The sequence below is a fragment of the Pseudophryne corroboree genome, chromosome 5, assembly GCF_028390025.1.
Source record: "Pseudophryne corroboree isolate aPseCor3 chromosome 5, aPseCor3.hap2, whole genome shotgun sequence".
In the NCBI taxonomy this organism is placed as follows: Eukaryota; Metazoa; Chordata; class Amphibia; order Anura; family Myobatrachidae; genus Pseudophryne; species Pseudophryne corroboree.
Window position 1 is genome coordinate 208216745 of NC_086448.1, and position 212500 is coordinate 208429244.

At 45.0% G+C, this 212500-nt stretch overlaps 1 protein-coding gene across 3 annotated transcripts; it reads left to right on the top strand.

The window, feature by feature from the left end:
- The first annotated feature begins 12579 nt into the window (after window positions 1-12579).
- JCAD (junctional cadherin 5 associated) lies at window positions 12580-157557 on the top strand. 3 transcript variants are annotated; one of them, XM_063922037.1, is made up of 6 exons: window positions 12580-12722; window positions 55518-55578; window positions 100355-100716; window positions 126603-126650; window positions 144876-148303; window positions 152008-157557. In XM_063922037.1, exons 3-6 carry the CDS (start codon window positions 100418-100420, stop codon window positions 152040-152042), a joined length of 3810 nt encoding a protein of 1269 aa, XP_063778107.1. In that variant the 5' UTR covers window positions 12580-12722; window positions 55518-55578; window positions 100355-100417; the 3' UTR covers window positions 152043-157557. The 3 variants fall into 3 exon arrangements, with proteins under 3 accessions (XP_063778107.1, XP_063778106.1, XP_063778108.1); XM_063922036.1 differs by lacking the exon at window positions 12580-12722 and adding an exon at window positions 15011-15123; XM_063922038.1 differs by lacking the exons at window positions 12580-12722; window positions 126603-126650 and adding an exon at window positions 15012-15123.
- The last annotated feature ends 54943 nt before the right edge of the window (window positions 157558-212500 follow it).

The window sequence follows — 212500 nt, forward strand, 5'->3', positions numbered from 1 at the left end:
TGGGCATTATTATGTGTATAAGAGGCACTGATACGTGGGCATTATTATGGGTATAAGAGGCACTGATACCGTGGGCATTATTATGGGTATAAGTGGCACTGATACTGTGGACATTATTATGTGTATAAGAGGCACTGCTACCGTAGACATTATGTGTATAAGTGGCACTGATACTGTAGGCATTATTATGTGTATAAGAAGCACTGATACCATGGGCATTATTTTGGGTATAAGTGGCACTGATACTGTGGACATTATTATGTGTATAAGAGGCACTGCTACCGTAGACATTATGTGTATAAGTGTCACTGATACTGTAGGCATTATTATGTGTATAAGAAGCAGTGCCGTTTCTTGCGGCGGGCGAGCCGTGCAACCGCACGGGGCGCCCGCCGCGGCACTTCCTGAGCACTTTCAAACCTTCCTCCCCTCTCCTCCCGAGTGCCCAGCTCGGGGGGCGGGGTTTCGCGGAATGACGCGTTTGCGTCGTGACATCACGACGCAATCGCGTCATTCCGCGAAACCCCGCCCCCCGAGCTGGGCACTCGGTAGGAGGGAGAAGGGGGAGCTAAGCCGGCCAGCGCTGGGCAGACGAGGGAGAGGCGGCTGAAGAGCGGGAAGAACCGCTTCAAATGTAAGTCAGCCCCTCTCCCTCTCTCTCTCCCCCCCCCCCCCCCCCCCCCCCACCTGCCGTACTGTGTAAAATGGGGACACCTGTCTGCCGGAATGTGTAAAGTGGGGACACTTGTCTGCCGGAATGTGTAAAATGGGGACGCTTGCCTGCCGGAATGTGTAAAATGGGGACACCTGTCTGCCGGAATGTGTAAAATGGGGACACTTGCCTGCCGTAATATGTAAAATGGGGACTCTTGTCTGCCGGAATGTGTAAAATGAGGACACTTGCCTGCCGTACTGTGTAAAATGGGGGCACGTGCCTGCCGCAATGTGTAAAATGGGGACACTTGCCTGTTGTACTGTGTAAAATGGGGGCACATGCCTGCCGCAATGTGTAAAATGGCGACACTTGCCTGCCGCAATATGTAAAATTGGGACACGTGCCTGCCGCAATGTGTAAAATGGGGACACTTGCCTACCATGCTGTGTAAAATGGGGACACTTGCCTGCTGTAATGTGTAAAATGAGGACTTTTTTTTTTTTATCCTGTGGTGGCCGTGATGATGAGATCAGATGAGGCCACGCCCATCTTAACAAAGCCACGCCCATTTTGGCGAGGTCACGCCCCCTTGCCGGGAGCGCGCCCGCACACTTTTCCCCTTTATATCTATGGAGGGGGGGGGGGGGGGGGGGGGGGCGCATTTTTTCTTATGTGAATGGGGGGGGGGGGGGGCGCATTTTTAAATCTCGCACTGGCAGCCAAATTGGCTAGAAACAGCCCTGATAAGAAGCACTGATACCGTGGGCATTATTTTGGGTATAAGTGGCACTGGTATACACAGGGAGTTTCCTTTTATTTGTTGACTTTCACATTACACTGTCGATATAAGTCAAGTGGAGAGGTCAATTGAGCTGATTGAAGGAAGGCCACACCTCCACGCCACTGGTCATGCCCCTCACATCATTAGGTACACACACCCCTTGTGGCAGCACACAATTAGGCCCTTTGTAAGTTTCAGCTCCAGGCCCATGTGGACCTTAATCTGGCACTGGGTAAGTGTGCACTATAAGTAAGTAGGTGTGCACCATACATAAGTAGGTAAGTGTGCACTGTATGTATGTAGGTAAGTGTGTCATATAAATAAATAGGGACGTGTGCACTATATGTATGTAGATAAGTGTGCAATATAAATAAATATTTAGTTAAGTGTACACTATATGCAAGTAGATAAGTGTGCATCATATCATATCTCCCAACTGTCCTGATTTTCGAAGGATAGTCACGTTTTTCTGTGACTGTCCTGCTGACAAGGCCACGCCCATTTTTGATGGTGCGCTTGAGAGAGTCCCTACTTGCCACTCTTCAAAATTGGGAGGTATGCTATATTTATAGGCTTACCAAACTATCCCTTTAACCACTTAACTGACGATTTATTTTGCCGAAAACCGCTCCGAAATTGTTTTTTTTTTTAATGAGTGAATTAGGTGAAGAACGTGACTTTAGCCCTATCCCAAATGATTTTAGTTACAAAAAGGAAATTTTTTTTTTTTACATTTTTCTCTCCAAACATCGAAACATCGTTCGGGAACATCGCGACCATCAGAACATCGGGAACATCGGGACCATCACGACTTTTATTTTAAAAGCCAGGACAGCCTGCAGGTATACAGGGGGGGTCTAGTGGTGACTTGGGAGGGTTCATTTACACTCCCCAGCGGCTGCCATTGTCTGCAGCCGCTGGAGGGGGGAAATCCTGCCGTGCTGACCGATCAGCAGTGATTGGCAGCATGGCAGACACAGGGGGAGAGTGCAGGGAGGCAGAGGGACCTTCCGATTCTGTGGCTGGCTGACTTCAAGCCTGCATTTCACCTGGTTTTAATGAACCTGTGTAATCCATGAGTGTCCCGGTTTAAATGGAAAGTAAAAGCCTATATATGTAAGTAGGTAAGTGTGCACTATAAATAAGTGGATAAGTGTGCACTAGGGCCCTCATTCCGAGTTGATCGCTCGCAAGGCGATTTTAGCAGTATTGCACACGCTAAGCCGCCGCCTACTGGGAGTGAATCTTAGCTTCTTAAAATTGCGAACGATGTATTCGCAATATTGCGATTACAAACTTCTTAGCAGTTTCAGAGTAGCTTCAGACTTACTCGGCATCTGCGATCAGTTCAGTGCTTGTCGTTCCTGGGTTGACGTCACAAACACTCCCAGCGTTCGCCCAGACACTCCTCCGTTTCTCCAGCCACTCCCGCGTTTTTTCGGGAAACGGTAGCGTTTTTTCCCACACGCCCATAAAACGGCCTGTTTCCGCCCAGTAACACCCATTTCCTGTCAATCACATTACGATCGCCGGAGCGAAGAAAAAGCCGTGAGTAAAAATACTATCTTCATTGCAAAATTACTTGGCGCAGTCGCAGTGCGGACATTACGCATGCGCACTAAGCGGAAAATCACTGCGATGTGATGAAATTTACCGAGCGAACGACTCGGAATGAGGGCCTATATGTAAGTAGGTAAGTGTGCACTATATGTAAGTAGGTAAGCGTGCCTTATAAATAAATAAGTATGTAAGTGTGCACTATATGTAATTAGGTAAGTGTACCTTATAAATACTGTAAATAAGTAGGTAAGTGTGCACTATAACTAAGTACATAAGCGTGCATTGTATATAAGTAGGTAAGTATGCTTTATAAATAAATAAGTAGGTAAGTGTGCACTATAAATAAGTAGGTAAATGTGCACTATAACTAAGTACATAAGTGTGCATTGTATGTAAGTAGGTAAGTGTCCTTTATAAATAAATAAGTAGGTAAGTGTGCACTATAACTAAGTACATAAGTGTGCATTGTATGTAAGTAGGTAAGTGTGGACTATAAATAAATAAGTGAGCACTATAGGTAAGTGTGCTTATTAAATAAATAAGTAGTTAAGTGTGCACTATATGTAAGTAGGTAAATGTGCCCTATAATTAAATAAATAATTAGGTAAGTGTGCACTATAATTAAATAAATAAGTAGGTACGTGTGCACTATGCGGGTAATTCCAAGTTGATCGCAGCAGGAAATTTTTTAGCAGTCGGGCAAAACCATGGGGGTCATTCCGAGTTGTTCGCTCGCAAGCTGCTTTTAGCAGCTTTGCACACGCTAAGCCGCCGCCTACTGGGAGTGAATCTTAGCATAGTAAAATTGCGAACGAAAGATTTGCAATATTGCGAAAAAAGACTCTCTGTGCAGTTTCTGAGTAGCTCGAGACTTACTCTGCCAGTGCGATCAGTTCAGTGCTTGTCATTCCTGGTTTGACGTCACAAACACACCCAGCGTTCGCCCAGACACTCCTCCGTTTCTCCAGCCACTCCCGCGTTTTTCCCAGAAACTGTAGCGTTTTTTCACACACTCCCATAAAACTGCCAATTTCCGCCCAGAAACACCCACTTCCTGTCAATCACATTACGATCACCAGAACGAAGAAAAAACCTCGTAATGCCGTGAGTAAAATACCTAACTGCATAGCAAATTTACTTGGCGCAGTCGCACTGCGGACATTGCGCATGCGCATTAGCGACTAATCGCTCCGTTGCGAGAAAAAAATAACGAGCGAACAACTCGGAATGACCCCCTATGTGCACTGCAGGGGGGCAGATATAACATTTGCAGAGAGAGTTAGGTTTGGGTGGGTTATTTTGTTTCTGTGCAGGGTAAATACTGGCTGCTTTATTTTTTCACTGCAAATTAGATGCAGATTGAACACACCCCACCCAAATCTAACTCTCTCTGCACATGTTATATCTGCCTCCCCTGCAGTGCACATGGTTTTGCCCAATTGCTAACAGAATTCCTGCTGCGATCAACTTGGAATTACCCCCTATATGTATGTAGGTAAGTGTGCAATATAAATAAATATTTAGGTAAGTGTGCACTATATGCAAGTAGATAAGTGTGCATCATATATCTCCCAACTGTCCTGATTTTCGTAGGATAGTCACGTTTTTCTGTGACTGTCCCGCTGACAAGGCCACGCCCATTTTCGATGGCGCGCGTGAAAGAGTCCCTACTTGCCACTCTTCAAAATTGGGAGGTATGCTATATTTATAGGCTTACCAAACTATCCCTTTAACCACTTAACTGACGATTTATTTTGCCGAAAACTGCTCTGAAATTGTCGTTTTTTTTAATGAGTGAATTAGGTGAAGAACATGACTTTAACCCTATCCCAAATGATTTTAGTTACAAAAAGGAAAAAAATATCTTTTTTTAAACCCCAAACATCGAAACATCGATCGGGAACATTGTGACCATCGGAACATCGGGAACATCTCGACCATCACGGCTTTCATTTTGAAAGCCAGGACAGCCTGCAGGTATACAGGGAGGGTCTGGGGGTGGCTTGGGAGGGTTCATTTACACTCCCCAGCGGCTGCCATTGTCTGCAGCCGCTGGAGCAGGGCCGGCTCCAGGCCTACTAGCACCCTGAGCGAGAAAATTTCAAAGCGCCCCCTCCCATACTCTATGCGCGCGCTTCTGGAAAAGTGGGCGTGGCCTCTGGGAAGTGGGCGGGGCCTCACAACTTCATATTATCAAACTATAAATAAATAAATATATTTTCACACCCCCTCTACGCACACAATTAGCAGCATTACATATAACAGCTACAGTAGTGTTCCTTACACACAATGGGCCTAATTCTGAGTTGATCGCAGCAGCAAGTTTGTTAGCAGTTGGGCAAAACCATGTGCACTGCAGGAGGGGGGGGACAGATATAACATGTTCAAAGAGAGTTAGATTTGGGTGGGGTGTATTCAAACTGAAATCTAAATTGCAGTGTAAAAATAAAGCAGCCAGTATTTACCCTGCACAGAAACAAAATAACCCACCCAAATCTAACTCTCTCTGCAAATGTTACATCTGCCCCCCCTGCAGTGCACATGGTTTTGCCCAATTGCTAACAAACTTGCTGCTGCGATCAACTCAGAATTACCCCCAATGTCTCCAGTATAGTGCCAGCTACACATAATGTCTACAGTAGTGCAGTGCCAGATAGACATGACATGCCCCGCAGCAGTGCCAGCTACACATGACATGCCCCCCAACAGTGCCAGATAGACATGATATACCCCCCAGCAGTGCCAGATAGACATGACATGCCCCGCTGCAGTGCCAGCTACACATGATAGTGTTCACTCTAGGATTTTTTTAGGGCAGGGGTGCTGATCACGGGGAGGGCACATTTTGCCGTTGCTTCGTGGGGAAGGGGTGCGGCCACATAATAGTGGCAATTCGCATTACACCACACAGTAGTGCAGCTAATACACATTGCACCAGGTAGAACCTCCTATACACACTGCGACAGGTAGAGCACGTTATACACTTTGCGCCAGGTATTGCACTGAGACACGGGAACACTACATGATATGCCCCCCAGCCGTGCCAGCTAGACACGACATGCCCCCCAGCCGTGCCAGATGCACATGACATGCCCCCAGCCATGCCAGATGCACATGACATGCCCCCCCAGCAGTGCCAAATGCACATGACATGCCCCCCCCAGCAGTGCCAGATACATAAATGCCCCCACAGTGCCAGAAACATAATTGCCCCCACAGTGCCAGATACATAAATGCCCACCACAGTGCCAGATACATAAATGCCCCCCACAGTGCCAGACACATAAATGCCCCCCACAGTGCCAGATACATAAATGCCCCCCACAGTGCCAGATACATAAATGCCCCCCACAGTGCCAGATATGCCCCCACAGTCCCAGATAGATAAATGACCCCACAGTGCCAGAAATGCCCCCACAGTGCCAGATACATTAATGCCCCCTCACAGTGCCAGATAAATGCCCCCACAGTGCTAGATACATTAATGCCCCCTCACTGTGCCAGATAAATGCCCCCACAGTGCCAGATAAATGACCCCACAGTGCCAGATACATTAATGCCCCCCCCCCCAGTGCCAGATATGCCCTCACAGTCCCAGATAGATAAATGACCCCACAGTGCCAGAAATGCCCCCACAGTGCCAGATACATTAATGCCCCCTCACAGTGCACAGATGAATGCCCCCACAGTGCCAGATACATTAATGCCCCCCACAGTGCCAGATATGCCTCCACAGTCCCAGATAGATAAATGACCCCACAGTGCCAGAAATGCCCCCACAGTGCCAGATACATTAATGCCCCCTCACAGTGCCAGATAAATGCCCCCACAGTGCCAGATAAATGCCCCACAGTGCCAGATACATTACTGCCCCCCCCCCCCCAGTGCCAGATATGCCCCCACAGTCCCAGATAGATAAATTACCCCACAGTGCCAGAAATGCCCCCACAGTGCCAGATACATTAATGCCCCCTCACAGCGCATAGATAAATGCCCCCACAGTGCCAGATAAATGCCCCCCACAGTGCCAGATAAATGAATGCCCCCCACAGAGCCAGATAAATTAATGCCCCCCACAGTGCCAGATAAATGCCCCCACAGTGCCAGATACATTAATGTCCCCCACAGTGCCAGATAAATGCCCCCACAGTGCCAGATACATTAATGCCCCCAGGCCCAGTAATGCCATCACAGTGCCAGATAAATGCCCCCCACAGTGCCAGGGGGAGTGCTGCTGTGCGCGCCTTTGTCTGAAACAGAACTGTGCGCGCTGTGCAGCGCCGGTGTCTGACATCAGACGCCGGCGCTGCATAGCGCGCACAGCTCACTATACAAGCGGGAGGACAGCAGGTTACTGGACAGGGCCGGCTCCAGGCTCCGACATGGCGGCGCCAGCACGCGGCACCCTTTAAGGGTGGCGCCCTGCGCGGCCGATCGAGTCGAACATGCCTCGAGCCGGCCCTGCGCTGGAGGGGGGGGATCCTGTCGTGCTGACCGATCAGCAGTGATTGGCAGCACAGCAGACACAGGGGGAGAGTGCAGGGAAGCAGCAGCAGCGGAGGGAAGTTTCTCTTCCCTGCTGCTGCTAACACTCTCTATCTGACTGGTCGCATCCTGTGCGTCCAGGTCAGATAGAGCACTTGCAGGCATGGTCGCATCTGATGCGACCATGCCAGGCAAGTGGTTAAACTGGGACACTCATGAATTACACAGGTTCTGTGGCTGGCTGACTTCAAGCCTGCATTTCACCTGGTTTTAATGAACCTGTGAAATCCATGAGTGTCCCGGTTTAAAGGGAAAGTGTAAGCCTATATATGTAAGTAGGTAAGTGTGCACTATAAATAAGTGGGTAAGTGTGCACTATATGTAAGTAGGTAAGTGTGCACTATATGTAAGTAGGTAAGTGTGCCTTATAAATACTATAAATAAGTAGGTAAGTGTGCACTATAACTAAGTACATAAGCGTGCATTGTATATAAGTAGGTAAGTATGCTTTATAAATAAATAAGTAGGTAAATGTGCACTATAACTAAGTACATAAGTGTGCATTGTATGTAAGTAGGTAAGTGTGCTTTATAAATAAATAAGTTGGTAAGTGTGCACTATAAATAAGTACCGTAGGTAAGTGTGCACTATAACTAAGTACATAAGTGTGCATTGCATGTAAGTAGGTAAGTGTGGACTATAAATAAATAAGTGCACTATATGTAAGTAGGTAAGTGTGCACTATATGTAAGTAGGTAAGCATGCACTATAATTAAATAAGGAGATAAGTGTGCATTATAGATAAGTGTGCCTATTACATAAATAAGTAGTTAAGTGTGCACTACAGTATATGTAAGTAGGTAAGTGTGCACTATAAATAAATAAGGAAGTAAGTGTGCACTATATGTAAGTAGGTAAGTGTGCCTTATAAATAAATAAATAAATATGTAAGTGTGCACTGTATGTGAGTAGGTAAGTGTGCCTTATGAATACTGTAATTAAGTAGGTAAGTGTGCACTATAACTAAGTACATAACTGTGCATTGTATGTAAGTAGGTAAGTGTGGATTATAAATAAATAAGTGCACTATATGTAAGTAGGTAAGTGTGCACTATAAATAAATAAGGAGGTGAGTGTGCACTATAGGTAAGTGTGCACTATAAATAAATAAGGAAGTAAGTGTGCACTATATGTAAGTAGGTAAGTGTGCCTTATAAATACTGTAAATAAGTAGGTAAGTGTGCACTATAATTAAGTACATAAGTGTGCATTGTATGTAAGTAGGTAAGTGTGGACTATAAATAAATAAGTGTGCACTATATGTAAGTAGGTAAGTGTGCACTATGCGTCAGTAGGTCAGGGACGTGCGGCGGGGTGAGGCAGAGCCTTTCCTGTCATACTAACGTTTGTGCCAGAGTTTTGACTGGATAAAGTATATGAAAAATACAAAGAATGTGTATGAAATATCTTCTTTGCATTATTCTAATAATTTTTATAGCCAAAACTCTGGAGTAAAAAGTCTATGGCAGGAGAGGCAGTGCCTCACCTTCTTATCTTTTCCACACATCTCTGATCAAAACTCACCAAATTTCCAGGAGTTTATACTGCTGCACCTGTGTATAATGCCCAGACGTACGTTTTGGCTCAAATATTGCATGTAAATCTTGCTCTGGTGCAGAAGCGTAACTAGCATGGGGCGTGCAGGGCACGTGCCCTGGGCGCCGTGGCAGCCCCAGCAGAAGGGGGTGCCACCGGCACGGCCCGTTCGCCCCATGCTGCCTGCCGCTGCTACTCCTCCAGACGTAGGTGAGCCCAGGATCTGCTGTCAGCCAGCAGACCGCCGCTGTGACACTTGGTTGGGAGATGGACACAGCAGCAGCAGATGAGATTTTGGGGGCGGAGCTATGTTGTGTCTCCCTGTGAAGCAGCCAATCAGTGCCCGGCATTGCTGTGCGGGGAGGGGCGGAAGGAGACAGCGTGGCGTTGCCGCGGTAACCAGGCGGCGCTGATCCCGGTCACTCATCAGTGCTGGGACGGCAGCTGGAGCCGGAGCGTTTGAGGCGGGAGCAGCGCTGGAGACTGGCCGCCTTGTCCCTGCTGCTGCTGGCGGCCTTCCTGCTCAGGTGATGTGTCCCACTGACTATGTATATGTACTGTGCTGCTAATAATTATATATATATATATATATACCCCTACATACACATGTGCTAATAACTAGTAACTCCTATATATATACTGTATATATGTGTGTGTATATATATTATATATATATATATATATATATGTGTGTGTATATATATATGCACTCACAGACACACACACGTGTGAATACTAATATACTGTATATGTACACATGTGCTAATGCTAACTTATACCCCTTTTACACTCGCAGAAAAATCCCCGGATATTACACGTGAACGCGCATCATCCTGGGATTTTTGTGAGTGTGAATGGGTACAGGGACAATTTCCCAGGACGAGCATCCCGTTCTCTGCATAGGAGGGGGCGGTGCTTGGAGAAGATTATCTCCAAGCACCGCCTCTGCTAGAGTCGGCGGTGACGTCACCGACCCGGCAATATGCCGGGTCGGCCGGCCCGCTAATGTGAAAGGGTCATTTCCCGGGAATGACCTTTCACTGCGAGTGTAAAAGGGGTATAATATATATATACTGTATTGTGTCCAGCAATGGAGGGGTAAGCAGGGATGTGTGTGTATGTATGTTGCTGGAGGGGTAAGCAGGTGTGTGTGTGTGTGTTGCTGGAGGGGTAAGCAGGTGTGTGTGTGTGTGTGTGTGTGTGTGTGTGTGTGTGTGTGTGTGTGTGTGTGTGTGTGTGCCTGTGCCTGTTTGTGTGTCCAGCACTGGTGGGGTAAGGATGAGTGTGCGTGTGTACGTGTGTGTGTGTGTGTGTGTGTGTGTGTGTGTGTGTGTACTGCCTGGAGGGGTAAGCAGGAGTATGCGTGTTTCTGTGTGTGTGTGTCCGGCGCTGGAGGGGTAAGCAGGAGTATGCGTGTGTTTCATGTGTGTGTTTTATGTGGGTGTGTGCGTATATATATATTTATATATATATAGTCAAAGTAGCGGCACTTTTCCACAGACCCGGAAGTATATATATATATTTTTTAACCAGAAGCAGCATGTAGGAAGGAGCCCTGGAGGACTCGCCGAAGACCAGAGGAGGAGCGGAGACATGTGCACCAGCTGAAGAGACACGAGGGACAGGAGGGGACCAATGCCAGGGTGGAGCTGCCTGTCACCAGAGCGACCAGAGCCGTCCGCGCTGAGTGGAGAAGACGCTGCAGAAGAGGAGGAATCCAGCCAGCCGCAGACCGGGGAAGGACATCCAACCTTCAGTGGACCGGGACCCTGCAGCAAGGGAGGAGACTGACCAGCGACGGGAGCACCGGTATCGCGGAGGACACCCGCTTACCGGAGCAAGGACCCGCAGAAGATCCTGGCTGGCTTAAAGAAGATGGCGCGGAACAGCGGGGAGGACGGCACACATCAGGATCCTGCAGCAGGAGAGAATATTCGGAGTGCAGCAGACCACACTGAAAAGGGTGCATCCCCGGTGCGGTGCTCTGCATCCCGGGTGGCGCCGAAGACGTGAAGTGTCCGAGGTGGCAGAAGCGCCGCAGCTTGGGGTGAGAAACCGCTGCAACCCTTCCGCTGCTAAACTCTGCAATTAGTCAATTAAGTGGGTAGGCTCCCCTCACCACAGTGCCACACAGGCCTTGTTAATTAAGGGGTAGGATCCCCTCACTCTATAATGTAAATTTTGGCTCATACCATGTGCTATAATGTGAATTTTGGCTCATACCATGTGCTATAATGTGAATTTCGGCTCATAACGTGTGCTATAATGCGAAAGGGGACCTACTACACTGAAGGACACGCCCCTTTTGAGTGACCACGCCCTTTTCCCCGCCTTCGGCGCACGCATAATTACAACCTTCACTCTTTCATTCCCTCTTCAAAAATACCACTTCAACCACTGCACCTACATCTACATACACATTGACATCTTTATATACAGTGACACCGGTGGTGTGCGTACATACTTTCCTTTTGTTTTTTGTTTTTTTGTGTGTGTGTGTGTGTGTGTGTGTGGGGGGGGGGGGGGGGGGGGGCGCCATTTTTGGTCTTGCCCTGGGCTCCAAAAACCCTAGTTACGCTTCTGCTCTGGTGCTAGCCAGTGCCTCCTGAGCTATTTAGCTCACCGCACGTCCCTGCAGTAGGTAAGCGTGCCTTATAAATAAGTATGTTAGTGTGTACTATATATAAGTAGGTAAGTGTGCACTTTATGTAAATAGGCAAGTGTGCCTTATAAATACATTTAAGTATGTAAGTGTGCACTATATGTAAGTAGGTAAGTGTGCCTTATAAATAAGTAGGTAAGTGTGTACTATATATAAGTAGGTAAGTGTGCACTTTATGTAAATAGGTAAGTGTGCCTTATAAATAAATTTAAGTATGTAAGTGTGCACTATATGTAAGTAGGTAAGTGTGCATTATACGTCAGTAGGTAAGTGTGCCTTATAAATAAATAAGTAGGTAAGTGTGCACTATATGTAAGTAGGTAAGTGTGCCTTATAAATAAATGTAAGTATGTAAGTGTGCACTATATGTAAATAGGTAAGTGTGCACTATATGTAGATTGATAAGGTAAAAAGCTTTGTATGTGTACTAGATTTTGCACGCACAAATTAGTAGAGAGTGACTGTTACGTACTGTACTGAGAGAATTTCAGATCACTCTTTTCTCTCAGTCTTGTGTCTCAAAATACCAAGAGGCATCATTTAGGATTATGAGAATAATTAGGATAATACACGGAATGGAGGAGAATTCCTGAGGTGGGGGCCCCAACAGTATGCTGCACCATGGGGCCCTCAGTATTCAACCACTATAGATATAGTTTTACATAGAATAACTGAAATAAATCTGGGAGACATGCTTTCCCTATATGCAGGATTAAAGCTACACACATTATAAAATAGAAGATAATAAAATAAGATTCTGTTTATTTGTTTATTTACTACTCTAACTCCCACAATCTGTGCTTGTCTCATGCAGTGACAGTCTTACTACCTTACAGGTACTCAGTGACAGAAAACATGGTCTGTTCCAGCTGTCATTGTTATGCTTTATGAATGACGTGTTCTGCCTAACAACAGGCTACGATTGGATGAGGGAAGAGGACTTCAGGGACAGACTGTAGGAAGGGACAAGGAGATATGCAAAAGTAAGTGCAAAGCATAACATTGCTTAAATGTTTCCTTTCTTCCAGCTGCTTTTCTCTACACTGCCAGAATTCTAGATGTGCAGACCTTACATATAGATGTTTATTGCTGTGCTCCAGTTCCATAGAAATGTAATATTTTCTATCTCTCAGGCTGTCTGGCTGAACTAATATCTCAGAAAGCTGTTCTACGACAAGAGAAAAATGCACTTGTACTAATTTCTCTATTTCAGGCACATTTATTTTTCTATATGGACATATGATTTTATTGCATCATGATCTAATGAATGACATGAATATTAAACAGCATCTATTTGCATGACTGACCCCTCTCATTTGCCTAGATGTATTGAATGCACCCCAATGTAAAACATGAGAGACTGGCACGTTGCAAACAGACTGGAGGTATCCCGGGGGGTCCCTTCCCTTCCACCCCTTACCTGAAGCCAGAAGCAGGACTATGTGTGTCAATGATGCTGCAGATATTAGTGTGCAGGGTATGCAGTGTGTCCTAGTTATTAGAGTAGACTGCATCCATTTAATAAGACAGTCTTAATCTTTAACTTTCTACATTTCAATTAAGATTTTTTTTTTTTTTTTTATTTGACCTCTTGGACCAGCCAGTTCTAACAAGCATTGTTAGTGTTCTAACATCTAGTATTCTCTGGTCTTCTTACAATGCCAGAATGATTTATATTACATCTAGTGAGTAGTGACAGACCACTGTCTTTTTGGACGTAGTCAAAAGCCTATTTTATAAATCTACATTTTCCAATTTGTTTTTAAGTTAAATGTAATATACTTTCCAGGCTTTTAACATTGATATATCACTTACATACTGGATGACTGTATTACCCTCATGATCATAGTATGAAATATGATTTTACACCTTAGTGAATTGAGGCTCCTTTTATACTGACTGACGCCTGTTTTCATGCCTCAGATGAGAAATGGGACCTTATCATGGATTTTATGTATAGAAATAGTGATCGAGCAGTTATATTTTGACAATACATGGAGGTTAAAACCAGATGCATCTCTACAGGCTTGGCTGACCTGTATCTCCACTCCCTTAATGTGTTAAACTTACCCATCAAGATCCATGGGGTACGGTATGATTTACCAGTGGTTGGGATGCCAGCGGTGAGGAGACCGGTGCCGGGATCCTGACAGCCGGAATACTTGCAGTGAGCGCAGCAAGTCCCTTTGTGGGCTGGCTGCACTCTCCACGGATCGGGCCCGGTGGCAAGCTTAGCTGACCACACTATTGGAATATCGGGCTTGGATCGGGATTCCGACCACCTGCATTTCACTGGCTGCTGGGATTCTGGCGTTGATATCCTGAACGCCGGTATCCAGACAGCCAGTAAATTAACCGCATCCCAGATCCACGATACAGTTCTCGAAGTGCAAATCTGTTCTACTATGAGACCCAAAGTACAGGTGTAAGTTGTACACATGCATAGTGTAACTGGATAGTATATGTCACATCTTTGTTGCATTTGAATAAATGTGAAGCTTCTCTGCAACTTGTTTAATGCTTATTACATATAAAAAAATCTATTAAATTACAAATACTAAAGACTTCCACATTCAGATGACTTTCATTTATTGTACTGCACTTGAAACCACACACATATACACATACACACTTTATCTGTGCTTTTTAGGCAAGTCTTTATAGCATCATTCATTTACTTTCAATGTCCTGGGGTACAACACAGAACTGCGCTCTGATTACAATTCTATCTATTGCAGAGAGCACAGCAGATATATGTCATATACAAGGGCAACAGAAATAAATGGTTATGACTGATGAGACAAATATACGGCATAAAAGCGCAGATGGAAGACAGAAAAATAATGTAATCTACTTAGTAAATGTTGCAGAAAAATAAATGAATCACTTAAAGTGGACCGCACCTTTCAGGATGAATTTATGGGGGGAATTTATCAACTTTTTTTAAAAAAAAAGTTAGTTTATGGGATAGGTTAGGTACTTTATAATAACCACATTCCCTCAATGCATGACTTTCTCTGCAAATGTTCTGATGCAACATTATCCACCGAAGACTGGATAATCTCAGATTATCTAGAGAGAGTGACTTTAGGTTCCGCAGCACATTTGTGGTGTGATAGAAAATAATATCCTATTTCTAATGAAAAGAAGGCAGCATTAAAAAGGTGGAGACCCCAAACTTCAGTGTTTTGCACCTTTAAAACTTTCAGACTGGCTGCAAAATCATTAAGCTGTTGATGGAACCTTATCCTTTCCTAGTTGCTTTCCAAGTGGCTGCAGTTACTAGGCATGCTCAGCAGTAGCTTCATGCAGTGCTGGATTACAATTCTGGAGCTGCTGCTGCACACCAAGTAGACGGATCTGCAAGCATGGGAGACTCACAAGGTAAGTCCTCGTCTTTCCTCGCTGTCTCATAATGCAAAAAGCAAATCATTGGCTTCATAGATCTGTTGGGGGGGAAACCATTTCATCCCCCAAACTAATTAGAAGCTTGTGAAATGAAGAACAGCAGAAGCCAGGGTAAAAAGCTAGTCAGCAGCTGCCTGTGATGAACTGAATCTAAGTTTCTCTGTGGATTTTAGGCATGTTTCTTATATCCCTGCAAGATTCCTGACATGTTTGGTAGGATATTCCCATCGCAGGCTGTGGCACCACATCGTGCCCTTCACACTGTGCACAAGGCTTGTGATTATATTCATTTCTGCATGTACATCTGTGTCTCAGGAGATAACCTTCGGTTCTACAGAAACAAGTCACTGTTTGGGGATTGAGATAAATGCCTGGTTACAACGACGATGAATTCTGCACATCGGCCAATACAAATGTACTATTCTTTCTGATGGATATTTACAGGGTTTCCAGCCACCTTTATAGTGGTGTCTGTGCCATGGGTACTTGTATGCAGGGGCACAGAGGTGGGGTTCTATATCACAGACATAACACAGATTTCAGGGGTAAAGTACTGACCAACCAAGGCAGACACAGACACATGTGCCCCCTGTGTTGGCACTCCTGTGGCATTCCCAGGTGCTGCCCTATACTCTATTGAAGAATCGTCTCTTTAAATGTTTGTCCCTGTCAATGTTCATCATCTTTAATACTGACCAACCATATACAGCGATGTCCCTGTTGCTGGGTGTACTGTAGTTTGCTCCTTTCTGTTCAGTATAATAGGCTACTGTTAGTAGAAGTTCTAATGCATTAAAGATGAACATTTAACATTCCTTATTATTGTATAATGTCCTGTGATCAGGTCATCCAGGGTAACTAGTGACATTGGCCTGCATAGGGCGTTTCATATGCAATGGGTGCAGAGTCACGTGACCAATAACTATATGTAATGTACCTGGATAATGTCTGATGTTTCAAAGTACGTGCTCCTCCAACTAATCCACAGCAGGCTTATGCGGTGCACAAAGTTCTCATCCATCTGACGTAAATTGGGCTTATTACCATTTCTGTATATACTGTAGATACTGTTAATATACATCGTCTTAGAAAATTTCAGCATAACGAATTCTCACTTTGCGCTTGTAATGTTACACAACAGAATACATTTTGACTATAGGGCTGTAAATATTTTGTTGGTCCTAACCACTCTGCTACAGTCATTCCAGCATGTTTTAGCTTTTAGTGATTTGGCAGAGTGCTGCTACAGTAACACCAGACTGTCCTGCTGAGTACACTGACTGAGAGTTCCTGGTCAAGTGGTTTGAGGAATCTAAAATACGTTACTGGGAAACCCAAGGAGCGTGTATAGGTGCTTCAGTTCCAGCGCTTGTTGATAGAATCCAGGGCTTCTCCTCCTACGGATTCTTTTTAAAAAAAATATTTCAATTTGTACCCTGAAAAGATTTTCAGCTGGTTATATTCAGGTCCTTATTATCTGGTTTTGTAAACAAAGAAATATCTGAACTTTTAACCCCCTTCCGAACAATTGTAAGTAAATATCTGCAGATTTTCATGCAGGCAGAACATAAAACAGTGGTGGGCCGCTGTGGGCACTTAGGAATAGAACAATTGCGCAAACCTGAACCAAGCCAAGGTTTCTGATAGGCAGGCTTCTTCCCAAACATTAACAGGATCCTGCAAGAACAGAGAGAAAACACTGTTGCATACTGTATGTGTTTGTGAATACAACAGTACAGACCGCACTATCTGTGCTAAATACATGATCTTTGTAATTATAGCCCTGGGCTTTCAGAGTGTTTGGAGATGTCACATCTGACTGTTGCAGCAAATTGCAGTAGTTTTATCTAGCTTGGATAATCTCTGAGGGACCTCTCGCCACCTAACTGCACCAATTCAACTTATTAAACAGCGAGTTTTACAGAGGATTCCCATTAAACTGGAATTAAAGCAGTAATTGGTAGTGTAGATTGCATTTATTGTTTTCTCCCATCGCAAATTTTTAAAATGGAGATTTTGTAACTTTTTTTTTTTGTCTTTTCAGCGCCAAGCAATATTGTATTATACCTGCAGGTGCTGGCAATCAAGTTCACAGGGTTTATGAGCTATGAACCAACAAGACGTTGCATCTGTGAAACTAACGTTTCAATTTTCAAACCTATACTCCTTGTGATGTAGGAAGAGGGGGTGGGATGTACTAAAATAAAAAATGTGTCCAAAACTCAGAAAATTATGTTTTCAGAGTTTGGCTGCATTCTCCATATGTACCAAGCTCCAGAATGTCAGCTGTAGATGGCATTGCTTAGTAAAAGCCTATGGGCTTCTTTTCGCGTTCTACTTAGAGGAATCGGATAACTCCCAGTGTCCTCTGCAGCTTCATCCGATGCATGCGCAGAAGGACCCCCGGGTCATAAGCAGAGCCAACATCTCAATGTAGGCAGCTGTGCCTGGTTTCCTGGCACTTTGCATCATCGCCATGAGAGGAGTTGAGGTGTGTGAGGGTATTCAGTTTGATGTATCAAGCAGTGAAGAAGTGGACCAGTGGAGAAGTTGCCCAATCAGATTTGGAGAAGCATTTATCAATCAACCATTCTATAAATGATTGAGAGATAGATGGTGATTGGTTGCCAGGGCAACTTCTCCACTGGTCCCTTTCTCTGCTTGTTTCACTGCTTATTACATCAATCCATCATTACCAAGTACTGAGCAGTGGCCAAACAGCTGGGCCTACTGTTACGTAGCACTGCAAAAACAAGATTTCCTGTTTCCTGATACAGTAGGCTGAAAATAAGAATTTACTTACCGATAATTCTATTTCTCGTAGTCCGTAGTGGATGCTGGGAACTCCGTAAGGACCATGGGTAATAGCGGCTCCGCAGGAGACTGGGCACAAAAGTAAAGCTTTAGGACTACCTGGTGTGCACTGGCTCCTCCCCCTATGACCCTCCTCCAAGCCTCAGTTAGGATACTGTGCCCGGACGAGCGTACACAATAAGGAAGGATTTATGAATCCCGGGTAAGACTCATACCAGCCACACCAATCACACCGTACAACCTGTGATCTGAACCCAGTTAACAGCATGATAACAGAGGAGCCTCTGGATAGATGGCTCACAACAACAATAACCCGATTTAGTTAACAATAACTATGTACAAGTATTGCAGACAATCCGCACTTGGGATGGGCGCCCAGCATCCACTACGGACTACGAGAAATAGAATTATCGGTAAGTAAATTCTTATTTTCTCTGACGTCCTAGTGGATGCTGGGAACTCCGTAAGGACCATGGGGATTATACCAAAGCTCCCAAACGGGCGGGAGAGTGCGGATGACTCTGCAGCACCGAATGAGAGAACTCCAGGTCCTCCTCAGCCAGGGTATCAAATTTGTAGAATTTTGCAAACGTGTTTGCCCCTGACCAAGTAGCTGCTCGGCAAAGTTGTAAAGCCGAGACCCCTCGGGCAGCCGCCCAAGATGAGCCCACCTTCCTTGTGGAATGGGCTTTTACAGATTTTGGCTGTGGCAGGCCTGCCACAGAATGTGCAAGCTGAATTGTATTACAAATCCAACGAGCAATAGTCTGCTTAGAAGCAGGAGCACCCAACTTGTTGGGTGCATACAGGATAAACAGCGAGTCAGATTTTCTGACTCCAGCCGTCCTGGAAACATATATTTTCAGGGCCCTGACTATGTCCAACAACTTGGAGTCCTCCAAGTCACTAGTAGCCGCAGGTACCACAATAGGTTGGTTCAGATGAAACGCTGAAACCACCTTAGGGAGAAAATGAGGACGAGTCCTCAATTCCGCCCTGTCTGAATGGAAGATCAGATAAGGGCTTTTACAGGATAAAGCCGCCCATTCTGACACGCGCCTGGCCGAGGCCAGGGCCAACAGCATGACCACTTTCCATGTGAGATATTTTAACTCCACAGATTCAAGTGGTTCAAACCATTGTGACTTTAGGAACCCCAAAACTACATTGAGATCCCAAGGTGCCACTGGAGGCACAAAAAGGAGGCTGTATATGCAGTACCCCTTTTACAAACGTCTGAACTTCAGGAACTGAAGCTAGTTCTTTCTGGAAGAAAATTGACAGGGCCGAAATTTGAACCTTAATGGACCCCAATTTTAGGCCCATAGACACTCCTGTTTGCAGGAAATGCAGGAATCGACCTAGTTGAAATTCCTCCATCGGGGCCTTACTGGCCTCGCACCACGCAACATATTTTCGCCAAATGCGGTGATAATGCTTTGCGGTTACATCCTTCCTGGCTTTGATCAGGGTAGGGATGACTTCATCCGGAATGCCTTTTTCCTTCAGGATCCGGCGTTCAACCGCCCTGCCGTCAAACGCAGCCGCGGTAAGTCTTGGAATAGACAGGGTCCTTGATGGAGCAGGTCCCTTCTTAGAGGTAGAGGCCACGGGTCCTCCGTGAGCATCTCTTGAAGTTCCGGGTACCAAGTCCCTCTTGGCCAATCCGGAGCCACGAGTATAGTTCTTACTCCCCTCCGTCTTATAATTCTCAGTACTTTTGGTAAGAGAGGAAGAGGAGGGAACACATACACTGACTGGTACACCCACGGTGTTACCAGAGCGTCCACCGCTATTGCCTGAGGGTCCCTTGACCTGGCGCAATACCTGTCCAATTTTTTTGTTTAGGCGGGACGCCATCATGTCCACCTTTGGTTTTTCCCAACGGTTTACAATCATGTGGAAGACTTCTGCTGAGGAAGTCTGTTTCCCAGTTGTTCACTCCCGGAATGAACACTGCTGACAATGCTATCACATGATTTTCCGCCCAGCGAAAAATCCTTGCAGCTTCTGCCATTGCCCTCCTGCTTCTTGTGCCGCCCTGTCTGTCTACGTGGGCGACTGCCGTGATGTTGTTCGACTGGATCAGCACCGGCTGATCTTAAAGCAGAGGTCTTGCTTGGCTTAGGGCATTGTAAATGGCCCTTAGCTCCAAGATATTTATGTGAAGTGATGTCTCCAGGCTTGACCACAAGCCCTGGAAATTTCTTCCCTGTGTGACTGCTCCCCAGCCTCGCAGGCTGGCATCCGTGGTCACCAGGACCCAGTCCTGAATGCCGAATCTGCGCCCTCTAGAAGATGAGCACTCTGCAACCACCACAGAAGAGACACCCTTGTCTTTGGTGACAGGGTTATCCGCTGATGCATCTGAAGATGCGATCCGGACCATTTTTCCAGCAGGTCCCACTGGAAAGTTCTTGCTTGGAATCTGCCGAATGGAATTGCTTCGTAGGAAGCCACCATTATTTCCCAGGACCCTTGTGCACTGATGCACTGACACTTGGCCTGGTTTTAGGAGGTTTCTGACTAGTTCGGATAACTCCCTGGCTTTCTCCTCCTGGAGAAACACCTTTTTCTGGACTGTGTCCAGGATCATCCTTAGGAATAGAAGACGTGTCGTCGGGATCAGCTGCGATTTTGGAATATTAAGAATCCAACCGTGCTGCCGCAACACTACTTGAGATAGTGCTACCCCGACTACCAACTGTTCCCTGGATCTTGCCCTTATCCGGAGATCGTCCAAGTAAGGGATAATTAAAACTCCCTTCCTTCGAAGGAGTATCATCATTTCGGCCATTACTTTGGTAAAGACCCGGGGTGCCGTGGACAAACCAAACGGCAACGTCTGAAACTGATAGTGACAGTTCTGTACCACAAACCTGAGGTACCCTTGGTGAGAAGGGTAAATTGGGACATGGAGATAAGCATCCTTGATGTCCAGAGACACCATATAATCCCCTTCTTCCAGGTTTGCAATCACCGCTCTGAGTGACTCCATCTTGAATTTGAACCTTTGTATGTAAGTGTTCAAGGATTTCAGATTTAAATTAGGTCTCACCGAGCCGTCCGGCTTCGGTACCACAAACAGCGTGGAATAATACCCCTTTCCCTGTTGTAGGAGGGGTACCTTGATTATCACCTGCTGGGAATACAGCTTGTGAATGGCTTCCCATACCGCCTCCCTGTCGGAGGGAGACGTCGGTAAAGCAGACTTTAGGAAACGGCGAAGGGGAGACGTCTCGAATTCCAATTTGTACCCCTGAGATACCACCTGAAGGATCCAGGGGTCCACCTGTGAGTGAGCCCACTGCACGCTGAAATTTTTGAGACGGGCCCCCACCGTGCCTGAGTCCGCTTGTAAAGCCCCAGCGTCATGCTGAGGACTTGGCAGAAAACGGGAGAGGGCTCTGTTCCTGGGAACTGGCTGTTTGCTGCAGCCTTTTTCCTCTCCCTCTGCCACGGGGCAGAAATGAGGAGCCTTTTGCCCGCTTGCCCTTATGGGGCCCAAAGGACTGCGCCTGATAATACGGCGTCTTCTTATGTTGAGAGGCTACCTGGGGTAAAAATGTGGATTTCCCAGCCGTTGCCATGGCCACCAGGTCTGTTAGACCTACCCCAAATAACTCCTCCCTTTTATAAGGCGATACTTCCATATGCCTTTTGGAATCAGCATCACCTGACCACTGTCTTGTCCATAACCCTCTTCTGGCAGAAATGGACAGCGCACTTACTCTTGATGCCAGTCGGCAAATATCCCTCTGTGCATCACGCATATATAGAAATGCATCTTTTAAATGCTCTATAGTCAGTAATATACTGTCCTATCTAGGGTATCAATATTGTCAGTCAGGGAATCCGACCAAGCCACCCCAGCACTGCACATCCAGGCTGAGGCGATTGCTGGTCGCAGTATCACACCCGTGTGAGTGTATATACATTTTACTGCTTTCTGTCAGCAGGTTCCTTAAGGGCGGCCGTAGCCGGGGACGGTAGTGCCACCTGTTTAGACAAGCGTGTGAGCGCTTTATTCACCCTAGGGGGTGTTTCCCAACGTGCTCTATCCTCTGGCGGGAAGGGGTATGATGCTAATAACTTTTTAGGAATTAACAGTTTTTATCGGGGGAAACCCACGCATCATCACACACTTCATTTAATTCCTCAGATGCAGGAAAAACTACAGGCAGTTTTTTCTCACCCAACATAATACCCTTTTTAGTGGTACTGGTATTATCAGAAATGTGTAAAAACATTTTCCATAGCCTCAATCATGTAACGTGTGGCCCTACTGGAAGTCACATTTGTCTCTTAATCGTCGACACTGGAGTCAGTATCCGTGTCGGCGTCTGTATCTGCCATCTGAGGTAACGGGCGTTTTAGAGCCCCTGATGGCTTTTGAGACCCCTGGACAGGCACAGGCTGAGTCGCCGGCTGTCTCATGTCATCAATCTTTTGTAAAGAGCTGACACTGTCACATATTCCTTCCATAAGCTCATCCACTCAGGTGTCGACTCCCTAGGGGGTGACATCTCTGTTACAGGCAATTTCTCCGCCTCCACATCATTTTCCTCCTCATACATGTCGACACAACGTACCGACACACAGCACACACACAGGGAATGCTCTGATAGAGGACAGGACCCCACTAGCCCTTTGGGGAGACAGAGGGAGAGTATGCCAGCACATACCAGAGCGCTATATATATACAGGGATAACCTTATATAAGTGTTTTTCCCCTTATAGCTGCTGTATTGTTATACTGCGCCTAATTAGTGCCCCCCTCTCTTTTTTAACCCCTTTCTGTAGTGTAGTAACTGCAGGGGAGAGCCAGGGAGCTTCCCTCCAACGGAGCTGTGAGAGAAAAAGGCGCCAGTGTGCTGAGGAGATAGGCTCCGCCCCCTTCTCGGCGGCCTTTTCTCCCGTTTTTCTGTGGAATCTGGCAGGGGTTAAAATTCATCCATATAGCCCTGGGGGCTATATGTGATGTATTTTCGCCAGCCAAGGTGTTTTTATTGCTGCTCAGGGCGCCCCCCCCTAGCGCCCTGCACCCTCAGTGACCGAAGTGTGAAGTGTGCTGAGGAGCAATGGCGCACAGCTGCAGTGCTGTGCGCTACCTTGGTGAAGACAGGATGTCTTCTGCCGCCGATTTTCCGGACCTCTTCTTGCTTCTGGCTCTGTAAGGGGGCCGGCGGCGCGGCTCTGGGACCGGACTCCGAGGCTGGGCCTGTGTTTGGTCCCTCTGGAACTAATGGTATCCAGTAGCCTAAGAAGCCCAATCCACTCTGCACGCAGGTGAGTTCGCTTCTTCTCCCCTTAGTCCCTCGATGCAGTGAGCCTGTTGCCAGCAGGTCTCACTGAAAATAAAAAACCTAAAACTAAACTTTCACTAAGAAGCTCAGGAGAGCCCCTAGTGTGCACCCTTCTCGGCCGGGCACAAAAATCTAACTGAGGCTTGGAGGAGGGTCATAGGGGGAGGAGCCAGTGCACACCAGGTAGTCCTAAAGCTTTACTTTTGTGCCCAGTCTCCTGCGGAGCCGCTATTCCCCATGGTCCTTACGGAGTTCCCAGCATCCACTAGGACGTCAGAGAAATTAGATAAATGGATGGAGAGGACATATTTTGGAGGGCATTATTTGCTTTATGGTAGCCGTAGTGAGGTTAAAGTGAACATATAGGGGGCAATCCAATTAACCACGATAAAGCTGCAGCGCAAGTAAGTGCAGCTGTATGACGCGCTTACGGTAAGGCCAGACTTGCAGATTTTTGTTTGTAGCCATAAGGCTGTGAGCAAAAAAGTGCGAGTCTGGCACTAGAAAGGTCAAGAGGTGAGTGAGTTCAGGTGCCATTGCCAGTGTTTACATGCCACCACCACCATTGGCGTTTCTATAATGGGTGCAGTGTGAGCGGTGCACACGGGCCCCTGAGTCCCGTGGGGGGGGGGGGCCCACATGGCACACACTGCACCCATTTCTCCTATACTTACCTTTCCGGAGTCCATCGCTGACCGTGTGTGGGCTCCATCCTCTTCAGTAGCCGTCGCGTCGCTGCTAGCGCACTGACCACTAGAGACTCTGGCACAGTGCCAGAGTCTACAGCGCATGCGCAGGACTCTGAGTCCTGCACATGCACTGTAGACTCTGGCACTGTGCCAGAGTCTACAGCGCTTAGAGCGCTAGCTGCGGCGCATCGGCTACGGAGACGCCCCTGACCACCACAGCAACTTTCACCCTCCACGATATGTTACCGGGTAATTGGATGTTCCCCATAGTAGGAGAAAAATAAAAAAGTTTAGTTTCAATGAAAGGAGTACTGTATCTTTCCATGGTAGGCTTTATGTGACATTACGTGTTTGCACTGTGCAGATACAGTACAGACATAAATCACCCCTTCCTGCAAATTTAGGAGAACTTCCGGATTAGTGTCCCAGCAGCAGTGAGCAAAATGCAATGTTTAATTGTGTAATGACCATTTGTGGTGCTTATGGATTGCTCTTCTTGAGGGTGACAATCAGAAATAGGAAAGGGATGGCAGCTTGTAAAAAAAAAAAAAGAACTAAAATCAAACGTTGTTTGCATAATGCAATTGTTGGCATATTAGGTGAATTTAGTATCAATAAAACACACTGTACATTTGTAATCAATGCTGCATAATTGGTCACATTAAGAGGGAGACCTACTAAAGTTGAAAAATGGAGGTGTTGCTCATAGCAACCAATCAGATTAAAACCATTATTTATATAGTGCATTATGTAAATGAATTGCTAGACTCTGATTGGTTGCTGTGGGCAATACCTCTACCTATCCTCTTGTCCTCTTTAGAAGGTTTGCTAAATCTCCCCTTTATTAAAGTCTACAGTACATTAATACACTTATTTGTCATCACGGTTAATGAAAAGCTGAATATTGCAGTTCTCTATTACACACAAGGGCTAAGACGGGAAACTTGGCACAAGAGTACTGTCCCATGTTCTTTCTAAGTTGTGTAATAATTTGCTGCAAATTTGCTGGTGGTGAATCTTTGCTGGTTCCATCTCATCCTGTATCTGCAAGATTGGATTGTGACCTGGTGATCGGAGAGGTCACCGCATAAAGCTAAATTTGCTCTTAATTCCCTGGAGCAATTCCAAGGCTTTCCCTTGGGACATGGAGTATTATCTTGTGCTAAATCCCATCAGCAGTAACGATTAGACAAGTTGTAGTCACCAAGGGGCAGATTCAGTTAGCCGCAGGGTTTTCCAGGTTTAAAGCCTGGAGCTTTTCAGTTAGTTCCAGCGCAGCGATCCCACGGTTAGCGCATGTTAACTCATAGGTTCTGGGTTAAGTGCCCAAAATGTATGGTTTCCCTGTGTGGTGTGTCCCAGAGGGTGCACATAAAATGGATTTTCCCCTGCAGCTCCTGAGGGAAAATCTGCACTAAGGCCCTCATTCCGAGTTGATCGCAAGCTGCCGTTGTTCGCAGCGCAGCTATCAGGCTAAAAATCAGCATTTCTGTGCATGCGTATGGTGCACACTGCGCACGCGCGACGTACTTTCACAAAAGCTGATGCAGTTTCACACAAGGTCTAGCGACGCTTTTCAGTCGTACTGCTGGCCGCAGAGTGATTGACAGGAAGTGGGTGTTTCTGGGTGGTAACTGACGGTTTTTGGGGAGTGTGTGTAAAAACGCAGGCGTGCCGGATAAAAACTCAGGAGTGGCTGGGAAAACGTAGGCGTGGCTGGCCGAACGCAGGGCGTGTTTGTGATGTCAAAACAGGAAACAAACAGTCTGAAGTGATCGCTAGCTAGGAGTAAGTCTCGAGCTACTCAGAAACGGCACAATCTTTTTTTGTAGCAGCGCTGCGATCCTTTCGTTCGCACTTCTGCTAAGCTAAGATACACTCCCAGAGGGCGGCGGCTTAGAGTTTGCACGGCTGCTAAAAGCAGCTAGCGAGCGAACAACTTGGAATGAGGGCCTAAGTGTATGCTTTTACAGCACGGGGTATCAGCATTAATTGAATAGCTTCAGGCAGAGCTTTAGCAGCCCTGTGGCTAATTTAATCTGCCCCAAATGCTGCTCTACTTTTATTAAGGAGCCCAATAAGTGCTATTATATACACACCAACACACCAGGGGCGTATTAACAGATGAGGAGGCTCATGTTCAAGGTGTCCAGGCCCCCTCCTCTCTAGCCGGCAATGGAGTTGAGACTGAGCACTGGAGGCATAGACTTTATTGTGCATGCGCAGATCTCCAAAATATGGTGTAGTGCCCATTTTCCTGGAGATTTCCTCACTGCTCATGCACAAAATGCTGTGAAAATGGCCGCTGCACAATTTCCCCGGAGATTTGTGGAGAGGTGCTGCCACCGATTGGAGACTCTGAAGAGGTGAATATTGAAAAAATGGGTGCAGTGTGTGCTTTGTGGGCCCCCCTGGACTCAGGGACCCGTGTTCAATGTACACACTGCACCCATTATAGATACGCCTCTGTAACACACTACCACTTGCCTACATTGTTCAAACCAAGCATGCTGGCAGAAGAACCAAAGTAAAATATGCCGTGTCCTTTATTTCCTATATTTCATTGTGAGAAATCAAGTTTGTAATGTCCCTTACTACTCAGGGCCGCTTATGGGTGTGTGTGTGGGTCTGCGTGTGTGTGTGTGTGTGTACACTAATTGCCTGGGCTTGATGGTGGGGCCTGGCAGGGACCAGGATCTGCCATAGCCCCCTCTTACCTGTCAGCAGGGCTGGACTGGCCATCTGGCACTGCTGGCAAATAACAGAAGGGCCGTTGGGCTGGTGGTCCGGTCCACAGAGAGCCTGGAAGGCTGCGCACAGCGCAGCTCCCGGCTCTCTGGTTTGTCCCCGCTGCCGCCGCCGCTGCCAGACGTGCCCCATTGCTAAGCAATATGGGGGCGTGCCGAGAGTCAACGCCTCTGACTCGCGACACATCCCCATTTGCAGTGTCCGTGCGCCCTTTACACGGCGCACGCGCACATATGCCAGGGCTGGATGGAGTCCCCAGTCCGTCCCTGCCTGTCAGCATCCTGTGACTCCCCAGCACATGCTGCTTTGAGCTAGGCTGCAGTGGGGCCAGGGAGGCCACTGCCACTGGGCTGTGTGTGTCGGAGGGGGAGGGGGTAGGAGATCACACTGATTACTCCCATCTGCCCTTCCCTGAATTTGCCCCTGGCTGATGTGCTCACAGCACCCCCCTATTCAGCGGGTGAAGTTGTGTAGAAATAGTTTTTTTGTTTTTTTCTAATGGCCCACAACTCCCATGATTAGGTCACGCCCCCCGCATTTTCCAGGCTTGTCATAGCTCTCTATGGCCCTGACCATAATTTTAGACTCTTCAGTAGGAATGGCCATCGGTGTCCTCACCATTGATGGTTACCATCGATGACAAAGCTATGAGTGTCCATCGATGGTAACAAACTCTGTTATGGGAGACCATCGATGGTCTCACCCACAGATGGTCATCCCTGTTCTATCACTGCTTGGCCTGTGGGCCAATCACAGCCTGGGGCGAGGCTTTGCAGTATCAGGGGGCGGAAGTATGCTTCATGTCCCGGCACTCGTAGAAAAAAAACATCTGATGCTACTATACCATCGATGGCGGGAAACTATTTGGTTCTCCCACATTAACAGCAAAAGTATTTGTCATGCACGCGCGATGTACGGGTACAAAGTCCTTTGTGGTTTTGCACAGGTTCTAGCGAAGCTTTCAGTCGCACGACAGAACGCAGGAATATTGACATGAAGTGGGCGTTTCTGGGTGGCAACCGAACGTATTTAGGGAGTGCTTAGAAAACCACAGGCGTAGGCGTGGCTGGGCGAATTCTGGGCGGGTGTGTGACGTCCCTCCGTTGTTAGAATCAACGCACACGAAGAGTAACTACAGGGCTGTTCTTGTTTTGCACAAAATGATTTTGCAGCCGCTCTGCTGCACAAGCGTTTGCACTTTTGCAAAGCAAAAATACACTCCCCGGTGGGCGGCGACAATGCGTTTGCCCGGCTGCTAAAAGTAGCTAGCGAGCGATCAACTCGGAATGACCCCCATAGTCCATCAATGATTTTGAATCATCGATGGTCGTGGCCATCCCTACTCTTTAGGGAGTCACGGAGATTTCTGGTATTTCAGGAAGTCTCCCTCACACAATGAGGCAAGTACTGTATGCTTAAAACTTTAATACCATCTAGCCATGGGACAGCTACTGTATGTTCCTCTTACGGGTATGGGTCGTTGGGTAGACACAACTTAGGTCGACAGTCATTAGGTCGACCATGGAAGGTCGACAGGCATTAGGCCGACAGGGACAATAGGTCGACGTGTTCATTAGGTTGACATGTACTAGGTCGACAGGTCAAAAGGTCAGCATGTTTTTTTAAAACTTTTTTTGGCGTTGTTTTCTTTGTAAAGTGTCGGGGAACCCCAATTAGTGCACCATGTCCCCTCGCATGGCTCGCAAGCTTCGGGAAAGCAGGTTACCGTTCCAATCGTAGTCCACGTGGATCGTTAAGTATGAAAAATGGTGCATGTCGACCTTCAGTGGTCGACATAATGACTGTCGACTTAAGCTGTGTCGACCTAGCAACCTTATCCCCCTCTTACAGCACTATCCAAAAACCAGCTAGCAGAGATTGTTTCTGTGACCATTACATGTTGGTTAACAAAATTAATAACAGAATTGGTACAGCCTGAGGAAAAACAGATGCATGTAGCAGAATAATATTTTCCTTGGTGTTGGTTCAGCTGTAAGTGCGCCAGCCTTGAAAAGTGAAAAATATCACAGTGATAAAGTACCAGCCAATCGGCTCCTGTCATTTTACAAACACAGCCAGTGACATGGCAGATAGGAGCTGATTTGCTGGCACTTTATCACCTTGAAATGTATCACTTTTCAGGGTTAGTAAATCTCCCCCAATGTGTTTTAATAAACCTAGAGAAGGGTCTGCCCTGGACCTCACTGTTGCATCATATGTATGTCTGATAGGAGAAGGTTTCAACTGACACATAGCTATTTGTGCTTATGATTGTAGTGTGGTGAGAACCAACTGTAAGCCCAGCCCCTGAAGTTTAAGACTCCTCCAAAAGGAACTTGAACGTTTTTGGATATTGATGGTCCTATTTATTACATGGAGAAAAAGTTCAGTTTCGCAGAGAAACCGCTTCTCCCTAACTGTCAAATCGTCACTGTTAAGGTCCATACACACTTAACGATAAAATGAGCGACATCGCTCATTTTCCCCCTCCTTGAGCGACGTCGCTCATTTTATCGTTAAGTGTGTATGCCGCCAGCGACGACCGATGCGCGGCCCCGCGGGTCGGCAACGATCGTCGCTGTCGGTAGGGCATGCATGAAGGATGTGGACTGTCGTCCACGACCTTCATGCAGGGCTGGCGGGGGCGTGACGTCTCTGAGCGATATGAGCGGTCATATCGCTCAGTGCGTACAGGCGGCCGCCGACCGGCCGGCCCGGGAGGGGGAAACGTTAGACGATGTCGCTCACAGAGCGACATCGTCTAATGTGTATGGGCCTTTAGTATTAGAGATTGCAGTAGAAAAGATTCCCAAGGTTTCGTGTGCAAAAACGTCACCATGCAGTCACTATGGCAGGCTGTACGAAACAGCTTGGTAATTACCTTTGTTTACTTGATTTGTTCCTTCTTACTGCTTTTAATGACTGACAGTTCCACAGACTGTCCACAGTGTTATTTGACTGTGCTTTTCTGGTGATGTTCCTCAATGGTACCAAGTACTGGCACCTTTTCTTTCCAGAAACAGGAAGTTCTGCTACTGTTACACTGGCACAGTATACGTAGTTTAACATTTATACTTGGAACGTATTTCACCAGTGGTAAACACAGTCATGTAAAATACGTCACAGAGCCGGATGTATCAAATATTGCATATGGGGCCTAATTTAGCATGAGCTGTAGTTTAGCGAGAAATCGCGAAACTACAACTTATTTCTCTAGCATGGGGGGGGCGTCCAGCACAGGGCTAAACAGCGATGCGCTCGCATCTTAAGGGTTGCCCCCTGCCTTTGCAGCCTAGCTGCGAAGACGGGCCTCCATGTTTCGGGTCGCAGCGGCTTCTTGTGATGTCATGCAGCTGCCGCGGCCCACCCCACAAACGGTCCAGACACTCCTCCATTGTCCGGATCGCGATCCCCCCCAATACACCGCATCATCCCCCCTCCCCACCCGGACATAGATTGCGATTGTGTGTGATCGCAATCTAAGTCCTCGCGCATGCACACAGCCGTGTATGCATAAGTGTGGAATTCACCGAACAGCAATTAGCGCAATTCAGCGTTGGATGCTGAATCGGCCCAGTAGGACCTTATTCTGCTTCAGTTGCAGTTTTGCTAATTTAGCAAAACTGAAACTAGCTGCGATCGCATGCTCGGGACCGCCCAGCACGGGGCAAGGCAGCCCCACATGTAAATGGCTGCAGCAATACGATAATTGTGATTGCATCGCTGATTTGTGGAAGACCCACTGCCACCGTAGCCAGGTAGCCTCTCCCCCTGCCATCGAATAACATGTTGCAAATCTAAAAGTCTGTGGGCCTAATTCATGTTTGTAAGGAACTGCACAGATGCAGCCTCGGATCACCATCGTGACCATCGGTCGTGATTTGTAATGTTTTAAGGCACCGGACAGCATGCATAAACTGAAGCTTACTCAGGCTGGCCGCAGGATCCAGACACCCGAGTTCAGTAAGCCTGTGTCCGATAATGCAGACCCTGGACCCATCATGCCTACAAAAAGGGTGTGACATGCCCCCGTTTTAATGGAATGTGATACAGAAGATAGACATTAAAAAGATAGACACTCATTATGTCTACACCATAGGATCGACAGTCAAATGGTCGACAGGAAGAAAAGGTCGAGATGATCAAAAGGTCGACAGGGGCAAAGGGTCGACACAACATTTTTTTGTGGAGGGGTGTTAGTTTGTGTTTTGAAATTTTTATTACCCAAATTTGTTGAAATGCGTCCCTTTGCGGGCTTGCTTCGCAATCCACGTTTCGTACTCAGTGGGTGGCTCTGCTTCGCTCGAAACAAGGTTACTAAAGGAAATAGTTTATGACAAGGATAGTAAATTTGTTCAAATGTGTCCCCTCGTGGGCTCGGTGGCTCGCTTTGCTCGCCACAAGGTTGCTTAGGGTTATAGTTTGTGATATGGATAGTAAATGCAGCAAAAGTTGTAAAAACATGTTAAAACTAGAAAAAACGTGTTGAACATATGTGTAACGACCATTCGACCATTTTTCATGTAGACCTTTTGGCCCCGTTGACCTTTTGACCCTGTCGATCTTTTAACCCTGCTGACCTTTTGACGTGGACCCTATGGTGTCGACCTATTAACTGTCGACCTTGTAACTGTCTATTTATTAACCATCTCCCAGTTTGAAAACAGTGCCGATGGCAACCCCCTAAATGCTGCATCATGTCAATCATGGTTGCAAGCAATATCACAAGACGTGCAGAACAGGTCTTGCGCCTGCACAGCCCCACAACCATTGGGTTTGTACGTATACCATCAGGCTTACGTATAAATCTGAATTAGACCCAGTGTCTGTATGGCAGCCATAACTGTTTTCCCTCTAGAGTGATTTTGAGAAGGAGACAATGATTTGTGGGAGGAAATAAGTATCAAATGCATGCTTAAAAGATAATAAACTTGCTACTTAAAGAGAAAAAAAGTCTACAGTAAGGACCTGATTCAGAGATGGACGCAGATTGCTGCATATGCAGCAAGATCTGCATCTATCTCCTCACATGCTTAGGGCTGCCCAGCATGTGTGGCGCTGCCTCCTGATGTAATTGCGGATGCATTGAATAAAGGTTGACCCCTGGCTGGGCTGTCAGGCGGTCCGCAGCCATTTTTTTAAATGGAAGGTCGGCTGCGTGTGACGTCAAGCAACCGCCCTGAAAACGCTCCTAGTGCGGCCCCATTCGCCCCCCCCAATGGCCGCCGCTGTCAATCACCTTGCAGCAGGATGCGGCTGAAAAGTGTAGGGTCGCGCACAGGGTCGTGTAGGGTTGCATACAGACGCGCGGCTGCATTTGGGTCTGAATGACCCAAATGTTTGTGTGACTAATGCTCTAATAGAAACGAATAAGTAAATAACCATGTAAACAGATTACGATTAAATAGTACATTTTAGCATAGGCTTTCCACATCATGCTACTTCTTTTTTCTTAAACACCTACAACGTTTTGAGTTTTAATGAACTTGGCCACATTTCATCTTAATTAACCTTATGGGATTTAGAGGCAGGGAAATCTCTGCAGGAAATAATTGTTCCCTTGTTATTTTCTTTATAGAAACTGTTGACCAAAATAAAGATTGTATCCCTACTTTAATTGGTTCTATCCACCAGCACCGATTTATTTGGATTTCCACCTCTTAAATGGAAAAGATTATCTCATTTGCTGAAAATCCCATTCACCATTGTGCTTTGTTTCACGATGCCTTGCATTGTAGAACAGCGAAGGAAGCATATTCACTTCTTCCATCCTCATAGGAAATTACTGTATGTCCAAAGTTAGTTGTAGTAGGAAAAAAGTGACAACGCCTCCAGAGATCTAACAGCTTCATACAACATGTGCTTATGGAATCAGTGTCAAATAAGCAACAGGTTTAGCGGGAGAGCTACCAAAGCTTGGAGAGAGATAAAGTGGTAATAAAGTACCAACAAATCAGCTCCTAACTGTAAATGTAAGGGTTGTTTGAAAAATGACAAAAGCTGATTGGCTGGTACTTTATCTCGCGCCAATTTTTTATCTCTCCAAGCTTTGGTAAATCTGTAACTATGGGGGATATCCAATTAGCCCCGGCTAATTGTCCCGCCGGGGGCTATCTAATTAGCCCCGATAAGCAGCGGCACGCGCCGGCTTATCAGAGATTTTGTTTCACCTGCCTCCAGCACTTGAAGCAGAATTCCCGGAAAACAGCCCTGTTTTTGTCCAAAAACGGGGCTGTTTCACACAAAAAAACACAGGTTTCACTGAACCTGTGTGTTTTCGGGAGGTTTTTTTTTTTTATACAGGCGATCCATCTGGATTGCCTGTAAAAAAATAATCTGTGAAACATCGGAAAAACTGCCGTTTTTCGGACCCGATGTTTTACAGGGATAATTGGATATCCCCCTTAGTACAGACTAACAGCAAATAAACAGACTTTTCAGTTTAAAAAATAAGGGGCAGATTTAAAGAGTGATATTCTTGTTATCACTTGTTACAAATGTTAAATGGTGCACCAGCCAATCATCTCGCAACTGTCAAGTGGGAAAAATGACAGTTTGCAGCATCATTTAACATTCGTAACAAGTGATAAGAATAATATCACTCGTTGATAAATCTGCTCTTTAGTCTACTGTATAACCTGGTCTACACCTACCTGCAGTTATATGCTGCATCCAGGAGCATTTGTTGTCTGGCCAGTTAGACTATGCATATCCTGGACACAGGGGTGTATTAAACTTTCTATAGTGATAAAGTGGAAACATTGGTGGTCATTCCGAGTTGTTCGCTCGCTAGCTGTTTTTAGCAGCCGCGCAAACGCTATGCCGCCTCCCACTGGGAATGTATTTTAGCTTAGCAGAAGTGCGAACAAAAGGATTGCAGAGCGGCGGCAAAGTTTTTTGTGCAGTTGTAGAGTAGCTCAATACCTACTCAGCAGGCATGCCTGCATTTTTTCAAACACTCCCTGAAAACGGTCAGTTGACACCCAGACACACCCACTTCATGTCAATCACTCTGCGGTCAGCAGTGCGACTCAAAGCTTTGCTAGACCCTGTGTGAAACTATATCAGCCGTTGTAAAAGTACGTTGCGCGTGCGCATTGCGCCGCATACACGTGCGCAGAAGTGCCGTTTTTTTGCCTCATCGCTGCACAGCGAACGAATGCAGCTAGCGATCAACTCGGAATGACCACCATTGTACCTAGCCACCAATGACCAATTAGCACTGTCATTTCATAGACTGTGCTAGATAAATTATAGCTAAAAGCTGGTTTCCATGGGCAACGTCTTTATCTCTCTTGAAGGTTTGATACATTTCCACTAAAATTTGCAAAGATTGGGATTTACTGGTTGCATATCTAGTGGATGATTCACATATTTTTCTCCTATAGGTCTATTTATGTGTGATCCCATTAGTTTCTTTTCTCAATGCTTACCCGTATACTGTACATAAAATAATGACAATAAGATTACATATGGCATGATTATTGAAATTAAAAAAATCCGACATGAAAAAACAAAGCGCATTACATGAAATTGGGTGTAAATTGGGTGTGTGCACTGCTTCCTGACACCTTGACCTGGACCTCTATGGTGTTTCCACAAGTTCTGATCTGCACTTTTCCCCAGTCCCATTATTAGGCAAACAAAATCTTCACGTTAGATGGCTAAAGCTGGCCACTCATCGGCCTATTGTGTGCTTGCCAAGAGAGCCACAAAGGTGGGTGACTGAATTGGATAAGGTCCCACCATTCAGCCATTTCCAGCATACACTGGAGCCTGTTGGAGCAAGCCGATAATGACTGTAATCAAATGCTCATATCCGCCATCATCAGACAGCCATGCTTAATTGGAGCATGTGTAGCTAGCTTTAGTTTCTTCAAATGTGAGCGGGTGAATGCAAATTAATTCTTAAATAATTTGATCGCATTTAACGAACATGGGAACTGGGTGATTTTGTTTTTATAGTGTAACAAGTTCTTTCAGTTCATGAAAACAGCAAGAAAATAAAACAAATCTTTGTGGATGTTGATTTTTATTTTTTAGATTTAGTTCCCATACTAGATACAAACTTTTACAAGTGACTTTTTGCAAGGGATATATATTTTTAACCTATACTGTACATGTTATATGTGTGCATTTTACAAGTGATTTATGTATAACATAAATGTTTCAACAGCATGTATGGGAAAGGGGATATGAGGGGACCTAACCACACCCTGAAATATCCAAAATCTAGCAAAAGGATTATCTTTATATATGATTTACAATTACTGAAGATATTAGTGTCTTTTCTGACTTCTGGGCTGAGAATTTTTCCTAGATTACTTTAGAAGCTGGTCAACAGCGATAAAGCAGTATATGCCATATACAGTAGTACCCATGCTAGTTTGTTGTAAGGTGTTAAAAGATAACAATACTTAAACATTCAGTATCAGGTTTATAATTCTGGTACTTGAAACTGTCTAGAATTGTTACAAATCATATCGCCAGTTTGTTTCTTTTTGCAGATACCAAACTCATCCTTGGTCCTCTTAAGTTTTCTTGGAATTTTTAAAGCCCCTGGTATCAGGGTGGAATAGCTCACATACCTCCATGTGATTTACTGTGAGGAGAATTCAGCTTTGTGTTTGGCACAGATAGTGTCCAACATTGTTCAATTAAGATAAGATAACAAACTCTTGTTTCCAAATGTAGCTCACTCGTACTCAGGGGGGAAGGGAGTAAGGTATAGATTGCATCATGGTTGACTTATACATTGCTTGTCTGAAGGCCATTTACAAAGTTTTAAGTCCAGGGGTTCCGGCTTTTTTTGCATTATCTTAAGGTCATGTTGAGGTCTTAGATGTTTCCATTTTGTGTCATGTCAACTAGTAAAGCACCATCACAACACAGTTACCTGAAAGCAGGAATATAAGGAGGTCTATTTATTTTTTATTTCCTTTTTAAAGTATTAAGTAAAAGAACAATACTTGTTTCTATGAGAATCTCGTTTGAGAGACCCCATTTTTTTATACCAAGAATCTGACGATTACTGATTTGCAAACAATGTGCTCACACAACTTATTGAACCCACTTCAATCAGGCTTTTGTTCCCAACAATACACAGAGACAGCATTAACTAAAGTAGTGAATGATCTGGTCACTGCTAATACCCCTTTCACATCTCCAATGCCGGATCCCACTCGGGAATTGGAAATGGGTCCTTCCCGGGTGGGATCCGGCATTGGAGACTCTCCCTACCCCTTTCGCTGGCTGTCTGACCCGGCAATATTCCGGGTCGGTTGCCATAGTGGCGGGGGGCAGAGGCGGAGGTGGAGGTGGCGCTGGGAGATGAGCTCATCTCCGCACTGCCTCTCCCTATCTAGTAAATGGGTCCCGGGTCGCATCGACCAGGGAATCTGTTTGTGCAGCCACTGACCCGGTGTTCAACCCGGGAATAACACTGCTTATAACCCGGGTTGAATTACTGGGTCAGGCAACCCGTGAATTTGGGGTTGGCGCTTTCACAACGCACACTGACCCGTGTTGACCCTGCACGATACCGGGTTATTGCCGGGTCGATACCGGGTTATTTGTGAGGTGTGAAAGGGGTAAGAGTCTAAACTCACTACTCACTACTTATTCTTCTAGATCTCTCTGCTGCTTTTGACCCTGTTGACCACTCTCTTCTCATACAGACACTACAATTACTAGGTCTTCAGGACACGCCCCTATCTTGGTTCTCATCCTATCTGTCTAATCGCTCTTTCAGTGTCCGCTTACCTAAATCCACCTTCGCTTCGCTACATCTATCAGTTGGAGTACCACAAAGCTTAATCTTATGTCCTCTGATTTTCTTAATCTATACCACATCTCTTGGCAAACTAATCAGCTCTTTTGAATTTCAGTATCCGGTTAGGGGTTAGAGCTGGATTAGGGGTTTGGTTAGGGTATTAGAGATAGAGTATTAGGGTCAGGGTTTGGATTAAGTGTAAGGGTATTAGTGTTAGCGTATTAGGATTAAAGAAGAGGGTTAGGGTATTAGTGTTATGGGTTAGGATATCTCGCCACCTCAAACTTAATATTTCCAAAACAGAATTATTTATATTTCTACCGACCAGTAGTACTTACCAACCTGATATCTCTATCAATCCTACTCCACAAGCTTGCTATCTAGGTGTCATCCTCGACTCTGAACTGTCCTTTGTTCCCCACATTCAATCTGTCTCTAATCTTGCTACAAGCATCTAAAAAACATGTAATAAATACAACCATATCCTACCAAGACACTGCAAAAAAAAACATGTTCTCATTATCTCCCACATTGATTATTGCAATGTTGATCTTACTGGTCTTACCAAAAAGAGACTTATGCCACTGCAATCCATTGTGAATGCAGCTGATGAGGCTAATCTTCCTCGCTAGACGTTCATCATCTGCGGATCCACTCTGTCAGTCCCTCCATTGGTTACCTGTATTCTACTGTATTCAATATAAATACTTTTATTCACACCCAAGGCCATTATCCAACCTACACCAACATATATCTCGTTTATCTCAAAATATCTCCCAACCAGACATCTTCACTCTTCACAAGATCTACGTCTCTGGCCAACACTCATTATTCGCTCTCATTCACGATTGCAGGACTTTCTTCGGGCTGCACCCATTCTGTGGTATGTCCTCTCACGCACAATAAGACTCTCCTCTAGTCTCCAAACCTTCAAGCATGCCATGAAAACTCACCTCTTCAGGTTAGCTTATCAACTTTCAGAACCACCCACATAACCTTCATAAACTTTCCTATCCAATTACATCCCCACTGTAGAGTTCACACATATCCTCACATATTTTCTTTTTCTTCACTTTCCCATCCTCCCGAACCCAGGCTAACATTGCTGTGTGACCCTATCATACAGCCCACCAAGAATCTGTTAGACCATTATGCAAGAGATAACACCTATCCATGTGTATCAATGCCTACTTCCTGTAGAATGTAAGCTTGCGAGCAGGGCCTTCCTACCTCTGCAACTGTCTGTTCGTACCCAGTCTTGTGTATGTTTTATTTTATCACTGTTGTTTCCAATTGTAAAGCGCAGCAGAATTTGCTGTGCTATATAAGAAACTGGCGATAATAAATAAATATGTGAAACATTGATTTGCCCATAATGTTCCCTGTATTAATCTTCCCAGGGCTACTTTAATACATTAATTAATAATTATAGAGGAATCCCCCTGGTATTATTCCAATTTTTGTTGCTTGTGGTCTTCATTAAATTCACACACACATAACAGAAAAGGAAGGTGGGCAGGTGAAGCAGATCAGAGAGCTACTAAATCTGCCTAGCATCAGTTAAGACTCCACAAACTCCTCCCCTAACAATCCTATAGAACAGGTGAAAACCACAATTTATGGTGGGTATACACTAGAATGATATCGGCCCAATTTGTTGGTAAATCGTAACAACAAATTGGGCATTTCATAAAGTGTGTATGCCCGATTTGCGTCGCTGGTGACCTGCTGCAGGGTCAACCAGAATATATCGCTAATGATACCATGCTGCTGAATGTAGCATGGCAAGTTAGATCACACCGTCTTCCCTTGCATCATGCAAATGTGTATTTGCTTTGCGATGCAGGGTCTCGTCGGATTGGCCGGCTACACATCATTCTGATGTCTAGCTGGCCTAACATTCTCAATCTTAAAGGTTAAACAACTCCAACACATTAAAGAGGCAATACATACCTCATGGCAGAGGCGGATTGGCCATAGGGTCTACAGGGAAGATTCCCGGTGGGCCGGTGCACCCGCGGGGCCTGTTTTGTTTGAGGACATGTGGTCCTGTTTATAGACATAATGAATAAGATGCCAAACAATTTGCATATATGAAAATTACTTTGCCACTTAGCCTGTGATTGCAGATTATCTAGTGTATGCTCTGTCTGCCTGCTTGGCTGACATATAAGATTGAGTGAATAGTGATTGGGATACGGTTGGTGTAATAAGCAAGAAAATATATCTTTCTAAAGAATTATATAGTTTCCTAAATTCTGAAGGTGTATCATATAATGTGCTCATAACATTTAATTTAATTTCCTTTTAACTTCCCCTTGATGCTGGACATCCCCACTATCTGGAAAGTCTTGGGGGGAGGGTGCTGCTGCCATGGCCCATGGCTAGATCTTACACCTCTGGTGCTGCCCAAGTGGGGCCACTAGTACAAATTTTTGCAGGGCCACTTTTTGTTCCCAATCCGCCCCTGTCGGCAACCAGGGCTCGGGAGTGTACAGCGTCGCTGGGGAGAGATGGAGCTGCAGCAGTGAATGTCACTAGACATGTACACACTGCTGCAGCCCTTGAAGTCTTCACTTTTCTTCTCAAAAAGCTCTTCTTAGGGCTGCCCAGAGCAGCCCCTCTGTTATGTGCCTGCTATCTGCGGCACCAACTACAAAACTGAGCTCCTGTGCGGGGAGGCGGGGTTATAGAGGAGGTGGCGCTGTGCATTCTGGGAACAGTCAAAGCTTTTGAGCCTGTAGGTGCTTTGGATCAAGATCCTACTCTACACCCCTATGCAGAGGCGGATTGGCCACAGGGTTTACAGGGAAGATTCCCGGTGGGCCGACGCACCCGTGGGGCCTGTTTTGTTTGAGGACATGTGGTCCTTTTTATAGACATAATGAATAAGATGCAAAATAATTTGCATATATGAAAATTTCTTTGCCACTTAGCCTGTGATTGCAGATGATCTAGTGTATGCTCTGTCTGCCTGCTTGGCTGACATATAAGATTGAGTGAATAGTGACTGAGATACGCGGTTGGTGTAATAAGCAAGAAAATATATCTTTCTAAAGAATGATATAGTTTCCTAAATTCTGAAGGTGTATCATATAATGTGCTCATAACATTTAATTTTATTTCGTTTTATCTTCCCCCCTGATGCTGGACATGCCCACTATCTGGAAAGTCTTGGGGGGAGGGTGCTGCTGCATGGCCCATGGCTAGACCTTACACCTCTGGTGCTGCCATTGTGGGGCCACTAGTATAAATTTTTCCAGGGCCGCTTTTTGTTTCCAATCCGCCCCTGCCTCATGGTTTAATCTCCTTCATGTTTATGTCAATTCAAAACCTTCAGTCATATCAGTCCTATTCAGATGTCTCTGAGTGTACTTTATATGGTTTAATATGTTTACTCTGTCTACATACAGTATATTCAGATGTAATAGGAATAATATGCAGTAAAAAATTGGTTTTATTGAAAGATGTAAAATAAATCATATCAAAGCCTAATAACTTTGGATTGTTAAGGTTGGAAAGCATTAAAACAGGTTGCTCAAGGTTTCTAATACAGTACATAGCAGTGTTTCACAGTATTAATATAATAAGCAGGATTAAAAAATAACAATTAAAACATTCATGCAAAACAAACAGGTTTAAAAAAAACAGTTTAAACCAAAAAAAGTACAAAAAAAAAGTACAAAAAACTTTTTCCCCGAGCCTGGCTTACAGCAAAACTATTGATCGGTCGGGCATGGTAGTCCCATATACAGTAATATTTTCTTAGTGTCAAGTTGGCCGCATCGGGCAGTGTATGCCCTGCCAGACAGACAGACAGACAGACATTTCCCCTATTCCTTCACAGGAAAGGAGAGTGGAAATGTTTCCTCCCCAGGGAAGGAGAACAGATATCAAATAATGTGAGCTGGATCTGCTATATGTTATAATACTTCTATCTACAATAGAAGATGCAAAGCAGAGAGAAGAAAACCTACTGGAGTTTCACATCCAGTCTGATTGCCATAAATTGGTTAGCTTTGTTCTGTTTACATTTAGTATCACTGTCAGCAGTGCTATTTTCAGGAGGAACAAGCAGGAACGCTGTTCCTGAACCTCTTATTAATTATCACCTAATCAGGAATGGTGTTCCTGAACCTGTCCTGGGCCAAAATTTATTTTCCAGAAAATATTAATTTCAAAGTCCCTTTTCAGAGCCTTCATTTCGCCACTCTATTGCAGTTCTAGAGGGATGTAGTTGTGTCCCGCACCCTGACAATCCCTACAGTCGGCATACCAACTAACAGGGACTACTCCCACTCGTGGTTGTCCACGACACCCATAGAGTTGGAATATAACCTGTGGCAAGCGCAGCGTGGAGAGCCCGCAAGGGGCTTCATGACCCCCCTTCCCCGCCGGTCATCTCGAAGCTGGGATCCCGGCGTTGGTATGGTGACGGGCGGTCTCCTGATGTAGCATGCTCCCTCCCCCCCAGCCCCCCCTTCCCGATGCCGGAACTTTCGGGGAATTAAGCTATATAGTGAAATTATAATGACCATTACATCATTTGTCACATAGTACAGTTTGTAACCAGCTTTAGAGTTATCGCTTTATCACTAAAATTACAGTTGTGAATTTAACTCTAGTGGCTCCTCCTGTTTAAAGCAGACTTCTCATCTATACACAATGACACAGCAAACATATATGGTAACTGAACAGATGCTGTATAAATAAAAATGTTATACTGTACTATATACATTTTTATTCGTTCCCATTTTTACTTACATGCATGAATTTAGCCATGGTGTGGACAGCTGCAGACATTCATGACTATTAATGAGAGTGTGAACAGGCTTTGCCCAGCATCAGACTGTAGGAAGTATTTCAGGTGGGTGTGGTATGAGTTGCCGGCGGCCGGGTTCCCGGCGCCCAGCGTACCGGTGCTGGGATCCTCGACCGCCGGCTTGCCGACAGTGGGGCGAGCGCAAATGAGCCCCTTGCGGGCTCGCTGCGATCGCCATGCTGCGCTCGCCACACTGCGGGCATGGTGGCACGCTACACGCGCCATGCTATCTTTCTCCCTCCAGGGGGGCATGGACCCCGAAGAGGGAGAAAAGGTGTCAGTATGCCGGGTGTCGGGATTCCGGCACCAGTATACTGTGCGCCGGGATCCCAGCAGCCGGTATACTGAATACCACCCTTTCAGGCTTCTGATGGAATGATCATATGGGATTAGTATTACAAGTACTTTGCCTATTTACATACTGACATGTTTCCTGATTCAGGCTGTGTGAGACATTATTTCAGGGTATTATAAACATAGAGTAATACACCTTTCACACAGAATTGAAATTACCGGTAATTTTCCAATAAACACGTGTCCTTTTTCTGTGTGAAAGGGTCAATCTGGGTTGAAATTCCGTGGACTTCGACCCAGGAATTTGCCAGGTTCGGATACCCATGAATTTCGACCTGGGTTGACCCTTTCACACAGACAAAATACCCGTGTTGATCTGCAAATTACTTGGTAGAAATTCTTAACCCGGTAATTTTCTTGTCTGTGTGAAAGGGGGGACAGGCAGAGACCGTCAAAAGACCCGGCACTGAAATGAAGGATAAAAGCTGGGTAATTCAGATATTTCTGCTGAAAAGTGTTAGGATATGGTGCGCTCTGTGCCTGTCTCCTTCTACACAGCAGTCTATGGGCGCATTCCCTAGTGTTAATCCCCTAGTGCCAGAAGTTACTCGAAGATGGAGCATTGTGATGTAATTCCCTGCTTCTCCATCTTAGAGTAAGTGAGAGAGACTGAGTCCTGGTGTGTGCAAGCATGCAGAGCTGAGACCGGGAGTGGATCTCAGCTACAGAGATGCACAGCATTCCATTGCATGTATAGCGGCTCCGGAGCTGACGCTGAGCTGGGCGCCGCATCTTCTCTACAGCAGGAGTCAGACTGCACGGCTGTGCAGTCCTCCATCCCTCACCCCCGGAGACAACTACTGATAAGTACCGCTACCACTGCTTTTACCTTGTATGATAAAAGTGCCCCTAATTGCCATATATCAGTATTACATCTGAGCCACCTGTGTTCACTGTATAAACCTGCATTACTGTTTAAGTCATTAAGTGTGTGGACTGACGTCACTACACCAGGCAATTTCAATACACTCTGCCAACAGGTTATGGGCCCAGTCCCGCGCGCCAGACCCGCATGTGCCTGAAGATTAACCCCCAGAGTGCTTTTGAATAATCACACAAAGTTTAAAGTGACATTTTATACAAGTGCAGAAAGGATGTATAGCATAGGACACAGCATGAACTTTACTAAGCTGAAAGGATCAGAGAACTATGCTACATGAAAGTTTGCCATGGAGATGCAGCTTAAGCAGGAAAAGTTGTGGAAGGTTACTATAGACCAAGGAGCAGGACCAAACCCAGATGACATAGACAGAGCCATCGGGACAATAGGTTTAGCTGTGGAGCAGCGTGTCTATTCAGTAGTCAGTGGGAAAGTGTCAGCTAAGGACATGTGGACAGCCCTGCAAAATGCATATGAAGACAAAAGTCTAACGAGAAGGATAAGTTTGAGATGCATGCTATATGGAACGAAACTGAGTGCCTGCAAGGACATGAACGATTACATTGATAAGTTAATGTCAATAGCTCAGCAGTTGGCATCTGTGGAGGCACAGGTGGACGAGGAAGAAGTGGCAATGGCTATGTTACAAAATCTGATGCCAGAATTTGATTTTTTGGCGGTTGCGTTAGAGTCAAATGACACTAAACTGACAATGGAGATTGTAAGGGCTAAGTTGCTGCAGTTCCAAGAACGTATTCCTGTCGAGACCATAGCTGAGGGTTCTGCCTTGATCACAAAGGGCACAAAGTCCAAAAAGCACAAATTCAAATGTCTTGTATGCCACAAGATAGGACATAAAGCTTCAGATTGCAGAATGAGAAATTCCAGTGGTGCGCAGAAGCAGCGTGACAAGCCAAACGAGTCAGCACTGAATGTAGCAGTCAAAGGGAGGATTGCTGGTACATGGACTCGGGGGCCACTAGACGTTTCAGTTGCAATAATCATTGGTTCAATTCTTTAACACCATGTGTACCCACTACAGTTACAGGGATTGGAAATAAGGTCCTTACTGCATCACAAGCTGGGACAATCATAGTACGTTTAAGAATTGGAGGAGAAACATTTGTTACAGATATCCAAGATGTGTTGTAAATGCTTGATTTAGAAAGTAATCTCATTGCTATCAGCATCCTAGAGAAAAAAGGCTACAGAGCCCAATTTCAGAAGGGCACGTGTATGATGCAGAATAAAAAAGGTACTGTTATTGTTTCAGCATCCCGGTGCAACCAACTATATGTCCTGGACTGCAATGATGGCTACTGAGGAAAAACAGTCAATGGAGCTGTGGCACAAACGCTTGGGTCATCTGGGATATGACAACGTCCAGAAACTGCTAGATGGAATGGTAACAGGGATCACCGTGAGCAACGCTGAAAGACCCATGTGTGAGAGTTGCATTGAAGTCAAGCAAACTTGCAACCCATTTCCAAAGTCAGTCAACAGAGCAGAGACACCGTTAGCTCTAGTGCTCACTGACGTGTGTGGTCCAATGGAGGAAGAATCAATCAGTTGCTGCAGGTATTTCATGACTGTCATTGATGACGCCACAATTATGACACACGTATACTTTCTTAAAGAGAAGAGTGAAGTGGTCAACAAACTTGTGGAATACAAAAATCTTGCGGAGAATCAGACAGCTCTGAAACTAAAGGTCCTGAGATCAGACAATGGTGGAGAGTATGATAACAAAGTCTTAGCCTCATTCCTTAGGAAATATGGCATAAAGCATCAACTAACAATTGCCTACACACCGGAACAGAATGGCGTGAGTGAGCGGGCAAACCACACAATTGTTGAAAGAGCACGAACTATGTTAACTGATGCTGGCATGGAAAATAAGCTTTGTGCAGAAGCAGTATCTACTGCAGTATACCCAAAGAATCGTGCACCTACAGTGGCTGTCAAAGGTAAAACGCCACTGGAGGCGTGGTCCAGGAAAAAGCCAAGTGTTAGTCATCTTTGTGTCTTCGGAAGCAAAGCTTTTGCACATATACCAAATGAGAAAAGTGAGAAAGCTAGATCCAAAATCCATAGAATGTATAATGCTTGGATACTGCGATGAAAGCAAAGGATACAGACTTTGAGATGTTACAAGTAAACGTCTTCTTAAATCCAAAGATGTGGTATTCTACGAGACAGCACCACTAACTGGAGCAGTGGAGCAACAAGAAAATGTATCTTTGGATGTACAGGCAGCAGAAAGCGTGTCTGAATCTGAGAGTGTCAAAGCAGAAAAGTCAGTGAATAGAAGTTTCATGAGGAGCAACAAAGGTGCTTCAGCCAAGAAATACAGTGAGGAGTATGCAAACATAGCTTACTGTGAACCTCAAAACATACAGGAAGCAAAGTCAAGCAGTGATTGGACAGAGTGGAAGTCAGCAGTTGATACAGAACTGTCAGCACTAAATGATAACAGTACATGGACTATGGTTGATAGACCAAGAGACCGTAAAACTATTAAAAATAAGTGGGTTTTCTGCAAGAAGTTGTAGGCAGACGGGACAGTAGCTCGTTACAAAGCCTGCCTTGTTGCCAAGGGATATACCCAGAAGTATGGAATCGATTATGGAGAGATCTACTCACCAGTTGCAAGGTATAGCACCTTAAGGTTAGTGATTGCTGTTGCTACACTACATGATCTACTGTTACATCAGCTAGATTTTGATTCTGCATTTCTGAATGGAGAATTAGTTGAGGAAATTTACATGGAACCACCTGAACACTACGATATGGATATATTCCAAACTGGGAAAGTTTGTCTCTTAAAGAAGTCACTATACGGCCTCAAGCAAAGTGGTCATTGCTGGTATGTAGAGTTGGATGTAGCGTTACTAGAAATGAACTTTGTTAGGTCAGAGACTGATCACTGCCTATACCACAAAACTATCAAAGAAAAGTTGTTCATTATAGCTGTCTATGTGGATGATTTACTTTAGGCGGGTCAAGAAGAACACATCACTGACGTCAAGCACCAGATTAAACAAAGATTCAAGTTGAAAGATCTAGGCCCTGCAAATCATCTATTAAGTATGAAAATTGTATAAAACCTGCAATAGGGAACTGTCACAATTCACCAACAAACATACATTGAGGCAATCATTTCCAAATACGGAATGACAGATGCAAAACCAGTAAGTACTCCCATTGATAAAAGTACAAAGATGGTCAAGGCCATGTCACCAAGTAGCAAGGGGGAGATAGAGGAAATGCAAGAAATCCCTTATCAAAATGCTGTTGGTAGTTTGATGTATGCAAGTATTGGGACACAACCTGACATCACACATGCAGTGAGTCAGGCAAGCCAGTTCGCAAACAATCCTGGGAGACAACACTGGATTGCAGTAAAGAGAATACTAAGGCACCTCAAAGGTACAAGTTCACTAAAGCTGATATTGAGAAGATCAACAGATACCAACTTAAAAGTATTCTGTGACGATGACTGGGTATCAGATGAGGATGATAGACGTTCTTATACTGAATACCTGTTTACACTGGCAGGTGCAGCCGTAAGCTGGGCAAGTAGGAAACAACCCACAGAAGCAGAGTACATGGCACTCACAGAAACTTCAAAAGAAGCGTTTTGGATAAAAGAGACTTTATGTGAATTAGGTCTTTACCACAGTGAGATCATCAACATAAAGTGTGATAGCAAGGGAGCAATTGATCTTTCTTGTAGCACAAAGCATCATGGATGGTCTAAGCACATTGCTATAAGACATCACTTCATCCGTGAGTTGGCGGAAAACAAGTCCGTCAATGTGGAATATGTTGCAGTGAAGAAAATATTGCCGACATGTTGACAAAAGGACTGTCATCACACTTGTTACATGCATTCCTGATGGAATGTGGACTAAAATATGGTTAATGTTGATTTATTCTTACTGTTTTGCTTCACATTATGTTTTCTGTTACAGGAATAACTTTATTGATTTGTTTGATAAAATGTCATGTTCTTTAAATATGTGACCAGAAACAGTCTTAAGCAAGGGGGAGTGTTAGGATATGGTGCGCTCTGTGCCTGTCTCCTTCTACACAGCAGTCTATGGGTGCATCCCCTAGTGTTAATCCCCTAGTGCCAAGAGTCACTCGGAGGCAGAACTATGGGGGTAATTCTGAGTTGATCGCAGCAGGAACTTTGTTAGCAGTTGGGCAAAACCATGTGCACTGCAGGGGAGGCAGATATAACGTGCAAAGTGAGATAGATTTGGGTGTGGTGAGTTCAATCTGCAATCTAAATTGCAGTGTAAAAATAAAGCAGCCAGTATTTACCCTGCACATAAACAAAATAACCCACCCAAATCTAACTCTCTCTGCACATGTTATATCTGCCTCCCCTGCAGTGCACATGGTTTTGCCCAACTGCTAAAAAAATTCCTGCTGCGATCAACTTGGAATTACCCCCTATGTGATGTAATTCCCTGCTCCATCTTAGAGTGAGTGAGAGAAACTGAGTCCTGGTGTGTGCAAGCGTGCAGAGCTGAGACCAGGAGCGGATCTCAGCTACAGAGACTCACAGCGTTCCATTACATATATCGCGGCTCCGGGACTGGCGCTGAGCCGGGCGCCGCATCTTCCCTACAGCGGGAGTCAGACCGCATGGCTGTGCAGTGCTCTGTTCCTCACCACCGGTGACAACTCCTGATAAGTACAGCTACCACTGCTTTTACATTGTATGATATAAGGGCACCTAATTGCCTATATCAGTATTACATCTGAGTCACCTGTGTTCACTGAATAAACCTGTATTACTGTTTAAGTCATAACGTGTGTGGACTGACATCACTGCACCAGGCAATTTCAATACACTCTGCCAACAAAAAGGGTATTAGGGATGTAGCTGTACTGGATTCATTTATCAAGAATTATAACTATAGTTAGACTGTTACACAGTCTTTAATAAAACATTTAAGCTTGCATTCGGGTTGGAAATGTGGAACAAATCAAGCTACAGTTTGCACCCAACAGAACCATAACTACTCTCAGATTCACCTAAGGTATGCCCATTTTTGAGAACGATCACAACAATTTTCTAATATGCGAGTTCCCTGTCTAATGCTGAGTATGGGGATTGTCTGGATAAATCAGGACTGTAGGCAGGTATGATATATATATTAGATTTTTAAAATTGCATGACAGTTCTACTTTAATTTCAATGACAAATGATCAATTCAGTTTAGTTTTAGGTAGACTGTACTGCACAGGGTTTTCGTAATTATGCAAATCGGTAAATCCCTAGTTTATAGTTACCTTCTTCATCTATGTAAAGTATTTGATACAAATTAGACAGAATCAGCATTAATTAGCTGCTTTGGGTTGAATTCAATTAGCTGTGAAAAGGTATTCTACAGCAAATCGCGGAAAATTCACAAAAAAGCCTATTCAATTGTATGTGAAAACAGATTTGCGGTAATTTTACTGTGACTTTCAATTCACCAAATATGAGCAGGTGATAAACTTGGGTAAAATCCTATTTTAAGTTAAAAATGTTTGGGTTTGGTCCTGATCCCCCTATGACACCCCCCTGAATGACTAAAGCAATAAGAAGTTTTTAATTATATTTAATTAGCCAATAATTACATGTAATTTTGGGGGTGCAAAATGATAGAAATTGGGGTACAAGGTATGGGACAGGTATATTGGGATGCTTTATGAGTGAGACAAGTGTTTTTAGACTTGCAGGTAAAATGGCCTGTTTCCATTTTTTATTTTAAAAGTCCCCCAAAATGACCCAAGTATATAGTTATACCCATTTTTATGTTACCTGATTTAATTTTAGCACTTAATTTGCTGAAAAAAATAGCTTTCTATCATTTTTTTTACATTTCTAAAAAAAAAAGCATTTAACAGCCATTTGACCCAAATTAGGTACCAGAAATACTTTTATTATAACCAATAAAAAACTTTCATACTGTCATCCGATGTTAGTTTAGCTTTTTTGTGTGGGTACAGGAAGATTTAACCATTTTTGTTTTACTTTTTACAGACAGGAACAATTTACGCGATTTAATCCGTTTTCACAAATTTGCAATTGAATAGGCGAATCTGCGGAGCACATATACCCACGAAAATGCCATTTTCGCAGGCAAAAAAGCTGCTAAAGCCGCAAAAATGGCATAAGCCAGTGGTCCCCAAACTTTATTGAATCACGGCGCCCTAGAGTATAAAAAAAAATATAACGGCACCCTTAGGCCAATTGTTTCTTACTGAGAAATGTAAAATGAAATATTAAATTAAGAAAATTGTGTTTCTATGTCATTGTTAGGGTCAGTTATGTGGTGAGGGACATGATTTGCTTCTGTTTGTGCACATAGTTTATGATTGGCAGCCACTAGCAATGGTTTTGCCTATTACATTGACCACAAATAATTTGAATCGGTCCTGGACCATCAACCCAGGGCACCCCTGCAAGAGCCTCGCGGCACCCTAGGGTGCCACGGCACCCAGTTTGAGAACCACTGACATAAGCAGTAAATTAAGGTGATTTAGTGGCTAACTGAATTTGACACTATGTTGTCTGCTTGTGCATGGTTAAAGAGGTAATGCCTTCCACATTTCATCCCTTTGAGTCAATTATATGCAGTGATTCCCATACTTTTTTGAATCACAGCACCCTAGGGTATTTATTTCACGGCTTCCCCTGGGCCAAATGTTTCTTATTGCGAAATTCAGAAAAACATATTAAATTAAGTAAATTATGTTTATATGTCATAGTCATCTTTAGTTTCATTTATTTGGTAAGAGATGGGAATCGCTTCTATTTGTCCACATATTTTATGATGGGACCATAAATAATTTTAATTGGTCCTGGATTACCAACCCAGGGCACCCCTGCAGGTGCCACGGCACCTAGTTTTGGAACCATCGCAGTCTTTCATCCTGGTAGAGACTAACATGGAAGGTCAGCAGCCAGGAACTTCACATGTCACAAGCTACCAGCTGCACCAATCCCATGTTAGTGTCTGCTCCATGTGTCAAGCCGTGCGAGCATTAAACTTACAAGGTGTTTTAGATGCATAATCAATTGCGCCCTAGGCAACTGCCTAAGTATACCTAGTTGTAGCACTGACCCTGTGTATGTGCAGCTCTTCAGGTTCCGGTATGAATGGTCGACAATGTTAAGGTCGACACTCATTAGGTCAACCACTGTTGGTTGACATGGACAGATGGTCGACATATGAAAATGGTCGACACATGAAAAGGTCGACATGAGTTTTTTTTTACTTTTTTGGTGTTTTCTGCGTAAAGTGACAGGGAACCCTAATTAGTGCACCGCGTCCCCTCGCATGGCTCACTTCGCTCGCCATGCTTCGGGCAAGGTGCCTCGCTGCGCTCGGCACAGGTTAACGTTCCCAATCGTAGTCCACGTGGATCGTAAAATATGAAAAAGTTCCAAAAAAGATTTTTTTTTTTTAAAAAACTCATGTCGACCTTTTCATGTGTTGACCTTTTATGTGTTGACCATTTGCCCATGTCGACCATGTCAATGTCAACCAATAGTGGTCGACCTAATGAGTGTCGACCTTAACATTGTCGACTATCTGAACGGATACCGCTTTTCATAGGCTCGCTAATTAATAAAAAAAAGATGAATGGCGATCTTTAAAGCCCTTCCTATGGACAATGTGCAAATAGTCACTTATTCAGGTGAACAGACTTCTGGGTAACATGTGACATTTTTGCAGTGAACAATCCTAATGAGGTTCTTTGTGGGAATCTTGTGAACTCTTTAACAACACTGTATTTATTCCTTTTTTTTTGGTTGGAACGAGGCATATTCCACACCAGCATGTCTGACACACACAATTCTCCATTCTCTGCTCTTGTTTGTACATCAGTAATTAAAATTAGATTCATATGTATTTTCTATACAGGGTGAATTACCAGAAGCTTCTGGGTGTTCTCATTATTGGTCCTCACAACTTTTTCCGTGCCAAGATATAAGAATAAATAATGTTTAACTCTGTTTTTGGCTTTGATTAACATTTATTTATTCCAAAGATCATAACATTAAAATTGTGGTATCAGAATTTAAAGGGGAAGTATTGTTTTTACTTTTTTTAGAAAATGATTTATCATGTCAAAATGACATCTGCTGATCTGAACCGTGAAACCACCATTGCTGGGAAGTGTATATTACTAGTATTATTACACTGATCAACATTCTTTTTATCATATTAGAGCAATTTTGGGGGTAACTTTGTGGTGCTGATTCAGAATATGACATTGGTTTGGTTCGATTGTATCTCATAAACCTCCTAACGGCTGAGGGGCGTACCTCCCTAATGACAGTAAAAAATTAAAAACAACTTATACTATAAAATAACGACACAGAGACATGTATTTTGGTAGAAAGTTGTTAGCTTTTTATTAATAATCTAATAACTAGAAAAACCTGTAATGAAATGATATTAATTTGTATAGTTAAGATAGAGTATGGTGGCCAGAAAAAAGAAAGGCTGAAATCCAACGACAAGCTAATTAAATCTAAACCAATCAGAATCAAACTACCAAACAAACATAGGTAGCCACTCAGACCTTCTACCTTGACTATCCAGCCTGAAGGGTGATGACGCTGCCCCCTGAAGGGTGGTCCAGTAGATATAACAGTCAACGAAGGTGAGTGCACCTAAACAACACCAAACCGACTAAAACACTGTTAGTAATAACTCAAACACGAGAACCTGACGCTCTTTTCCGTCCGCCAACAAATAGCTAACGAGAAAAAACACAGCTAACAACCTTAAACCAAAACACCAATGAGAATAATTAAAATTAAAAGGTGTCGGGAGGGTGGGAAGGCAAAAGGAAAGAGACAATACACACCAGATACAGCCCAATTTATTCACTGACACCACCCCTAACTTTCCTAATTGGTCTGCAAACCCGGTCCTCATTACCCCACACAGTGCATGTTTTGCAGGTCTCCTCACAGAATCACAAGTGAAATAATTATCTCCACATGCGGACCTTTTAAAATGTGTCTGTAAGTAATTAATACACCTGTGCACCTGCTGGGTTACCTGCAAAACATGCACTGTGTGGGGTAATGAGGACCGAGTTTGCAGACCTATGCTGGAACCTGTCATACCATATTGATCCACTCCCAGTCAAAGAGTTTTAACTCTCTCCACTCCAAGGATTGTCATTCTGCTCTCCTTTTTGAGATATACAGATGAAAAACAAGAAAAACACAATAGGGAGCGGAAATTGCTCAATTGTCATCTGGCAGTGGCTAATAACTTCTATACTGCCTCCACAGAGAAGCCTGTTTGGACTCTCATACAGCAGCAGCCGGCCACACCCTTTTTGTTCCTCGTGTTGGTGGATCCCTCCAGCCACACACAGAATCACCTGCTCATCAGTGCCATCTTTGGTGATACTGCTACAATATATATTCAAAGAATATTCATGTAGTCCCCCTGCCCAGTTAAACTTTGGACACATCTGTTTTCACGGATGGAAATAGCGAGTGTTAGCATACAGTGCATGCGCAGAAGCAAATTTTTGCGCATCTTCTGGGCGATGCTGAGCAGGGCGTTTTCTGAGGAGGGAACTGGGTGGTGATGATGTGCTTGTCTTGTGGGAGTCATAGCCATAGGTATTGTAGGTGACGGGAGTGCGGATGCTACGGGGCCCTGGCCACCTCCAGGGCCCGGCCCTCCCCCTGCACCTGGATATGCTGCCTGCTAGTCACACACTATCTTCACCAGAGAACTGTGCCCCATGTCCTCTCCTCTATCAGTGTTACGGATGGCTCTGTCTCCCCGTTCTCACTGATTCTGGGAGGAGCCGTGACATTGCTTAGCCTGGCTCCTCCCAGCATCAGTGAGGATGGAGAGACACAGAGCCTGCCGAATGGGCCATTGAGAGCAGATGTGCCTGCAGCAGCAGCACACTGCTGTTAGAGGAAAAGCACGGGGCACAGGAGGTGAGTGATGCCCATACAGAGTCCGGTGGTGACGGTGACCTGGGAGTGGAGGAAAGGTGAGTACTCTTTGCTTGCACCATGCAGCAGGACCTTGGTGGGTGGGGGGTGAAGAAAAATGTGCTATGGGGCCCCATTATTCATAGATACGCCCCTGGTGGGAGTGTTGCATTAGCATGAGATAGTAAATGTCAACTTTGCACCATCTGCAATTTCCAGTGCTAGGATTTTGTGGTAATTGAATTGGCTAGCAGATGTTTGCTAAGTTATTTACTCCTTTACTTGTTCTGCCACTGGAACAAGAACAGCACTGATGAAGAAGTAGGCTCAGGACAAGGGAGTAATGTAGTGTTCATTCTAGCACCTAATTAGTGAGGAAGGCATATTTTAATTTTGAAGGACAAAATTTTATATGTGATGTATCGATACAGCTAATATGCCCTCCTCACTGATTAGGTGCTGGGTGCTAGAATGAACACTAGTAACATATAACTTTTGATCAATCACTGCAGTAGCTGCATATCAGTGTGTCTCTGGACATGTATAAAGTTTGCTCCTTAGTAGTGGTGCTCATCAGAGGTCACTGCAGATTTAAGGGTGCTGTATATTACCAGACATCATTTTTTCTAACAAAAATAGCAGCTATTATACTGTCTGGAGCTATTTATCATTATTTTTCAGTATTAAGCACTTTGGATGTTTTCATATATTTATGACTAGCGTTTGCCCGCGGCTTCGCTCTCGTGGATGTCCTCCCCAAAAAGTTTTTGAATCTCCATAGTGCATAAACAGTCCCTAGAAGTATATTTATCCCCCCAAAATGTATATTTATATAAATATAGTCATTTTGAGGAGCCTGAACATTGCATGCGCCGAGTGTCAAGCGTCTAGTGTTACCTTTATTGCTCCTCTCCTGGATGTCACATCTAGATAATACACACATCCATTTCTTTCTAGGTCACTAAGCTATCCAACAGTGAAAATGCCGTCCAAACTCATCCAGTAGTTTTTGCAAGCCAAAAATGACAACTTTCTTATATACAGATAAATTATAATCCGCCATAGTACCCGTCTAGCATTTAAGCAGTGAGTGCTGGAGAGAGTCCCTGTTACCATTCCAGCTCTCACTAGCCGCCTAAAATCCAGGCGCAGCCTCACCTCTCCCCCAGCTCTGTATGAATGTATCACCGAAGTATACCAGATTTCCCATCACTAATGCTGACTGTATGTGTATTTTAATTTTATTGCATGCATATGTTAATAGTTTGGGGATTTTAGAAATAAGTATTACTTGGCATAGCTCAGTGATGTACTGGTGGGTGGGCCATGATGTAATGGGGGATGGGCCATGATGTACTGGTGGGTGGTGGGCCATGATGTACAGTACTGGTGGGTGGTGGGCCATGATGTACTGAACGGTGGGCCATGATGTGCTGGTGGATGGTGGTCCACGATGTACTGGTGGGTGGTCCATGATGTACAGGTGGGTGGCAGGCCATGATGTGCAGGTGGGTGGCAGGCCATGATGTACTGGTGGGTGGTGGGCCATGATGATAACAATGGTGTCACCCTTAGTTGTGTGAGCTGATTTTGTGGAATCCCCCTGAATTGTCCAGAGAGCAAGTCTATATTGTTAGCATTTATGGAATTAGGAGTGTACAGCAAGTGAAGATAAGATCCTGAAAATATGTTACTATAATTATCAAAAGGACTTAGGGCCAAATTCAGATCTGATCGCAGCAGCAAAGTTGTTAGCTAATGGACAAAACCATGTGCACTGCAGGGGGGGCAGGTATAACATTTGCAGAGAGAGTTAGATTTGGGTGGGTTATATATTGTTTCTGTGCAGGGTAGATACTAGCTGCTTTATTTTTACACTGCAATTTAGATTTCAGTTTGAACACATCCCACCCAAATCTAATTCTCTCTGCACATGTTACATCTGCCCCCCCCCCCCTCCCTGCAGTGCACATGGTTTTGTCCATTAGCTAACAAATTTGCTGCTGCGATCAGATCTGAATTAGGCCCTTACATAGAGGCTTTGATGAGCAGGTCACGTGTCTACTAATTTTCCATTTGTTAGTTCTGGGAAGTGTAGTCCTTTTGGGAGATATGCGCTTATACTTGACTGTAGACATTGGTCAGATGCATTAACCACTTAACTGACGATTTATTTAGCCGAAAACCGCTCCAAAATTGTTTTTTTTTTTAATGAGTGAATTAAGTGAAGAACATGACTTTAACCCTATCCCAAATGATTTTAGTAAAAAAAATATATATATTTTTTTTTAAAATTTCTCTCTCCAAACATCGAAACATTGATCGGGAACATCGTGACTATCGCGGCTTTCATTTTGAAAGCCGGGACAGCCTGCAGGTATGCAGGGGGAAGGCTTGGGAGGGTTCATTTACTCTCCCCAGCGGCTGCCATTGTCTGCAGCCGCTGGAGGCGGGAAACCTGCCGTGCTGACCGATCAACAGTGATCGGCAGCACAGCAATCAGTAGGGGAGAGTGCAGGGAGGCAGAGGGACCTTCCGGTCCCTCTGACAGCAGCAGCGGAGGGAAGTTTCCCTTCCCTGCCGCTGCTAACACTCTCTATCTGACTGGTCGCATCCTGTGCGACCAGGTCAGATAGAGCACTTGCAGGCATGATCGCATTTGATGCGACCATGCCAGGCAAGTGGTTAATAATTAAAATACAAGTTAAAAAATAATATATATGTTTAATGTCACATGCTGCATCCTGTCTGCGGTCAAGGAAAATGGATCCTGCTGCAGATTTTCTGTTATTCACTTTTTCCAAAATGATAATACACAAACTGCTAAAAAAGTATAGTATAGTAGTTTCCTATATAAAAGTATAGGCTGACTGTAGTTTATATTCAATGTTATTTATCTCTTATTAATGTGCTATTTAATAATAATACAGAGACCCTTTATAATATAAACCCAATATTTCCAAATATTATATAAGCCACCTTTGTGTAATTGTGTTACAGGTTCTCACGCAGCTCTGGAGACAACAGATGACTGAAATAAGCCCGGATTATAACTCCCTCAGTGAGTACATCCTCTTCTGTGACTGCTAAATTTAGCAAGGATTGCTGTTTTGCTTTTCACTTTGCGTCCTAAGTTCTCAGTGTAAAATACAGCACTTGCATGTATTACATGTGAATGTTCTAGCAGAATTTATTACAAGACAGGCCCCATAGATGGCCCTAATTACTGAGACATGGCAATACTGTTGGTTTTCTATCTCCACTTATTGCAGTGACAGAAAACTCTGCTTATCAGTACACTCTTGCTGAGGCAGCACTGCAATACTGGATAGACGTGACAAGGTTTAACTACTGCGTCACAGAGCTAGTCACAGGGTATGTGCATGTGTGATCAGGTTAGCTAATTCACACGTGCTGTGGAACACAAACCTTAGTTTTCATTTCCAATAACTGACCACTTTTGAGACATTTAACCTTTCCCATGCAAAGCGAACCTTAACGCCAGCGGGAGTTTGTCGCCAGTGTTAACCCCTTGTTAAATAGGGAGATATAAAAAAAATACTTTCTCTAGTAAAAACACTTGGTTTTGCTGGATATAAAGGTTTTCTCCCTTTGATAAATAGACCCAGTGTTGATATAAAGGTTCATGAGTTGATTGTCCATACATTCCATTATTTTATATATGCCCACAATCTACCCCCACCTGACCATAGTGCCTATATGGCATGAGAAATATAATACTGGCTCATTGATATGAATACTAGGAAATTAAAGTGAAGCAGACATTCAGCTTTAAAGCAGCCCCAATGCGGAACACAATGGGAGTTAGTGGGCTCCTGCCATGTGTCGAGTTCCTTACTTTACAGTATGTAAATCCTGAATCATGTTCCATCTGCATAGACTGAGTGCTGCTTTCTCTATTACAGCCTCTGTATTTCAACTGATTTCAAAGTGCTGAGATCAATTACTTCTGGCTTGTGTCTTCTTTGTGCAGTAATTTGAGAAACGTGCATATTATGCTATTGAATGAATGTAATATATTAGTGTGTTTACCGTTCTGTGCTGATGCTCGCTAGACTTTAAGTGACGCTAACAGATAAACAGCACACAGGAGTATTAAAGTATAACCCAGCCCAAAACTCTACATATAGGTTTTGATATATTTCAAGAAGTTACAGATAAACAGTTCCTTGCAGAAGTGCCATCAACCAATCCGCGAGATCATGGGGGGTAGCAGTGACATACACCGGACTAGCCAAGCGGGAAGGTGAGAGAAGAAGACGGCATTACACAGTTGCAGCCATAGGGGACTCTAGCGGCTGAAGAGGTTGACACATTTAAGCAGGATTTCATTTTTTACTTGACTCCTTGATCAACACCCAACTCTTAAAACTGAACTTAGTATTTGCCTCTTCAAGTCCATTTTAAACTATTCTACTAAATGAATTATACTGGATATTATTGTGTATTAATTTGTAAACAAATAACAGTCATTCATATAGTAGACACGTTGTTTTTTCATTAACCATTCTTTTTTGTTGGACAAACTAACATAAAATGTACTTGGGTCAAATGTACAGTACCTATCATAGAGAAAGCATATGTTAGACATAGCTTTATACCCTCACTATGGGGTATATTTAACTAAGGGTTGAGTTTTTTAGAAGTAGAGATATTATTCATAGCAACCAATCAGACTCCACATTTATCTAGCTGCTTCTAGAAGATAATAGTGAGAATATGATTGGTCGCCATGGGCAACAACTCCACTTCTAAAAGTAGTAAACATACCCTTACACCCCAGTTATGCTAATTCACTATCTGCCACTAAGCATAGAAACATAGAAATTGACGGTAGAGAAGAATCACTTGGCCCATCCAGTCTGCCCATGTACACACTAGGATTAATTTTTTGTTGAGAGCCAATTAAACTATCAATATATTTGTTTAATTGTGGGAGGAAACCAGAGTACCCAGAGGAAACCCACGCAAAACAGGGAGAAGATACAAACTCCACACAGTTAGGACCGTGGTGGGAATCAAACCCATGACCTCAGTGCTGTGAGGCAGCAATGTTAACCATTACACCATCTATACCTCCAACTAGACCATGACTCTTAGATATTATATTTTGTAGGGGTTATTACAGTAAAGAAAATACTGAACAGAGGGCTCTGTGGTAAGAGGTTTATGCCACAAATATAGGGGGGTCATTCTGAGTTGATCGCTAGCTGCTTTCGTTCGCTGCGCAGCGATCAGGCAAAAAAACTGCACTTCTGCGCATGCATATGCGGTGCAATTCGCATGCGCGTCGTACTATTACAACGAACAATGTAGTTTCACACAAGGTCTAGCGTAGCTTTTCAGTCGCACTGCTGGCCGCAGAGTAATTGACAGGAAGAGGGTGTGTTTTCAGGGAGTGTTCGGAAAAACGCAGGCGTGCCAGGAAAAACGCAGGCGTGGCTGGGCGAACGCAGGGCGTGTTTGTGACGTTAAAACAGGAACTGAACAGTCTGAAGTGATCGCAAGCACTGAGTAGGTCTGAAGCTACTCTGAAACTGCACAAAATTATTTTGTAGCCTCTCTGCGATCCTTTCATTCGCACTTCTGTTCAGCTAAAATACACTCCCAGTGGATGGCGGCATAGCGTTTGCACGGCTGTAATAAACTGCTAGCGAGCGAACAACTCGGAATGACCACCATAAAGCACTTGGTTGAATTGTGAGCTCTGCAAGCAGCTTTAGCAACATCTTCACATGAATTAGGTTGTATTATATAATATATATAGTATTAGACTGTTATAATTTTACAAATACTTTTGAATTTTTTTAAAAAAAAGTACAATTAAAGTGTTTTTAATATTTGCAGGTAAGCTTTGTTGAACCCATTACATAAACGTTGTAGTGTTCATGCTAGCAGTTTTTAGCAGGTCACTGTGCCCTGCACATTTTTAAAAAATAGAAATGTTCCGTACCCTTAATTGAGCAGTCCGCTAATGTCTAGACAAAAGCCTTCATTGGAGGAGGTGATGAACATCATTGGAGGTGACAACCCCCCCACATCCTGTATCCCCTAGGGAGTGTGCCCCTTTCTGCAGTTATCTGTATTGTGATTGCTGGGATCCCGACTGGCTGTATGTTAATCGCTTTCCATCTGCACTATCCAAACATTTGTTTTCCACCACTGTGGCCATTACTATATCAGTTCTGCAGTGGTAGTCAGAAGCTGAATAACAGTTCCGCCCCCTATTCACTGCTCCTTCCCCTCAAGTTCGTTCCTACTGTGTGGCATAATGTGAATTGTGGGCACTGTGGTGTAATGCAAATAAAGGGTTAAAATGTGTCATCAAACATAATTTCTGCAGTCATGCCAAGCCTTTCTGGGCATGCCAGGTCCCATGAGACTCTGCTAGCAGTGGATGTCTTTTTTGTCAAAAATGTGCTGCGACTAGGTGACACGAGGAAACTGTGCTGAATTAATATGTGACACTTGTGTATCTGTGTGCAGCTGAGTCTCTGAATCTGTATATGAAGAACTACGATGCAGCAGCTTCGGCTTTTTTCCATGTTCCATTGTGCTTTGTATACAGACTTGGTCGCACATACAGCATATATACAATTGTTGCATATCAAATTAATCAGCACCATTTCCTAGCGCATCCTACTCACTAAGACACCTTTTTTGACAAAAAAAGACACCTGAGTTTAGCAGAGTTGCACGGGACCTGGTGGCCCACTCACACCAAGCATCTCATGCTGTGTGGCATATTGAGGCTAGATATACGAGAACACATCTGTAGTACTGTGTGGCATGATGTAAAGAAGCGGTATTACTATTGCATAATGTGAACAAGGGGCACTACTGTGTGGCAAAATGTGAATAAGGGGAACTACTGTGTGACACTAAGTAAAAAAGGGGCACTACTGTGTGGCATAACGTGAAGAAAGGACACTACATGGCATAATGTGAATAAGGGGCACTTCTGTGTAGCATAATGTGAATAAGGGGCACTACTGTGTGGCAAAATGTGAATAAGGGGCATTACTTTGTGATACAAGGAGAATAAAGGTGTTACGCACACCAGTGCTAACAGGAGTATACCGGTGTATGAACAGAGAGGGATGCGAGGCAAAACGAACTCACAGACAGTATAACACAGCATACACAGGAGGTGATGGAATAACTAATAAACACAAAATGAACGGGGAAGCCCAAAGGCTCAGGAATTTGGTGTCTCCCTAGTGTCAGGAATGCTCAGATGGAATAGAGCGGACAATGAAGCGAGATGTAGTGATTTAACATGTGGAGCACCCAAAATGATGTTGCTAAGAGCAACAGGAAAAACCCCAAAGGGTTACCAACGGGTGTGGGAATAAACTCCTTGGTCAGAGATAGAAATATAGACACAAGGAGAGTATCCACAATCCTAACCCCCACTTGCAGGGCACAGGTTCAGCTTACTGCCACTAAACTGACACCTGGACGCCCTGCACAGTGAGGGAGGATTAAGCAAGCAGGTCTGAGAGTACAGCCGCAAACCTGCTGGGTTCACAGAATAGCAAAAGAACCCCAGCAGGTTAAACAACTGACTCCAGTCTTACTGCTAGGTCCGGATTGGCAGAATGAAGTACCGAATCCCAAGGCCTATTCGCAGTAAGCAACAAGTAAATACAAAGTCACACAGTACTAGCTAACTCTCTGGAACTGACTAACAAGCAAAGATTCAGCAGCATTTGCCTAGCCTGAGAGGATGGTTTATATAGCAGGTGCTGTCCACGCCCCACTCAGACCTCACAGACTGTGAGCACAAAACCAGCGCCGGATTCCCTGCCGTGCATAGAGCCTGTAACCACTACACAGTAAAAACCCGGACCGGAGTATCAGCTGCGCTCAGGTTACTTCGCTAACACTTGCCTCCCGGTTGCCATGGCGACGTGGCAGTACAGAACAGGAGATCCTAACAAAAGGGTACTATGATGTGCACTCAGGGTCTCAGAAACGTATTGGAAATGTATTGGGCATTCCTGGGAGGTGGTTATACACATGCTCAGAGATATACACCATCTAATGGGCAGGTTATTGAAGTGTCACAGGCATGTTCCATAACTGGTTGCAAACTCAGATGCTTAATCACTTTAATTCGAGGCCATACTCAGATGGATAATATGCACCTGTAAAGAGGTCCAATGGTGTGTCCAATGGTGGATGCGAGATCACCAAAGCCATCCCTGACTAACATCTTTTCAGACTCCCCACAGACATCTTAGTTGCAATCTGCAGTACACAAGTAGATAAATGAAATGTTTTGTTTTTCTACCAGAATCCGTCAGTAACGTTAACAATAACAATCATGTGCAATTCACCTCTTTATACATTAAGGATAAAAACCTAAAATGTGCGATTTTCCTTTAAAAGATATACTTGATATCACTGAAATTCAATATTTATGCTGATTTGGGTGTGTGGCTTAACAGATAGACAGTCAAAGGGTCTACAGTCAATAGGTCGATACCATATGGTCGACAGTCAATAGGTCGACAGGTACAAAAGGTCAACAGGGTTAAAAGGTCAACATGAACACGTTAGACAGTACAAAAAGGTCAACAGGTAGAAAAGGTTGTTATGCTTAGGTATGTGAAGCAGTCACACTACCGCTAGACCAAAGAAGGCACGTTGTCAACTCTTACAGACCAGAGTGATATACAGTAGTGATGTTTTTTTCTTGATTGGGAAAAATACGTAGTCAGTTCAATGCAAACATCAAAGTCCTTTCTCAGTCTTGTCCGCAAACTCTGTAAACATTTCAGCAGCAGCCCTGGAGGCCCCCGTTTATTTATAAGACATGCTACAGTATCACTGCGTCTCTGCTGCATGTCACTGCTGAAATTGCAAGGTCCGTGACCACAGCTTACTGTAAATTGCAGTGTGTAACACGTTCATACTGTAGACAGCCTCCACGCCCCCTGAGACTTGGAGCTGTGTATCTGTGCGACTGTGTAGTGCGACTTCCACTGTGCGTTCAAAGACGCACAATCAGTTTTTCCTAAGAGCAGACAGACCTTTTCTGTGTATAATAAAATTAATAACAACAAAAATCTAAACTGTTTAATTTTTTTTTAAAACCTAGCCTTTATGAGAATCGAACCCAGGTGCCTGGGTATGCTGAGCAGTCACGCTACTACAAGACCAAAGAAGTCACGTTGTCAACACTTGCACACCCGCAGTGATATAGTGATGTCACTGTTTGCAAGGATTATTATTTATTTATATATATTTTTGGATAAAATACGCAGTCAGCTTAATGCAAAAAGGCCTTTTTCTGCCCCAACACAAAGTGATGATTTCAAGCAGTGCCCATGGAGCCCACTGTTTATTTCTAAGGGAGCAATCACTGCCTCTCTGCTGCCGAAATTGCAGGGACTATGTGTGACCTGTATTACTGTACATAAAGAACTTTATTTACACTGTAAAGCACAGGTTCTCAAACTCGGTCCTCGGGACCCCACACAGTGCATGTTTTGCAGGTCTCACAGAATCGCAAGTGAAATAATTAGCTCCACCTGTGGACCTTTTAAAATGTGTCCGTGAGTAATTAATACACCTGTGCACCTGCTGGGTTACCTGCAAAACATGCACTGTGTGGGCTCCCGAGGACCTAGTTTGAGAACCTCTGCTGTAAAGCTTTACAGTACTATAATTTTACTATATTTTTCTATGGATCCTCTTGTATGCTGTGGATACTCTTGTTCGCCATACCAAGCCTTACCATGCCAACCTGTGCTATATTATTCCGCAACTAAAACGCGCAAGTATGGCAAAACTACAGAAACAATGATCATGGCTACATCTGTACATTCTGCCATAAGTAAAAAAAAAACTGTAAAAAAACGCTGTACAATAATATTCCCCTTCACCTACAGTACAAACCCCTAGAACTGAAGTCTTTGTCCACACAGGGAACGTTGAATGCATAAAAGAAGTGCCAGCTATAACACACCTTCATACTATTGTAATGAAGGGCTTTTCTGATTAAAATGTTATTCAGAAAACAATCTGTACTTTCTGGATTTTCTTGCTGAGTTAAACAAGATGAAGATGAGCTAATGTCACTGCTCCACAATGGCAAGCACCTATCCAGAGTGATATAAGATGAAGATGACCTAATGTCACTGCTCCACAATGGCAAGCACCTATACAGTACCTTGTTGCCTGATAATGTGGCATTTGTGACCAGGGGTGCTATACAGTTTCTTTCAATATATGATATTAAATTATATTGTGGATCAAACAAGCAATTAGGCAGCAGATAGACTCCTTTATATCATACTGGACATATGGCCTGATTTAGAGATGGACGCAGTCGCACAGAAGGTGCGTATTTAGACACAGTTGCTGTGGGAAAACATGCTAATGCCGCAGGAGGCATCTGAAGGCAAAAGAAAAGACCCCCACTGCCAGCATTAGATATCAGAGTGCTGCATCCGAAGATGCATCGTTGGATAACCATCGTGACCATCAGTCGCAGCGTCAGCCATCCGAGTTATGCGGGCACAGTGCTGTGATTCTCTGATCCGATGATCAAAACCACAGATCAGCGGTCAGTGACGATCGGCGATCCAGCATGGAAACTCTGCATGTGAAAAGTTCCTGATTTGTTGCTCATTTTTTGGTCGGAATCCACAAATTGGGGAAATCCAACATGGCGTCAGCAGAAAATGGAATTGGGGCAATTTATCACAGATTCTTGGGTACCATAATCCTAGGGTTAGTCAGAATGGCTACCTCATGTCTACTGCCGATGCCAGTAAAACTCCATCGGAAGACACAAGGGTGACATGCCAGTCATGTTACGGCTTAGGGGGACTGTGTACTATTTTGCAGACAGCGATCTGCACATATGCATCATGTCCAGATCTCAGAATATCGGAGATGTACGCAAAAAAATGTTGCCCATTGGCAGAAAAATAAAGTTTTCTATTAATATAATCTTTCATTATGCTTAATTAAATTACTGCCTTTGCTGTGATGGCAGGAGAATGGCATTTTACCCCTTTCAACTAAGTGTTGCAGTCAACTATTGTTCTCCTGGCACCTCCTTCCAATTCCTTGAGAACTTTGCAGCCTAACTTCCCCACTTCTTTTCCTCTGACATCCCCTCTATCACCCTCTGCGACTTTAACATCCCTACTAACAATCAGCAACACGGCATCCACAGATCTTCTTGACCTTTCTTCCTCCTCTGCCCTTTCTGAGTGGACATCCACCCCCAACTAACTCTCTTGGCTACACCCTTAACCTGTCTTCACCCATCATTGTGTTCTCTCTGCCTTCTCCAACTCTCCCTTCCCCCTCTATGGCCACCATCTACTCTCCTTCACTCTCTCATCTCCTCCACATTTCCCCATGCCCAAGACCACCATCACCAGATGCAATCTCATGACTCTTGACCCCCCTGTCCTGTCCTATGTCCGCCATGCTCTCTTCTCTCGCTAATCCTCCATGACCTGCTCCTATCAGGAGGCCACCTTTTTCAACAACACCCTCACCTCTGCTCTCAATTCTGTGGCCCCCATCCCCACTGTCCCCTGCCGTTCCAAACCCCAACCCTGGCACTCCAAACTGACCTGTTTTCTGCAAAAATGCCTGCACACCACCGAACACCTCTGGAGAAAATCTTGCTGTCTGGCCAACTTCCTTCACTTCAAGTTCATCCTCTCTTCCTACGGTTCCACCTTCTACTAATCGCTCATCTCCTCTCAGTTCTCCAATCCCTGCCGTCTCTTTGATACTTTCACACCTTCCTTCACACCCCCTTCCTTCTCCCCTCCCATCCTATCCTATCTCCTAACTGACACTGACTTTGCCTCCTTCTTTTCTTAAAAAAAAATTTGAGGCAATCCATCACAAGATCTCTTCCCATCTCCCCTCTGTAGCCCCTCCTATTCCCTGCCTCCAGCCACCCCACCCTGTACTCCTTCCGCCCCACTACAGGCGACAAAGTCCACTCCCTCAGCCTTTCATATGTTGACATTCTGTCCTTGTCAATTCTTTCCAGGTGTTGATATTTATGATTTCGGCATAACCATGTCGAAATCATAATTTTAGACATTATGAATGTTACAATTTACACTCAAAGCTGACATTTGCATGTACTCTAGGTTTCCCTCACCTGAAGTCTCATTCCTGTTTTGTTTTTGGATTGTTAAGAGAGGACAAACAGTCCACACTCTCTTATTGTGTCACTATAGCTAGTACTCGTTATAATGCTGTTATCTATGCTGTGGGAGACTACAGTAGGTAAATATTTATTATGGAATTATAAGTTTCCTTGCACAGTAACAGCAGGAGAATGTTTTCTTTCTGGAATGAAGTCAGCTTGTGATTGTTTGAATATAGTGACCAGGCCAATCATAGTCTATCTGCTGATTATACTTGCAGAATGGAAATGAGTGCACTAGTCTGCATCCTCAGGAAGAAACATGTGCTAGCTGGGTGATGTCACCACACTGTAACAAAGGGTCCCATGGGATAACCAAGTCCCTCCAACTTTCCTAAATTGAATGCGATGTGTCATTAAAAAAAATATGTTATTTTAATGTTTTAATTCATGTTCAGGAGGTCAGAGATTTTCTAATCCATACTTCACCTTAATCTGCACCAATGTCACATACATCTGACCTCAGTCTAAGGAAAAAACCACAACCATTAAACCTACTCATGGATTTGTGAGTGCGGCATGTTAAACCAGGAATGAGTGTGTACAGGCTGTAACCGTATCTCCCCAACTGCCCCGATTTTTGTGGGACAGTCCCGTTATTTAGGGACTGTCCCGCTGTCCCACCCGCAGCCGCAGTGTCCCACGGTGTGGGGACGGGGGCATTTGAGAGACTCCTGTCAGCGGTGAATAGGCAATTGGGAGGCTCCTGTCAGCGGTGAATAGACTCACAGATCGCTGGTCATGCCCACTTTAGTGACGGTAAATGGGGGCATGACTCACGATCGCGGCACTGACGCGAGGTCATACCCCCTTTAATTTATGCCACGTCCCCTTTTGGGCGCGGGTCCCTCTTCTGGATCATAAAATGTTGGGAGGTATGTATGTAGAACAGTCTATATTATGTAGAACATTCAGAAAGGTATCTAATAACAAGTGATGGTAACCACAGACAATGTAGATCTCTTTATCTATTGAAATATCATTCAGTTATTCTGATACAGTTATCTTTATGGCAGTCACTGCCAGTACATGAAGTCTGCAGAAAAAGGGTAAATAAATTTACAGTGCTGTCTGCTATCTCTGCTAATATGAATACCAGAGATAGACCGGAGATAAACAGGAAAAAAACAGAGGAACAACAATCTAACTTCTATGTCCAAAAGTACTGCTATCAACATCATAGTTGCCTACCCTCCCGCATTCTGCAGGAAACTCCCTGAAATAGTAGCAATCTCCCTGACTCCCTGAATAGTCCAGCAATCTCCCTGATTGCACCTTACCCCCATTAAGTACAGATAGGTCCTCCATTATCTTGGCTTGCTGTGGCATTATTTGGGCATAAGCAGCGTGCCTGGGCGCAAGGAAGTGCGCTTAGTCGTAGGGAGGCGCACAGAGCATTTGACGTTACCTTTGAGTGTAATACCTGTGATCATCCACCAGATGTCGCTTTTTAAAATCACCAATGCGCATGCGTGTGGTCTCTATTAAAATACAATACTAAACTACAGAGTAAGAACTACTTAACTGGTGCGTCTCATTACGCTACATTATGCTACAGTATGTCATACAGTATATAATAGTATATACAGTACAGACGCAAATAGTGCAGCATATACAGATGCAAACGTACATGCTACAGATACAGTATGGTCTATTGATGTTAGGGATATGTGAGTGTCCATATCCCGTAGTATTAAGTATAATGGGGAGAGATAAAAGCTCCTCCCTAAGTTCCCGGATGCCAAATCGCTGTGCTTAGCGTCTCTGTACAGTATTTTGCATTTGAGTACTAAATAGCATGAACAGCTTGTAATGTACAGCGACAAGTGTTATCTTTCTAAGTATAATGGAGAGAGATAAAAGCTCCTCCCTTAGTTCCTGGATGCCAAATCACTGTGCTTAGCATCTCTGTACAGTATTTTCTATTTGAGTACTAAATAGCATGAACAGCTTGTAATGTACTCTGCTGTAAAGGCTACAGCAACAAGTGTTATCTTTCTAAGTATAATGGAGAGAGATAAAAGCTCCTCCCTAAGTTCCTGGATGCCAAATCACTGTGCTTAGAATCTCTGTACAGTATTTTGCATTTGAGTACTGAATAGCACGAACAGCTTGTAACACAGCGACAAGTGTTAGCTTTCTAAGTATAATGGAGAGAGAGAAAAGCTCCTCCTTTAGTTTCTGGGTGGTAAATCACTGTGCTTAGCGTCTCTGTAGCGTATATTCTATTTGAGTACTAAATAGCACGAACAGCTTGTAACATACTCTGCTGTAAAGGCTACAGCAACAAGTGTTATCTTTTTAAGTATAATGGAGAGAGATAAAAGCTCCTCCCTAAGTTCCTGGATGCCAAATCACCGTGCTTAGAATCTCTGTACAGCATTTTGCATTTGAGTACTAAATAGCATGAACAGCTTGTAATGTACAGCGACAAGTGTTATCTTTTTACATATAATGGAGAGAGATAAAAGCTCCTCCTTAAGTTCCTGGATGCCAAATCACCGTCCTTAGTATCTCTGTACAGTATTTGCTATTTGAGTACTAAATAGCACGAACAGCTTGTAACGTACTCTGCTGTAAAGGCTACAGCAACAAGTGTTATCTTTCTAAGCATCATGGAGAGAGATAAAAGCTCCTCCCTAAGTTCCTGGATGCCAAATCACCATCCTTAGTATCTCTGTACAGGATTTTCTATTTGAGTACTAAATAGCACGAACAGCTTGTGACGTACTCTGCTGTAAAGGCTACAGCAACAAGTGTTATCTTTCTAAGTATCATGGAGAGAGATAAAAGCTCCTTCCTAAATTCCTGGATGCCAAATCACTGTGCTTAGAATCTCTGTACAGCATTTTGCTTTTGAGTACTGAATAGCATGAACAGCTTGTAACGTACAGCGACAAGTGTTATCTTTCTAAGTATAATGGAGAGAGATAAAAACTCCTCCCTAAGTTCCTGGATGCCAAATTACAGTGCTTTGCATCTCTGTACAGTATTTTCTATCTAGCCAGAAATCCTGCATCCCATGCAAGCTGGGCGGACAACTGGAGGGGACCCGATGCATGGTGCATGCCATTTCCCTTTGCGGTGTCACATAAACTAGAGTCTCCTCTTTTGTATGGTACTGGTCCCAAGTCTCTGGGACACACAGAACCAGAGATATCAGGACGCAAAGTGGACCCATTTTCCCATAGACTATAATGGGCCCGTTAATTCAGACCCACCATGGGCTCCGACACTTGCCACGAGCCTTGTGGGGGGTCACAGAAACTTGGGGTTGGTTTCTTCCAGTAGCTAATGGTCTCCCCTTCCATACCAATCCAATTCTGAGCCGATTGGACCCTCAGAACCGGAGAAAGTAAGCTTTAAGCCCATTTTAATTGAATTGAATTTAATAGCTCACATAAACCGAACGTCAATGGACCATTGCTGTGTACACATTATTTTTATTTATTGATTTATTGGTTTCTTTTTTTGGGTCTCAACACACAATATTTTCGACAGTGTCTCTGAACTCTGCTGGTTAATCCCCACCTCCCCCTTCCCCCTCCCCTTTATGCCATTAAGGGACTTGGACGCTCATATCGTAAAACATGGTATTAAGCCACCACCTCCCCCTACCCCCATCCCCCTTCCCCCTCGGGAGCCTGCACAGTTCATAGAGTAGACAGGGAGGAAGGTCAGCTTACACTAAATGTACAACACAATACTGTATTGTTTATGAAAATTAGATAGATAACTGCAGTCACTTTGATAGATGTAAAAAATGGTACAGTAGCAGTGATCCCATCTCATAAAGTGCAACACAGATTCTCTAACGCCAACGATCTACAGTACTGAGTTGCTCAAACAGTTGCGTCAGAATACACTAATTTATATTTATTGGCATGTCTATAGGTGCTCATTACCGCTGTGTATTTTAGATAGCGGAATGAGTCACTCCTGCAACTTTACCCTGATTTATGTGAAACCTGTGTGCACCCTTCCATTGAATGTATTACAATGGATTACAAAGAAAAAAAATTAATAAAGTGAATGTCAGGGGAAAAAAATATATAGTTTGGCACTTTGGGAATCGAACCCAGGACTCTCCACGTGGGAGGTGGGAATGCCAAATTGCTTTCTAACAAATATTTAAAATGCCCGCTCTAATATATATTGTAAACACCTGTACCTCTTATTACCATGTGCCATGAATGTGCGCTATACATAGCAAAACACTGCATCCCATAAGAGAAAACAATACACCCACACATTATCTGAGTTCCAAAGCTCATTGATGTATATATTTGTTATTAAAAGGATATGGATTCAATATATTACAATGTACAGTATACACATAATTACATGATTACAATTTATACAGTAAGCAGTTAATACATACAGTTACAGTTACAGGCCAGCATACAATACCATTATCTTTCTCATATAAATTCGTCTCTCAATATCACTCTCTCTCTCTCTGTAAAATCATGCAGGAACTGGTCTGGCAGCAACTCCATCATCGTCTGAGACAAAACAGCAACTGACTCCTGTGTGATCAGCAATGTAATATCTAGCTTTTGGGGGAGGGGACTTTCTCATTCATGATGAGTCAATAGTCTATTTGTATATGCTCAACAGGTTCAGCCTTGAAGACATCCAAAGGGGCTGGCCTGAGCTTCCTGTCCATTACCTGTTTGGAATATCTATTGTTCTAATAAAAGTGATTTTAGCTTTTATACATTTAATCATAACTATTTGTTGCAATGTCCTACAACTTAATAACAAGTATCAAATGAATCTACACATTAATATGGTTGCTTAAATACCAAATATGACAGGTGTATCTGGCTTTGTTCAAATAATACACATACATGACATTACTTCATTATATAATTTTAAATCATCATGATGTCTGGCGCTTGATATTATTATAATTATGTACTGCATGAAATAAGTGTCGAATCCATCTCTGTGGCATGTCCGTGTAAATGCGTGTGTTACCATATATTGCTGTGCTCGCTGCGCGTATTTGCAAGTATAGCGACTCATAATGTGTGTAGTTTGTATGTTCTTTCTATGTAATATTTTTGACTTCGACAGAGGCGGTAGCCTTCACCATTACCCCACGTCACAGCATGGAAGATACACAAGTTCATGTGTAAAAGTAATGCAAGCAGTGATTCCTTCCCATTGGTGTTCGTTTATGCCGTTAGGAACTTGGACGCTCATATACAAAACACGGTATTTTCCACCTTCTCCCCCTACCCCCATCTCCCTTTACCCCTGGCAGCCTACATAGTTCATACAGTAGACAGGGAGGGAGGGCAGGTTACAATAAATGTGCAACACAATGCTACAGTATACTATATATGAAAATCACAGAGAACTGCAGTCGCGTTGATACTGTAGGTGTGTAAATGGTACAGTAGCAGAGATCCCTTCTCATAAAGTACAACACAGATTCTCTATCGCCGATGATCTACAGTACTGTGTTGCTCGAGCAGATAATTGCGTCAGGATACACTCATTTATATTTATTGGTACAGTATGTCTACGGGTGCTCATTACCGCTGTGTATTTTAGATAGCGAAATCAGACGCTCATGCAGATGTACCCTGATTAATGTGAAAACTGTGTGCACCCTTCTATTGAACGTATTACAATGGAATACACAGAAAAAAAATTCATAAAGTGAATGCCAGGGGAGAAAAAACAGATTGGCACTTTGGGAATTGAACCCAGGACTCTCAGCATGGGAAACGGGAGCCTTCACCGCTTGCCCACGTCGCTGCATGAAAGATACACAAGTTCATGTGTAAAAGTAATGCAAGCAGTGAATCCATCCCATTGGTGTTCATTTATGCCATTAGGGTACTCGGACGCTCATTTAGTGCACTGTACATACTTTAAAGTCAATGAGCTACATTATTCCTTTCACACATTAGTTGCGTCTGCATACACAAGTGTTTTAACACGTTCATTTGCGTCTGTATAAACTTTTTTTTTCTTTTTTCTTACTCTCCGTCTCACCATTGGTCACCATTTGTGTGTACAGTATGCAGTACAGGACTGTATATTAATATTACAGTCGTCACTGACCATTTGCCAGAGCTTGTACTGTAGATCAATCCGACACTATCCGAACTAAAGTACTGGATTAGTGAAGCATTAGCCACCCAGTGGTGGAGATGTGTATTGCATGCTGAGTATCTAGTCGTGCCTCAACGCGCCTGTCCGTGATTAAGCTCAGCAACCTAAGCTATCGCTTAGGCATGACTAAACCATCTGTAGCTGTTACATTCTTGGGACTAAAAATAAATCAGGGATACATACTGTACTGTACATTCAGATGAGCTCATCAGTGCCATTTCACTATACTACAAATAAGGTTTCTCGTGTCCACTTACAGTATATGGAACCTCTTTTAAAACACAATACACAAGAAAATCCTGCAAAATAGCAGTGTCTTTTTTTAACGAGTAGCTCTTACTAACTTTTGGGGATCATTTACATTTGGATGTAAGTCATTTTTATGACACACCTCTCAGATGTAGCAGTACATGGCTGCTCTGATAGGTATTACTTTCACAATCTCCCTCAAATGCTTTTTCAAAAGTAGGCAAGTATGATCAACATACAACAGTAAAAACCATCTTCATGTTTACAGTGCCGTAACTAGACATTTTAGCGCTGTGTGCAAGAAACAGCATCTGCACCCCCCCATATTTAAAATAGGGCCAGTGCGTGCTGTAGGTGCTCTGCAAAAATATAGGGGCGTGGCTTCATGTGGAAGGGGCATGGCCACACAATAATACCAATTCATAGTATGCCGCACAGTATTCTCCATTATTCAAATTACACCACACAGTAGCGCCACTTACACACATTACGCCAGGTAGAGGCCCCTTTTATACATTATGGCAGGCAGAGCTCCCATTTACACAGTACGACAGGTAGAGTCCCCTTTTACACAGTACGGCAGGTACAGTCCCCTTTTACGCAGTACGGCAGGTACAGTCCTATTTTACACAGTATGGCAGGTACAGTCCCCTTTTACACCGTACGGCAGGTAGAGTCCCCTTTTACACAGTATGGCAGGTAGAGTCCCCTTTTACACATTACGGCAGGTAGAGTCCCTTTTTACACAGCACACCAGGTAGAGTCCCCTTTTACACCTTACAGCAGGTAGAGCTCCCTTTTACCCATTACGGAAGGTAGAGTCACGAGAGAGAGAGAAAGGTGTCAGGTAGAGATGTAGAGAGAGGTGGGAGGGGTTAGAGGATACAGAGAGATGGGGGAAGACAAACACAAACAAAGGGGTACCTGTTGCTCTGTGTGTCCAGTCCCTTCCTGCAGCCAAAAGACTAACCGTAGGGCAGGAAGTATCAGGGGCCGAAGTGGACACATAAATGACAGCAGCAGCAGCTCACCAGGGCTGCAGTTTCTGGGATCCATGTGTCAGAGTCTCCCTTTCCTGCATACTGGGCAGCCACACGGAGCTCCCTGCGGAGTGCAATATGTCATGAGCTGCGAAGGGAAGAGGAAGGTGGCCGGGACTCCTCCCCGATCCATCGCTGGAAGGTGGCATCAATTCAGGCTGTGCCTCTTCCGTAATGAAAGCAGCTGAGCCTGAGGCCATACAGCAGTGATTTTCAAGCTTTTTAAACTCGTGGCACACTAAAGAAGATTTTAAAATTGCCAAGGCACACCATCAGTTGTTTATATCAAATATATATATAATAACAAATATCGAAAACACATTGGCCCCCACTGTAATAAAACAGATTTCTAATGATTCCACACACCTGCCCCATAGTAATTCCACTCATTCATTACACCCCCAGTAATGCCACACATGTGCCCTCTATAATAATTATACACACATGTCCCCACTGTAATCCCCCCCCCCCCCCCAGTAGGACTGCTGATATCCGAGAAGCCATGAAGTGTCTCAGCAGCTTCCCATGTATTTGCAAATTCATGTAACAAATATCTCTGAAATTCTATTACCAGATAGGTTCAAGTATTGTTACAGATATTAGTCAGTGTGCTGGGAGTATACCGGGGGGAGGAGCAGCCCCCTTTCTGTTTGCTGTGACTCCTCCCATTTTCTAGCAACTGATAAGTATCTCCAGAGTGATTGAGCTGCTACCACTGTTTGTTTGCATTTAGCAAGGCAGTCCATGTTTATTGGTCTTCAGAACCTGTTTGGGTGAGCAAAGCAAGTTCCTAAGTACATAATTCAATGTAATTAAGATATTAAAGTTTAACACATGAAATAATGACAGTACCCAGCTCCTTTATTCTCAGAACTTACTTAAGGCATTGATGATGCTCTAATGAGCAGTATGTAAGCAGTATGGAAAGTAAAGTTGACTATAAATAGGGGGGTTCCAAAGGTGAGAGTAGGCAGGACTGTTTTTGTACTTGCTGCAGGCTTATACATTTTATGTCCTGGGCCTTTGTTCAATATATCAATGACCCAAAAGCATTAAATGCAAAGTGTTCAGAATGAATGGTCAAATTAATCCTTTAATTTCTGCTGCGGGGTACACTGGGCTCCACAAGGAATGGACAATGGGGTGTAGAGTAGGATCTTGATCCGAAGCACCAACAGGCTCAAAAGCTATGACCTTCTTCCCAAGATGCATAGCGCCGCCTCCTATATCACCCCGCCTCCGTGCACAGGAGCTCAGTTTGTAGTTGGTGCTTGCAGTGCAAGCATGTAACAGGAAGAGATGCTCACAGCAGCTCTATAAAAGATTTTTCTGAGGAAAAAAGAAGACTACAAGGGCTGCAGCAGAGGCACAGATTGTGCTGGATGTCAGTAGACATTGCCTGCTGCAGCTCCATCTCTCCCCCAGCGGCGCTGTACACTCCCGAGCCCTGGTTGCCGGGTACCTACAGCAGAGGCTCCGGTTTTCTTCACGTTAGACACACACGGCTGGGGCTCTTCAGGATAGCGTGGCCACGCTTCGGGAGGTGGTAAGTGGGAGGCGGGCCGCGCGCTGGTGGTGGACACTGTGGCAGTACAGGCGATCCCACTAGATCACCAGGGCATGGGCGCAGGTCAGGTTTTCTCTCTAAACCGGTTTTTATATCGCCCACAGTACCCGGTGGTTTTGCCAGCAGAGGGGATAAGGCTTAGACCTGAAGCCCCTCCCCCAGCCCCAGGGCGCCATTTCCAGCAAGCGTTCCCGCCCTGGAGCTGCATTTCTGTCTTTTCCTCACTCCCTGTCAGTGTCTGCGGCGCCATTATTCCTCAGTTCACTGTTCCTGGGACTGCTTGGGCAAATCCTCCAATGTAAAGCCGCCTGGTTGTCAGCGCTGTGCCTTTACATGACACTGCCTTTTTAGACAGTGATAGTTAAGAAAGAGTGCATTTAGTCAGGGTTTTATAGTACAATTACCCTGTGATATACATCCAGTTCTTACTGTGTACTGTTATATCTATTGTTATATAGCTGTGTAAGCTAGTCCAGTGCAGTATTATTGTCAGTAATAACCTCTGCAGTGGCGTAACTACTGCCCCCGCAGCCCTCGCGGTGGCTTGGGGGCGAGGGGCTGCAGGGGCGCCGCCACTGATTTAGCGCAGATTGACATGCGGACGAGTGTCTGCATGTCAATCTGTTCTCACTAACCCTCCGCTGCTGTAAGGAGGAACACGGAGGGCACAGCGCGCGCTTCTCCTGTGTCCCTCCTGCGTCTCCGGCGGGTCTAATAAAGGAAGTGCCGTTCTGAGCTCCGATTAGCTCACGAACCGGCACTTCCTTTAACAGACCCGCCGGAGACCCAGGAGGGACACAGGAGAGGCGCGCGCTGTGCCCTCCGTGTCCCTCCAACACAAAACAGAGGGGGAGCGCAGGGGAGCGGGGGCACGCACTGGGGGAGCATATGTGCACTGAGGGGGCATATATGGCACTGGGGGGGTGTATGTGTACCTGGCACATGGGGGGGGGCTATATTTGGCACTGGGGGCACGTGAGTACCTGGCACTGTGGGGGAATATCTGGCACTGGGGGCATATGTGGCACTGGGGGGTATATGTGTACCTGGCACATGGGGGGGGGGCTATATTTGGCACTGGGGGCATGTGAGTACCTGGCACTGTGGGGGAATATCTGGCACTGGGGGCATATGTGGCACTGGGGGGGTATATGTGTACCTGGCACATGGGGGGGGCTATATTTGGCACTGGGGGCATGTGAGTACCTGGCACCGTGGGGGAATATCTGGCACTGGAGACATATGTGGCACTGGGAGCACAGCCCTAGCAACAAGCACTACCCCCTAGCAATGAGCATGACACCCAGTGCATGAAAGGAAACCCCTGGCAACGAGCATGACACCCAGTGCATGAAACACCTGGCAACAAGCATGACACCCTAAGCATGAAAACTCCTGGCACCGTGCATGGAACCAAGAGCATGAAACCCCTGGCAACGAGCAGGTAATTTAAAAGTAATTAGAAGCCTTACTGTAGGACTTAATGTGTAATGGGCATTACGGTGTGTGGCATAATGTATCACGGACATTGCGGTGTGTGTCATAATGTGTCACAGGCATTACGGTGTGTGGCATACTATATCACGGGCATTGTGGTATGTGGTATAATGTCTCAGGGGCATTGCAGTGTGGCATGATGTGTAACGGGCATTGCAGTGTGTGGCATAGGGTATAACAGGCATTGCGGTATGTGTCACAGGCATTACGGTGTATGGTATACTATATCACGGGCATTGTGATATGTGGTATAATGTATCACGGACATTGCGGTGTGTGTCATAATGTGTCAGGCATTACGGTGTGTTGTATACTATATCACGGGCATTGTGGTATGTGGTATAATGTCTCAGGGTCATTGCAGTGTGGCATAATGTATAACGGGCATTGCGGTGTGTGGCATAGGGTATAACGGGCATTGTGGTATGTGTCAGGCATTACGGTGTGTTGTATACTATATCACGGGCATTGTGGTATGTGGTATAATGTCTCAGGGTCATTGCAGTGTGTGTCATAATGTGTCACAGGCATTGTATGTGCTATAATGTATCAGGGGCATTGCAGTGTGTAGCATAATGTATAACGGGCATTGCGATTCCTGTCATAATGTGTCACAGGCATTACGGTGTGTGGCATAATGTGTCGGGGGCATTACGGTGTGTGGCATAATGTGTCGGGGGCATTATGGTGTGTGCATATTGTGTCATGTGCATTATTGTGTGTGGCATAATGTCTAAGGGCCATTGCAGTATGTGGCATAATGTATACTGGGCATTACTATAAGTAGGAAAAATGACAAATAATGTAAGGGGCATGAATCAGGATTATTTTTCTATCCTGTGGTGGCCAACGTCTGGGCGTGCAGGTTGCAAAACTGGGGTATAAGGTAGTCTTTTCCTGCAATGCCACGCCCCTTTATGCAAAGCCACGCCCATTCCAACAAAGCCACGACCCATTTTTCGAGCCTTTACTGGTGCCAATTATGGGGGATAGGGGTGGGGGGAGGGGGTGCGCCGAAGAATTTTTTGGCTTGGGGAGAAAAATTTCTAGTTACGCCACCGAACCTCTGCATTGTACAAACTGTCACTTTCTGTGTGTGCATTTGATAGCTGAGCAGTCTATTTCGTGTCTTTCACTCAACTTGCTATCCCTATATTCCATAACCTGAGAGGGCTTGGTGCGTCAGGTGTTATCTAATATACGATTTTCACAAAGATATACTGTGTTACGTATATTTCTCTGTGATTTAGTCACCATATCTCTCCTATCTCTGCTAGTGCTGACTACACTGCGCAGGGGTTTGGGTTTAGAGGTATAGTGCTTCTGATAATTGTACTGTGTTACCTCATACTGCAAGTTATATCATGTCTGCTTCTGAGGGTAACGGTTCTGGGGCGGAACACACTGCTGGTGTTGCTGAAGCCACAGACACATATGAGGAGAATATAGCAGCTGTGGCTCTGGTTCTGGGGGCTCCTTGCCCCCCAGTGGGACTGTGGCAGCGGAGGCACATACTGACCCACCGTAGGCCGCTTTTTCCACGCTTCTGCATACGCTAGTTCATAAACTAACACCCCTTATGGGACCCCCAATGCCGGTACAACCGTATGTGGTCCCTGCAGCTAACCCGCCGTGGGCGGACGATTTATCTGCTCAATTAAAGAAGTTGAACCAGTCCTTGACTACTAAAAAGTCTGACCAACGCTCGCCTAAGTCCAAGAGGTCCTCTAAGCGAGCGCTTGTCTCCTCACAATCCACTGCTGTCACTGACACCTCGTCTGATGAAGACGGCACATATACTGACCCCACAGGTTCTGACTCAGATACGGCTGATGGGGAGGATAGTTCACATGTGGATGTTCCTGATTTTTTGGAGGCTATTAAGTTAATTCTGCAGATTACGGATGATCCCGAGCCATCCGTCCCTCCTAAGAAACCAGATAGGTTCAAGCGTCAGAAGGTGGTTAAACAAGTTTTACCTCACTCTGATCACCTAGTGGATATACGTCAGGAACCCTGAGAAAACCCGGGTACGAAGTTTGTGCCTCAAAAGAAGATGCTGGCTCGCTATCCCCTCGCGCCAGAGCTGTCTAAAAATTGAGAAACGCCTCCTCCAGTGGACTCACATGTGGCTAGGATGGTGGTTTCCTCAGCTCTACCTGTCACTACCGTCACATCTCTAAAATAGCCTACGGATAAACGCGTGGAGGGTTGTCTGAAAGCGATTTACACCCTCACGGGTGCTGCACAAAGGCCCACTATTGCAGCTACATGGGCTGCAGAGGCTATTGAAGCATGGGCCTTGGAGTTAGAAGCTGAAATCTCCTCTGACCATGCTAGACAATGCTTGTCATATATTGTCACAGCTTCTCGATATATTAGAGAGGCAGCTTCTGATGCCGGTATCCTAGCAGCCAAGGCCTCTACTACGTCAGTCCTGGCTCGCCGGATATTGTGGCTGAGATCCTGGTCTGTGGATCTGGACTCTAGAAAAACCCTGGAGGTACTCCCTTTCAAGGGAGATATTCTATTTGGGGAGGACGTAAATAAGATAGTGGCTGACTTGGCTACTGCCAAAACTGCCTGTCTGCCTAATACCGCTCCTTCTGTGTCGAAGGCTACAGGTACGTCCTTTCGTCCTTCAGGTAAAGCATAAGGTCAAGCGTACCATAAGCAGTCCCGCACTTCCAAACCTGGTAAGCCGAAGCCCAAAAGAGCCTGGGCTGCCCGTCAGCCAGCTGCCAAGACCGATAAGCCTGCCGCATGACGGGGCAGGCCTCCCCCTGGGGGATCCCAGGGTGGGGGGCCGCTTCTAGGGTATACCCAAGAATGGTTGAAGACCACTTCAGATGCCTGGGTATGGGAAGTCGTCACTCGAGGTTACGCCATAGCCTTCAAAAACCGACCCCCTCATCGATTTTGCCAGACAGACGTCCCTTTGGACCAGACAAAGGCAAAAACTCTACACTCGGTGGTACAGACCCTCTTGGATACAGGAGTCGTAGTACAGGTGCCTCTTGCTCAGAGGGGCCGGGGGTACTATTCTCCGCTGTTTCTAGTCCCGAAACCGAATGGGTCCTCCCGGCCCATTCTCAACCTCAAGACATTGAACAGGTTTGTGAAGATTTCCAAGTTCCGTATGGAAACCCTTCGCTCTATAGTTCTGGCCTGGACATACAGGATGCTTACCTGCATATTCCTATAGCAGTGTCACATCAACAATACCTGAGGTTTTCTATTGGCAACATCCATTACCAGTTTCGCACATTTCCTTTTGGTTTAACAACGGCTCCGCGAGTCTTCACCAAAGTTATGGCGGTGATGACGGTGGTACGCCACCGTCAAAGGGTCAGGATACTGCTGTATCTGGATGACTTGTTAATCCTGGCAAATTCCCCAGATCTTCTCCTACGTCATCTGGACGGTCCGGTTTCTACAAGCCCACGGGTGGCTCATCAACTGGAAGAAATCCTCCCTGGTCCCTGCTCAGAGCATGGTGCACCTGGGAGCGCTGTTGGACACTCTCACAACCAGAGGTTGTTCTTGTCTCAGGAGAAAGTCCTAAAGCTTCAGGACAGGATTCGTTGCTTCCTTTCTCGTCCGCAAGTGTCGATACATTCGGCAATGTAGGTGCTGGGCCTCATGGTCTCAGCATTCGACATGGTGGAGTATGCTCAATTCCATTCTCGCCCCCTCCAGAGGCTGATTCTAGCCAAGTGGGACGGCCTGCCTCACCGGATCAGATCTCAAATGATCTTATTGACTCCGGAGGTCAGTCTGTCGCTGCTTTGGTGGCTCCGGGACCAACAATTGTGCAGGGGTCGTCCCTTCTGGATATCCAACTGGGTCCTGTTGACGACAGATGCCAGTCTAAGAGGTTGGGGCGCGGTGCTGGAGCAACACTCCCTTCAGGGTCGGTGGACCAAGGAGGAATCTCTCCTCTCGATCAACATTCTGGAATTGCGGGCGGTCCTTAATGCGTTGAACCTGGCCCAGCATTTAATTCAGAACCGTCCTGTTCAAGTACAGTCGGACAACGCCACCACAGTGGCTTACATAAATCATCAAGGCGGCACTCAAAGCCGTTTGGCAATGAAGGAAGTCTCACGGATTCTACGTTGGGCGGAACGCCATCTACCGGCCATATCGGCAATATTCATTCCGGGAGTCCTGAATTGGGAAGCGGACTTTCTCAGTCGTCAGGACGTGCATGCCGGTGAGTGGGGAATCCAGAAGTGTTTCAACTCCTCGTGGAAAAGTGGGGTCTTCCAGATGTGGATCTGATGGCGTCTCGACACAATCACAAGGTTCCGGTCTTCGGAGCAAGGACAAGGGATTCTCAAGCAGCATTCGTGGATGCGCTAGCGGTGCTGTGGAGATTCGGCTGTCGTACGTGTTCCCTCCGGTGTCACTCCTGCTCAGGGTAATTCGGAAGTTCAAGCAATAAAAAGAAAATCTGCTTCTCATAGCTCCGGCGTGGCCCTGACGGCACTGGTCCTCAGACCTGCAGGGCCTGTCGTCAGAGTGCCAAATTCTACTTCCACAACGCCCAGACCTCTTCGTTCAGGGCCCCTGTGTCTACCAGGACCTAGCCCGACTGTCTTTGACGGCGTGGCTCTTGAAGCTTCCGTCTTGAGGGCTAAGGGTTTTTCTGAAGAGGTCATTAAAACTATGTTGCGGGCCCGGAAACCGGCTTCTGCTCGGATTTACCATAGGGTCTGGCATTCCTACTTTGTTTGGTGCGCATCTAACAATTATGACGCTTCCAAGTTTAGTACAGCCAAGCTTTGACTTTTCTGCAGCAAGGCTTAGAGTTAGGCCTGCGTCTGGCCTCCCTCAAGGTTCATATTTCTGCCTTGTCGGTGTGGTTTCAGAGAAAAATTGCGACTTTGCCTGATGTTCATACTTTCACTCAGGGTGTGTTGCGTATCCAACCTCCCTATGTCCCGCCTGTGGCTCCTTGGGACTTGTCGGTGGTTTTGGAGGCGTTGCAGGAACCTCCATTTGAACCCCTTGGTTCAGCTGACCTTCAGTGGCTATCCTTTAAGGTGGTGTTCTTGCTGGCTATTGCCTCTGCTAGAAGAGTGTCGGATCTGGGTGCCTTGTCTTGTAGTTCCCCATATCTGATTTTTCACCGTGACCGGGCGGTTCTTAGGACTCGTCCTGGTTAGTTACCTAAGGTAGTTTCTTCGTTCCACCTTAATCAGGAGATTGTGGTTCCGGCCTTTGTCTCTCCAGATTTGTCTCTCAAAGAGCGGTCTTTGGATGTGGTACGGGCTCTCCGTATCTATGTTAGGGAATCTGATTCTCTCTTTATTCTGTTTGGATTTCACAAAGCAGACTTTGGCCAGATGGATTAGAATGGTGATTGCCCATGCTTATGTGAGGGCTGGTCTGTCAGCTCCTGCTCACATTACGGCCCATTCTACTCGGTCTGTTGGACCTTCTTGGGCGGCCTGCCGTGGTGCGACCCTTGAACAATTGTGCATGGCAGCTACGTGGTCCTCAGTGAACACGTTCATTAGGTTCTATGCCTTCGATACCGCCGCTTCCCAGGATGCTTCCTTTGGACGCCGGGTTCTTGTGCCCGCTACTGTGCGTCCCCTCCCATAAGGAACTGCTTTAGGACATCCCCATTGTCCATTCCTTGTGGAGCCCAGTGTGCCCCGCAGCAGAAAACGAGTTTTATGGTAAAAACTTACCTTTGTTAAAACTCTTTCTGCGAGGCACACTGGGCTCCACAAGGCGCCCACCCTGACGCACTTGGCTTCTTTGGGTTGGTATGGCATTAGCCGCTGACACTTCTCCTGTCGGGAGAGTGTAGTGTTTGTGGCAACTGCCAGTTGTCGTCTCTTTTACTTGCTACTGCATTGGGCTGGTTAACAAAACTGAGCTCCTGTGCACGGAGGCGGGGTAATATAGGAGGCGGCGCTATGCATCTTGGGAAGAAGGTGAAAGCTTTTGAGCCTGTTGGTGCTTCGGATCAAGATCCTACTCTACACCCCATTGTCCATTCCTTGTGGAGCCCAGTGTACCTCGCAGAAAGAGTTTTAACAAAGGTAAGTTCTTACCATAAAACTCGTTATTTTACTTGACTAAATGAGATTTAACTAATGTAGTGATTTGTCCCTATTATTGGTTCAACCAAATTTGAATTACCTTGGGTAAATGCGCTCACGATACCTGCAGTATTCAATAAAAAAAAGTGGAAGCAGAATTTTTTCCATTCAAAATCCCACGGGGCAAAATAAAAACATGCAGCCAGGTAACCCTGGCCACTCCGCTGGTCTCTTTAGGCTCCCTGTCAGCTCCCTTCAATGCTAAGTCGTCCTTCCAGGATACTGGGAGAAGAGTGTCTTAGGGTTGCTGAAACAAGTCACGCAACATTTTCCTAAAAATAAAGATTTGGGGAAAAATCTGTCATGCTCAGGAGGTGCGCTAAAAAATCGAGTGCCCAAAAAAGAACAGATTAGCTACCAGCTGAATACTGAATCTCTCACACCTAATTAAATATGTTAATGTGCTATTGTTGGCCTTACCTCACTTCTGAATAGAGCTACAATGGGTAAAGGCATGGGTGTTTTGAGAGAGGAGGAGGACCGTGTGCAGCCTCCTCCGTCAAGGTCCCCTCCTCTCTACCGGGGTGCCGGCAATGGTGCAGCGCTGTAGAGAGCCTGAGCACTAGAGTGCTCAGACTCTAATACTCATGCGCAGACCTCTGGGAAAATGGCTCGGCAGCCATTTTGCCAGCGATTTCTGCAGCGCTGTTTCCATCGGCGCAGGTCTCCAGAGGGGTAAATAAAATAAAAAATGGGGCCAGCGTGTGCGATGTGGGCCCCCCTGCACTCAGGGGCTCATGTGCACCACACACACTGCACCCATTATAAATACGCTAGTGGGTAAAGCATATCCACCAAATGTCCTGTTGTCGGAGTATAAAAGGACACCTCACCCTATTGTAAGGGGTATCCTTCCAGCATTAGCAATGTGCATATTTACATTTCCAAACTAATGTGAACTACTAAAGTTTTTTTTAATAGAAAGAGAATGGTGCTACTGTACCTTATGGCTATCTTAAATGTTCCTGGCTTTTCCTATCTTTATAAAACTCTCAATTTGAGAATGAGTATGTTCATTGTGCAGAATGTTGTGCCTCTCTCACCTCCTTTTCTGTGTGCCAAATCCCCCATAACCCCTGACATGATGGAGGTCAGCGCTGCCCAGCTGTGTTATACATGTGTCCATAGACACATAGCCTCAATATGCCATGTGGAGAGACGCCTGGTGCAAGTGAGTAGCACCAAGCAGTGTGGCGTCTTTTTAGCTCTAATTTGCATCTTACTCACAACACAGTGTGACAAACCACTTCACGAGACTGCAATGATTAATTTGATATGTGACACTTGAATATCTGTGTGTGATTTAGGGGTCTATTTATTAACATTATTTTTACTAAAATAATGTGAAAAAGCTGGCAGAGAAAGCTGAGCGGGGACCCGGCAGAGTGATCAGCTATGTGTGTCCAATGGACACACAAGCTGATCACAGTGTAAAAAAAAACGTAAAAAAAAAAACATACCTGTCCAGGGAGCCGCTGTCTGCTGCTCCGGTGAGCGCTGCCGGGCGCCGGGTCCCCCATATGCTGCGCTGTGACCCCGGTGCAGTAAAGTGACGCTGCAAAGCGGCAGCACACTTTACAGCACCGGGGGTCACAGCGCAGGAGAAGGACCCGACAGCCTCCTGAACCAGCGCGGACCGGCTCCCTGGACAGGTGAGTATATTGATCTTCTGGGGGGAGTCCGCGTCGCACAGGGGGTTGACCGGGTGGCGGTGGTAGAGGCGATGTCGGCGGGGGTGGCGCATGTGCAGCAGGACATCAGAGTATTTTTTACGAAAAATACCCCGATGATGCTGCGAAGAGGCATCGCAGGGACAGAGCTTGACCGCAAGTTCTGTTCCTGCATGCGATAATTGATACATCCCTGCGATGTAATCAATTATCGCAGTGCGAGTTTGGACGATTTTATCACCTGTCATCCACATCCTGGATGCGGATGGTGATAAATAGGCCCCTAAGTCTGAAGCACAATGGAACTTGGCGTGAACAAAAGCAACAGCTGCTGTATCGTAGCACTTTGTATATAGATTCAAATTCAAACACAGATATTCAAGTGTTGCATATCAAATTAATCATTGCCGTCTCGTGAAGCGGTTAATTGCATTGTGTTGTGACAAAGATGCACATTTGGGCAAATAAGATGCTCGGTGCAAGAAGAGTCGCACGGGAACTGGCGTGCAGAGAAGGGATGTTTGTCATGACTATAGTAACAATGTATGAGGACACATCTGTATATACTATTACTACATACATGTGTAGTATACAGTATGGCCCCACTCAGTTAAAAAAATGGAGCACTGGGGATTTATTTACAATGTATTTTGTTGGCCTGATACTGTGGATTACTGAAAAGAACAATTCATGCATGTGTAAAGTGCTTCTATAGTCTTCTATAATCTTTTCCATGAGAAGATTGCTTCAAATGGCTGGTTTTAAATGAAAGCTGCTAAAAAGATACTCAGATGTTTTTATACCAAGTACTGGTCAGTTGTTATGTTATATATTATTGTATGTAAATATAAATAAGCAAACGTTTTGTTTTGTTTTGTTCCTTCACTCAATACATGTTTATGTAATGCAGCATCTTTGTTTATGCACAGCAATTCTCCTGCATGGGAAATGGGCGTTTCTAGGTGGCAAATACACATATCAACAGGAGAGAACTTCCACCTCCTGGGCACATCGTATGCATGATATCAGACTTACTGACCATTCCTAGCTGTGCACAGGGCCAATTCTAGACACTATGGGGGAATTCAATTGTTATCACCCCCATATCGCAGGGGGCAAAATGCAATTGATGTCCCTGATCGCGCCCATTAATGTTGGGTTTATCGGTGTGAAGCGGCTAAACCCGACTAAACTAATGGGCGCAATTGAGAAAAGTGCTTATTGGGCACCCAAACGGATCACTTTTCACATATTTCAGCTCGCCACCCCTGGCGGGTGCAAGCTAAAATGTGTGCCCGAATGAAGCTATATTTGAATAGCTCCATTCAGCGCCATCTAGTGGCTGCTGGCGGAAACAACATTTGAATTCCACCCAATGGCTTCCAATGCCAACAGTAAAAATGCAACACCTCCCCCACCTTGGATATTTAAAAAATGTAGCATACCGAGAAACATTTGTGTGTGTGGCAAACAAGGGTGTGTGGCCCCACCGTAAGGTGCTTAGCCTCACAGGTAAAGACTACCTTACATCCCGTGGCACACCTACATTTTTGCCACCACTCCCTGTTATCTCCCCCAAACTGCAATCAGAATTTGCAGGGCACAGTAAAGTTATGCAGACAAGGCCCCACAACTCCACAATAATTCCCCATCACCAGCATCACAGATGTATATCGTACTGACATGCGCCAGCTACCCCTAATACTTTCACACATGACCCATAGATCTCCCCTCATACCATCAGCCTTTCCACTTGCTCCTTGCATGTCCCTCAGACCTCTCCACATTGTATTAGCATCTCTCTCTCTCTCTCTCTCTCGCTCTCTCTCTCTCTCTCTCTCTCTCTCTCTCTCTCTCTATATATATATATATATTTTTTTTTTTCCCTCATATGTCCTAGAGGATGCTTGGGTCCACTTCATGACCATGGGGTAAAGACGCTTCCGCATGAACCATGGGCACTCTTAAGACTTTTCAATGGGTGTGAACTGGCTCCTCCCTCTATGCCCCTCCTCCAGACCTCAGTTTTAGAAATGTGCCCAGACAGACTGGATGCACTCTAGGGGAGCTCTACTGAGCTTCTCTGAAAAGACTTATGTTAGTTTTTTTGTTTTCAGGGAGAATTGCTGGCAACAGTCTCCCTGCTTCGTGGGACTGAGGGGGCAGAAGTAGGAACCAACTTACTGAAGAGTTTCATGGCTCTGCTTCTGGCTGACAGGACACCATTAGCTCCTGAAGGGTACTGAATGCTAGTCGTGTCTAGATGCTCACTCCCACAGCACGCCGTCAACCCCTCACAGAGCCAGAAGTCAGAAGACAGGTGAGTAGAAGAAGACAGATCTTCTATCAAGAAAAGTGACGGCTGAGGTACAGCGCGGCTGGCGGGAGCGCAGCGCGCCATTGCTGCCCACACACACAGGCACTGCAGGGTGCAGGGCGCGGGGGGGGCGCCCTGGGCAGCAAAAACACCTCTATAACTGGCAAAAAGGGGGCATAAGATGCCCAGGCACAGCCCTACCCCCGCCAGTATAAATATTATGAAAAGTTTCTGAGGTAAAAAGGGCGGAGCTTCTTCCTCAGGCAGCCAGCACACTGCTCAGTGCCATGTTCTCTCTCCTCAGGCTGCAGAGATATCGCTGGTCCTCCTTCACTTCTGACTACAAGTATCCGGGTGCAAAACAGGGGGGGGGGCACAAGCGAATTTGGTGCTTTACAAGTGTGTTTTACTGTGTAAAAAGCGCTGCATGTCAGTGGGCATTCTGTGTTCACAGGCATTAGATACTGGCGCTGGAGTTGTGAACTGGCTGCTCCTAAACTGTGTCCCTCTGACAGATTTTACTGTGGGTCTGTCCCCTATAAGTCCCAGTGTGTGTGTGTGTTGTACACGTGTGTAAGACATGTCAGAGGCAGAGAGTTCCTCCCCGGAGGAAACCATTTTAGGGACACAGAAGTGTAATGTGGTGGCGCTGCCGGCACACCAAGAGCCTGCATGGGTGAAAGAAATACGTGATAGTATGCATCATATCAATAGGAGATTAGATAAGTCTGAATCTCATGCTGAGTGCTGGAGAAAATCTGTGGAGGATGTGATTTTTCAGGGCTCTGTTCTTCCATCCGCAGGCGACCCCTCTGGGTCACATTAGAGACCATTTGCGAATATTGTGAATACTGATACCGACATGGACACTGATTCTTGTGTCGACGATAGTGATTCCAGAGAAATAGATCATAAATTGTCAAAAAATATACAATATATGATTGTGGCTATAAGGGAAGTTCTGGAAGTCACGGAAGCCACTCCTGTACCTCAGGAGAAGGCTTATTTCTATAAAGAAAAGAAATTTAAGGTCACTTCCCCTCCTTCCCATGAGCTTAATACACTCTTTGAAGGGATGTGGGTGAATCCCGAAAATAAATTTCGTATTCCCAAGAGAATTCAGATAGCTTATCCTTTCCCGGTGGAGGACAGGAAAAAAAGGGAGTCACCCCCTGTGTTAGACATTGCACTGTCCAGGTTGACAAAGAAGGTAATTCTCCCTGCACCTGGCACGGCTTCACTAAAAGAGCCGGCAGACCGAAAGATGGAAACTACATTGAAATCCATTTATGTTGCCAATGGTACGCTGCTCAGGCCCACAATTGCTTGCGCGTGGGTGAGTCGCGTTATTGAAAAATGGTCAGAAAGCGTGTCATCAGAAATTGACACAATTGATAAAGATGAGATACTCCTTAAGTTAGGGAATATCAAAGACGCTGCCGCATACATGCTAGAAGCGATGACAGATATCGGACTCTTGAGTTCACAAGCCGCTACCATGGCTGTATCGGGTCGGCGGGCATTGTGGATTCGCCAGTGGAACGCGGATGCAGATTCCAATAGAAATATGGAGGCTCTCCCATATAAAAGTGAGGCCTTATTTGGCGATGGACTGGATGCGTTAGTCTCGGCGGCTACCGCAGGTAAGTCGACATTTTTGCCCTCTGCGCCTGCAGCGGCAAAAAAGACATATCACCCGCACATGCAGTCCTTTTGGCCCAATAAATACAAAAAAGCGAGAGGTTCCCCCTTCTTTGCGGGTAGGGGAAGGGGAAAGGGAAAGAAGTCCACACCAGCTTCAGGTTCCCCTACTTATGCCAAATCTTCAGCATGACGCTGGGGCTCCTTTGCGGGAGGCCGCTCGGGTGGGGGCACGTCTCAAACTGTTCAGCCAAGGTTGGATTCTGTCTGGCCTGGATCCCTGGGTGTTGCAAATAGGGTCCCAGGGATGCAAGCTGGATTTTCAAGACGTTCCCCCATGCCGATTTTTCAAATCAACCTTGCCAGCTTCTCTTCCAGAAAGGGAAGCAGTAACAGCGTCAATCCAAAAATTATATCAGGATCAGGTCATAGTCCTGGTACATTTGTCACAACAAGGGGAGGGGTTTACTTTTATTCAGGCCTTTTTGTAGTTCCGAAGCCGGACGGCTCGGTCAGACCAATCGTAAACCTGAAAAATCTGAATCTCTACTTGAAACAATTCAAGTTCAAAATGGAATCACTTAGGGCAGTGATTTCCAGTCTGGAGGAGGGGGACTACATGGTGTCTATAGACATAAAAGATGCTTACCTGCATGTTCCCATTTATCCTCCTCACCAGGCTTATCTGAGATTCACGGTTCAGGATTGCCATTACCAATTCCAGATGTTACCTTTCGGTCTCTCCACGGCCCCGAGGGTATTCACCAAGGTGATGGCGGAGATGATGGTTCTCCTGCGTCAAAAAGAAGTCAATATAATTACTTATCTAGACGATCTCCTGATAAAGGCGAGATCCAGGGAGCAGTTGTTACAAAACATCACACTCTCCCTGTCAATACTCCAACAACACGGGATGATTCTGGACACAGAAGTTCAGAGAGTATTTCATCCGGTGGAAAAGGCTCTGGAAATCCAGAAAATGGTAAAACAGATATTGAAACCATCGAGTGTGTCGATCCATCAGTGCATTCGGTTGTTGGGGAAAATGGTTGCGACCTACAAGGCCATACAGTTTGGCAGGTTCCATGCCAGGGTATTCCAGTGGGACCTGTTGGACAAGTGGTCGGGATCCCACCTACACATGCACCGGAAGATAATCCTGTCGTCAAAAGCCAGGATTTCGCTCCTGTGGTGGCTACACAGTTCTCACCTACTAGAGGGATGCAGTTTCGGGATTCAGGACTGGGTCCTGGTAACCACGGATGCAAGTCTCCGAGGCTGGGGAGCAGTCACTCAGGAGGAAAGCTTCCAAGGAAAATGGTCAAGTCAGGAAGCCTGCCTTCACATAAACGTGCTGGAATTGAGAGCCATTTACAATGGCCTTCAACAACCGGTACATCTTCTTCAAGATCATTCCGTGCAGATCCAGTCGGACAATGTAACAGCAGTCGAGAACATAAAAAGGCAGGGCAGAACGAAAAGCAGAGCGGCAATGGCAGAGGTGACGAAGATCCTCCTCTGGGCAGAAAGACATGTAAAGGCTCTGTCGGCAATTTTCATTCCGGGAGTAGACAACTGGGAAGCAGACTTCCTCAGCAGACACGATCTCCATCCAGGAGAGTGGGGCCTCCACCAAGAAGTCTTCACAGAGGTGACAAGTCTTTGGGGAGTTCCTCAAGTAGACATGATGGCATCTCATCTCAACAAGAAGCTTCAGAAATATTGTTCCAGGTCGAGAGACCCTCAAGCAATAGCAGTGGATGCACTAGAGGTCCAGTGGGTGTTCCGGTCGGTGTATGTCTTCCCTCCACTTCCGCTGATCCCAAAGGTGCTCAGGTTCATAAGGAGAACAAGAGTTCAAGCAATCTTCATTGCCCCAGACTGGCCAAGGAGGGCTTGGTACCCAGATCTTCAGGAGTTGCTCATAGAAGATCCTCGGCCTCTTCCTCTTCGCGAGGACCTGCTGCAGCAGGGCCCGTGCGTGTATTAAGACTTACCGTGGCTACGTTTGACGGCATGGCTGTTGAAAGCCGGATCCTAGCCCGTAAGGGTATTCCCAAGGAAGTCATCCCCTCCCTTATTCAGGCCAGGAAAGGAGTAACGTCGAAACATTACCACCGTATTTGGAGAAAATATGTGTCTTGCTGTGAATCCAAGAAGGCTCCTACGGAAGAGTTTCAGTTGGGACGTTTTCACCATATTTTGCAGGCTGGTGTGGAGGCGGGCCTCCGATTGGGGTCCAGATTTCGGCCTTGTCAGTGTTCTTCCAAAAACAATTGGCCTCTCTTCCAGAGGTTCAGACCTTCATGAAAGGGGTTCTGCACATCCAGCCTCCATTTGTGCCTCCAGTGGCACCATGGGACCTTAATGGGGTGTTGCAGTTTCTTCAATCGGATTGGTTTGACCCTCTACAAGAGAAAGAGTTGAAGTTTTTTCACTTGGAAAGTGGTGATGCTTTTGGCATTGGCATCCGCACGGCGGGTGTCTGAGTTGGGGGCCTTGTCTCACAAGAGCCCTTACCTGATCTTCCATGAAGATAGGGCAGAGTTGAGTACTCGTCAACATTTTCTTCCAAAGGTGGTTTCATCTTTCCACATGAACCAACCTATTGTGGTGCCAGTAGTTACTGACACGTTCACTGAGTCAAAGTCTCTAGATGTGGTTAGAGCTTTGAAGATTTATGTCGCTAGAACAGCTCGAATACGGAAAACAGAGTATTTGTTTGTCCTGTATGCTCCCAACAAGATTGGGTGTCCTGCTTCCAAGCAGACTATTGCGCGTTGGACCAGAAGTACGTTTCAGCACGCTCATACTATGGCTGGATTGCCGTTACCGACGTTGGTGAAGGCCCATTCCACTAGGAAGGTGGGCTCATCCTGGACGACTGCCTGGGGGGTCTCGGCATTGCAACTTTGCCGAGCAGCTACTTAGTCGGAGTCAAACACATTTGCAAAATTCTACAAGTTTGACACCTTGGCCGATGAAGACCTCAAGTTCGGTCAATCGGTGCTGCAGGGTCATCCGCACTCTCCCGCCCGTACTGGAGCTTTGGTATAAACCCCATGGTCATGAAGTGGACCCCAGCATCCTCTAGGACGTATGAGAAAACAGGATTTTGATACCTACCGGTAAATCCTTTTCTCCTAGTCCGTAGAGGATGCTGGGCGCCCGTCCCAGTGCGTACTTTACCTGCAGTTTTGTTTATTAGAGTTACACATGTTGTGTTTTATTAGTTTCAGCATGTTTGCTGTAATTGGTTCATGCCTGTTGGCGTGTGTTATGTTGAATGCCATGTTGTGAGGCATGGTTGAGGTGTGAGCTGGTATGTATCTCACCATTAGTATTAAAGTAAATCCTTTCCTCGAAATGTCCGTCTCCCTGGGCACAGTTCCTATAACTGAGGTCTGGAGGAGGGGCATAGAGGGAGGAGCCAGTTCATACCCATTGAAAAGTCTTAAGAGTGCCCATGGCTCCTGCGGAAGCATCTATACCCCATGGTCATGAAGTGGACCCCAGCATCCTCTACGGACTAGGAGAAAAGGATTTACCAGTAGGTATCAAAATCCTGTTATATAGGTCCTGATGACGGGGGGAAGTGCCCCAAAACGTTGAGAATAAAGCACAAGCCTTTTGTTCACTAATCCTCTGGTCCATGAGTGGCACCTTATTTTGCTTGTGTATGGATGGGAGAAGCTTTTCCCAAGGAGTGCACCCTGGCAAGTAAACCCAAGCTACCATAGGAGTGCTGGATCATTGGGGTCAGTGGTGCAAGCGTGAAGTGTGCTGAGAGACGGAGGGGGGCGCTCACTTCTAACTAGATTGGGCCTGGATTATGCAAGCCAATCTGCAGTCAGCGATAGCAACGTGAGAGGCCGCGATTCGCTATTGCTATGGGGCATACACATGGAGAGGTGTGTATTTCATTCCTAAGCAATCTAGTCAGAATCTTTAGAATTTAAGGACACATCGTTACGTGTGTACTCCCCTATTAGAATACTGACGTAGAATTGCTTTTGCATACTGATCATACTGTGTGTGCAGCGTGTATGCAGATGTGTAATGACTAGGAATCAGGCCTACAGTAATAGAGGTATACTGTAGATAAAACATAGCTTACATTTACATTCTGCTACAGATGAGCAGCCAATCTAAAATTGTTCCTACATGTGGCCTTGAATTTTGCACATTTTAGAGCTGACTCTGAGGGCCTAATTCAGAATTGATCGCAGCAGCAAATTTGTTAGCAGTTGGGCAAAACCATGGCCCTCATTCTGAGTTGTTCGCTCGCTAGCTGCTTTTAGCAGCATTGCACACGCTAGGCCGCCGCCCTCTGGGAGTGTATCTTAGCTTAGCAGAATAGCAAACGAAAGATTAGCAGAACTGCTACTAAATAATTCCTTGCAGTTTCTGAGTAGCTCCAGACCTACTCCTAGATTGCGATCAGCTCGGTCTGTTTAGTTCCTGGTTTGACGTCACAAACACGCCCTGCGTTCGGCCAGCCACACCCCTGTTTCCCCAGCCACTCCTGCGTTTTTACTTGGCACGCCTGCGTTTTTTAGCACACTCCCTGAAAACGCTAAATTGACGCCCAGAAACCCCCACTTCCTGTCAATCACACTACGATCACTCGAGCGTTGAAAAAACGTCGCTCGAGCTTGTGTAAATCTCCAAAGTTTTGTGTTAAGTTACTTAGCGCATGCGCGCTGCGTACCATGCGCATGCGCATTTTCCACCTAATCACTGCGTTGCGAAAAATGTCAACGAGCGAACAACTCGGAATGACCACCCATGTGCACTGCAGACAGTATATGTGCCGAGACAGTTAGATTTGGGTGGGGTGTGTTCAAACTGAAATCTAAATTGCAGTGTAAATATAAAGCAGCCAGTATTTACCCTACACAGAAACAAAATAACCCACCCAAATCTAACTCTCTCTGCAAATGTTATACCTGCCACACCTCCAGTGCACATGGTTTTGGCCAACTGCTAACAAATTTGCTGCTGCGATCAACTCTGAATTACCCCCTTAGTCGCATGCAAAGTGACTGTAGTTGCGCAGCAGCCTGATTTGCTAACTTATGCTAAGTAGAGTATCCGTAGGATTAATGCGGAGGGTTCGTGTGTCTGCAAGCAGAAAGCCATTGATTTTATGACCATCTGACTCAGATTCAGGCCCTTTGGCTGCAACATTTGGTCCTAACTTCCTAAGGTCCCTATTTTATTACCAGTGGAATATTTCATTTACTATGACAGTGATACTAATGAATATGATGTTGGTATTTAACATTATTACCTCTCCCGCAATGCGCAGGCGCATCGAACAGCTACAGTGGGCTTCGCCAGGCAGCGACGGGATAGTGCAAAGGATCCTTTCGCACAGGCGTACGCAAGGTGATTGACAGGATGAGGCCATTTGTGGGTGGCAACTGGTCGTTTAGAGGGAGTGTCCGGAAAAAGGCAGGCGTGTCCAAGCGTTTTGAGGGAGGGTGTCTTATATCAGCGCCGGCTCCGATCAGCAGAATTCAATCGCACTGGAGGAGTAAGTCCTCGGCTGCGCAGAGACTGCACAAACTGATTTTTAGCAGCTCTGCTAACACATAGGAACGCACACTTGCACGGCGAAAATACACTCCCCCTGTAGGCGGTGTCTATCTGATTGCAGGACAGCAAAAAACGCAGCCCAGCGATCAGATCTGAATTATTCCCAATGAACTGACCATTGCCATCCCAGCACTATTCAGAATAAAATCTCTACACGTTGCCAAAATACAGTGCAAAATGACAGCCCAAGGAATGTATTGCTGCCACTCTGCACTTCTGTGAAACTAATTTTGTGCAAATTGATAACAGAATCCCTGTATAAAGCACTAATCCATCATCACAATACTGGCCAGGTTCTCTTTAAGGAAAACATTCCAGTCTCTCATATCCAAAGTTTCTCTTGTCTTATTTACAGTCTTTTCCTTGTCATCATCTATTATTTCCTAATGTGCGGCTCTGTCATGTTTCATGTAGACATCCCTTGAATATCATACAGTACACTTGCCAATAGCCATTTACCCCAACAGCTTTGCTCTCTTCCATGCTAGCTGCACAGACTCTTGCCAGGATAAACCATGTCACGCCAGTGGGACACTTATTACTTGCCAGACTTATACACTGCGTAACTGGCATAATGACAGACTTGCCATTGGTAAAGGCTGTGAAATACATTGTAGAATAAACTAGCATGAACAGGGTTAAACAGAGTTCACACAGCAGCATGACCTCTCCCCCTCCCCTGCCATTAGGTATGATTGATAGTAATGCAGTAATACACTTGTACATGATCCTCACACTTTGCTGTCAATAATATATGTACTTTGGAACACTTTGCATGATGCATAGGTCTTCTCCCTGTGTGGAATGCAAGTGGGTGCAGTCATTAAATCCTCCTATTTGTGCATCGTTATGTGTGGTGTGACAGAATGCAGGATTCTTCTCAAAGAGCATCCAAGTGGCTGTCTGTTTTAACTTTGGATAGGGGCCAGTGGTAATCCAGCTGTGAGACGAAGGATTAACTTCAAACATAAAAAAGCGCTTCCATGGCCATATATGGGGGGATTCTGGCCCTTTATACGGCTGAGGGTAAAGAACAAGGAGATAAATGGTACTGATGTTCAGATCAGACGTCTCACTACATGGGAGGCCGTTGCACTATAGGGTTACGGGCTTTGCCAGGCCTGGTGTAATTACTACTTATAATAATGTATGTTCTTCTAAAAATAGGCACAATGGTTGCCATTATAAATGAAGTAATAGTGCATGTGAAGTAGACCATAAGCTATCAGTTATAATGATGTACTGTATGTCTCAAAAATACATATAATGTTTTTTAAATTAGATAAGCAATTGTTCCGTATCTTCCAGTAATAAGAGCGAAAGAACTTTAAACCACTATATGCAAGATGGATATACATTATCTTTTGTATCTACAACATATGTCCCAACATTTTTCAGTGTTCGAAAAAGGGACATCATCATTTTACGCATTGCGTTTGCCATGCATTGGGTTGCTCTAACACTTCTCTATCCCCTTAACTACCCTTCAAATGCGACATGCACCCAAGCTCCATGTCTCTAGTGTAGTCAGCACTCCTCTACCTTTACCTCCCAACTTCCTGACCCTTAGGCTGTAATGGTCTAGTGATACACATCTATGTTACTAGACCTTGCCAGTTTCAAATAATGTGGGCCTTTCATTCAAGGAGGCAAGAGGAGCATGCACTCCACCATTGTAGCCCTGGGACCTGCCAGATTAGGGGTAATGCTGATCCCCAGGTTAATGGGCTTCTCTATTTTAAAATTCTTTCTTTAACTCTACCTAAATTTTCAGTTTTGAATGGAGCTGTCCTTCAAGATTAAATGGCCTTGCCATTTTATAAATCTCATGTACTAAATATCTGTCCTTGACGGTAATAATCCTTTGGTTGTGTTCATTCCCCCGAATGTTTCTTTTACTTATAGTGTATTTGTGGCAACATTGTTTTCTTATACTGTACAGATGCATCCACAAACTCCTTAGCTCAAAATGCACCAAATAGCCTAAAATAGCCCTGTTGGGTGTGTTACGGACTTTGTGACTTAGCCACACCATGTTATTTTTTTCTTAAGGAATGTATCTTATTCGCATAACTAATGGAAAAAAGTACAAAATATGGATACACTGGTGGAGTTACCCATTGAGCTGATATCTTTAAAAACATTGAGAATATCTCCATGTCTCATTTATGGCTAAACCTCACTAAAGTATGTTTACAGATGGTTCTTAGTTCTATCAATACTGCATAGAATATTTCCTTCACATTTCATGTTGTGCTGGATATACTAATAGTATAGGATCAGTGTCCAAAAGTAACATCACTTAGCAAACGTGTATTACATGTTATAAACAAACGGCCATCTCTTCCAATAACCTTTTGCCCAACAATGGCTCTTCTCAACTTTACACATAAACTAGTTGCCAGACAAATTGAACATACGCATTGCGTACAGAGTTCGTGGGCTTTAGAATTAGGCCCTTAATAACATAAAGGGAAGATATATAAATGGACTAAAGTTTTGGTTTGTCCACAAATAGGTGCATTGGTCATACCCAAAATAGGGATCATTTGGATATAAAAAGGGGATGGGAATTTTGGTAAAAAGGTATACAGTAAGATCTCTTTCTGTCATCGTAACCAATAAATGGAAGCAAAAGTGAAGTCACTAGTTAATGACTGACTGGATAGATTAAGCCTAAAACGTTTTATGTGAATGACAAGTATGTCCTGACTCCGCCTTGGCATGAGATATGCTCTCCTTGGTGCCCTTTCCTGATCATGTTTAAGCCCAGCCAACATTTTCTGTGCAGCATCAGCAAGTTAAGGCTGTAAGTCACTGACGTTACACTAGAATGGCTCTAAGAAGTGACCCTCTTTAGAAAGGTCACTAAGGTTTCCTAATGCAGCCATGCAAACCATTCTTGTACATGAGCAGATCTGTTCTGGGTTTGGCCTTAACTCATACAGTAAATCACATCACATAAAGGGGTCAGTTAGAGTTCAATGTAAGTTCTGATTCCTAAGTGTAAAACACTTTTGTACTGTGAATGCAAAATGAGCATCTCATAGTAATACTGAGATTTATCAAACCATGGAGAGTGATAAATTGTACAGTGATAAAGTACCAACTAATCAGCTCCTAACTGTCATTTTTCAAACACAGCCTGTAACATGGCAGTTAGGAGGAGATTGGCTGGTACTTTATCACCGTGCAGTTTATCACACTCCAAGGCTTAATAAATCTGGGTGACTTGTGTAAACTTATGTGAGAGGAGGCAGAACTGGGCAGGGAAGGGGCATTTCAGCATGGAGCAATTGCAGTAAAAACATATGTGGGTCTATTCATGAAGCAGTGAAAATTGTGGAGAAGTGAGCCTGTGGAAAAGTTGCCCATGGCAACCAATCAGCATTGAAGTAACATTTATAATTTGCATACTATACAGTTGTACGGAGCAGCTGGTTGGTTACCATTGGCAACTTCACCACAGGCTCACTTCTCCACTCACTGCTTCATGAATAGACCCCATGGTGGTCACATACTTGCTGTGTATTTGAAGGCTGAAACAGCCACAGACACACCTGCCAATAGGTGTGTGCGTTATTAGTGCTCGGTCACTGTAGCAATACTTGTGCAGTCTCTGATGATCATCAAAAAAATGTAAATAAAGCTGTAAAAAAAATGATGTGCCACCCCAACATTCCCCAAAGTGCTTCCAAAACCAGCGTTCATAGCATGGGCTGATGCTTGTTTCTATGGGGTGAGGTGAGGGTATTTGATGGCAGATAAAAGCCAATTGGCCACTCTAGTCTTAGTCTTTTTTTTTTTAATCATTTAGGTAACCTTAACCCTATTTGATCCTAAGGGGTCTATTTACTAAGCCTTGAAAGGAGATAAAGTCGCTGGAGATAAAGTACCAGCCAATCAGCTCCTAACTGCTATGCCACAGGCTGCGTTTGAAAAATGTCAGTTAGGAGCCGATTGGCTGGTACTTTATCTCCAGTGACTTTATCTCCATCCAAGGCTAGGTAAATAGACCCCATAGTTCTTTGTAAGGATATTCTTATATCTATCCCAAGCATGTTTAAATTGCTGTCTAATGCTGGGCACACACTTGACGATACGCTCTAATGCTGGGTACACACTTGACGATACGCTATAATGCTGGGTACACACTTGACGATACGCTCTAATGCTGGGCACACACTTGACGATACGCTATAATGCTGGGTACACACTTGATGATACGCTCTAATGCTGGGTACACACTTGACGATACGCTATAATGCTGGGTACACACTTGACGATACGCTCTAATGCTGGGCACACACTTGACGATACGCTCTAATGCTGGGTACACACTTGACGATACGCTCTAATGCTGGGCACACACTTGACGATACGCTATAATGCTGTGTACACACTTGACGATACGCCTAGTGTTTTCCCTACCCTCCTGGGCAGCTGCTATAGTGGGTACACACTTGACGATATCCCTAACAATATGGTTCAGTGACGTCACGCCGCCGCCGGCCCGTACATGCAGTTGTGATTGATAAGTCCAAATTGAGAATCATGTGCAGACGGCAGAGGGGGGTGATAATGACCCGTGGGAGCGCGCATTATTCATCATTTGTAGTGTACACACTGGGCAATATCACAAACGATATTACTCGGAAGGGTAAAAATTAGCGATATTATTAAAAATATTGCCTAGTGTGTTCCCAACTTAAGCCTCTACCACCTCTTATGGGAGGCCATTCCACTTATTCACTACTCTTTCTGTGAAATAATTTTTCTTTAAATTCTCTCAAAAGAAATCTGCCACCAACAGCAAGCTGTGACTGGTTGGGCTAGTGACACTGTAACCCCTAGCAGGGGATGCGATCAAGAAACCAACGCAGGAATCCCGACAGCCATCAGAATATTGATGCCGGAATCCTGACAGGGTTAGGAGACCGTTGTCGAAATCCTGACAGCCGGCATCCAGAACATAAGTATAGCGGGCAGGTAGGTTTAGGCGCCACCCGGGGTGGGGAGGGGTTAGGGGAGGGGGTTGAGGGGGGGCGTTAGGCACCACTGGGGGGAGGTTAGATTTAGGCACTATGGGCGGAGTGCTAGGACCAGGAACTAACGGGGGAGGTTAGGTCTTACCTGTCGGGATTGCAACTATCCAGATGCCAGCGTTGGTACTCTGACCACCGGCATCCCATGCGCCAGCAAATCATACTGAACCCCCTAGCACGTGGGGTTGGGAATGCTAGTTCTTGTAGATTATGATTATTGAGTGTTGCTCAATGCTCAATTTCCCCTAGAACCAGTTTGTTGGGTCAACTTGAATAATTGTTCCATATGTACTGTAGCAAAAAAAAGAAAGTAACTTGCTACTCAAACGACAAATTAAGACAAACAATTAAGATATGTACTTGAAAATCCCAGTGTAAGAAGCCTCTATGTTTGTGGAGTACAGTATATCTACTGAGAGCTGACGTGTAGTTTTTTTACATGATTGATTTCAAAACAGGTATAGATAAAGAAAATGTGTTCCGCAGCATACAGAACTGTCTTATTTATTGATTTCATAGAGATAGATAATCTCTCTGAATTACATTATTTATTGCTGCTGTCCATTTCAGATTGTATATCCAAGTTGCTGCATGAGCTAGCCTGGCTGCAGCCTTGCTTGCGTGTCTGAAGAAGGTGTCAGAGGATTACAGTATACTGTATGTGAACTGCTCATGTGACACTCACATCCAGTCATGTGACCTCATCTTTGGTCAGGCGCTATACAGTATGTTGCTACTGAGCCAAATGCAATAAGTTATTTATTTCAGTCAGGGGTGTATTCATCCTCTTTAATTGCAGTCACTTGAATGTGGGAAGGATTATAGAGAAATATGCAGACAGTTAACAATTACTGAGCTAACCTGACAGTCAATAAAATGCAAGGTATTACCTCTACAATATATGGACAGGTTTAGTTCCACTTTTACTCTGCTTTGCAAGAGCTGTACAGATGGTGTAATGGTTATCATTACTGCCTAAAGTGGTCCTAGGGAGGTGGTGGAACTCATTTACCCGGACACTGACCCCTCCCTCCCTCCCCCCCCCACACAAACATTAAGCGGAGCCAGGGCAGTGCTAGTGTTTTCTGCACCCCCCTGCAAACTGTAAATTAGTACCCTTAATACCATACTTTATAAAGGGGCATTGATCTTACAAAGAAGTAGAGTGGTCACATAATAGTACCCCCAATTCATATTACAGCACACAGGGGCACAATCTTATTCACATTACACCACGTAGTAATGCCCCTTATTCAGGTTATGTCACTTAGTGGTACCCTTTATTCACATTGCACTACACCATGGTAACCTCTATACATGTTATGCCACACAGTAGTGCTCCTTATATCCAATGATCACAGTAGTGCCCCTTATACACAATTCCCACAATAGTAGAGCCCCTTACACATAATGACCACAGTAGTACTGTTTATATACATATTGTCCACAGTAGTGCCCCTTATACACAGCTTCCCCACTCTCCAGCCCCCTGTCATCTTGTCTTCAAGATGCACAGAGCCTGCTCCTCTTCATGGCTCCTCTTCACTTCAGCAGCGGTGACAGCATGACCTCACATACGCCGTGGTAGAAAATAAAGCCACTTGGACCTGAGGAGGGGATGAATGCTGTCCAGCAGACACAGCTTGTGTGAGTACCAGGAGGGGTGGGTTGTATATGGAGGAGGGCCATGGAGCCACCTGGACCTGATGAAGAAGGAGGTGACTGCAGCTCATCAGTAACGCTAGCACCACCTGTATCATCTATTAATGTAAATGATGGGGCAGGTTTTTGCTGTTGGAATTACTGTGCAGGACAATGAAGGTGGTGGAACGAGTTCCCCCTACCATTACCGGTGTGGGAATTCAGTTCCACCTTGTTCCCCCCCCACTTTAACCACTGACTGCCTCACATCACTAAGGTCATGGGCTCAATTCCCACCATGGTTCTAACGGTGTGGAGTTTGTATGTTAACCCCGTCCTTGTGTGGGTTTCTTTCCACAGTCCAAAAATACGCTGGTAGATTAATATGCTCCTGATAAAATTAACCCTAGTGCGTGTAGATGTGCCAAGTGGTTCTTATCTACTGTCAAATTCTATGGGGTAAATTTACTAAAGGTGTTAAAAATGAAAAGTTGTGATGTTGCCCATAGTAACCAACCAGATTCGGTCTATAATTTCCTAGGATGCAATAGAGAATGATAGACAGAATCTGATTGGTTGCTATGGGCAACATCACCACTTTTTATTTTTAGAACCGTTAGTAAATTTACCCCCATGTTTCTATGTGACAGTGATTTAGGTTAAATAACATCCATTTATTTTCACACTGCCTATTGTAATTGTATACTTGCTGACCTTTGGGCTGCCCCCTGATATACAATGTGGAAAGATAATAATAATAATATAGTTCAGGACCAATGCACCTTTAACATACAGCCATTTTCTCTCATGTCATGCTTTTATTGAGTACTTTAAATGTTTACTATTTCCTAAACGCTTTCCTGATTGGAAAGCACCTTCTAAAATAAGCAGAGCCAGCAGCGCAGTTCTGGCTACACATAGAGTTTCCTTATCTTGGCACGTTCCCTACATTACTCATCAGAGCATCTGCTCATAATTTAATATTAGGTAACTAAACAAAGTATGTAATGAAGAAAAAAAAAGAGTTTATGAAGCTCAAGATTCTTAAACCAGCATGTAACACGTGCTGAGTGATATTTGTTTTACTCTCTTTCCCTCCAGTGATGAAAGACCCTTTGAAAGGAAGGTTTGCCCCGGCATAGCTGTTCCTCCAGGAAGCACAGCATGTTCAGCGTAGAGGACCTCCTAGTTTCTCATGGGTACAGAGTGTCTAAGAACACACTATCCTCATATCAGCACAGGACTGACGGCTATCAACATGAAGCCACGGACAGCAGGTCTGGAAGTGGGATGGTAAATGGTTTTCAGCCAGACCCAGAGTCCTTTGCTGCAAACCCCACTCAGACCAAGGGCTTTTTCAGTGACCATGAAAAGAGTTGTGTGAACAAGAGACGGCAGATCATCTCTGCAGGTTATCCCAAGAGCAATCAGTCTACAGAGGCATGTCATTCTTCAGATGCATGGTATGTTTAAAACCTACAGTACATTATGTTTCTCTGTGTATGTGCTCAGCGTCGGTTCTGATAAAACAATGTGCCACTGTGCAGTTTTTTCTATTCCGCTAACATTTTCCATGCTAATTCTTTTGCAGAGTCCTATTTTTAGCAAAGCTGCACCGTGATTGTGCATATTAAACTATAGTCGGCTTTATTGTTCCGAAAGCAAATTTGACTCTTTTGTGTGCTGTAGATACATTTCAAATTGGATATGATATAGTCATAGCTGTATTTAAATGTTTTCTGTTAGTCGAAAAAGTTTAAGCACTTAACACCATGGGGTTTGATTGGGGCTTGAATTCCCTGTGCGGTATTTTATTTTATCCTCAGTACGAATATATTTGACATGCCAAGTTTTTTTTTTTATTGTACAAACAGTACGGTATATTTGTATTCACCGTTCGGACAGATCACCCCAGGAATATGTTATGTTCTAAACAACACATTCCTCACTGGTGGTTCTATTTCAACCTATGCAGAATGCTGCTTGTCGCTGCTACCCTAATCATCACAAGTGCTCCCAATATGCTGAGATAGCCTGCATCCTCACTGTACACCAGCACAGTGAGCACATTTCTGAGTGTGCTGTGATAGCCTGCATCCTCACTGTACACCAGCACAGCGAGCACACTTCTGAGTGTGCTGTGATAGCCTGCATCCTCACTGTACACCAGCACAGCGAGCACACTTCTGAGTGTGCTGAGATAGCCTGCATCCTCACTGTACACCAGCACAGCGAGCACATTTCTGAGTGTGCTGAGATAGCCTGCATCCTCACTGTACACCAGCACAGCGAGCACATTTCTGAGTGTACTGAGATAGCCTGCATCCTCACTGTACACCAGCACAGCGAGCACACTTCTGAGTGTGCTGAGGTAGCCTGCATCCTCACTGTACACCAGCACAGCGAGCACATTTCTGAGTGTACTGAGATAGCCTGCATCCTCACTGTACACCAGCACAGTGAGCACATTTCTGAGTGTGCTGAGATAGCCTGCATCCTCACTGTACACCAGCACAGCGAGCACACTTCTGAGTGTGCTGTGATAGCCTGCATCCTCACTGTACACCAGCACAGCGAGCACACTTCTGAGTGTGCTGTGATAGCCTGCATCCTCACTGTACACCAGCACAGCGAGCACAATTCTGAGTGTGCTGAGATAGCCTGCATCCTCACTGTACACCAGCATAGCGAGCACATTTCTGAGTGTGCTGAGATAGCCTGCATCCTCACTGTACACCAGCACAGTGAGCACATTTCTGAGTGTGCTGAGATAGCCTGCATCCTCACTGTACACCAGCACAGCGAGCACATTTCTGAGTGTGCTGAGATAGCCTGCATCCTCACTGTACACCAGCACAGTGAGCACATTTCTGAGTGTGCTGAGATAGCCTGCATCCTCACTGTACACCAGCATAGTGAGCACATTTCTGAGTGTGCTGAGATAGCCTGCATCCTCACTGTACACCAGCACAGCGAGCACACTTCTGAGTGTGCTGAGATAGCCTGCATCCTCACTGTACACCAGCACAGCGAGCACATTTCTGAGTGTGCTGAGATAGCCTGCATCCTCACTGTACACCAGCACAGTGAGCACATTTCTGAGTGTGCTGAGATAGCCTGCATCCTCACTGTACACCAGCACAGCGAGCACATTTCTGAGGGTGCTGAGATAGCCTGCATCCTCACTGTACACCAGCACAGTGAGCACATTTCTGAGTGTGCTGTGATAGCCTGCATCCTCACTGTACACCAGCACAGCGAGCACATTTCTGAGTGTGCTGAGATAGCCTGCATCCTCACTGTACACCAGCATAGCGAGCACACTTCTGAGTGTGCTGAGATAGCCTGCATCCTCACTGTACACCAGCACAGCGAGCACATTTCTGAGTGTGCTGAGATAGCCTGCATCCTCACTGTACACCAGCATAGCGAGCACACTTCTGAGTATGCTGAGATAGCCTGCATCCTCACTGTACACCAGCACAGCGAGCACATTTCTGAGTGTGCTGAGATAGCCTGCATCCTCACTGTACACCAGCATAGCGAGCACATTTCTGAGTGTGCTGAGATAGCCTGCATCCTCACTGTACACCAGCATAGCGAGCACATTTCTGAGTGTGCTGAGATAGCCTGCATCCTCACTGTACACCAGCATAGCGAGCACATTTCTGAGTGTGCTGAGATAGCCTGCATCCTCACTGTACACCAGCACAGTGAGCACACTTCTGAGTGTGCTGAGATAGCCTGCATCCTCACTGTACACCAGCACAGTGAGCACATTTCTGAGTGTGCTGAGATAGCCTGCATCCTCACTGTACACCAGCACAGCGAGCACATTTCTGAGTGTGCTGAGATAGCCTGCATCCTCACTGTACACCAGCACAGCGAGCACACTTCTGAGTGTGCTGAGATAGCCTGCATCCTCACTGTACGCCAGCATAGCGAGCACACTTCTGAGTGTGCTGAGATAGCCTGCATCCTCACTGTACACCAGCATAGTGAGCACATTTCTGAGTGTGCTGAGATAGCCTGCATCCTCACTGTACACCAGCATTGCGAGCACATTTCTGAGTGTACTGAGATAGCCTGCATCCTCACTGTACACCAGCACAGTGAGCACATTTCTGAGTGTGCTGAGATAGCCTGCATCCTCACTGTACACCAGCACAGTGAGCACATTTCTGAGTGTACTGAGATAGCCTGCATCCTCACTGTACACCAGCACAGTGAGCACATTTCTGAGTGTGCTGAGATAGCCTGCATCCTCACTGTACACCAGCATAGCGAGCACATTTCTGAGTGTGCTGAGATAGCCTGCATCCTCACTGTACACCAGCATAGCGAGCACATTTCTGAGTGTGCTGAGATAGCCTACATCCTCACTGTACACCAGCATAGCGAGCACACTTCTGAGTGTGCTGAGATAGCCTGCATCCTCACTGTACACCAGCACAGCGAGCAACACTTCTGAGTGTGCTGAGATAGCCTGCACCCTCACTGTACACCTACATAGCGAGCACACTTCTGAGTGTGCTGAGATAGCCTGCACCTTCACTGTACACCAGCATAGCGAGCACACTTCTGCGTGTGCTGAGATAGCCTGCATCCTCACTGTATACCAGCAAAGCGAGCACACTTCTGAGTGTGCTGAGACAGCCTACATCCTCACTGTACACCAGTATAGCGAGCACACTTCTGAGTGTGCTGAGACAGCCTGCACCCACACTGTACACCAGCATAGCGAGCACAGTTCTGAGTGTGCTGAGATAGCCTTCACCCTCGCTGTACACCAGCATAGGGAGCACACTTCTGAGTGTGCTGAAATAGCCTGCACCCTCGCTGTACACCAGCATAGTGAGCACACTTCTGAGTGTGCTGAGATAGCCTGCATCCTCACTGTACACCTGCATAGCGAGCACACGTTCTACTCTCTTCCCATACACATTGCATGAGCACCTTCATGGATGACAGCCGTGTTAGTGGAGAAGGAAAAAAGCACAACTGGACTGAGACACACTGAGGGGATATTTATCAAAGCTTGAAAAGAGAAAAAGTGGAGAAAGATAATGTAGTAACCAATCAGCCCCTGGCATTTTTTAAACATAGCCTATTAACTGACTGACGCATATTACTTACTACTTATTCTTTGTCCAAGCTTTTATAAATATCACCCTGGGTCTGATAGAAACATCAGTTTTGCAGATGTATCTTGCGAGCCAAACATATACAACTATGGGCGAGTAAACTCAATAACATCTCCACTTGTTGACTAGTGGCTAAAGGGGCGTAACTGAAGATTTGACTGGGTGACAGACGTGACAACGGGTATTCGCAATAAGGCAAAGTTTAGGAAGGACATGCCAATGTAGCTGTGGGCTTCTCGGAGTTAAGTGGACACGTAACGCCTGTTTTCAGACTGAGGTTTTGCCTGATAGGACTGGGGTGAGTGCTCAGTGATAATGATGATGGCTGTGCAAGCAAGAATACGGGAAGGGGCGGTTTGACTGTAGAACTGCATACAGCTCAGCATACCGGCGAATATCTGCATTTAGGTGGCCATTCCGAGTTGATCGCTCTCTAGCAGTTTTTAGCAGCCGTGCAAACACTATGCCGCCTCCCACTGGTAGTGTATTTTAGCTTAGCAGAAGTGCGAACGAAAGGATCGCAGAGCGGCTACAAAGTTTTTTTGTGCAGTTTCTGAGTAGCTCAAAACCTACTCGGCGCTTGCGATCACTTCAGACTATTCAGTTCCTGTTTTGACGTCACAAACACGCCCTGCGTTCGCCCAGCCACGCCTGCGTTTTTCCTGGCACGCCTGCGTTTTTCCGAACACTCCCTGAAAACGGTCAGTTGACACCCAGAAACGCCCACTTCATGTCAATCTCTCTGCGGTCAGCAGTGCGACTGAAAAGCTTCGCTAGACCCTGTGTGAAACTACATCGGCCGTTGTAATAGTACGTTGTGCGTGCACATTGTGCCACATACGCATGCGCAGAAGTGCCGTTTTTTGCCTCATCGCTGCCCAGCGAACGAATGCAGCTAGCGATCAACTCAGAATGACCCCCCTAGTTCCATGCACGCAATGCGGTACAATAATGACCGCCTTGTGCTCAACTCTGCATTTTCAGTGTAGCACATTGTGGTAGATGTGTGAATGGCTGTGGCAAAATTAAAAGACTAAAAGAAAAATAGTTTAACATACAGATTTTCATTATCATTCATTCAAGAACAAAACAACACATACAAGCCAGGGTCGGATTAAGGGCCACATGGGCCTGGATCTGAAAATATTCAAAGGCCTATTATTGTGAGAAACGAGGGAGGTGTGATCAGTGCTGTGGGTGTGGCCAGAGCCATGCGGGCGTGTACACCCCCTACACTATTAGTTCCAGTGTCTCCTTAAATACAGTATGTAAAAATATAAAAAATTGCATAATTTTGTTAGAAAAAATACTTAATAATTATGATTTATGGCCACCCATGTGGCCAGCTGGTGGCTAGTAATCATCATGCTGCATTGATGACGGGCTATTTTTATGTGGAGGCCTGGAGCTGGAGCTCCATCTGCCCCATTGTTAATCTGGCCCTGCATACAGCTGACAGGTCCACTTCCATACATCTATAGTAAAACTACTCTTTTGAAAGTAGGGTCTTTCATTGGTATTTCAACATTTACTATAGAGAACTAATAACCATGGATGGGTTTAATTCACCCATGTTGCATTTTGTTTTTCCCTAAGGTTGACAGAGGAGGGGTCTGGGACTGAGGGTCGACAGCACAAAGGTCGACACACCTTAGGTCGACGCCAATTGGTCGACACACCTTAGGTCGACATGGACAAAAGGTCGACAGGAACAAGGTCGACATGGAAAAAGGTCGACATGAGTTTTTAATGTTTTTTTGGTGTCGTTTTCTTCGTAGAGTTACCGGGAACCCCAATTAGTGCACGGCGTCCCCTCGCATGGCTCGCTTCGCTCGCCATGCTTCGGGCATGGTGCCTTCGCTCCGCTACCGCTTCGCTCGGCACACTTTACCGTTCCAATCGTAGTCCACGTGGATCGTTAAGTATGAAAAGGTTCAAAAAAAAGAAAAAAATCGTGAAAAACTCATGTCGAACTTTTTCCATGTCGACCTTGTTCCTGTCGACCTTTTGTCCATGTCGACCTAAGGTTTGTCGACCAATTGGCGTTGACCTAAGGTGTGTCGACCTTTGTGCTGTCGACCTGGAGTCCGGATACCACAGAGGAGTGATTACCTCAGTGCGAGAGAGGTCATGATACCTATGAGGGGATAGGGTTCTTGACTAAATAGATTTAGGAGTAAAAATAATCTCCAGTATTCAGGCTCCTAACGGGCTGCAGTACCTACCAGTGTTACCTTGTACAGATGTGTCCAGCCACTTATTTGGGATACACAACATGTGGCAGCAAACTGGTATTCTGTTTCCATTTCTAATGCAGCACTGGTTTTCAATGGGGGCAACAAATACATGGGGGTTAATTTATTTAGCAATGAAAAGACTGGAGAAGTGGACCAGTGTAGCACAGCAACCAATTGGATTTAACATAGCATTTATCAAATGCATTCTATAAAATGATTGGTTGAAGATGATTGGTTGCTATGGACAACTTCTTCACTGGTCCACTTCTCCACTCTTTTCACTGCTTGATACATCAACTTCTAAATTTTGTGGGAAATTTAGCAAACCTTGGTGAGAGATAAAGTGGAGAGAAATAAAATACCAGCCAATCAGCTTCTAACTGCCATTTTACAGACTGTGTTTAAGAAAAATGACAGAAGCTGATTGGTTGGTACCTTATCTGTCTCCACCTTATTTCTCTCCAAGGTATTATACATCTCCCCCTTTGTTTGAAAAGTGCCTCATACTTGTACTATTTTTCCAGTCTTGTAACTAAAACGTCTAAGTAATCTTTTGCTCCAAAGCTAACTTCATATTTCGAATGGAAACCCAGTGACATTGGAACACACCTTTTCAAAAAACAAACACAGGAAACATACATGATGTAAACAGCCTCGGAAAAAATGTCAGGAAGAGCACGTTCCGTCAGTCTGTCCAGGTGGCCGGTTCTATTTATTTATTCTGATGGTGATAGATAACGCCTATAATGGCTCAGGAGTATCAAAATAAGGATCTAGTGTAAATGAAAATGTATTGTCAATCATTCAGTTCAGTTCAAAGTATTTGTTAAAGCAAACTGTACATCTGGAACTTGATATTTATCCTGTTCTGTACTAATAAGCAGTCATGCAAGATCAGTAGTTCATACAGCTACAGCTGGTTATTACATTATCACTAATTTAAATAACTTCCAGAACTAGAAGAATGCATCAGCTCACTGAAATCTATTGTAACCTAATGTAAGAGCTATCCAACTTTCTCTGCACATAGAAAAGCAACTTGCATATGTTTTATGGGCCAAATGAATACAGTCATGCTCACTATCTTATATCTTATACTTGCCTACTCTTCCTAAATGTCCGGGAACCTCCTGAATTCTGGGAAGAAGTCTAGCCCACGACTCTTACTCACTTTTCCAATGAAGTGAGTGTGTAGGGGGCTTGATGATGCAATTTGCGTGGTGGCAGTGATTCCGGCATTGCGCAGTCTGGGACCACCCCACAATAACACAGGATGCGTTGCCCCCTTCCAAGACATTAAAACTGGAGGAAGAAAGAGTAGGCAAGTCTAGTCTGTCTTTGGGGTGGTCTTCTGTATACCGGCGGTCGGGCTCCCGGCGGTCGGGCTCCCGGTGCTCAGTATACCGGCGCCGGGAGCCCGACAGCCGGCATACCGACACTTATTTTCCCTCGTGGGGGTCCACGACCCCCGTAGAGGGAGAATAAAATAGTGTGGCGCGCGTAGCGCGCCACCGTGCCCGTAGCGTGGCGAGCGCAGCGAGCCCGCAAGGGGCTCATTTGCCCTCGCCACACTGTCGGTAAGCCGGCGGTCGGGCTCCCGGAGCCGGTATGCTGGTCGCCGGGAGCCCGACCGCCGGCCAGCCGTAGTGAACCCCTGTCTTTGTGTACACATTAAAGTGCACATGTGGGCTACATACAGTAAAGCCAGTTAGGTTTTTTTTTGTGCTGGAGTAATATTCAAATTCAGTCTATAAGTTCACTAGGAACTGACAACATCATTGAGGCTTTTTATGGGAAAATATTCATGAGAAATCAGTCATCAATTCACTTGGATCCAGAAACAGCATGGAAGTACCATTCCTCAAGCACGTCACTGAATTAGTGAGCTGCATTCATGGGCTCCCAGTGAATTGGTGAGCTGCAATCACTGGCTCCCAGTGAATTGGTGAGCTGCAGTCACTGGCTCCCAGTGAATTGGTGAGCTGCAGTCACGGGCTCCCAGTGAATTAGTGAGCTACATTCATGGGCTCCCAGTGAATTGGTGAGCTGCAGTCACTGGCTCCCAGTGAATTGGTGAGCTGCAGTCACTGGCTCCCAGTGAATTAGTGCGCTGCATTCATGGGCTCCCAGTGAATTGGTGAGCTGCAATCACTGGCTCCCAGTGAATTGGTGAGCTGCAGTCACTGGCTCCCAGTGAATTGGTGAGCTGCAGTCACTGGCTCCCAGTGAATTAGTGCGCTGCATTCATGGGCTCCCAGTGAATTGGTGAGCTGCAATCACTGGCTCCCAGTGAATTGGTGAGCTGCAGTCACTGGCTCCCAGTGAATTGGTGAGCTGCAATCACTGGCTCCCAGTGAATTGGTGAGCTGCAGTCACTGGCTCCCAGTGAATTGGTGAGCTGCAGTCACTGGCTCCCAGTGAATTGGTGAGCTGCAGTCACTGGCTCCCAGTGAATTGGTGAGCTGCAGTCACGGGCTCCCAGTGAATTAGTGAGCTGCAGTCACTGGCTCCCAGTGAATTGGTGAGCTGCAGTCACTGGCTCCCAGTGAATTGGTGAGCTGCAATCACTGGCTCCCAGTGAATTGGTGAGCTGCAGTCACTGGCTCCCAGTGAATTGGTGAGCTGCAGTCACTGGCTCCCAGTGAATTGGTGAGCTGCAGTCACTGGCTCCCAGTGAATTGGTGAGCTGCAGTCACGGGCTCCCAGTGAATTAGTGAGCTGCAGTCACTGGCTCCCAGTGAATTGGTGAGCTGCAGTCACTGGCTCCCAGTGAATTGGTGAGCTGCAGTCACTGGCTCCCAGTGAATTGGTGAGCTGCAGTCACGGGCTCCCAGTGAATTAGTGAGCTGCAGTCACTGGCTCCCAGTGAATTGGTGAGCTGCAGTCACTGGCTCCCAGTGAATTGGTAAAATGCAGTCACTGGCTCCCAGTGAATTGGTGAGCTGCAGTCACGGGCTCCCAGTGAATTAGTGAGCTGCAGTCACTGGCTCCCAGTGAATTGGTGAGCTGCAGTCACTGGCTCCCAGTGAATTGGTGAGCTGCAGTCTCGGGCTCCCAGTGAATTGGTGAGCTGCAGTCACTGGCTCCCAGTGAATTGGTGAGCTGCAGTCACGGGCTCCCAGTGAATTAGTGAGCTGCAGTCACTGGCTCCCAGTGAATTGGTGAGAGGCATTCCCACTAATACTGTACTAGCCCACTCAGTGCCATCATTCTCAACCAATGTAACAGGAGCACTTAAAATGGGGTGTGGTTCATTAGCTCGACATGTGTTAGGTTAACATACATTGGGTCGACCACGTTTGGTCGACATGCATTAGTTCGACATGGTCATTAGGTTGACATGTGCTAGGTTCACATGTAGAAAGGTCGACATGAGTTTTTTTACTTTTTTTGGTGTTGTTTCCTTCGAAAAGTGATGGGGAACCCCAATTAGTGCACTGAGACCCGCTTCGCTCGCCATGCTTAGGGCAGGGTGCCTCACTCCGCTACCACTGTGCTCGGTACAGATTACCGTTCCCAATTGCAAAACACGTCGATCATTAAGTATGAAAAATGTTAAAAAATGGAAAAGATTGTGAAAAACTCACGTCGACCCTTTTCCATGTCGACCTAATACATGTCGACCTAATGACCACGTCGACCTAGTGATCATGTTGAATTAATGCATGTCGACCAAACGTGGTTGACCCAATGTAAGTCGACCTAACTCATGTCGACCTAATGACCACCATCCCTTTAAATGATAATTTTACTGAAATGGAATCTAGCTTTTTTTTTTTTTTTAAGGGCACACTTATCTCTGAGACATTTCCCAGCTCTACTGAATGCCTGAGAGGCTCCCAGATTAGAATGAGGCCTCCCAGATTCCAGAGAATGTACACTGTTCACCCTCAAATGTGTTTGCATGCCTCCAATATTGATGCGGACGCAGGGGCGTAGCCAGAACTTTGTGCGCTATATACAGTAGCAAGATTTTTAAGGGGCCCCTGTCCAAATGCTTCTAGAGAGACACCTCCGCAGTTGTTACATTTATGCCCCATAATACACTGTAGTGCCCTAGTTTATTTTCTGAACCATAGAAGTGCCATAGTTTACATGGTGTCACACTGTAGGGCAGCCAGTGCACATTATGCAACTCAGTACCCCCAATTCACATTATGACATACGGTGTCCTCACCATATTATGTCACACTATAGTGCCTCCACTTCATTTTGCGCCACGTTACAGTGCCCCAGTTCATATTATGTAACATTATAATGCCCTCCAGTTAATTTTATACCACATTACAATTATACCACATTACGTTATGTATTTATACAGAACCGCCCATAAATGCAGCGCTGTACAGAGAATATGGGGGACATGTATCAATTTTTGGAGAGAGATAAAGTAGAGAAGTTGTCCGGAGCAACCAATCAGCTACTAACTATCATTGTCTAGCGCAGTCTTTGAAATGACAGGTTGAAGCTTATTGGTTGCTTTGGGCAACGTCTCTACTTTATCTCTCTCCAAGGCTTTATATATCTCCCTCTTTGTCCATCATATTAGTCCCTGCACCTTTAGAGCTTGCAGTCTATTCTATAAACGGCAGTGATAGCTTGCCAACATCCAGTTAACCTACCAGTATGTGTTTGGAGTGTGGAAGAAACCAGAGCAGATGTAGGAGAGCCATAAAGATGGGGAGAACATACAGACCCCACACAGATAGGCCATGATCAGTTATTGAACTCATTACCTCAGTGCTGTGAGGCAATAATGCTAACCACTACACCACCATGTTGACACTTATTATACTTATTATTGTTATTAAAACATTACACTAAAACGGGAAATAGGTGCTTTGTTGATCTTCATGATGTCAACAGTAAATATGATCTCTATGAGACAGTGCCGACGCTGTTGTAATGTTTTTGAAAGCATTGTACCAGTGCCTGTGTTATAACTTTAAACATGATGCTTTACGATCATGTTTATAGACATAATACCGACACTGCTACAATGTTGTAAATAACGTTACAGCAGTGTCGGCATTGTCTCGTCGATATCATGTTGCGAGCATGAGCATTGACAACTCAGATTTATCCCCTATAAAAGCACAGACATGGGATGACAAAGGAAAGGGTAAGGCGACTCACTGGTGCTAGAGTCAGCAGTCCGGGGCTTCCAGTTCTGTAAGTGAGGCCGGCTCAGTCACTTGCCCCATTACACCTAGCTGCCCTGGTAAGCTGACCAGTGTCCACAGGGAGCTGGGCATTGCTTAGCTGCACAGTTATAATTTTTTTCCCCAGTTTCTTGATAAATTTCTCCAAAATAGACTTTCTTTTGCTGCGACGAGCTGCGATGTAAAATCTGTTCTTCGGCCCTCTTTGTTAAATAGGCTCCACAGTGTTACACATTCCTCTTCTCATCTTTCAGATTATCTAAGCTAAACCTGATTGCTGTAAACTAAAACTGACTGTTTCCAAATAGGCAGGGCCAAAGTATGACTTTTCTAGTCCTGTGAATGATGGCGTACTATTATGTTTATACAACATTGCGGCAGGCATACCATAAACCACCGATGTTGATGAGCTGGTGTTTGAAAGCTTCAGCACTCTGCTAACATAACAGGAGCACGGTGTCCACTCTCATATCACAGAACCGAATGGGGTTGTAAACCTTAAATGATACAGACATATATAAATCCATATAGGGAAGTGTCATTCGTTTATACTTGAGTTACATGACCAAATTAGTAATAGGTAGCCATATGATATTACAATCCTTCAGCTAATGATTACACATAATTATAAACAGTTTCTAATATTTGCAGTGATTGATCTTGAAATATGGTTTGTGTTATTCACTGTAACTCACCAACAATTAGAGTTAACCAGTGGCCAAACATCACTCCAGAAAGTATATTAGGTATAAGAGGACTAAATGGAACTGACAATGGAAGACAGATATAGAGGAACTGGGGGGCTAGCCAAAAAACAGTGGCGCTTACACGACACCCAGGAATTAGGGGAGGGGGGGGGGGGACACGACAAACAATTGTGTAAGAGCATGAGAGGGTCTTCACATTCTCATACCTCAACATTTGATTTGAGGGATTTATCCATTCCTGATTTAAGGACAGTTAGAAGACGTGCAATATCTTCTTAATGCCGTGAGTACCAGAGGAGGTTGAAGGAGGTTTTTAGAGGTGGTGTATGGTGCAGTGGTGACCCAGTGCATGTGAAGACCAGGGGACACCCTTGGGGGAACTTAGCATTCTACTAATGTGTTCATGCTAGCCCCCATGTAGCATAACCACGCCCCCTTATCATGCACACGCCACTGCAAATCACACTATTCCAAATGCATTCTAAAGCTATAACATATATGAATAATTTATTAAATGAAATGAAGATATTCACTGTTGCTAAACTACTGCATTGCACCTGAATCCAGCACCCCACCCATCTGCCTGTCACTGACATTATAGAAGTTTAAGTTCCAGAAACCAAGCGACTGGTTCCCTGCCCAATAAGAATCTGTCTGTGCACAGTGTTCACACTGAAAGCATCGCTTATAGGGCAGAAATGTCTCCTGAATATGCTGTGTTCTGTAAATAGAGGCATTCAGATGATAACAATTTCAGCACTGTACTGTTACTATATTTTACAATGTGAAAGCCATATATTATATCTGCCTGGCTGCTGTTGCTGCACAAACAAAATGTTAAAGATTAGATATGTAATGGGTTAAAATACACTTGGCTCAGACCTGACTCAGGGCCTTCAGCTCTACAATTACTCCCCTGAGCATTGGGCCAATGTATAGAATTTGGGAACTGAAAAACCAGACTTTCACTCATTGTCACCCATAACATTTACAATCCCACACCCTCGCTTGTCAGTCAGACGCGTTACCACTGAGCACTTGTGATAACAGATAAAGGATATTTTAATGATTTCCTTCACTGCTTTAGGATTGGATGTCTTGAAACTGCAATTTGTGCTTCTGCCAGAGGCACAACAGTGCTGCCTTACATAGACGCACATCACAGAGGAGACTCCAGGAATTCCCCCCTACTGTATACAATAATAATAAGCATGGAAACATAATGGGCGTCATTGCGATTATTTTTTTTATACCACAGATAAATAACCACATGCCGCGTTCAGTATACTCATGGTCCATCTGCATGATATTTTCACACTTTGTTTAGTGATTGAAATGCATCTGGTCATCAACAGTAAAAACGTTGCCACATAGTACTACCTGCTATCACATTTACACCTCTTCTCTATCTTATTAAACATTTTAATTTGTAGCTACTGGGTGTAAAATGCAGCGTACAGTGTTATTAGTGTGTGGTGACGGCGCCCATGTGCACTGTACACACTGAGGCTGGTGCAGAGTACAGTGCTATTAGTGTGTGGTGCCCGGCGCCCATGTGCACTGAACACACTGGGGCTGGTGCAGAGTTCAGTCGTATTAGTGCGTGGTGCCCGGCGCCCATGTGCAGTGTACACACTGAGGCTGGTGCAGAGTACAGTGCTATTAGTGTGTGGTGCCCGGCGCCCATGTGCACTGAACACACTGGGACTGGTGCAGAGTTCAGTGGAATTAGTGCATTGTTTCCCGGCTCCCATGTGCTCTGTACGCACTGGGGCTGGTGCAGAGTTCAGTGATATTAGTGTGTGGTGCCGGTGCCCATGTGCACTGTACACACTGAGGCTGGTGCAGAGTTCAGTGGTATTAGTGTGTGGTGCCCGGCACCCATGTGCATTGTACACACTGTGGCTGGTGCAGAGTTCAGTGGTATTAGTGCGTGGTGCCCGGTGCCCATGTGCACTGCACACACTGAGGCTGGTGCAGAGTTCAGTGGTATTAGTGCGTGGTGCCCGGCGCCCATGTGCAGTGTACACACTGTGGCTGGTGCAGAGTTCAGTGGTATTAGTGCGTGGTGCCCGGTGCCCATGTGCACTGTACACACTGTGGCTGGTGCAGAATTTAGTGGTATTAGTGCGTGGTGCCCGGCGCCCATGTGCAGTGTACACACTGTGGCTGGTGCAGAGTTCAGTGGTATTAGTGCGTGGTGCCCGGCGCCCATGTGCATTGTACACACTGTGGCTGGTGCAGAATTCAGTGGTATTAGTGCGTGGTGCCCGGCGCCCATGTGCAGTGTACACACTGTGGCTGGTGCAGAGTTCAGTGGTATTAGTGCGTGGTGCCCGGTGCCCATGTGCACTGCACACACTGAGGCTGGTGCAGAGTTCAGTGGTATTAGTGCGTGGTGCCCGGTGCCCATGTGCACTGCACACACTGAGGCTGGTGCAGAGTTCAGTGGTATTAGTGCGTGGTGCCCGGCGCCCATGTGCAGTGTACACACTGTGGCTGGTGCAGAGTTCAGTGGTATTAGTGCGTGGTGCCCGGTGCCCATGTGCAGTGTACACACTGTGGCTGGTGCAGAATTCAGTGGTATTAGTGCTTGGTGCCCGGCGCCCATGTGCAGTGTACACACTGTGGCTGGTGCAGAATTCAGTGGTATTAGTGCGTGGTGCCCGTCGCCCATGTGCAGTGTACACACTGTGGCTGGTGCAGAGTTCAGTGGTATTAGTGCGTGGTGCCCGGCGCCCATGTGCAGTGTACACACTGTGGCTGGTGCAGAGTTCAGTGGTATTAGTGCGTGGTGCCCGGCGCCCATGTGCATTGTACACACTGTGGCTGGTGCAGAATTCAGTGGTATTAGTGCGTGGTGCCCGGCGCCCATGTGCAGTGTACACACTGTGGCTGGTGCAGAGTTCAGTGGTATTAGTGCGTGGTGCCCGGTGCCCATGTGCACTGCACACACTGAGGCTGGTGCAGAGTTCAGTGGTATTAGTGCGTGGTGCCCGGCGCCCATGTGCAGTGCACACACTGAGGCTGGTGCAGAGTTCAGTGGTATTAGTGCGTGGTGCCCGGCGCCCATGTGCAGTGTACACACTGTGGCTGGTGCAGAGTTCAGTGGTATTAGTGCGTGGTGCCCGGTGCCCATGTGCACTGTACACACTGTGGCTGGTGCAGAATTTAGTGGTATTAGTGCGTGGTGCCCGGCGCCCATGTGCAGTGTACACACTGTGGCTGGTGCAGAGTTCAGTGGTATTAGTGCGTGGTGCCCGGCGCCCATGTGCATTGTACACACTGTGGCTGGTGCAGAATTCAGTGGTATTAGTGCGTGGTGCCCGGCGCCCATGTGCAGTGTACACACTGTGGCTGGTGCAGAGTTCAGTGGTATTAGTGCGTGGTGCCCGGTGCCCATGTGCACTGCACACACTGAGGCTGGTGCAGAGTTCAGTGGTATTAGTGCGTGGTGCCGGTGCCCATGTGCAGTGTACACACTGAGGCTGGTGCAGAGTTCAGTGGTATTAGTGCGTGGTGCCGGTGCCCATGTGCACTGTACACACTGAGGCTGGTGCAGAGTTCAGTGGTATTAGTGTGTGGTGCCCGGCACCCATGTGCATTGTACACACTGTGGCTGGTGCAGAGTTCAGTGGTATTAGTGCGTGGTGCCCGGTGCCCATGTGCACTGCACACACTGAGGCTGGTGCAGAGTTCAGTGGTATTAGTGCGTGGTGCCCGGCGCCCATGTGCAGTGTACACACTGTGGCTGGTGCAGAGTTCAGTGGTATTAGTGCGTGGTGCCCGGCGCCCATGTGCATTGTACACACTGTGGCTGGTGCAGAATTCAGTGGTATTAGTGCGTGGTGCCCGGCGCCCATGTGCAGTGTACACACTGTGGCTGGTGCAGAGTTCAGTGGTATTAGTGCGTGGTGCCCGGTGCCCATGTGCACTGCACACACTGAGGCTGGTGCAGAGTTCAGTGGTATTAGTGCGTGGTGCCCGGTGCCCATGTGCACTGCACACACTGAGGCTGGTGCAGAGTTCAGTGGTATTAGTGCGTGGTGCCCGGCGCCCATGTGCAGTGTACACACTGTGGCTGGTGCAGAGTTCAGTGGTATTAGTGCGTGGTGCCCGGTGCCCATGTGCAGTGTACACACTGTGGCTGGTGCAGAATTCAGTGGTATTAGTGCTTGGTGCCCGGCGCCCATGTGCAGTGTACACACTGTGGCTGGTGCAGAATTCAGTGGTATTAGTGCGTGGTGCCCGTCGCCCATGTGCAGTGTACACACTGTGGCTGGTGCAGAGTTCAGTGGTATTAGTGCGTGGTGCCCGGTGCCCATGTGCACTGCACACACTGAGGCTGGTGCAGAGTTCAGTGGTATTAGTGCGTGGTGCCCGGCACCCATGTGCAGTGTACACACTGTGGCTGGTGCAGAGTTCAGTGGTATTAGTGCGTGGTGCCCGGTGCCCATGTGCACTGTACACACTGTGGCTGGTGCAGAGTTCAGTGGTATTAGTGCATGGTGCCCGGTGCCCATGTGCATTGTACACACTGTGGCTGGTGCAGAATTCAGTGGTATTAGTGCGTGGTGCCCGTCGCCCATGTGCAGTGTACACACTGTGGCTGGTGCAGAGTTCAGTGGAATTAGTGCGTGGTGCCCATGTGCATTGTACACACTGTGGCTGGTGCAGAGTTCAGTGGAATTAGTGCGTGGTGCCCGGTGCCCATGTGCAGTGTACACACTGTGGCTGGTGCAGAGTTCAGTGGTATTAGTGCGTGGTGCCCGGTGCCCATGTGCACTGCACACACTGAGGCTGGTGCAGAGTTTAGTGGTGTTAGTGCGTGGTGACCGGCGCCCATGTGCAGTGTACACACTGAGGCTGGTGCAGAGTTTAGTGGTATTAGTGCGTGGTGCCCGGTGCCCATGTGCAGTGTACACACTGAGGCTGGTGCAGAGTTCAGTGGTATTAGTGCGTGGTGCCCGGTGCCCATGTGCAGTGTACACACTGAGGCTGGTGCAGAGTTCAGTGGTATTAGTGCGTGGTGCCCGGCGCCCATGTGCACTGTACACACTGAGGCTGGTGCAGAGTTCAGTGGTATTAGTGCATGGTGCCCGGCGCCCATGTGCACTGTACACACTGTGGCTGGTGCAGAGTTCAGTGGTATTAGTGCGTGGTGCCCGGTGCCCATGTGCAGTGTACACACTGTAGCTGGTGCAGAGTTCAGTGGTATTAGTGCGTGGTGCCCGGCGCCCATGTGCACTGCACACACCTAGGCTGGTGCAGAGTTCAGTGGTATTAGTGCGTGGTGCCCGGCGCCCATGTGCACTGTACACACTGTGGCTGGTGCAGAGTTCAGTGGTATTAGTGCGTGGTGCCCGGTGCCCATGTGCAGTGTACACACTGTAGCTGGTGCAGAGTTCAGTGGTATTAGTGCGTGGTGCCCGGCGCCCATGTGCACTGCACACACTGAGGCTGGTGCAGAGTTTAGTGGTATTAGTGCGTGGTGCCCGGCGCCCATGTGCACTGTACACACTGAGGCTGGTGCAGAGTTCAGTGGTATTAGTGCGTGGTGCCCGGCGCCCATGTGCAGTGTACACACTGAGGCTGGTGCAGAGTTCAGTGGTATTAGTGCGTGGTGCCCGGCGCCCATGTGCACTGCACACACTGAGGCTGGTGCAGAGTTCAGTGGTATTAGTGCGTGGTGCCCGGCGCCCATGTGCACTGTACACACTGAGGCTGGTGCAGAGTTTAGTGGTATTAGTGCGTGGTGCCCGGCGCCCATGTGCACTGTACACACTGAGGCTGGTGCAGAGTTCAGTGGTATTAGTGCGTGGCGCCCGGCGCCCATGTGCAGTGTACACACTGAGGCTGGTGCAGAGTTCAGTGGTATTAGTGCGTGGTGCCCGGCGCCCATGTGCACTGCACACACTGAGGCTGGTGCAGAGTTCAGTGGTATTAGTGCGTGGTGCCCGGCGCCCATGTGCAGTGTACACACTGAGGCTGGTGCAGAATTCAGTGGTATTAGTGCGTGGTGCCCAGGGCCCATGTGCACTGTACACACTGAGGCTGGTGCAGAGTTTAGTGGTATTAGTGCGTGGTGCCCGGCGCCCATGTGCACTGTACACACTGAGGCTGGTGCAGAGTTCAGTGGTATTAGTGCGTGGTGCCCGGCGCCCATGTGCAGTGTACACACTGAGGCTGGTGCAGAGTTCAGTGGTATTAGTGCGTGGTGCCCGGCGCCCATGTGCAGTGTACACACTGAGGCTGGTGCAGAGTTCAGTGGTATTAGTGCGTGGTGCCCGGCGCCCATGTGCACTGTACACACTGTGGCTGGTGCAGAGTTCAGTGGTATTAGTGCGTGGTGCCCGGCGCCCATGTGCAGTGTACACACTGTGGCTGGTGCAGAGTTCAGTGGTATTAGTGCGTGGTGCCCGGCGCCCATGTGCAGTGTACACACTGAGGCTGGTGCAGAGTTCAGTGGTATTAGTGCGTGGTGCCCGGCACCCATGTGCACTGTACACACTGAGGCTGGTGCAGAGTTCAGTGGTATTAGTGCGTGGTGCCCGGCGCCCATGTGCACTGTACACACTGAGGCTGGTGCAGAGTTCAGTGGTATTAGTGCGTGGTGCCCGGCGCCCATGTGCACTGTACACACTGTGGCTGGTGCAGAGTTCAGTGGTATTAGTGCGTGGTCAGGGCCGGTGCTAGAGTGTTCGGCGCCCCCCTGCAAACTATAAATTTGCGCCCTCCAATATTCCTTTAGCGCGCGCCGGGAAAAGGGTTGTGGTCTCACAAGTAAGGGGCATGGCCACACAGTAGTACCCCCATTTAAAATTACGCCACAATGTAGTACAATCTTATTAATCTTATACGTAATGCCCCACCCGTAGTAGTAGCGTCCTTCTATGTAATGCACCCCAGTAATAGTAGCATCCTTATACAAAATGCCACCCAGTAGTAGTAGCGTCCTTATACATAATGCCCCCCCCCAGTAGTAGTAGCAATGTTATACATAATGCCCTACCAGTAATAGTAGCGTCCTTATACATAATACCCCCAAGTAGTAGTATCGTCCTTATTTGTAATGCCCCCCCCCAGTAGCAGTAGCGTTCTTATACCCCAGTAGTAGTATCGTCCTTATACGTAATGCCCCCCCCCTCTGTAGTAGTAGCGTCCTTATACGTAATGCCCCCCCCCAGTAGTAGTAGCGTCCTTATACGTAATGCCCCCCCCCAGTAGTAGTAGCGTCCTTATACGTAATGCCCCCCCCAGTAGTAGTAGCGTCCTTATACGTAGTGCACCCCTGTAGTAATAGCGTCCTTATATGTAATGCCCCTCCCAGTAGTAGTAGCGTTGTTACATGTAATGCCCCCCCCCAGTAGTAGCGTCATTATACGTAATGCCCCCCCCCAGTAGTAGTAGCGTCCTTATACGTAATGCCCCCCCCCCAGTAGTAGTAGCGTCCTTATACGTAGTGCACCCCTGTAGTAATAGCGTCCTTATATGTAATGCCCCTCCCAGTAGTAGTAGCGTTGTTACATGTAATGCCCCCCCCCAGTAGTAGCGTCGTTATACGTAATGCCCCCCCAGTAGTAGCGTCCATAAAGCGGGCGCACAGACATACCTCACACACACACACAATTCACACCCACCATATACACACACGTCACATACACACTTCAAGTTCTCTCTCACCCTCCACTTACCTAAGCCAGTCTCCCTCTGTACAGCAGACTGGTCCGTGTAGCTCCGCCCCCTTCCGGCCCGTGTAGCTCCGCCCCCTTGTGTCCCGTACTCGGCGCTGTCGCAGGTGAAGGGAGGGAGGAAGCTTTTCATGCTGCAGGTGCCCGCTGCCAGTGCCTGTCATACAGTGACAGACACAGCACTGGCAGCAGCAGCAGGGGGGACAGGACGGCGCAGCAGGGAAGGAATGCAGAGCAGGGGGAGCGCCTCTCCGTCCCAGCGCCTCCCTGCACTGCATCCCTTCGCTGAGCGGGTAGCGCCGGGCCTGTGCGTGGTGCCCGGTGCCCATGTGCAGTGCACACATTGAGGCTGGTGCAGAGTTCAGTGGTATTAGTGCGTGGTGCCCGGCGCCCATGTGCACTGCACACATTGAGGCTGGTGCAGAGTTCAGTGGAATTCTGGCATAGTTCCGCGTTGCATGCACAGTATCAAGAGCATGATTACGATTTGTGCACAAAAGCTTACACAGATGCAATTTTTCAGTCTACAGACATACGCAGCATTGATGCAGAAATGAGGGACATCGGCTCCCCGAGTGAGTCTAGCAGACTGGCCACAGGTGCAGCGACACTTGCACCATGTTTCCTGTGAGCACAGCAGGAGGCAAACACATGCCCCCAAAAATGTCCGTAGCACACTTACGTTTTTTGTCACCACTCCCCGTTACCTCCCCCAAATGGTCCCTTCCTGCCAACCACTTTGCAAATAAATCACACAGGTACCTTGGTGCGTGCGCAGTGTAATAGCAGTGCATGCACAGTGGGCTGATAGTCGTTCAGATTTGCATACAAATTGGAATCAGGTTATATAGTGTGTATATTTACATGTATGCAAAGTTGTATGTGTTTTTGAAAACTTTTGGCTTGATACTTGTCATTACCGTCAGTGTCATATACATACATATAAAGTGGCGTATTTTGACTTACAGTCATCTCTGCACAGCCAGCTATTCTGTCCGGGTGGCACTCGATCCTGACCACCGGGATACCGACAACTATTTTCCCTCTTGGGGTATCCACGACACCCCTGGAGGGAGAATAAATAGTGTGCCCGCAGCACGGCGAGCGCAGCGATCCTGCAAGGGACTCTTTTGCACTCGCTGCCGGGATCCCGAGCGCTGGTGAATCGTAGTACACCCATTCTGACATATCACATTCCATGATACTGTATGTCCAGACCTACCTTCCATCATTGGCAATTGCTCATACTGTATAGCAAAACACATGGGAGTAATGACTGTAACTTAGGGGCAAAGGCCCTCATTCCGAGTTGTTCGCTCGCTAGCTGCTTTTAGCAGCCGTGCAAACGCTAAGCCGCTGCCCTCTGGGAGTGTATTTTAGCTTAGCAAAAGTGTGAATGAAAGGCTCACAGCGCTGCTACAAAAAAAATGGTGCAGTTTCTGAGCAGCTCCAGACCTACTCAGCGCTTGGAATCACTTCAGACTGTTTAGTTCCTGTTTTGACGTCACAAACAGGCCCTGCGTTCGTCCAGCCACGCCTGCGTTTCCCCAGGCACACCTGCGTTTGTATCTGACACGCCTGCATTTTTCCACACACTCCCAGAAAACGGTCAGTTACCTCCCAGAAACGCCCACTTCATGTCAATCACTCTGCGGCCAGCTGTGCGACTGAAAAGCTTCGCTAGACCTTGTGTAAAACTACTTCGGATGTTGTGAAAGTACGTCGCGCATGCGCATTGTGCCGCATACGCATGTGCAGAAGTGCCACTTTTTTGCCTGAACGCTGCGCTGCGAACGAAAACAGCTAACGATCAACTCGGAATGAGGGCCAATATTTCATACAGTTTGCAAGCTGCCACACAGCGTATGAATATGCCCCACCCAAATCTAACTCTCTCTGCATGTTACATCTGCCCCACCTGCAGTGCAGCATGGTTTTGCCCATTAGTGTGCTTTTTTGGTTTGCTAACAACCCTGTATAAAGCCCCAAGTACCACCAAAATGGCAAGCCCCGATGTGGTATAGACCTTAAGGTGCATACACACTTGCCGAGAAAATTAACAACGTCACTCATTTTCACCCTTCCTGAGTGATGTCGTTCACTATCTTGGCAAGGAGATCCAGACTGAAGATCGACAGTGTCTAGGTTGACAATGTTTAGGTCGACCACTATAGGTCGACAGTCACTAGGTCGACAGGGTCAGAAGGTCGACAGTGTCAGTGTTTGGGTCGACAATATTTAGGTCAACCACTGTAGGTAGATAGTCACTAGTTTGACAGGGTCAGAAGGTCGACAGGGTCAGAAGGTCGACGTGTTCTAGGTCGACAGGTCGAAAGGTCGACATGAGTTTTAAAAAATATATATTTTGTAACACTTTTTAATACTTAACGATCCACGTGGACTACGATAATCTGTGCCGAGGCACCTTGCCTGAAGCATGGCGAGTGAAGCGAGCCATCGAGGGGACACGGTGCACTAATTGGTGTTCCCGGTCACTCTACGAAGAAAACGACACAAACCCCCCCATTAAAAAACTCATGTCGACCTTTTGACATGTCGACCTAGAACACGTCGACCTTCTGACCCTATCGACCTTCTGACCCTGTCAACCTAGTGACTGTCGACCTACAGTGGTTGACCTAAATATTGTCGACCTAGACACTGTCGATCTAATGATCCACACCCCTTGGCAAGTGTGTATGCCGCCGAGCGATGCGCGGCCCCGCGGGTCGTTATCGACCCTCTCTGTCAGCCGTGCATGCAGCTCAATTTGGACTGACGACCAAGAGCTGCATGCACGGGCCGACTGCTGTGTGACATCACTGGGCGATATAGTCGTCCTATCACTCAGTGTATATGCACTGCCGCTGACCGCCCGGCCCAGGAGGGGGAAACACTACGTGACGTCACTCATAGAACACGTCACCTAGTGTGTACCCACCATAACACTGAAGGTTGCAGATGGTCTTCTTCCCATTTTATAAAAATATCTGCATGACTTCAACTGATCAAGACAGAGTAGATGGGCATGTCATGTTTCTTGTATAGTTGTATTTGCAGTACAATTGAAGTGTAAAACCAAGAGAATAAAAGCAGAGCAAGACATTGCAAATGTTATTTGTACCAGTTGTTGCAGCAGGGTTATCCAAGGTGGATACGTCTGCCTCAGGCTACATCCGCTTTCTTTCCTGGATAACATCCAGCACACATTTTATATGAAACATAGGTCCTCATTACAGCAGAAAGTCAGCTGGAAACTGCAGTACAGCACAAGTTCTAGCACAGACCTGGTCATATAGCCCATAGATCGGAAGTACACTATCTGCATTTTAACTTGCATTTCCCTTTTAATAGAACCATACAGTACATACCGAAACGTTCTGGTTGAGTACAATAGTCTTACCTGCCACACATGACAAACACGTTAAACCATATGTTCGCTCAGGCTGAGGACATTCCTCTCTGTTATCTGATACAGGCCTGGAAGAATCTTTACTTTTTCTATGGCGGATAATAACTACAGTACTATTATTGGTGAGGGATAATCCGTTACAGTACTCTTACACTTTTGTTACTTTGTAGACAAAATAAATATCCCCTACATAATAGTATCTAGTAACATTTGCAAAGACGTGTACACATTTGAAGATGTTGGACAAATAAACAATGATTTGAAACAGTCTGACATAACACATAATTTAGTAAGTAAGAATTTCCTCAAAATTTTTTAACCTGTAATATTGCCTATGTTTATTGAACGTATGGAAAATTTTAAATACAAGCACATGTTTTATAATCACCTGTGTTGAGGCAATGGTGCTTGCCCATAAATCCAGTCCGCTCTAGTAACAATACAGGCTCATTCTGGAGGAGTGGCACTGTGTCATTCATCTGCGATGTCTGGGAAGTGCCCTTGGAACTTCACAACCACTATCTCCAATATTTGCTGACATCACGTAGAAGCGTGCTGTAAATCTTTTGATGTTGGGGTACTGTATTCTGGTTCTGATTTGTATGCAATGCTGATGTTTTACTTCTGCACATGCATGAATATCTTCGGAAACCCTTACAGCACACGCGTGAACTGCATTTGCGATTGCTCACGCAGTTGTGTACTAATTCACAAAGATATGACAAGACCACTGCGGAAGACTTGCAAACTTAGGATGAGACTTCCTAGTGAAGTGGGCAGAATGGGGTGGTAAATATGGCGAAATTGTGGACACGGCGGATGGGCGGGGCCTAATGTCACCATTTTATGTTAATTGCATCATTGTAGCCCCACCCCTATGCAAATATTGCCCAACCACTGCATTTTCTCAATGAGTGGGTGGGGCCTTTTGACACCATTGGCTCGGCGCAGCCCATCTGCTTCTCCTCTCCAGGGATCTCCCGGAGAGGAGATTAGAAATGTAGGTAAGTATGATCTATAGAGAGTGCACGGACCAGCCGGCGGATCTGTGCAGTGCTCAGATAAGTAAAGTGGGCATTTCACCATTTGCACAGCTCACGATCATACACGTGGGAATTGCTTAAACTAGCATTTGCATATTTTCACACTGAGTACTGGAGCGCAGCAGCATTAGTGTGTGACACTGAATCAGACCATCTACCATGATCTGCGCAACCACACACTATTGAGAATTGAATACCTCTGAATGTGTCTTATCAACATGGACATGGATGGCTACCAGCTAGACTGCTGTGATTAATGACCTGACCCTGTATTGCCTGCATTCATAGTCCGCCAGGCTCTTTATTATGGAGACTGTACTCATTGGAGGCAACATGGGGACAGGGGTTCTTTCTCATTAAGGACAGGTGTTAGATCTACAGTGGTTCTGCTACTTGGAGTGGGAGAGGCTTCAGTAAAATATACTGTAGTTGAGGTACTTTGATGAAAATCATATAATCAGGAAGACAGGTCTATGGAAATGCCAAGGGGTTTTAGTGAAGTCTTAACTACTGTCTGATGACTGCAAATATAATCCCCAGTCAGTAGTAAGGAGTAAATCCATTTGGATGTTGCAATTATGCACCTTCAGAAAACCATGTTGTGCTGTAGGGAAGAGTACAGATTAAGATGAGCGGCCAGTTTTAGAGTTGTCCTAATTCAATTCAAAATCTAGTCTCAGGGCCTGATTCACTACTGTTTGCAAATGTGAGTTTGAACACAGTGCGTGATTATCGGCAGACTGCGCATGTGCTGCGAACGCATTGTGCGTGCGCGAAGGGTAAAATGCGATTGCCTTGCGTATGCAGCCTAATTGCAAAGTGCCCATTGTGGGTGGTAACATGGCATTTGTGGGGAGTGGTTGGGAAAACACAGGGCGTTTATATGATGTCACCTGCGAACGCTGCGTTCAAAAACATGGCATCTGGTGCAGCTGCATTTTCATTGATTTGAGTATGTCGATGGGCTCATTTTATGTGTATGCATTGCATCTCTGCTAATGCATATGCAGATTTGCGAATGCATCGCTAAGCGTCTTTTATCCTTTCTGGGCGGCTCATCACAAGCAAAATAGCAGATTTGTGAAAATCTCTATCTCAGCCTCAGTAGCGATCCAAAGTGAATTAGGCCCTTAGTGTAAAAATAAAACTGCCAGTACTGTGTGTGCACCTCATGTACCCATACCTCTGTAACTGCCTCTACGTGCATAAGCAATGTAAGTATATATTTAGTAGTCTGATATTACTGTTCCAGATATTGTGCCCCAATGCATGATAGAGGTCCAGTCTTTCTTTATATTGTTTGCCACTTTGGGGGCCAATGCACTTTTTAACATATGCCTGGTATGTCTGGTACGCTTCTTGTGGTTCTTTACACACTGCAAATCCACTTACGACAAAGTAGTTGTAACTGTGCTGTAACAGGACGTTCTCATGTAAGAAATGTTCAGTGAGGCCATGTAAATGCAACCGCATGCTATTCTGAGCTTATCTATACTGGATAAGAGGTGGCCTAGCTGCAAATGTGCATACAGCTCTGCATTTAGCCAGATGTATACACGTTTTACACGCAAGAACATCCATGACCGGGTCGCGCTCCACCTCTGCATGAGGTCCTATATGTCTGCTAAATCATATTGAGATCACTCATAGGAGACACCTAAAGCCAGCGCACAGTACATGTCACTCCCTTTTGTTGTTGAGTGAGAGAGCTGGTCTGATGATCTCACTCTAAGGCCTGTTTATTAAGCCTCACAGCCCAAAGCTTTGGGAACATGCTTGTCACATAGCTAAGTAGGACAGCAGCGGTATCGGTCTCAGGATGGCTATAGTAGTTGCTGTACAGAGGGAAAAAAATGCATTATTATTCAAATAATTATACTTATTTTTTCCCAGTTTTTTTAACATTTGTTTTTTATTTTTATATTTAATTTTTAACAAATATGCACCTGGAAGCCTGAGACCTTGCGTGTGTAGGAGGGAAGCTGTCCATCCAGCGATAAGGTAAGTCGGTGCTTTCACTACATATCACCCGAGTGAGCGTTAGAAAATAGATATTTTTAGGGCTTTTTGATAAATAGGCCCAGTTGTGTTGCCTTGTGTGATATAGAGAGGATATCACTTTATCCTGTGCTTTGCATCTAAAGTGAACTGATGTGGATGGGAATGAACATTCACGGTAAATTAAACATGGTAAAAAATGTAGGACATGAGAAGCAACTAGACTACAGAGCAGTCCAACCTATGAGAGTTTGACAATTTAAGGGAGATGTATTTGGCATCCCGATTCTCGATGGCCAAAATGATGGCAGTTAGGAGACCGGCCCCGGAATCCCGACAGCATCAAGAACATAAGTAAGACTGGGAAGGTTAGGGTTGGGCTGCAGGGGGGAGGATTAGGGTTAGGCACTAGAGGGAGGGTTAGGGTTAGGCTGCGTTAGGGGAGCATTAGGCTGTGGGTAGGGAGGGTTAGGGGGAGGGTAAGGAGAATGTGTTGAGATGCTGACTTTCGAGATGCTGACTGTGAGGATGCCGCTGTCGGTATTCTGATTTACAACATCCTGACTGTCAGGATCCCGTACCCAACCTGTCTTTATACTTCTCCAAATGACTTATACCAATGCATTATACAGTCCCTGTGTGTGTGTTATTATTAAATATAGTAACTTACATCATTTAGTACCCACTAGAAACTGCTCAGATCATCCTCTACAAAACCATTTTGTAATCAAAAATCAGCAAATTGAAAAGAACTGCTGCAGGTTTTACATGAGTAACGCTCTCCATTATCAGATTATGAGGGCAATGTTAGTACTTCAGCTTTAAAGGAGTTCACCTTTAAACTATTTTAGCTTGTTGATTTTTACATTACCTCCTGCAACTTTTAAAATTGCCCTTGGATATGACACAGCCCACTGTGATCCCTGCATTGGGTGCAAATGTACCCAGAAAGCAGCTTTGTGATACTGTATGTCCAGTAGTTGATGTGTGATGATATACAGACATTGCTGGAAAACCCAGACAAAGGGTCTGAATTAAAAAAAGTTCATTTTTGTGCTATTTTGCTCAGGATTTAAAACAAAGAGGGTCATTCCGAGTTGATCGCTCGCTGCCGATGTTCGCTGCGTAGCGATCATTTATAAAAATGGCAAAACTACGCATGCGTATGGGGCGCAATGCGCGCGTACGGGTACAAAGAGCATTGTTGTTTTGCACTGCTTCTAGCGACGATTCCATTTGCACAGCCGAACGCAAGGAGATTGACAGGAAGTGGGAGTTTATGGGTGTCAATTGACCGTTTTCTGGGAGTGTTTGGAAAAACGCAGGTGTGACCAGGCATTTGCAGGGCGGGTATCTGACGTCAATTCCGGGACCTTTGTTGCTGCAATCATCGCACAGAATAAGTAACTACAGGGCTGGTCTTGTTCTGCACAAAATGTGTTTGTACCGCTCGGCTGCATAGGCGTTCGCACACTTGCAAAGTGAAAATGCACTCCCCCGTGCGCGGCGACTATGTGTTTGCACGGCTGCTAATAGTAGCTAGCGAGCGATCAACTCGTAATGACCCCCAATGATTTGTTTAATAGCAAAAACCAACATGGTGCTACTTTCAAATATATTTCTCCTTTAAATCCCGTTACAAAATAGCCCTAAAGTCTACTTTTTGATAACTCTGACCCTATTACTATACATTACCCATCCACCACCAGTCTTGAAAGCAGCGTATCTTTTTAGGTTTCAGTAGGGCACGTATTCTGTAAACTAATCTGCAGATGGACAACTCCCTTTAGGAATGAACCTGCATCTATGTAAGGGTATAGCTAGTGCTAGTTACATTGCTTTCGGTGTCTGAGAGGCTTATTTACTAATTATCAGGTCCTAGACACAATAATTAGAATTTCTTACGACTACTGTTTGCAGCAATAAGAAATGAAGGGCCCGATTCAGCATGAGTTGTAGTTTTGCAAAATTTTGCAAAACTACAACTCCTTTCTCTAACATGCGGGGGGCCGCCCAGCACAGGGCAAGGTCATCCCACATGTTGAGTCCTTCCCCCCTGCTACAATGCGAGAACCCTGTAGCTACATTCGGGGAATACTTATTATTTGGAGGTTCCCCCTGTGGGAGGATATAATCTGCAAGCATAGGAGTCGGAATGGGGGGGCCGAGGGGGCATCATGCCCCCCCCCAAACATGATAGAGGCGCAGGCGTGGGGAGTGCTCACCCGTGTCCTGTCCAGCCAGCTCTTCACAGAGGCATTACTGGGAGGAGGCGGGGATTTCCCATCAGGCTCAGCATGGCCACGCCATCTCCCAGTAATGCATCTCAGAGTCGGCTAGGACAGGAGGACACGGGACAGCACGCTGCGGCGCTGGAGTTTTGAATCAGATCCTCTGCGGTGATCGGGGGGGGGTAAGTGCTCCCAGCGTGGGGTGGGGGTGGATAATCGTGTGGGGGGGAGGCGCCAAAATTTATTTTTATATATGCCCCCCCCCCCCCCCCCCCCCCCCAACAACAACACGTTCTGGCGCCCCTGCCTGCAAGTAATAATTAATTAATAGGCCACAAAGCCACCATTGTACATTTAATAAAATATAGATTTTGGAATTCAAGCCTCTAACAGTTAATATGAAATTCAGGGAAAAGAAATTAATGACCACAAGATACTTTCACTCATACAGAAGAATGCATTGTGGGGAAACAAATCAAATGGTAGGATAATGAAGCAAAGCAGTTAGCCAAGAATTATCCACATGCACTTTTAACCCGAGAGGAATATTTCCTGTTGGATTGTGCTCACATCTTCGTCCTACTTGTGTCAAATTCAATTTTTCTCTTTTGTCATTTTGCTAGTGGCTGAGATGATAAGAGAAATGATGACAACTCGTTCCTGGACACCAAAACATAAAATACATTATAAATGACAAAAACAGATGTTTAAAAAAAAAACCTGATCCCTGTGGTTTATAGACCATTAAAATGTCTTTAATCAAGTTCACTGGTTTGTAAGATCATAGGCACAGAAATCTGTTTGCACCAGTGTTTGGCAGATAGATCACCAGTGAGTGAGCTGTCATTTGTAATCCAGTCATCCGATGATATATGAGACGGCAATGAAGAAGGACAGATTTTAAAAGTGTTTTCCACCTTTAGTTGAGTGTAATCTAGTAGCTTTTTAAATGCCCTGTATTTACTTAATATTATTATTTATTATTTTTGCGTTCTTCTGTGCTTTTTGGCTGTACATTTATTCCATCAATCAGATTTATTCATTTTTGTTTACCCGGGTTATTATGACACAGCTGTTCTTTGAATATAGTTGCACCAATGCTTAAAATACGGTAGAACTGTAGTGGACAGTCTGGCATTGCGGAACTTAAATGGTGATGTTTTTGATAAAAAATGTATTGTGTTTCACACAGAATTGGGAGTTTAGGGGTTATCTAGTCAATGTTGGGGTGGATCCTTAGTAGGTATTTTGTCCAAATGTCTTCAATGTAAGGAATATTAGGTATAGCCATCGACCATCGATGGTTATAAACCATTGATGGTTAATTAGCAATGGTAGATGGTTTTGCCATTGAAGGCAGAGATCCAATGGTTTACCACCAACGATGGTAAAAAGCCTCCCAATGTTTATTTTTTTTATACTTGGTGCCAGGGCACACAGAGCATAGCTCTGATTGGCCCACAGCCCAGTGCGTAACAAAGCAGGGATTCGCATTGGTGGGAAAAATACCATGGATGGTTCCCTGTGAATGTCTTTTATACCATTAAGGTTAACTGCCAGTGGTATCTCCAATGGGGACCATCGATGGTTAACCCATCAATGACTGTCCCTAGTGAATATGAAAGATATAGGAGGGTATATTCTGCTGGTTGATGGTTTTGCCATTGTTGGTATTACAAGGCATAGTTTCATACCATTGATGGTTCTTTTGTTTCCCATCGATGGCAACGATTGATGGGAAACCTACCAATGGTCATCCATACATCCCCCTGGAGAATTAATTCTTTGGCTCTGCCCAGAAGGAGAGAGCATCGGGACACTTGAGGAGAGGGTGTTGTCTGACGGTGGAAAAAACTAGGGATGAGCGGGTTCGGTTCCTCGGAATCCGAACCCGCCCGAACTTCATGTTTTTTTACTCGGATCTTCCCGCCTTGCTCGGTTAACCCGAGCGCGCCCGAACGTCATCATCCCGCTGTCGGATTCTCGCGAGGCTCGGATTCTATCGCGAGACTCGGATTCTATATAAGGAGCCGCGCGTCGCCGCCATTTTCACACGTGCATTGAGATTCATAGGGAGAGGACGTGGCTGGCGTCCTCTCCGTTTATAGAGAAGAGAGTGAGACAGTAGAGAGAGACACAGTAGTAATTTTGGGGAGCATTAGGAGGAGTACTAGTTACTTGCTGAAGTGATAGATAGTGTGACTGTATATTATCTGACTTGTGGGGGAGACACTGACAGTGGGGAGCAGTTAGAGTCTGAGAGCAGGACTCAGGAGTACATATAACGTACAGTGCACACTTTTGCTGCCAGAGTGCCACACTGCCATTGTGACCACACTGACCACCAGTATAATATATATTGTGATTGTCTGCTTAGGAGTACTACTTGCAAGTTGCTGATAGTGTGACCAGTGACCTGACCACCAGTCACCACCAGTTTAATATATATATATATATATATATATATATATAATTGTATATAATTTATATATAATATTGTATACCACCTACCCGTGGTTTTTTTTTTTTTCTTTCTTCTTTATACATACTACTATAGTAGCTTACTGTAGCAGTCTGCGGTGCTGCTGAGCTGACTGTGTCCAGCAGGTCCGTCATCAGTCATTACATAATAAATATATATACCTGTCCGGCTGCAGTACTAGTGATATTATATATATATATATATTGATTTCATCTCATTATCATCCAGTCTATATTAGCAGCAGACACAGTACGGTAGTCCACGGCTGTAGCTACCTCTGTGTCGGCAGTCGCTCGTCCATCCATAATTGTATACCACCTACCCGTGTTTTTTTTTTTTTCTTTCTTCTTTATACATACTACTATAGTAGCTTACTGTAGCAGTCTGCGGTGCTGCTGAGCTGACAGTGTCCAGCAGGTCCGTCATCAGTCATTACATAATAAATATATATACCTGTCCGGCTGCAGTACTACTGATATTATATATATATATATATATTAATTTCATCTCCTTATCATCCAGTCTATATTAGCAGCAGACACAGTACGGTAGTCCACGGCTGTAGCTACCTCTGTGTCGGCAGTCGCTCGTCCATCCATAATTGTATACCACCTACCCGTGTTTTTTTTTTTTTCTTTCTTCTTTATACATACTACTATAGTAGCTTACTGTAGCAGTCTGCGGTGCTGCTGAGCTGACAGTGTCCAGCAGGTCCGTCATCAGTCATTACATAATAAATATATATACCTGTCCGGCTGCAGTACTAGTGATATTATATATATATATATATTGATTTCATCTCATTATCATCCAGTCTATATTAGCAGCAGACACAGTACGGTAGTCCACGGCTGTAGCTACCTCTGTGTCGGCAGTCGCTCGTCCATCCATAATTGTATACCACCTACCCGTGGTTTTTTTTTTTTCTTTCTTCTTTATACATACTACTATAGTAGCTTACTGTAGCAGTCTGCGGTGCTGCTGAGCTGACAGTGTCCAGCAGGTCCGTCATCAGTCATTACATAATAAATATATATACCTGTCCGGCTGCAGTACTAGTGATATTATATATATATATATTGATTTCATCTCATTATCATCCAGTCTATATTAGCAGCAGACACAGTACGGTAGTCCACGGCTGTAGCTACCTCTGTGTCGGCAGTCGCTCGTCCATCCATAATTCTATACTACCTACCCGTGGTTTTTTTTTTCTTTCTTCTTTATACATACTACTATAGTAGCTTACTGTAGCAGTCTGCGGTGCTGCTGAGCTGACAGTGTCCAGCAGGTCCGTCATCAGTCATTACATAATAAATATATCTACCTGTCCGGCTGCAGTACTAGTGTGATATAATATATATTGATTTCATCTCATTATCATCCAGTCTATATTAGCAGCAGACACAGTACGGTAGTCCACGGCTGTAGCTACCTCTGTGTCGGCAGTCGCTCGTCCATCCATAATTGTATACCACCTACCCGTGTTTTTTTTTTCTTCTTTATACATACTACTATAGTAGCTTACTGTAGCAGTCTGCGGTGCTGCTGAGCTGACAGTGTCCAGCAGGTCCGTCATCAGTCATTACATAATAAATATATATACCTGTCCGGCTGCAGTACTAGTGATATTATATATATATATATTAATTTCATCTCCTTATCATCCAGTCTGTATTAGCAGCAGACACAGTACGGTAGTCCACGGCTGTAGCTACCTCTGTGTCGGCAGTCGCTCGTCCATCCATAAGTATACTAGTATCCATCCATCTCCATTGTTTACCTGAGGTGCCTTTTAGTTGTGCCTATTAAAATATGGAGAACAAAAATGTTGAGGTTCCAAAATTAGGGAAAGATCAAGATCCACTTCCACCTCGTGCTGAAGCTGCTGCCACTAGTCATGGCCGAGACGATGAAATGCCAGCAACGTCGTCTGCCAAGGCCGATGCCTAATGTCATAGTACAGAGCATGTAAAATCCAAAACACCAAATATCAGTAAAAAAAGGACTCCAAAATCTAAAATAAAATTGTCGGAGGAGAAGCGTAAACTTGCCAATATGCCATTTACCACACGGAGTGGCAAGGAACGGCTGAGGCCCTGGCCTATGTTCATGGCTAGTGGTTCAGCTTCACATGAGGATGGAAGCACTCAGCCTCTCGCTAGAAAACTGAAAAGACTCAAGCTGGCAAAAGCACCGCAAAGAACTGTGCGTTCTTCGAAATCCCAAATCCACAAGGAGAGTCCAATTGTGTCGGTTGCGATGCCTGACCTTCCCAACACTGGACGTGAAGAGCATGCGCCTTCCACCATTTGCACGCCCCCTGCAAGTGCTGGAAGGAGCACCCGCAGTCCAGTTCCTGATAGTCAGATTGAAGATGTCAGTGTTGAAGTACACCAGGATGAGGAGGATATGGGTGTTGCTGGCGCTGGGGAGGAAATTGACAAGGAGGATTCTGATGGTGAGGTGGTTTGTTTAAGTCAGGCACCCGGGGAGACACCTGTTGTCCGTGGGAGGAATAGGGCCGTTGACATGCCTGGTGAAAATACCAAAAAAATCAGCTCTTCGGTGTGGAAGTATTTCACCAGAAATGCGGACAACATTTGTCAAGCCGTGTGTTGCCTTTGTCAAGCTGTAATAAGTAGGGGTAAGGACGTTAACCACCTCGGAACATCCTCCCTTATACGTCACCTGCAGCGCATTCATAATAAGTCAGTGACAAGTTCAAAAACTTTGGGCGACAGCGGAAGCAGTCCACTGACCAGTAAATCCCTTCCTCTTGTAACCAAGCTCACGCAAACCACCCCACCAACTCCCTCAGTGTCAATTTCCTCCTTCCCCAGGAATGCCAATAGTCCTGCATGCCATGTCACTGGCAATTCTGACGAGTCCTCTCCTGCCTGGGATTCCTCCGATGCATCCTTGCGTGTAACGCCTACTGCTGCTGGCGCTGCTGTTGTTGCTGCTGGGAGTCGATGGTCATCCCAGAGGGGAAGTCGTAAGACCACTTTTACTACTTCCACCAAGCAATTGACTGTCCAACAGTCCTTTGCGAGGAAGATGAAATATCACAGCAGTCATCCTGTTGCAAAGCGGATAACTGAGGCCTTGACAACTATGTTGGTGTTAGACGTGCGTCCGGTATCCGCCGTTAGTTCACAGGTAACTAGACAATTTCTTGAGGCAGTGTGCCCCCGTTACCAAATACCATCTAGGTTCCACTTCTCTAGGCAGGCGATACTGAGAATGTACACGGACGTCAGATAAAGACTCACCAGTGTCCTAAAAAATGCAGTTGTACCCAATGTCCACTTAACCACGGACATGTGGACAAGTGGAGCAGGGCAGGGTCAGGACTATATGACTGTGACAGCCCACTGGGTAGATGTATGGACTCCCGCCGCAAGAACAGCAGCGGCGGCACCAGTAGCAGCATCTCGCAAACGCCAACTCTTTCCTAGGCAGGCTACGCTTTGTATCACCGGTTTCCAGAATACGCACACAGCTGAAAACCTCTTACGGCAACTGAGGAAGATCATCGCGGAATGGCTTACCCCAATTGGACTCTCCTGTGGATTTGTGGCATCGGACAACGCCAGCAATATTGTGTGTGCATTAAATATGGGCAAATTCCAGCACGTCCCATGTTTTGCACATACCTTGAATTTGGTGGTGCAGAATTTTTTAAAAAACGACAGGGGCGTGCAAGAGATGCTGTCGGTGGCCAGAAGAATTGCGGGACACTTTCGGCGTACAGGCACCACGTACAGAAGACTGGAGCACCACCAAAAACGCCTGAACCTGCCCTGCCATCATCTGAAGCAAGAAGTGGTAACGAGGTGGAATTCAACCCTCTATATGCTTCAGAGGTTGGAGGAGCAGCAAAAGGCCATTCAAGCCTATACAATTGAGCACGATATAGGAGGTGGAATGTACCTGTCTCAAGCGCAGTGGAGAATGATTTCAACGTTGTGCAAGGTTCTGCAACCTTTTGAACTTGCCACACGTGAAGTCAGTTCAGACACTGCCAGCCTGAGTCAGGTCATTCCCCTCATCAGGCTTTTGCAGAAGAAGCTGGAGGCATTGAAGGAGGAGCTAAAAGGGAGCGATTCCGCTAGGCATGTGGGACTTGTGGATGGAGCCCTTAATTCGCTTAACAAGGATTCACGGGTGGTCAATCTGTTGAAATCAGAGCACTACATTTTGGCCACCGTGCTCAATCCTAGATTTAAAACCTACCTTGGATCTCTCTTTCCGGCAGACACAAGTCTGCTGGGGTTCAAAGACCTGCTGGTGACAAAATTGTCAAGTCAAGCGGAACGCGACCTGTCAACATCTCCTCCTTCACATTCTCCCGCGACTGGGGGTGCGAGGAAAAGGCTCAGAATTCCGAGCCCACCCGCTGGCGGTGATGCAGGGCAGTCTGGAGCGACTGCTGATGCTGACATCTGGTCCGGACTGAAGGACCTGACAACGATTACGGACATGTCGTCTACTGTCACTGCATATGATTCTCTCACCATTGAAAGAATGGTGGAGGATTATATGAGTGACCGCATCCAAGTAGGCACGTCAGACAGTCCGTACTTATACTGGCAGGAAAAAGAGGCAATTTGGAGGCCCTTGCACAAACTGGCTTTATTCTACCTAAGGTGCCCTCCCACAAGTGTGTACTCCGAAAGAGTGTTTAGTGCCGCCGCTCACCTTGTCAGCAATCTGCGTACGAGGTTACTTCCAGAAAATGTGGAGAAGATGATGTTCATTAAAATGAATTATAATCAATTCCTCCGTGGAGACATTGACCAGCAGCAATTGCCTCCACAAAGTACACAGGGAGCTGAGATGGTGGATTCCAGTGGGGACGAATTGATAATCTGTGAGGAGCAGGATGTACACGGTGATATATCGGAGGATGATGATGAGGTGGACATCTTGCCTCTGTAGAGCCAGTTTGTGCAAGGAGAGATTAATTGCTTCCTTTTCGGTGGGGGTCCAAACCAACCCGTCATTTCAGTCACAGTCGTGTGGCAGACCCTGTCACTGAAATGATGGGTTGGTTAAAGTGTGCATGTCCTGTTTATACAACATAAGGGTGGGTGGGAGGGCCCAAGGACAATTCCATCTTGCACCTCTTTTTTCTTTCATTTTTCTTTGCGTCATGTGCTGTTTGGGGAGTGTTTTTTGGAAGGGCCATCCTGCGTGACACTGCAGTGCCACTCCTAGATGGGCCAGGTGTTTGTGTCGGCCACTAGGGTCGCTTAGCTTACTCACACAGCTACCTCATTGCGCCTCTTTTTTTCTTCTTTGCGTCATGTGCTGTTTGAGGAGTGTTTTTTGGAAGGGCCATCCTGCGTGACACTGCAGTGCCACTCCTAGATGGGCCAGGTGTTTGTGTCGGCCACTAGGGTCGCTTATCTTACTCACACAGCTACCTCATTGCGCCTCTTTTTTTCTTCTTTGCGTCATGTGCTGTTTGGGGAGTGTTTTTTGGAAGGGCCATCCTGCGTGACACTGCAGTGCCACTCCTAGATGGGCCAGGTGTTTGTGTCGGCCACTAGGGTCGCTTAGCTTACTCACACAGCTACCTCATTGCGCCTCTTTTTTTCTTCTTTGCGTCATGTGCTGTTTGGGGAGTGTTTTTTGGAAGGGCCATCCTGCGTGACACTGCAGTGCCACTCCTAGATGGGCCAGGTGTTTGTGTCGGCCACTAGGGTCGCTTAGCTTACTCACACAGCTACCTCATTGCGCCTCTTTTTTTCTTCTTTGCGTCATGTGCTGTTTGGGGAGTGTTTTTTGGAAGGGCCATCCTGCGTGACACTGCAGTGCCACTCCTAGATGGGCCAGGTGTTTGTGTCGGCCACTAGGGTCGCTTAGCTTAGTCATCCAGCGACCTCGGTGCAAATTTTAGGACTAAAAATAATATTGTGAGGTGTGAGGTATTCAGAATAGACTGAAAATGAGTGGAAATTATGGTTTATGAGGTTAATAATACTTTGGGATCAAAATGACCCCCAAATTCTATGATTTAAGCTGTTTTTTAGGGTTTTTTGAAAAAAACACCCGAATCCAAAACACACCCGAATCCGACAAAAAAAATTCGGTGAGGTTTTGCCAAAACGCGGTCGAACCCAAAACACGGCCGCGGAACCGAACCCAAAACCAAAACACAAAACCCGAAAAATTTCAAGTGCACATCCCTAGAAAAAACCTCATCATCCATTAATATTGAGACTTATCTGAATATCTGTGAATGCTGTCCCAAGCATTTCACCTCCTTGGCCATAACATCCTATACTAACAAGTTCCAACAACAATGAAACAGGCTTTCTGTACTTTATGTCATTATTAATGAATCAGTGACAGCAAGCGCTACATGTAGATGCCATTACCCAGAGGGTTTATTTGCATATTAACTCAGGACAGTGCACCTTAATGGTTTGTTCACACCGATATATTGAGAAATCAACCACTTTCATATGCATTTATACATGGATTAATATACATTGAAATATTTGTAAAGTTCCTAATGTACAGTACATACTGCATTGCACTTTTAATGCAGTTGCAGTTACTGTATTTGTGTATTGCATTTTCAATACATTTTACTGCATTGAAACTGCAGCATGCAGTATATATATGTGCTGCTGATAAATGGATAATGGTGAGTGAGCACATTTTGTACTGTATGTATTGCAGTTTTCTGCTGCGGGGTACACTGGGCTCCACAACTCTGGACAATGGGGTGTAGAGGATCTTGATCCGAGGCACCAACAGACTCAAAGCTTTGACTGTTCCCAGAATGCACAGCGCCGCCTCCTATATCACCCCGCCTCCCAGCACAGGAGCTCAGTTTGTAAGTTGGTGCTGCAGTAAGCAGGCACTTAATAGAGGGGCTGCTCCAAGCAGCCCTGAGAAAAGCTTTTTATGAGGTAAAAAGTAAAGACTTCATGGTCAGCAGCGGTGGTAAATGTCTTGTGACATTCTCTGCTGCAGCTCCAGCTCTCCCCAGCGGCGCTGTACACTCCCGAGCCCTGGTTGCCGGGTACCTACAGCGGAGGCTCCGGTTTTCTTCATGTTAGGCACACACGGCTGGGGCTCTCCAGGATCGCGTGGCCGCGCTTCGGGAGGTGGTAAGTGGGTCCCACTCGCGGGACCCGGTCTTTATCGCGATCCGGTGCAGTCAGTGGGAGGCGGGCCGCGCGCGCTGACGGTAGACACTGTGGATACAGGCGATCCCACTAGATCACCAGGGCATGGGCACAGGTCGGGTTTTCTCTCTAAACCACTTCTTATATCGTCCACAGTACCCGGTGGTTTTGCCAGCAAGGGGGATAAGGCTTAGACCTGAAGCCCCTCCCCAGCCCCAGGGCGCCATTTCCCGCAAATGTTCTCGCTCTGGAGCTGCATATCTGTTTTTTCCTCACTCCCAGTCAGTGTCTGCGGCGCCATTATTCCTCAGCTCACTGTTTCTGGGACTGCTTGGGCAAATCCTCCTATGTAAAGCCGCTTGGTTGTCAGCGCTGTGCTTTTACATGACACTTAAGTATTCTAACTGCCTTTTTAGTCAGTGATAGTTAAGAAAGAGTGCATTTAGTCAGGGTTTTATAGTACAATTACCCTGTGATATACATCCAGTTCTTACTGTGTACTGTTATATCTACTGTTATATAGCTGTGTAAGGTACTCCGCCGTCAAGGGGTCAGGATACTGCCGTATATGGACGACTTGTTAATCCTGGTAAATTCCCCAGATCTTCTTCTGGATATGACGGTCCGGTTTCTACATGCCCAAGGGTGGCTCATCAACTGGAAGAAATCCTCCCTGGTCCCTGCTCAGAGCATGGTGCACCTGGGAGCGCTGTTGGACACTCACAACCAGAGGTTGTTCTTGTATCAGGAGAAAGTCCTGAAGCTTCAGGACAGGATTCGTTGCTTCCTTTCTCGTCCACAAGTGTCGATACATTCGGCAATGCAGGTGCTGGGCCTCATGGTGTCAGCATTCGACATGGTGGAGTATGCTCAATTCCATTCTCGCCCCCTCCAGAAGTTTATTCTACCCAAGTGGGATGGCCTGCCTCACCGGATCAGGTCTCAAATGATCTCTTTGACTCCGGAGGTCCGCCTGTCGCTGCTCTGGTGGCTCCAGGACCAACAATAGTGCAGGGGCCGTCCCTTCTGGATATCCAACTGGGTCCTGTTGACGACAGATGCCAGTTTAAGAGGTTGGGTCGCGGTGATGGAGCAGCACTCCTTACAGGGTCGGTGGACCAAGGAGGAATCTCTCCTCTCGATCAACATTCTGGAGTTGCGGGCGGTCTTCAATGCGTTGAACCTGGCCCAGCATTTATTTCAGAACCGTCCTGTTCAAGTACAGTCGGACAACTCCACCACAGTGGCTTACGTAAATCATCAAGGTGGCACTCGAGGCCGTTTGGCAATGATGGAAGCCTCACGGATTCTACAGTGGGCAGAACGCCATCTACCGGCAATATCGGCAATATTCATTCCGGGAGTCCTGAATTGGGAAGCGGACTTTCTCAGTCGTCAGGACGTGCATGCCGGCGAGTGGGGCCTCCATCCAGATGTGTTTCAACTCCTCGTTGAAAGGTGGGGTCTTCCAGATGTGGATCTGATGGCGTCTCGACACAATCACAAGGTTCCGGTCTTCGGAGCAAGGACAAGGGATCCTCAAGCAGTATTCGTGGATACGTTGGCGGTGCCGTGGATGTTTCGGCTGCCGTACGTGTTCCCTCCGGTGTCATTCCTGCCCAGGGTAGTTCGGAAGTTCAAGCAAGAAAAAGGAAATCTGCTTCTCATAGCTCCGGCGTGGCCCAGACGGCACTGGTTCTCAGACCTGCAAGGCCTGTCGTCAGAGCGTCCACTTCTACTTCCACAATGCCCAGACCTCCTCGTTCAGGACCCTTGTGTCTACCAGGACCTAGCCTGGCTATCTTTGACGGTGTGGCTCTTGAAGCTTCCGTCTTGAGGGCTAAGGGTTTTTATGAAGAGGTCATTAAAACTATGTTGCGGGCCCGGAAACCGGCTTCTGCTCGGATTTACCATAGGATCTGGCATTCATACTTTGTTTGACGCGCATCTAACAATTATGACGCTTCCAAGTTTAGTACAGCCAAACTTTTGGCTTTTCTGCAGCAGGGCCTAGATTTAGGCCTGCGTCTGGCCTCCCTCAAGGTTCATATTTCTGCCTTGTCGGTGTGGTTTTAGAGAAATATTGCGACCTTACCTGATGTGCATACCTTTACTCAGGGTGTATTGCGTATCCAACCTCCCTATGTCCCGCCTGTGGCTCCTTGGGACTTGTTGGTGTTTTTGGAGGCGTTGCAGGAGCCTCCATTCGAACCTCTTGGTTCAGCTGACCTTAAGTGGCTTTCCCTTAAGGTGGTGTTCTTGCTGGCTATTGCCTCTGCTAGAAGAGTGTCGGATCTGAGTGCCTTGTCTTGTAGTTCCCCATATCTGATTTTTCACCGTGACCGGGCGGTTCTTAGGACTCGTCCTGGATATTTACCTAAGGTGGTTTCTTCGTTCCACCTTAATCAGGAGATTGTGGTTCCAGCCTTTGTCTCTCCTGATTTGTCTCCCAAAGAGCGGTCTTTGGATGTGGTACAGGCTCTCCGTATCTATGTGAAGAGAACTGCTTCTATTCGAAAATCTGATTCTCTCTTTGTTTTGTTTGGATTTCACAAACGTGGCTGGCCTGCTCACAAGCAGACCCTGGCCAGATGGATTAGAATGGTGATTGCACATGCTTATGTAAAGGCTGGTCTGTCAGCTCCTGATCACATTACAGCCCATTCTACTCGGTCTGTTGGCCCTTCTTGGGCAGCCCACCGTGGTGCGACCCTTGAACAATTGTACTAGGCGGCTACTTGGTCCTCCGGGAACATGTTCATAAGGTTCTATGCCTTCGATACTGTCGCTTCCCAGGATGCTTCCTTTGGACGCCGGGTTCTTGTGCCCGCTACAGTGCGTCCCTTCCCATAAGGAACTGCTTTAGGAAATCCACATTGTCCAGACTTGTGGAGCCCAGTGTACCCCGCAGCAGAAAACGAGTTTTATGGTAATAACTTACCTTTGTTAAAACTCTTTCTGTGAGGTACACTGGGCTCCACAAGGCGCCCACCCTGACGCACTTAGCTTCTTTGGGTTGGTATGGCATTAGCCGCTGACACTTCTCTTGTTGTGAGAGTGTGGTGTATGTGGCTACTAACCGTTGTCGTCTCTTTTCCTGCTACTGCATTGGGCTGGTTAACTAAAACTGAGCTCCTGTGCTGGGAGGCGGGGTGATATAGGAGGCGGCGCTGTGCATTCTGGGAACAGTCAAAGCTTTGAGTCTGTTGGTGCCTCGGATCAAGATCCTACTCTACACCCCATTGTCCAGACTTGTGGAGCCCAGTGTACCTCGCAGAAAGAGTTTTAACAAAGGTAAGTTCTTACCATAAAACTCGTCTTCATGTTCTTAGTAGCACATACAAATGGCTGTATATGTGCATTAGAGTTATACGTCCTTTACTGTTCCCACAGACAACTCCTCACAGACAACTTTACTGCCATTAAATTATGACCATAGAACCTTACTGAAAAATGGCACGTTGAATTCTACCTTTCATTCAGGAAAATGAATCAGTACATAAAACTAACTAATCAATCATTATTTTTTTTATTTTGAAATTAACATAAAGGGCCTGATTCTTGGATGCTGCAGAGTCTGTCTTTTCCCGGTCTTGCAGCTGTGACTTTATTATAATTATTTATCACCAGTTATTTATATAGTGCACACATATTCCACAGCACTTTACAGATAATATCTGGCCATTCACATCAGTCCCTGCCCCAGTGGAGCTTACAATCTATATTCTCTAGCACATGTACATGCACACACATTCATGCTACGGTTAATTTTTCCATACTGCCACATACCATGTTGTACATCCGTGTGTCCGTATGTGCAAGGACTGAGACTCCAACCATCAGTGTCTGTAGACGCAGCAGCCCTATGGCCGGTGTAAATTATCCAAATGGAGGATCCTTGCGGAGATGTAAGGAGTAGTAGACTATACAGTAGGTCTATTCTATGGCACACTTGTTATGAATTTATAATTTATAAGAAATAAAAAATTACTTTTATTAAGTCCCATTAAAACACTAGGCTTAGTGCGACAAACATGAAAGTACTCATATGGTCAATGACCAAATGTATAGAAAATTAAGCAAAAATTGCTAATACACAGATATCTGGATTGTGTAATCCCAATCCACATACAGTAGAGCAGGCATGTCCAAACTGCGGCCCTCCAGCTGTTGTGAAACTACACATCCCAGCATGCCCTGACACAGTTTTGCTGTCAGAGAATGCTAAAGCTGTGTCAGGGCATGCTGGGATGTGTAGTTTCTCAACAGCTGGAGGGCCGCAGTTTGGACATGCCTGCAGTAGAGCATCGAAAATATTAGGTAGCAATAAGATCTCAGAACTAGTATGTGCTCATAAATTGAGAAAGAAATGGGTAATCTACACAATACTCCACAGAGTATATAAACAAAAAACATGTTTAAATTGATCAGTATATCATTATGGTTGCCTTCATAAAAATTAGATGGAGTTTGTACGTTCTCACTCATTGTTGACACCAGAGAAATGTAATACATGTGAATAAATTGGTTCTTATGGGTGCATTGCTATATAATCTATTTTACCAGGTTTAGATGTTATTTAAATCAGCCAAGCATTAAAACTGCTTTGGCATAAATTAGATAGGGTTTATGTTCTCACTTTTAATACCCCCCAACAACAGGATTGAAACAGTATCTGCAAGTCAAAAAGGTTCTCATAAATAGACTGCTAAGTGACTAATAATGAAAGTTTAAATATTTTTACAGCAGTGGTAGCAGCACAGAGGGTAATACATGCAGAACAAAATATTCTATCAGTGCACTGCTTAATAATCTATTTTATACAGGTCCAGACATCACTGAGAACAATTTATATATGTGGTATCACAAGGTAAACATTTGAAAAATTAGCAGTGAGACAAAATGTGCATGTTCACTCTTTTGTTGATACCAGAGTGATACATGAAGATCGAAAGGGTCTCCTTAATATACTATTTAGTGACCTGTTATTCGGCTCTAAATATCTTTGAAAACAATGATAGCAACAGGAAAGATACATGCAAAACCAAATGTTCTTATGAATTCACCACTTAAAAATCTATTTTAAACAGGTCCAAATATCATTGAGATTAAATTATGCATTTAGTGTCATGGATAACACATTTGAGAGATTTGCAATAAGACATTAAGAGATAATATGAGTACATTAAGGGTTTTTGATATACTCAGACACAAATATGTGCAGTAAATTAAATGTAGCTCCCTAAATGTGAACACTAAATTTATATGCATATATTGCTATAAGAGAGGACAAAAAAATCCTTTAGCGGTACGTGGCAAACGCTGAAATACCATAAAATGTTGACAGATAAATGTATTATTGTTATAACAGCATGCCTTAGGTAACTGTGTTTTAAATAAATCAAAGAGAGAGTAGGATCAGGGTATAAATGAACAGATTCTTCTGCTGTCCGGCATATAAATGTGCATCGAATACTGAATGAGAGAAAATCTATACCATTCCCTGATTGGAAATGAGAGAGGTGCCTGCTTCTGCTTTCCATAATGCTGCACTAAGCACTCTGATGCTAAACAGAAGTGCAGAGTAGCCCAGCTGCTAGGATGAGAGAGCCATTTCCTATATGGAAAAGACAGTTAAAAGTTTACTTGGTATATAAAAATCAGATATATAGCTTGTCTGTGCCACAATTCAAATGAATGGTGCCATGTGATATTTCCCTGTCTGAAGTCCTAGTGTGTGGGGTGAGGAGATTAGCCGTTGGCGTCGGCTGCTTCGCCGAGTGGAAGACCAACCCAGAATGGAAACTGGAAGACATACGTTTCATTGTTAGAGCCTGGTTGGCAAGTGACCAAGTACTAGCAGTGAAACGTACGTCTTCCGGTTCGAGTCTGACTTCTTGAACCCATAATAATTAAAAACACCTAAAGGCAGGTGGGTGGGGTGCTAGTCCAGGTAGAAAGGTCTCTACCTTCAAGTGTACATACATACACAATTGCAGAGTAAAGGAGGAGCTACCTAGCTGAGACTTGTAGTGGCACTACAAGTCTCAGTGAGGTAGCAGCCTTTTATGTTTAAAATGAGGGTGTGCCATTCAGCCCAGCTCAGCCTCCATATACTGTATAATATATAGACCAGACCGTAACACACATTTAGGATGAAGAGATGTTTATTGAAGTAGAAGCAGGGTTCAAGACATCACAGCAGCTGCAAGTTTATTTGAGGCTAATATGTGCCATAATATGGTATAAAGCATTTTGCGTGAGTGTATGCATGTTATGCATGCCTAATTGGACCTGTATTTTTTTTCAAGCTCTGTACTTAAATGTATCATACACTTTTATTCTTAACAATTACTTTCTATTGTAGGGTATCCGACAGACTTCATCCTGAAAGACCATGTTGGGCAAGGACGGATAAAGATATTCAGTATTGGAGAAGAAGAGGCCAAGATTTCAGTGTTTTATTAAACCATGGGGACAATGGAGCACCAAGTGAAAATATCATATTGGCAACAGACATTGAAGGAAAGCGGAGCTGTAATATAATAGAAAGAAACACTAAGGACTGTCCTAATACAATTATAGAAAATGTGGAGAAAGTGAAGAAAAAAGTGTGTCAGAAAACAGTGGAGCAGCAGACTTCGGATGGCAGCAGTGAAAAGTTAGACTTCATCTCATCGTCTCCAGAAGACGGATCCTTTGTGGGTCCTAATAAACAAAAATCTCAATTAATGCCAAACGTTTCACCTGAAGGTTTATGCCACATGGTCATATCTTCAACCACCGGTGACAACTCTTTTGTAAAGGATAATAAAATACATTCAAAGGACAATTATATTGCACACCAGGATTGTAAGAAAACTCCATTCTCCAAACCGAAATACAGTAGACCCTCCAAGCCGCCCTCATATGAAGTTCACCAGCAAACATGGGGGGCAGTGGATGTAACTGAAAACCAGGATAACAAACAAAAAGATGAACATCTGTCATCTCCTAAAGTTTTAGATCTCTCAGAGGAGTCTTGTTTTCATGATTTAGGCATGGAACCCCCAAATTACATACCTCCACCATCGTATAAGTCCCCACCTCTTCTACATGCAGCCAATAAACCATTTAAAAAAGTGCCTCGTTCAAGTGACTGCATTCACCAAAAAATTTTGGTGGAGAAAACCTGCACAAATGACAAAAAGCCGATCTGTTGTCTTGGAAATAATGGTCCTTTCAGTAAACCAGCCAATCACAGGCACATGAAACATTGCAAACACTTCGTACAATATATTCCTTTTGATGACCCCCGTATAAAGCATATAGCAGTTGCCCAGGAGGCAGAAAAACACAACCACAGTAAACAACATAATGATATCTTTAGGGTTGATCATACAAGTCAGGAAAGCAGTCTTCGCCAAGGAGAACAAGACAGTGCCTTTATAAATCCCAGAAATGCGGGCCATCATTTTGTAAAAAGAGAAGGTATTAAACACAAACAGTGGTTGCACATCTCCATCTCCGATCAAATATGCCGTGCACTGCCTGAAAATAGAGATGGAGCCACGGCATGCAGCCTACCAGAGGACAGTGAGACCACTCACAAGCTGTCTTTGAAAAAGACCCACTCTGATAGTGCTTGTGAAACAGTAACAAAAGTAAAAAAGTTTGAACCCGAGTCTTTTGTTTTTAGCAAAAAAAGTTCAAAGAGAAAACTGAACGAAACAATATTTTGCTTGGTCTCCATTCCAGTTAAATCAGACTCTGCCCCATCAGATATGTGTAAGAACAACAACCGTTTAGCGGACAATACAGACAGGATGAATATGTTAAAACATAGCAATGGGGGACTACATGAGCAAAGGCTTTTAAGTGCATCTTCCAGTGACTTAGAGCTGCAAACACTTACAGGAAGCATGAACAATAATACAGAGCTACTAAAACAAGCGCAGTCCAAAACAGAGGAAAACAAACAAGCAAATGACCTCAGATCTGATGAGCCGAAGAAACACAAAGAACTGACGTATTCTGGCTCATGGCCAGGTGATCAGTACAAAGATCAACAAACTCAAACCGTTTGTACGGACATACAGACTACACCACTTTATAATGGTACAAGAGAAAGTGAGCTGCACAATAAATGTACACAATCCCAGTTTGTTCCAGCTGGTGGGCTAGTAGATCCCAGGCCAGCTCCAGAAAACACGAGGCAAAACATATTTGGCATAAAAGGACAGATGAGTTTTAGCCCTTCAAGTAACAGTGCATTTTCAAGGACTTCTTCATTAGTAACACACATACCTAGAACAGAGCCATGCCAAAGGTTTGAAGTTCCTAATGTCAGCGTAGATGGGAAAGAAAAAAAGCAAGAAAAGAATGAGATGGAAGATGTAAACCCATGCAATAAAAAAGAGGTTTTTGGACAGTTTCTTTTAAAACCTGTTAACCGTCGTCCATGGGATGCTATAAGCGAATTGGAAAGTTTAAATAAAGAGTTTCAAGAGCCAGATAGTTGTGCTAATGATGGTGAGAAGTACGTAGTGAAGGAGCAGAGTAGGGTGATTCAAATGGATGTGTCTACCACAAGGACTGCAATGAGGAGAGAAATGTTGAACAACAACCGACATATAATAGAGGTTGAAGAGGTGCCGATGTTTGAGGTCCTTCAGGATCAAACTAAGTCGCAACGGTGGTGCATAGAAAAGTTAATGTATGACATTAGTGAGGACAGTACTGAATTATGCAAACCTTCAACCAACAATGAGGTTATAAATCAACCTGTAAAGTTTCCTGATAGACGCTTACCAGGAGAAATACATGTTGAAGTGAAAAGTACCGGAGATGCAATTTCCACAAATGCTGGCATGATAGCCAAAACAGACCAAGGATCACCAATACATGCAAATAAAATGGCCGGAGATAAAAAACAAAGTATTCCAGATGCTGGGTTCCATCACTTCAAAGAAGACAAGACATGTTTCGACCACACATTTTTTGATGTTGTGAAAGTCAGTTCAGCAAAATTTGGACAAATTGGGGATAACATGTTAAGGAAGTTGTCACTAGCTGACAGAAATCATGGGCGTTCTGTTCCTGACTTGAGTAAACATTGCATTAGCACAAGCCGTAATGGAGACTTTTATGAGGAGCATAACTATTTGGATATCCCTGAGAATGAATCGCTGCATGACAGAGCGGCAAGGATTCTTGGAATCGATGTAGCAGATGATTGTCTAGTGTCAAATGGGAGCTCTGAAGCTCAAAGCCCAGAAAATGTTACCTCTGGTAGTGGAATACAGCCGGAGAAGAGTACACGGGGAAAATTAAGTGAAATTTCTTTTTCTACAAAAGAGACACTGGGAATTTTGAAGAGTGTCCTTCATATGCCTTTTGACAATGAGAGAGCTGTTGAAAAATTAAAAAACGGTGATCAAGTACAGAAGCCATCTTTTGCCTGCCAGTCGCTATCGGAACAAAATGAGACAAACATTTCTCGTAGTGCTGAAAAAAGAGTAAGGAACACATCTAAAATGATTGAAACATTACAGGGGAAACTTGCGTCTACACCAGTTCGCACCGCTGTCGATCGCCTAGCTCGCATGAAAGAAGTTGATTCTGTTTCGCGCATGAGGCGGTTAAGCATTAAAAGCACAGATTCAGGTGATGAATTTGATGAAGAAAAACATGGAGTACAGGATGGCAGAACCAGAAAATTCTCCACTGGAACCATCTATAAACGAGTGATCTCCCTAGATGAGAGTCTGCTTATAACAGCAAAAGGCAAAGAAAAGTTGGATTTATCCTGCGCAGGTAAAAAAAAAAAGTTTTACCAAATACTAAAATTGCTACATTTTTGCATACAAAGCTTATACTACAGTACAGTATATGTTATGTTTTTTACAGTAAATCATTCCAGTTTCTCACACTGTACTGTTTATTTGTGGCAACAGTTTATATTGTAAACTGTCTTGTACAGGTATCAGACTGTTTGGGACTTAGGATGTTCTGGATAAGGTTTTATTTTCTGTAATGTAAAGTACCAAGCAAAAGTATATTAAGGCACATTCAAAAGTTATCCCTTTATTTCCCTACACTGTCCCTATCATTCTCCTCATTATCTTAATTAACAGTGCTCCTCAGAGTGACTTGAAGAAGTCGCTTAGTAAAATGTCTATTTGATTGTAGCAACAATAAAAGCAGCAATTATTTTACTTTTTCAATGTATTAGTTTCCAAACTTTGTGAAATATGGGTTTCCAGGTAATATACCTGTACATCAAGGGAACAAGAGTGGTATAAAACAGAAGAACCAAGAGACTTGCTGCAGATCTTGATTAAATTCTATTGTTGTCCCCTTGTGACCATGGACATGTCAGTTTACTTCCTTGTGTCGCAATATATAATGGCAAACTGCTCTAATCAAACTGGTAACATTCCTCAGGTGCTGCGGGAGGGGGTTACTTCTAGGCAAGAAAAACAAAAGGATTTTTTCCACGCACTCTATGGGCTATTAGTAACAAGAACTGTATACTATATAATAATTTAAAATTTAGAGCTCTTCGTTACATATATTTTGCAAAAAATATAAGCCTCCAGGCCACTTCACGGTGGCTCTATTGCTGGAGGTCCCTAATACTAAGCATAAGTCCAGGGCGTGGACCCCACAAAGTCGGCTCAGGCCCAACCACCCCAGGGCGGCATACCATTGACATATTATAGTGTTAATATGTGTTAATAAGAAAGAAGCAGGAGCTATATGTTAGAAAGTGATACAAAAATAAGGGTGTTAGTAAAATACTCAAAAGAGTAAAATTAGTGGAAAAATAGGAGTGTTACACAAGTGCTAAATAAATATTATGGCGTGCTGCCCCAAGGTAGCCCAGCCACACCGGACCTGGGGGGTACCACTCCCCAAACTCACACACAGCATGATAATAATAATTCCATCCACTATGGGTCATATGATTGCTGGTATGGCCGGGCTACCTTGGGGCAGCACGCCATAATATTTATTTAGCACTTGTGTAACACTCCTATTTTTCCACTAATTTTACTCTTTTGAGTAAAATTGCGTGGGAAAAATTCTTTTGTTTTACTTCCTTGTGTCACAAGCACCAAAAAGAAATCTTGAATGAAATCATGTACCTAAACCATTTTATTGTAAGTCTTACATTTATCAGCTGTGGGCCGAAACGTATTGGGCCGGATGTAATGCCATCCGAATTGGCTAGAGGTACGGCTTGTCGGCTGAACTCAGATTTTTTTTAAATCGGTTATCATTTACATGGCAAAACCATGCCTTGTAAATGATCACTGCTTTTAAAAAGTCTGAGTTTCGGCTGGCAACACACACCTCCGGCCATTTCAGACGGCATTACATCCGGCCCATTATTTCCGATGTCGGCATACCGACTTGTGTATTTATTTATTTTTAATATTCTTTATTGGGTAAGGCAAAAAAGTTAATTTACACAAGAAAAAAAATAGTTGACTCTGCATAAAGAAAATGTTAAAGACATATACCTATATCATAAGATCTCTGCACCATCTCATCAACTCTGAGATGCAGCTTTCACCAAATTATACAAAAGTAAACATAGTGCACCAAAACTCTCATTAGCGGAACACACTAAAACATAAACAACTAAACTAAAACTACAGTACCTGATGTTACATGTATTATTTAAAAATATAATAATTACACTTTAAAATAGCTTAAGTAAATATAGGTGTCAGCATTTACTCAGTTACTTATTGACATCATCATAATGCTGTTACCATTAATGTCATATTTCATATAAATGTAAGTTCTCAAAAAGTATTCACCCACTTAAAAGGTCACATGGGGATTAGTCTTGGTTTTATCATTTTTATCAAAATTATCAGGGCAATCTCTATGCAGTAAAATGTCTACAGTGCTATAAATAAATAATTACAGTGGAAATTATTACTTTATATATTATTATATTTTTGATCATTTACAGTGCATGGGAGCATTACATGCCTATGGTCCTTTACATTCTAAGGCCATTGCCTTTCTGACATAAATAGGGTTACATGCAATGGTGCAGTGGTTCTCAAACTGTGCGTCATGGCACTCTGGGTTGCCTGAGGGCCATAGCCAGATTAAGGGCATACTGTACCCCGGGTCCCCCTTTGTCAGGGGGCCCCCCAGCCAGAGCACACTGACATCACTAGCTTTCCCTCTTGAGCTGCAGCAGAATCAGCAGCTAGAATGTGATCAGGACAGTATGCAGTGCAGGCAGAGACACAGAAATATCATGTTTCATGAGCTACCGACGGAGCTTTCTGACCAGAGGAGAGATAGAAGGATGGAGAGAGCTGTAAGTGACATAGGAATCCCAGCTTCTCCTCTTCCCCGCCTGGGTGTCTGAGTCCTGTGTAAACTGTTATACAGCTAATCCATTTGGGTCTGGAGATAGAGAAACACAAAGAGAGTCCTCCTGAGTCCTGTCCCAGTGTGTAAGTTGTACAGTGGGTGCTGCTATTCTTGCATGTGACAAGATCAATTATTTAATTTTTCTATGTGTATTTTAAGGTTAAGTTGTCTTTGTTCACCTACAAGAAAACTTCATAAAATAGTTGATTTTCAATTAGCTGGAGCTATAAACAGTACCCAGGCATGATTAAGCTATTAGTTAAAACTAATATACACCATTGGTTTGAATTTAATATACACAATCTATACCTCCCACCAGGACCCATTCCAGGAGGGACAAAATGCTCTCTACCTGGACTTCCTTCCTAATTTATGATTGCAATCACTTGTGTTGAAGTACCTTTCTTATCAATTATATAGTGCAACACAAGTGAAGCCATTTATATATTAAGTGGGAAGTAGAGAGCATTTTGTACCTCCTGGAATGAGACATGTTGGGTGTAATGCACAATTTAATATTCATCACACACCTTCCATCGGGACCCCCCTGTCTCAAGTGCCCCGGGCACTCTCAAGACTTAATCCGGCTCTGCTGAGGGCACTTGCAGCAGTGCCTTGGATTGGTGGTCCAGGACCAATTCAATTTATTTATGAACAATGTAATAGGCAAAACCAGTGCTTGTGGCTGTCAATTATAAAATAAGTGGACAAACATAAGCAAATATTATCCCTAACCACACATCTGAACCCAAGGATGACATGTAAACACAATTTACTTAATCTAATATTTTTTTTCTCTCAAATTCTCAATAAGAACTGTTGGCCTAGGGTGCCGTGAAAAAATTCTGATACTCTAGGGCACCATCATTCAAAAAAGTTTGTGAACCACTGAATTACCAAGTAAAACTAATAAATCAATGGGTTTTGGATAGTTGGGGACATACTGTAATCAATAAATGACTATGTTTTCAGTCACAATGCCTTCTCCAGTATCAACTATAAATGCAGCCCTGTCTAAATGTCACAGTTTATGACATTTAATTTTTTTATTTTGCTACAAGCTCTATAGAGCAAATCAGTTTTATATTGACTTCTTTCTTATGTGTATTTTACAGACGCCTATGACCCCGCCAGAGTGGAGAGAGTTTAACCTAATATGTGAGAATTGGTTTGGTACAATGTGAAGCAGTGCGCACTGAATGAAACAGATGGCCAATATTTCTTTGTCTTGTCAGACAGGAAGTGTTTGAGCAATGTATGGCATACCACACTGCCGTTACTACTGCCATATTAACGTAACCTGTCATCTGCACTGTATACAAGGAAATATCTAAGATAAGAAGGATACAAAATTTCCTAGGGAATTCTTTTCATAAGAAGCACTTTGAGAAGATTTCTGGCCAACTCTTACCAATGAGGTTTGTAAACATGTAACTACTTTCTGATGGGCACATTGTTCTGTGCCACGGTCCCAATGAATGTACTGTTGAACTCTGCACAAGTATGACCCAGGAGGCTAGTAACACAATCTGAATGTATCCATACCTGCACATTGCATAGACTTGGAAATACTGGTTTTCTATTTTGGTCCTTTCCTGTTTTACATCTCTGATCGTATATGGATGCTTGTACTTTATCGCATTTTTGGATGGATGGCTAAACACAAAATTAATCCAACTCATCACACATCATTAAATCTCTTCACTGCTGACAGTTCTGCAAGGAAAAAAATGAACTTTGTGTTGAAGAATTGATGTGTGCTTTATGAATGCAAAAACCCTTCTAAACAACAGCTCGGAAAGAGAACGAACACGTCTAATTAGATGTGTGTCTTTTCTGTAGGAGATTCGCAAAACATTTTGACTGTGGGGGAGGATTTAAAGATATATATATATGAAAAAAAGAACTGGCTGTGTTGTAGAGTGTGGGCTCTCTTCGTGTAGAGAAATCAGTAAACATCTCTTTGACAACTGAATTTTCCAAGGGAAACACGATTTGCTGCTTATAAATATCTGTAAAGATCCAAATGGAAAGAGCTTGTCGAGAATCTTACAAGACATTGTGCACATACAGTTCATGCTGTGTGCTAGTGTTAATAGTGTCAGGGGTGCTTTGAAGAGGTTGAGGTATTGTTTGGCCTAGATTGTCACACTGGATTGGTTAGGAGCTGCTCACGACTAATCAGATTGCTGTTCCTACAGCACTGACTGCTCCTGGCTGATCAGTGCCAAGACCACTGATTAGCGTGTAGTGCCAGGTATGTGTTTAACATCATCAAGATACTGTATATCACCATGTCCTCCAACAAATATAATGGGGAAGAAACAGCACTTATAATCTGTATAATAAAATCATTTGAAACAGTTCGCTCATCCCAATAGCAGACTTGGACAAATTCTTTATTTTTTTAGCCATTCCATAAAATAGTGGTTCTACAGATTCCCAACTATCATTATCCTTGACAGATAGTCCTTTAGCTCTACATTCATATAACACAGGCAGGGGGAGATGTATTAAGTCTTGGAGAGAGAGATATAAAGTATCAGCCAATCAGCTCTAAACTGCCATGTTACCAGCTGTGTTTCAAAAATAAAAGTTAGAAGCTGATTGGCTGGTACTTTATCTCTCTCCATTTATCACTCTCCAAGACTTAGTACATCTGCCACTTTCTTCAAGATGTATCTACAGATTTCGGGGATCATTTATAAACAAGTTATAAAACTCGTTGTGAATGGTAAAACTTGTTGCTTAGAATAATTGGTGCTCCAGCCAATCGGCTCCTGTCATGTGTTCAGCTCCTAACTGTCATGTGTTCTGAAAATTGACAGTTGGGAGCTGATTGGTTGGAGCTCCATTTATCATATGAAACAAGTTTTATCATTCACAACGAGTTTTATCACTCATTGATAAATGGGCCCCTTAACTTGACCTGTTCTAGACTAAAACATTTTATTGTGCCTGATTTATATTTGTTTTGTACTCCTGTATATAAGAGAGGAAAGGTGAGCACTGTTGGGTCTTATCCTTAAAACAGTGTGTCATTCCTCTCTGTGTGACGTGAGTATAGAACCATTATTTATCAATTCGAGGAGAATTACCATAGTGAAGCAATACTGTTATATTGGAATAAGCACATTAGTTGACATACATTATTGTTGTTGCTGTCATGTTGGAGGTCTGATGGCGTAATGTGTTTAACTTTCTTTTGGTACCAGTGCCTGTATCCCACTATCCTGATTTTCTGCCTTTCTGTACCATTGTATGTCGCAAAGCTCACAAAACTGTATAAGAAATGTTGTCTGCTATGTATTCTGTAACAGTCTATATATCCTTAGAATAGGCTCAGGTAACCTATGCCTCTGCAGCTGTTGCATTGCTGCAAATTCCAGCATGCAGGCTGGCAAAGCAAACTTGGCGTTCTAGTTCTGCAACTTTCAGAGCCCTAGGTTGCCTACTGCTCTAGAGTATACATGTCTGTACTTTGTAGTCTTAACACATTTACAAATGCTATTAGCTTAAGTGCCTATGTTTGCTAATACCCGGTCACATATGCAAGTAACACACAGACCCTTCATCCAAAGACACCTCCTTTATCATTCCAAAGCTGTTCCATTTGGTTTCATACTGACCGGCACCTTATTTAAACAGTTTTGGTGATAATTACCCTTTTGAATTAGAAGACACATGAGCGATCACTCTTCTTGTTTCATGTAACCACCTCTAATCTTATACTATGGCTTAATAGATAGCCATTTATAGAAATGGTTGACCACACTTGATAATTGATCCCTGAGTAGGTCATTCAGTTCATGGGGCAGATGTATTAAGCCTGGAGAAGGCATAAAGAAGTTATAAACCAGTGATAAGTGCAAGGTGATAAGGCACCAGCCAATCAGCTCATAATGTCAATTTACATATTGGAGCTGATTGGCTGGTGCGTTATCACCTTGCACTTATCACTGCTTTATCACTTCTTTATGCCTTCTCCAGGCTTAATACATCTGCCCCGATGTGTGGAGGATCCAGCCTGTGTCAAACCTCGACAATAGCTTCCAGCCACCTGTTCCAACCTGGTGATATAAGAATGGTCCCTTTGAATGTCCACAGGAAAGGGCTACACTTGTTCTGTCCAGGAAACACCTACAGAGTATTTTGTAGAATCTTCCATTTCCAGTTTCCAGCCTGCATGGTTTATCAGTAACAAGGATCACCCAACAACAATCTATTGCGCACTGACTAGTGATAGATGAATAGTAACCATGACCTGTGAATAGGGGATAGGCTTCTGCAATATACATATTTGATTTGAGTAAATGATATTAGTTCAGAGTGGATGCAGCATTTTATTTGTGCTTGTAGCTATGCCCAAGTAGTAACTGGGATGATGCTCACTCCAGCTCTAAGGTCAGCACAGCTTCAAGACATCAAATCTGGCTATATGTACTGTTACATTGGTTCATGAATATTTCACAGTGTGTCATCCAAATGACTGTCCCTAAGGCCCTAACTGTGACTTAGATATACCCAAAGGCGAGGCCATTGCTCTTACGTTTGCAGTATTATTTGCTTTTATTATAATAAAGTATAGGTTATAACTATATTCTAACATGAACAATTCATTTTCTATGTGAATTGCCTTGTACCCCAAGCAATGACTTTCTGTTTGCGTGAGGCTAGTAGGAAAGTCCTGGATATATGTGGTGCATATGGATCCCACATGTTATTAGCATGATGAGGCAAATCTCTGCCATACTAGTTTACAATCTTTAGGAATATTCTGTTACTTTTGTTTTCAGTAATGCACTTTCTCTAAGCATGACACAGCCTTTTATATGTTAGTAGTTATGTCTATAATATGAAAGGACATTAAATACTGTATGTAGAGCACCAATGCAATCTGAATGGTATTGCCACTGAACCTAATTATATGTGGATGCTAAATGTATAGGGACGTATGCTTTAAATGTGTAACATTATCTCATGTTAACTATCTCTTCATGCGGAGTTATCCTCTGGCATTTTTTAAAGTCGTTAACTGATGCCATTTAAATGAATGACATGAGAAGTATATGGGCAGAGTGGGGGCAATGGGGCAGCTGCCTTGGGCACAATGAGGCCGGGGGGGCATATAACTGTGGAAGGACTGGTTTCTAGAGGAGCAGTAGAAGAACCTTATCTTCCATGTCTTCCCATATGCCAGAACACACACACTGTATTGGCATCTTTTCATTTAATGGTAAGATATGTTTACCTGGCACTGGACATACTGCATTGTGTTCTGACATTATATAATGATGGCATTTATATTTCTTCAAAAACACATCCCCCCTCCCAACATTCTGGATTTGGAAAACAGGGTAAAAGTAGCCAAGTGCCAGATACATCCAGGCCAACACAGATAACCTTACCCACATCCCGAGTCTGTTTGGCACGTGTGCTCTATGCCACAGGACCCACAGCCACCTGGACAAGATAAAGGGTCCACCTGAAATCAGCATCTGGTGAAATCGTGACATGAGATAATGTTATATTTCAGGGACATTCTGTACCTATTAGAATGACATGAATGGCTCCAATCCATTTTCTTCCTGTATTGTACACATTGTGTGGTCGAGAGCAGAGATTACTTTTGTCTATAAACCACACTAGTCTCCATTCTCAGGCTCACCGTAACTATAGAGGCACCAGCACACTGGCCTGCCACAGCTGTCGGTTTATGCGGGCGATAGCAATATGTCGGAAACAAGGGTGGTCCTAACAATGAGGCAGGCTGAGGTAGCCGCCTCATGCAGCAAGGAGTGAGGGCAACAAGTATTGTAAAAAAACAAAATGTTAATTTTCTCGCTGCAACATTCTAATTGGTTTCTACCTTGTTGGTAGACCTAGTAATGATTATTGTGACAATATTTGTCTTCTATAGTGTACACTACACTAAAACAAATTCTTATTGGCTTGTGTAAGGATTTAGAGGGGAGTCATTTCAGTTGCTGCCTCAGGCACCAGCCCTGTTCCAAGCTGTAATCCACAGAATGGATCTGAAATTACAGGAATATGTTGATACGTTGAGCATCTGCAAACCATTCCTAGGATATATTTTAAAATTTAGCTGTTTCACTTAACACCTGTTTTTGTTACAAGTATTTTTTTACATAGAATATCTTATAATGAATAATCTGTAATCATTAATATACACTTTGGCATTTAAATTAAAAACAAAAAACTGTGTATAAATGATATGTTAAAGTGCCCTCACTCAGTAGAATCAGCCATTTTGTTCCCAGAACCAATATGCAGCCAATTAATTCACAAGGAACTAGTGAAATGGCAGGTCTTGATGATCTCTGCAGTTCCTGGTGAAATGATTGGCCTCTCAGCACAAAATGGCTGACACCACTGTGTGTAGGCATTAACTACACTTCAACCATTTCCGCTGAATTCAAATCCCACTGATGTTTTGCACTTGCCGTGACCTATTTTGTTTTTCTATATTGTAGAAAGAAAAATCATTTGTATGGCAAATATGTCAGTGAAAAAAATGTAAAAAAAAAATGCTCATTTAAGGTATCTATTGCTTTTTACAAAATATGGTCTATTTTTTTAATGTGTACACATGCCACAAGTTGCCAATAAAAAAATATTATATGTAATAAATTCAGTATATTTTCTTTGAGTGTTCTCCAGAAGGATTATTGCTTAGTTACTGTGATATATTTCCATGCTGTCATTTTCAATGATGATTTCGTCTCTTGGGGGAGACAGAAACGTTGGGGGTGATGTTATCTCACCTCATTTATATGGACACCCTAATTGCCCTGTAATTCACTGGAGAGGTTGTCAGAGAGACCTGCATTCCAGAAGCATTAAGATACCTCTGGATTTTCTCCACCATATCACTCTGCTTGCTGGCTTTCAGCTTATCCATGTGTTATACAGGTTCCATTTCAGAATATCTGGTTGTACTCAAGTGCATGTTGCGTAACCTGCTGCAGGTAGATGAGGTCTATTAAGTAAGTGAAATAAAAACTTATATTCATGGTGAAAGTAAGCAGGATCCATGATCCAGTAAAATAATATCACCAGGAAAGAGGCAGCCATAGAAGTGCAGCTCATTTGTGGTGTGTATGTCAGGGATGCATTCAATATCCTGGCTGTCGGGATCCCAGCGCTCAGCATACCAGCGCCGGGATCCCGACCACCGGGATACCGACACCAATTCTCCCTTTTGGGGTGTCCACGACACCCCTGAAGGGAGAATAAATAGCATGGCGCACGTAGCTCTTTTGCGCTCATCCCGCTGTCGGCATTCTGGTGCCCGGCATCCCGCGGTCGGGATTCTGACCGCCGGGATGAAGGGTGCTGGTATATCGATACCAACCCGTATTTAATGCCACCACAAAAGCACAATGAGATCTCTACAGGAAAATGATACATGTCACCACTGCTGGAATAATCAGTGTAAACTATTGACTGACTAAAGGGCCATTTCAAATAAATATTTGATGTATCTATACATTGCCTGTTTTTGCTTGCACCGCTATGAGATGCAATCACAAATGAGCAAAGATGAGTATTACCTAGAATAGTGGTTCTCAGCTCCAGTCATCATGAATCCCCAACAGGTCATGTTTTCTGAATTTTTGACTGTGAAAACAGGCACAATAGCTACTGACCCAGCAAAATAGATCAACTTACCTGTGCATGACTAAAGAAATTCAGAAAACATGAGGGAGGACTTGAGGACTGGAAATGAGAACCACTGACCTAGAACATCATGTGGCTACATAGCCTGGAGTTTACCATGGAACCATATGGCTAATGGACTCAGCCCCTAAGATTGAGAAGAAACAATAGACAAACACAGTTACAGGGACAGGGAAGAACCTGGCTGAAGGGAGGAGTTTGGCAGAACCATGTCATGACTTTGATCTAAGGGCTTGACTCAGCGGTCGTTTCAGTCGCACTTCGCATGCATCCCGATGGATTAGCAACAGTGCTCACAGTGAGTACATGGACGCAGTATGATTGACAGATGGAGAATTTGTGGGAGGTGGCGAGTCAAACACAGACATGTCGCGACTGTTCTGGGGGGGGTCTGCATACACAGTTACAGTGTATCCAGCGGCTCACTTCCGAGTGCTCAGATGATCGGTGGTGCGATCGATGTGCGTCCGATGGTGTGTCTATGTACGCAGTCAGCACACTTGAAACACCGCTGGTGGGTGTCTTATTACATATCCCGGAGGCTGCAGCATTTGCATATTTTCACAGTTCCGCTGTGTACAGAATTGCAGTTGTCACAGGACTTGTGAGACTCTCTAAATCAGGCCCTAAATGCCTAGTTTTGTGAAATCTCTCTCTCTCTCTCTCTCTCTCTCTCTCTCTCTCTCTCTCTCTCTCTCTATATATATATATATATATATATATATATATATAAAAGGCAAATACCACTGACTCATCACAATATCTCCTGAACCATAAGGAATAGGAACTTGAAATTTGGAGAGTAGCTTGCTTTTGTGACGTAGGCACCCACTAAGAAGGGATTTTTCTTAATTCCACCCATAAAGGAGTTAAAAGGGGTGAGATGATTATTTGGAATTCCCCCTCACAGAGGAGAGTTAAGACAGCCCACCCAGCCAGGGCTATAAAGAATGCATGGTGACGGTGATACTAAGTCGTGGAGGGGGGAGGACACAATGCTCTGTTCCTGGACTTCCTTGCCAGCTGCAGTTGCAGAGCAGTCCATTATTCAAATAGGGGAGCAACATCAACTGCTGGGCCTAAACACTGTCAAACATCACTGGGTATGGCTCCCCTATTTGCATAATAGACTGCTCTGAAACTGCCACTGGCAATGAAGTCCAGCCTTATGGTTCAGGAGATTTTGTGATGAGTCAGTGGTATTTGCCTTTTATATATATATAGAATTCAGATATAAGTACTTAACCAACCTATTTCCATTCAGGAGAAGCTAGTGTCTCAATTATCAGAGGTTAACCTGTCACTTGATTTGAGCTAAACATTGACGAACCTCTCAGAGAGCATCCAGTCCTCTGACAGCAGCAGTGGAGGGAAGTTTCCCTTCCCTGCCTCTGCTAGCGCTGTTTATCTGACTGGTCGCATCCTGTGTGACCAGGTCAGATGAAACATTGCCTGGTGTGGTCGCATCTGATGCGACCATGCCAGGCAAGTGGTTAAATGCATTAAAGGAAAGCTTGATAGTCAGCAACTGCTTAGCTGCTGTGTAAAGGGTACTGACAACTCTCCCAGTGTGCTAGGAGTGCATCTTCAAGGTTAATCTTTCTCTCTCTCTCTCTCTCTCTTTTTAGATTTACTAAAAAAAAAAAATATATATATTTATTTATTTTGCTTTTAAGAGCATCAATACTAATGGGCAACCAAACGGAGAAATAATTGAATTCCTCCATTGTGAGCTTATTCGTATAGACGCACAGCAGGGAAGAGGGAAGGGGCGCAACACAATTGAGTTGTTCCCTAAGAATTCAGAAAACAACAATATACACAAACATTTAAAAAAAATAATATGTGAGATGCTAATTCAGATACAGGTATGGAGTGAGAAATGCATTACAAAAGCAATGTTTAGCCTTCCAAATTGTAGTCCATCATTTAAAGTTGTAATTACATGGTTGATTAAAATAATTACAAGAACCATAAGTGTATACAGATACAAGTGTCAGAAAAATATATTTTAGCTTATTAGACCACATTGTCATATACAAACCAAATATTGCAAATACTGTTTTAGCATGAAACTAAAACACGGGGTATAATACATATGAGACAAATTCGTCATCAATAACAAATGCTAAATTCATGATAACACATATTAAATTATTTCTAATATACAATTCATTGAGACATAAAATAATTCAACAATGTTCATTTCTGTGTATTGCTAAAATAAGTTGCCACTGGAGTATTTAAATATATAGGGCCAAAATTAGCCACCAGCACAGCTAGTATGCGCAGTCACTGTAAGACAATTGTTCTACCACCCACTCAAGTGCATGTAAGAACCAGAGTTTAAATGCAGTAGTTTGAGAGACAAGTGGGAAATTATAAACACATGTGCTCCTCCTTAAGTCATTGTAGATCACTGGCTTTGAAAACTCCACCTATTTATATATACATGTCTAACCTGCAGTGTGGTGAGCAAGTAAATCAAAGCATGGGTGGATAATGTTGCTCCATAAATTGTGACATAAATTAACATATAATAGACTTGCATGTTGTGCCTGTGGCTCAGGACTAGAAACTTGTCCGTAAACAGCCCCCTTCTTGCTCATTCTCCACAATACAGAGCCCCCTATTCATTAATTGTCTCAATACACAGCCCCACATTTCAGCCATTCATACCCCAATACACAGCTCTCTTTACTCACTGTCCCTATTACACGGCGCTCTCCTCGCTCACTTTTCCCAGTACACAGCTCTCCTCTTCACTCACTTTCCCTAATACACAGCCCTCTCTACAATCTTTTTCCGCAATACCCAACTCCACTCTTCACTCACTATCCCCATTATATAGCCCCCTCTTCACTTAGTTTCCTCAAAACACAGCTATGCTCTTCATTCACTACCCCAATACACAGCCCCCTCTTCACTCACTCTACCCAGTACATAGCTCATTCATTTCTCATTTTTCCATATACAGTACACCCCCTGCCCTTCACTTACTACCCCAATACACAGCCCCCTCTTCACTCACTTCTCCCCATTACACAGTCCTCCTCTTCACTCACTTTCCCCAATACACAGCCCCCCTCTCCACTCACTTTCCCCAATACACAGCCCCCTCTTCACTCACTCTACCCAGTACATACAGTAGCTCACTCTTTTCTCATTTTCTCATTTTCCCATATACAGTACACCCCCTGCCCTTCACTTACTACCCCAATACACAGCCCCCTCTTCACTCACTTCTCCCCATTACACACTCACTTTCCCCAATACACAGACTCACTCTTCACTCACTTTCCCCAATACACAGCAGGGGGACTGGCCAGAAGAGAGACTTTGATGAAGTTGGCCAGTTTAACAAATGTTTGCAATAGTTTGGAACCAACATTCCCTGAACGTAGATGAAATACATTTTGGAGTATAATTAGGTGAGTACACAGCATGTCTCGTTTATATACATACAGTATAAACTGTACATATAGTGTCACACTCTAGTTCCTTGGATCCCAAACTCTCCTATGTTTATGTTTCACAAGATGTAAAAGCAGGGCACTTGCTGTCTCTTCTGATCCACCAGACATGTGGAATCATGATCACTAATTGTATCACTGGCCGGACTTCCAGTTTTATCATTTGACAGGTGAACAGAGCTGTAATGTATCTACTGTAACATCTGTCATCAACTCATGAGTGTCATTTTTATTTTGAGCATTTTAATTGGCAGGTGTAGCCAACTCCATAATCCAGAACTAGCCAAATGACTTTTGTTATCTATGCAAATATTTACAATTATTTTTGTAATGAAAATGTATACAGAACACTAACAGTGTGAAAAAATATTTTTAATAAACAAAGGAATTGCAGTGTTACATATTTTGTGGTTCCAAAGAGAGTGATAGGCCAATCCTCAGGGCCGGTAGTTATATTTCATTAATTGGGTTATCATCAGCAATGGATGTTTCTAGTAGAGAAATAGAATTGTTGTGATGCAATAAGGTGATGTCATCAGCATGAATAGCGAATAGACTGCTGATTGTGCCTTCTGTCGCTGGTATGTCGGCAATTCCAATGTAGGGACTCCCTTTTCACATTTCTTTATAAGTCACACCTCTTTCCAGCATTTAAGTAACATACTGTACACTGAAGTGGCAAAAGTCATTGGATAACAGTAAAGGTAACGGTAGGTGGTGCCATGGCATCGTGGCATCTTGGAAATGGCCAGAGCTGCATCAGCTGTAATTTGACATCTTACGAGTCAGTTTGAACACCGGTTAGGCTGCTGATGGCAAGGCGACATGAATTATCAGAGTTTGTACGGGGCATAACAGCATTCAAGTTCCGAAGTTGTGCAGACATTCAACATTCCTCAATTTACGATGTCATGTGTGTACCAGAAACACCTCACTGAAGGCAATACCACCTACTGTGGACAGCACAATAGCCGACCACGGGTGCTTAATGATTGTGACCAGTGGCGTCTGACCAGAATTCTCTGTGGTAACAGGCAAGCAACATTGGGGCTCAAATCAAATCCATATTCAATGTAAGAGGTACCAGGCACATATCCAGCAGGTCAGTGCAGCATTCTTTTAGTTACATGGGATATGGGAGCAGAAGACCCACCAGATTGCCCCTGTTAACAGAACAACAGTAAAGGGGCAACCACAAGGCAAAACTATGTAAGTTATTGCCCCTTTAAAAAAATGTCTGAGATCAGCCGGCATCCCGTACCTCTGGTAATACGGACTCCATTACATCCGGCCCTGTAGTAGACCCAGTTCACACAGCCACATGAAAACCTCAGTTCACAGTCCTGCAGTGCCCCCATTCTGATAATGTAGTTATGTGGGAGGGGCCCCCATGTGTGGAGGCCCCAGGGCGACTGCCCAGCTTCCCTGTTGATAATCTAGCTCTGCTCCCATTATGAAAATATAACAATTCTTGTCCCCATTATATTCATACACCAATAGTGTACTCAAACTTATCCTCCCTTAGCCATGTGGTGTGTGAGGAGAGAATTGGAGGGGTGACTTGATTTCTTCAAAGATCCAGCACACGTTTTTGCACTTTCTTTAATCTGAGTCTATAGGAGGAGCTTGTACAAGAAATATTGACTTTCATAGATATTTACATTCGTCTTTTTAAAGAGTTTTATTTTATTTGCTGAAACAATATGATAATTATAAAATAGTCAACACAGTCCATACCGCATTAGATAAGCATACACATTAATGTGATAATCAGAGTTCATCAAGCAGAGACCACAACTGTGTAGGATAATGCAATGGAAATATATAAATGAACTGAGCATAACACGAGAATGGCCCAAAAAGGACTAAGTTATAAAACATTCAAACATAGGTATGACCCTATGTTAATGCTGATCAGCTTACAATAATAAAACGCTTGAAAGTCCTGAGAAGGGTCTCTTTGAGATGTAAACTGTACATAACTACACCAAATCTGTTTATATTATTGAGCTATACAGATGTTTTCTCAGTGGTTGCACAGTGCCAAATCTTGTTCAACTGTGAGGGGCTCATCATATGCAAACATATAATCCCACATTACCACATCTCCTCCAACGTTGGTCTGAAGCAGTACTAAAAATCTTCAGCTTGGTAGGGACCAGATACTGTAGCACCTATAATAAATGATATATGCTTTTTCTTTGACTAGAGACAAGAAAGATAATTCTGAGATCCTCTGTCAGAGTGGACCAAGTGTTCTCAAATGGTGGACTCCCAACTAAGCTTGTGTTTTGGGATATTGACTTGTTTAGTGGTTAACAAAAGATTCTAAAGTACAAAAATAATAACTTTCAAGAGACGATTATGGAGGCACAGATTTTCAGCTGAAGTCAGGGGTCTAATTATACACAGTACATAGTGGGGAGTGAGTCTACATAATATAATACCTAATTTGTAGGTAAGCAATAGGGGCTAACAATCACGAGATCAAATTCATTACACATGCAACCTACAATGTGCGCATACAGAGTCGCAGGACAACTGATCATGTTCAATGGAGGCCATGCTCTGATGGAGATTGTACATCTACAGTAGTATGGGGCTGGTGCAAGTCCTGGTGGTGAGTCCTATGGTTCCGAATGAAGACGCACAAGACTGGGTGCCCCGGTCCTTGCACATACAGATGCACAGATGTACATAAGGAAAGGGTTTATGCTAGTAAGCGCATAGTCTCAGGCACGACTACGGCATAAGATGCAAACATGGTCACATCTGCGTCCAACTCAGATTTAGGCCCCAAGTGCAATCAATCCAAGGGGGGTCTAGTGGAGTATAAAATGCAAACAATCGACATAGTGTGGAGACATTGCAGGAGGAGGATTACAAATGTATCCATTGCAGGGCTTTGTATTTTGATATTTAAATTTTAAATATACAACTCAGACTTTCAAATGGACTCAAGGTGTAGCAATCCTCATATTGATCACCAAATGAAAAGTGTTGCACTATATGAATAATGGGTGATTTTTACATAGGTAGCTGTGGGGGGAGGGGGGGTTCACGCAGGCCCATAAGGCTGGAAGGGACGCAGGGGGCATGAGTTTGGAAAGGGATGCGAGCGGGGCATGAGGCTGAAAGGGACGCAGGGGACTTGAGGCTAAAAGGGACACAGGGGACTTGAGGCTGAAAGGGGCGCAGGAGGCTTGAGGCTGAAAGGGACGCAAGGAGCATGAGGTTAGAAGGGATGCAGGGGGCATGAGGTTGGAAGGGATGCAGGGGGCATGAGGCTGGAAGTGATGCAGGGGCATGAGGCTGGAAGGGACTCAGGGGGCATGAGTTTGGAAGGGAAGCAGAGGGCATATGGCTGGAAGAGATGCAGGGGTCATGAGGCTGAAAGTGACGCAGGGACATGAGGCTGGAAGGGATGCAGGGGCATGAGGCTGGAAGGGATGCAGGGGCATGAGGCTGGAAGGGACACGGGGCATGAGGCTGAAAGGGACACAAGGGGCATGAGACTGGAAGGGATGCAGGGGCATGAGGCTGGAAGGGATGCAGGGTCATGAGGCTGGAAGGGATGCAGGAGCATGAGGCTGGAAGGGACACAGGGGGCATGAGGCTGAAGGGGGCAGGAGGTTGGAAGGGACGCAGAAGACATGAGACTGGAAGACACGCAGAAGACATACGTTTGGAAAGAGACACGGGGGCATGAGGCTGTAAGGGACGCAGGGGGGACATGAGGCTGTAAGGGATACAGGACACATGAGGTTGAAAAGGACACAGAGGATATGAGGCTGGAAGGGACACGGCACATATGGGATTTGCACTGGGGGGGCTATGTGAGACTGTGTATTTCTTTGAGCCTTTTGTGAAATGTTCTAAAATTAAAATCAAGTAATTGTTTTTAGCATTTAATAATAAAAGCATTGAAAAATGCAGAAGGGATGCAAGGGGCATGAGACTGGAAGGGACGCAGGGGGCATGATACTGGAAGGTATGCAGGGGGCATGAGGCTGAAAGTGACCAAGTGGGCATGAGGCTAGAAGGGACGCAGGGGACATGTGACTTGAAGGGACACATAGTGGCATGAGGCTGGAAGAGACGCAGGGGTTATGAGACTGGAAGGGCCGCCAGGGGCATGAGACAAAGGGAAGCAGGGGCACAAGGCTGGAAGGGATGCAGGAAACATGAGGCTGGAAGGGATGCAGGGGGCATGAGGCTGGAAGGGATGCAGGGGACATGAGACTGGAAGGGATGCAGGGGACATGAGACTGGAAGGGATGCAGGGGACATGAGACTGGAAGGGAAGCAGTAGGCATGAGACTGGAAGGGACGAATGTAGCATGAGGCTGGAAGGGAAGCAGGGGGCAAGAGTTTGAAAAGGGACGCAGAAGGCATGAGACTGGAAGGAACGCAGGGGACATGAGACTGGAAGGGATACAGGAGGCATGAGACTGGAAGGGTTGCAGGGGCCATGAAACTGGAAGGGACACGGGGGTCTGAGACTGGAAGGGATGAATGTAGCATGAGACTGGAAGGGATGCAGGGGACATGAGACTGGAAGGGACGCAGGGGGCATGAGACTGGAAGGGACGCAGGGGACATGAGACTGGAAGGGATGCAGGGAGCATGAGGCTGGAATGGGATCTGGGGGCATGATGCTTGAAGGGATGCAGGGGAATGAGGCTGAGAGGGATGCAGGGGGCATGAGTTTGGAAAGAGACGCAAGGGACATGAGGCTGGAAGGGACACGGGGGCATGAATTTGGAAAGAGATGCAGGTGGCTTGAAGCAGGTAGGAACACAGGGGGCATAAGTCTGGAAGGGACGCAGGAGGCATGAGTCTGGAATGAGATGCAGGGGGCATGAGGCAAGAAGGAACGCAGGAAACATGAGGCAAGAAGGAACGCAGGAAACATGAGGCTGGAAGGGTTGCACGGGGCATGAGACTGGAAGGGATGCAGGGGGCATGAGACTGGAAGGGATGCAGGGGGCATGAATTTGGAAAGAGATGCAGGTTACATGAGGCAGGTAGGTACACTGGGGTCATGAGGCTGAAAGGGACGCAGGGGGCATGAGTTTGGAAAGAGACGCAGGGGACATGAGTTTGGAAAGAGACGCAGGGGACATGAGGCTGGAAGGGACATGGGGGCATGAATTTGGAAAGAGACGCAGGTGGCTTGAGGCAGGTAGGAACAAAGGGGGCATAAGTCTGGAAGGGACGCAGGAGGCATGAGTCTGGAATGAGATGCAGGGGGCATGAGGCAAGAAGGAACGCAGGAAACATGAGGCTGGAAGGGACGCAGGAAACAAGAGGCTGGAAGGGTTGCACGGGGCATGAGACTGGAAGGGATGCAGGGGGCATGAGACAAGAAGGAACGCAGGAAACATGAGGCTGGAAGGGATGCAGGGGGCATGAGACTGGAAGGGACACGGGGGTCTGAGACTGGAAGGGATGAATATAGCATGAGACTGGAAGGGACGCAGGGAACATGAGACTGGAAGGGACGCAGGGGACATGAGGCTGGAAGTAATGCAGGGAGCATGAGGCTGGAATGGGATCTGGGGGCATGATGCTTTAAGGGATGCAGGGGAATGAGGCTGAAAGGGACGCAGGGGGCATGAGTTTGGAAAGAGACGCAGGGGACATGAGGCTGGAAGGGACACGGGGGCATGAATTTGGAAAGAGATGCAGGTGGCTTGAGGCAGGTAGGAACAAAGGGGGCATAAGTCTGGAAGGGACGCAGGAGGCATGAGTCTGGAATAAGATGCAGGGGGCATGAGGCAAGAAAGAACGCAGGAAACATGAGGCTGGAAGGGACGCAGGAAACATGAGGCTGGAAGGGTTGCACGGGGCATGAGACTGGAAGGGATGCAGGGGGCATGAGACAAGAAGGAACGCAGGAAACATGAGGCTGGAAGGGACGCAGGAAACATGAGGCTGGAAGGGATGCAGGGGGCATGAGACTGGAAGGGACACGGGGGTCTGAGACTGGAAGGGATGAATGTAGCATGGGACTGGAAGGGACGCAGGGGACATGAGGCTGGAAGGGATGCAGGGAGCATGAGGCTGGAATGGGATCTGGGGGCATGATGCTTGAAGGGATGCAGGGGAATGAGGCTGAAAGGGACGCAGGGGGCATGAGTTTGGAAAGAGACGCAGGGGACATGAGGCTGGAAGGGACACGGGGGCATGAATTTGGAAAGAGATGCAGGTGGCTTGAGGCAGGTAGGAACAAAGGGGGCATAAGTCTGGAAGGGACGCAGGAGGCATGAGTCTGGAATGAGATGCAGGGGGCATGAGGCAAGAAGGAACGCAGGAAACATGAGGCTGGAAGGGACGCAGGAAACATGAGGCTGGAAGGGTTGCACGGGGCATGAGACTGGAAGGGATGCAGGGGGCATGAGACTGGAAGGGATGCAGGGGGCATGAGACAAGAAGGAACGCAGGAAACATGAGGCTGGAAGGGATGCAGGAAACATGAGGCTGGAAGGGATGCAAGGGGCATGAGACTAGAAGGGATGAATGTAGCATGAGACTGGAAGTGATGCAGGGAGCATTAGGCTAAAATGGGATCTGGGGGCATGACTCTTGAAGGGATGCAGGGGCATGAGGCTGAAAGGGACGCAGTGGGCATGAGTTTGGAAAGAGATGCAGGTGGCATGAGGCAGGTAGGACCACAGGGGGCATGAGGCTGGAAGGAACGCAAGAGGCATGAGTTTGGAAAGAGATGCAGGGGGCATGAGGCTGGTAGGGAAACTGTGGGCATGAGGCTTGAAGGAATGCAGGAAGCATGAGTTTGGAAAGAGACGCAGGGGACATGAGGCTGGAAGTGATGCAGGGAGCATTAGGCTGGAATGGGATCTGGGGGCATGACTCTTGAAGGGATGCAGGGGCATGAGGCTGAAAGGGACGCAGTGGGCATGAGTTTGGAAAGAGATGCAGGTGGCATGAGGCAGGTAGGACCACAGGGGGCATGAGGCTGGAAGGAACGCAAGAGGCATGAGTTTGGAAAGAGATGCAGGGGGCATGAGGCTGGTAGGGAAACTGGGGGCATGAGGCTTGAAGGAATGCAGGAGGCATGAGTTTGGAAAGAGACGCAGGGGGCATGAGGCTGGAAGGGATGCAGGAGGCATGAGTTTGGAAAGAGATACAGGGGGCATGAGTTTGGAAAGAGATGCAGGGGGCATGAGGCTGGAAGGGACGCGGGGGCATGAGTTTGGAAAGAGACGCAGAGGGTATGAGGCAGGTAGGGACACTGGGGGCATGAGGCAGGAAGGGATGCAGGAAACATGAAGCTGGAAGGGATGCAGGGGACATGAGAATGGAAGGGACGCAGTAGGCATGAGACTGGAAGGAACAAATGTAGCATGAGGCTGGAAGGGAAGCAGGGGGCAAGAGATTGGAAAGGGATGCAGAAGGCATGAGACTGGAAGGAACGCAGGGGACATGAGGCTGGAAGGGATACAGGAGGCATGAGGCTGGAATGGTTGCAGGGGGCATGAGACTGGAAGGGACGAATGTAGCATGAGACTCGAAGGGATATAGGGAGCATGAGGCTGTAATGGGATCTGGGGGCATGACGCTTGAAGGGATGCAGGGGCATGAGGCTGAAAAGGACACAGTGGGCATGAGTTTGGAAAGAGACGCAGGTGGCATGAGGCAGGTAGGAACACAGGGGGCATGAGGCTGGAAGGAACGCAAGAGGCATGAGTTTGGAAAGAGACGCAGGGGGCATGAGGCTGGAAGGGATGCAGGATGCATGAGTATGGAAAGAGACGCAGGGGACATGAGGCAGGTAGGGACACTAGGGTCATGAGGCTGGAAGGGACGCAGGAGGCATGAGTTTGGAAAGAGATGCAGGAAACATGAGGCTGGAAGGAACGCAGGAAACATGAGGCTGGAAGGGATGCAGGGGACATGAGACTGGAAGGGAAGCAGTAGGCATGAGACTGGAAGGAACGGATGTAGCATGAGGCTGGAAGGGAAGCAGGGGGCAAGAGTTTGGAAAGGGACGCAGAAGGCATGAGACTGGAAGGAACGCAGGCAGTGGCGTAACTACTGCCCCCGCAGCCCTCGCGATTGCTTGGGGGCGAGGGGCTGCGGGGGCGCCACTGATTTACAGCAGACTGACATGCGGACGAGCGTCCGCATGTCAGTCTGCGGTCTCCTTCCCTCCGCCGCTTGTTGGAGGGAAACGGAGGGCACAGCGCGCCTCCCTGTGTCCCTCCTGCATCATCTCCGGCGGCCGCGGGTCTAATAGGGGGAAGTGCCGTCCGTGAGCTCTAATTGGCTCACGAACCGGCACTTCCCCCTATTAGACCCGCGGCCAGCGGCTGGGGGGGGGGGAGGGGAGAATATCTGGCACTGGGGCATATATGGCACTGGGGGGGGGAGGGGGGATATCTGGCACTCGGGGCATATATGGCACTGGGGGGGGAATATCTGGCACTGGGGGAATATCTGGCACTGGGGAGGAATATATGGCACTGGGGGCATATGTGGCACTGGGGGGGTTTATGTGTACCTGGCACATGGGGGGGGGCTATATTTGGCACTGGGGCATGTGAGTACCTGGCACCGTGGGGGAATATCTGGCACTGGGGACATATGTGGCACTGGGAGCACAGCCCTAGCAACAAGGACTACCTCCTAGCAACGAGCATGACACCCAGTGCATGAAACACCTGGCAACGAGCATGACACCCAGTGCATGAAACACCTGGCAACAAGCATGACACCCAGTGCATGAAACCCCTGGCAACGAGCATGACACCCTGAGCATGAAAACCCCTGGCACCGTGCATGGAACCAAGAGCATGAAACCCCTGGCAACGAGCATGACACCCAGTGCATGAAACCCCTGACAACGAGCAGGTAATTGAAAAGTAATTAGAAGCCTTACTGTAGGACTTAATGTGTAATGGGCATTACGGTGTGTGGCATAATGTATCACGGACATTGCGGTGTGTGTCATAATGTGTCACAGGCATTACGGTGTATGGTATACTATATCGCGGGCATTGTGATATGTGGTATAATGTCTCAGGGTCATTGCAGTGTGTGGCATAATGTACCACGGACATTGCGGTGTGTGTCATAATGTGTCAGGCATTACGGTGTGTGGTATACTATATCACGGGCATTGTGGTATGTGGTATAATGTCTCAGGGTCATTGCTTTGTGGCATAATACATAACTGGCATTGCAGTGTGTGGCATAGGGTATAACGGGCAGGGCATTGCGGTATGTGTCACAGGCATTACGGTGTATGGTATACTATATCACGGGCATTGTGGTATAATGTCTCAAGGTCATTGCAGTGTGTGGCATAATGTGTCACAGGCATTGTATGTGCTATAATGTATCGGGCATTGCAGTGTGTGGCATAATGTATCACGGACATTGCGGTGTGTGTCATAATGTGTCACAGACATTGTATGTGCTATAATGTATCAGGGGCATTGCAGTGTGTAGCATAATGTATAACGGGCATTGCGATTCCTGTCATAATGTGTCACAGGCATTACGGTGTGTGGCATAATGTGTCACAGGCATTACGGTGTGTGGCATAATGTGTCGGGGGCATTACAGTGTGTGCATATTGTGTCATGTGCATTATTGTGTGCGGCATAATGTCTAAGGGCCATTGCAGTATGTGGCATAATGTATACTGGGCATTACTATAAGGAGGAAAAATGACAAATAATGTAAGGGGCATGAATCAGGATTATTTTTCTTTCCTGTGGTGGCCAACGTATGGGCGTGCAGGTTGCAAAACTGGGGTATAAGGTAGTCTTTTCCTGCAATGCCACGCCCCTTTATGCGAAACCACGCCCATTCCAATGAAACCACACCCCTTTTTTGCCACGCGCGCCGTAGGCGCGCGCATATTTATCCCTTTCTTGCTCCCAATTATGGAGCATGAGGGGGGGGGGGGCGCCGAAGAATTTTTTTGGCTTGGGGGAGAAAAATTTCTAGTTACGCCACTGAACGCAGGGGACATGAGACTGGAAGGGATACAGGAGGCATGAGGCTGGAAGGGTTGCAGGGGGCATAAGACTGGAAGGGACGCAGGGGGCATGAGACTGGAAGGGACGAATGTAGCGTGAGAATGGAAGGGATGCAGGGAGCATGAAGCTGGAATGGGATCTGGGGGCATGACGCTTGAAGGGATACAGGGGCATGAGGCTGAAAGGGATGCAGTGGGCATGAGTTTGGAAAGAGACGCAGGTGGCATGAGGCAGGTAGGAACACGGGGCATGAGGCTGGAAGGAACGCAAGAGGCATGAGTTTGGAAAGAGACGCAGGGGGCATGAGGCAGGTAGGGACACTGGGGGCATGAGGCTGGAAGGGATGCGGGGGCATGAGTTTGAAAAGAGACGCAGGGGGCATGAGGCTGGAAGAGACGCGGGGGCATGAGTTTGAAAAGAGACGCAGGGGGCATGAGGCAGGTAGTGACACTGGGGGCATGAGGCAGGAAGGGATGCAGGAGGCATGAGTTTGGAAAAAGACGCAGGGGGCATGAGGCTGGAAGGGATGCAGGAGGCATGAGACTGGAAGGGACGCAGGGGGCATGAGACTGGAGGGGACGAATGTAGCATGAGACTGGAAGGGATGCAGGGAGCATGAGGCTGGAATGGGATCTGGGGGCATGACGCTTGAAGGGATGCAGGGGCATGAGGCTGAAAGGGACGCAGTGGGCATGAGGCAGGTAGGTACACTGGGGTCATGAGGCTGGAAGGGACGCAGGAGGCATGAGTTTGGAAAGAGACGCAGGGGGCATGAGGCTGGAAGGGATGCGGAGGCATGAGTTTGGAAAGAGACGCAGGGGGCATGAAATTAAAATCAAGTAATTGTTTTTTCTTTTAATAATAAAAGTATTGATAATGTAGTTTGATAAGAGGGTGAAAAATTCTCGCATAGGGAGCTATTAGAGCTGGGGCCGGCCCTGTACCCACTGGATGTGTGCAGTGTGCATCAGAAGCGGAGGACACAGCAACCTGCACACACTTCCCCCTTCATTTATTTATTATTTATTTTTAACAGTTTCTTAAATAGCACCAGCATATTCCGTTGCGCTTTACAATTGGAAACAACAGTGATAGAACAAACTGGATAATAACAAACAGACATAGCGGTACAGGAGGAAGGCCCTGCTCACAAGCTTACAATCTATAGGGAGAATAGGCATTGATACACAAGGACATATTGCATATTGCATAATGGACCAGCCAGATTGCAAAGGGCTGTATGATATGGTCAAACAGCAATGTTGGCCAGGGGTTAGGAGGATGTGAAGTGAACAGCGACAAAATATGATATGTGAGGATATGTGTGGACTGTATAGAGGGGATGAACTTGAGTAGGATAGCTTATGAGGGCTTTGTGAGCGATTCTGGTATTTGATAAGCTTGCCTAAAGAGGGGAGTTTTCAGTAAACGCTTGAAGGTTTGGAGACTAGCGGAGAGTCTTATTGTGCAGGGGAGGGCATTCCACAGAGTGCGTGTAGCTCGAAGAAAGTCCTGCAACCGTGAATGGGAGCGAGTAATAAGTGTGGCTGAGAGATGCAGATCTTGTGTAGAGCAGAGAGGTTGGGTTAGGTGATATTTTGAGATAAGAGATGTACTGTATGGTGAGGTAGTCTGGTTAATAGTTTTGTGTGTAAGTAAAAGTATGTTATATTGAATATGGTAGAATACAGGTAACCAATGGAGGGACTAACAAAGCGTATCACCTACATCCAGCTTCCCACCAGTACCAGGCATGTGTGCAGGACTGTCACTTATATTTGTACACAAACCCAATGGATTGCATACAAATATGATGTTTGGGGGTCTGCGCAGGCACAAGACACATTCTGCACATATGCATAACAGGTCTTGTGATATTGCTTGCATCATGCAACATTTAGGGGATAAAGTGGGGGTGGCACATAACACCATTCTTCAAAACGGGAGGGTGGCCCCCATTTTGAAGGCAAGATGGGTCTAGGGTCTGCGTCATGATGCAGTGGTGTGGCTCGCGGGGATGGCATATCCTGTAAGGCTACACGCCTTGTAGTGAGACCACGTCATGACAAAAATTAGGGGTGTGGCTTGTGGGATTGCATATCCTGCAAGGCCACGTCCCTTGTAGTGAAGCCACACCTCTATCCTGGGAGCATATGCACCTTCGGCATGCGCAAATATACTTAGTGCCACTAACCGTCCCCTTTCCCATATCATGGTGACCCCCTGTAATTTTCTTCTGCGTCCGCCCCTGTGTGGGAATAATAATAATAACATAGAAAACAGATCCTTTAATGAACCTACGACACACAGATCCAAAAACTAGCACAGTGCGAGCTAACGTAGATAGAATGGGAGGTGAGCTTTCCGTGATTTTTCCGCTTATCAGTAAACTGTATCAGTATGCGGCTATTTTTCGAATTCACCAAAGGAACTGATAAAGATTATGTTTGCTCATCATATGATAAACTAGAGTGTAAAGGCCCATATAGACGGGCCGATGTGGGAGAGATGTGTGCTGAGCGAACCGCTCAGCACACATCTCTCCCACCGCTCAGCACAGCGCGATCTGTGCTGAGCGTGCGGGGGGAGACGGGGGGCCCGCTCATTTCACCCAGCGGGTGAAGTGAGCGACCCGCTAGATTGGCCTGCATGGCAGGCCAATCTAGCACCAGCGATAGCGATGCGCGGGGCTGCGCATCGCTATCGCTGTTAGGGCTACATACGGAGCGATCTTGATGAAAATCTAAGCAATCTAGTCAGATTGCTTAGATTATCGCTCCGTGTGTACCCCCCTTAATTCCACATGTAAGACGTCAAATATAAAGATGTTTTTTAGGACAATTAAGGAGTATGTATGTAGCAGCTAATATGTGGTTTTAATGAGTTCAAGTTCTCTCCACAGAGTTCCACATGTAAATTAGCAAAACTGTGTCTGTTAGCTTTTACACACAGTAATTGACCCCAGTTTAGATAAAGCATAGAAGTCTCTTCATTAATCAGAATAGGATAAAAGAACAACTTGAAATGATGTACAATGTAGAAAATCAGGTGACGCGTTTCTCCAAGAATGTCAAGGTTTCTTCAGAAGTGTTTAGTAGAGATGAGCGCCTGAAATTTTTCGGGTTTTGGTTTTGGGTTCGGTTCCGCGGCCGTGTTTTGGGTTCGACCGCGTTTTGGCAAAACCTCACCGAATTTTTTTTGTCGGATTCGGGTGTGTTTTGGATTCGGGTGTTTTTTTCAAAAAACCCTAAAAAACAGCTTAAATCATAGAATTTGGGGGTCATTTTGATCCCATATTATTATTAACCTCAAAAACCATAATTTCCACTCATTTTCAGTCTATTCTGAATACCTGCTTACTGGAAGTAGTACAAGTGGGCTTACGACTTCCCCTCTGGGATGACCATCGACTCCCAGCAGCAACAACAGCAGCGCCAGCAGCAGTAGGCGTTACACGCAAGGATGCATCGGAGGAATCCCAGGCAGGAGAGGACTCGTCAGAATTGCCAGTGACATGGCCTGCAGGACTATTGGCATTCCTGGGGAAGGAGGAAATTGACACTGAGGGAGTTGGTGGGGTGGTTTGCGTGAGCTTGGTTACAAGAGGAAGGGATTTACTGGTCAGTGGACTGCTTCCGCTGTCGGCCCAAGTTTTTGAACTTGTCACTGACTTATTATGAATGCGCTGCAGGTGACGTATAAGGGAGGATGTTCCGAGGTGGTTAACGTCCTTACCCCTACTTATTACAGCTTGACAAAGGGAACACACGGCTTGACACCTGTTGTCCGCATTTCTGGTGAAATACTTCCACACCGAAGAGCTGATTTTTTTGGTATTTTCACCAGGCATGTCAACGGCCCTATTCCTCCCACGGACAACAGGTGTCTCCCCGGGTGCCTGACTTAAACAAACCACCTCACCATCAGAATCCTCCTGGTCAATTTCCTCCCCAGCGCCAGCAACACCCATATCCTCCTCATCCTGGTGTACTTCAACACTGACATCTTCAATCTGACTATCAGGAACTGGACTGCGGGTGCTCCTTCCAGCACTTGCAGGGGGCGTGCAAATGGTGGAAGGCGCATGCTCTTCACGTCAGTGTTGGGAAGGTCAGGCATCGCAACCGACACAATTGGACTCTCCTTGTGGATTTGGGATTTCGAAGAACGCACAGTTCTTTGCGGTGCTACTGCTTTTGCCAGCTTGAGTCTTTTCATTTTTCTAGCGAGAGGCTGAGTGCCTCCATCCTCATGTGAAGCTGAACCACTAGCCATGAACATAGGCCAGGGCCTCAGCCGTTCCTTGCCACTCCGTGTGGTAAATGGCATATTGGCAAGTTTACGCTTCTCCTCCGACAATTTTATTTTAGGTTTTGGAGTCCTTTTTTTACTGATATTTGGTGTTTTGGATTTGACATGCTCTGTACTATGACATTGGGCATCGGCCTTGGCAGACGACGTTGCTGGCATTTCATCGTCTCGGCCATGACTAGTGGCAGCAGCTTCAGCACGAGGTGGAAGTGGATCTTGATCTTTCCCTAATTTTGGAACCTCAACATTTTTGTTCTCCATATTTTAATAGGCACAACTAAAAGGCACCTCAGGTAAACAATGGAGATGGATGGATACTAGTATACAATTATGGATGGACTGCCGAGTGCCGACACAGAGGTAGCTACAGCCGTGGACTACCGTACTGTACTGTGTCTGCTGCTAATATAGACTGGTTGATAAAGAGATGTAGTAGTAGTATGTATGTATAAAGAAGAAAGAAAAAAAAACCACGGGTAGGTGGTATACAATTATGGACGGACTGCCCAGTGCCGACACAGAGGTAGCTACAGCCGTGGACTACCGTACTGTACTGTGTCTGCTGCTAATATAGACTGGTTGATAAAGAGATGTAGTAGTAGTATGTATGTATAAAGAAGAAAGAAAAAAAAACCACGGGTAGGTGGTATACAATTATGGACGGACTGCCCAGTGCCGACACAGAGGTAGCTACAGCCGTGGACTACCGTACTGTACTGTGTCTGCTGCTAATATAGACTGGTTGATAAAGAGATGTAGTAGTAGTAGTATGTATGTATAAAGAAGAAAGAAAAAAAACCACGGATAGGTGGTATACAATTATGGACGGACTGCCGAGTGCCGACACAGAGGTAGCTACAGCCGTGGACTACCGTACTGTACTGTGTCTGCTGCTAATATAGACTGGTTGATAAAGAGATGTAGTAGTAGTATGTATGTATAAAGAAGAAAGAAAAAAAAACCACGGGTAGGTGGTATACAATTATGGACGGACTGCCGAGTGCCGACACAGAGGTAGCTACAGCCGTGAACTACCGTACTGTGTCTGCTGCGACTGGATGATAAATAATGATATAAAAAATATATATATATCACTACTGCAGCCGGACAGGTATATATTATATAATGACGGACCTGCTGGACACTGTCTGTCAGCAGAATGAGTTTTTTATAGAATTAAAAAAAAAACACCACACAAGTGAAGTCACACGACGAGTGTTTAACTTTTTCAGGCAATCACAATATAGTATACTATACTACTAACTATACTGGTGGTCAGTGTGGTCAGGTGGTCACTGGTCAGTCACACTGGCAGTGGCACTCCTGCAGCAAAAGTGTGCACTGTTTAATTTTAATAATAATATGTACTCCTGGCTCCTGCTATAACCTATAACTGGCACTGCAGTGCTCCCCAGTCTCCCCCACAATTATAAGATGTGTGAGCTGAGCACAGTCAGATACGAGTGTTTAACTTTTTCAGGCAATCACAATATAGTATACTATACTACTAACTATACTGGTGGTCAGTGTGGTCAGGTCACTGGTCAGTCACACTGGCAGTGGCACTCCTGCAGCAAAAGTGTGCACTGTTTAATTTTAATAATAATATGTACTCCTGGCTCCTGCTATAACCTATAACTGGCACTGCAGTGCTCCCCAGTCTCCCCCACAATTATAAGATGTGTGAGCTGAGCACAGTCAGATATATACATAGATGATGCAGCACACTGGGCTGAGCAGTGCACACAGATATGGTATGTGACTGAGTCACTGTGTATCGTTTTTTTCAGGCAGAGAACGGATATATTAAATAAAACTGCACTGTTTGGTGGTCACTGTGGTCAGTCACTAGTAAACTCTGCACTCTCTACAGTTCTACAGTACTCCTAAGCTCCAGTAAATTAGGTCAATCTCTCTCTCTCTCTCTTCTAATCTAAATGGAGAGGACGCCAGCCACGTCCTCTCCCTATCAATCTCAATGCACGTGTGAAAATGGCGGCGACGCGCGGCTCCTTATATAGAATCCGAGTCTCGCGAGAATCCGACAGCGTCATGATGACGTTCGGGCGCGCTCGGGTTAACCGAGCAAGGCGGGAAGATCCGAGTCGCTCGGACCCGTGAAAAAAAACATGAAGTTCGTGCGGGTTCGGATTCAGAGAAACCGAACCCGCTCATCTCTAGTGTTTAGTTCATTAGCAGTCACTATTTAAACTTTTTGTGCACCTATCCAGGATTTAGGGCAATTTATATATTTTTTATTTAACTCTTTCAGTATCTGGTGAAGGTGTTATTCATCCATATAAAGGGACTGATTTAGAATTACATGCCAGTCCATTTTGCAGATGGATATTATGGTTTTTCACATTGTTCATGCATCTGAGCTGAGCATTTCCACTTGCAGATGAACGGGTGTAAGTGGGCATTCACATATACATTAGGGATGTAGTTAAAATGCCGCAAGACGGGATCACGGCGGTCAAAATACAGACGCCGGAATCCCAAACGACAGCGAAATGTCGGCGTCAAAATCCCGATAGATCTCGGGATGCCGGTGTCAAAATACCAATGCTTGGATGTTTGGAATCCAAAACCTTCTTCCAGCGGTACACGCTCGTGTCCTGCCGCGTGGGAGGGGGAGAGGTTAGGTTTAGGCATTAGAAGGGGGGTTCGGGTGCAGGGATGGGAAGGGTATGGTTAGGTACAGGGGAGGAGGGGTTAGGCTTAGACACTTGAAGGGTGAGGTTAGGGTTAGGCACCAAGGGGGGAGATTTAGAGTTAGGCAGCAGGGAGGGTAGGGTTATGGTTAGGCACCCACAAGGAGGGGTTAGGGTAGGAGGCAGGGGAGAGTTAGAGTACGTTTGGAGGGCCTGTCGGGATTCTGATGGCCGGAATGCCGCTCTCGAGATTCTGACCACCGGCATCCCATCCATCACGATATCATACTGAATCCGTACGTTAAGTATTCTGAGGAGATGTCTTGGGTATGTTGCCTTGCTATAGAGAGCTAACCATAAACAGACATGCATCTATACCAGATAGATTCTTTGCACCAGAGTTAGGGCTGGTGCAAATAAGTGCTTATAGCTGAGCTTTTTTTTTTTACAAGCAGATGCATGGCGATGGGGCAGCTGCATAGATTATTTCCTTGCATGCATTGCAACCGGATTTGCATGCAACTCTGAATCAGTACAGTACAATACATACAACAAAGCTCTGCGGAATATGTGTGCACTATATAAATAACTGGTAATAAATAAATAAATAAACAAATAAATAAATAAATATTAACATTTATAGCATAAAAATCTAATTTAAAAAATTCTAAATTTGTATTTATAGGGTAAACATAATATAAAATAAGATTAAATAATAAATAAAAACATCAATTATGACATTATGAATAAAATTATAATTATCCAAATAGAACAAGACAAGTATAAATGAATATATCATAGAAGACTAATCTGGTGCCTGTTGCTGTTCCCCATTTGTATGTAGTGAGTTTGGTGAAAGACAAAGTGGTTTAAGAGTAAGAATATAAGAAAAAAATATGACCCAAAATAAATGTTTGTTGTTTTAATGAAACCCCTCTGTTGTGATAAAAAGAATTTCATTGATGATATTTAAGCCATGATACTGAGGAATATTTGTGTACAAAGAATGAAGAGCACAAGTGACACAATAGTATCAGTGTTTCAAATGAATATCTGTATTATTATTTAAACAATGTGTTTCATCTTTTAAATGTGATTGTAAAGAAACAAAATAAGGTTGCACAACTGGATCAAGAAAGGAACATAAATTAAAAGTAAGTGACCACTGTCAAAGTCAAAAATATTACATAGAGAGAACATACAGACTCCACACAAATGAGTCACTATGCTTGCAAATACGCGCAGCGAGCACAGCAATATATGGTACCATACGCATTTACACAGACATGCCACAGAGATAGATTCAACACATATTTCATACAGCGCATAATTTGAACATATCAAGCGCCAGACATCATAATGTTTTAAATGTATTTAATGGATTAACGTCATGTATGTGTATTATTGGAACGAAGCAAGATAGACATGTCGTGTTTGGTATTAAAGCAACCAGATTAATGTGTAGATTCATTTGATGCTTGTTATTAAGTTGTAGCACATTGTTATGAGTAGTTATGATTAAATGTATGAAAGCTAAAGTCACTCTTATTAGAACAATGGATATTCCAAGCATGTGATGGACAGGAAACTCAGGCCAGCCCTTTTGATGTCTTCAAGGCTGAACCATGTTTGCATATAAACCGATCAGTGACTCATCATGAATGAGAAAGTTCCCTCCCCTAGACTAGTCTGTGCACTCCCCCAAACTACATAGTATTGCTGAAGAGACACACAGAAGTCTCTGTCCTTTTGCCCCTGGGTCCTGAGCGAGATGGAGTATTGGTAATATTTTGCTTCTGTTAGCTGGAGTTGAGAGCTAAAGATGGAGGAACTGGAGCGTAGAAAGCATTGAGCAAAATATGGTAATTGTATCGCTGGCCATGTATGTATTTGATTTAGTTTGTATTAACTGCTTACTGTATAAATTGTAACCATGTAACTATATATATACTGTACATTGTGATATATTGAATATATATCCTTTTAATAACAAATATATACATCAATGAGCTTTGGAACTCAGACAATGTGTGCGTGTATTGTTTTCTATTAAGGGATGTAGTGTTTTGCGACATACAGCGCACTTTTATCGTATATGGTTAATAAGATGCGCCTAGCGTCCACAGTATATATTAGAGCGGGCATTTTAAATATTTGTTAGAAAGCAATTTGGCATTTACAGATGCGGCTGCATCTGCGATATCACGTTCTTAATGGTGCACTGTACATTACAAACGCGGCTGTGATCGTCCGGCTAACGATGGACGCATCGCGACATGCTGATGAATTACATCCACATGTTTTGTTGTGTTACCAGTAAGCCGCTGATATGAAATTCAAGAGATAATGTGTTTCTCATAATATTTAAAGTGCCAAAACGTATTTTTATTGTTGCAAAACAAAGTTCAAATAAGTCATATTGTGTTTGATTCAGATTGGATTGTTTATCTGTTAAGTAGATTTAAAAGTACACTTAAAAGTTGCTGCATATCCATGATATGGCTGTGTTAGCATGCTGAGAAATTTTGTATATTTTTAAAACTCAGGCCTAAAGTAACATTGGTGCCTGTGTGGAGTGTGATATCTTTGTGACAAAGGAACCACATGGCCTGTCCACCATCTTGTGCAAACCTCATGGATGTGGAAGGGGGAGGAGCAGTGGCCATTTTAGGAAGGTCACTTTCTAAATAGCTGATTTTCAGTCTGCTCAGAACAATCAGTTTCCTTTGTCACATTTATAGCACCATTTATGAGTTACCAATGAATTTATTTAACCCATGCCATAGTCAATTACAAATAGTTTCAATTGGGCCTTGTGAGAGTAAATGGTGAGATAAGTGTTTTTTTTTCCTTCTTGTCTGTGAAAAAAAAAAGAGTTTTGTTTTTTTTTTTGTTTTTTTTCTTCCAAGACTTGTGGAGTATAGCCATTGAAATGCAAATTAACCTGTGTAACTACTTTTCTTTAGTAGTGAACAGCAAATATCTTTGATATGCAAATTAGAGGCAGTGAAGAGGTAAGGTGTCTCATAGGAGGCCAGTAAATGATACATATATATATAATATTATTATAATTATGTGTATATTTATATCAGTGTATGTTCTGCAAGATGGCTATCCAATCTGAATCATATCATTTAAATTATAGATTATTGCAGTCATTATAGATCTGTGTGAAATTGGATACATTTGTTTGCTATATAGATAAATTTGAAATAAATGTAGTTAAGGGTGTAATTATAAAGACATGAAACGTAGTTCTGGCCCTAGTCGTTAAAGGTTTCTACAGAAAAACTGGGTGTTGTGTTAAGTGAGCGATTATAGGCCCTCATTCCGAGTTGTTCGCTCGGTAATTTTCTTTGCATCGCAGCGATTTTCCGCTAATTGCGCATGCGCAATGTTCGCACTGCGACTGCGCCAAGTAAATTTGCTAAGAAGTTTGGTATTTTACTCACGGCATTACGAGGGTTTTTCTTCGTTCTGGTGATCGGAGTGTGATTGACAGGAAGTGGGTGTTTCTGGGCGGAAACTGGACGTTTTATGGGAGTGTGTAAAAAAACGCTGCCGTTTCTGGGAAAAACGCGGGAGTGGCTGAAGAAACGGGGGAGTGTGTGGCCGAACGCTGGGTGTGTTTGTGATGTCAAACCAGGAACGACAAGCACTGAACTGATCGCACTGGAAGAGTAAGTCTCGAGCTACTCAGAAACTGCACAGAAAAATCTTTACGCAATATTGCGAATACTTCGTTCGCAATTCTGCTAAGCAAAGATTCACTCCCAGAGGGCGGCAGCTTAGCGTGTGTAATGCTGCGAAAAGCGGCTAGCGAGCGAACAATTCAGAATGAGGGCCATAGTTAGTATTGCTCACATTTATAGAGATTGCGTGGGTTGTATTATTGCGGATGCATGTTTTGTACACGTGGGCAGGACAAAATACAGGACCACGCATGCAGCGCAAAAGGCACGCACGGTCGCGTGTTTACGCAAGGTTGCGTAAGAGTGCGCACGCTAAGTACAAATCACACGATAGTTTGTTCAATTAAAAGGTGGGATAGTATACCTTAAATACAATAGTACATACTGTAACTATCCGATTTCAAAAGCAGATTAGTGTAAGACTTTTGGCTAAACTGTAAGTGCCTCTGGGGGTCTAGAGTGGTCTAGGTGTTCTAGGTGGTCTACAGCAATCGTAGGGCATATAGATAACTAGTATCTATAGGCTGTGTGATTGAATCGCACGTCTGTGTGTTCTACACAGCACAATGTGATACCATTGTGTCATAGGCGCTGTGGAAAAGCATACGCAGACGTGATTGTATAGACAAAGGGGTTTTTCTTTGATAACGTCGGGAAATCTCCCTGGTGGACTTCCATTGGAAAGGGTGAACAATAGTTATCTAATTTCTCTGTTTTTCACCCTACAAAAAATTCCAGTGGAAAGATACCGAAAAGGAATTTTTCGCAGCCTCTCTCAGGAAAATATTCCAACAGAGCCTCCACCGAAAAGAAATTGCGGTGCTGTAAGGTCTTATAGGAGCCCTAAGTTGGGTACATTGCCTTCCACTATCAACAGTGTATCATAGTACTGGCCAGCGTGGGCGTGTGAAAGGCGCTCGAGTAACTTTCACCATCTGCTTGCATTGAGTATTTTGGTGTTTGTGGGAACGGCCGAGAAGGCAAGACCCACAAATATGGATGCCAGTTGCTCAAGTAAGAGACCTATGGCAGCCAGGGTTCAGGATGAAATTATTATGCTGAAGTTATTATGTGTGGGAAATATGGTCCACACACAGAGACTTTCTGGTTCTGAATGGGTACGTATGACTGCGGAAGATAGGGCATCATTCCCTAGGATGGGCAGCTTTGAGCCAGAGGTACTGCAGAACGTAAAGATTAGAATATGTCTGAAAAAATCTAGAAAACAAAGGGTCAGACATACAAATTGTTGAAACCTGTGGCAGCAAGAGTGGTTGGTGAGTTTGATCCTAAGGTATTGCAGGTGGTATGTCTAACCAAAGTCATATAAGACAAGAACGGAAATATAAGAACTGTTTGAACTTGTAGCAACAAGTAGAAAGAAAAAGAGAAAGCAAGTACACCGCCATATGTAGATTTGGAAGCAGTTACGGCCAGCATACAAACTATAGAAAATAATAAAAATATGAAAAAAATATGAATGTAACCTCTATATGTACTAATGAATGTCGAAGTTTTATCTAGGAGGAGAAGGCGACCTGATTGCTTTCAGCCATTTCTCATGCACTCAGAGGAGTATCCAACCGGTAAAAGAAGAGCAGTAGCCTGCGAGGGAAGTGGCTGAGACCAGTGGAACTGGTAAGTATGGTATCATTCGTGTACATATATAGTAAAAGCCAAAAATAAAATAAAAATCAAGAAAGTAACGTCAGAAATGGAGAAAAAACCTGTCCGCACATTAGTATTTGCCAGTAGGAAAGCGGACAGAGACAGGGTAACCCCCGGGTATTTCTTTTCGTTACCATATAAGAAGTATTCATTCCTAATAATGCCCCTAGTCAAGATGAGCTTGGAAATGTTTGTTGGACCATGTACAGACCCTTAATACGGGATGAGAAGGATTGAATGAATACTTCATATGACCTAGAAGCTTGGTAAAAAAAAATGTTTGTCTTTTGCAGTAATAGAAAACTCTCCGTCTGGATAAGATCACTGGTAAACACTAATTCGGCAAATGGGAGGTGGCTGTCTCTGTGCTAATGGACGGGCTCAATAAGGCATTGAGGGTCAGGGTACAGACTTCTTTGCCAAATTGGAAAGGGGTCACAGTAGCTAATCTTAGAGAGTGTGCTATTGAACATCACAAGAATATTGCTAGGCGCAGAGAACAGCAGGAGGAGAGGTTGAAGATGGTAAGTATACAGGCACATACAGGAAAGACCCATCAGTCCAAACCCCAGATCCCTAATGGTAAGTCAAGGTCAATAATATGTTACACTTGTAGGAAGGAAGGGCATTTTGCCAGAGATTGTAGGAGTAGTAGGACACATAGTCAATAAAGACCCCCTAGACAGAAAACACAAGCCACATTATTAAACACATAAACGGGACCAAGGGACATATAGTAAGGAATCACAAGCCATATAGAAAACACAGATTCGGCTAATGGGAAGAACAAAATAAATGCAACATTACCCTTTGACAAAACTTTCTGGGGTTAAGATGGGGCCTCTAAACTTTTTGCTTCTTTTTTCCTAGCAGAAATGGCCCCTGATTAACTTAACAGGAGCTTTGCTAGATATGATATACATATAATGTGCTCCCGCTCAGGAAGTACAAATTATGTTAGACACCCACGAAGACTAATGTTACATTTCACTGTTCTAGATTCATGTCCATCACAGGTAGAGGAAATTATCTCACAGATACCGGGTTCCCTATGAACTTAGGATGGACAGGACAGGATTGATGGCTGGGGTAGTCCCAATAGCGATACAAGAAACACAGATTTTTTTTTAAGGGGAGTAGACCAAGTATAGAATCACTTCCCCGTAGTGCCCAATCCAGTTGTCAAATTTTAATAAAATCTTCTCCACCTCTACAAACTCATCTGTCACCAACCTCTATTCTGTTTCTCCGCAGTTTCCTCTTCATCTTTTGCATTTACACAGGGTGGTACAATACATGGACCCGATTACAGTTCAAACACTGCATGCCTAATTGGTCCTTCAGAGTTCTGCCCGAACCCAATATATCTCACCAGCACGATAACACCAGTATTACTGCAGTGTGCCTTGTCACGCACAAAGGGTGGAGGAAGGATGAGAATACTGGTGAAGGGAAATTTTGTATAGACACTGATATGCCTGTTGGTGAATGGCAAACCTGACATTTTTCTTTTTCATTTTCTCCTTCTTTCTCTCCTCTAGACATGTGGTTTTTTTTTTTTGAGTTATGCTCATGATACTCTACATTGCAAACACACAACAGTTTGGTACAGTTAACACCCTTTAGGAATTATTATTATGTATTGGTGTGCACTGATGTTTTCTCAAACTGGGTAGAGGCATTTCCTGCCACCACGGATGCTGCTGTGTTTACCGCAAAAAAAAAAATTGCGCAGAAATTTGTGTGTAGATAATGGTACACCTAGGAGAAGGAACAAAGCTTGAAATTGGCCTATTGTGATCATAGACACTGCCACTAGTATTATGTAGCATCGGAACCACTTCCAGGTCTTCACTTAACAAATCACCCTCTTCGAAATTTTTGTTTTGGTTTTGGTTTTTGTGTCTTTTTGTTTTTTTTGGAAGACAACCTCATGTCATGATTGATCCGCACAATGATCAGAAATACACCAATGAGGTGACAGTACAGTACCTTATTGAGATGAGCCAGCATTTGAGAACTTGACAAAAGAACTTGAAACTGTTGATTCCTGGTATGCCAAATACTGTCTTGATTGTGAACCAAGAGACTGTGTGATTGTTCTTACGCTCAGGTTGCCTAACAGACAGGTGGGAAGGACCGTACCAAGTTTTGTTGACAGCACTATCCCAGTGAAAGTAGCTGAGAGAGAGACTTGGGTCCACAATTCCCATTGCAGGATAGTCGGTAGTCCGGAAGGAACTCGTAAATGGAGTGAGATCGCAAAAGTGTCACCAGAGAGTCTGTTCCGTGAAGACTGAGAGGCGGCACTGTTGAACACTACTTGAGCGTACTAAAGTATTACAGAAAGACCAGTCGTTGTAATTGATTTGCTATGAACAAGATTTGTTTTGTTCTATTTCTCTTTTCTATCTTTCCTGCTGACAAACCTTATTTTTCAGGACATTCTATTTTTGCGAGGTTTTTCATGAGGAGTCGAGTGTGGGACTGGAACTGGTTCTGGAGGAAGGAGTGATTTCCTTATAGGATCCCAGGATTACCCGATCAGTTTGTTAAAGCCAGAGAAAAATGAAAGGTCTAGTAGTTACAGAGTTTAGATGTAACGTGATAGGCTATTGTCTGAGGAATACTGTATTTTGTAGTTATTGTGACCCCATATTTGAAGAGCATTCAGAGATGTCAGTCTAGCAATAAGGTGACAGACATCCCTTGAGTGATTACCACTCACTAGTGGGTAAAGGTCTTAAACCAAACAGAATGTTGGATGTGATCACAGGTGCCTCTAAGACGAAAAGACGCAGGATTAGTGCCATATTTTTTTTAGAGTTAGCTGAGGTACTTGAATTACACGGAAGGGGGAGGGGACTGGTAATAAGAGTATAATATATCTAGACCCCCTAGCCTGAAGATCCACCAGTACCATAGATAAATCCTTGGTATGTTTAAATCTCACCAATTTCAGGAAATTGGGAGGTAATCAGGAACAATCAGACAATGGCTATTCACACATAGCAAATAAAGAGCTCATTAATATATGTGGAAGAAAGGTTTATGAGTGGCTCTCCCCGAACTCCGAAGGTTTATGTTATTTAGGAAGGACACTACTTATAACCCTTGTTCAATGATTAAACAGACCTAGAATATGTTCCAGAAATGGAAACAATGTTCAGAAAATGATAGGAATATGTAGATCATGAAAATTTTATATGTCACTTTCACGATTTGTTTGTGTTTTCTTCATCAACCCAGCAGAACCTCAATCGAATCCAAACATCAGTGTACAAAGACATAGGTACATGTATGTGTGAAATGTTCGTCCAAATCAGACATTATAGGCCAAAGCACTGTCCCAGCATACTCTATAGGTTGAATGTTGTCCCACACCCAACCAGTGGTCCCGTGACCGCCGAGTGCATATAGAGGATGTCTCGTCCTCCTCCCTGTCTTCCCCAAATATAGTCAAATGTCTGATTTACGAAATGAATACATACGTGTGTCTAGGTCACCGATTATTGTCTGAAATATTTTTTTTTCTTATGTTAATAATTGATGGCAGTTATTGTTTACTGCCAAAGGGTGGACTGTCGGAGTCAAAAATATTACATAGAGAGAATATACAGACTCCACACATATGAGTCGCTATGCTTGCAAATACGCGCAGCGAGCACAGCAATATACGGTACCATACGCATTTACACAGACATGCCACAGAGATAGATTCAACACATATTTCATACAGCACATAATTTGAACATATCAAGCGCCAGACATCATAATGTTTTAAATGTATTTAATGGAGTAACGTCATGTATGTGTATTATTGGAACGAAGCAAGATAGACATGTCGTGTTTGGTATTAAAGCAACCAGATTAATGTGTAGATTCATTTCATGCGTGTTATTAAGTTGTAGCACATTGCTATGAGTAGTTATGATTAAATGTATCAAAGCTAAAGTCACTCTTATTAGAACAATGGATATTCCAAGCATGTGATGGACAGGAAACTCAAGCCAGCCCTTTTGATGTCTTCAAGGCTGAACCATGTTTGCATATGAACCGATCAGTGACTCATCATGAATGAGAAAGTTCCCTCCCCTAGACTAGTCTGTGTACTCCCCCAAACTACATAGTATTGCTGAAGAGACACACAGAAGTCTCTGTCCTTTTTCCCCTGGGTCCTGAGCGAGATGGAGTGTTGGTAATATTTTGCTTCTGTTAGCTGGAGTTGAGAACTTAAGATGGAGGAACTGGAGTGTAGAAAGCATTGAGCAAAATATGGTAATTGTATCGCTGGCCATGTATGTATGTATTTGATTTAGTTTGTATTAACTGCTTACTGTATAAATTGTAACCATGTAACTATATATATACTGTACACTGTGATATATTGAATACATATCCTTTTAATAACAAATATATACACCAATGAGCTTTGGAACTCAGACAATGTGTGCGTGTATTGTTTTCTATTAAGGGATGCAGTGTTTTGCGACGTATAGCGCACTTTTATCGTATATGGTAATAAGATGCGCCTGGCGCCCACAGTATATATTTGAGCGGGCATTTTAAATATTTGTTAGAAAGCAATTTGGCATTTACACCACACACCTGAAATTAGTAGATACCCAGGAAGTAAAATGAAAGATTTTGGAATTTGGGCAAGTGATAGGAGGGAGTGAAAATGTGTCATTAAATTAAAATGTCCATTCGATATCATCCGCTCAGCATGTGCAGTATGTAAAGACATTTTATTTCTGAATGATGAACTCTGGTGGCATCAGTATTAATTAAAAGTAAATTTAGCATTACCCAGCCATCTTTCTGCCACGTTCACATAGCCCCTTATATCTTCAGATTTGAAGAAGATAGATTGATCTTTTGTTAATTCCATAACAACCCTGTACTTTTGGGGAGTATAGCCCCTTATTTTACTTGGCAGGCATATAAAAATGTTCAAGTGTGAGCTTTGTAGGAATGATGTATATAGGTAGTTTTATAATGTTATGGGGAAAAAATCATTTAAATTTTGAACATTCAGAATAAAACCTTCCAGTATATTTTCCAATTTCATAGGTAGAAAGTTATCCTAGGTATATATTTAGAAATATAGTACACTCTGTCTGCACTGTCTAAGGTAATGCACTGTGGGGGCAAGACCAAAAATAACACCTACATACTAAATGGGGTAACATTAGGGGATTCTGTACTGGAAAAAGACTTAGGGGTTAACATAGATAACAAATTAAGCAGAAGTGACCAAAGTAGGAGTGCAGCAAAGAAGGCTAATAAGATATTAGCATGCATAAAATGGGAAATTGATGCAAAGGACGAGAGTATTTTACTCCCATTATATAAATCACATCTTGAATACTGTGTGCAGTTTTGGGCACCATATTACTAAAAGGATATCCTGGAGCTAGAAAAAGTTCAGAGACAGGCGACCAAACTAATCAAGGGCATGGAGATGCTGGAATACGAGGAAAGGCTTGCAAGGCTAGGCATGATTACATTGGAAAAGAGGAGACTAAGAGGGGACATGATCAACATCTACAAATATATAAGGGGTCAATACACAGAGCTTGCGAGGGACCTGTTTTCTAGAAGATCAGCACAGAGGAAACTTGGTCACTCGCTTAGGTTAGAGGAGAGGAGTTTCCGCACATTGAGGCGAAAAGGTTTTTTCACAGTAAAGACAATACGTGTTTGAAATTCCCTGCCTGAGAGAGTATTAACTGCGGACTCAGTCAACACCTTTAAGAATGGGTTAGATAAATTCCTATTGGATAAAGATATTCAGGGTTATGGTGCGTAGGCACGCATTATAAATAATATAACTAGTCCTAACATAAAAATAACTAGTCATATAATAAGACTACATAGGAGACCACAAATAGGTTGAGCTCGATGGACAATTATCTTTTTTCAACCTTAGTTACTATGTTACTAGAACAGCAAGGTTTCTACAGGGTGATTCAAAAGTCTCAGTACACCCTTTTGTTTCAAAAACTGTGAAGGAAATGGTAAAACTGAATACTACAGTAAGGTATGGGTGAGGAGGGCTATCTTTTAGGGTATTTACCGAACATGGATGCCATCTTAAAATCGGCCATCTTGAATCTAAGTAATTTTTTCAAATGGAAAGGGGGTCATATAACATGTCAAACAACATCAGAATTTTCTGAAAAGTTTATTGCTGCAAACAGATTTGAAATAGCAGTTATGGTCCAAAAGTTACAACACTTTTTTTGTTGGAATTACAGGCTGAACTGTTCTCCATAAAGGTAATTTAATGTGTTCAACATGTTGTCCCTCTTGGTCAACACAAATTTGAAGGCACTGGATCCAATCGTCATGCACTCACAGAAGGATTTTGGAAGAAATGCTGGCACACGCTTCTTCAATGCGAATGCTGGAGATGATGTCTGTTTCTTATTTCCTCTGCATATACTACCGTATATACTCGAGTATAAGCCGACTTTTTCAGCACATTTTTCTATGCTGAAAAAGCCCCCCTCGGCTTATACTCGAGTCAACGGCTGCAGCAGACGCCGTGAGCTGTGTGGGCGTCCGCTGCAGCCGGCTCCAGGGACAGACACTAGAGGTCATTATTGACCTCTAGTGTCTGTGCGGCGTTGCTATGGGAGAGACGTCATGACGTCTTTCCCATAGAGATGGTCGGGTGCCGGGAAGCGGGCGCCGGAGCGGGCGGCCAGACGGAGCGGGCGGACAGACAGAGCGGAGCAGCGCAGCAGCAGAAGAAGCGGTCGGGAAGCAGGAGCGGGGCAGTGGTAAGTATTGTTTTTGTGTGTGTTTGTGTGTTTGTAAGCGGCGACGGGGGCACAGCAACAGGGGGCAAAGAAAGCGGGGGCACAACTACTGGGGACAAAGAAAGGGGGCACAACTACTGGCGGCAAAGAAAGGGGGCACAACTACTGGGGACAAAGAAAGAGGGGTCATAACTACTGGGGGCAATGAAAGAGGGGGCACAACTACTGGGGGCAAAGAAAGAGAGGGCATAACTACTGGGGGCAATGAAAGAGGGGGCACAACTACTGGGGGCAAAGAAGGGGCATAACTAGTGGGGGCAAAGCAACGGGGGCATGTTTTTATCTGGCACTGTGGGGGGATATCTGTCACTGGGGGTATATTTGGCACTGGGGGCACAACCCTAGCAACAAGCATTACCCCCTGGCAACAAGCATAACACCTACCGCATGAAACCCCTGGCAACGAGCATGACACCCTGAGCATGAAAACCCCTGGCACCGTGCATTTCCCACCCTAGGCTTATACTCGAGTCAGTAATTTTTCCCAGTTTTTTGTGGTAAAATTAGGTGCCTAGGCTTATATTCGGGTCGACTTATACTCGAGTATATACGGTAATTGCTTTAAATGACCCTACAGATAAAAGTCAAGTGCTGTGAGGTCAGGTGATTTGGGTGGCCATTCCACAGAACCATGGGGGTCATTCCAAGTTGATCGCTAGCTGCCGTTGTTCGCAGCGCAGCGATCAGGCTAAAAATCTGCATTTCTGCGCATGTGTATGCACCGCAATGCGCAGGTGCGTCGTATGGGTACAATGAGCATCGTGGGTTTGCACAGAGTGTAACGAACATTCCAGTCGCACAGCTGAACGCAGGAAGATTGACATGAAGTGGGCGTTTCTGGGTGTCATCTGACCGTTTTCAAGGAGTGCTTAGAAAAACACAGGCGTGGCAGAAAAAACGCAGGTGTGGCTGGGCGTTCGCTGGGCAGGTGTGTGAGGTCAAAAGCCGCCCCTCCGTCATTAGAATCAACGCACATCAAGAGTAACTACAGGGCTGGTCTTGTTTTGCACAAAACGATTTTGTAGGCGCTCTGCTGCACAACCATTTGCACTTCTACAAAGCGAAAATACACTCACCGGTGGGCGGCGACAATGCGTTTGCACGGCTGCTAAAAACTGCTAGCGAGTGATCAACTTGGAATGACCCCCCATATCGGCCAATCCAATGACCAGGATATTGATCTAACCACTGACGAACAACTGCTCCGTAGTGTGGTGGAGCCCCATCCTGTTGAAAGTAACAGGGGAAGCTGCCATCTTCATTCAGAACTGAGAGGAACACCACTTCTTTTCGCAGCATTTCGAGGTAGCGTTGTGCATTTAGGTTCTGGTCAATGAAAATGGGTCCAATTACATAGGTACCCCATATCCCACACCCCACCATAACCTTTACATTACCAACAATCTTGGAAGGTTCCACCCAGTGTGGATTCTGGTCACTTCAGTACCTGTGGTTGTGATGGTTAACTTCACCATTGACATAAAAGTTTGCCTCATCACTGAACAAGATGCCTTGTGCAAAAGAGGGATTCTGTTGATGTTGCTCTAAGGCCCACGTGCAAAACTGCATACGTCTGTCTGGGTCATCCTCTGCTAGGTACTGGAGTAGCTGGATCTTGAATGGATGCCATCGATGGGCACGAAGGATTAGTACGATCAATGATTGGCTGATTCCACATTCTGCTGACAAACGTCGTGTGCTGCGTTGTGGGCTCTTCACGAAGAATGCCAAAAACCATTGTTGAGGTTGTATCGTCAGTTTCACTTTTTGGACGACCACTCTGTGACTTGTCAGCCACAGTTCCAGTTTCTCGGAATTTGGAAATTAGGCACCTGACAGTGTTATGTGAAATTTGTGGTCTTTCTGGGTGCCAGTTGTTACAATCTGCAGCTATGACATGTAAACTTCAAACATCAAAATGACCTAAATTCTCTCCTCTTTTGTCAAAACCATCTTCAGTTACCTGCAACAAAAAAAGTGTTGTATCTTTTGAACCATAACTGCTATTTCAAATCTGTTTGCAGCAATAATCTTTTCAGCAAATTCTGAAGTTGTGTTACATGACCCCCTTTCCATTTGAGAAAAACTGAAATATTCAAGATGGCCATTTCAAGATGGCGCCCATGTTCAGTACATACCCTAAAAGATAGCCCACCTCACCCATACCTTACTGGAGTATTCACTTTTCCCATTTTCTGCACCGTTTTTGAAACACAAGTGTACTGCGACTTTTGAATCACCCTGTACATCAGAATGAGATAACAAATAAAACCCACAACAGTTGATTCTGGATGAATATTTAGGCATACTTGCCTACCTGACCCTCTCCATGAGGGAGAAAATGCTCTGTTCCTGGACTTTCCTGGTAATGTATGATTGCCATCACCTGTGGTGAAACACCTTTCTTATCAATTAACTAGCTCACCACAGGTGATGGCAATCATACATTACCAGGAAAGTCCAGGAACAGAGCATTTTCTCCATCATGGAGAGGGTCAGGTAGGTAAGTATGGATTTAGGTTAAAAGTAAATGAGCTTAGGGGTGCATGAGAGAGACAGATATGATCACAAATGGGCAAATTAATGGGCCAACTTTTAACATGGGTCAGCTGCTGTTTAGGTTTGTTGGTGACTGTCTCACTTTGAAAGCCAGAAGTCAGTTAGCAGATGAGCTTTAAAGAAGGTGAGCTTTAAACCAGGTAAGCACACTTGTGTAGTTGTGTTATTGACTATCTTAACTTTTAAAAGCCATAAGTGTGGCAAGTAAGCTTTAAACCAGGTAAGCACATTTTCCCATATGAGACAGCAATAGCCAGGTCCCTAAAAAAATCTATGTAAAAGTTTATGTGATAGAGTAGGACTTGCGGTGAAATGGGGTCCCGTGGAGTGGGCCGCAAGATTACATGCATTGTACAATTCATAAACCAAAACCCCATTGTTTATTCAGATGTATACTAAAGCATTAAGGTGAATGAAGCTGCTAAGAAGAGTGCAGGGTTCTCTGTATATGTGTGTGTTGATAATGCTGATTTTGATTACCTTATAACCTTCACTATATGGGTAAGAGACTCAGTACGCAATTGGCGTATGGGGTACCGTAAGGGTAAGCACTTAGCGTAGCATACGCTCGGCCGTAATCGAGACGCACATGCGGCACGCTCGCTCACAGCTTACGCTTGGTGTCGAGCACGCTATAGGCGAGCGACTACCGTAATGCTGCGCTACCAGCGTAGCGGACGCTCGAGACCACGAGGAGATCACGAGCGGCGCAGACGCTCACAAGATGATAATCAGTAAACCTTGAATGTAACACACAGAAAGGATACTCTTATGCTGTAAACCTTGTTCTGAAACACTGTAGCGATATAACGCTGCTTAACCTGGTTAACACTAAAGCTGTTTGAGCGATCGAGACGCTCCTATTACCCACTGCAATGTAATGAACACACCATACCGTGCTAAGGTTCCAACACCTTTACTAACAAGCTTTTAGTTATATCGAAAAGGGGTAAACAGTTTACAAGTCATACACTACAAGCTAACATATAATTCTAACAGAATATCTAGACAGAAATATACAATAACGTTACAATCTTATACTATAACAGAGAGAGAGAGAATGAATGAATGGCCAATACAAACAAAGAGCGAGTTGATTACAGAGAATTACTTACACACACTGGGAATGATCGCTGCGCTAGTCCTGGTACCAGCTCCGAGTTAGTCAATATGAAAACCGTTTGTGGAGTGAGAGAGAGTGAGCTGTCCAGGCTGGCTGATCTTATACACTGCATACAGTATACTACAAAGGGACCTATAATCTCATTGTTCATTGGACACAGGAATGTCTCCTCGCATTATAACAAAAGGTCATAGGTTAGTTTGAACAGGTGGGCTGTGACTATTACAAACAGCTCAGGTGGGAGGGAATCGCCGGATTCCCACCGCATGGATAATGAACTGCAAATATAAGAAATGTCCAGAAACTACTAATGGCCATAACTATATGCAGGAGCGATTAATCTTTACCTAACCAACACCGGATTGTTGCTATTAAAATACTCTTCGGTTAGGTACCAGACACAACTGTTCTACCTTAATCAGACCCTTTGTACCACGTAAAGAGGGATTCCCAAGTCCGTGAACAAGTCACATTAAACAAACTTACAGTTATCACTAAGGGGAACATTACCTATAAAACCTGCTATATGGATTTATTAAGGATCGATTGAGTCGCTCGCTAGACGCACACAAACTCTACCGTAAGTGCACATACCATGCGCTCGAGCGCACGCCCGTAGAGGCGCCGTCACGCATTTGCGAGTATGTGCACGCACGCCAGTGAAAGTGCATGTGCAGCGGGCAAGCGCATGAGGTGAATATATGGCAACGTGCAGCGTGATATTTTTCTGACTTTGACAGTCCATCCTTTGGCAGTCACCAATAACTGCCACTTCCTTTAAACAGTTCAAAAAGAGAAAAATATATGTCATATGTCAATACATTTCTATGATTGGGTAAGGGGGAAGAGAAGAAGGTGGGAAAAAGGTATGACCTAGTGAGATAGTAGTAGCATGTGTATATGAATCCATGTTTGAGGGGTCATGTATCATCGTGCCGTACGTGTTTTAAATCAAGCTTCGAGGTATTGCGAAGTATACATTTGAATCCTTCTTATCCCATATGACGGGTCTGTGGATGGGCTGTCAAACTTTACCAAGCTCTTTTCGGCTTTTGGTTGCAACAAAATGGGGGAGCACATTTTAGTTGATGATACATGAATGGGGGGATATGTGAGTGCTGATATCTGTGCCTATATTCCCTATCGACTATGTGTGTCATTACCTGAAGGTTGTAGAAATGAAGATAAGAAGCAATTATGGTAAATGCAGTCATAAACTATGTGAGTTTAATATACATTTGCTGATTGAGGTCTTGTCTGATGTCTTGTCTCGATGTACATGTTGACTGTAGTCTCCCGATGCTTTTGCTATAAATGCTGAGCAAAAAGCTTTCTCAATGTCCATAGACTTACAATCTTTAAAATATTGGGCTATCGTAAAAGTTAAAGTCACTAGGGAAAATAGGGGTCTATGGCATTGTCCATCAATGGTCTGTGTAAAATGTTGTCAAATTCTTCTTCCAAGCGGATGTCTTTGTACCTTGGAGGAAAACAAAGGAGAAACGGGTGAAAGAAACGGACCGTGGAATCACATTTTCATCACAACATTGTCTCTATCGTTGGGTCATAAATCAAATTAGTCGTTGTTAGTATAGTGTCCTCGCTCCTTAGACTCATCACCCTGGTGCTGTTTCTACGCTTCGCTAAAACCCGAACGCATCAATATCAGACCGACCAATATGATGACACCCAGAATACACAAAAGAAATTTCCCTACATCCATAATAATACCTTGGGCCCATTCTCCTAAACCAGAGAACCAATTTCGTGGGTTCAACCATGACACCCAACTGGTCAGCTCATTACCCACAGCAGCAAGGGTGAGATTATGTTTCCTTCGGAACTCCCATTTTAATTGCAAGATGTCATCCATCTTTTGGTCTATGACCTCGACCGGGTCCTCAGTGCTGTTTGTAATATACGTGCAACACTTTATTCCATATTGAGTAGCCAAGGTGACACAATACCCGCCTGTCACTGCTGTGAGATAATTGAGAATCATGCTATGCTGAACCAGTTCTGTTTTGTAGGCTTGTAACTCTCTTCCAGTATACCTGAACGTGTCGTCATACATTTCAGTGATATTGTCTAATAAATTTGCAAGCGCAGCTATATATCTATAGTTTAACACTCCTCTGGCGGTACGAGTGATATCTAGCGCGATTAGGAATTGAATCCCGGTGGATTCATGGATCAGGTCAGAGGCCGGATGCTCTGTTCTTTCTGTCAGTTGTCTTTTAACGACGTGCTCGTAATGAGTGTGAGTGTAAGGAGCTTGGGCACCACGGTGAATATCTTTCATTTTAGTGTGGGATACAGTCATTACCTCAGGCAGTACTTTTCCAATATAACATAACCCTTCTGAGTTTGGGGCAAGCCACTTATATGCCTTTCTCCCGCATATGAAATATGCATCATCGGGGAGAACATATGGGACGGAGTATGACATTACCATGTTACAAATTTTCCATGTGAACTCTCCTAACCCTAATTCTCCCATCTGTTTAGTACACGTATCAGTTTGTACGATCTGTGCACAGTATCCTGGTGATACTTCTCCAACTCGCATGATCCTACTTCCTAAGGTGTACCTATACCGAAAGAATTTCCTATGGTCGGCTATCTGGCGTATAAGTTCTGTTTCTATGGGCAATCTGTCGGCTCTATGTGAGAATGTCATGGTTTGATTACTCCATGACACTTCCCAATTTCCCGGCTTTCGGGGATTGGAAATGTTAAAGCACACTAAGGACCTATCCACATGATATTGGTGGAGCTTCAAACTAGGAGGACTGGAGATATTAAACCTCCTGTCCACCGGCCTCCCACCACTTAGCTCAAGTACCTCTCCTACAGTTAAAGGGAATGGTACTAGTCCTGATTTGCTATGGCCTTGAGGTACTTGAGAGCATACCCAACAGTCTGTCTTATTTAACACTTTACCCACTAATGAGTGATAGTCACTCAATGGATGCCGGTCCGTATGGATATTAAAACTGGACTGACATTTCTTGATGCACCCATCCTCGACTATACTGTCACAGTGTCTACAGATGCAGTTCTCTTTAGCTAACAATCCTTTACAATGTCTATAAATAACATGGCTGCTAGATCGTTTTCCGGTACTCGCCTTTGCTCGGTGATTGTGTTTCTATTGGAAATTTACGCCTCCGTCTCTGTCATCAGAAACCCATTCCGGATCCTTTCTCGACCTCACTGGTACTCTCACCGAGACAGACTGCTCTGGTCAACATCATGGTCAACAGGAAAACACGGACTGCAGTCTCCTGGGGCGAGTCCATCTTACAGGAGGAGAAAGAGAAATTTGTAATGGGGGTACAAAAAATACTTTGAGGGGAAAGAAAAATGTTACGATGTCTTATGTCCTCTAGTCTTGTTGTTTTTCTTGCATTGCTGTCATCTCAAAGGTGCTGTCTCTCAGTCTTCCAAACGGACACTCCGGTGATACAATATTCCTTCCAAATCAGCGATCTCCCTGTAAGGAGCAAAAATCTTGCATTACCACTTGTCCAACTGATGTGTGACATACCATCTCCAAAACATGAGAAAGAAGAGAAGAGAGAAAAGGAAAAAAAACAAATGAGAGAGAGAACAATTCATCACATTTTACATTAAACAACAAAAAAAAAAAAAAAACATTATCAGATCTTCCGTTCACCATCAGGCTGTCACACCAACACTTCCACTGGTGTCCTTGCGAAGTCCCCTCCCCACCAGTATTTTCACTCCCCACCGTTTTGCGCCTGGCCAGGACACACCGATGTCGGTAGGTCACACTGGGGTTTGGTAGACTTCTGCAAGGACCAAATAGCTATGTGATGTTTGAGTTCTGCCGATGAACATCAGAGATGGGGAAGGAAAAACATTTACAGATAAATTTCAACGTTTACCCGGCCGTTCCTGTGTTTACAAGGAACTGACCTCCCAATTTTATTAACTGTAACCTCAAGCTTACTATCAGTCCTAATGATCACCTTTCCTGATTGCAACTTATAGGTGTAACTCAAAATTTTACATATGTGGTACCTGATTACAATTTCATTTTTCATGTCGTGGTCTAGGGGGTCTGACTTTATGTGGGCTGTTACAGTTACTGGCATAATGCCCTTCCCTTTTACAATGATAACAAACCCTTGGCTTCCTCCATGTGCCAGTGGCCTGGGGTTTCGGTCGATTTGATGCCTCCTCTAGTGCTTGGATGCTCATCACCATCAACCGCTCTCCCTGTGCTTCCCTGGTTCTTTGGATATCATGGTCATGTCGTTGTCTAGGGGGTTGATATAACTTTTGTATTTTTCTTGATCTACAATCTCTTGCAAAGTGTCCCTCTTTATGACAATGGTAACAGACTACCACATTTGAATTTCTCACAGGGGTTTGGGGCTTATGCTGGAGTGGCCTTGTGGTTAGAGCCTGTATACTTACGGCCATCAGCTTATCACTCTGTGACTCCTTGTGTCTGGTGATGTTCCGATCATGATCAAAAGCGGCCTCTCTTAATGCGGCCACCGAGATATTTCTCCAGTTTGGGTTGGTGGTCTGTACCCTTGTTCTCAATACCTCCTTTAAACCATTCATTAATACCTTAACCGCTACTTCTCTGTGCGGTGCACTTGTTTCGATGTTTTCTATACCTGTATACCTAGTCATGTCCTGCAATGCCCGGTGGAAATAATTAAAAGTACTTTCCCCTTCGTTTTGTCTTATGGAGAAGATTTCGTTCCACTCGACAATGGCTGGGAAATATACTTCTAACTGTCGGTTGATCTGCTTAATACATTCCTGATTGTGTTCCTCCGTACAAGGTACCTCCGTGTCTAATTTACAATCAGCAATACATTTTGCAGGGTCAACACTGGAGGGCAAACATGCCCTCAGCACTGTCCGCCAATCTTTGTTGGTGGGTTCTGTGGAGTTTCCTAGTTCTTTAATAAACCTTTGACATGCAACTAGATCTTTCCTAGGATCAGGAAATTCAGACATAATTGACCTTAATTCTGTCCGAGACCAGGGACGGCGCATTGCACTGTCCTTGACGGGAATGATTCCCTGAGCGTCAGTCTTCCCATTGGGGACTGTGATCACCCTGACAGGGTTAAATTCAATTACATCATCTTGTGTTGGTTCTACAATATGAGGTACATTTGTTTGTGCGTGATATATAACACCGTACGTACCTGTGGACACGACCTCACCTGACCCTCCGTTAGGGGGTTTGATTACTGTCTTTACCAATTTGGTCGCGTCCACTTGGATGTCTTGTAGGATGGCTGCTGGAAAAGGTGCCGACATCGTGCTGGGCTCACTTTCTTGCTGGTGATCCTGAGGGAAGTTTAACATGGGGTGCAACTTGCATGGGTTAATAGTTGTACATTTAACAGTTTTACTTTTATCATTGTTACATTTGTTACACTTATCCTTATCATCTATAATACAGTTGCTAAGTGCATTTTTATCATTCACCAGTGTGCCATTCTCTGTAACCACCTTCTCTCTTGTTGCCATATTTTTCTTACCACAATGAGAATCAGCTGTGTAAGCTAATCCTCCTTGTATTTCACCTTCCTGTTGCCATAATTGTAAACAATCATAATATTTGATCCGTCTCTTTGCAGATTTAATGAGACATATCCTTCTCCTTAGATTTTGTAACACGTCTGGGCTAAAACTGCCTACCCGTGGGAACTTTTCCCCGTCATGCAGTCATTCTTTCCCATTCATTGCACAATACCTTTGTGTGTGATCCATTTCGGACTTCCCGGTCTGTATCACACGTTATCCTTGCCGACTCTGTTGGCCGGTTTACTAAGTCAACCCGAACCGAGGTTGATCGCCCCCTACCTGAACAACTGGCCCCCATCTTTGCAGGTGCTGCTTTCACTACGTCTGACCTTCAAATCAGGGTCTTCAGCGAACCCTTACAAAAACCAAGATGTCCTGGGTAGGCCGGCGGCGGAAGTTTACCGAGTACTCCACTCACTCGCCCACGTCGACCAATACGCCCACACACTGCCTTAGCGCTGGCGTACTCAACCTAGGGCCCCTGCGACCTGAACCTCTATTTACTGGAACATGTGGGTGTGATCCGAAGAGCACTTAACCCTTTCCAGTAACTATTGGTTGTTGGATAGTTCCCGAGTGACCAGCGAACCTCCCTTAAAATAAAAAAAAATTACACAAATCACGTTAGAATGTACAAATAGCGTTTGTGACCCCTCAAGCGTACGCAAATGGTACTGGGTCAAGTTACTAACTAATGCACACAATTACGTGCGGTACAATCATTCTGCACATAAGCAACTAATCTTATGTGCGGAGCGACCAGTGGAATCGAAAATTGTGGCTGCGAATTCCTTCAGCCAGAGCTTAATGGCCTATATGGGTATCGCACCAACCCTTTCTGGTGTTGTGCTCCTTTTATCTATAGCGGACTTCTTAGTCTGCTGTACCTAGACCTCCTGGTCTGTGCTACAGCAGACCTCCTGGTCTGCTATACTCTAATGCTCTTTTTTTTTTTTTTAAATGTTTAACAACGGATGCCTCCCAAGCCACCATGCAGTCACTTACACGTATGTACCTCACGAGAACTCGATGATTTCCTGTGGTTCAACCCCAAAAATTTTAGAAACTTATATATATGTATACACACTCTTTCACCTCATATGCTCTTTACTTTTGTTTCTGCGCAGAAATCCCTTTCATTCAGTAACACAGTCTAGTCCAGATGAGTTGCAAATTAGAGAAGGATCTATTAGCTTAAAATTTTGGACACTGAGATCGATTTGCGCTATTATCGCGTTGCCTCCTTTTCGCCTATTTAAAATAATACTATTGTGTGATTTGTATTATGTGGGCGTACCCAGACGCTCCGTTGCGTAATATACGCTCCGTGCGTCGGCCCTTGCGTCGCGTACGCTAGTCCCGCCCTTTGTTAGAGACACATGTACGCAAGCCAGGTATATCCACAGAAATACAATTAACACGTTTATATCAATGTAGATGATCTTTAACTGTAATCATCTACTGAACACCACACCGAACTTCCTTGTATCTTAGGCAAGCCGTGCGCGTGTTTTACAAATTACTCCTTAACGTATTAATATTACTTTTAACTACCAATAGCAACAAATCTTTCTCAGCACGTTATCAATTGTGAAATGGCAAACAGGAAAGTGATGTGAAAATACACAAATGAAAAGAAATGCAGATGTATGCGTGCGTGTGTACGCAAAACAGAAATAAACAGTTTTAAAAAGACAATAGCGTATTGTTCTTACCTCCGGTTCCGGATTCCACCAGCACTCCTACAACGTAGCGAAACAGACGCTTATCTAGCCAGCACTACTGCCTTCCCGCCCTTGCTGGCAGATCACGTCTGCTTTCGTCAGTGTGGATATGTGGAGGACGGACGAGCCGCCAATTGATAAAGCTGATTTTGATTACCTTATAACCTTCACTATATGGGTAAGAGACTCAGTACGCAATTGGCGTATGGGGTACCGTAAGGGTAAGCACTTAGCATAGCATACGCTCGGCCGTGATCGAGACGCACATGCGGCATGCTCGCTCACAGCTTACGCTTGGTGTCGAGCACGCTATAGGCGAGCGACTACCGTAATGCTACGCTACCAGCGTAGCGGACGCTCGAGACCACGAGGAGATCACAAGCGGCGCAGACGCTCACAAGATGATAATCAGTAAACCTTGAATGTAACACACAGAAAGGATACTCTTATGCTGTAAACCTTGTTCTGAAACACTGTAGCGATATAACGCTGCTTAACCTGGTTAACACTAAAGCTGTTTGAGCGATCGAGACGCTCCTATTACCCACTGCAATGTAATGAACACACCATACCGTGCTAAGGTTCCAACACCTTTACTAACAAGCTTTTAGTTATATCGAAAAGGGGTAAACAGTTTACAAGTCATACACTACAAGCTAACATATAATTCTAACAGAATATCTAGACAGAAATATACAATAACGTTACAATCTTATACTATAACAGAGAGAGAGAGAATGAATGAATGGCCAATACAAACAAAGAGCAAGTTGATTACAGAGAATTACTTACACACACTGGGAATGATCGCTGCGCTAGTCCTGGTACCAGCTCCGAGTTAGTCAATATGAAAACCGTTTGTGGAGTGAGAGAGACTGAGCTGTCCAGGCTGGCTGATCTTATATACACTGCATACAGTATACTACAAAGGGACCTATAATCTCATTGTTCATTGGACACAGGAATGTCTCCTCGCATTATAACAAAAGGTCATAGGTTAGTTTGAACAGGTGGGCTGTGACTATTACAAACAGCTCAGGTGGGAGGGAATCGCCGGATTCCCGCCGCATGGATAATGAACTGCAAATATAAGAAATGTCCAGAAACTACTAATGGCCATAACTATATACAGGAGCGATTAATCTTTACCTAACCAACACCGGATTGTTGCTATTAAAATACTCTTCGGTTAGGTACCAGACACAACTGTTCTACCTTAATCAGACCCTTTGTACCACGTAAAGAGGGATTCCCAAGTCCGTGAACAAGTCACATTAAACAAACTTACAGTTATCACTAAGGGGAACATTACCTATAAAACCTGCTATATGGATTTATTAAGGAGCGATTGAGTCGCTCGCTAGACGCACACAAACTCTACCGTAAGTGCACATACCATGCGCTCGAGCGCACGCCCGTAGAGGCGCCGTCACGCATTTGCGAGTATGTGCACGCACGCCAGTGAAAGTGCATGTGCAGCGGGCAAGCGCATGAGGTGAATATATGGCAACGTGCAGCGTGATGTTTTTCTGACTTTGACAGTGTGTATATATATATGTATATATATATATATATATATATGTACACATACACTATATATATATATATATATATATATATACATACATACATTAATATATATTTATTTATTTTACAAAAGAATACAATACAATAGCTGCATATCAATAATTTTATTATGTGCATGCTCTAGAGATGAGCGGGTTCGGTTCTCTGAGAACCGAACCCACCCCGAACTTGACGTCTCAAGCCCGGATCTGAGTCCGGCTCGGGACTTCCCGCCAGACTCGGAAACCAGAACGAGGCAAAACGTCATCATCCCGCTGTCGGATTCTCGCGGGTTTTGGATTCCATATAAGGAGCTGTGCGTCGCCGCCATTTTCACTCCAGTCCTGGAGAGTGTAGCGAGAGGACAAGTCTCTCTCCTCAGTGTCTGTCTGTGCGAAAAAGTGGTGTGGTGACCTGCTCTGTCTTATGTGTAATTCCAGTGCTGTCTTGTGCTGCATCAGTCCAGTGGTGGTGTCTTGTGCTGCATCAGTCAGTCACAGTGATGATGTCCTCTGCTGCCATATGTCCAGTGCTGCTGTATAAGTCCAGTGCAGTGGTGCTGTGTTGTCCTGCATCAGTCCAGTGATGGTGTCTTGTGCTGCATCAGTCCAGTCATAGTGGTGGTGTCCTCTGCTGCCATATGTCCAGTGCTGCTATATAAGTCCTGTCCAGTGGTGCTGTGTTGTGCTGCATCAGTCCAGTGGTGGTGTCCCTGTGCTGCCAAAAGTCCAGTGGTGCTGCCATATAAGTCCAGTGATACTGCCGTATAAGTCCAGTGGTGCTGCCATATAAATCCAGTGATACTGCCGTATAAGTCCAGTGATACTGCCATATAAGCCCAGTGTTACTGCCGTATAAGTCCAGTGATACTGCCATATACGTCCAGTGGAATTGCCATATAAGTCCAGTGATACTGCCTGCCATATAAGTCCAGTGGTACTGCCGTACTAGTCCAGTGGTACTGCTGTATAAGTCCAGTGATACTGCTGTGTAAGTCCAGTGGTACTGCCGTATAAGTCCAGTGATACTGCCTGCTGTATAAGTCCAGATGTACTGCCGTATAAGTCCAGTGGTACTGCCGTATAAGTCCAGTGATACTGCCATATAAGTCCAGTGGTACTGCCATATAAGTCCAACGGTACTGCCGTATAAGTCCAGTGATACTGCCGTATAAGTCCAGTGCCAGTGATACTGCCGTATAAGTCCAGTGGTACTGCCGTATAAGTCCAGTCTTACTGCCGTATAAGTCCAGTGGTGCTGCCGTATAAGTCCAGTGGTACTGCCGTATAAGTCCAGTGGTGCAGCCGTATAAGTCCAGTCCAGTGGTGCAGCCGTATAAGTTCAGGGGTACTGCCGTATAAGTCCAGTGGTGCTGTCCTGTGCTGTATATTATTTACTCCAAATAAAGGGGTTATTAATATTTAATCCAAATAATTTTTACAGGGTTTGCCCTGTGTGGTTTAGGGGTACGCTCTTCTGTGCCGCATATTGTTATATAACTCCATCCAAATAAAAGGGGTATTATTATCCAAATTATTTTTACTGGCTTTGCCGTGTGTGTGTGGTTTAGGGGTACACTCTTTTGTGCCACCAATATTGTGTGTGTATTACATCTGGGCAAATTCCAGCACATCTCATGTTTTGCACATACATTTAATTTGGTGGTGCAGAATTTTTTGAGAAATGACAGGGGCGTGCAGGAGATGCTATCGGTGGCCTGAAAAATTGTGGGTTACTTTCAACATTCAGCCACTTCGTGCCACTCCTAGATGGGCCAGGTGTTTGTGCCTCACACTTGTGTCGCTTAGCTTAGTCATACAGCGACCTCGGTGCACCTCTTTTTCTTCTTTGCCTCATGTGCTGTTTGGGGACTAGTTTTTTAAGGGCCATCCTGTCTGACACTGCAGTGCCACTCCTAGATGGGCCAGGTGTTTGTGCCTCACACTTGTGTCGCTTAGCTTAGCCATCCGTGTCGCTTAGCTTAGCCATTCAGCAACCTTGTGCACCTCATTTTCTTCTTTGCATCATGTGCTGTTTGGGGATTAGTTTTTTTAAGTGCCATCCTGTCTGACACTGCAGTGCCAATCCTAGATGAACCAGGTGTTTGTGCCGCACACTTGTGTCACTTAGCTTAGCCATGCAGTGACCTCGGTGCACCTCTTTTTCTTCTTTGCATGATGTGCTGTTTGTGGACTAGTTTTTTTTACATCTGCCATCCTGTCTGCCACTGCAGTGCCACTCCTAGATGGGCCAGGTGTTTGTGCCGCACACTTGTGTCGCTTAGCTTAGCCATCCAGCTATCTCATTGCACCTCTTTTTCTTCTTTGCATGATGTGCTGTTTGGGGCCTATTTTTTAAATATGCCATCCTGTCTGCCACTGCAGTGCCACTCCTAGATGGGCCAGGTGTTTGTGCCGTACACTTGTGTCACTTTGCTTGGCCATCCAGCTACCTCGTTGCACATCTTTTTCTTCTTTGCATGATGTGCTGTTTGGGGCCTATTTTTTTTAAATCTGCCAACCTGTCTGCCACTGCAGTGCCACTCAAGGATGGGCAAGGTGTTTGTTCCGCCCACTTGGGTTGCTTAGTCATCCAGCGACCTCGGTGCAACCTTTTGGCCTAAAAACTATATTGTGAGGTGTTCAGAATAGACTGGAAATGAGTGGAAATGAATGTTATTGAGGTTAATAATACAGTAGGATCAAAATTACCCCCAAATTCTGTGATTTTAGCTGTTTTTATGTTTTTTCCAAAAATTATCCAGATCCAAAACCAAAACCCGAAAGGGTGGTTTTGGCAAAACCAATCCAAATCCAAAACATGAGTGAGGATCCAGATCCAAACACAAAACACGAAAAGTGCCCGCCGCACATGTCTAGCATGCACCAGGCATTCTCAGTGCAGTGAAACAGGGTCCTTCAAAACATAAAGCGGCTCTTATCACTGTGGATATTTTTGCCATGTCAGCTGAGTACTGCTCATCTGCTACAGCAATAAAATAAATAAAATTGTGGCAACAAGTCATTTTTGTAATTGTGATTAGCAGTGAAATAGAATGTACACTTTGTGCTATGATAAGTGTCAGTTTCATATATAGATTAGAAGTTTCAAAGAAGTGTTCCATTGCTGGAACAATAGTCATTTGTGCCAAGAGTGGAGGTCGTAATTATTGGTTTTGTATAGTTATTGGTTTTGGTTTTCCTGCAATGCCAGATCTGTGGAAAGGCCACACAGGCAGATCGTTTCCCTTATTTCATGTCAGTGGATTTATTTTCTTATGCATGCTTGGCAGGACACACAATGAAAAATGTGAATTACTAGTAGATGACATTTATTGCAGGAATGAGGAAAGAGGTGGAGGAGGGGGACGGGGGAACAAAAGTCGCAGAGAACAGCAACAAAGTTACATATGAGCCTGATTGTCCTCTCCGCTATGTGACATCGGCAGTACTGTAAATAATTATTTACACTTCATGCTGGAGTCAAGAATCCCCACACATCTAATCTCTGCTGCTCTATTACAACCTCCCTCTCTCTCTCTCTCTCTCTCTCTCTCTCTCTCTCTCTCTCTCTATATATATATATATATAAAAATGGATGAACCGGCACTCCTATATAGGCTTGTAATGCACTAGTGCCCTCCAGTAATATGTACACAGAAAACCAGAAGAAGGCGGCACTCGGAAACGGCATATAGAAGAGAAGTTTCTGGGTTAAATTTTATTTTCTTATGAAGCCGACGTTTCAGGGCCAAAGGAGCCAAGCATGCCCCTTTGTCAAGGTGAGATGTGTCTTTTGCCACCACACACATCTCACCTTGACAAAGGGGCATGCTTGGCCCCGAAACGTCGACTTCATGAGAGAAGAAAATTAAACCAAGAAACTTCTCTTCTATGTGCCGTCTCCGAGTGCCACCTTCTTCTGCTTTTCTGTATATATATATATATTTATATCATAGGCGTCGGAACGGGGGAGGGCAAGGGGGCAGCATGCCCCCCCAAACGAGATGGAGGCGCAGGCGCGGGTTATGGGGAGCGCTTAGTAAGCTTACCCCCCGGATCCCTGCTGGCGACTCCTGCTGTAAAATCAATGTGCTGCCGCTGCCTGCTGTGCCCCATGTTCTCGTAGCCGGCTCTTCACTAATGCATTGCTGGGATGAGGCGGGGATGTCCCAGCAGGCTCAGCATGGCCATGCCTCCCTCCCAGTAATGCATCAGTGTAGAGCCGGCTAGGAGGACATGGGGCATAGCCAGGGCCGGATTAAGCCTTTGGGGGGCCCTGGGCACCTAAGAGAGGGGGCCCTCATATCAGCACTGCCCCCCTGGTGTTGCGGCACCCGCTGTATGTGTGCCTCCTCTTCCTGCATGAATGGCAGCAGTGCAGGTTGTATAGATAGATAGATAGATAGATAGATAGATAGATAGATAGATAGATAGATAGATAGATAGCTATATAGTGTATAGATATCTATCTATATGGATGGATCTATCTAGGCATATCAATATACCACTCTATTATATGTAGTAAATGATTATGTCCTCACTCCTTCCCTCTTTGCCCCCTCCAAGCAGCAACTCATCACCTCTGCTTCTTATATATTTGATGATCCCCCTCACCCATTATATATTTTAATGATCTTTCCCCCTCATTACTCATACAGTATATTTAATAATCTTCTCTCCTCCGTCACCCATTCTATATTTAATGATTTCCCCCCTCATATATGTAATATTTTCTTACCCTCCACACTTTACGAAATATATTAAGTGACACAGACTGTGCTGATTGGGGTGGGCTGCGTTCTGCTTAGTCCTCCATATCCTAGCATAGTCAGTAAGTCCACCCTCCCTCTCCCCGACCTACAGATGTACAGCACCGGTGTTTGCTTGTCATCGGCGCTGCTGGAATAGAGGAGTATGAGCAAGTACAGGCAGGTGCAGGTGTCTGGGACGATATTACTTCTCTCATGGTCTCCTCCACTGCAGCAGCTCCCTGCACTGCTGTGAACAACTGACGCGCTGCTGCTGAGTGTTACTGACCCCCTAGGCCCCCAACTTCCAGCTCAACGTGTGGCTGGCCAGTCAGAGAGCCGGTGGAAGCAGACAGCAGCACATAACAGGTGCGGCGCTGTTGCGGCACTGCAGATCGGTGCTTAAAGTCCCCCCTGTAACCCCCTCTTAATCGGGCTCTGGGCATAGCAGGCAACGGCAGCACATTGATTTTACAGCAGGCGTCGCCCGGAGGTAAGCGCAGCTCACCTGCACTGGCGAAGGTGGAGAGGTTTGGGGGGGGTGCCAAAATGTCATTTTTAATACGTCCCCCAACCTCAAAACATTCCAGCGCCCCTGCTCTCTCACTCTCTCTCTCTCTCTCTCTCTCTATATATATATATATATATATGATACCAGTGGCGCACCCAGGGGGGGGGGGTTCCGAGTACCCAGAAATCCCCCTCCACCAAAAAAAAAAAAAAAAAGTTTTATTTTTTTTTATTTTTTTATTTTAATGCTGCATGAGTATTGTTAATGGCTGTCTAGCGTCCTCTGCAGCCTGCTCTCTTCCTGGTGGCACTTATAAGTGCTTCATAAAAGTTTACTTTATTTTAATTATAGTACATATATATCCATGTGCACTTTGTGCATACATATATACACATGTATATACATACATATAAACACACACACATGATATATATACATGCGTATATATACTTGTACTGTATGTATGTATATATATATATATATATATATATATATTATTATCCTTTATTTATATGGCGCCACAGGGTTCCGCAGCGCCCAATTACAGAGTACATAAATAATCAAACAGGAAAACAGCAACTTACAGTTGATGACAGTATAGGACAAGTACAGGGTAAATAAACATAGTTACATCAGCAGATGACACTGGAATAAGTATCAGGTGGCAGAAGACTGCTGGAGTTGATGCAGTTGAAGATTATTAAAGTAAGACAAAGGATAAGCACATGAGGGAAGAGGGCCCTGCTCGTGAGAGCTTACAATCTAAAGGGGAGGGGTAGACAGACAGGGGTGACACAGATGGGGTACATAGAGAGCATGGAACAGAGGGTTAGGATGAGATTTGGCTGGGTTTGGTGAAGAAGTGGGTCTTGAGAGCCTGTTTGAAGTTTTGTAGAGAGTTGGAGAGTCTGAGGGGGAGAGGTAGGGAATTCCAGAGAATTGGAGCAGCACGTGAAAAATCTTGGAGGTAGGAGAGAGTGGGAGGAAGTAATCAGTAGGCAGCAGAATCGGCGTGCATTAGCAGAGCGAAGAGGACGGGTGGGAGTGTAAAGGGAGATAAGGTCAGAGATGTAGATGGGAGAGGAGTGGGTGAGGGCTTTGTAAGCGAGTGTGAGAAGCTTGAAATGGATATATATATGCATGTTTAATATGCTATGTGTATATTACCAATGGAAAAAATCTGCTGCACTCGGAGTCTTTGCTGCAAAAAGTGTGTATTTACACAAACATCCCAACCAATGTTTCGGGGCTCGCATGCCCCTTTGTCAAGGTGAACAGAAACATTTCTGTTCACCTTGACAAATGGGCGTGCGAGCCCCGAAACGTTGGTTGGGATGTTTGTGTAAATACTAGAGATGAGCGGGTTCGGTTTCTCTGAATCCGAACCCGCCAGAACTTCATGTTTTTTTTCACGGGTCCGAGCGACTCGGATCTTCCCGCCTTGCTCGGTTAACCCGAGCGCGCCCGAACGTCATCATGACGCTGTCGGATTCTCGCGAGACTCGGATTCTATATAAGGAGCCGCGCGTCGCCGCCATTTTCACACGTGCATTGAGATTGATAGGGAGAGGACGTGGCTGGCGTCCTCTCCATTAGAATAGATTAGAAGAGAGAGAGAGAGAGAGAGATTGTGCAGACAGAGTTTACCACAGTGACCAGTGCAGTTGTTGTTAAGTTAACTTTTATTTAATATATCCGTTCTCTGCTATATCCGTTCTCTGCCTGAAAAAAACGATACACAGCAGTCACACAGTGTGACTCAGTCTGTGTGCACTCAGCTCAGCCCAGTGTGCTGCACATCAATGTATAAAAGCTTATAATAATTGTGGGGGAGACTGGGGAGCACTGCAGGTTGTTATAGCAGGAGCCAGGAGTACATAATATTATATTAATTTAAAATTAAACAGTGCACACTTTTGCTGCAGGAGTGCCACTGCCAGTGTGACTAGTGGTGACCAGTGCCTGACCACCAGTATAGTAGTATATTGTTGTATACTATCTCTTTATCAACCAGTCTATATTAGCAGCAGACACAGTACAGTGCGGTAGTTCACGGCTGTGGCTACCTCTGTGTCGGCAGTCGGCAGGCAGTCCGTCCATCCATAATTGTATTATTATAATATATACCACCTAACCGTGGTTTTTTTTTCATTCTTTATACCGTCATAGTGTCATACTAGTTGTTACGAGTATACTACTATCTCTTTATCAACCAGTGTACAGTGCGGTAGTTCACGGCTGTGGCTACCTCTGTGTTGGCAGTCGGCAGGCAGTCCGTCCATCCATAATTGTATTATAATATATACCACCTAACCGTGGTTTTTTTTTCATTCTTTATACCGTCATAGTGTCATACTAGTTGTTACGAGTATACTACTATCTCTTTATCAACCAGTGTACAGTGCGGTAGTTCACGGCTGTGGCTACCTCTGTGTCGGCAGTCGGCAGGCAGTCCGTCCATCCATAATTGTATTATAATATATACCACCTAACCGTGGTTTTTTTTTCATTCTTTATACCGTCATAGTCAGTCATACTAGTTGTTACGAGTATACTACTATCTCTTTATCAACCAGTGTACAGTGCGGTAGTTCACGGCTGTGGCTACCTCTGTGTCGGCACTCGGCAGGCAGTCCGTCCATCCATAATTGTATTATAATATATACCACCTAACCGTGGTTTTTTTTTCATTCTTTATACCGTCATAGTCAGTCATACTAGTTGTTACGAGTATACTACTATCTCTTTATCAACCAGTGTACAGTGCGGTAGTTCACGGCTGTGGCTACCTCTGTGTCGGAACTCGGCAGGCAGTCCGTCCATCCATAATTGTATTACAATATATACCACCTAACCGTGGTTTTTTTTTCATTCTTTATACCGTCATAGTCAGTCATACTAGTTGTTACGAGTATACTACTATCTCTTTATCAACCAGTGTACAGTGCGGTAGTTCACGGCTGTGGCTACCTCTGTGTCGGCACTCGGCAGGCAGTCCGTCCATCCATAATTGTATTACAATATATACCACCTAACCGTGGTTTTTTTATACCACCTAACCGTGGCAGTCCGTCCATAATTGTATACTAGTATCCAATCCATCCATCTCCATTGTTTACCTGAGGTGCCTTTTAGTTCTGCCTATAAAATATGGAGAACAAAAAAGTTGAGGTTCCAAAATTAGGGAAAGATCAAGATCCACTTCCACCTCGTGCTGAAGCTGCTGCCACTAGTCATGGCCGAGACGATGAAATGCCAGCAACGTCGTCTGCCAAGGCCGATGCCCAATGTCATAGTACAGAGCATGTCAAATCCAAAACACCAAATATCAGAAAAAAAAGGACTCCAAAACCTAAAATAAAATTGTCGGAGGAGAAGCGTAAACTTGCCAATATGCCATTTACCACACGGAGTGGCAAGGAACGGCTGAGGCCCTGGCCTATGTTCATGGCTAGT

What these genes read in the sequence shown, in the direction of transcription:
- JCAD (XM_063922037.1), top strand. Translation starts at nt 100,418, where the DNA reads ATGTTCAGCGTAGAGGACCTCCTAGTTTCTCATGGGTACAGAGTGTCT. An exon ending in TGTCATTCTTCAGATGCATG is followed by an intron (nt 100,717 to 126,602) that starts GTATGTTTAAAA and finishes TGCACCTGGAAG; the next exon opens with CCTGAGACCTTGCGTGTGTA. An exon ending in GTTGGATTTATCCTGCGCAG is followed by an intron (nt 148,304 to 152,007) that starts GTAAAAAAAAAA and finishes TGTATTTTACAG; the next exon opens with ACGCCTATGACCCCGCCAGA.